Source organism: Hippichthys cyanospilos, chromosome 16 (assembly GCF_059441005.1).
Source record: "Hippichthys cyanospilos isolate Australia breed blue-spotted pipefish chromosome 16, RoL_Hcya_1.0, whole genome shotgun sequence".
Taxonomy (NCBI): domain Eukaryota; kingdom Metazoa; phylum Chordata; class Actinopteri; order Syngnathiformes; family Syngnathidae; genus Hippichthys; species Hippichthys cyanospilos.
Genome location: NC_142384.1, coordinates 7,720,540 through 8,000,313, shown reverse-complemented (window position 1 = coordinate 8,000,313; position 279,774 = coordinate 7,720,540). Strand labels below are relative to the sequence as shown.

The 279,774-nt window shown below is 39.6% G+C and overlaps 22 protein-coding genes, 2 long non-coding RNA genes and 2 other non-coding genes across 39 annotated transcripts in view; 15 read left to right on the top strand and 11 right to left on the bottom strand.

The window, feature by feature from the left end:
• The window catches only part of slc27a1a (solute carrier family 27 member 1a), an 8,773-nt gene extending 1,419 nt beyond the window's left edge, over nt 1–7,354 (top strand). Inside the window, exons 1-13 of one of the 3 annotated variants that reach the window (XM_088437601.1) lie at nt 1–10; nt 789–956; nt 1,746–2,140; nt 2,238–2,405; nt 3,569–3,638; nt 3,716–3,807; nt 3,888–3,997; nt 4,755–4,964; nt 5,035–5,161; nt 5,239–5,376; nt 5,464–5,628; nt 6,363–6,509; nt 6,584–7,354. The exon at nt 1–10 is cut by the window's left edge and continues 157 nt beyond it. In XM_088437601.1, the coding sequence (XP_088293727.1) occupies nt 790–956; nt 1,746–2,140; nt 2,238–2,405; nt 3,569–3,638; nt 3,716–3,807; nt 3,888–3,997; nt 4,755–4,964; nt 5,035–5,161; nt 5,239–5,376; nt 5,464–5,628; nt 6,363–6,509; nt 6,584–6,741 (1,947 nt within the window). In that variant the 5' untranslated portion in view covers nt 1–10; nt 789 and the 3' untranslated portion in view covers nt 6,742–7,354. Of the gene's footprint in view, nt 11–46; nt 251–788; nt 957–1,745; nt 2,141–2,237; nt 2,406–3,568; nt 3,639–3,715; nt 3,808–3,887; nt 3,998–4,754; nt 4,965–5,034; nt 5,162–5,238; nt 5,377–5,463; nt 5,629–6,362; nt 6,510–6,583 lie in introns of those variants that run through there. The other 2 variants (XM_088437602.1, XM_088437603.1) reach the window with 2 other exon arrangements.
• Nucleotides 7,355–8,736: 1,382 nt separating this feature from the next.
• trim35-13 (tripartite motif containing 35-13) lies at nt 8,737–22,640 on the bottom strand. The gene is made up of 7 exons (XM_088437494.1): nt 22,506–22,640; nt 13,067–13,337; nt 11,619–11,714; nt 10,536–10,766; nt 10,424–10,446; nt 10,233–10,351; nt 8,737–9,385 (listed from the first exon to the last, which is right to left on the bottom strand). The coding sequence occupies exons 2-7, from the start codon at nt 13,274–13,276 to the stop codon at nt 8,850–8,852; spliced, it is 1,215 nt and encodes a 404-aa protein (XP_088293620.1). The 5' UTR covers nt 13,277–13,337; nt 22,506–22,640; the 3' UTR covers nt 8,737–8,849.
• Nucleotides 14,562–22,000, bottom strand: LOC148410389 (uncharacterized). Its single transcript, XR_015868244.1, has 2 exons — nt 21,401–22,000; nt 14,562–16,400 (listed from the first exon to the last, which is right to left on the bottom strand). It is a non-coding gene; the product is annotated as an uncharacterized LOC148410389 (long non-coding RNA).
• A 2,829-nt stretch (nt 22,641–25,469) lies between the features above and the next one.
• vac14 (vac14 homolog (S. cerevisiae)) lies at nt 25,470–29,823 on the bottom strand. Its single transcript, XM_088435992.1, has one exon. It carries the CDS (start codon nt 29,689–29,691, stop codon nt 27,358–27,360), a length of 2,334 nt encoding a protein of 777 aa, XP_088292118.1. The 5' UTR covers nt 29,692–29,823; the 3' UTR covers nt 25,470–27,357.
• A 267-nt stretch (nt 29,824–30,090) lies between these two features.
• On the top strand, nt 30,091–37,987 carry LOC148410386 (uncharacterized). 2 transcript variants are annotated; one of them, XM_088436548.1, is made up of 7 exons: nt 30,091–30,535; nt 30,699–30,808; nt 31,759–32,012; nt 32,136–32,250; nt 32,677–32,788; nt 34,044–34,388; nt 36,047–37,987. In XM_088436548.1, the coding sequence occupies exons 1-7, from the start codon at nt 30,265–30,267 to the stop codon at nt 36,667–36,669; spliced, it is 1,830 nt and encodes a 609-aa protein (XP_088292674.1). In that variant the 5' UTR covers nt 30,091–30,264; the 3' UTR covers nt 36,670–37,987. The 2 variants fall into 2 exon arrangements, with proteins under 2 accessions (XP_088292674.1, XP_088292675.1); XM_088436549.1 differs by lacking the exon at nt 34,044–34,388 and having other exon boundaries at nt 36,047–37,984.
• LOC148410385 (uncharacterized) lies at nt 37,633–43,862 on the bottom strand. The gene is made up of 4 exons (XM_088436551.1): nt 43,467–43,862; nt 42,159–42,310; nt 41,966–42,071; nt 37,633–41,230 (listed from the first exon to the last, which is right to left on the bottom strand). The coding sequence occupies exons 1-4, from the start codon at nt 43,747–43,749 to the stop codon at nt 40,602–40,604; spliced, it is 1,170 nt and encodes a 389-aa protein (XP_088292677.1). The 5' UTR covers nt 43,750–43,862; the 3' UTR covers nt 37,633–40,601.
• Nucleotides 43,863–44,387: 525 nt separating this feature from the next.
• LOC148410384 (uncharacterized) lies at nt 44,388–47,389 on the bottom strand. 2 transcript variants are annotated; one of them, XM_088436552.1, is made up of 4 exons: nt 47,025–47,389; nt 46,826–46,904; nt 46,666–46,765; nt 44,388–45,618 (listed from the first exon to the last, which is right to left on the bottom strand). In XM_088436552.1, exons 1-4 carry the CDS (start codon nt 47,297–47,299, stop codon nt 44,933–44,935), a joined length of 1,140 nt encoding a protein of 379 aa, XP_088292678.1. In that variant the 5' UTR covers nt 47,300–47,389; the 3' UTR covers nt 44,388–44,932. The 2 variants fall into 2 exon arrangements, with proteins under 2 accessions (XP_088292678.1, XP_088292679.1); XM_088436553.1 differs by having other exon boundaries at nt 46,666–46,756.
• pgls (6-phosphogluconolactonase) lies at nt 45,384–50,898 on the top strand. Of its 2 annotated transcripts, XM_088436555.1 has the most exons (8): nt 45,384–45,645; nt 46,736–46,872; nt 46,971–47,147; nt 48,183–48,451; nt 48,522–48,629; nt 48,729–48,830; nt 49,886–50,026; nt 50,291–50,898. In XM_088436555.1, exons 4-8 carry the CDS (start codon nt 48,188–48,190, stop codon nt 50,435–50,437), a joined length of 762 nt encoding a protein of 253 aa, XP_088292681.1. In that variant the 5' UTR covers nt 45,384–45,645; nt 46,736–46,872; nt 46,971–47,147; nt 48,183–48,187; the 3' UTR covers nt 50,438–50,898. The 2 variants fall into 2 exon arrangements, with proteins under 2 accessions (XP_088292681.1, XP_088292680.1); XM_088436554.1 differs by lacking the exons at nt 45,384–45,645; nt 46,736–46,872; nt 46,971–47,147 and adding an exon at nt 47,842–47,903.
• Nucleotides 50,899–51,052: 154 nt separating this feature from the next.
• Nucleotides 51,053–64,673, top strand: colgalt1a (collagen beta(1-O)galactosyltransferase 1a). The gene is made up of 12 exons (XM_088436550.1): nt 51,053–51,533; nt 56,330–56,440; nt 56,511–56,628; nt 59,290–59,424; nt 59,491–59,695; nt 60,762–60,881; nt 61,018–61,094; nt 61,183–61,289; nt 62,106–62,238; nt 62,333–62,460; nt 62,550–62,756; nt 63,834–64,673. The coding sequence occupies exons 1-12, from the start codon at nt 51,316–51,318 to the stop codon at nt 64,096–64,098; spliced, it is 1,824 nt and encodes a 607-aa protein (XP_088292676.1). The 5' UTR covers nt 51,053–51,315; the 3' UTR covers nt 64,099–64,673.
• On the top strand, nt 54,550–54,622 carry trnam-cau (transfer RNA methionine (anticodon CAU)). The gene has a single exon. It is a non-coding gene; the product is annotated as a tRNA-Met (tRNA).
• A 3,863-nt stretch (nt 64,674–68,536) lies between the features above and the next one.
• Nucleotides 68,537–88,549, top strand: gmip (GEM interacting protein). Of its 2 annotated transcripts, XM_088437805.1 has the most exons (21): nt 68,546–68,714; nt 70,512–70,602; nt 71,793–71,874; nt 72,693–72,732; nt 73,679–73,804; nt 75,726–75,790; nt 75,865–75,972; nt 76,075–76,155; nt 77,624–77,785; nt 77,848–77,985; nt 78,054–78,244; nt 79,139–79,221; nt 79,302–79,364; nt 79,463–79,543; nt 80,582–80,724; nt 80,798–80,974; nt 82,348–82,485; nt 82,548–82,747; nt 84,255–84,582; nt 85,255–85,357; nt 87,087–88,549. In XM_088437805.1, exons 1-21 carry the CDS (start codon nt 68,669–68,671, stop codon nt 87,563–87,565), a joined length of 2,925 nt encoding a protein of 974 aa, XP_088293931.1. In that variant the 5' UTR covers nt 68,546–68,668; the 3' UTR covers nt 87,566–88,549. The 2 variants fall into 2 exon arrangements, with proteins under 2 accessions (XP_088293932.1, XP_088293931.1); XM_088437806.1 differs by lacking the exon at nt 85,255–85,357 and having other exon boundaries at nt 68,537–68,714; nt 87,087–87,246.
• Nucleotides 88,550–88,957: 408 nt separating this feature from the next.
• Nucleotides 88,958–115,092, top strand: lmx1al (LIM homeobox transcription factor 1, alpha-like). Its single transcript, XM_088436946.1, has 9 exons — nt 88,958–89,147; nt 90,140–90,231; nt 91,562–91,754; nt 108,566–108,798; nt 109,864–110,027; nt 110,335–110,412; nt 110,498–110,618; nt 110,789–110,944; nt 112,463–115,092. The coding sequence occupies exons 1-9, from the start codon at nt 89,107–89,109 to the stop codon at nt 112,618–112,620; spliced, it is 1,236 nt and encodes a 411-aa protein (XP_088293072.1). The 5' UTR covers nt 88,958–89,106; the 3' UTR covers nt 112,621–115,092.
• trnar-ccu (transfer RNA arginine (anticodon CCU)) lies at nt 111,053–111,126 on the bottom strand. The gene has a single exon. It is a non-coding gene; the product is annotated as a tRNA-Arg (tRNA).
• A 314-nt stretch (nt 115,093–115,406) lies between the features above and the next one.
• Nucleotides 115,407–117,670, bottom strand: chchd5 (coiled-coil-helix-coiled-coil-helix domain containing 5). Of its 2 annotated transcripts, none has more exons than XM_088437553.1 (4): nt 117,464–117,670; nt 117,098–117,234; nt 116,867–117,018; nt 115,407–115,589 (listed from the first exon to the last, which is right to left on the bottom strand). In XM_088437553.1, exons 2-4 carry the CDS (start codon nt 117,226–117,228, stop codon nt 115,561–115,563), a joined length of 312 nt encoding a protein of 103 aa, XP_088293679.1. In that variant the 5' UTR covers nt 117,229–117,234; nt 117,464–117,670; the 3' UTR covers nt 115,407–115,560. The 2 variants fall into 2 exon arrangements, with proteins under 2 accessions (XP_088293679.1, XP_088293678.1); XM_088437552.1 differs by having other exon boundaries at nt 117,098–117,238; nt 117,464–117,648.
• Nucleotides 117,671–117,899: 229 nt separating this feature from the next.
• atp13a1 (ATPase 13A1) lies at nt 117,900–129,261 on the top strand. Its single transcript, XM_088437548.1, has 25 exons — nt 117,900–118,405; nt 119,704–119,793; nt 119,901–120,164; nt 120,480–120,635; nt 120,709–120,778; nt 120,858–120,964; nt 122,006–122,135; nt 122,241–122,296; nt 122,367–122,493; nt 122,568–122,705; nt 122,776–122,896; nt 123,330–123,487; nt 123,668–123,843; nt 123,924–124,034; nt 124,186–124,311; nt 124,397–124,499; nt 125,852–126,045; nt 126,160–126,256; nt 126,333–126,517; nt 127,346–127,460; nt 127,540–127,736; nt 127,813–127,955; nt 128,031–128,142; nt 128,512–128,655; nt 128,741–129,261. Exons 1-25 carry the CDS (start codon nt 118,052–118,054, stop codon nt 128,849–128,851), a joined length of 3,585 nt encoding a protein of 1,194 aa, XP_088293674.1. The 5' UTR covers nt 117,900–118,051; the 3' UTR covers nt 128,852–129,261.
• Nucleotides 129,262–129,816: 555 nt separating this feature from the next.
• Nucleotides 129,817–133,122, top strand: dsn1 (DSN1 component of MIS12 kinetochore complex). The gene is made up of 11 exons (XM_088437551.1): nt 129,817–129,915; nt 130,164–130,200; nt 130,528–130,786; nt 130,875–130,948; nt 131,612–131,684; nt 131,781–131,847; nt 131,910–131,963; nt 132,030–132,101; nt 132,177–132,327; nt 132,431–132,518; nt 132,607–133,122. Exons 1-11 carry the CDS (start codon nt 129,881–129,883, stop codon nt 132,696–132,698), a joined length of 1,002 nt encoding a protein of 333 aa, XP_088293677.1. The 5' UTR covers nt 129,817–129,880; the 3' UTR covers nt 132,699–133,122.
• Nucleotides 133,123–138,609: 5,487 nt separating this feature from the next.
• pbx4 (pre-B-cell leukemia transcription factor 4) lies at nt 138,610–169,186 on the top strand. 4 transcript variants are annotated; one of them, XM_088437188.1, is made up of 11 exons: nt 138,610–138,773; nt 139,393–139,578; nt 143,467–143,580; nt 145,582–145,655; nt 160,406–160,650; nt 162,237–162,427; nt 162,565–162,700; nt 163,561–163,717; nt 163,957–164,027; nt 165,320–165,406; nt 166,649–169,186. In XM_088437188.1, the coding sequence occupies exons 2-11, from the start codon at nt 139,394–139,396 to the stop codon at nt 166,736–166,738; spliced, it is 1,350 nt and encodes a 449-aa protein (XP_088293314.1). In that variant the 5' UTR covers nt 138,610–138,773; nt 139,393; the 3' UTR covers nt 166,739–169,186. The 4 variants fall into 4 exon arrangements, with proteins under 4 accessions (XP_088293314.1, XP_088293315.1, XP_088293316.1 ...); XM_088437189.1 differs by having other exon boundaries at nt 138,629–138,773; nt 139,406–139,578; XM_088437190.1 differs by lacking the exons at nt 138,610–138,773; nt 143,467–143,580 and having other exon boundaries at nt 138,823–139,578.
• A 1,811-nt stretch (nt 169,187–170,997) lies between these two features.
• Nucleotides 170,998–205,827, top strand: brd4 (bromodomain containing 4). Of its 2 annotated transcripts, none has more exons than XM_088436520.1 (19): nt 170,998–171,096; nt 189,644–190,040; nt 191,117–191,254; nt 191,335–191,470; nt 191,555–191,895; nt 192,885–193,268; nt 193,335–193,463; nt 194,585–194,815; nt 194,909–195,135; nt 195,411–195,736; nt 196,675–196,770; nt 196,851–197,222; nt 198,488–199,258; nt 199,335–199,441; nt 200,234–200,384; nt 200,455–200,579; nt 201,548–201,753; nt 203,049–203,340; nt 203,839–205,827. In XM_088436520.1, exons 2-19 carry the CDS (start codon nt 189,780–189,782, stop codon nt 203,905–203,907), a joined length of 4,362 nt encoding a protein of 1,453 aa, XP_088292646.1. In that variant the 5' UTR covers nt 170,998–171,096; nt 189,644–189,779; the 3' UTR covers nt 203,908–205,827. The 2 variants fall into 2 exon arrangements, with proteins under 2 accessions (XP_088292646.1, XP_088292645.1); XM_088436519.1 differs by lacking the exon at nt 170,998–171,096 and adding an exon at nt 178,056–178,733.
• On the bottom strand, nt 199,209–207,309 carry LOC148410372 (uncharacterized). Its single transcript, XR_015868140.1, has 3 exons — nt 206,881–207,309; nt 201,507–201,691; nt 199,209–200,522 (listed from the first exon to the last, which is right to left on the bottom strand). It is a non-coding gene; the product is annotated as an uncharacterized LOC148410372 (long non-coding RNA).
• Nucleotides 206,916–208,707, top strand: pet100 (PET100 cytochrome c oxidase chaperone). Its single transcript, XM_088436521.1, has 4 exons — nt 206,916–207,125; nt 207,264–207,350; nt 207,472–207,504; nt 207,672–208,707. Exons 1-4 carry the CDS (start codon nt 207,099–207,101, stop codon nt 207,759–207,761), a joined length of 237 nt encoding a protein of 78 aa, XP_088292647.1. The 5' UTR covers nt 206,916–207,098; the 3' UTR covers nt 207,762–208,707.
• A 264-nt stretch (nt 208,708–208,971) lies between these two features.
• stxbp2 (syntaxin binding protein 2) lies at nt 208,972–220,883 on the top strand. The gene is made up of 19 exons (XM_088437758.1): nt 208,972–209,078; nt 209,941–209,990; nt 210,066–210,147; nt 210,327–210,403; nt 210,889–210,964; nt 211,046–211,149; nt 211,843–211,994; nt 212,071–212,155; nt 213,791–213,921; nt 213,993–214,100; nt 214,189–214,246; nt 214,342–214,407; nt 214,775–214,855; nt 217,866–218,007; nt 218,092–218,198; nt 218,304–218,402; nt 218,488–218,573; nt 219,263–219,420; nt 220,436–220,883. Exons 1-19 carry the CDS (start codon nt 209,042–209,044, stop codon nt 220,549–220,551), a joined length of 1,815 nt encoding a protein of 604 aa, XP_088293884.1. The 5' UTR covers nt 208,972–209,041; the 3' UTR covers nt 220,552–220,883.
• Nucleotides 220,884–221,124: 241 nt separating this feature from the next.
• On the top strand, nt 221,125–230,540 carry LOC148410369 (uncharacterized). Of its 3 annotated transcripts, none has more exons than XM_088436089.1 (14): nt 221,125–221,253; nt 221,996–222,154; nt 222,222–222,350; nt 222,438–222,588; nt 222,854–223,014; nt 223,223–223,372; nt 224,226–224,370; nt 224,455–224,651; nt 224,728–224,889; nt 225,326–225,467; nt 225,538–225,674; nt 226,709–226,882; nt 227,975–228,013; nt 228,104–230,540. In XM_088436089.1, exons 2-14 carry the CDS (start codon nt 222,035–222,037, stop codon nt 228,548–228,550), a joined length of 2,154 nt encoding a protein of 717 aa, XP_088292215.1. In that variant the 5' UTR covers nt 221,125–221,253; nt 221,996–222,034; the 3' UTR covers nt 228,551–230,540. The 3 variants fall into 3 exon arrangements, with proteins under 3 accessions (XP_088292215.1, XP_088292216.1, XP_088292213.1); XM_088436090.1 differs by having other exon boundaries at nt 222,222–222,365; nt 224,485–224,651; XM_088436087.1 differs by having other exon boundaries at nt 222,222–222,365.
• Nucleotides 230,541–230,741: 201 nt separating this feature from the next.
• LOC148410368 (myosin heavy chain, fast skeletal muscle-like) lies at nt 230,742–241,319 on the bottom strand. Its single transcript, XM_088437814.1, has 37 exons — nt 241,113–241,319; nt 240,491–240,634; nt 240,269–240,425; nt 240,164–240,191; nt 239,975–240,083; nt 239,508–239,600; nt 239,360–239,423; nt 239,176–239,274; nt 238,995–239,098; nt 238,759–238,897; nt 238,571–238,689; nt 238,332–238,481; nt 238,085–238,255; nt 237,707–238,013; nt 237,551–237,630; nt 237,373–237,460; nt 237,176–237,293; nt 236,832–237,092; nt 236,482–236,737; nt 236,132–236,374; nt 235,879–236,055; nt 235,651–235,796; nt 235,481–235,571; nt 235,005–235,394; nt 234,790–234,916; nt 234,592–234,710; nt 234,316–234,512; nt 234,047–234,230; nt 233,815–233,980; nt 233,619–233,743; nt 233,204–233,512; nt 232,881–233,084; nt 232,636–232,761; nt 231,888–232,058; nt 231,148–231,348; nt 230,939–231,070; nt 230,742–230,864 (listed from the first exon to the last, which is right to left on the bottom strand). Exons 1-37 carry the CDS (start codon nt 241,317–241,319, stop codon nt 230,844–230,846), a joined length of 5,823 nt encoding a protein of 1,940 aa, XP_088293940.1. The 3' UTR covers nt 230,742–230,843.
• A 6,191-nt stretch (nt 241,320–247,510) lies between these two features.
• LOC148410367 (myosin heavy chain, fast skeletal muscle-like) lies at nt 247,511–258,069 on the bottom strand. Its single transcript, XM_088437815.1, has 39 exons — nt 257,866–258,069; nt 257,089–257,232; nt 256,860–257,016; nt 256,748–256,775; nt 256,554–256,668; nt 256,376–256,468; nt 256,218–256,281; nt 256,026–256,124; nt 255,779–255,882; nt 255,546–255,684; nt 255,351–255,469; nt 255,109–255,258; nt 254,857–255,027; nt 254,479–254,785; nt 254,291–254,361; nt 254,123–254,210; nt 253,917–254,034; nt 253,717–253,840; nt 253,507–253,643; nt 253,115–253,370; nt 252,745–252,987; nt 252,493–252,669; nt 252,266–252,411; nt 252,085–252,175; nt 251,608–251,997; nt 251,395–251,521; nt 251,202–251,320; nt 250,918–251,114; nt 250,648–250,831; nt 250,405–250,570; nt 250,177–250,301; nt 249,782–250,090; nt 249,515–249,718; nt 249,292–249,417; nt 249,058–249,228; nt 248,845–248,949; nt 247,992–248,087; nt 247,783–247,914; nt 247,511–247,631 (listed from the first exon to the last, which is right to left on the bottom strand). Exons 1-39 carry the CDS (start codon nt 258,067–258,069, stop codon nt 247,614–247,616), a joined length of 5,814 nt encoding a protein of 1,937 aa, XP_088293941.1. The 3' UTR covers nt 247,511–247,613.
• A 3,146-nt stretch (nt 258,070–261,215) lies between these two features.
• On the bottom strand, nt 261,216–271,058 carry LOC148410366 (myosin heavy chain, fast skeletal muscle-like). The gene is made up of 37 exons (XM_088437816.1): nt 270,852–271,058; nt 270,625–270,768; nt 270,396–270,552; nt 270,278–270,305; nt 270,090–270,201; nt 269,653–269,745; nt 269,505–269,568; nt 269,322–269,420; nt 269,141–269,244; nt 268,910–269,048; nt 268,687–268,805; nt 268,439–268,588; nt 268,158–268,361; nt 267,739–268,119; nt 267,566–267,653; nt 267,363–267,480; nt 267,021–267,281; nt 266,648–266,903; nt 266,327–266,554; nt 266,042–266,128; nt 265,814–265,959; nt 265,640–265,730; nt 265,163–265,552; nt 264,950–265,076; nt 264,745–264,863; nt 264,419–264,615; nt 264,149–264,332; nt 263,889–264,077; nt 263,690–263,812; nt 263,253–263,561; nt 262,980–263,183; nt 262,752–262,877; nt 261,933–262,103; nt 261,713–261,817; nt 261,541–261,636; nt 261,320–261,451; nt 261,216–261,233 (listed from the first exon to the last, which is right to left on the bottom strand). Exons 1-37 carry the CDS (start codon nt 271,056–271,058, stop codon nt 261,216–261,218), a joined length of 5,766 nt encoding a protein of 1,921 aa, XP_088293942.1.
• Nucleotides 271,059–275,573: 4,515 nt separating this feature from the next.
• xab2 (XPA binding protein 2) overlaps nt 275,574–279,774 on the top strand; it is a 6,739-nt gene continuing 2,538 nt past the window's right edge. Inside the window, exons 1-12 of the mRNA XM_088436585.1 lie at nt 275,574–275,727; nt 276,013–276,161; nt 276,288–276,411; nt 276,513–276,710; nt 276,780–276,914; nt 277,006–277,170; nt 277,497–277,641; nt 277,728–277,879; nt 278,914–279,033; nt 279,106–279,237; nt 279,405–279,536; nt 279,635–279,748. Of these exons, the coding sequence (XP_088292711.1) occupies nt 275,692–275,727; nt 276,013–276,161; nt 276,288–276,411; nt 276,513–276,710; nt 276,780–276,914; nt 277,006–277,170; nt 277,497–277,641; nt 277,728–277,879; nt 278,914–279,033; nt 279,106–279,237; nt 279,405–279,536; nt 279,635–279,748 (1,602 nt within the window). The 5' untranslated portion in view covers nt 275,574–275,691. The remainder of the gene's footprint in view (nt 275,728–276,012; nt 276,162–276,287; nt 276,412–276,512; nt 276,711–276,779; nt 276,915–277,005; nt 277,171–277,496; nt 277,642–277,727; nt 277,880–278,913; nt 279,034–279,105; nt 279,238–279,404; nt 279,537–279,634; nt 279,749–279,774) is intronic.

Here is a 279,774-nt window from a genome sequence, read left to right as displayed (position 1 = left end):
GAACTCTCAAGTACGTCTGTCGCCTTTTACACTGTCAGTTAGCCCTTTTTTTGCACTGTAACCACGCGAACCGGCGTCATGCAAAAGTGTCAAAACTATTGAAAAAAAAAAACGAATAGAAGAAGGCCACTCACTTATCTGGCCACGTTGTTTTGAAAGTATCGGAAGCAGTTAACCGTAACCGTGACCTCCCTCGGCTAGATTAGGGTTATTGGGTGAAAGGTGACACCGCTGAGTCTGTTTATTTGAGGTAAGTTGAGTTCATGCACATGATTTTTGGGGGGTTTTGCTAGCTCGGCTAACACACGTGATCTGTACTGTATTGCTATTGTACCGCATAATACGCATGTAATAAAGTAATCTCTAAATGACGATTGTTTTTAACTTTTGTGAAAGTAAAAGTCTATCTTACTATACAGTATAACACCAACTCGGGTAAGAGCACTAAATAAACAGTATACTTATTCATTATTTGTTTTTATTTTATCCATCATCCATCCATCCATTTTCGAGAGTCGATTATCCTCACAAGGGTCGCCTATCTCAGCTGACTTCGGGCAGGAGGCGAGGGACACCCTGAATTGGTTGTCAGCCAAGCGCAGGGCTGATTTTATTCTAAACAATCATATTCATCACATTAATGCGCTTTAAATCTATCTATCTATCTATCTATCTATCTATCTATCTATCTATCTATCTATCTATCTATCTATCTATCTATCTATGCTTCCATTTAACGTTAATATCTATGCTTCCATTTAACGTTAATGTAATATCTCTATTTTTAGGATGCACAATGCAGCGAGTGTGTCAGCTTCTCTGGGCTCCGTGGGGCTGCTGCGTCTTTTCGGAGTGTCCTGGTCCTGGAGTGTTGTGGCGGGACTTGGGGTGTACCTGGGCACCAGCAGCTGGAAATATTTCTATGTTGCGGCACTGACAGCCAAAAGAGATTTCATGTAAGTCAAAAATTCCTGGGGCAAAATCTAGTAGTTGTTCTCTTATGGAGGCATAGTGGTTATATCAGGCTGATGGTTATAAAATGGTGGTACAACTACCCCTGGGAGTAGATGAAGGTTTCTGCAGGGATCAGCAAATCCAATATAATGCACTCCATGTAAAAAAACATTACATTTTCTAATTCAGAGCAAATTAATTGGAACATGAAGCAACATTGCTAGATATGTTGTTATAGTGAGTCCCCTTGCAAAACATCGCATGCCTTTATTTTTGTTAGGTTTTATGTGGATGCACATTGTGATTAGTGACCCAGATTTTCCAGCAGACAAGCCAGATATATTGAAGACAGAGCCAGCTAAACCATTCATTACACAAGCTATCTTCTGGAGTTGCTGGATAGAAAATAAATTAGACACTGATAGCTCAAAACTCCATTTTACAACCCTTTTTTCCTTTATAAATATGTTTTGCGCCTATTCGGGGATCCTTGGGAAAAAAAACACGGGGCTATGCCATTGTGGAAAAAGATAAGAACCACTGATATAAGGTATTTCATAGCTATAAAAGGTTGCTACTGTATAAAACCTATAATACAGTAAACTATAAATACAGTTATTAAACAAGTTATGCATAGATATTTTGCTCCATCTCGTTATCAGTTTAATAAAACTTGCAGATAGCTGATTTGGCCCCAAAACCTTTAAGCATACACTAGCTTGGCCTTGTAATCAACGCTTGGTCAAAACTCCACAAAGCAATGCTAATTTCTCATCCGTTCTCTTTTTCAGAGGCCTGTGCGTGCTACTAAGAGTCAAGCTCGCCATGTGGCGTTACATGCGCGACGGAAGCAACATCCTCACCATGTTTGCCCAGACGGTGAAACGCAACCCCAACAAGATTGCGTTGATCTACGAAGCCACGGGGGAATCGTGGACGTTCACCCAGCTGGACCAACTGTCCAACTCGGTGGCCAACTGGGCCAGAAGTCAGGGCTGGGTCACAGGAGACGTGGTGGCCCTCTTTATGGAAAGTCGACCCTTGCAGGTGGCGCTCTGGCTGGGTTTGGCCAAGGTGGGCGTGGAAGCTGCTCTCATCAACTTCAACCTCCGTAAGGACTCCCTGCTGCACTGCATCGGGGTGTCTCGATCTCGAGCTATCGTGTTTGGAGCTGAGCTTGCTGATGGTAAGAAGTAGAAGAACGTATGAAACATGGGAAAAAAAAAAACCTTTTGTTTTTAAATAATTAGTTTAACCTTCTTTTTTTGCTCTTTATATATCAGCCTTGTCGGAAATCAGCGCATCCCTCAGTCAGTCCATGGTGAGGTTTTGTACTGGAGACGTCAGCAGTCATCATGGGGCCTATTTGGGTGCGACGCTCCTGGATCCCATCTTGGCGTCTGCGCCGAGGCACGCCCCTTTACCTTGTGTCAAACATAAGGGCATGAATGGTTAGTAGCATCGCAAGGCTTTTTGGCTTTTATTTTTGTACATTTCTAACTAGACAATTTTTTACTGTTTATTTAATTATTTTTGGCTTTATTTTATAGTATTGGTATTTTGGGCATATCTATGTATTAATATTGAATATTTTATTTCATATTTATTGTATTATTTTGTAATTTTGATTATTTAAGCTAATATATTTTGAATATTTTATTTTAAAATATAACATCATTTTCTTATTATGTAACCACATGCTTTATGCTTTTATTTTAAACCTCCAATGTGTGTTTGTGAAAACTACTGCATGCTCTCACCTTAGCACATAATAGTATGTTGGTGCCTTGAAATGAGTGACCCAATATGCAAGATTTTTTTTTTTATTTTATCCTTTGATTTGCACACAAACATTTAAAATATGACTGTTGTGTGTTGAATTTGCATTAAAAACAAGCCAGGGAACATTTATCATGACATAAAGAAACATTTTATCTGTGCCTGTGCAAGACCAGATGAGAGAAATAATGATAATGAAAAGAAAATCAGCTCTCTCTGGCCTCACTCTGTGCATATAATTACATTTTAAAGCATTATTATGCTTAAAAAATGCAAACAGAATGTTAACTTGATGTTTTAGTCATGATCATATCATTTTCTTACTAATGCACATGACAAAATTTGGAAGGTTGGAATTGATTAATGGGATTTCCACTCAATGGAGAAAGATATATAACTGAATAAAACACCATAGGTGTATGTATATGTTATTTTGTTACTGATGTTTTATGCATGTTTATACTGTTAGATGCTGCATATTTTTAGACTCCATTTACAAAGATGTTTGGCAGATGACATTTTTGAGAGCAGGCAGATGGAACATTTAGAAAGCTGGAGGCATACATTGGAATGGAAGGGAACTAAAATGACGGTAGCCGGGATATGTTCATAGGCTGGTGTTGAGGCTGATCATGATGCACAGCTTAGACACAGTGGCCCTGAGGAAACGAGACAAAAATGTTTAGGTTTGTCTTTAGGAAGGACGAGGTTGGATAGGATTAGAAATTAGCTTGGATTTTCACAATTGGATTTTTCAGGGACTTTCATTTCTCATTGTTCTTGTTCATAGCTGTTTTTTTTTGTGTAACTGGATGCACTGTTATCTTCTCTGCAGATCGTTTGTTTTACATCTACACCTCTGGCACCACAGGACTACCCAAGGCTGCTATTGTCGTGCACAGTAGGTAAGTTAATGTGGTTTCCCTTCCAAAAATGTCCATGTGTATCCATGGACATCTGATAACAACTACATGTTCTACAGGTATTACAGAATCGCAGCTTTCGGCTACTATGCTTTTCGAATGCGCCCGGATGACATCATCTATGACTGTCTTCCCCTGTATCACTCTGCAGGTGTATTTGACTTTTCTATATCAGCACATTCTCTAACCACTAGGGAGCACGACTGATGCGTAAATGTTACTCTTTGCCAGGTAACATAATGGGTGTCGGTCAGAGTCTGATCCACGGCCTCACTGTTGTTGTCAAGAAGAAATTCTCTGCCAGTCGCTTCTGGGATGATTGTATCAAATACAACTGCACTGTAAGAGATTGACATTTTAAGCAGCCATATGCCAGTTAGCAAGCTTGAACACACTTAAAGATTAAAAAAAAATAATAATAAATAAATTTTAGATCCATACTTACACATTTTAGTATTTTCTTAGCTACTATTATGATTTGGATGATGCGTTATTGACCTGGAATGACTTTCAGTTTACAGCTATTGCCTCAAAATGACATAACAGTTGCTCAGGGCTCATTTAACACAAATACAGGTGAGCAGTGACCAGTCCTTACCTGAGCTCTGAGCAACCGTGATGTTATTTTTAGGCTCCACAAAGTTTCAAAATGGATGCTCCCCGAGATGAATAGAAACAGGTGGATTTTGCTGCCAGATATCATATTCTATCAACACATCATAAAGCGGATTGGCATGTTTAGACTGGTGGTAAAGAAAATATCAAGGTATACTTCCCCTTTAAGGATAGACGTTGCTCTTTAAATTGCTTTATTGAAGAGACAAGAAGAAAACAGATGTGAAAATGACACATTAATACATAAGCTGCTGATGATGACCATAACTATGAATCACTCGATACGCAGCCTGACAGTGTAACAATATTCTCGGACACCCATATCGCTCACCAAGCGATGTTTGCCATAAACGCTCAAAAACACGTTAAAGCAGAGAGTGATTATGGTGACCCCAAGTGGAGAAAATTATGTGCAATTAGAATACAGTATTCTACAAATATCCAATAGCTACAGCCCTAACTTTTCAATCATTTTACTTGTAGATAGTCCAGTATATCGGTGAAATTTGCCGCTACCTGCTGTCTCAGCCGGTGCGACCGTCAGAAAAGGCCCACAAGGTTCGCTTGGCGGTTGGAAACGGTCTGCGTCCGAGCGTGTGGGAAGCCTTCACCGAGCGCTTCGGCGTGGCGCAGATCGGCGAGTTTTACGGCGCGACAGAATGCAATTGTAGCATCGCCAACTTGGATGGCAAGGTCAGCATTTACACCAGCAAGTGTATTATTTGCCAAAATGAAAGAATTTAAGTAAGTCTCCATTTTTTAGGTGGGTGCCTGTGGATTTAACAGTCGCATTCTGCCCAGCATTTACCCCATCCGTCTGGTCAAAGTAGACGAGAACACGATGGAACTGGTCCGGGATAACCGGGGTCTTTGCGTGCCCTGTAAACCTGGTGAGTAATACTACTCTTCCCTCGGTGTGCTAAGTGACTTGAGTGGAACCTTCTGGATCCCCTTTGTGTTTTAACAGGTGAGCCAGGACTCCTGGTTGGCCGCATCAACCAACAAGATCCACTGAGGCGCTTCGACGGTTACGTTAACCACGAAGCTACGAGCAAGAAAATAGCCCAAAATGTCTTCAAGAAAAACGACTCCGCTTATTTGTCAGGTTAGCAATCATATTTTGTTTTGCAAACAGTCACGGCTAATTCTTTGTGGAAGCACGGTGGCCTAGATCTTGCTGTGCCTCCTGTAGGTGACGTCTTGGTGATGGATGAATTAGGCTACATGTATTTCCGGGACCGCAGCGGCGACACGTTCCGCTGGCGGGGAGAGAACGTGTCCACCACCGAAGTGGAGGGCATATTGAGCAGCCTTTTGAATCAGACTGATGTGGCTGTATATGGTGTAACCGTGCCAGGTATGAGCCCCCTGAAGTATGTGCATGCAAAATATGTACCCTATTTTTTGGACTATAAGCCTCAACTTTTTTTCTCATGATTTGAGCCCTGCGGCTCATGGTCCAGTGCGGCTTGTGTGCAGGTTTTTTTGTTTGTATTTGTTTTGCTTGCCACCAGGAGACAATCTAGCTGTAAAGCAAATTAGTGTATCTGTTCAAGGTGTCATATTATGGAACAACTACAAAACAGAGCTGAAAAGTGTGAAACAATGGCTGTGCTCATGAAGAGTATTAAAATATATTACTAAAAGTATAAAAAATATGTATAAACTGAATAAGACCTTTTATAAAAGTTTGTGATGTGTAAACTTGACATGTACTGTAATTCCGCACTTTTTTCCTCCATAAATGACGGTCAAAAGTATGTGTGCGTTTTTTTTTTTTTTTATTTCATATGAGAAAGATTGATCTGACAGCCGCATAAGCTTAGTTTTGATGGACAAATGTGCATTTTCATATCAGCCGTATTCTTACTTACAATAATTACCGTAACGGAAGGACACGGAGAAGGAATATTAGTTTTTTTTTAGTCTGAAGGAGGGAAAGTTACACGCTAAAGAGCAGGGGCCCTGGAACGGAGCCCTGGGGGACACCTGTACTAAATGAGAATGATTTGGAAGAAATGGGTGTGGTCGTTCTTCAGAATTTTTACATTTAAGATGTCACATTACCGAGCTCCTGTGTGTTGTGCTCAGGTGTGGAAGGAAAGGCAGGCATGGCTGCCATCGCAGACGGCAACGGCTCTTTCGATTGCGACGCGTTTCTGCAGAAGGTCCAGGCAGCTCTCCCGCCGTACGCTCGACCGGTGTTTTTACGACTTTCTCCGAGCGTCGACACCACAGGTAAACCGCCGATAAACGAGTTCCCATTTCTGGATCACATGGTCTTTTACTCTTTCTTCCACTTTGTTTCAAAGGCACCTTCAAAATCCAGAAAACCAGGTTGCAGAGGGAAGGATACGACCCACGTCTCACAAGCGACCGGATCTACTTCTTAAACGTGAAAGTCGGCCGCTACGTGGCGATAGACGACGAGCTTTTCGCTGCCATAATGGAAGCCCGAGTGCATTTATGATGTGGAAGCCTGGAATTTTAACCCTTCAGGGAACAGAGTTGACACGACTCACTGAGGCAGCACTATTACAGGTGATTCCCTTTGTTTGTTTTTTAACACTGTAAGAGTAAGTTGCCCCATCACGTGAGGGAATTTATTACCTCTGTCGTCTCACACAGCCTTCGCCGAACACACTTGAATTGCCATTCTAATAAAAGACGACAATACGATGGCTAGGTCAACATTGTCGCAGCGAAGTAGGAGTTATTCTAGTTGGGTTAAGTAACACCATGAAGGGTGTTGCAAGGTCAAGTAACATCATGAAGGGTGTTGCGAGGTCAAATACTAAAAAAATATTTTTTAGTGCAGTGGACAAAAAAAAATCCTAACACATATTCCTGTCCACACAACTCAAAAGCAACAATTTTTGATGTGCCTTATGTAAAATGTAACTACGCAGTTTTTTGCAAAAGAATTTTAAAACATTTGTCACTTTTTTGCTCTCATTTCATGTAAAACATCTAGAAACATAAGTAACATCATCAGCAGGTGATTAAGAATTAATATATATTGTACATCCACCAGATGACAGCTTTTGTGTGAATTCCAATTAAAAATCATTTCCTAAAATGTACCTTGAGTTTGTTTCATGTTATTTATAGGGGAAAATCAATACCAGTTTTTTGTAGATGAACACCAATATTCACTAAGTTCTCAAAGATATCAGGTAGTAGTATTTTATTTCAAGTACAGAAAATCGTCTTTCCGATACATGATAATTTGCTAACTACTGCTGAAGAGGGCTTTTTCAATGTTGGATGTTTTTTCCATTAACTCTTTTAGTGCCAAGTGTTACTGGAAAAGGAAACCGCTAGAGGGCCGGTATATTAAGCCTTTTCACTCATCTTTCAAGGCCGACAGACTTGTGTGCCATGTTTGTGTAAATATGGGTGCTATCTAATGAATGATTGATTTCCATTCCTTACTTAGAATTGCATGTAGGTAATATATTTGTTATATATGTGGAAACACTGCCATCCAATGGTCACAGGCAGTACTACAGTGCTCAATTGGCTTGTATTAGGTAAGAATTAGTCAAGGCTGTCAGCTACCCTCTTTAAAAAAATGCATTTCACAAGAATTTTAATATTTATTATTGTTATTACTATTTTAAAATACGAGATGTCTGGTCCATGGCACTGAAAGAGCTAAGCATCAGTGACTTGTATTTGGAAACCCCTGTTTGTACCCAGTTCCTACAAAAAGTTTTCTTGATTTGCTGAGAATCTCACCAATTTGCTGTCCTACACAAACTCAACTCAATATGATTGACATTTTATAAATAAATAACCTTTTCTAAATTTTGGTGATCAAAATGTTTCTTTCATTAAATTCAAACTGCCTAGCAGAACACGACTTTCTCCAAATTTTTGATCTATGAGACACATTTGTTGGCTAACCACAGCATATTTGAGTCAGCATGGTTTGTTAAAAAAATATTTGTAGGAACCCTGGCAACAGGGTTCATATGTCATTGTCAACGTAATTAGTCTTTGTGCCATATTTTGACCGTTTTACTGTAATTTTCTTCCACATTTTTACTATTTTAGCCAATGGATTGCACACGCCTGATAATTTGATAAGTGGTCGCGCCATGTTGAAATTTGACGTCACCATCTGGGTGAAATTTTGTCTCCCTGGTTTCTGTTTTGGACGCTTTCCCCTTGATGTGAAATGCCTTTAATGTAACGATCAAAGGCTTGGATAAAATCGCACAAGGATTAAGTTGTTTGTTAGCGCCCTGAATTGCAGATTTGAGCGCGAGTTCAAATCTAGGTTGACGTTTATAATCTGTAGTTGAGTTTGGGCACTAGTGAAGATACTTCTATACTTTTATGGAATCTGGTTTTAGTCAAAATTATGCCAAACATATATTGACATTCCCTCTTTATAGCCAACATTTCCATGACTTTGTGCAGGAATTCAAACTAAATACGAGTGTTTTTCTTTCCACTTTATTGTGAATGCCACACTGTGGCTGCATTTTCACAAACGTCCCTTGTTTAAATACAAAGACTCGATTCTTGCTCAATTTTAGCTTCGCGCGGACGGTCCTGCGTAAGGAGCCATCAGTCGGTCGAAAGCGTCAATTTAGCGGGCAGGATTGTCAGCGGGTGTTCTCTGCAGGCCGTGCAAAAGTAGGGAAAGACTTTTGACGCCGTGATGTCGGTAAAGGTGTAGAGCGGCTCCCTTTGCGGCGGGCTGTAAAAGGCCACTTTGCCTCGGTCCATGTCCAACAGCACCTTGATCACATCCGGCTTAGCCATCATATTGAGCGGCTCCCACGGCGCCGTGCACGCCTTGTACTCGTCGTTGCGGAAGCGAATGGTCCAGAAGCCCTCGTTGGGCGTCAGCACGTGCTTGCCCTTTCGGTTGATGGACTCGCTGGCCACGCCCACCACCCAGTAGGTGTTGTCCTTCACCTCCACGCTCCAGCTGTGCCGGCCCTGCGTGTAGCCCTCGGCGGCCAGCATCTCGGCGCTGATGTCGAAGCGCTCCGGGTTGTTGGGGAGTTTGAAATTCTGCGCGGTGTTCTGCACCGCCGTCAGGTCCTCTGACAGGATGAAGCAGTTGGCGGCTGTGTTGGGGTCCACAATGACGGGGCCTTGGAGACCATAAATTCTGAGTCAGATATGGCTTTTGCAAGCAAAGTTTTCAACATGCCCTATCAGTTCATGTGCCGAATTAAAAATGAGTGTTTTATTATTGGAAAAAAAAAACTGAATTGTGGATTAATGCTAAGGATGTCCGATATCACTGTATATTTTCAGACCGATAGCAGTACAATTACTCAATTCTTGAGTGGTCAAGATACCGATACCACTAGTACTTTTGAGAATTACCCCCAAAAAAGGGCCTGTTCATAAATAGTATTTTCCTTAAAGTTTCATAAAGCTAATGCTAATTTTCTATTTTTTTATTTTACTTGTAAATTCTTGTTTATGAACTGTTATAAAAAAGTGACCAATGCCAGTATCGGCTGCTATTGTGAGTACAGATCCCTTTTAATAAGGTATCAGTCCGATACTCGCCCATCCCTAATTAATACTTTCATTGACATGACCTTTTGGATGAAATTATTATCCCAAAACAATGTTTCATCAATTAGATTGTTCAAAGTAATCGCCTTTGTCCCAGATGAGAGCTTTTGCACATCTTAATACTTTTTAGTTAATTTTATGATGTGAATGATCAATTATGAGCACAATGAATTCAGTTCACACTTGTGATTCTAAAGGGACCAAAAAGTATTTTTTTAATCACATAGTTTAAAAAATTAACCTGCCAACTAATCACTTCAGAATTTTGTTCTGCCTAATTTTGTGTACAGTTTTGACCTTGAAAAAAAATCCATTAGTTGTGCCCTAATATTAAAAACATGTGGCTACAAAGCAAAGCGTGGAGAGTCTCTGTCAGCAAAATACATTTGCTATTTTTGATGAATAACTTACTGTATTTGACAATTTTCTTCATCTTTTCCCACACTTGGTACTTGAGCGTGCCAATATGCTTCGCCACGTCAATCAGACCACCAGATAGCTCTTCGGGCTCAGAGCAGGTTATCCAGGTTCTGAAACCCCATGCGAAAATTAATCATAGACATACTGTTTTTTTTTAACTGCAGTGTTAACTTGAGGCTCACCTCCTTATTATATCCTTGTAATTCTGTGAAAGAAAATGAACAACTGTTCACATCATTTTTGTGGACCGTTCAAAGCGAGATTTTTTTTTTTCTTTTTAGTCGGCTGTCTTACCTTAAGGAAGGGGATATCTTGTTTTTCCATCTCCTTCTCCACTAAGCAGATGACTTTAGAGAGCGAGGCCAACTCTTGGTCCAAATCCTCAATCCTCTGCCGGATGATCAGGCTCTTGTGAGCCTCCTCGGCCTTCAGGGCGGACAGCCTGGCCGCCTCTTGCTCCCTCAGGAAGAGGTGGAGCGCCTCGAATTCTGTCTTGATCTGATTTTCCGTGTGCTCCACCTGGCTCTGCGTACCAGAGGCGTGCCTGATTGTTATTTTGTCAGTTTGCAATGCAACTAAAATGTCGCACTTTAGAGAACCTCCTGAGATCCAACTTATTCTATTGTTTCCACTATTCATTTTGCCACTGCAAAGTGATTTGCATTCCACCCAAACACATCAAAGGAAAGGCCAGGATGTCCTCTGTTGAGGACACTAGTACAGTAGATCGAGTGAGTCAAAAACAAAAAAAGAAATGGCCTCTACAATGGACACAAAAGAGTTGGCTGGCTCTCGGGGGTGAAATGACAATCACAATCCATAATTTAGCTAAACTTTATATTTGTCATTCTATTGCTTCAAAAATTGCCACTTATTTAGTTTTGGATTGAAAAAGATGTCTGAAGAAAACCCAAAACAGACTCTAGTATTTTTATACTTCTCAATACATCAACTCGACCGCTGTTCTGGTCAGAACAGTAATTGAAAATTGGAACTACATTTGACGTGGGCTAGGCCTGTTTTATTTAGTACGTAAAATCATCTGTTTTGTTCTGCCAGAACATTACGTCACCAATGACGATTCACAACTGTGTAAAATTAACCAAAATAAAGTCATACATTTTGCAAAGGAGTCAATTCAGAAATAAGTAGCTTCATGTTCCAATTGATTTGCTTTTAATTTGAAAATAAACCAGTACTGTTCCTGTCACGGCATTACAAAGCACTGAATTAGATTGGCCGATACCTGAAGAAAACTTGTTAAAATTTCAAGTGCCTTCACGTACCAAGAAGCAGTTACCGAATTGAATGAGCCTAATTTTACGCTTATTGGTTAATTGCTCAGTTTCAAATCGGTCAATTATGTGCGAGGGGTACCTTGATGTGCTCCTGCATGTCCTCGCACACATCTTTGGCCTCCTTGTATTGATGCAACTTCTCCTTCAAAGGCAGCAGGGCACCCCTCAGCTCTTCCTATATGAAAGTCAGTAAACCCCAAGGTCAACAAGCGGCAGGTGGCCATCCGGACCGCCGACGCACATTGCGGAGGGTGGCGGACGGCGGCGCCAGATAAATGGGTCACATCTGCGTGGAGGGCTCAAGCGCGGCCCGGTGACAAGCATAAAGCTGAACTCGCGCTGCTTGAGCCAAGCGAGTATTCTTTTCACATTAGTAGGCGCAGGTCCCTCATGCTTGAGAGAGGCCCATGAGATGAGCTATCGTAAAAAAAGCGCGCCTGGGCTCGAGTTCCACGAGCCCGGCAGCGCGCTAAACCCAAAAATATCAAGCTATTCTTAGAATGGCAATAATCTCTGATAACCATCATCATGCATATTAAAGAAACGCCACAGCTTGATAGATAGCTACGTAGACACGGCAATAAATAACCATGGATTTACTTAATCCGCTGAGAAAATTATTTTTTTTTAATATTTCGCTATGAAATATATATATTTAATGTTATCCGTTCTATGTTTTTTTTGTGTAAACATAAAACATAGCTACTTTTCCTGGGTAATAATTTAACTATCATTTATATAACATAATAAATTAATATTTAAAAATAATATCAACTAAGTTCAATTGATCAAAAAAGATCTCAAAAATATCAAATCTTTTGGTTTATATTCAAACAAAAAATACAATAATTATAGAATACAAATCAAATAAAGGAAAATAACATTCTTAAAACACCATGCAAATGAATAATATATCACAATATTAAAATGCCTTTATAAAATGCTAATAATCATTTTTCAAAAGTGAAATCATAACACACATCTAATAATTTAGTGTACTCATTTGATTGCAAATCAGAGCAAACATTACAATGTAATAAGTGAAAAAAATATATCATTTTTAAATTTATCATTGAATAAGATATGAGTACGTGCGCTGATTATTTTAATAAAATCCAAACACATTGATCAGAAACTATAAAACCATTTTTAAAAATCTAAATTGAAATTCAATTTAATAAAAGAAAATGTAATAATCAAATAATACAAAATTTAAAAATAGATATAGTTTAAGAAAACATTTAAAAATGAATATGAAACAAAATAGTAAAAAATAATGAATGAGTAGGTAATAAATACTATAATAAAATTCAAAACAAGACGAAAAGAAAATATAAAACATAACTCAAGATACAAATTGTAATACAATTAAAATAAAACAATGTAAATAAGTAGAACTAAAAAAAAAAAAAAAAATCAGCATGTATCTTCTTCAGGTAAAGCACCAGTTAGTTTACTATTCCACATCCAGATGACGAAACCACATGTTGATTGTTGCTGATGCAATCACAGTGTGGCCCCGCTTACCTTACAGTCGTGAGCGCCCTCCCCTATGGGATAGAGCCTGTGTCCCCGGTGGTCCGCGCCCTTCCCGCACAACCCGCAGATGGGCTCCAGATCCTCCAAGCAGAAGAGCGTGAGCTTCTCCCCGTGCTCGCCGCACGCGTCGGGGCCGCCTTTAGCCTTGGTGTCTGTCGCGAAGGCCTCGCGGGCCCTCCCCAGCACCATTTGATCCATGGACCGAAAGGGGATCCGGGGCCAGTGCCTTGCGTCCTTCCCAGCTGTCTCTCTGGGAAGTCTGTATGACAGCCAAAGTGGTCAATATGAGTTTGGACTGGCGAGGTCACCCTCGTGATGACGTGGTGCGGCGGCCATGAGCAAGGCAGGGGTTGGCCCCTCCCACATCCGCACGCCCCCCAAAACACAGGACAACCTCCGTCTTTAAGCCCCGAAATAAGTGTTAAGACCCCAGCTCCCAGAGACGTATCTCATGTCGGTCAGCGTTGTTGGACTATGCGCGTTGCACGTTCTCGAATAAACACCGCGCATCTTCTGTAAATAGAACAAAGAGGCTTTACTTTACTCATGAGGTTATGTGTCAGGGTATGACAGCGGAGGGAAGAATTGATGACGCTGGAATATTTGCCATGATTGCTTCTATGATATTTGAGAGGTGGTGAAAAAGCTGGCAAAGTTCAACTTAGCACTTGTGGCTCATATCGAACAGATTAATAGGGATTGAACTATTAGTGTTCCTAAGAATATCCATATTAATTCTAGAATAATACATATATACTGCACTAGAATACATGCCTGCCTGTAAGTACCCAAAGTGAATTTATCATTTAAATGCATGGAGGAAAATCCGGTTAAAGCTCAAATATGTGTTTTCCAGGAAAAACGGGTACCCACTCCATAATAATCCCAGAAAACACAATTTTAAAATTATTTTTTTAGTATAGTAAAAATGTAGTTTTATAGAAAAAAAAGTATAAACAGTTGAAGCTGCAGGTCTGGTTATGAAACATGTCTATAATTTAAAAAAATAGTCATAAATATCTATTAGCGCTGCCCAAGGATTCTTTTTTTTAACTAATTATTGTGATATATTATATTTTTCCACAACTACTTCCTCCGAAGTTAGCCAGAGATTTACTTGCTTGCAATTGAAATCACGTAAAGTCATCAAATAAAAAATGCTTCATTTGAAATACTGAGCTTGTTTTATCCTTTAATTATTAAAGTATAAAACAAGCTCATATTAAAGTTTAATATGTCTTTCCTATAAAATACAGGATATGAACAAAACTACTGAATCTCCCTTCCTGCCATTTCTTCCTACTCTTTTTGAGAGTATGCTTTTTTGTTGTTATTTTTGGCATTGTTTTCATTGTTATCATTTTCTAAGGTATGTGCAATCTATCTATTTTAAATGCACGGTTGTCAGAGAAATCTCAGAAAAGAAGACTAGGACAAGCCTAGCTGCTTAAACAGCAAAAAGAGTAACTCAGACCAGCCAAGATTGACTTTTCTACGCCGGCGTAGGGAAAAAAGGCTTGAGCAAATGTAACTCGTGGGTCTTCCAACGCCAGTTTTCCACTTGCCCAGCCGTTCCCCCCGGCTTTTATTGAATAGAAGCATAGCAGATTACAAGACACAACAAAAGAGCCAGCCGGGCGCCACCGGCAGCTGGGCCAAGGTCCCGGCTCACACTTTCGTGCGTCAACAGTTCTATCTAAGGACAGGGTCAAGATGAACTAGGATTGCATAAATGGGTAACAATGAACTAAGAACATAATGATAACAACCTAATATATGATTCCCTTCACATATCCCCCCTGATTATCATTATGAAAACACATCAAACGATGTCAAAAGCTATTGCTTGAGTGGGAAGAAAACTACCCAAAAACCCAGTGGGAAAAAGGTAGAAACCCTTCCCAAGCAAGAGCTTGTTACAAAGAAAAAGAAAAAGAAAAAGCAAAAGCTAAAGCTGTTTTTGGTCCAATACATGTATATACATATTGCAAACCATGGCACATCAACATCCTACGTCTGAAACCTTTTCCGTAGGTGCATCATAAATGGTTCACACAGAAGTTGAGTCGTTATCAGAGTCGGAGTCATTGTCGGAGTCGGAGTTGGAGTCAGAGTCGGAGTCAACAGGTTGATAGCCAGTCATGGCCACGGTCACTTGCGCCGCTATTTTGAATTCGATAGCATCCATGATTTTGGTGGCACAGATCTTACACAAGGCACACCGCAGGTTATGCAGAAACATGACAGCAAGAGAATGCAGATGATGACAGAAGCAATGGCTACAGCCACGCCCTTCCAATTGCCAAAGAAGTCCTGCAACCAATGCAGGAAGGGGTTGAGCTTCAACTCCCTCTATACTGTACTTAGAGTCCTCAGTCTGCACTCCCTGAGCAGTGTCAGTGTCTCAGACAACGAGCCATTAGACAAAGTGTGTAAAGGAATAAATGCGCAACATTCACCTGATGGCAAAAGCTTGCACAGGCCACCCTTTTCTGCCAGTCATGTCGAGTGCCTGTCTGTTTTGAATAGTCATAAGTGAAGTAGCATGTAGTTGTGAAGCTGTGTGCGTAGAAGGTGCGTCCGCGATATCAGTCGACGAGTATACTTTATGATAGACATCATTGAAAAAAATCGGTGTGTTTGTACACAGTCACTGGAAATAGAGCACCAAATATGGCAAATGCGAACCCGCTGCATTTGCTTTGTCAATCAATTTGTCTTTGTCAGGAATGCTCCAAGGCATGCCAATCGCATCAAAAATAGACGGAAGTTTGTCTGGTGATTGGGACTGGTGGTTTGTCAGTGTTGCATTTGGACCAATGGGTGGAGTTCTCAACACTGAAACAAACGTAGCGTTTATCGCTGTTCCTGTGATGTCCGTCTGGAGCTGGAGGTTGCCCATGATGCTGGTGGGCAAACGCTGTCTGTCTGAGGTAGGCGTTGTTGGTCGTCTGGACACAAGGGCGCCGCCCAGCATCAAGCAGCATGCTGCTCGGAGGAGTGCTGGCGGACAGGCCATTCTCCTGAGAGGGGTGTGTTTACCACAAAAACCCTTTCTTCCACTGTGGTCTTTCGTTGGTGCACCGTCCGTGCACTTGGGGGCGCTGATCCTCACTTCGAGGGACTGGCGTCGCTAGGCCCGTCACCAGGGGGTCGAAGGATCTTGCACTGCGACTGGTGGATCCACCCGTCGCGTCCTCCAACTTTCACCGCAGTTGGTGTTGCTGCAATCATCTGGAACGGGCCATCCCAGCGTTCACTGTCCCAACGAGGTTGTCAGCACCTTGAGGAACACCTGGTCTCCGATCTGGACCCGGGTTTTCTGTGGGATAGAACACACTGGCCAGTCATTGTGCTTATGCATCTCCCTTGTGCCAAACAGTCTTTTCATGTGAACTGGAAAAGAACATCCACTAGGTGGCTGGTCATGGGTTAAGTCTGCTAGTCCGTATGGTCCTCCATATACTATTTCAAATGGTGATAAAGTTTTTCCTTCAGCGGAACAAATCTCATTTCTGTGGCCACAATAAGAATGCAATCTGGTCGCTGTCTCTTTATCACTTGCATTGTTTTTATGCGTATGGCCTTGACTGTCCCATTTGTTCTTTCAACAAGCCCTTCTGATATTCAACAGTTCTCCAACTTTAGTAACAGCTTTTTTCACAAAATTCAATCAATTGTCACTTCTAATTACTCTCAGACTGCCAAATGTCAGTATGATTCGATCACACAATGCTTTGACAACTGTTTTTGCATCACAATGCGCTGTTGGGAAGAAATCAACCCACTTTAAGAATGCATCTAATATGACGAAACAATATTGCTTTCCTAATGCCTTATTTGATTCAATGTCATCCATATATATATCATATGAAATGCTTCGGGTGGTTCTGGAAATTTGCCTCTATGTGGTCACAAATAAACTTGCGCATTATTGCAAAAACAGATATCACAACATTTACAAAAAACACAAACATTTTGAGTATAAAAAGTGAACCCATATGCAACTGATCATGCATATTCCCCCCTGTTGACACATGGCAAAGCTCATGTGTCAACTTTGCTGCTCATTCAAATCAGAATTTTAGTAACCATGGTTTTCTAACCGCCAATCTACTTTTTTCTTCAACATCTTGTTATGCTCCTTTATTTAGCCATTTTTGCTGCTACAGTTTAGGAGCTGATGTTTTCCTTGATATCAAGCGGTTGTCTTGTGCTTTGGCAACTGTGGGCACACCTATGACTGTTTCTTTGGCTGCTTCGTTTGCCTGATCGGTTTCCTGCTGTAATTTGGTCATTTCTTTTCTTGTTGTGGTTTGGAAGCCGCGATTAGCCCAAAGTTGATAAAACACATGCCATACTCGCTGTCTGTCCATATTGTAACATCTTTGCTTTCAAAAATTTCACACGCTTTGATTAGCGCGGCCAATTCATCTGCTTGCAATGAACATGTCGATTTTAATGTTCCTTAAAACAAAATTTACTACATATCCCACCCTTTTGCGGCCGTCTTCCCCTTTGCTAGCTGAACCGTCAAAAAAAAAAAAACAACTTCTCCAGTCGGGAGAGGGGTGTCATTCAGGTCAGGTCTTGGTTTGGTGGAAATTTGGGCGTGGCTTCCACAGTCGTGTGGGGTGCCGTCTACAGGCGTGGGCAAAGGTGTCGCTGGGTTTGGTGCTCCACATTTAACAATTATAATGTGTCCCTGTGATACAAGAACCGCGGTGCAATATAAATGTCATGCAGGCGATAAGAGTGTCATTTTTTGGGGTGGGGGTTTTCCAGCAACAAAACAAATACATAGGGAACCCTCAACGTGAGGGAGTGAAACAACACAACCTCCACTGAAGCCTCCCCAGCCAATGCTGCGGCCAGCACCACCTGAACGCCTTCAGGGGTCGGCCCAGCAACTGCATCCAATTCCTCAGAGTAAAATTTGACTGGCCTCAGTTTCCCGTCATGCTTCTGCAACAAAACTGAAGTCATGAATCCCTGTTTAGCGGTCACTCTTTGCTCAAATGGTTTGCTGTAATCCGGTAGTGTCAATACGGATGAATTAAACCAATTCCAATTTCACACTGTCAACTGCCTCGTCAGCTTTTTTCATAACTGATATCAAGCAGTGGCCTAGTCAATTCAAAACAAATTTTGGAATCCATATGCTACAATAATTCATCAGCCTCAAAAATGACATCATTTGTCTTTTAGTCTGAGTTTTTTGGGCTTTCGCAATGGCCTCCTTTTGTCTTAACAGTAACAATTCTGCCATCCTTATCTCATTAGTTCTGCCAACCTTCTTCCATTTGTTTCCACTTGCCCAAAATCTTTCTTGCCACAACGCCAACATTCTTATGCATTCAATTTTGTCTTTCAACTCTCTCTTACGTCCTTCTTTTCCGCTACCACAATTCCTGTTTCCAACACAACGCACTTCCTCTTCTCCATCACACCAGAATGTCTGTTTTCTCCCCTACATTCTTCTACTTTTCTTCTTCTACTCCACTCTCAGCTGAATAGTCGATTTATCTAATCTCTGAGTGTTGGAGGTCACTCACATCTACATTTTTGTTTGTCGTATAGTTCCATTTAGCCTTGCATTTTCTCAGCTGCTGTCAATATGTTCAGCCTGTTTATCCATTATCTACCATAATGCGATTTGTTTTTAGAAAACTCTTGCAAACTATACTATATCAAACAATTAACATATCGACTGGTTCATCCTCCTTTTGCACAGTTGAATCTATTTTACTGTAAGACCTGATCCTATCATGCTAATCTCTTCAAACAATTATTACATATAAGGCATCAATCTTCTACCTTCTTGATTCATATTTTGTAAGGTGCCAGGCTTTCTTCCGCTTTTGCGTACTTGTATTTTGCAGGACCAGTATACAAAAATAATTCTGTCCTTTCTGCCTCCTTTTGTCTTAACATGCAGGGTTTGCTACTTGGATCATGAAATACAACTCCCTATCACGCGTCTATGCAATTTTCTATACAGGTGTGGTTGGTAGAGAAGGGTCGCATTCCTGTTTTCAGAAAGTGGAGGATAAATTACGAAAAAAAAGGTCGCAGTCACGGTCAAAAGGGAGGCAGAGGCCTCTGATTGCCACCCCTGCTCTCCGCGCCTCTGTTTGTCCTGTTATCTGCAATTCTCGCAAGCAGCTTTGTTTGGTGTCTACTTGGCTGTTTTATTTTTTCTACAGGTCATTTAGTGGCTGCTGCTATTTCCAGATTCAACTTTTCTCTTTTATCGATTTTGCTATTTGAAATTTTTCTTCAGCTTTGTTCTAACAAATTCAGTGGTCTCTATCAATTTGCCAGTTACAAATATTTTCCACTTTGAAGAACAACAACAGCAACAACAACAAAATCAACTTTAGCAAAAACGACAATTCTCACAACTATGACAACAACAATAACAGCAACACATGCAGCAAACTGTGTGAAAATTTCAACAGAGCAAGCTTCACAAACTTAAACTCACAATCACTTCTCATTTTCATACCACAGTGTCCCAAACTGGCTATCATACGACAACATGCCTACATGTTATTAAGCTATGAAAACACAACATTTATAATTCAACGTCATCTGGCTATCCACCCCTGGCATAGCCTCACATATAACACAACAACTTTGTGTATTTTATTTGTGTTTCAACCACTAATTATTCATTGCCAGTTAATCTAGCATTTGGAAACATCCTAATTCTTAATTTAGTCTCAACTGATCCCATAATATATTTTTCCATTTTTCTCATTTCACCTGTGTGCTGAGAATTAACCCTGTGAATGGACCAGTTTCTGCCCACAAACCTCAGGTTTGAAACCATCTCAAATTTGTCATTTTGACTTTTAACCATGCAGACTAGATCAAGCCCGATCTAACAATGTATTTTAGCCAAATTTCAACAAATATCATTGTTTATTTCTAACAATCTAACATACAAACATGTAACACACCAATAGTTACACACCAGCAAACTGACAGATACACACGCAGATCCACATCACACAACATGCAGTTTACAACGTATATGCGGACTTTGTTAAGCACGTACAAGACACACTTTTTGCACACACCATTTTAAATGGCTTCACTCCTTTGGCTTCATGTCAACCCTCAGTACTCAGATGTGGAGCTGAGACCCAGTCCCGAAAAGGGTCTTACTGCCGTGGCCACGGTCTTGCCTGGTTGTCAACTCCGCCTCTGAAAACCTCAGGTGTCTGGGTTTAAGAATATGGTGGTAAACTCAGGTACGAATTGTTGGTGTCTGTTTTCCACCGTTAATTTGGGTTTACTGTCTGGCTGTGTTAGTTGCCGACAGGTTAGTGGCTTCGGTCAAATCATCATCTGCTTTCCTTTTTTTCTCAGCCACCTTCCATGGTCGTTTCGGTTTGGCTCTATCAACTAAAGCCTTGCATTTAAACCACTGTTAACCATCACTGTTTTCAATCCTTTCCCTGTCCTTCAATGACAACTTCCGCAACACTTTCTCCAATCCACCACAATCATCCACGTCTCCTGAAAAACCGTATTGGATTTTCCATTTTTCCACATACTAAGTACTTTCTCTGCTATCTATCTCTGCCCGACGTACTTTTTCCTTCGATTCATCCACAAAACAACAACATTCCTTTTCCCATTTTGCCTCCTTGGGCCGAGTTGCGGCCTCGGAGGACTTATTTCTTTTTTTTTTTTCTCATGATTAACTATGTTTCCTTTGTCACGGGAGAAATGCTACGTGCCTGGTGTCGTGTCGGATACCGAGCTTCTACCTCGAAAGGCGGATATCCCCAGGTGTTTATACTCACGACCGTTTCACCAGTTTTAGATTTCCCGTCACTCAGGACAACCACTCCACATTCATTCCACACTCATACATCACAAAAATGATCAGCAACTGTGCACCGGATGTTAAACTTTCTCTTTTTAAGTCAGGCCGTTTGTTTAAAGTCCAATTGACTATACGTTTAAGGTCCAATGGACCAGCCAGTCTCGTCAGACTGAACCCGTCAAGACGGTCGTTTAAGGTCCGATGGACCGCACGTTTAAGGTCCGATGGACCGCTCGTTTAAGGTCCGATGGACCGCACGTTTAAGGTCCGATGGACCGCCCGTTTAAGGTCCGATGGACCGCTCGTTTAAGGTCCGATGGACCGCACGTTTAAGGTCCGATGGACCACTCGTTTAAGGTCCGATGGACCGCACGTTTAAGGTCCGATGGACCGCCCGTTTAAGGTCCGATGGACCGCCCGTTTAAGGTCCGATGGACCGCACGTTTAACATCCGGTGGACAATTCAGACTCGTCAGACTGACCTTTTGTTCTTGCAATCTCTCCGCTGGTCGAGTCACTCTGGTTCGTTGGATGGTGTTTGCGTTCCTCCGGTGAGCGGTGTCCGACGTCTGGCCTCGTGGAAAGGAGGGCTTCCAGAATCCAACGGATTCCGACGGTATACCGATTGGTTCAGCTGTCGTCGATCGTCCACCGAAGAGAAGGCTTCTTAACCATCCGGCTCGAACGGACCAAGTTAGAATGTCAGAGAAATCTCAGAAAAGAAGACTAGGACAAGCCTAGCTGCTTAAACAGCAAAAAGAGTAACTCAGACCAGCCAAGATTGACTTTTCTACGCCGGCGTAGGGAAAAAAGGCTTGAGCAAATGTAACTCGTGGGTCTTCCAACGCCAGTTTTCCACTTGCCCAGCCGTTCCCCCCGGCTTTTATTGAATAGAAGCATAGCAGATTACAAGACACAACAAAAGAGCCAGCCGGGCGCCACCGGCAGCTGGGCCAAGGTCCCGGCTCACACTTTCGTGCGTCAACAGTTCTATCTAAGGACAGGGTCAAGATGAACTAGGATTGCATAAATGGGTAACAATGAACTAAGAACATAATGATAACAACCTAATATATGATTCCCTTCACAACGGTACATGTTAAAAAAAAAAAGTGATCCAATTTTGTAAACATGCCTTGTAAACCACCCACCCAGCATTCTACCACTTTTGCAGAAACCCGATATCACAATTGAGCTCATTTCCAAATCTCTTGATTTGTAAATTGACAAGTTAATCGAATGAATTTGATTTATCGCCAGCCCTATTTCACTTTCGCCCATGCATTCCTGTCGTGTTCCGAACTGTAATCCAGTATTTTGTCGTGGGAGCAAATTCCTCAAACTGGCGCCCTAGCTAAAATAGGACACAAACATGTGGAGGTAGGAACCTTGGAGGTGGGTGGGGGGGTAAAATCCTCCCAGTAACTGAGTGTATCAAATACAAAGTGCTATTTAAGGCTTTCAAAGCAGGCAGGTGAAGCATAAACAATGCCCACTGTCGTCTATAAACTATTTAGCCCTTACTTTAGATGGGGCGCTTGCTTTTACTAAGGTCTGTGTCAAACGCATGCCTATGTGATGACGCACAAGTAATGGAAGCCTTCCACGCCGCATGTGTCCAATCGGGGTACTTGTAGTGCATTCTGCCGGTGAAAGCTTAATCTGCACTCATCCTCGCCGACCAAATTAGTCGTCTGTCGTCTTGTCCGCGCGGGTGACGGGGCAGAAGTTCAGAGCTGATGTAGTGGAGCTGCTAACTGATGGGGGTCAACAGATGCAAAGCTACATGTGGGCTAGTGTACGTGCTTGGATTAGGGGTACAGTACGTCCGCACGCGTCGGCCCGGTTATCGTGCATTCGAGTGATTTCGAGGCAGCCGTTCTTTATATAGAACAAGGGGCCATATTTAGTCACACTAGTGCAGGCACGCAAGTGGAACCATGTGATGTCTGCCAGCCAATCAGCAAATTGTAATAAAATGCAATGGCGAGGAGTCATAGACAAATAGGAATGGATGTTGTATAAAAAAGTCTAAGCATCTCTGTTCAAAAGTTGCACTGATTTAAAAAAATAAAACAACAACAAAAAAACAAGTAATCAAAATCATGAACTCATTCAATCCCAAAGACGTATTTATACGTAGTGGCAGCACAAACATTAATCCCAAGGTTCTTAACTCGTTCAATCCCAAAAACTTGTTCATACATCTTTGCAGTCCAGCATTCAATGTAAGGTATTACTAAAGTAATTGATTACTTTTTATATTTTGGTACTAAAGTAATCAATTAGGTACTAAAATTATTAACGTAATTACTTCCTGTAGGTACTTTGTACCTGTAGTAATCAAGCACTTTAGTACTTAATTACCTACGATATAACCCAGAGTAATTGATTATTTTAATGTATAAATTGGATACTTTAGTACGTATTTCTTAAAGGGATAGTCTGTAAGATTTAGACTGTTTTTCATTCTGGACAGCAGGAGGTGCTGCAGGTGCTGCATTTACCATTGTCGTAGTTACAACAAACATGGCCGCCTCTGGAGAAGTGCCACCCTCCATATGATATATTTTAATGATAACTCGACCTTTGGTTATATTTAAAACATACTGTAGGTCATTAAGAACACATTCATTTGACAATTTTTATAATTTACTAATATTAATTTATTCTTTTTTTTAATGAAAAACGGTCTAAATCTTACACACTGTCCCTGTAAAGTAATTGATTAATTTACCAGACATTTTAGACACTCCTTTAGTCTAAAATTTTGAAAAAATAAAAACCTGGGATTGAATGCCTGGACACTTTAACGTAAAAATATGTCTTTGGGAATGAATGAGTTAATTAGATTTGTTTTTCAAAAATTAGGGTGAAGAAAAAATAGTTGGCAATGATTGGGTTAATAAAAACAAATCTACCATATTAGTACACGATAGATAGCTTCAACAAGTTTTCAAAAGGGGAAGTATAAGAATAACTGAGGTGTGGTTGCATCAGTGTGCACACCCTCATGGTAGGGTTGAAGGATGCGGTCAACCAGTCAGATTTTCTCATTTCCTAGCTGTTTTTTTCTGATATTTCTTGCTTTAATCGTACATTTTGTTCTAACGCGGACTCTGATTTTGAACCACTGATAATTCCTTTTACTTTATGTAAAGCTCAAGTTCCAACTCAAAGAAAAACAGCCCTAGAGCATATTGATGCTTCTCTGTAGGTGTTGATGGTTTTTTTTGGTGCATATATTTTTGGGAATCATAAATTTAGTTTTCAAAATCCAAATTGTGAAAAAAATAAATATATATATATATATATATATATATATATATATATATATATATATATATATATATATATATATATATATATATATATATATATATATATATATATATATATATAAATTCTAAACGTCTGGGAAAATGTTTTATAATTCCCTGAAGAAATAAAAGCTAGCATTTGGACAGTTGTGTGTATACTTTTTAAATATATATATTGTTTACAAACTTACTAAAAAAAAGGGTTAGCTTTTTCTGTTTGATACTTTAGGGCAGGGCTGTCAAACTCATTTTTATTCTGGGCCCCATTGTAGTTATAGTTTGTTAGAGGGCCAGAATGACTGTAAAGTCAAATACATTTTCAAGTTCGTCACACGCTTAGCTAGTTTTTAAATCAGAGGTCAGTAAAAACTGCAAAAGAGAGATAGGGAACATTTTTTTTTTCCCCAAAACTTTTAAAGTTGAAGACAACATGCAAGTTTGGTATTTTAGCCAGAAACTTGAAGTCAAATCAGCATTTTGCGGGCCACATAAAATGATATGGCGGGCCGGATCTGGCCCCCGGACCTTGAGTTCGACACCTGTGCTATCTCGGAACATGTGAGCCCTGAACAATTGTGGTTATTTTTAGGCGATTTCAATGCCTGCAAAAATGGGGTGGGGAAAAAAAAGTGGATTTTCCTGTTTAATTCATATTCCCCAAACACAATATTAACCAGAATTGTGTTTTTAGGCTAGTGGGGGAACATAGAACAATATTATTGTAAAGCAAACTTTTGAATTTACTTCCCTTTTATTGATGTCATGGTGTCAAAGGAAAATAAGGAACTTTGTGGCTAGAGGCTAGATGTAAAGTAATGGAAAAAGATAACATTGGAAACTGGTTCTGCCTGTTTTCCTGTTTTAGTTGCTATTTGGTTAAGGAAAAAAAAAAAGAGTGTGTCTGTCATCACGTGTGGTCCAGCTTTATTGGCGACTTTCTGAAAAAAAACAGAGAAAAGCTCTGAGAATTATATTAGCAATGAAAGGACAAACAGTTACTGTTATACCAGCTGTAGCTGTTAAGTTAGAGGCGTGTGTAACAACATCAGAAGGCATAGCAAGAATATATGTCGCGTCTCAAGTGGAAAAGCCAAGCTGGGTCACAACTCTGGACATGTGATGCTTTGTATGGGGCTCACATGACAATAAGTCATCATCATTAAATCACTACAGCGGGCTACCCGGCGTGAAACATTTGATGCTTTTCATATGAAATAAATGAAACAATTCATTTGGAGGAAAAAAACTCATATACATATTCTTTATTTCCTGACAGGAAAACACTTGATCTTTACATTACGGCTTGTTATGACATAACGTATTGTCTTTATTTTCAAACAGCAGTGCGGTAAGACTTTGTCACACTGGAGGTTTAAATATTAAGGCAACAGATTTACAACAAAAATTCAGTCAATACACCAATGCAAAGCACGATAACAACTATTGATAAATGTAATGAATTATTGATACGTCCCATTAAGTGCCACTGAATGTATTTACTCATTTAGTGCAAAAAAAAAAAGAGACTGAGAAAATGAGAAATATTAGGGCCACATGGAACTAAAGTCAAGTTTCGTTCTTGCAAGGGTAAAATCAAATATTTGGGATATAGTATTCAGAGAATAAGGGGATTTTCAAAGGTTTTTTTCTCAGAAAATTTTGGACATGAAACCAAAATTGGTGTTTTAGAAAAAAGTTGTATATTTTGAAACTATATATATATATATATATATATATATATATATATATATATATATATATATATATATATATATATATATATATATGAGAGAGAGAGAGAGAGAGAGAGAGTGAGAAAATGAATAGCGCGATTGTATTATCATACTACAGATAACCTCAAAAGTATGCAAATTTAATCTGAAAGCAAATTCATTATTCTGTGGTTTAAGACTGTAGCCCACAGAGCTGGGAATATTGCCAAACCTAGCCAATGTTAAATTTGCGGGCGAAAAAATTGATTCACCAAAACATGGTCAAAATGTTCTTGCGACAATTGTGAAAAGTAAGAGCAATTATTAACGTGACAAATTACGACTGATAAAATGCAAAACTCACTTCATTCAGCAACATTTGCAACTCAGTGAAATGGAGGCTTGTCCCAATCAAATTTTTTTTGCACCTGTCTGAGTCACTTGAATTTGAAGATCTGCCAGTACAGAGTCCCGATCCAATACTTCAGCAATGTATTGAGAAAGGGAGAAAAAAGTCCATCTATTTCAGTTTTTAGTTAAACAAAACTATTCCAACAGGAGACGTTTTATGTAATTGTTTGACCAAGTATATAACATATTTTTTTTCTTTTGGAAATGTCTGTGTATTTCTAGGTAATTTTGCTGCTTTACAGCACTTTAAAAAACATTTTTAACCTTTTTCAGTGATCATCCTAATTTTTTATCACGTAATCAATTCTTGCTAGTATACTGTTTTTTTAATGTATTCTCCTTAGAGCCAGCTTATTCATTTGTGTCCACTGGAATGAACTTTTTTTTTTAGCTCTATCTTTTGACTCATTACAGCTACGTCTTAGATGTCCTTACTGGAGGACATTCGGGCTTTTCCAATGATGTCCAGTTTACTTTGCTGTCTTGCTCTTGACAAAGTGGAGAAAATTACAAAACACATTAATAGGCTGGGGGTCAGGAGGATATAAAATAATAAAAAATCATGATTTTGATTTCTTTTTTCATCGTGGCCCTATTTTTTTTTAATAGAAAATACATGATAATGGTGTCAGTGACTTCTCTTTGTTTAAAGAACAAAAAAAAAACGACAGTACATGTAACTTGTGACTGCAGAGTGCTCAATTTCTTTTACCATAACATTCTCTTTGCAGCACAGTGTAAAAGTGATTAGCACGTCTGTGTCACAATTCTGAGGTTCTAGGTTCAAATCTTTACGCTGGCCTTCCTGCGTTGACTTTACGTGTTGTCTCACATGTTCCAAAAACACGACAGTGAAGACTCAAAACGGTCCCATAAAATAAATGAAAACAAAGAAGATGGCTGAATTGAACACTCTCACCATGCCAGTGTATGTACACGCTTCATAATATCATATTTGGTCCCAGGTGATCTCAGTTTTAACATCCTGAGGCGAGCTCACACGAGCTTCCTGTCGGGCAGCTCGGCCACACGCCCCGAGCGCTGGTGTCGCACCTCCAGGTGTTTACCCTGCACGCAGTCAAAGTGGCGCAGCAGCTCGCCGTAGTCCATCTGGGCGTGCTTGCGCTCCGCCTCTCGCTCCTTGGCGTTGGCGCGCTTGGACCCGTCCACTGTCCGCATGAGCTCCGGGTTGGGGACGCACTGCAGCCGATGAGACAGCAGCTGGAAAGCCTGGCTCTGCGGCAGAAGCATCAGCAGCCCGTATAACGCTTTGATCAGGTATGGGTTGTTCTCCACGTCCAGCAGCTGAAGGCGCAGGTAGGTGAAGATGGGGCTCTCCACCAGCTGTACCAGCTTGTCCACCTCCATTAGGAAGTCCACCGTCACCTCTAGCCCGCCGAATTTCTGGATGAGGTCGTAGGCGTGCTTGTAGTTCTGCGTGAGGAAGCAAAGCGAGACGGTGGCCACGGGGTTGTGGCACCACGAGCGGTAGAGGCAGCGGAAGAGGGTGCAGCTCTCAACCGTGCGTAGATCCTTCAGCTGGTTGCGCAGCTGAAAGAGCTCGGCCGAGGTCAGCAGGATGGTGTTGAGCGTCTGCACCATGGTGGAGGCGAACTTCAGGTCCTCTTCCTTGAGGAGGATGTCCGCCATGGAGTGGAAGATGTTCTCGGCGTGGAGGAGCAGACAGAGCTGGCGGATGATGAAAGCGCCTCGGCTTTCCAGCAGCTTCCTCTCCACGCTGAAGCGTTTCAGGAGGTTGATCATGAACTTGTAAAAATACGAGTTCATGCTAGGGGTGGAAGGAGAGGATTCGCCGCCCATCGTCTTGCTTGGCACCTTGAGAGCCGGCCTGCTGTCCATCCCGTCGCAGGTCACCGCCGCATCCGTCTGCCCGGCGGGAGACGAGGCGATCTCAGCAAGCACCTCCAGATCTTTGAGGATGACCTCATCCGATTCGTCCGAGAGGGTTTTGAGCAGCATGGGGAAGAGGCTGTCTGTGTGACGGAACATCTTGCGCGGCGTTTTGATGTAGAGGTGGTAGAGCCACTTGAGCACGGCGATGCGGGTCATCATACCCGTGGAGGCCTCGTGGAGATGGCGGTCCAGCACCTGCACGATCCCATCCAAGTCCAGAGTCATCTGAGATCTGTCAGTGCTTGTTGGGGTGAAGAAGCTGATATTGCTGAGGCCCTCCGCTTCCTGCGAGGAGTTCAGCACGTCGCCTGCATCCACCCTATCTTCTTTGGGTGGCGACTCGACGCGTCCGCTTTTCTTCTCCTCCTCCTCTTCCTCATCATCGTCATCATCCTCAGGGGTGACGAGCTTCATCAAGCTGTAGTTGCAGGCGCTCGCCGCCTCCTTGGTGTTCTTCTTGCGCTCGTCGTAGGAAAGACACGGCAGCACGGCGGTGAGGATCCCCGACGAGTACGGCAGCATGGCGCGGCCCGCAAGCTGGATGAACTCCCGCATCCATGTCATGGCGGTCAGCTGGATGAGGTCGTTGGTCACCTTGGTTTCATCCGCCACCTGGCAGTGAATAACCAGGATGTTGGCCATCTCGGCGAACTTCACGCTGGACGGCGTCTTTTTTATCTCCTTCAGGAACTCGCCGAGCACCACCTCGCATGTCCGCCGGATCTCCTTGCTGTTGTCCCCCAGGATCTGGAAGAGGCCGTCCAGGATCTCGGGGAGGTAGTGAAGCAGGTTGATATCCGGTCCGGACTCCAAGACATGGATCCATGAGATGATAAACTGCCTGGCATACTGGTTATTAGAGTAAATGCGCTCTCTTAATAGGGGCACAAACGCGACGAGGTCGAACTTGTTGCTTTCAGTCACAATGTCCTTCAGGAGGCGGTCCAACAGTTCGGAGCCGCTTTTGACGTTGGGGTCGGGATCAGCTGCAAGTTTGCTCAGTCCATCGAAAAGCAAATTAAAATGAGGCAGCACGGCTCCCCTGGCGACTTTGACGATATTGTAGAGAGCTTCACAGGCGTAGTAACGCAAGCGGCTGTCGGAGTCGTTAAAACAAGTGAGGACCGGTTCGATGAGCTCCTTCAGATACAAACCCGAGTCCTTGCCCAGCGCGATGGAGCACGCGGCCAGGCCGATGAGTCCTCCCTTGCGGCTGTGCGGATGCTGAGACAGCGCGAACTCCGAGGCCAGGATCTGGATAACGTGACGGATCTGAGTGGAGTTGTTCTGAGCCACGAACTCGCGCACCAGCTTCTCGATTTCAAGGGCCGCCACTTTCCGCTTCTCGTACAGTTTATCGTTGAGAGCCCGGACGATATTGGGCGTCAGCGGCGTAAAGTCCTTCTCCGTGTTCATGATGGCGGCGGAGGTCCGAACGAAAGTCTTTGGAAATGTGTATTCCCGTTTCGGGTTAGGGGGAAATGCGAGAGAAATGCTGCATTGAGGAGAACTTGTCACGGGAAAGGGAACTAGGAAGCGGCAAGTAAATGCGACGCAGCTGACCGGTCGCTTCCGGCGGAAAGACACACGTCATGATTCTGTTTAGCAAAAAAAAAAAAAAAAACGTTTTTGTATTTTTTTTTCACAGATGGTTCTTCATTTTAGTGAAGAAGTATAAATAAATAATTTGAACGCAATTTTAATGTATTTTATTTTATCTCGCATTACGTCCTTTTCCACATAACGATGGCAGTAATCCACTTGCTAGGCGGTTTACCAACTATCAACAAATACCACCGAAGAAGACCACCGTTATCTTCAATAAAGTGCTTTTACTTCCACTTGATTCGTTCCGACAGACTTGAGAGGTAGAGCATCCTTTATCGCCTCCACTCGCAATTTTACTCAAAAACAATTTTACTTTGCGTATTGAGATTTTTTGTCGACATAAAAAGACATTTCCTAAAAGCATACACGCTTCCGACAACAATGGAAAGCAACGTGAATCTTCATTCCAAGCTTTCCTCAATCATGGAGACGCTGGCCGAGTCCGCCATGGCCGAGCTTTGTAAGGCGGTGGACGAAGACACGGTCGAGCTTCGTTTGGAGCTGTCACGGCTCAAAAGGCTCAACCTGGTCCTAACGGAGAAAGTCGACACGCTGGAGTGCCAGTTGACTGCGGCCAGGTGCAAGGCACCCGGGCTGTTTCGGAGCCACCGTACCGTCGCCATCCAGACAAACGAAGACGAAGAAGTTAACGGTAAATTTGGCACACCCGTGGAAATAAATTGATGAAAAGTCGGTTCGTGTTTTGTCAGTAGTAGTAACGCAAATTTAAAGACCTTAAAAGTATATTTTAAATAGCCTTTTGTTCGAAAAGAGCGACTCCTCAGTTCCAGTTTCTTTGTTGTTGTAACTCCCAGGTTCTGTGTCTCCTGTCATCGAGGGAGTCTTTGGAAAGGACTGGTGCCGCAATCTGTGGGAAGACCGATTCCGTGCTAGTCAAAAGATAGATGCTCAGCAGAAGGATGATGTGAGTTTCTATTCCTCAGTAGGATCCAACTATCGATAGATTCGATTTCAAAATGAGTACATATTAGTTTTGTATCGATACCAAAAAGCTAGAATGTGAAGATCAACTCAATTTGTATTTTTCCATTGAGGATTGTGTATTATGGCATAGTTAAGAATCAAGCAAGTGTAATTTGCACAAAATATGTTTATTATTGCATCAACTGATTTAAATTACCTTCATATATGATTAACTAAAAAGCATTTTGTATTGGTATCCACGATCGTGGCGCCAGTATTTACCATAAATCTCCAAATGTGAGACACACTTTTTTTCCCAAAAATTAAGACCAAAAGTTTGGGTATGTCCAATAAACGATAACTTAAAGATTTGATTTTTTTATTTTTTTATTCGATACCATTCAAAGAAGATTGATCAAGGCAAGGTAAGATGCAAGTGCTTCAGTTAGAGAACATAGAAAGGTATTCCTTTTGACTCATTTATTAATTGTGGTTTTGTGGCATATACACACAGTCATAAACTTGGTGAAACATGGGCGCTGCGCAACTTTGGGTATTACGGTAAATTGAACTCGGGCCGTTTTATGAGGAAATGGAAAAACTGCTTCGAGTTACTTTGGAACTGCATTCACTGAGCACTCACAATGTGGGAAATCGCAAACACTTAACTTTACGCGCAATAAATATAAAACTTGCGGATATGAACACAAGAAAATATGAAGGGTTTAGGAAGAGATTTATTCTGCTTTGCTGTAGTTTTTACGTTGTCACCAAACCGTTGGTGCGTCATATAAGCGGTAACATAGAAAATACCAGAATTGGACACTAAAATTAGGGGTGTGTCCTATACAAATGTGCGTCTTATACTCCGAGAATTAAGGTACTTGGTATTGCATAACTCTTATTATTTAGATGACCTTTTATTCACTCTGTAACTTCTTTTTTCTTTAGGATATGATTGTTTCCATGCCTCTGGACTGTGTGTCTCAGAGCAAAGTGCCGGATTTGGAGAAAGGAGTCGAGTTTTATAGTATTGAGTCTTTGTCAGAGGCCATTGAACGATGGCAGCGATCCAATTTTGTGGTGCTTTACAAGCGAAGCTCCAGGATGGTGGAGAATGCCAAAAAGCGGACGAGGAAAAAATCATACACTGACGATTTAGTGTTCGCTGAGCTGGACTTTGCCTGTGCCCATGAGAGCAACGGGTACGGATGTTCATTTGTTACCACTGAGATAGGACTCCATAATGGATCACAATTGTGATGATTGGGTTTATTGGAATGCAAATAGAGTGCTTGTTACTTACCAATATCTTTTTATCCTTTTAGCCCCGATTTGAAGCGTTGTCCATTCACAATCAAAGTGCGAGTTACACCTGATGGAAAAAAGCTGTACATAAAGGACATCAGTCCTGCAAATTGCCACAACCATGAAGTCTCCCAGGTATGTAAACAACTATGAGTGCTGGGGGAAAAAAATGCTGCGGCAGACATAATGCAAATGGAGAAAACCAGTTGACCGTAGTATATTGAGTTGACTTTAATTAAACATCTCCGTACCATAATCGGGTGTATCAAAATTTGCAGGCATTCTGTCAGGAGATAGGAAGCATATTTATTCAAGCCATCTCAAAATCCCATGACACACTCCATTTCGAATAAACTTGGTTGCCTTGTTGAAACCCACTGAATTTCCATTGATTCCCATGGAAACAAACCAATCAAGTAGTTCCAAAAGATCATGAAAGATTAGTAACAGTAAAATTAGTAAAGATTAGTAGTTGATTGGTTGCAACCGCTCTTTTCAGTTCTTATTTGCTTTAGGGGAGTACAAAAAAAATGTTTTGATTCTAATTGTTCTGTTTTGCAGGTTGAAATGACTGACTCCAACTCCGAACATGCTGATGTGATACAAGTCAAAGTGGAAGGTTTTTTGAATGGAAATGTTGCCAGTTTGCCCCAGGAAACACCCACTCAAGAAAGTAAGTCATGCCACGGTCTTAAACAGAGTACATGTACAACGATCATTAACATCTTAGTAGATTTTTTTTTTTTTTCATGATTTGCAATAGCCTAAGTGTAGTTTTTATGACCAACACAACACACCTCACACACAACCATATTTCCACGGACAATTATGAGTCCCCTGATGTTTGTTGTAGTACCAAGGTGGACCTTTGTGAGGCAGCATTCATCACAAGGCATACACACTGTCAGAGAAGACCTGTGAAACATTTAGACATTTTTGTCCTATTTCTTTCTGTCGACATAATGAGTTGCAGGTGACGTTCAAGCTTACCGTCTAATGAATAGCGGTATTTCTTACAGTACCTTTTACCGGATATTGGTATCAGCCTTATTTCAAGGTAGTAGTACTCGTGACAGTAGCAGATATGGGTGGCCATCTTACGAATGGGCATGACATAGAAGAGTAAATTAATGACAAGTAAAAATGCTTTATTGGGATAAAAAGGCCTCCCTTTAAATTCATCTCCCGTTGTGTTTTGGGGAGGAATTTTTATGAATCACAATTAATCGTGGTATCCTTGACTAGGAAAGAATCGAGTGCTCGTTAGGAATTGGCAAATAACAACACCGAGTATCGTTATCTGGCCCACAATTTGGCCTTACTTCATGATATCGTACATAGCAGCTGACACTAATATCGGCTGCTCTCTTGGAACAGTTTTATGATCATGAAGTAGAAATGACAAATTAGGAGAATAGAATTTTGCCATCAATTTCAGGAAGATTTTAAGGTAAAATGTGTTTATTATATTAATATTTATTTTATTTTACACAACTTTGTGTATCCAATGTATTACTAGTATCAGTGCTTTATATTGGTATCATTGACAACTAAAGAGTTGAGTACCCGTCCTGGTATCGGTCTGAAAAAAGTGATATCAAACATCCACAGTACTCATCCTGTTAGTGGTCTGGAAAAAATGTCAGTGAACATCCCAAGCCTACATCCATTTTGACTTTCTTTGCTGCTCAGAAGAAGGCATTCAGGATTTTCACAGCAATAGCATTGCAACAACACATTAAAAAAAAAATAATTGAGCCACATCATCAGTCTTAAAAAGTAGTCATTAATTTAGATACTTTTGTTGCAACAAGGAATTTATTATAAAAAAACAAAACAAAACAAAAACAAAACAAAGCCATACTCTGACAGAGAGACTTAGAGAGAATTAAACACTGTCTATGTTGCCTCTTTCTGGACAACATCAGCACACAACAGCGCACCCTGGACTTTCCAGGAGGTGCAGACCTTCCTCGGTATCCTCGCCGAAGAGGAGGTGCATCGGCAGCTCGTTGGCGCGGTTCGGAACAAGAGGGTTTTCCAGCTGGTCTCGCAGCGCTTAGCCGCCAAGGGCTACCACCGGACGTGCGGCCAGTGCCAGATGAAGTGGAAGAAGCTGCGCTGCGAGTACCGCAAAATTAAAGAGCACACTAGGACCAAAGCGTGGAGGTGGTTCAAGTTGGTGGATGCCGTTTATGGTCGTGGGCCGCCGGTAAACAAGCAACACGTGGATACCGCGGCCGCTCCGCCGGAGGCCATGATGGACCCTGTTGGTAAGTTTTGCTGAACGCAAGCCACTTGAATAACATATGTATAGGACTGTATGTCATAGAAATCAGAAAGAAAGCATCCTGTAAGATATCATTCTTCCAATTTGAGTCCATTTTGTTTTGTCATTCCATGTCAGTTTCCCATTTCTTTCCCCGTGGAAAATAATGGAAATTATATTGCCAGCCTTAATAGGTTTTGCATAAGCTATCTTTTAAACACGTTTCACTCACATTAAGTGACCGGCAAGACATAAAAACTGAAATTTTTTGCTCACCTTTAACTTTAACTCTCGGGAGGCGAATTGCTTCTACATAAAGGCTACACGGAAGTCACGTTTTGGTGCGTATTCTTTTATTATTATTTTAATTGTATTGTACTGAAAATGTTCGATGTGTAGCCACAAATGAGTATGTCTTGTGGCAATTTTTCCGAAAAATGAACACCAAATAGCACTGTCAGGTGTTATACTGCTGTGATTTGTGGTGGAACATTGTGGTGCACCAACAAATCACTGAAGTTTTTAAATGGTGTAGAATTTTTTTAATAATTCAGAAATGCAAGTCTAGGTAACGTGGAATTAACTTGTATGTGCAAAAACATTTGTATTTAGACTTAGAATTGTTTTAACTATTAATTTAAGTACTTGTGTTTTTATCTGTATTTTATTGCAATAAATGTTTTTAATGATTCAATAGATTTTCCTTTTAAGTGAATCGTTACAATGGCTTACAATGGGACGTTTTTAATCTTTATTGTGGAATGTGAAAAGCTTTTTTTTCCCCCTTTGGGTGGTGTAAAAAGCCTTAGAATATCTGACTGCATGTTAAACGCGTAAAATAATTTTCTGAAATGCAACTTTTTTTTTTGTGCTTGTGTATAACACTTGATTTGTGTCACTCCTCAGTGAAAGGTGTGGGCTCCAGCGACGTCAGTTTGTCCTGGAGAACCCCGACACCAGCAGACCCGGAAGCAGGAACCTTGACCTACGTTATGCCTTTATATATGTCTTCCCAGAAGAGTGTAGGGTTTTACTGTGACACGCTGAAGGAGATAGCGTCTTGGGAGATGGAAGGGATGCACAAACGGCACCTTCAGATAGACATAGAGGATGCGAATGAGACCAGAAGGCAGTAGGCCAAACTGATCAGACAGAATCCCAGCCATCACCTAGACCATTTTCCACAGCGTTCATTCAGGACTAAAACTGGAATCATTCAAATGGACTTTGCCCTTGCGGTGGAAAAGTTGCAAATCATCACAGATTCCTTCACTGTTGTTGTTGTTGTTGTTGTACCCCCTGGTAAAGAAATTTGTCTAATTAAAGAAATTGTTGTTATAAAATCCATTGGTCTCACTCTCCAGTCCTTGTTCTGGTATCCTGCATGTTTCTCCCCCAACACACTTGATTCATATGATTAGCTCATCAGCAAGCTCTGCAGGTGCTTGAAAAAAAAATTAATGGAAGAAGGTACAATTAACATTTTTAGTCCAATGGCACCCATAGAACTAAATCATAGCTCAAAATCTGGATCTGTATGATTTTTTGACTAAGATAAATGATTTCAAAACTTTATCCAGCATGAAAGTGACCAGAAGTAGTAAAAATTGTGTGAAATGTTAATGCAGTAACCAATCTTTGTATGTTGTTTTTTTTTAACAGATGACGATGGAGTCTTCACAGCGAAACCAGAGCAAATGCCAGCGTGGCCGATGGATGAATCTACGGACGCAGACAGTAAGAATCAGTACGATAAAGTTGACGATAATGAGATCGGAGAACAAGGCGTTGAGTTGAGCGACAACGCAACGGACGACTGTTTCGAACATATTGTTGAAGACGGCCAAAAGAAATTAACAGTACGCACTAGCTCAAGCACCGATGGAAACAAATGTATTTGCTTACGATGCAACATTGTGTTCTACAACCCCAACACACTGATAGTACACCAGAAAGCCCACCAGCCTTACTGGTGCAACGTGTGCAAGGAGCAATTTGAGGCCAAGGCTACGTTCAAGCGCCACAAATGCGAGTTGCTCCCCAACAAGTGCCGTCTGTGCGGGAAGACTTGGGCCTCCCAGTCGGCCCTCCAGACGCACATGGTGGTGCACACGGGGGAGAAACGCTTCGCGTGTCGTTTCTGTGGGCAGAGGTTCGCGCAGAAGGGCGGTATGAGAGGTCACCTCATCCGAACGCACAGAGGCTGCCACGAATGTGGAATGAAGTTTGATACGAAGGCGCAGCTACTACGTCATTTGTTGAAACATAAGACGCAGACCATTTGAGGCGAATGTTATATGAAATTTTACTTTGGGTTTGGATAGAAAGTCGTACGAGTAACCCTGATGGCAGAGCGCAGTTCCAAGGCATGGCTCAATGTGTGGGTGGAGCTATCTACTGTGTTCGACTCCACCCACCAAAAGTGGTCCAATAGGCCATTTTTACATCAATTCTGGATGAAAAGAAGATTATACAGCCACAAACGCAGGTTCAAGAGCCCACATCAGTTCTCTGTAAGCCAGTAAGTCCAAACGTGATCAAAAAATGTTCTCGGTATAGAAATGACTGGCATGGGTGCAGTACCACATGCCCCCAGCAGAAAGCGCACTCGGGATGGTTGAGGTTAGAATTTAGGTCGGGGCAGTGAGTGTTTAATTTTTTAAGTGTTTGATGGGGGTGTTTAAAGTCACTAAGGAAATAGTTTAACCGAAAAAAAAAAGTGCTCGGACAGTCTCCTGCAAAAGTATTGAAACAATACAACAAATCAATTCCTTCATTTTTGTTGATTACTGACAACAAATAGGTTTCAAATCAATAGATGAGCGATGACTGTTTAAGATTGACTGCTTAAACATCAGATAGTGCTTGTTTCAACTTTGGGTTTCACCCGTGAAAACCGTATTTACTGTTGAGCAATTGTCGGAGGAGAACTCTATGTGATTAGCTAACCAATTTGAGGCTGAGCGATGAGGTGACTAAAGCAATGGACCTTGCCAGACGCCTGGTCTGCTCCTGCCCATTTGCAACTGTAACGATGACAAAAGCACTATAGAAAATGAATGAACCTATTGGCTTGGTGAATCCGGGAAAAGCATTTTTCAAAACTGACAGTATTGTAAGTAGTAAGCAGATGGAAAGTGAGCTGTTACTGCATAAATAAATTGATCTGTATCTTTTTGTTCGTTTTATAGCTTTTAAAATGATTTTGATTGTTTCAATTTTAATAATAGTCATTGTCCATCTGGGAGTTAAGAGGTTTATTAAATAAAAGCATCCCTTAAAAATACAGTCAATGTGCTTTGTTATTGAATCAAAGAATGCACTTTGCATTGAACTCCAATGAACAATTGTACATACTTCAGCAATTGGGAGGGCATGCAAGCACAATGAAAATCAGTCATTTCCTTTGGCAAACACAACAAGCAAAATAGGAATGAGCAGGATTTTCAAGAGTCCTTTGTCTTGTCTGTAATTTTATTACTTCAGTTGGACTGGTTTTCGAACATTTATTAAATAGAAGCAGCGCAACACAATCTTGATTTTTTTTTTTTTCCCTTCACAGGTCCTTACCAATAAATTAGAATATTAAAGTTTATTATTTTATTCCATTTCATAGACATATGTGTACATACTGTATACAACTGTATTGGGTGTGTATGTGTATGTATATGTATATATATATATATACACACACACACACACACACACACACACACACACTCAAGTTTGACTTTTTGAATTAAACTACTACTGGTATACATCTGTATCGACAGTGTGCCCTTTTATGTATCTTTTTGGTAATTTCAGCATATTAAACAAGACTTATGATATAAATCACTGATTACGGAAGAATGATGATACATCAGTGCTCCAAGTTGCTACATTCCACCCACAAAGGAAGCAATAATACAAGGAGAGGGAAATTACAAGCACCCCTATTTTGAAAATCATTCAAACCTGTACATCCTTTAGTGACAGGAGTTGAAATGAATGACAGTTTTTTGAAAAAAAAAAAGTTACATTTACTGTTGTGATGAGGTAGTTGAAGGTGTATGCTACACATCGGCACTAACATAATTTTCCGGCTTTTACTAGACAAGTCCGTGTACTCCGGCCTTGAAGGAGGTATTTCATACAATGCACAGCAAACAAGACGGCATGCGATGCGGATGAGGTCAGCGTTTCAATGAGGTATTCACACGAAGTGCCACAAAAGAGAATTGCGAGGTCGACGACGACTACGTTGCGTCCCGTGTGATTTTTCTCATGCATTCCAAACGCATGTGGATGATAGCACAATTAAGAGTGTAGTTCAGAAAAGACGAGAAACATATTCAGAAACCTGTTAAATGGAATAGCAGACTTCCCCTTTAAACCACAACAAATAAGCGATAAATGCACTCCATTTGTTTTTTTCCTGACATTTGAATTATGTTTTCTCTAGCTTCATTTAGTACAAAGAAGTGTTACTCACACTGCAAACACTAAATATAGTTGGGTCAAAAATAACCCTGGGGTCAACTTCAAAGTTAGGTCAAATGAATAACCCATTAAAACAATTTGACCCAATGTTTTAGATTAATATATATATATATATATATATATATATATATATATATATATATATATATATATATATATATTACACACACACCACACACACACACACACACACAAACAGATGAATGTTGGGTAATCCACTTGACACTGTTCGGAAAGGTCAAGGATAGAACTAACTGTATTGGTAAAATTAATCACTTAGAAGTTTAATTGGTTACTTTCTGATCAGATTTGGGTTATTTTTGCCCGAAATGTTTTTAAAGTGTTTTAAAAAAAAAAAGTTGGGTCAAAACAAAAATGGAATGACCCAACATTTTGGACAAAATAAATAGAAGGTAAAAAATTAGGTCGGTTGTCTTTTGACCTGATTTAGGTTATTTTTGGCACATCTGTTTTCAAAATGTAAGAAAATGTTGGTTCGGGGGAAAAAAAGAGAAAAAAATACTCAAGTTGTGTCGAAAATAAACAAAAATGGATAAACACAAAATGGACTGACAAATAACTGAAAGAATTGGTTTGGTTGCCTTTTGAGGCGGCTCGTGGCACATCCGCCTCACAGTTCAAAGGTCCCGGTTCAAATCCACCTGGCTCCGGCCTTCCTGTGTGGAGTTTGCATGTTCTCCCCGAGCCCGCGTGGGTTCTCTCCGGGCACTCAGACTTCCTCCCACTCTCCAAACACATGTACAGCAGGTAAATCGGACATACTAAATTATGATTGGGTGCGTGAATGGTTGTTGGTCTCTGTCTGCCCGGCGATTGGCTGACAACCGGTTCAGGGTGTTACCCGCCTACTGCCCGAAGCCAGCTTGAGATAGAGTCTGCGACCCCTGTGGGGATAAGCGGCTCTAGAAAATGAATGGAAGGTTGCCTTTTGACCTGATTTGATAGTTGGGTCAAAAATAACCCAAAACCGGACCCAACATTTTTGGTTACGTTATTGGAGAAGTTGGGTGGGTTGCTTTTTGAAATTATTTGGCTTATTTTTGACCAAATGATTAAAATGTGTATTTCAAAAATAAATAAATACAAAATAAAAAAAAACATTGCTTGAAAAACATTTGAACTGCAAGCAGTAGCATCAAAAATGCTGAGCAATTTTTGGGGGATAGAATGATTAACTTAAAAAATTGGGTTGGTCACCTTTTGACTCAATTTGTTGTATTTTTATTTTGTTACCCAAGGGTTTTTAGCCTGTAAAATGTGTTACTAAAAAAAAAAAAAAAAAAACCTACTCCAAAAAATTGGCTCAAAACAAAAATTGACTGCCTGCTTGCTCCAAAAAAAAAATTACACGGGAAAACAATTGTGTCAAAAATAACCCAAAATGGGTCAAAATGAACTGACCCAACTTTTTCAGTTAAATGAGTAACTTAAAATCTTGGTTGGTCACTTTTTGACCTGATTTGGGTTACCTCGACCCAAATATTTTTCATGTAAAAATATTTAATGTAATTTAATGTAAAAAAAAAATGTTAGTTAACAAAATTACAGTTAAAAAAAACTAGGTCAAAACAAAAAGGGACTGGCATCATTTTGCGGAAAACAAATACCTTAAATACTGTACTTTGACCCAACGAAGGTTACTTTTGACACCAACCGTTTAAACAAAAACTTGCCACTTGGAGAGCCCAAAGGAACGCAGGGGTCCGCTTCTCATTCAGGTGGTCTTCATGTGGGTGAAACACTGGTGGTGGTTCAAGCCGTACTTGTAGGCGTAACATTTCCCGCAGTCCACGCAGCTGTACGGCTTCTCTCCCGTGTGCGTTCGGAAGTGAATGTTCAGCGAGCTCTTCTGGGAGAAACTGCGTCCGCAGTTGGGGCAGCTGTAGGGTTTCTCCCCGGAGTGCACGCGCTGGTGCAGCTTCAGATACGTCTTTTGGGCAAAGCGTTTGCCGCACACCGTGCAGCTGAACGGTTTTTCGCCCGAGTGCCGTCTCACGTGCACTTTCAGGCTGCTCAGGCAGTTAAAGACTTTCCCGCAGAAGAGGCACTGGAAGTGCTTGCTGGGTCTCATGGGTTTGGCAGGGAGGAGAGCCAGTTGTTTTCCGGCACCCCCGTGGATGTTGCCGGCGTAGCCTACGTAGTCGCAGGCGGCGGCGGGCGCAGGGGCCCCCGTGGCGTCCAGCAGCGTGCTCATGGCGGCGTCCTCGATCAGCTTGTCCATGATGTTGGGCTGTACGCGCTGCGCCTGGCTGTCGGCCATCAAAGGGAAGCTGTTGAGAACTTCAGAGTGGAGCTGGAGCTCGTTGACGGGGCGATGGACCTCGGTGTCCAGCAGCCCGACATCTGCCCAATATACAAATTGTTACCTCCATGGAATATTCAGGTTAGTACGTTGTGATGTTTTGCTATTTAAGAACATACTAGCTTCATCTTGTGGGGGACTCAATTTTTTTTTTTTTTTTTTTTTAATCGCTATTAGGCTTGGGCCAATATTAAATTCTGTGGTAACCATGTGCAAAAATATCATGGTATTAAAATTATTTTCACTTTTTTTTCATTGAACATAAATATTTAAAAAAAATGACTATTTGGTACATTAAAAAATGTGTACCATGTTTAATCGAAGGAGTGAATAAATATATTACCATTCTTACTTTTTTAATTGTTCTTAGGTAGTCACAGTGCCATTTCACCTGTAAGCTATTTCAAGACAAAAACCTCGTCCTTATCCTCCATGCATGCCAGGAAGATTAAAAAAACAAACAGCAATTGCCATCTATTTTCAGAGGTGATTTGTTGAGTCATCTCTGCAAGCACTAGTGATACCGTATTACTAGACTTATTATTGTCAAACTACACATTTCCACAAATGTGATGATATATTTTCAAATTAACATCCATTATTATCTTAATGCTATAAAAAGCAAGTAAAATAATTTAAAAAACAGTCCTTTTTGAAGTCGTGTTCGAACAGGCATTTTAAGTTTTAAAAAATGCCAAGAGATTAAAAAAAAAAAAAAAACTCGAAACCTCAACTTTTAAACACCCGGTAGCATGTGTTACTTTTAATCAGTTTACCTTTCCTGTTGTCCGTCAGCCTCATCTGCTGCCCGAGCGGATGATCGTCGTACGTTTCCTCCTTGACGAAGATCAGGTCGGGTTCCGTTTCTATTATATCTAACACCTGCCAAAATGTTACCGTATGAATGCCTTGAAAAAAGATGAAATGTCTAAACGTGACAATAGCTTTACAAACGCCACGCAGACTTGCCTGCGTTCCCATGCTTGACATGGCAACGGGCTCAGCTGCCTCCTTCCTTTGAGCGGCGACTCTTTTGTCTTCCCGCCAAAGATCCATGCACCAATCCTTTCCGAAGACCCCATCAATGGCCGGGGCGGACACCTGCTGCTGTTGCTGGTGGTCTGCAAATATCAAAGACGGAATGAAATGTCTATACATGCGTTTACATGTTTCCCCATCTTGATCATGCCAGGGTGAAAATTTATAGCATCTGAATCTGCGTATACATATTTTAAGCCCTTGTAAAAATACCAATCTGGATCCAATTTGGAAAATTTCTACAAAAAATTAAATAAGCATATACAGACACAATCTGGATCAGATCATTGGTGATTTCTTGAGAAAGGTCTTGTATATAACATTCGAATAGAACAACAACCAAAAATAAGAGCTCACCCTTAATACACACAAATAACCCAGGATTGACACTTGACAATTGGATTCAAATTGATAATCTGGATCAGATCCAGATTAAATCCAATACATCCAAACATACAAATAGAATCAGATCAGGATTGAATTTACATCCTAATTCTTACCAATCACCCACATATTCAAGTTTTTTTCAACATAATAATGCTGATCAGACTTGGATTAAATTTTACAGATGAATTCATACCCATCAAACACTAATTTACAGTAGATCTCTTCTAAACATACAATCTGGATCAGATTTACAAACCCGTCATACAGAAATTTGTATTACAGTACTGTTCTTCCAAATATTAAATGTGGATTAGACTGTGATTAATAAATACATAAATAATTAAAAATCTGTAAAAGATTTTACAGAGTACTCACAAATTAAAACTGCTTCCAAATGGATTAGATAGCTCAGGATCAAATCCAACACATCTAACCCTACACACACAAATTCAAAATATTTCCTAATATTAAAAATCTGGATTAGATCTAAACAGAATTTGCAAGCCTGTATGCAAAGGTTATAAACTGCTTTCAAAATCAGAATTCAGATCAGGATTCCAATTATTGTTGAATTCTCGCTCATCATATACAAAATTCATTTGCTTCCAGATATAATCGCGATCGGATCTGAATTAAAAGTACTACTACATTATTATGCACGTTAATATTTTGAACACTATAAAAATTACAATATCAGAACTTTGGACGATCTGATTTCTATCTTTTTTTTTTTTTAATCTTTCAAGATCCGCTATCATGTTCATGACGTAATTAATGCCGCCTAAATTTCCCAGAGAACACCCTTGAAACGTGCTCCCTTTTTAAAAGCTCCTCTCCACGAAAGCAACCCACCACTTTTCTGAGTATCTTGACCTTCGGGATTCCTTCGTCCGATGTTGTTGACGTGTCCCGGGTAGTAATGAGTCTCCCGGGCGGCCCTGAGTTGCAGCTCCAGGGAGTAGCATCGCTTCTTCAGGGCCTCGTTCTCGCTCTTGTGCAGGGAGATCTCGCCAAGTAGGACCGACGAGTACTCGTCCGCCAGGTTTCCGATCTCCATCAGGGCCGTCTTGGTTAGCTTCTCCAGGATGGCCGCCAGTTGCATTCGGAAGCTTCTGTTGGTGGTGTCGCACATCATCTCGACGCGGAATAGGCGCTAATAAATCGACGGTTCGGCCTCGACGCGTTCGGCATGTATTTGACAAAACGAGGTCCGCGAGCGAATAGTGGGGGAACGAGGCTAACTGCTATAACGGCTAGCTGCTGCGCCGCGGTGTATTGTGGGATGCGGACGTGTCCTTTCCGAGCTGTACGTGAACGCTGCATGAATTGTGAACTTTACTTGTACTGTTCGTACAATATTTTATTTTTACCTAAATTGTGTAAAACAAAACAGGCTTGATAGTTATAACGACTGAAACAACCATTTTGCTCCGACATTATTAATGAATTGTTGGCTCTCATAAAGTCAATTTTCATACACTACATTTTCAATCGTTCATATTTAGCAATTGCAATGTGTTTTATGTGAGATAGAAAATAGAAAGTGACGCCGCATTGCATTCATGTGCCTTAGAGCTCAGTTTCCACAGTAACGACAAATTAAGGCATTTGTTTTAGTTATATTAGCCAAGGCATCTTTATTTATAGAGCACATTTCATAAACAAGGTAACTCGATGTGCTCCACACAAATAAAATGACAACAAAACTTTTACAAACAAAAGAACTTAGAACATTTAAAAAAGTAAAGAAATAAGTCACAAAGAAACGCAAAGTGAAGCATTAGGTTATAATTACAATGTACAATGTAAGATTTAGTAAAAATTAATACAAAGCATTAAATTGCATTGCTACAATAAGAAACAACTTTACATCTTGTGTAATTAACGAAATAAAGCAAGTAGAAATATAAGCAGTCATCGAAATTACATTACCATTATATTGTTAATTATAACATTAACCATAAAAAGTGAAAAGTATGCACCATTATCAATAAAAACAATAGTAGAAACAATAGCAAAAGGAACAAATTTAACTCGTGGTGCTATTATGAATTTAAGCCCCCCACCCCCCCATCCATTTGCAAACATTTGATCTTACTTTGAAAAAAAATTCTCAACATTTTTACCAATGTTTTGACATTTCCGCCTAAACAACTCAAATCTTACTTTACGATTGTGCATTTTTTGCACTGTCAATTTGAAAAGTCCTATTTTTGAATTCATACTGTCATTTTTTTAAGCAAATTCAACAATCAATTGATTATTATAATAATCATTAGTTGCAGTTGTCATTTCAATTCAGATTGTTTCTGAACACGTTACATGAGGCTGGCTACAGCGTTGGATGAGTTTTCGTTCCGGAATGTCTCTCTCACCATCGCACTAGTAGGGCAGAGTTGCAGATCGGACTCGAGGTGTACTGAGATGTGCTTTTTGAGATTGCATTTCTTTGTGAAGCCCTTACCGCACTGGACACAGACATAGGGCTTTTCTCCCGTGTGCGTGCGCTGGTGCATGTCCAGAGTGCACTTTTGGATGAAGCCCTTGCCACAAATGGGACAGCGGTACGGTTTCTCCCCAGTGTGCGTGCGCTGGTGCGTGTACAAGTGCCCCTTCTGGGCATAGCGCTTTCCACACACCGTGCACCGGAACGGTTTCTCCCCCGTGTGACTCCGCTGGTGGATCTCCAGTTGGCTATAGCAGCGGAAGCTTTTACCGCACTGCAAGCAGCCAAACCTTTTGGCAGAGGCGGCGGTCCTCAGGTGGTGCACCTTGCCGCTCCTGAGCGAGCTTTGAGGTGGCGCCGCATTTGCGGGTGAGCTTTTGCCTGCCTCGTGGGTTGTGTGTGCAGTAGTGGGCGGGGCGTTCCACTGCGCCTCCCTCCTTTCGGGTGTAGTGAGGTGTGAGGGGGCGTTGAGGCTCACGAAGCAGTCGAGGTACATGGGAAGATGGCGTTCCGAGACAGGTTTGTGACGCTGGCTCACTTCTGGACTCTTCTGGGTGCCTGTCAGCAGGATGGACATGACGTGAAGTACATACTTTTAATAAAAAATGGAAAATATTACATTGTAAGGCTTACAAGACATGTTTAATAAAGTTACTACTTAATTTTGGCGTATAAGTTATGCATGTATGAAGGTGAAGGTGAACAACTCAAACCTTTTTTTAAATAAATGTTTCTTAAGTTTATTACTTTGATTAAAATTGTAAACCCCCAGATTGACACAAGGAAAAGGAAATAGAAAAAAATATATATTTTATAGATGACATTCCCTTCCAAATCTGGATCAAATCAGGATTCATTTTGTCATATCTGACCATCCTAATACACCAATCTGAATCAAATACAGATTGAAATGATCATTTTTGAGATAGGTACAAACTTTATCTGGATCTGATCTGGATTCAATTTGGAGCTTCCAATCCTGCATCAACAAAATCAAACTGCTTGTTTCATATACCACAAATTCACTTAATTTCTTAAAGCAGAACATACGCTCTGGATACAGAGCTGCTTATACTGCATAAACAGACTCAAATGGAATTGACACAATCTGACCCCGTACATACCTGACTGAATTGACATAATCCAATCCTGCACACCCTAAAATTTTGTGTAATTCTAAAAAAAACTATCAGGATACATTTCAGGTATATAAGGTATAGTTTTTTAATTCCAAACACACAATCTGAATCAGATTTGGATTGATTTGACATGATTTAAGGCTCCACAGATTCATTCTGCTATTAAATTTGCAATCTGGACCAGATGCAAGTCAAATTTACAGCCTCTGAAACTGCAGACAGATTTGCATTGCTTCCAATTTCACAATCTGGATCACATCTGGATTAAATTTACCTATACGGCTGCATACACATACGGAATTCGCTTGCAAAAGGCCAAGATCAGATCTAGCCGTAGTTTACAATATCTGACGCTACATTAATAAAAAAAAAAATGCATACATAAAATGGATAAAAATCAGGATTTAATTAGCAAAATCTGACTGTGTAAACAAAAAACGAATACAAGAATTGATTCCAAACTCACCGTTTTCACTTGCTCTTTCTTGTTCAGACTCTGTATGATCCACCTCTATTGGCTCCTCTTTTATTATCAGTTCAGCATGGTCAGATGGCAACTGCAGAGTCTAAAAAGAGATCAATCATTGCACGCAGAACACAGCACGGTAACCGTTAGCGACACAAACCTCAGCTGCGGGATGCTGCTCTTCTTGGACCGAAGTACTTGTCTCAGGTGAGGAGATAATGTTCTCCCATGCAAACTCACTAGGGTGCAACAGTTTGAGAGTAATATAAGAAGGAGGCTTGAAAGAGCTTCCCCGGTATCTCCAGCCTGCAGGTGAACACCAATTGCTCGGTGACAAGATGGAAGAAAACCAGGCCTACCTTTTAGAAACAGGTCTTGTCCTGTCAGGCTCTAGCACGGCTGTTTCCAAGCCTTCCCTGGTGTCCTGTGGTCTGCCCCGCTGCGCCATGTGAAGCAAAGTCTCCATCAGATTCAGCTTCTCGGTAAGCGATGCTATTTCGTTACGGCCGCGGGTGATCTCAATTTTCAGCATCTTCGACTCGATCTCCACCAATTTGCCTATTTCTGTTACGGTCGCTTTGCACAAGGCGTCCATGATGGACACCAGTTGTGTCTGGAAGCAGAAAGCGGTCATATTGCATGAATTAAGTACTTAAAACGCAAAAGGGACCGTGTGCATGGAAACAACACAAAACGTTTCTTTTTTTTTTTCCCCACTCCCCCCCAAAGTTGACAAGACTGCACTAACCGGAAGTACTACTGTCCTCCAGCGGCCGGAGTAGATTTCACATAAGTCACGTTTTCTTCTTTTCTTTTTTTTTATGAATACAGAACGCCAAAGCATACACGATTTCATATGTGTGATTTTTATTTAACACAAAGCTTTCATTCAGGGTCCTGGACCATCATCACAATTAATCAAAATGCGCCGTGGTGTAAACGTAAGATATGATTGGCTAATGAAATTCAGTAAGCGATCAATTAATGTCACTGCTGCAGAACATCCTCTTTGTATACTTTTACTTCAAACACTCTGTAAATAATGTCACGCAAGACAATTTTTTTTTTGTCTTTTCAAAACACAACGAAGATGAATATTGCCTCCGTCTCATCGGAGACACAATTTACCAGGATGCAACGCGGTCTAGGTCATAACTGTCATTGGCTACTGAAATTCGTTCCAGGAAGTGATTTCAATTTGCCGACTGAAAATCCTGGATCACTTTTACGTTCATTGAGTGAGTAAATGCTGTTTTGTCGCTCAAATCGATAGTTTCGTCAGTCTTTGTCAATGTTTTTTTTTTACCAATTTCATTGTGTTTCTCACTTTAAATGCATGTGAAAAAATTGAAAGAGGGTGATTTGTCTCATTTAACTTGAGCGATTATACTGTTGATTTGCTTACAGTGTAAGAGCTCTAACTGGTCTAGCTACAATGAACTTTCGTCATGATGACTTGCCAAACAATGTTTGCTCATATAAACCATTGCACCATTTCCCCCCTGGTCCTCACTCAGACAACATGGCTGGCAGGAGAATCGTGGTGTTCCCCACCTCTGCAGAACTTGGCCCGGCGTTGGCCCACCTGGTGACCTCTCGGGCTGCACAAGCGATTAACTCCCGGGGTAGGTTCACCCTTGGCCTCTCCGGAGGAAGCCTGGTGACCATGCTCAGCAAAGAGCTGTTAACTTTATCGAGCTTGGACTGCAGCAAGTGGGTGGTGGGCTTTTGCGATGAGAGAGTTGTGCCATTTGACAGCCCTGACAGCACCTATGGCCTCTACAAGGTAAGACACACGTTTGCTTGTAGTTACCCAGTAGTTACTAAAATATGTCTTTTCTTTTGTTTGTTCTTAGACTCATTTATTTTCCAAAATCAACATCCCAGAAGATTCAATTTTAGCCATTGACTTCTCACTTCCAATTAAGGAGTGTGCTGAGGATTACTCACGCAAACTGAGAAAGGTTCAATGTTTTTTTTTTCCTCCTCAAAATGTATACAGTATGACTTGGTGAATGATTTTAACTTTTTTTGGTGTGTTGTTACCGAACACACACACACAGGCTTTCCCCGATGATGACGTTCCAGTGTTTGACCTGCTCCTGCTGGGCATGGGGCCTGACGGGCACACATGCTCCCTCTTTCCTAATCATCCTCTTTTAGAGGTGAGATTTGCAGTTTACCATTTTTAAAAATTCACAATCTCGACCAGATCCAGATTAAATTAGCGGGTTCATACCATGTTGACACAACCTGGATTCAATCCAAATTGAATTGATAGCTTCTAATCCTGCAGACTAATAACTGTTATTGCTTCTCACATACAGTTAACGCAGCAGACAAAAATATTAAATACCCCAACATACACCTAATGTAATTTAAACCCAGATTAAGTGTAATGTTTGTGGTGCAAGATATAAAAAAATATTAAATGCTCTTGAACTATATGAGCTGAATCAGATCATGCAAACATTGAAATCGTTGACACTGGAATGAATCAAAATTGAATTGATTGCCTCTGACATGGGATAGTACAAATTGTTTTTGCATTTAAATACACTTTCTTGATCAGATCTGGATTAATTTAACAACTAATCTTGCATACAAAAATTCAAATCACCTTTAAATATACATTCTGTAGTAAGTCTATGGAAGCAAAGATAAACATGGATCTAATCTATATTACTTTTGCTGTTTAACAATACACCTTCCAAACATTAATTATGGATCAGCTCTAAATTAGTCTTGTGATAGTGCATTCAGAATCAAATTGCTTCAAATTTAATGTTTCTGATGTTTCATAAAACATGCATTCAATTATTCTGGGTAAGGCAAGTGCATGACGTTTTAAAATAATAAAATGTTCTGAGGAACTTTCAAATTGCTTTAAATTGAAGAAAATCACATAGGAAATAATGTAAAGTGATTTAATACGGTGACGTGTAAAACTGTCGCCATCATATCTTACCTTACTTTACATTACATTACCTGTGCAGATTTAAAACACACTATTGCATTCCTTACTAGTACATAATTATAGATAGTTTATCCTTGAATGAAAACAATTATTATATAATAGAATATTTATAGAACTTCAAAGGTCATCCCTTCTGTTTCTTATGTAACTTTATCTATTTGTCATTCATGCTTGTGTGTGGGGTACGCAAACACAATAATTGACTGCGTAATAAAATTTATTTTTACTGCAACGCATGACCAGGAGAGCCAAATGATTGTGGCATCCATCAGCGACTCTCCCAAGCCACCACCTGAGCGTGTCACCATGACATTTCCGGTGGTGAACGCCGCCCGCTGCGCTGCGTTTGTGTCCACCGGGGGCAGCAAAGCGCCCGTTTTGAAGGTAAACCAATTCGCGTACCATGTTACCTTAACTTAGTGGGATCATTCTTTTTCTGACCAAGCTCGTGTGTTTTCATTTCGCATTTGACTGCGGCTCGCCTTGCCCTCATTTCAGGGCATCATTGCTTTTTTTCTTTCCAACTTCCCTCGAGCAGTGGCGTATCTAGCTCCAAGCTAAAAAAAAAAAAAATGGATTTAAGTCAAGGTACTGTTGTATTCAATTATTGTCTGTTTCTGTAGCTTAATACTAACTATTTCCCCGCAGGAGGTTCTGGAGGGACGTGAGGGTCCGCCGTTCCCAGCAGCCCGCGTCCAACCAACTAATGGGGAGCTGTTGTGGCTCATCGACGAGCCCGCTGCCGCTGCTTTAACGATGAAAGTGGAGAGGCTTGGTTCTGGGGACAAAATTTAGAGCGACCCGATACTTGAACAAGCTGGAATTGTTCTGTTTTTTTTCCAGTGGATTTTTTTTCTTTCAAAACCTGTGAAGATAAAGAGGACTAGCTGTGGTTTCTTAGCACTTAGTGAAACATTGGATATGTTCAGAGAAGGGGCATAGCAAAGAACATTTTTATTGGGTGACCAAGGTGTCACAACACCTTAGTGAGGGGTGGCATGTTTTGAAAGAGTTTCATGAAATAAAACAGGCGTATATCATGCATATATTTTTATTATAAATAACAGATTGTTGTTAAGGAGTATAAGAATACTGCATGTATGTAAAAATAGCAGGAAAAAATCACATGTACCAAAAATTTGGGGGCGTGACCAAAAGGGTGGCCACCATGTAGCCCCGCCCCCCGATTCGGCAGGTACTGTATATTAATTTATTTGGTATTTGTAAAATGGGAGCATTAAAGCAACTAAACGTCAGTTCTGAAATGTATGCAGATTCTTATTTGCTTTCTCAAAGCTTCCTGCAGCGTTCATTGATATCGATCCACCCTAGATTCAAACCCACCACCTCTCGATGCCGACCGCTAGAATTGTTTGCAAGATTAGAAATAAATAAAAGAAAACGAAGATGCAATTTCCTCGTGTTGCTTAAGTTTGAATGTTTGATTCAGGACTTCCTTCTCTCCTCCATAGTCCATCCCCTTTAACATGAAACCGTCCTCCCCTTTAAATCCTAACTTTGCAGCTCCGCTACTACAGTAACAGTATCTTTTTCTCCTCTTATGATAAGAATGCACCCGCCGGAGACAACCTCCGCATAGCACAGCGCGTGCAACCGTCCACGGCTCGCATTCACTATTATTTATTTAGCCCCGTTCCAAGCGAGGAATCACCATGAGCCACGGCGTGGCCTTGGCTTTGCTGTGCTTGCTGTCCGGCTTGTGCGCGCCCTCCCTGGGCTACTTCGCCGAGGAGCGCTGGAGCCCCGAGTCTCCGCTTCTGGCTCCCCGGGTCCTACTCGCCCTCATCTGCCGCAACTCTGAGCACTCGCTGCCCTACGTGCTGGGAGCCGTGGAGCGCCTCGACTTCCCCAAAGAGCGCATCGCAGTGTGGTGAGCGAGAACTTCATCTCGGATCAGTCCTTTGCATGATCGTTTGCATCACAAATGTTTCGCAAAGTGCATGTTTTGATCGCCGTTGTTCGTTTAAAAGCGGCTGCAACAATCAATTTGTGATCGGACTTGTGGGTGTGTAGTCAGCATGCTGCACATTGATCTGTATACGTGGAGGGAAGGGGGGCGGGATTCTGGTCTTCGGGGTTCAATGATGCACATTGCACAGGCATCTCCTGTTATCACAGAAGTAGCGGCAACACGATAACTACACGGGGATTGCGCATCTAGTCAGGAAAATCCCGGGATTTATTAAAACGCTTGTGAATGGCGAGATATGTGCATTTACACGCAGCCAGGCCCGGTGTGAGAAATCCGGAGTATGGCGAGTTCCCGCTGGGCCGAGCTGTACATCATTTTCTCCGTTTTGACATAGCAAACAGACTTTACGACAACTTATCTTGTCTTAAAAATGTATTAACACTTTTAGCAGACTATTTAGTTATGTGGAAGAATATAAAAAATAGAAATAATTCATTACCATTCATTATATACATTTAGAAGAGTAAAATTGTATAGTTTTACACTATGTTCATGTTTTGATCTAATTTTGTGTAAACTCATTGTATGAATGCAGAACGAGCAAAAGATTATGAAACCAATTATTCAACAAGTGATTAATTATCAATCACCTATTTTAGGAAATGTGTTATTGTTTAGCGCTATTATTTAACTGAGAATTCTGGATTCAGCCTCTCTGCACACATTATTCTTTGAATTCTGTCGTTTTTCATGTAATGAGACTTGTCTTTTGTGTTTAATTAAAATAAAACCTTTGCAAGCACTTCCTGTCCTTTGGGAAAAGATGACTTAATTTTTGTTTACCCACTGAACAATAGTAAATAAACACTAATGGTTAATAAACAGTACATTGGGGAGAGAACATTTTGCAATACACTTATGCTCTTGGAGAAGTTTTGCAACTATGAACTAAAAATCACAAATTTGAAAAGTAGAAATTTGGTATTATTTTCATGCAGTTTTAAGGAAACTGCTAAATTGGAACACATGGGTCTTTCTTTAAAAATGATCTCAATGTGTTTTAGGGGGTGTTTGTATCAGAAGTCCTCACGGTATCAGTATCTTTGGTATCATTCGTTCTAGTATCTGACAATTTTTCTTTTCAGTCAACAAAAATTTTTCACAATTTTTTTTTGATGAAATTCAGAATTCATTTTAAAGGGTCTTTATTGACATCCATTTTTTATGTCACGCTCAGCTCCTAAAGCAAAAGTGAGGAGCGGCACAAGGATCCGTGCTATGAGTTTAACAACATGCCGCAACAGCCCACCCGCACCTAAACCCCGAGGAGGTATGCTTGTCCCACACCGGCTTCACCTTATGTGGCGCCTTTCATGCGGGCCAAACTGATAATTGCCCCCCTTTCGTTTTGGTGGCCATCCAAAACACGGCAGAAGTGATGACAGCTTTATACATCCAGCTGTGTCCTGTTGTAAACATGCACATGTGGAAGAACTTTTTTATGGTACGCAGGCCCTCAGAAGTGGATTGTGTGTCTACATTTGGGGCTTTATACACAACCTCAGAAAATAAAAGCTCCTCGTGATTGTACCACCAACAAGCTTTGGACAGACATTTATTGGAGTTGAGAAGAGTGGGTGTCATGTTTGATGACTTGTAGACGAGTGATGGCTTAGCGGGGAGCTGCTGCAGTGTTCTCACACACTTGTGAGAAATGTGTCCCATTCCGGAGTGTCTGGATGTCTTCCATGTGAGGGGTGGGGGGGAATACCAACTGCAGCTGATGGTTGGCCCGCAACCCAACTCTAGGCAGTTGTTTATGTTGGTCCTGCCGTAAATTGTAAACAAAATTGGTTTAATGCCGATTCAGACCTAGTTGGAGTTTGTCTTTTTAGTAACAACCCTTAAACTACCCTGAAAGTTAAGCATTTTATCAATGGAGTCAGGAAACGGTAAAAATCCTGACGCTTTTTGGCCTTGGCACCAAGCAAGCCCCTTTTCACACTGCCCTTATTCAACAACAGCATGCCCATATTTGGAAGTGCTGACCGCAGCCTGCAAGGAACTAAAATAAAAGATAAAGACAAACGATTTTGCCGCTGGTTAGACCACACCTCAACAGGATGTATGATTCTCTGTTGCAAAAGAAAGCCCTGACTTTGCTTATTATAAGAAGGGGGAGGAGAAACTAATTGCTCGGAGGACACGTGGATCTTTTCGTCATGCCGTTACTTGTAAATAATCTGCCGAAATAACACTAAATCACTCACAGTTGTCCCAAGGGTAACTTGCACAAGCTGATTGAAATGTGTCCAAGGATTGACCCTTGAGGGACTCCACGTCATGCTCATTCAATCGGAATCCTTTAAAAAGTTTATTTAAACGCTCTCATTGCCACTATATATACTGCTACATATGTCAGAGATCTTTTTTTTTTTTTGGCTGGTGCATGAATTAACAGTGCAAGGGGTTAGCATGCCTAGCGAACTTTCAAAAGGTTCAAGGTTGATAAATGTATTGATCCTATAATAGGTTATAATAACAATGGTTCCTTGAGCTTTATAAATGTAATTTGCAAGTCAAGTAAACACATTGTAGTTGTCAAAGATCCATTTATTTCTGGACTGGCAGTCAAGGAGTTAAGCATCGTGAAGTTCACGCAACTATCCCTGCTCTTGTTGCAAATGAATGACTGACTGCACGTTAAATGTGTGTTTCCCGAGAGGCAAGCATTCTCAAAGAAAAAAAGTCTGGCATTTGTCCATAGAGCGAGGAAGTAACCGCTATTTGTGAAAATGCTTAGAGCCAAGCGTTTGCTTTGATGCTATCATGCATAAACATGTTCGTGTGAATGTTGAATGATCAGAAATAGAGAAAAAGCTCAGCAAATAAAGTGCTGTCAACGCGAATAAATCCTTCCACTGCTCGGAGCAGTACCGCTACTTTTTACCGCTGTGCTGCCTGTTAACGCACAGCCTCGTTGGCGCAGTAGGCAGCGCGTCAGTCTCATAATCTGAAGGTCGTGAGTTCGAGCCTCACACGGGGCAGATTTTTTTTTTCCTTTTCTTTTGTGTGTGTGTGTGTGTGTGTGTGTGTGTGTGTGTGTGTGTGTGTTGGGGAGATTTCAGTCTAATGTTTACCAAAGCGGTTCTGCCAGTTTTAACCCCCTCCTCCTCCTGAAGCATTTTAAGTGAATGAATGAGTTTAGGTCAAAAGGAAGTCACCAGTGTGTGTGTGTTTGTGTGTGAGCGGAATTTTTTTAAGAAGACAATTGTAACCTGACAGGGTCTTATCATTGAGTATGACATGGGTGTTTTGAGCTTATTTTTGCAGGTACTTGTAGCCCCAAAATAGATCCCAGGCCCCCTAAAATTTATGAGATTGGTTGCTCTTTTTCAAACTATTTTTTTTAAACAAGCTAAAGCAAAGAAATGTTCATTATGGCGGTGCCACATGAACAAATGTGGTAATATTTTGCCTGATGGAAAGATTACATTTCCTGTGAGGACCAGTTCATGGCATCATGAAGTCTTGATCTCTGGGTCACCGGCATTTGTTATTCAGGCCACCTCAAACAAAGGTTTTCATGTTTTGGCTTGTTTTTGTAGCTTCTGCCATGACAGCAGTAATGATGTAACAATCTTTAGACGTTTTGACTGTTGTCTTTGTAGTGAATGGGGAAAGGGGAAGTGGCGTATGCTGTATAGCAAATATTGTGTTGCCTTGTTGCATTGGCATTATTGTATTTTTTTCTTTTTTTTCCAATTAATTTTTTTCATGTCAAGTGTAATTACAAAGTATTGTAAAGTGTAACTTTTCACCCCTCCATTCTGACTATAAATGAGAAATTTTACTGCTATGAGTTAAACAGAAAAAAATAACCAAATGCCTGAAACTAAAAAAAAAAAAAGTGAAAATTCTTAATTTATTGCAATTACACGTACACCCCCCCTTCCCGCCATCACCTCGCGCACCCCCAGGGGGCCCCGCCCCACAATTTGAGAAGCACTGATTTAGACAAACCTTTAACCTGTGTAAATGCTGTAAAAAAAGTATTTAACAGTTCTTGAAAATTGGTTTTTCTTATATTAAATTTTCTATAGATAATAATCTTATGTATGGTCGGCGTGGCGAGGGGGGGGGGCGCGAAGTGTTTTCTCTTTCGTGGGGGGGGGGGGGGGGGGGCTGTGCAAAATATAATTGAGAGTTACACTAACCTTTGTGCAATATTTTGACCATTTTTTTGGGTCATTTTCTTCCACATCATTCCCGCAGTATTTTATCCAAGGGATCTCACAATCCTTGTTGAATGATCACTAAGTGGTGGTGTTGTGTTGAACTTTGACATGTTGTCACCATCTGGGTGAAATTTCAGCTCCCTATTCTCTTCTTTTAGTGCTTTTCCTTTTATGTGAATAACTTTGGCTCATACAATAAATTCACAACCTTAAATTTGCCCGTGTTGCACTGGTTGTGTACTGAGTCACAAACCAACAGCTGTTGTGGAAGGTTTTTCGGTTTTGAAACCAAGACTTTCTAAAACCATTAAACTTGACACCAAAGGTATTGCGACTAATGCAACTTCCTGTACCATTCAAGGCGTACTAATTTTTTTAAAATTTTTTTTACTTGCGCTCATTCCCACACAATGGGGAACTGTTCCACAACATCTATGGCGGTGTCACATTTTTCTCCTTTTGTAACGGTTGTGAATTAGCGGCCTTTAGATGTGCTTTATTGTTGCATTTTGACAGGGTGGCGACGGACCATAACGAGGACAACACCACCACCATCCTGCGTGACTGGTTGGTCCAGGTGCAGAATCTTTACCATTATGTGGAGTGGAGACCCAAAGAGGAGCCCAGGTTGGTGGCTCGTGTAATTTTTTGAATGTTTTCAGGAGTTCCAAAACAAACTCCCAATGTCTTTTTGCAGCAACTACGAAGACGAGGAGGGTCCCAAGCACTGGCCGGACCCCCGATACGATCATCTCATGAAGCTGCGGCAAGTGGCGCTGGAGTCGGCCCGTGAGATGTGGGCTGACTACTTCATGGTATGTCGACTCAATTAGAAACCTTCTCGCACTTGATCCGTCGTGGATCGTGTGATAGTTTCTTGGCAGCTATGAACGATTACTGTCATTCATAATAGAATGAAATATAACAACTTGAAATGAATTATGTTTTGCATGCTTGGTCGTGTACAGGCAATCGCAATCCCACAATGTATGTCTTATTGGATTGTCTCTTCTTGCATGGTATTCAGGGAAAAAGCCAACTTGGAATTAAGTTGAAAAGAAAAATTCAATTTATGCAACCGTATTTATTGAGGCAGCTCAAATTTAATTTAATGGTCTGATACGATAATGAATACAAAAATTAATGCGGTGTTCCCTCATTTATCGTGAGGGTTAAATTCAACAAAATACCCATAGTAAGTGAAATCCACAAAATAGAGGGAGATTTTTTTTGTTTATTTTTGGTTTTGTTTCAATATCTATGGATATTTCTCATTTTCTTTTGTTTACAGTATTTTCTTTTATAATTGTTATTCATTCATCATGTTTTTTTTTCTATTTTACATTTTTCTGTTTATGCTTTTCCATTTATAGAATTTTTTGTTTTTGTATTATATTTTTTATTAACATTTTTTTGTAAATGCTTCTTTCCATTAACAGTTTGGTTTTGTTTATCTGTATAAATGTTGTTTATTTATCATACTGTATGTTTTTTAATTACACTATATATATTTTTTATATTTGCTTTTTTCAGTTATATATTTTTGTTTATTCTAAATGTTTTAAAGCAGGCAAATCCTTCTATAATTTTCTCAGACAAGCATTATCATTTTGTCTCTATTTTAAATACACTCTCAAAATAAAAGAATTAAAATGTAAATGTATTTTAAAGATAAATAAAACAAACCCCAAATATCTACTTGAGAAACAAAAATAAATTCAAAAATAATAATAATAGGAAAACAAAAATAATATAAATAAAAATAAATGGCCATTCATTCATTCATAATACAATATGACAGCTTTTGAAAATAATGTTTCATTATAATAACCAATCTACGATGTTGGCCACATTGGAGACTGTTGTATGTAAGATTGATTTACAATCTTTGACGTTCATGCTGTTATAAAAATACATGAAAAAAATCGCCTAAGGTGAAACTGTATACCTATGAAGGCTCTGGTATCATATATGTCACCATGCACAAAAAAAAACAAACAAAATAACTAGAAATAAGTAAAGAAAAAAGTCCATGGAACGTATTTGCATATATATTCATCTAAATTAATAAATAAATTCATCTAAATCACCAAAACGCTGTAATATATGACCAATTTTGGCACGGTTCGAATGGCCCAGTGAAAAAAAAAAATGTACGGCAAAGATCTCAGCCTCCACCATGGTGTATCTTTGTAGTCCAATAATAGTCCACGGATAAGTACAGGGACATTTTCTGGCACTGGAAATCATATTGGAATTGGACCCTGTCATATTTGTCTGCCGCGTTTCGGTTCTGCTGTGGTTCCTGTGCAACGTCTCCTCGCAGTGGCACAAAGATGAACCTCTGTGCATGTTTCTATTTGCTCTCCCCAAGCCGCGCCCACTCGCGGCAGCTTCAGTTCGGGCTATAATTTAGCCGCGTGTAACATCCAGAAGCTTTTTGACCGTTTGTTCCGCCGAGAATGTTCTTTGGAGTTCCTTAAGAGGGACGAGACTTTGGACTCTTATGGAAAACAGTGTTTGCTGTTTACTATCTGGGTGGCCATATTTTCAACCTTCATTTCTTGTTATTTAAGATTACGTCGGTCATACACTAGCAAATATATTAGCAGTATATATATATATATATAACTTAATAATTTCATTTATACATTTTGCAATTTATAGCTATTATTTTCTAGAGACTCCACAGAATGCAAGCAATGATTTATATTACATTAAACAGCGACTTGACTTACAAGTGACGAAAATTAGAGTTCTTCAAGATACAAATTGTTTTAAATCTTAATTTTAATCACTAGGTGGCAACAAACTTGACAAACAAAAAGAATGACATATTTAATCAAACCGCATAACTTTGTATTACACAGTAAGAAAAATAACATCGCATTTATTTGTACTTACTTGAAATGCAGCAATATTAATAATTAAACGAGTTCTTTAATAATTATCTATTTAATATGAGTAGCTTTAAGCCAAAAACAAGAAGGAATGTGAGTTGATACGAAAAATATAAACATTCTAAACGTGCCAATGGTTCGTTTAAGATGTATTTAATTGCATATATCAAAATGAATTGTAAGGGAATAAATTCCCTAGTTTTCTTTTCAACGCTCCTTATTAAATGGATAATTTTCAAGCATCTTATTGATTTAATATTTTCTCACACCAAGCAGGGTGAAATTTAATTAATAATCTGTTGCCTTATGAAAATGTGTATAAATGTCACAATTTTTTTCTCTTACATGAAAATCCCATTAGTTTAATCCTGAACACAATGCAAAATGCCATAGACAGGCCAACAAAACTAGCACCAGTTTTGCAGTGTTATACTTCAGATAGACCGCTATTACGAAGTTATTAAACAGTTGGGACCGTCTTCTTCACGTGCACACAACTCATATGCGTTTATGACACTGCCCTCTAGTGGCCAAGGCCCGAAATCATGAGGCATAACTTGTTTATTTCTTTTGCAGTTGCTGGACTGCGACAATTTGCTGACTAACCCGAAAGTCCTGTGGAATCTCATGAGTGAGAATAAAACCATCATCGCCCCCATGTTGGATTCCCGCGCGGCCTATTCCAACTTCTGGTGCGGAATGACCAGCCAGGTACTCGCTGCCTTATTTTGGAGCGCAACTGAGAAGCGTTGACCGATGCCCGTTTTTCTTCGTCAGGGCTACTACAAGCGCACCCCGGCCTACATGCCCATGAGGAAGCGGGTGCGAAAGGGCTGCTTTGCCGTACCCATGGTGCACTCCACCTTCTTGATCGACCTCCGAAAAGAGGCGTCGAGGCAGCTGGCTTTCCACCCGCCACACCCGGAGTACAACTGGGCCTTCGATGACATCATTGTTTTTGCCTACTCGGCTCGGATGGCAGGTGATGGCAAAAAAAAAAAAAAAAACGTTTTTTTTTCCCCATTTTTGTCCTAGCTTTGTTTTCAGTTCTTCAAGATAAATACACAACTTATCCTCGATATACCATAGTTATTAATGCGCCTTTGAACCAGTCAGTCTTTTCTTTCTGGCTCCTGATTGGATTCTGATTATAAATTGAACTACAGATTTTTGCAAACTACAAAATCACCCATTTAATTAACGCATATTATAAAGTCCATTCATCCGTTACCTTCTTGCGGAAGTGGACATTGGACTGTTTATTTTAACCCACCCCCAAAAAAGAAGAAGTATTTGAAAATATTTGCGACTTTACTGTCCCTGTATCACAAATGGAAGTTCAAATTCAAATTCAAATTTATAGCATAGCTTACAGTAATAACCTCCTAAATTCAAATTAGAATATTACAAAGAAATTGGACGTTAGTTTGTTCTTTTTAATAATATGTAATTCCTGTACAGCATGAATTTCCCTTCTTTTTCATGGTATTAATTCAGATTTTATATGCGCACCATCATTTATTTAAATTTTCAACCTGTTCAGATATTAATACGGTAATAAAATCATTCCAGCATTGTCTGTCAATGCTGTATTATGCAAAAAATTGCTGTATTCGTTATATTTAAAAAAAAAACCTGCTTTAACATTTCACTAAGTGTTGTTACATTGACATTCTCTCAGTACATCTATTTCTGAGTCTTTAAATGCTAAATAAGGTTCTGTTGCCCACGAGTGAAGTGTGAACGTTGAAAAATGTCGGGTTTTGTGTACCATAGCGTAAACCAAGAATAGTATTTATAATAACACGCTTATAGCAGTATAAAACGGCCTTGAGGTTATGCTATAGCAGTTGCACCGCATGGTGCAATATATTCATTTTAAGTGGATTTTCTTTCTTGAAACCACTCTTCAGGATACTCAAAACCACTCAAAACTCAAAACCACTAAAGGGGCCAAGTTAAAAATATAACATGTATGTTTAGGGTTGCTGCACAGTTTGTTTTCACTGTTTTACGTGTTTACGTGTTTTACTGTGCACCTCGGACAGACGTGCAAATGTTCGTGTGCAACCGAGAGGTGTACGGCTACATCCCCGTGCCGCTGCGGGCCCATAATACCTTGCAAGACGAGGCCGAGAGCTTCATGCATTGCCTGCTGGAGGTTAACGGTGAGTCCAACGCATGGGGTGTCAAACCCACGGCCCGCGGGCCGGATCTGGCGCACAAAGAGATTGAATCCGGCCCACAAAATTCTTCTAACTCCGCTAACCTGCCGGCTAACACGAACGCCGTTTGTCTTGGTAGTGCGACATCCCCCGCCGTTGCCGTCTCAATATACACCCGCTCCCATCAAACAACCGGATAAAATGGGCTTTGATGAGGTAAGCCCGCGAATTCAACTCGGAAGTCAAGGAACTAGTTTTCGGGTTAGGAATGCGCTGTCGCACTGAGTGCTTCTCATGTGGCCAGGTCTTCATGATCAACCTCCGGAGGCGTAGTGACCGCAGGGAGCGCATGCTGAGAGCGCTCTACGAGCAGGAGATTGACTGCAAGATCACTGAGGCCGTCGATGGCAAGTGAGTACAATTCATCACCTTATACTGTTTATTTATATGGAGCGTTGGTTCTCCAGCCTTTTTCAATGCTGTGTCCCCTGTGAGACATTTTTTTCCAGCCAAGTGCCATCATTTAAACAAAGTTCTGTGCCATCCATGTCTGATTCATTGAACTTAGCTTTAGCTTCTCCGAAAAATAGATTGTATAGCATCTCCTGTTTTATTTCTGCCTCTCTTGCCCTAAAGTTGCATCACAAATGAAAATAAAGGTGTACAATGTTTTCTGATACAGCAATACGTATGATCTTCTTCCAATCTATTTGCTTTTAATTTGAAAAGAAAAGTTGTTGTTGAAGTTCCTTCATGTACCCCCAGGAAATTCATACATGAGTTTGAGAGATTAGTTGAGACGTTATCTCTTTTTTTGCTAGTTAGTTAGGAGTGGTAGGTAGGTAGTAATTGTGCAGTGGTTCTCAAACAGAGGTTTCGAGGACCCGTGAGGGTACATGAAAGCACTTCAGGGGCTATGTGAGGTTTTGACAGGGTTTCTGCAGGTATCAGCAAATATATTTATGATAAGAGGAATATCTCATTTTCTTTTCAAATTAAGAGCAAATTAACTGTAAGATAAAACAATTTATTGCTAAATTGTGTTGTATCGGGATGCCTTTTCACATCCCCCCAGGGGTACATGTACCCCCTTTTGAACTTGCCGCTTCTAGCTTTCCGTCCTTTTTCAAAAAAATGCTTATCCTTTAAAACGCGTCTCGTACCTTTGCCCTCAATTTCCACCGCTTGACCATTCAACTCATTCCTCATCCCATTGTCTGCTGGAAGGGCTTTGAATATGAGTGACGTTCAGGCCATGGGCATCCACATGCTTCCCGGATACAGCGACCCTTATCACGGCCGTCCGCTGACCAAAGGAGAGCTTGGATGCTTCCTTTCGCACTATAACATCTGGAAAGAGGTTAGCGAATGATGACACAGTAAAGATATTGCTCACATTAGCCATAGACAGTATAGCAGTAGAGCAAAGATTTCTAATAATTGGTCGTGTTCAGATTGTAAAGCGAGGCCTGCTCACCTCTCTGGTGATCGAAGACGACCTCCGTTTCGAGGTCTTCTTCAAGCGGCGCCTCATGTACCTGATGAGCGAGATCGAGGAGGAAGGACTCGATTGGGATCTCATGTGAGAATTCTTTTTTTTTTTTTTTTTCCTAACCCAAAGACTTTAATCATAACGGAAGTCCATCTTTGTGGCCGGCTCGTGTTTTGCAGCTACATCGGCCGCAAGCGCATGCAAGTGGACCACTCGGAGAAAGCGGTCCCCAACATCCATAATTTGGTGGAAGCCGACTATTCCTATTGGACGCTGGGTTACATGATATCCTTGCAAGGAGCCGAGAAGCTGTTAAGAGCCGAGCCTTTGAAGAAGGTGTTGCCGGTGGATGAGTTTCTGCCCATCATGTACAATAAGCATCCAGTGTAAGATTTTTTTTATTTTTGTTAACCTTACTGAATTTAGAAATGGCTTCTTCTTAAAAAATGTTGGTAGTAAAATTTGCCTAATTTTGAGTCACAGCTAACGTAACATTTGACATTGACATTAAAATTGAGTTAAGCAGTTAGTGACTATTCTAGTAGCGTTCTGCTACTTTTGCTAAAGGGTTATGAAGTTTTAAAATATTTGTAAAAAATAAAAATGACTTAAAAAAATAACAGAACAATAAAATAATAAATAAATGAAGAGAAAATATCAAATGAAAAGAAATGTAAATATTACATTACAATCTAAAGAAAATCTAAAAATTAATAACAAGTGTGTTATAAAATATAAAACAAATGATTACATATATTAAAACAAATAAAAAATAAATTAAAAATAAATTAAATAAAAGAATTACATCATGGAAATAAATATAAATATATACAATAAAATTAATACAAAAGAAATAAAATATAATAAAAAATATAATATACAATATTCATTTAAAAATCATTAAAGTATAATAAAACAATAAAATACATTTCTATGGAAAATATACACCAAAAATAAGCATAAATAATATACATATACAATAAATAGAGATAATGAATACAAATTAATACAATTAGATTAATACAAGATTAATACAAATCTACATGATTTCATTTTTAAAAGATAAACAGGAAATAACGTTTTACTAAATTTCAAAATAATGTTTCATATATTCAATATAGATTGTCATCTTTCACTCTTTTACTTATCTGTAATGGTGTTTATTAGGTCCGTGTGTAGTTTATTTTTACAGCGCTTTCACAATTGCCGTAGGAGCAAGGGCAAAGCACTGACCGTTAAACAAAATAATACAAGCGAGCATTTTTTTCTCATGATATTATTGTTTGAAACTGTTGGTAGATGAAAGAGCAACAAGATAAAAGTATTGACGAGTAAAAGTTGAAATGCCAGCCTGCATAAAGTGAGTCACAAAAGATTGCAGATTTCTAAGTCTTTAGGTGTTCGGTTCAATTACCGTTCACTGTTTGTATTTCTTTGTTTATATCTGAGCATTTCATCCTTAGGTCGGACTACATGGAGCACTTTGAGACGCGCGACTTGAAAGCCTTCTCGGCGGAGCCCCTCCTGGTCTACCCCACCCACTACACGGGCGACTCGGGCTACATCAGCGACACGGAGACGTCCACCGTGTGGGACAACGACAAAATCCGCACGGACTGGGACCGAGGACGAGGCAAAACTCACGAGCAGGGAAAGCTCAGCACCGAGGCCCAGAACTCGGATGTGCTTCAGTCGCCGTTGGACAGCACGGCGCGGGACGAGTTGTGAGACCAACTGTTCCGTCGCACCAAAAAATAAGTACCCTTTTCTTCATTTGTCATCTGGGAGGATTTACGAAAAAAATGTTCCGTCATGCTCATGAAAAAGGCACTAGACTTGCCACACGGGATGGCATTTGCAGTACCCAACGTGTGTCTGTCATACAGAAAAGACGCTTTCTATCTATTGTTGTCCTAAGGTGACGTTACGCTGTCAATCGGGATTTCACTCAAGTAAAGGGCTTGACGCGTCTCGCTTGTCTTCTTCACTGACGTTCCCAAACGCAAAGCGTTACCAAAATCAGAACGGGACTGCGCAACGCATCGAAAAAATATCGACATCACGACAATGGCACGTGCTTTATCCGTATTGCAAAATAAGTTTCATGTGGAATTTTACTAGGCATGTTTTTTGTTTTTTTTTGCACTTGATCCCAAATCACCTGGTATGATGCATATCGCCTTCCAATCGGTTAACACTGTCTAGGGATGTTACGAACATAAAGTAACATTTTAAAAAATGCAGTAGGACTGCAACTAACGGTTATTTTCAGAGTCAATTATTCTGTCAATTAATTGTTGTGTTTTACATATATATATATATATATATATATATATATATATATATATATATATATATATATATATATATATATATATATATATATATATAGACATATATATACTTTAGGACTTATGATAAGAGGAATATTTCATTTTCTTTTCAAATTAAGAGCAAATTAACTGCAAGATAAAACAACTTAGTAGGACTTAGTTTGGTGGCTGTCGTGCTTTAAAAAAAAACAAAACTCATTTTTGCCAACAGCGAGCACATTTTTCATTGGTTTTAGTGTCTTCTATATTTTAAACCAAGTCAAAATTTCCTTGCTTTGTTCAAATTTAATACATTTTTAATTTCTTACTTGAATAAGAAAAAAATCTATTTTTGTTTTACTTAGCTTTGTACATTTTTTCTCTTTTTCATGAATGTTTTCATGAATGTTTTTCATAAGTGTGTTCAAGATGTTTTCCATTTTATTCAGTTCAGTACCGTATTTTCCACACTATAAGGCGCACCGGATTATAAGCCGCACCCTCAAGTAATGACATATTTTAAAACTTTTTCAATCACAATACAGTAATACTCATAGTAATAAGAATAATAACTCAAATAATAACTCTTAACTCTCAGTAGCATAATAACTCCCAAATTTGTGTGTAAACACACAAAAGAAACAGGTAAAGCTTCCTTTATCAGAGAATCCCAATCTCAATATTGATCCATATATAAGGCGCACCTGATTATAAGGCGCACCATCAGCTTTTTTTTCTTTTTTTTAAATGAAGCTTTTAGGTGCGCCTTATAGTGCGGAAAATACGGTAAATTTTGACTAAAATGATTGCTTTTTTTAAATTATTACTTTAATATTATTATTATTAGGTAGCGCGAACAAGTCAAAGTATATAGACTAAAAATAAATTGCCAATACAGTGGACACAAATGAACAGGCTTGCTCTCAGGAGGATATATTAGATCAGGGGTGTCCAACATACGGCCCACGAGTCAGTTCTGACATGTGAACGGGTTTAATCCGGCCCTCGAGATCATTTTGCAATGTAAAGGGTAAAATTGAGTTGATTTTTTTTTTTTTTTTTTTTTAAATAAACAACTTGAAATGTTTTGTGATTAATATTCATGTTAATGCTTTATGATTAACAGTGATGTTGTGCTTGTCCTATTTTGGACAGTATTAAAAAAGAATAATAAATCTGAAGTTACTGTTTAAAAGTGATATAAATATATCTACCATGTTTTTATTGGTCCTAAATTTTCCTCTATGCAGCCCGCAAGCCAAAACGAGTTTTCCTGTATTAAATCCCGCCTCCATTCAGTCATGATTGAATTTTTGGAGATGCTGTGATACCAGAAAGGACCTAATGGTATATCTCAGCAATCCACAGCTAAGTCGGTATCCTCTGGTGCCACCCATGCAATTTCCACATCAGCTTGGGCGACCGGCTGTGGACGAGACGGAAGCCGCCTTCGCCGGCAAAGCATTTACAGATGCGCATCAAACGCCCGCGCAGCAATGTCATCCATCTGATGATTAAACATGTGCTACGACTTGATTGAAGGTTCTTGAAATAAGACTGGATGGAACATTTTTCTCCCGTTGCTTATTCAGTTTTTTTTTTCTCGTGTTTAGCAGCATGTTGGACGTTTTATAATGATAATGCAAGCTCGGCTCTTTGGTGACTTGCGGCAGTTGAAAGCTACGACTAGACAAACGCGCAACGCGACCAAACGTGCGCTTTATGGCCATCCGTGTAGTTTTCACGTCACTCCAAGCGCATGTGTGTAATTACCGATGGGACGCCGACACATCCGGTGCACATTTGCAAAGTTTATTCATTAAAAGTCACAGAAAGAGAGCTCGGTTGGTGGCCCAAGGAGCCACAATGATTAAATCTTTTTTTTATTTATTTAACATAATTGTATAGATTTTATTCATTATTGTTTTGACCAAGATGAGATAAAAGAAATGCTTATTCTATTTTCTTGTTTTTTTTCTGCTTACACTATATACTTTTTTTTTTACAAAGATCACTCCATTACATTTTCTTTCTTTTTTTTTTTTACTCAGATGAGTAAGTTTTCCTTTATTTTTGATTACTATTGTTAACATTTTTAATTTAGCTGAGTACTGTTTTTCCTGATTTTTTTTGTCCCGCTTTCCTGTTTATATTTCTTTTTTTTAACACTTCATTATTTTTTATTTTTTCTTAACTAAGATGAGTAAATTTTATAAATGTTTTCTAAGTACATTTAATTACTTTAATAGCCCATCTTTATTATTATTTTTTTAGAAACAGATTTTTCCTCTACTTTTTACTACTGTAAGTTGAATTTGTCCGTATTTTAAAGATGAGTGAATTTATCTATTTTTTTGGGGGACTGAAATATGTTTTTAGGTTCTATGTTAGTCAACTAATTTCTTTTTTTGTCAGATGAGAAAATCGTTGTTTGTATTAACTCAGCCAAGTACAATTTCTTTCTTTCAACCAACATCAATATTTATTTATTCAGTTGAGACATTTTCTTCCATTTTATTGTTTTTAACTATTATATGATTGCATTTTTTTTCTCATTTTTTACAACAGCGAGCAAAATTATTATTGTTCTTTTCATTTTTTTAACTCAAAGTCCAAATTTCGATTTTTTTTTTCTTCAAAATGCCTACAAATTTTTAATTTTTACTCAGGTGACAAAAATATTTTAATTACCATATTTTCCACTCTATAAGGCGCACTGGATTATAAGGCGCACCTTGAATTATTAACATATTTTAAAACATTTTCCATATATAAGGGGCACCGGATTATAAGGCGCACACTCAATTAATGACACTTTTTCAATCACAATATAGTAATACTCAAAGTAATAACAATAATAACTCAAATAATAACCCTAAACTCACAATAGCATAATAACTCATGTCAATATGACCAACCTCGATCAACTGTAAAGAAAAGAAACAGGTAAAGCTTCCTTTATCAGTTCATTCCCCATCTACGAATCCCAATCTCAATATTGATCCATATAAAAGGTGCACCTGATTATAAGGCACACCATCAGATTAAAAAAAAAAAATGAAGGCTTTTAGGTGCGCCTTATAGTGCGGAAAATCCTGTATATTTTTCTTAGCTCAGGACATTTTTCTTTCTCTTAAACAAAACGTTATTTTATTAAGTTGAGTAATTTTTATGACCAATTTGAGGAATATCTTAACTTTTTTTTTTTTGTCATTTGACAGTGAGCTTTCTTTATAATAAAAAACACACACACAAGTACAGTTTTGTCTTTATTTTCCTGTTGTGTATTTTTTTTTTTTTTTACTAAGCTAAGTATGTTTTTTAAGTAGAATAGATTTCTGTTTTTTTCTTTTTTCTACACTGAGCTGTTTTCTTAATTTGTCTTCCATGGCTGACTGTGTTGAATTCTTGTTCTCACTATTTGTTAAGAAACTGATGTGATTCTTGCAAATCCTCACATTTTAATGTTTTCTCTTCATAGATAATGCGGGCATGAATTGTCCTCATCCTTGCAGAACTTTCAATCTGGCCCGCTTTGCCATCCTACAATCAGTAGGCCCACTCATTCACTGCCGTTGACGGTTATAGACGTATTTATGTTTTCATGAGACACTCAATTGACCAACCTTTAACTGCATGCATTTAGAATGTTTCAAAATACGCTCAGCTGGTTGATGCGCAGAAAGGACAATAAAACTTGAATTTGCATACTAACTGATTGGTAAATGTCATACTTTGCCTCATCTAATCTCCAACATAAGCGCTTAGCGTAGGCGTGGCCTCTAGCTGCACTTCCTCTTCCTATTACACCAGCAGGCCCGCTTCGCCTTCGCAACCAGGCGAAGATGCAGTCAGCAGCCGTCCAGAACCGGCGAGCCGGAGATCCCTTTCGGCAAGCCTCTCCACCCCGTGTGGCGTGACCGTCGGGGTCATGTGATCTGTGCCGAGCGTTGAGGCTTGGGGTCAACCTGCTGCAGGTGGAGAAGATGGAACAGGATCAAGATACGGGGCAGGACTGCTGCCAGGCCGCAGGTGAGCGGAAAAGTGATTTTGTTCTCATTTGAAGTTGATGGAGGATTTTTAGCCATGTGGAGTCTTATTTTGTTTGTTTTTTTTTGCTCTTTATGCCGCTCTTGACAACATCCTCTTTGTCAAAGTTGGACTGACTTCCTGAAAATCATTTTTGGCTGAGTTCATGCTGTTATTCTAATTCAAATCATTTGGCTATTAGGGGGATCTTAGCCGTTGTGGTCTAAATGTTTTGGCTGTTTTTACATGGTTTTAGAGCCGATCAGCAATTTCAAGTAGAAATGATAACCGATCGCCAATCCAAATTAGAAAATGGAGTAATATATTTATTTAAAAGGATAGTCCACTAATTTCACAGTAAAAGGTTTTTATTTTGTCTAATTACTTTATTAAATTTTGTGGGGGGGGTTTTTAACTCCCATTTTCCATATAATGAACATCAGCATTTTGGGGTGATTTTTTTAGGGTTTTGTTGTTACAATATTGAGGTTGAAAGTTTTAATTTTAAGTTTTAGATTTTAATTTGAGCAATTCAACAAATTATTTTAAGTTTTGCTCATGTGATTTTTTTAACCCTTTTTCCATGTAATGAATGTTTTAGTGTTTTGGGAAGATGTTTTAGGGTTTTATTCTTATTATTTTGACCCAATACATTTGATTAGGCATCGATTTTAAGCGTTTTGTCAATTTGTGGGCCGGTTTCAGTCGTACAAAAATAATCCGGGCCCTACTGAGCAAGGTTTTTAAAGCAATATTCCACTTATTCAGCCTTTTGGTAGTAAAATATTTGTATTTTGTGTATAATTAATTTCATGAGAAAGCTATTTGTCGTCAACAATTATTACCTTTCAAAGTGCGCTTTTCTACTTGCTGTCAACTGACATTGACATCACCTGCGCTCAAAAATGAGGTAACTACCAATGACGGCTCGCCTGTTGAACATTTCACAAACCGAGCCATGATTGGTTGACCCGTTACCGAAGCACATGTGATGTCATTTTCATTGTACAGCAAGTGGCAAAATGGCTTTTTTTCAAGTTATTAATGGGACATGAAAAATGATTATTAAATACTACAATAAAAGCTTTGCAAATGATTGTTTATTTTATGTAAATTAATGTATTCACTTTTTTGAGTGATGCTTATTGTATCGCGCAAAAGCACTGAACAACATTAATTACATGGAAAATGGGCCCCCCAAAAAATTACACTAACAGAACAGTTGGTTTGCCCATCTTAAATTCTTACCCTTACTTTAAAATGTCAAATTCGCACAACTCTTTTACGCGACACAGATATGAGCTCATTTACTTCCTTTAAGGACCATAAACCAAAAGAGCCAAAGGGTTGGCAGGGAATGAGTTAAATGCATTAACCCAGTCGGGGCGAGATTGCGCAATCTGAGGTGAGCCGGCCTGATAAAGTTTGCAAATGCAGAACTGTGTGAGGGCACCAACTGCAAACAGGATGCGGTTGGCCAACGCCGCGACGTGCGTCTCGTCTTCGTTCGACGCGCCAGTTAAATGTTAAAACCATCAGGTGAAATCATATTTACTTAGTTCATGTCATGTTTTCCCCTCTTCAAATAAAACTTTTCATGTGATGGTTATGATTTGACGAACTCTTGGTTGGTTTTAGAGCTCTTTATTTCCCTGCAATAATTGCGCTGAAGTGAGCACATTTCTGCTCTTTAGAAGGAAGTCGTTTTGTCTCGATTTACCAAATGCGTCATCTCACACCTAACGGAAGATGAAAAACAACCTTTTTTTTTTTTTTTTTTTTTTATTTTTTCCATTTCAGATGTCCCCAAAGCGCCACAGAAAAGCGAAACCAAGCGATACAGCGAGATCTTCCGAGATTTTGACAACCTAGAGTTATCCTTTATCCCCATGTAAGTGCTAGTTTTTCATTTCCAGTAAGTGCAGTGGCTAGAAAAAGTCTACACACCCTTGTTTAAATTCTATTTTTTGTGATATGAAAAAACAAACACAGCACAATTCATTCCTCCATCAGTAATGTAACCTGTTACCTTAACAAAGCAAAGCGCAGATGTCAAAGTCAAGGCCCGGGGGCCAGATCCGGCCCGAGACATCATTTTATGTGGCCTGCGAAAAACTAATTATGACTTTTATGAGTTTCTTCAACTTTTATTTTTATTTATTTATTTATTTATTTTTGCTATACATACCCATTTTGAAGTTTTGAGCAGCTTCTAATTTTAAAATGTGTAAATGTGTGACGATCATGCTCAATTTTTTTTTTTTTTTTTACTTAATAGTCATAACGGCCCTCCAACAAAAACTATAAGTTCAATGTGAAATGCAGATGATTTGTGGAAAGTACTTTCTGAAGATAGTCTACTTATTTTGCCAAAAAGTTAATATTTTTCTTTAATTAATTGGATGACTAATTAATTTTTCACATTTTTACAGAGGGCAAACAACCGAGATAATGTGGTTGCGCAAGTGTACACACCCTTTTATAAACTGTGATGTGGACATTTTCCAGAATAAATTCAGTTTAACCATTCTGCGATCATGTTGTGATCTTTATATCAAAGTCATTTTACATCAAAGGAAAACCATTGTAAAAAGACACTCAGGAGCTGAAATTTCACCCAGACAGAGTTCGAATATGATTAATTCCAAACACTGCTCTTAAATGGGTGTGCACACTTTTGCAACCACTTTTTTTTTGTTTGTTGAGTTGTACAGATAGTAGGTTGTACAGTGGGGGAGTAAAACTTTTCTTTTATAGTCCCACTTTTTTAGCTGTAACACAAAATCCGTGAGATCAGAAGAAATTGTTCCACCTATGTGTTCTGCCAATGGAGTGTGTCAAATTAAAGATTTCTTCAAAATAGATTTAATGACTACCCTCAGCAAGTATGATGCAGTTGTTGGAGACAGTTTTCTAAATGTAATTATTGTCTGTAGAACCTGATGTGACTCAGCATTTTAGTAAGGCAAAGAAAAGCTGCTAAAATAAGCACTTTGTTGAGCTACAATATATTATTTTTTTTAATGTTTTATTCAGTCTTCTACTTGTATAAACATGAATGTATATTTTAATTTTGTTCAGTGACAAGGATGATCTGCTGTCCGACACTTTGGAGTGCCTCACTGGAGAGAGAACTGAACTTGCGGAGCAGCACGAACCATCTGTAAGAGCTCCATTCTGTACTTAAAAATGTACTCAAAATTAGCGCTGAAAAATTAATGGAATTCCGGTCAAGATGGCAAAGTAGTAAAACTTTATTTTGGGTGGCTGACAGGCTTTACTGGTGTTATTTTTTTGCCGTTCAATATATGTATTTACACCAAGATAAATGACTTAAAATGTCCAGTCCGGATATTTACACATTGTTTTCTAAAGCATGAAAGTTTGAAGTGAAAGTTTGGGCTCACAGAGAATAAGATAACTCATTAATTGCCATGTATAAATCAATCCGAAAAAAATAATCAATCATGAGCATATTAAATGCTTGACACACTAACATATATATTATATATAACATATATGTATATATGTATATCAAAATAAGACATTGGACAATGGTTTTTACCTTGGGAAGACAATGACCAAATCAGTTTCAAAAAGGGAAGTGAATAGCAGAGCAACAATCTCATGTGTAATATTACTTTATTGTTGTTTGGATGTTTTTGTTGTTTTTCTTCACTAAACAATACACAACATAAATTGATAAATAAACTATAAAGAGAAAATATTTCATTATACATTTTATTGAAAAATGAAAATGTTATAAAATTTATATATTTGATAATGACAATGTATATATATATATATATATATATATATATATATATATATATATATATATATATATATATATATATATATATATATATATATATTATATATATATATATATATGTGTGTGTGTGTATTTTTTTAACCCTCTATATATACAATTACAATTACATACATGCATTAATGTAGAATTAATTTGGATTTTCTTAGGAACGCTGTGTAACTACTGAAAGTGATGGGAACCCATCAGGTGAGACTCCATTTTTATTTATTGCAATTGCTATGGGAAGTTGTTTTCACATTAGTCTGCTCAATATAACAACATTCCCCCAAATATTCTCCCATCGTGTCGTCCCACTTAGTTTGTTGTCACACAGTGGCAGCCTTGAGTTGTAATTGCCGCGCAGTAACAAGATTAGGATCCAGATTAAGCAAAGGGCAGCTGCCATCTTTCTCCCCCGCTCGCATGTCTGCTGGCTGCAAACACAAGCGGAAAAGCCAAGAAAAGCAATGACTCAATTTTGGCTGCAGGGGACGCAGGTCAGCGTGATGATATTTATCTCCAAAACCACGGCGCGCTGCTGGCTTTCTTTTTTGTGGTCAACATCTGGCGCCGTCTTAACATCCACTACTTTTCTCCCCTTTCAAGCAGGATTTTTTTTAACTATTTTTGTGTCTGGCAATCTTGCGTGCGTGTTCCCTGCTCCTATTGGCTGGGCATATTCAGCCACGGGTCCCTGTTAACACCCTGAGCAAAGTGTTACTGGGCAGGTGGCCAACATGGAAAGCTCGTCACTCCAACTAATCCTCCACCTCTACTTGGATTTTCATTTCTAAATGAGACTAGGGCAAAGTGAGCATTTTTTGGGACCGCTAAGTGGCGCGTTTGAAGGTGGGAGGCCGTGTGATTGTCTTCTTCGTTGTTGGAGTTGCTGAGGAAGAACCACAAGAAGTGGTGGGGAGGGTGAGGGGTGTCGACACCTTCTCAGCCTATTTTCAACAACGCCTCTTCATTTTATCTACCTCCTGGAAAGTGCTTTTTTCTGGGGCTACTAAGTGAACAGCATAGCGACACCTTCTGGATATGATGAATTGCTTCTCTGAGTGGAGGTCATCCGAGCTTCACTGATACAAAAGAAAAAAGGGCCGTTTTTTTTTTTCGAGCGCCGCCACAATGTTGATGTACTCGTTCCCAGCGCACGAGGCCGACCTGGCGCTGTGTCGCAGCGAGGACGGCGTGGAGACGGCCCTGCACTATGCTAAGATGTGGTGCCGCTACGCCAAAGACCTCCTGGCCTGGATGGAGAAGAAGCTCAGCTTGGGTGAGTGAAACGAAAACTTATATTGACAATTATTTCGGGACACCTGCATGTTTAATTTTTAGTTCAGAGGCACTCAATATGTCAAGGAATGTTGTTAAACCCGTCGGTAAACTATGTAAAAATTATTTTTTAAAGAGCATCAAATGTATTAAAACAATTTTACAATATTTCTTGTTGTATTGTTCATTAAAAAAATGAACAAATCACAGCTCCTCACTAAGTCACTACACTAATATTTAATCTTCACAGGATAAAGAACACATGCCTGTGATTTTTGTCATATTTTCTGCCATCACTCATATCTCAAATGTTTGCTTGCAAGTCAAACAGAAAAAAATCAGCCGATTGACAGCTTCTATCTTGAAAAGCTCATAGGTTTGTTCACTTGCATCTCAAAACACCTCTTGTTACAACATATAACATACTATAATATTAGTTAGCTTTCAGTAGAGTGTTATATTGAGTTAGCTAAGCGACATTCGTATTCTCAATAGCTAAAATGTATTTGTAAAATTATTTCTTCTTCTATCGGTCATAAAAAAATTTTACAAACTTATCACCAAGCTAAGCCACATCACTAAAAGTTATTCTTCACAGAGGATAGAGAATACATATCTGTGATTTCTGTCATATTATCTGCCCGCGCTTGTATCTCAAATGTTTGCTTGTACGTCAATGCAAAATAAAATTTATGGCTTCATCTGAAAGCATTCTAGTACATCTCGAGATAATATAGTACAATATAAGTAAGCTTTCAGTTGAGTGTAGTAATTAGTTAGGTAAGCGACATTCATGTTTGTAATGTTTAATATATTCAATATAGATTGTAAAATAAATTTGTAAAACTATTGTACAATATTTCTTGTGATGTTCATATAAACACGAATAAAACCACAAATAGATATTCTTTACAGAATAAAGAATACATGCAATTTTTGTCAAATTATCTGATAGCAGTTGAATCTCAAATGTATGCAATTCCAAGCAAAAAAAAAAAATCAGCTGAACAACGGCTCATACCTTATAAAAGTAATTTTTCAGTAATTTTCAGTAGTGTCGTATTTAGTTAGCCTAACGGCATTCGTATTAGATATTCTTCGCAGGCAATAAATTGTACATGCCAAAAATTCCGCTGAACGGTGGCTCAAATCTTGAAAAACTCATAGGTAAGTATTACATAGCAAAGTAAGCTTTCAGTAAAGTTCCTTTAGCTAGCTAAGCAACATTACTATTAGTCATTCTTTGCAGCAGATAAAGAATACATGCCTGTGATATTCATTATATTATATCCGTACGCATGTTTCGCCACCCTTAGTATTTGAATTTTTCTCGATGCAACACAGCAACACTCGCACTACTCATAAGCATTTTTATGGTCGTTTTGCATTTTGTGTTAGCATTAAGCTAACAAACACATATTAAAGGTAGCTTTCCACCTCATAAGCTAGCTATCTAGCTATTTTATACGAGACAAAATACAGTAAAGGTGGATTTTTATATAACATTTTTTTGCTTTCTAGCCTTTGTAAAGGCAGGAATTCGGGTTCGCCTTATGTGTGTGTACTAAATGTGTGCTTGTGTGTGACAAATGTGGCATTTATGTCAAGTTCAAGGGTTGGCTAGATTCTCCACACGCAGAGAGGATTAGCGAGGGAGGATTAGCAGAGTGGAGCTAGCTTGTAAGCGGCGACTGTGTTTGGAAAACAAACACAAGCGGTGGCCCATTTCATATCAACAATGAGGCCAAATTTAGATCTGGTTAGCATAGGAGAGTAGATGAGATTTGGATTTCTTGTCATTACAATTTCAAATGCAACCTCACATGATAAAATATGTTCACTATGTATGTATCTATATAGCTTGATGCGATTATATGTTGAATAAAGTCAATCGATTAATCAATATATGTTATTTTTAACAGAACAAGAATTTGCCAAAAATGTCATGAAGGCATCTGAAGCCGCAAAAGCCAGTTTGGCATCTCAGGTATACATTTTGATTTAACTTTTTTTTTTTTTTTTTTCTTGCGCCACTGAAAAACAATCCAATCCTTTGCTTAGGAAACAATGCCACTGCAGTATATCTACGCCATGGCTCTGGAACAAGACCTGAATAATAGTTTGAATGCTCGCAAGACTTCGGACCTTGTGCAAAACCGCTGTTACCAAGTAACTCTCACACGCACAAATGGGAGTTTTGCTCTCCGTCGTTTTGTTTGGTGAAGGTCACCCCGACGCAATGTTGTTAATCCACTATCTCCTGTCGTAAAGGCCTTGGCCGCCAAGAGGAACGAGATTGATAAGTGGCGGCGGGAATTCAAGGAGCAGTGGGCGAAGGAGCAGAGGAAGATGGTAATTGAATTAGGACGACTTCCTGGTTTAGCAACAGCGGTCGGGCAAGCATTTCAACAATGCGTCACGACATTGACATTGCTGGGCCATTTTATGATTGTTTGATGGCAGACTTTTCTCACACTCCGATCAGCCTTCAAGTACCGTATTTCTCAGAGTGCGTCAACCTCGCTTATAAGTCGATCCCCCATTCCTTTTATTTACTTCAATTTGAGTGAATTTTTACAAAAACGCGAGGACAAGACTTCCCCTGACTTTAGTGGTTACACATGTCATGGCTGTACAGTTAAAAGAATGGTGTGTGTTATTAAAATGACCAAATTATGGTACTTTTAGACGTATTTCTTCATCGTATATTGAATGACATACTGTTGAGGTTATCACATGTGTGAGGCAATGCGCGCGCATGCATAGATGCGAATCCTGAAATTAATGCTGCGACAGTAAAACAATTTGAAGTTGCTTCGCTTTATTTTTTTGTGAATTCACCTAAAAGCCCTCGAAGTCTTCAACTAGATCCTCCTATTTAAATCTCAGACCTCCTCTCCTTCCTGCTCATCATTTGCACAAACACCCTCGTTCCGGTAGTCATCTTCGGACCCATCCAATTTGTTTGACAGGGAGGTCTTCGAAGATGATTTGCTAATTATCTTACTTGGGATGTTCTTGACCCAAGTGACGACTGTTGTGAGATCAGAGCATGGAAGGTTGCCCTTTGCTGTTTCTCCCCCCAACTGCCCACATCCATGCCGGCTTGTTCATCACACGTCTAAGGGCTTAAGGAGACAAGTGAAGCCATCTTTTCCTTTTCATAATGCGTCAAAGTCTGCCAAAGAAACTATCCACGAAGCCTCATTGTTGACACAAAAGAGGCAATTAGGCAACGCTTGATGAAAGTTCAATTTTGCAATGTTCTGTGCAAACGCCTTAAAACGTATGCATTCCATATTGAATGAGGGGTATATATAATCCTTGTAATTGACGTTATTTACTTATTTCGCATTCGAATTAATGTTACTCAAACACGTGTGGAAAAAATTGGTCTGTTTTGAATTATGCGGGTATAAGTCGACCTTCCAGATATGGGGTTTGAAAATGAGGAAAAAAAACTCAACTTGTACTCGGAGTAATACGGTAATGACTATTTTAATAATTTGATTAATATGATCTACTTTTTGAAGAAAATGTATAGAGAATCTGTAGCTCATAGTCCGAAATTTACCGTATTATGCTTTTATGAAATAAGGGATACACCGATTGGCATTTTCATTTTGACAAATATCCATTTTTTTAAAACTCCATCAACCAATAAAATAATGATTTCAAACTGTGTTAACCTCAGGGGACTCATTTTTCTGTATTTTCTTTATACAAGATGCTTCTCAAGCTCCATCAAAATCTTCAACGCAATTAGGAAATTGCGGGGCTTTTTTTTCCATCTTTTGCGTCTGCTTTTCTATTTTTTCAGAACGAAGCAGTGACGGCTTTAAGAAAGTCTCGTCAGCAATACTACCAGCGCTGCGACGAGCTGGAGAAGGCTAAAGCTATCACGGCTAAAACCGTAGACGACCCGGGCGGCATCAAAACTATGGACAAGAGGAGGAAGTCCAAGGATGAAGCTCAGTCCAAGGCAAGAGCAATCCTGGATTTTATTTTTCTTTTCCTCCATTTTTAATCTCTTGTCTTCTCAAGGTGATGGAATCCGAGCTCCTTTACAGACAATGCGTGCATGACGCCAAGCTCCACCAGGACGAGCTGGTCAAGGTCAAAGAGAGAATCGTCTCTCACACCCGCAAGCTCATCTGCCAGGGTGACACGGTCCTCAAGCAGGTCAGCGCGAGCTAGCGCGTCCACGGAAAGATGTCCTCACTCTAACGCCATCTCCGTGCGTCCGCCAGGTCACTGTCAACATGTTCTACTACCAGCGGCAGCAGACCGAGCCGGTTCCTTTGGGTTATCACAACCTGGAGCTGACGTGCCGTTCCCTGGAGCCCGGGGAGCCCTACTTGATGTACGTCCGCAGCAGGCGGCGCCAGGAGGCACCTCTGCAGATCTTCTCCTTCCAGGAGTATGTGCCTCAAGGGAAACGGTACGCCAGATGCTTATTACTTTAACCCTTGTGCATTATTTGGTCCAATCCTTCTATCTTTACATCAGAGGCATTTTTACATCAAAATGGGAGCATTGAAAGAAGACACTAGGGAGCTGAAATTTCACCCAGATGGTGACAACATGTCAAAGTTTAAATTTTCATTGTCACACCAGCTGGAGTGTGCCTTCCCTTTGCGAAAACTCTGTGAGAATGATGAGGGAGAACATGACCCCAAAATGGTCAAAATACTGCATAAAGTTAAAAAAAATGATCATGTCTTAGTGACATTTTTAGCATGTTTGTCCTTTTTAATACAACGTTCCATCGCAGTTAGATTATTACAACCTCACTCTATCGCTTTTTCTCTTTATGACCATAACTTTTTCTATTGCAGGTTTGTTTACCTTACTATTTTTCTTACTTTTAAGTCGGATCAGTCCAAAAATATACTGATTTTAAGGATGTTGTTTTTTTTCTTTTCTTTTTTATCATAAGAAACACTTAAAAAAAGGAACTAAAGCACAAAAAAAACAAGCTCTCTTGTGGATTTTTATTTTTGACTTTAGGTTTTTCTATTGCAGGTTTAGCTCATAGTTTTACTTGTTATTTTTCTTCCTTTTAAGTCGGATCAGTCCAAAAACTTACAGATTTTATGTTGTTACTTTTTAGCAAAAGAAACACTTAAAAAAGTCAACAAAGGCATAAGAAAAAAACGTTTTTTTTGAATGAATGAATCATTTATGACCATATATTTTTATTCGTGGTCTTTCTTTCTTCTACCACTTTCTAAATCAGACCTGACAAAAAATTTAGATTTCAGGGAATTTTTCCCTTAATATTTTTCTTGATAAATTTGTATGAATGTGTGTAAAATAACTAAATGTTGTTTAGGAATAAGCGTAAAACCAGCAATCCCCTGAGCTCACTGCAGGACTCCTCACCTCACACAGATGACAGCCCCTACCGACAACCTGGTGAGTCCACTAAGTCACCAATTAACATCTTCTCACCTCCATTTGATTAGCAAGTCAATAATGTGTCTGCCGATTTTTAGGGAGATTCACTTTCAGCGACAATGAGAGCGTTGGCGGCAGTTTGGAATCTCTTTCAAGCCCGGGTAACACTACCTTTAAACAATGTCTTAAATTATATGCAATGACGTAAAAAAATATGACTGGAGTGTTATCTTTTCCTTTTTTGTTGCAAACATGGCAGCTCACATTCACAGGCGAGTTCCCAGAACATACAACTTGCTGGCAGATGACATGGATGACCGTGATGTGGCGTCTGAATCTGGTTTGTTTCGTCCCTTTTTTGCCTCTAGGAACATAGCGTAATTTTTGGACTATCAGCCGCATATGCCACATCATGCCTAAACACAGAGTGAATGTAACTGCATGTTTAGAAATAAAAGCAGCACCAACATAATTTCAACATTACATAGACACACCCAGGTTGTTGGAATAATGCACCAACACAACAGTCACGCGCCTAATTGTATTTACTAGTGGATACTGCCTCCTGGTGGCAAGTAATATGGCAGTTCAAACTCAAAATCATTCAATAGCGTCTTCTCCTGTCACCCTTTGGTTACTGGGAGATTGTAAGATTTATTTCCTTCCTCATGCATTTTACTAAGTGTCAGTTATATGCGGATTTTTACAATGCACGGGCCGGCCTTCTCCCTATTTTTGCACCAAATAGCTGAGGGTAAACAATAAATACATTCCTAACACCTTGAACACAATAGACGTAGAAGAACGTCAACAGGAATCCAACCAAGGAGTGCCATCGACGTCAACCAATGTCTTTTTTTTGGTTGGGAGGCAGAGAAAAGATTGAGGCAGCTCCGGTTTCATCATTGAAATGGAAATTACATTATAAAGAATTACATTATCGTCAGTCACAGTGCTTGAAATTGGTTGGCATTAAAAGAGTTAAAAACAATATTCCAACAGTCCTCGCCATGTGTGTTTGTATGCCTAGTAATTGAACGAGTGTCATTTAACCCGCTTATGCAAAATTTGCAATTTTTCACTGTATTTTCTCATTTTATTTTTCACCCATTCTTTGCACGACTTCCTTGCATTGCTCATCTTATCAGTCATTCCTTGTAAAAATTAAAAGTTGTTAAGTTTTGAATGCTTGACTCGACTAACAAATATCATGTATTTTGGCTGATTATTTTTGGCTAATTAATTGATGGAGCCCTACTTAAAAGTTAGGCTTTGAAAATCTTTTTTAGGATGCAAAACCGCTTGGCAATTTTCTCAGCTGCAGTAAGATTGTATCGATAGATTATTAAAGTAAGTTTTCTATCTTATTTTTATGCAGAATGCCTCGACGGCCAGCATGTCAAAGTTCGCACCCCGTCCCGGGCGGCCCTAACTCACCGGCTGAGAAAACTGAAGAGCAAGATGGTGAAATGCAAGCAGTGCGACAACTACATTTACGTCAACGGCGTGGAATGCGTGGAGGTGCGCGCCCCTCCAACGTCTTTTTCAAAGAATCCTGCTGGTGTTTTTTCCAATACAATTTTGCCTCCCTCAGTGCGGCCTGGGTTTGCACAGGAAGTGCATGGAAGTATGTCAGATGGAGTGCGACAACAACAAGGGGACGGTGTTTGGCGTCCCCCTGTCTTTGTTACTGCGGGACACGCCGAACGACGTCCCATTCGTGGTACGACGCTGCACAGCCGAGATCGAGAATCGTGCACTATCCTTGCAGGTATCTTTTCTTTTTTTTTTTGTTAAATTATACACACCTGGGAATTCCTGAGATTTAGCCTATTCATTTGTGTCCTCTGTAATGGACATTAGTTTTTGGTCTTTATCTTTTGATCCACCCCACTAAGTTCCAGTGGCCTCAGTAGAAGATATCATTCCCTTTCCAATGTTGTCTCATGTGTTTGGGTGGGATGTAATGCTTTTTGCTGTCCTGCTGAGACAAAATGGACGCAACAGTGTCTCAAATCTTAATCTACATATTCATCATTCATTTGATTGTAAGGAACAGAAATTATGTGTCTGGGTCTCTTTGACCCAGGGGGAATTTCAGAAATGTGTGAAATCCAATACTTTGTTTTAACCAGTGATGTATATTCATTTTTCAATAAAATAAATAATATCTGTGGGTCAATATGACCCGGAAGTGTGTTAATTTATCCAAAACGTCAAAAACTGTAATCGTAAACCCACTCACAAAGTAACAAAGGCAATACTTAAGTTATACCCGTGTGTTACAATTGGTTTCTCTGGCATAGTAATAACACCTTGGGTCATTTTGACCCGGGCTCATGCGTAATCATCCAAATAATTCAGAGATTTTTGTGTGTTGCTAACTAACAAATCTTGAAATTGCTTTCTATTCCCCCTTAAGAAATAGCAATATTATTCTTGGGTCATTTTGACCCGAATTTCGTTTATTTATCAAAAAAGGTTCCAAAAATGTTTATTATTTATATTAGACAAGCAGACGCTTTGTAATGAAAACCTACATTCAACATTTACTTGTACTTTCAAATGGTCACTTTGAACCACAACATAACAGGAATGGTTAAAGTGATTACTAATTTAGCCATTCTCAGTATGAAAATTGTAATAATTTGCTTAAAAAAACAATTTACTTACAAGATGCTTTTAAAAACACATTTTGCTACTTTCTCTCAGGGGGCGGAGCTACAAGGTGGTGGAAAATCGTCCTTACATTTAGGGGAACATTGTGATATCTATGATTTTTCTTTTCCACCCCATTTTCCATTTATACCTGTCAGTTATTCCAATAAACGCATATTTATATTTAAATGTATCCAAAAAATATTTTATTTCATGAAACTTTGATCTTCTAGCCACCCTATAGAAAAGTTTCTAGCTACGCCTCTGCTTGCTGTTGATTGCAAATGACATTACATATACTCAGAATAGAATACAATAGAATAGCATAGAATAGAATAGAATAAAGTGGAAATGGCTTAATAAGTATAACTTTGTTACTTTATTATTCTAGGAACTTTTTGTAGCATGATAGAAGAATAAAAGTCCATTTTTCATAATATCATCTAAATGGGAGATGTCATCAATATCATTTATTTATGAACTAAGGGGGTGTATCGAGTGAGCGGGTCCAAGCCTCGAGTCCAGAAGCTGTGCCAGGCCTTGGAGGAGCTCAAAGGGGACGTGGACCTCTCCGAGGTGTCCCCACATGACGTCACCTGCATCCTCAAGCACTTCTTCAAGGCGGTACGTCACCCGATAGAATTTCTAGAATTCTTTGCCATTACCTTTCTGGTTTTGCCAATCAGCTTCCGGAGCCGCTGCTGACATTCGAACTCTACAACGAGTTCATCGCGGCGGGGAGGAGCATCCAGCACGTGGGCGACTGGGAATCCACGCAAGACACTAACGACTTTGTGGACCTTGTTGGGAACCTGCAGCAGCTACTGCAAAAGCTCCCCGTCTGCCGTTATAACACTTTGCAGCACCTCATACTCCATCTGCATAAGTGAGTTGGAAAAAACTACGCTGCCACCAGCTACTTTTTTCTATTTTTGTTTCAAGTTGTGACTTCCAACATTACCTCATTCACTACCATTGACAGCTAGATAGACAGCATAGTTCCTTGGCACCAAACTGCAACAAGATGCGGCAAAGCACTAATTTTGTCTAAAAGAAGCTCCTTGCCTCACTTCAACATAGTTTGCTAGCAGCCACCACATGTTAGCAAAGTAATAATTTTGTCTAAATAGAGCTCATCAATTCTCAAAATCTGTATTATCTCGGCTCCAAGATGAAACAAGGCAGAGGCTAAGCTCTACTTTTGTCTAAATAAAGCGCCTCAACTCATTTCAACATAGTCCCTTTGCTTTACAACATGCTCGCAAAGTTCTACTTTAGTCTAAACTCAGATCATTTATTTACTTCAAAATAGTTTCTTGGCTCTAAGAAGGTGACTAAGCACGCCCTTTGTCAAAATAAAGCTTCTCAACTCACTTCAATGTAGTTCCTTTGAACTGCCACAACACGCATGCAAAACTCTACTTTAGGCTGAAAACAGATCATTTACTCACTTGAAAATAGTTTCTTGGCTCCAAGATGCCACAAAAGAGAAACTAAGCACTAACTTTGTTAAAATAAAGCTCCTCAACTCCCTTCAACATAGTTCCTTTCAACCCAGATGCCACAAAATGCTGGGAAGGTTCTACTTTTGTCTGAAATTAGCTCCTTTACTTACTTCAAAATGGTTTCATGGCTCCATGGTCACCACAAGACGGTGACAAAGCACTACGTTTGTCTTAGTAAAGCTTTTCAACTCACTTTAACATCGGAAATGGCGCAAGATGCTGGGAAAGCACTGCCTTTGCCTAATAGAAGCTCCTCAACTCACTCCAACAAAGGTCATTGATATTGCAATGCCACACGATTCTAGCAAGGCACTGATTTTGTCTAAAAGGAGTTCCTTCGCACAACATAGTTTATATTTACCCAGATGCCACCATATGACAGCAAAGGACTCATTGTGTCCAAATTAACCTCCTTAATTCACCTCAACATAGTTCCTTGGCATAAAGTTGTCACGAGATGCTCATAAAACACTAGGAAGCTGCTTAGCTCACTTTCAAATTGTTTCTTTGCCTCCAGATTCACCATAAGAACTATTAATTTGGTCTAAATGGAGGTCCTCAACTCACTTAAGCATTCGGTTTCTTTGCACTAGGGTGGCTAAGCACTACTTTTGTCTCAGTAAAGCTCCTCAGCGAGAGAGTGAGTTTTTGAACTATGTCCCCCATCAAAAAACTACAAAATAGGTGAAATTGTAAGCTGCGAATTTTCAGGTTAATTAGACACTGCCATCTACTGGCTTAGCATACATATTACACCTATTTTTTTATTTATTCTACAAACTTCATACTTAACTTTAGACTTCCACTTGCTACTGTATTTTAATAACATTTTGGCTGCATTAGCATGTTTTTACGCGCCTTCAATTTACTTCTCGGGTATCCCCGCAGGGTGTCCCGAAACAACGAGAACAAAATGTCTTCCAACAATTTGGGCATCGTCTTCGGTCCGACTCTCCTTCGCCCTCCGGTGTGCACGGACCAGCCCGCCGTGGCCCTGCAGGAAAACACCTACCAGGCCTTACTGGTGGACTTCCTCATCTCGCACCACGACAAGGTCTTCGTCCTTCGCCAGAGAACCGGGACGCCCACTGCCCCTCCGGCCCCCACGGGTCCTCTTCCAGAGACCCCTCCCAGACGCACGTGTCCCCTGGAAGGAGACTCGGACTCCAGAACTGAACAAGGAACATCTTCCAGGGAGCGCCCTTACTCCCTCGAAGTAAGTTGGACGGTTATTTTACGTGATTTCAGTCAAAATTCCTTCTTTGAAAAGCTCCGCTTTTAGCTGTGCCTGAGACCTAATGAACTCATTCAATGCCAAAGTAATATTTTTATTTATGTATTTATTTATTTATGTATTTATTTATTCATTTATTCGAGAGTCCGACTCCAGACATTCAAGCCCAGGTACTTCCTTCAAGTGTTTGACTTGGGAAAAAAATGGGATTGAATGATTGGTCTCTTAGCAAAAACGTAAAAAGATGTTTCCGGGATTGAATGAGTTAAGAGCGCTGTTGCTTTGAGAACCTCGGCTTTATTTTGTCCAGATGACCTCACTGGAGAGCCGCTGCTTGGCTTGCGTCTTGTTTTTCCTCCATTTCTTTTGCCTCTCACTTGGCGTTTCACTTTAAGAAGCTCCAGAAAGCTGAGATGTAGACAAAAGTATTTGGACACCTGGTGGCTTTTATTACACTGAAAATTCTTGTAAATTGTGGACATTTGCAGTTTGACAGCTGCCAGGGATTTAGGGCAACTAGTCAATGTTCCATTTCAAAAAAAAAAAAAAAAAGTTATGTTCTCGGGCACAGTCAGTCACTCGGCTCTCAGAATCTGAGGCAAATCGAATCAAAGACCCTTGAGACACGCCAATCAACTTGTGTCATTCCAACAGAGCGAAAGAATGAAGAGAGAGTCGAGCGAGGGTTATATATCTGACAAGTCGTCATCCAATGAGGCAGTGGACCAGCTCGGCCCCGAAGCCAATGACAGAGCAGGTAGGCGGGACTAGAGCCTTAGAATCGTTAGTTGGCTTACAGACGTTATTATTATTGTGCTGTGGTCTATTTTGAAGATGATGCTAGCTCAGTGGTTTGCCGGCTAACCCGCTAGTTCCTTTTTACTGACTTTGGGGATTTTTCTGTCGTGAAGTAAGACTTCCTTCCTCCCTTCTACACTCTTTTTGTTTGACTGTGTTACTGTTTATTTTCAGTTCTTCTTTGGAGCACCTTTACCAAGGCTTTGTTCATCGAGTGTGTGTGTGTGTGTGTACATATATATATATATATATATATATATATATATATATATATATATATATATATATATATATATATATATATATATATATATATATATATATATATATATATATATATATATATATATATATATATATATATATATATATATATATATGTGATCAGGAAATCCATATCATCATCCATATCATTCAAAACGAGGTTTGACAATGCCTTCAAATTCAGATGGTCTCATGCTTATTAAGAGGTCAAGAAATCCTAGGTCGTACCTCTTGAAAATGCACAGCTTTGAACTGAAAGATATTTCAAGTCCTAAAGCAGCTTCCACATCATTAAAAACAAAGTTTGACTATGCCTCCATATTCAAATGGTCTCAACTACTTTGCAAGGTCAAATTCAAGATATTCCCTCTTGAAAATGCAGAGCTTTGAACTGGAAGATATTTCAATTCATAAATCACCTTCCACATCATTGAAAATAAAGTCTGGAAACGCCTTTGAATTAAAATGGTGTGAAAACTCATTAAGAGGTCAGGAAATTCAAGCTAGTACCTCTTGAAAATACACAGCTGTGAACCGTAAGTTATTCCACTCAATAATGAATCAACCGCATCATTACAAAAAAGTTTAAAAAACCGTAAGAGGTGAAGAAATTCAAGCTATTGATAATGTATTTAGTTGTAAATTGAAAGGTATTACAGCGCCATCCACATCATTACAAAGTTTGGAAACACCCTCAGAGTTAAATGATTTCAAACAAATTAAAAGGTCAAGAAATTCAAGCTAGTACAGCGAGAAACAGATGTGAACCGAAAGGTATTACACTTCATAAAGTACCATCCACAAAATTAACAAAAAGTTTATAAACATCTCATTCAGTTGGTCTCAAACAGGTTGCGAGGTCATTAAATTCAAACTATTGTCTACTGAAATAAAAAAAAAAAATAGTGTAAATTGAAAATAAATCATTCAATAAATTGAAAATACATCATCCACACCATGAAAAACAAAGATTGGAAAGAACTTTAAAAGCTCTCAAACACATTACAAAGTAAATAGAAGTACTGAAGAACTGAAACGTATTCCAGCTCATAATTAATCATCCACATCATGAGAAAAAAAAACTGGAAACCTTCAAATTCAAATGTTGTCAAACATCCCAAAAAACTCAAGCTTGTAAATGCACAGCTATGAACAGAAATTCATTGCAGGTCATAAAGAACCATCCACCAGACAAGAAAATTTCAGGATGCGGAAAGCTGTTTTCTCCATTGTAGCAAGTTGTTTATATGCATTGTGTCTATCGTCTGGGTCTGACGTGTTTTTCTTCTTTTTTTTTTCCCCCTGCAATTTTCTGTTTCTGTAACTTGATTGATGTGAATCAGGGCTAAAATCATGAACGTAAATGTTGCTTGACTTTATGAAGAAAAAAAATATATGTTTTTTTTCTCCTCCTGGTGTCCCAGTCGTGGCTATGAGCGGAGCCCTGGGCAAGACCGATCAGGACCCAATGCGGGACTTCGCCTCGGACAAGCCGCACTTCCGCTTCACCAGGCAGCCCGTCAAGTACCACCGCCATCACAACCCGAGAGGCCGAACTTCCGGACAGAGCCGCGCCGCCGTTCGGCCCGCCCCGCCTTCCGCGGAGCCTCAGGGAAGCGGCGACAGCAGCCGCAGCTCCTCCCCGGACCGAGCCGCGCTCGGCGCCGGTCCCGCCGAGGACGTTCCGCCCGTCAGCCCGCGGGACGTGGTGCAGTACATGCTCGGGCTGGAACCGGCCGCCTCACCTGGGGTTAACGTGAACGATGCAAACCGGAGAACGTGGTGCCATTCTCCCAGGGCGCTTCCTGCAGAGCAGCACTTCACCTCTCCGGCGCAGAAGATTTTGTCCGGTCTGAAACTGAGGCGCAGCCAATCAGGCAAGGAGGAGCAACTTTTTGTGTGAGCGTCAGCACCGAACGTGAATTTCGTCACCGGTGTTGACTTGCATGCCTCGGCACGTGGGCGGCACTGGATTGTCACGTTTTCACCTGAAAAAGGAATAAGCGCTCACCTTGTGGGGTATATTAGTCTACTTTTTAGAGGGATGCAAATGGATTGATAGCAGGGTGCACACTTAATATTCTGACCTCATTTTGTCCACTTCTTTCAAAGTAAAGTTCACCAAGACGAATTATTGAACTATGAGTTGAAAAGATTACTCTGAGTGAATATCCTGTGGTCTGGAGTTGTTGACTGGGTTTTCTCGAAATCAACAAAAATAATCTTTTTTCCCTATATACGCATATGTATGTGTGTATGTATGTTTGTATAACGAACATACATACAGTATATATATATATATATATATATATATATATATATATATATATATATATATATATATATATATATATATATATATATATGTATAATTTGTGTGTGTGTGTATATATATTTATATATACGGAGAAAGTGAGAGAATGTCAAATGACTATTTTTAATCAGATTATTCACACCTTTGCATCTAATTATTTTTAAGATTACCTGTTATCGTGTTAATTATTTCTACATTTGATGTCTGTTCATTACCAGTATTTTTGCGAGCAGCTCCCTCATAAAAGGTTTCATTCTCTCATTTTGAAACACTTTTTTCAAGTTAGTTTCATTTCAAAATAAATGACAGTTCCAATCTGTTGAAAATCGCCTGCTGAATTTCACGATGCAATGCTTAATGGTTGAACAAACTTGTCATTTTTGGCGTCTCCTTATGAATAATGATTTTTATTTAAATGAACTGGGAATTTTGCCTGGTGCCAACAATGTAAACGGATTTTTGTCTTATTTTGGCTTTTTTAAACAGTAATGCAAATAACGTAAATTGGGCTTGAGGCTTTTTTTATGTTTGGTTGACGTATTTCTTTCAAAATACAAGTTGTCGTTTTGTGCTTTTCTTCTTGCACCTCTCCTTTCTTGCCACACAGTGGTGCTGTTCTCACTGCAACGTACACCAGCACTCGCCACCGCTTAAAATGGCAAACCTATAAAGCCAAACGTTAGAATTCTTGCACGCCGTTTTTTCACACTTACTTTTCAACCTTTATTCAACTTGTCCGTGCAATTTATCCTATTTTTCTTTTGCGATATATTGCATATTAATGCGAAATAAAGACGTTTACAGCGTCAAAAGTTCGAATCCAATCGAGAACCCTTTAAGCATCCTAAAGTGTCTTATCAATGGATTTCACGACTCCCACCCTGTCTTCCCTCCCTCTTTTTGCATCCCTCCCTCTGTCTGATTGCATGCTCACCCCCTTTTTTCCCCTCCACTCACAAAACACGCCTGAGGAAAGGCGCTCGGCTGCTAGACAAGAAGAAAGGAGGAGGAGGAGAGACAATAGGCATTCTGCAGCGAGGAGTGTCATCATGGATGTTTAGTTAGGCGAGACGAGTGTGCAGGTGTACGTGGTCCGTGAACGCATCTGGAAGTTGCTACTTGGGTTTTTAATGTTGCCCACCGAGATCCCAGGAGTGTGTTTCTCCTCGAGGTAAGGTAACACCTGTGCAACAGTGCAGCGCATTTTACACACTTTGGATTTTTTTTTTAATTGATCGTGATCCACAAAATTTAAATTTTTTTTTTTTTTTTTTGCATGTCTATTTTAATAGTCACTTAAAGTTCTTCATATTGGTTCTAAAAGTATTGTTTCTTTCCGAAAATATTTCTCTATTTGTGTCATCTAATTTTTTTTCTCGTTCAATGTCAACATGCAATTATCAATGCAAAACACTAATGTGCCCCTCGTGCATTTTTCATCTTCCCCCCAAGCCTCCAGTTAGCCATAAAGCCAAATCAGATTACGGTTGAATTTCCATAATTCATTTCTTTTATCGCTTTTTATTGTTTCTTTCGATCACGTGGCAATTAAACGGGCAATCGTCAGCCAGTATCTAATAATTATGGGTTCGAAATAATTATTTCAGGTCAATAATGACACAAAATCTAAATGAATGTTGAGTGGGATGTAATTATAGGCCATGGTTATTACGGTAATATTTCTTATATATGTCATTGACCGCAATTCTGACACTTTGTTTTAATAATTTAGTTTAAGTGAGAATGGAGCTAATGTCATTAAATATAAGGATATTTCAAATATTGTCATGTGTATGATAAATAGCAAGAATACGAATTCAATTACGCTTCATGTAATTAAAATAATATAAGAAAAATGATTGAACTTTATGTAAGGGAAAATAATTATTTCCAAAATGATCAGCTGTAACTTCAGGAATGGGCCTAAATCCTACACGAAGGCCCGCTTATTTTTTGCATATTTGTAATAATTAATTGTATGTTTTTGTTAATCAAATAAAACTATGACATTTTGACGCCAAGCGCGGTAATTTCATCCTAGAAGGATCTTGCAAACTTCTGATTTCTGATCATGTCTCATTTATTTTGAATAATTCTCTTTATCTGCAGTTTTTTTTTTTTGTCAAGAAAAACAATTCACATGTTTTTGTTTTTTTTTCACAGCGACCATATTGAGGCAAGGAGAGACGGCATGAAAACGGAGGAAGGCCAACCGTCGTGTTTGCAGCAGCCTCCATCTTCAACACCTTTTGTCGGTGAGTGATTGTCTGGTAACAAGCCTCTAAAAAAAAATAGAAAATAGATCATTAAATAACAATATCTGCAACTCAATTTAAAAGGCCCAGAACAACCACAAGGTTCACGATATTTTCTTTTAGATGAGCCTTTTTACTGATTCGACAACAATAAAAAACACTAAGCGAATGTTAATAATAATAATAAACCTTAAGTGAATTATTCTGTGCTGAAAGATATTAAATAATCCGCAAACGCTTGTTTTTTTTTCCCCCAATTGGGACTTTCTAGGGAAGCAAAAAAAATTGGAATTAAACACACCAAAAAAAACTATAAATAATGCATCACATCTAAAATTATAATAAAAAAAAAAGAATGAGAACTGCAGAAAAAAATTCGTTCATGTGTGCAAGGCTTTCTGTATTTTTGGGAAGCTGTTTGATTATTAATCTGTAATCACTTCATATCATGATAATAAGTACCATATTGTCGTGCATTATTGATATGTATAATAAAATTGATGCACAGTTTAATAACTGCCTCACTATTGACGACTTTGTAATGATTTATTTAAATTATCTAATCATGAAAAGAAATCACCACAATGGTGATGATAAATTATCTTTATTTTTGTGCAGTAAACTTACTTCACGTTACTAGAAGTGTGTTGATACCGAGTGCTGCTTCAAATGTTTTGATAACGTTAGCCAAACAAGAAAATGGCTACATCGTTTTTATTTTTTAAAAAATCATTAGTACAGTAACTGAAGGTTGTTTGTAATATTTTGCATGTTGTATATTTTGTGCGTCTAAATGACAAAAAATGTTTCATAAATTATCAAATAACTATCTATATTAGAAACACTCCTCAATAGGACGCAGTTCACACTTCAACCACCATTTTTACCATTTTTATATTGCAATACCTCGTGCACGTCTAATATTTATGGTAGGGCCCCTCGTTTTTTTTTCTTTTTTTTTCAAGGCCCGTGAATACAAGTATCGTTGCTATATTTACTATTTTGAGTTGATAGACTGGTGCGTTCTGATTTTACGTACAAATTCGTTGCCGTATTGTCGTAAACCGATGACGCAATTATTTTATGGACTTTTGTGTTGGATTTTTAAACGTATTACCCATTCGTGTTTCAAGTGTTTTTCCTGAAAATATTACATGTAAATATGACTTTACTACTGCGGTGTTGGCTTGGTTAGTGATCGTTTCCACTAACGTACAAGACCGGATTAAAACACGTCATTTGTCGGCACCGTCGCATGGTAACCTATATCACTTAGGCTTTTGATGGTATTGTAACTTTTCTTGGTCATTTCTCGACCCGCATCACGCAGGTCCAGAGTACTCGGGCGGAGGCGGCGAGGTGTGCGCGGGCTGCTCGTCCCCGATCGCCGACCGCTTCCTGCTGCGCGTCAACGAGCGCTCGTGGCACGAGTCGTGCGTCAAGTGCACCGTGTGCATGAGCGCGCTCACCGGGACCTGCTACTGTCGGGACCGACTGCTCTACTGCAAGCCCGACTATGAGAAGTAAGGATCGCATGCACTTGCTTTGTGCAGTGGCGTGGGTGCGGGGGGGACGGGCATGGGAGGGGAAGGAAGGGCTGGAGGGCTCCACTTAACTATAGCGCAACAAATGTCATTAAGCGTGGACGTGTGTATGTTTCACGTTGATCTCCAAAACGCGCTCAAATTACAAGAAAATACAATCAATATACCCCCCCCCCCCCCCGAGCAAGTGCAATAAAAAGAAATTAAATACATATATATTGCATAGAATAACAGGTTCATCTTTATATTTCATACGTCACTTTAAAAATGTTATTTGTGTGTGTCAAAACTCGTAGTTAGAAGTTTGGAAACACCCACAAATTCAATGTCTTGATGGAGCTATTAGTGAACAAAAACATTTGAATGAAACTAAATAATAAGTAAAAACTTCTAGCCCAACAACTTTGCGCAACTTGGTATTTTCCCAGTCAACTATGATGAGGATGTTGCATCATCAAGCATTAATACCTTTGATAGCTTGACCTTGTTATATAATTGCGACCAGTTAAAATTGAAGTTTTCAAACTTTTTTGTAATGGCGTGCGTGATGCTTTATGACCTGTAATAATTAGCACTTCACAGCTGTCCATTTTTAATAAGAGATAGCTTGAATTTGTGGATATCTTGATGTTAATTTCCTAAGGATGATGTGGATGGTGCTTTGTGACTGGAATAAGTTTCAGTTCACTGTGCATTCTCAACAGGTAACAGCTTGAATTTCTTGACCTCGGAATGCATAAGCATCAAAATCCAGTCCTCAAGGGCCAGTATCCTGCACGTTTTCAATACTTCTATTTCAAGCACCTGATTCAAACGATTAAGATCTTGTTTTGAGCTGCTGATGAGCTAGTAATTTGAATCAAGTGTATTTGGGAGAGAAACCTGAAAAACATGCAAAGAACTGAAGTCTGACACTGTTGTAATGTGTGTAAGGCGATTTAAAGCAAAACTTGTTTCCAAAGTTTGTTTTAAATGATGTGGGTGATGCTTTTTGACCTTAAATGACTTTCATGAGTTAATAGGTTGAAACTCTTACTTAGTTTGAGATTCTTTCAATATGAATGTGTTGACAAATTTAGTTTTTAATGATGTGGATGATTCTTTATGAGGTGGGATGACTTTCACTTCACAGCTGTATATTTTCAAGGGGTAATATTTTCAATTTCTTGTAATGTGTCTGAGACAATTTGAATTGAAGGTGTATCCAAACCTTTTGCAATGATGTGAGTGATGCTTTATGGCTTGGGATGACTTTCAGTTCATAACTGTTAATTTTCAAGTGTCACGAGCTTGAATTTGTTGATGTCTTAATGTGCTTGAGACAATTTGAATTTGAAGGTGCTTCCAAACGTTGTTTTTAATGACGACGATGATGCTGTATGACTCGGAATGACTGTTAATTTACAACTGTGCATTTTCAAGAGGGACGAGCTTGAATTTCTTGCCCTTGCAATAACTTTGTGACCATTTGCAGTTAAATTATGTTCTAAAAGATATGGCTGATGCTTCTTAACATGCAATGTGTTTCAGTTCGCAGCTGTACATTGTGAAGAATTTATAGCTTGAATTTTTGATGCCTTGATGTGTTTGAATCGAGGGAGTTTTCAAACTTCTGACTGGTACGATACGTAAAGTGCAAAATACTTTTATCTCAAGGAAGCTTATTGAGGTTAATAGAGGTGCTTTAAAACAATTCTATTGAAACAACACTGGAAACTAGCAGAAATGAAAATTGGAGTCTAACATATATATATAAGTGTGTGTGTGTGTGTGTGTGTGTATTTGCAAGACTTTATGTAAAAGACTAGCCTGTTTATGCTGTCTTTTTGTTTAGATAGCAGGGAGATTGTAATACATGAATAAGCAATAAGTATAATAATGCAAATAAGCAATCCAGATGTTCCACAAGGTTTCTCATACGCAAGGGCTTCGTCTTGTGCGTTCGCCTGTATTGCATGTGATGCGATACATGGTTGCTATCAATGTTTTGAAAAGTGTCAGACGGCGTCCAGCAGCTCCCACTGTACCTGACATGTGGAGGAGCGAGCCAAGGCTCCATGAGGCGTAGCCAAAGAGGAGAAAAGAGGAACTGGCCGCTGATGAAAGTCCCATTGTATGACGTTTATCTTGGTGGGGGTTATGAGTCGGAATGAGGCAGACCTGGCTTATCAAAAATGACGCTTTTTTTTTTTTTTTTTAATTCCAGGGAGTGAAAAAGCGCATTTGTTCCCCTTGTGTAATGGCTGTAGTCGAAGAAGGAGATTACTAGCCGGAGGCCCATTCAAGACATGCTTGAGTTAGTCCCCCTGTATGCATTCCATATGGATTGCTGCCTTGTTTTTTTTTTCTGTTTACGTGCCAGACTTGGCACTCGGTGCAGCCTGTGACCTTCAGTGGATCAGCAACAATGTCTCCTTGTTTTCCTTGCATGCATTCACTCCACGGCTCCTCCCCTGTATGTGTGCCACACATTGCGGCCTTCATCTCAAGCATACCTTGGGAATGTTCCTATAACGCTTGTATGATGTTATGTTTGCACATTGAAGACTAGTTTGAGAGCGATGGACAAATCTAGCCTCATGATGCACTTGTCACTGTTGCTATAAAGATGCTGTGGAAAATTAATACATTTCTATTGGACTGGCTTTTATTTTCAAATCAACATTGTCATCCAGAGGAACAAAAAAAATATATTACAAGTGCTTCATGAGGCTTCATTTTTACATCACTAGTTTGAGATATACAACACAGGACTGACATGAAAAATAACTGGCAAGTGTATTACTATGCTTGAAGTAAACAGGACCCATCCATTTTGCCATATATTTGTAGCTTGGTGAAAATTTAAACTTACTAGCATCCCATGGAATATTAAGGAAATAAATCACACTAGTTTCACAAATTGACAGAACATTAAGGTAAATTCAATCATTAAGTAAAAAGCCTAAAGAATCTCTAAAAAGAGATGTGTCAGAAATAACCCAATGTGTGTGAAAAAGGGACCAACTCAAAATCTTGTCTTTTTTGTCTAATTGGTTGGGTTATTTTTAACCAAAGCAAGCATGTTGCAGCCTCCCAAAAAATGGTTAGTTCCATGGCATGGCATGCTCAAATAGATTTCTAAAAATGTTACTCACTGTGCATGATCACTATTTCTATTGTAAAAAAAAAAAAAACATTTTGATACCTAATACAAAAACTGGGGATGTTGTACTTTCCCATATTTTAGCTTAATAGCATGTTTGCCTAAGTTATTTTTTTATTTATATAACAAACAAAATGAGATTATTGCATTCCTAGGATTATTGACAATCTATTTAGAACAAAACCAAATAAAATTATTTTGTTTGTCAGTTAATAGATAATTATTTAATTAAACTTGATATTTTAGCAATGATGCTAATATGCTAAAAGCAATATACTCACAGGTCCTTTGCTATAAGGACAGCAAAAGGACAATCGATATATGCATTTCTTTGTGCTATGGAATGACAGGAGGTGTTTATTGTTTAGTTTCTTTATTTATTATGGAAATGAGGGGATTTAAAGAGCTTCATGTGTGATTTGATATGCCATCGTGTTTGGGAGCAGATGTTTAGAATTAAGCTTTTTGCGCCTCAACTAGAGCCTTCCACCTATATTTAGATGTGTATATTACATATGGTATATTCCCAATGGGCGCTCTCACAGTCCTTCCATCTTACACGCTAACTAGTAAGAAACTTTTATGTAGACCTTGTTTACTTCGTCATTTATGAAGTTCCTAAAAATGTAATGTTTCTGGAGATTTTACAAAGTATGAGTGTAATAACAGATCCGAGTGGTGCCTTGAGATACGAGATGCGAAATTCATTTTTGAGGTACAAAAATAAATTTCTTGCATCTGTTGTGCCCAACTTGGCCACTGGGGGCAGCATAATAGAGTCATGCAGTCAAAACTAGTTTCCCAACTACTAGAAGTGACTATTCTAATTGTGGCGTGCACAAAATTTCACCTTTGCTGTGTTCCGTGTAAAAACTCTGACAAGGCAATTTCGCAGGACCTCTGGGCAAAAGAGGCATGTGTGATCCACAGCATCATAACAAAAATGCTGCTTAAGTCAACGGGCCTCTTTACAGCCATTATCTTCCTTCAGTGTAGGTCAGCCGCATGGTTCCCTGCCAAGCTTCTAGGTTTAAGGTCAGCGTTTCCTGGTCAATGATGTTGAGCTCGGGCAGAATGAGCCCGCCAGCCCTCCTCGTAAGCTGCATAAAGACAACCCGGGCCCTGTGGAAAAAAACAGGTCGCCGGGGAGGATATTCACCAAAAGCTGGGCTTTAATAGCTCACTCGGTGTGGGGTGGAGGCCGCTCACGCTACATCTTAGCTTTATAAACTCACACAGGAGGAGATCCCACCGGCAGAGTAATACAATCTCTCGCTTCTCACGTCGCAACACTGAAGCCTTGCCACTTTTTCTACAAGCGGGAAAATACTGTACGCTATCTATCTATCTATCTATCTATCTATCTATCTATCTATCTATCTATCTATCTATCTATCTATCTATCTATCTATCTATCTATCTATCTATCTATCTATCTATCTATCTATCTATCTATCTATCTATCTATCTATCTATCTATCTATCTATCTATCACATAATATTGTCCTTGTGTGTGATTGGGTGTGTGAATGGATGTTCGTCACTGTGTGCCCTGTGACAACCAATTTGTGGATTTTTAGCTAATTTATATTTTATTTTCATGTGTTTTTATATTAAATCGTAAGAGTAAATTGTTTCTACAGTAATAAAAAAGTCACTACATTTGCTCCCTTTTTGTTGGGAAGATTTTTAATGGAACACAATCATTCTGCCTCAACTGCGAAATGATATACAAAAAATGAAAAACGCTCACTAATGTATGGAGTTTTGAATTGGACCATGTCAAAAATGTCTCTGAAGCAACTGAGCAGCCGTGAAGTTTTGGTCTTTTGTTGCTAGGCGGAATTCATGAGGCACAGTCGTTTTTGCTTCAAATCACTATTAAAAAATGGAATCAAACCTAAAACATGATTAAAAAACAATATGTGGAGTTTTATAACAAATTCTCTATAGATATTGTACCACTTTTGCTTCTATCTCAGAAATGATCGGTTTTCTGAGGTTTCAGTTGGCGAGAAGGCCTCACGTTGAAGCCACGTCTGCCCTTCTATCTTTCGCCTCATTCATCATTGTCTGCTTTGCAATCATATTTCTCCATCCCAAACCTCATTTCCCTTTCAGTGAGATTGATGGCAGCCATGACACCGAACAGTTTATCTCTTGTTTTCTCTTAATGTCGCCGCCCCCTCCTCCTCTATCACTTGCTTTATGTTCCCTGCAGGGAGTACAATGGGGCGCAAGGTGGGGGTGGGGGGGATGATTGAGAACAAGGCTAATTAGCCACAGTTCTTGTGGCTGTCTCAATGACAGGCTTGACACAGACTATGGGGAAATATTATTACTGCCATGGCATGTCAACAAGCTCTCGTTACCGTTCGCTAAACTTGGGTTGACTAGAGAAGATCATTAAGGTGTCAATTGGAATGTACAGGCATGATTTTTCTGGGGAACATCTGCTGTTTGAAGACTTGATCACACTGCACATTTAGAGATGTAATATGTGAGTCATAGTAGTACTCTAAAAACAGTTTGGTCAAAAATAACCAATTATGGTTCAAAAAAAGGGGGGAGGGGCTAACGAACTGCTACTTTGTTCAATTTGACCTTATTTTTGTTTAGTGATGAGTCAAATGGACTAAAACAGGTTTCCTTTTGACCCATATTTGGTTATTTTTTTTACCTAACTGTTTTTAGAGCATAGAGAATGTTGTTATATTACAAAAAACAATCAAAGTAAACAAATACATTTTAAATAGTACTGGAAGATACATGTCAAACTTGCATTTGCTGATTATTTTTATGACCTAAACGAGCAACAATTGAGTTAAACTCTTCAATCAATCCATGATTTGGGGTTTAACATTTTAACCAAAATGTTGGGTCAAAATTGATGACACCAAAACTCGAACCAAATGTGAAGTTTTATACTCCATCCCTCTCCAAAAACAGTTGTGTTTTCTTTAATGGGTCAATCATTTAATCCAACTTTTAGGGACTAAATCAATACCCCAAAAAGATATGTTGGTCTCTGTTGACCCATATTGGGTTACTTCTGACCCAACTGTTTTTAAGGCGTGAGTTTGTTTATTTAGTTAAGGGCGAGGTCAATCTCAAAACGTCTGGTTTGACATCCCTTCAAGCTTTAATGAGCTTTTATCTGTAATTTTAGTAGTGTAAACCTCAAGAAAAGCTCCAAACAGTGATTGAAAAAAAGGACATTTTCACAATTAAAGTCGAAGTTGAAGCAGTAAGTAATAAAATAAAACGTATATTTATATATCTCATAAACAATACACATTTAAAAATAAATACACCAAATTAAAATAAAACACTAAATATACAGTATAGTAAATAATAAATAGTAGTCAGAATAAATGGTGCAGCACACTCACTGCTTGGCTCTGATAAAATATGAAAAAATATAAACTTGTGCAAAAGGTCACGATTGCAAATTATTTAACTATTTTTACAATTAATGATGCCATAACTACCAGTTTGTATCCACATGTGTAGCCTGTTCCAGAAATACCTCACTGTTAATGGGATTCTATGATTTATCTGGAATTTATAAGTAACCATTTGAAAATGTAAACACTTGTACAGATTGATAGAGCTAAACAATCACATATTGATAATCATTCATTTTACACCTTTTTGAATCATTGATCACGTTTGGGTGCTTTTTTCACTTATATGATACCGATATTGCAGTTTTGAGTACTGGCCGATACTGATATCATTCCGAAACATTATCATCAGGAACAATATGCATGCATTTATTCCTAAAATTTTTAACAGTTGGTAAAATTCTTCTTAGAAAATGCTGGTTGTAAAATTACTATTATTTATTAGCAATAATTTGTGAACCTATTAACCTAAATCAGAGGTCTCCAAACTACAGCCCATGGGCCAATTGTGCGGCCCATTACGATATACTAAAAATACATTCTGAAATGTCCCGCAATAATATTAAAAACATTTAAAAAAAGAAAAGTAATACATAGAATTGATGGTAGTCAAAGTAAGGAGTGTAAAAAAATCCTAATTTACCGCCTCACCTTCAGCAGAGCGCATGGACATAGCAGTTGTTTTAAACGACTTTATCAACAATACGTCATTGCTTGTATTTTTACCACATTTAAGAATTCAAAATTAAAAAAACAAAACAAAACACGGCCCTTATGTTCATCTGTTTTTCTGGACATGGTCCTCAAAGGCAAATGTTTAGACACCTCTGCTTTAATTGATTTTTAAGGATTGTTTCTAATCTCTGACTCAAATACCCAATCCAACATACTGGGTCAAACCCTTAACCCAATGCACAGGATATACTGTAAATAACCCAGCATCGGCTTGGTCCTGGACTTGCAGGCGATAATGGTTGATGTTGTGTCCTAAATATGGCAGAGACACGGAGCAGTCATGTTTTGACAGCATTATAAAAGGTCAACTGTCACTTGATGGAGAAAGTGCGATGGAGACGGTGGTGGATTTTTTTATTTTTTTATTTAAGAAAGCCATATGTGTGCGCTTGTGATATTGCCACCATTTTTGCATATTATGAGACCCCATCATCTTTCACCCCAACTCTCCCCACACGCAATTTTATAACAGACAGCTAATAAATGTTTCATGGCAGAACAAGCTGCTCGCCTCGCCTTTATTAAATCTGAGATAATAAAAGCAGGGATGAAGAGGAGGAAGAGTGTGAGAGAGAATAGAGGAGGTGGCGAGGGGGGGGGACACAACGCCGTTGACACTTTCCACCGAATCGCTGCATCTCCTGTTTCTGGGGCAACGGGTCCCGCTGTCCCCCATCACTGCCATCATGGCACCCCCGCTCCCCTGCCCCGCTGCTTCCCGCTCCGCCTGAGACAGACAGGAAATGAGAAGCCAGCAGACAGGATATTGCGTTCTGGTGGCCTGGGGATTAACTGTTTTATCTAAACTAACACACACACACACACTGCCACATGCACACGCATGTGATCTTAGGTCCTCTCGCATTGCATTAATTTTTTGGTAGCATCAGGTGAAAATCAAACGCAGTGTGAAAGAAATAATTCAAACTCACAGACAAGCACATACCTTATGCTGAAAAAAAAGAGCAAACACCATTTTAAGCACCATTCACATGAACACAAAGGGTGCATCAACACATGTTGACAGACAATATGTAAATACTTGCATGCATATATTTTTTATCCTCCACACAAATTGTTACTGCACTTTATTGAGTTCCTTACACGAGTTAAAAAAACAGCTCCTTGGTTGTGCCTACATGATTGTATTACCCTGATCTTGGTTTCATTCTTTACATTATAATTTACTATGTTGCTACATGTTTGTATAAAGTATAATAGTAATATAGTTATATTTGTTCTTTGCTTTCTTTCAAAAAAATTGGAGTGGGGTTTCTGAGGAGGATGGAAAGCTAAATGTAATTTCTTTTTGTCCTACCATAGATAATAATAATAAATTAGTTAAACAGATCATTCAACTCCACCCCTGACAAGAAATAAGTAATAAATATTACTTATGGATGTTCAATACTACTTTTTAGGACCGATACAAGTACAAATACTCAACTATTGAGTAGTCACAATACCGATACCAGGTACAGATACCACAAATTCTTTTACCACATAAAAGAATTTTGGTGTAATCTGTCTTTTGTAGTTTTGAGTTTTCTAAAAAAAGAAAAAGAAAAATGGACTCAAGTTGGCGGCAGCTACTTGTATTGGCCGCAGTCGCGAGTACCAATACCATGAAATAAGTCTGGTATCAGCAATGACATCAATATCAGGTATCAGTTACTCACCCATGTATATACACATATTTTTTCAGTATATGGTTCAGTGTTTCATATTTTCTGAAAAAGACTTTAAAGATTGCAAAGATGACAATATTTGATATGACATTGATTTAATATGAGTCAAAAACAGGTCAACCCAATATTTGGCTCAGTATCAACCTACTTGAGCCAGTTTTGAGCAACGACATTGAATTCTTTTCTTAAAAACCCAAATTTTGGGTTGATTTGTGCTAAACTACCCAGGAAGTTGTGTCAAATAGACCCAAATAATAGTGGGTTGGTCATTTTTTTTCAACCCAACAGTTAAAATGAACCTTTACATGGAAAAAAAAAACCCTCCATCATAACTTCTCTGCTCTACACTTTTTCATCTCTGTATTATGTTATTTTGTTTGCGTAGCACATTAAACTAACCTTCTGTTGACATTTTAAATATAACCCAGTAAAACATTGATGTGGAACCTTTGCAGAAGATTTTTTTTCAGTGCAAATGGCATAAGAACCACACTATTTCCAAGAAAAGTATTGGTAATATTGATAAGGTAATGAAAGGAATCTCATTTAAATTATGCAAGCGGACTGTTTTGTAATATTCTACATTTTTAGGCATGTATTTATGAGTGTTTTATATATTTGAATAGATGGCTTGAGAGATACAGTCTGTGGCCTAATCAGGGCAGTAAAGATTGCATATGTTTATTTTTTTTAACTCATTTCGGAAACTTTCATTCAAGCACGAGGACTGTTTACCGTTTTAGTTTATCAGCGTACGCTGCGGTTCCCAAACAAACAGCATCTGGCCTTTTTTATGGATGTTTGTGCCCGGGCACCTTATCTGCTTTTCCACAAACTGAGCATTAGTAGTTAGGTGACTGTGTATATAATGTTCTCTATGTGTGTGTGTCTCACTGTACTCCAGGTAATCATATACATGCGTGTGTGTAAGTGAGTGAGTGAGTGAGTGAGAGGTGGCAGGGGTAGCAAGTATCGTGGGGAATGCTGGGAGATTTTAATAACACAGAAGCAGTGCAGGGAGATTTAATAAACGGAGATGATGTGATTACTGAACCTTGGCTCTGAGCCATTTTGCTTCACAGAGCAATATCCGCCCAACGTGCACACACATACACACATAATATAAAGACACACACATAAAAAAATTGATACTAAAGTGACTTAAAAGTACAACGGTTGCATATCGTTTGCCATTTTCCTTGTCTTCTCAAAGGCAGTAGGGTTAATTCTGATGTATTTTGAGTACTTCTGGAAATATGCATCATAATCAAGAAAGACCATTTCAAAACATGCACAGATTTATGAAATGATTGCGTGGTTGCTGGCGAGACATTGTCGCAATCACGACACGACTTTTGATTGTGTTATTGTGATTGTCTAGCTAGAAGGGCCAATGCGTCCCCATTTTGTTTTTAAGAGTACCAGGCGGTGCAAACGTACCTTAGGAATACTGTTTATTATTCCTGTGACAAGTTTTTGTGTTATAAGTCCACAGTTTTTTTTTTTTTCACATTTATATAAGTGAAAATATTTGTATACCACAAGACCCAATAAATTCTGTCTCATTTACATACTATTGCAGTATTTCTCAACCTTTTTAAAAGGGATTTACCCCTGTGAAATACTTTTTTTTTCAGTTAAGTATTCTTAACCAGTGCAAAGCATTTGTGGTTTGGGTAATAAAAATGACTTTAAACTGAATGCTGTGCTGAGTGCAATGTCAGATTTATCAAACTTTGCAACTCCATTTATATAGCAGTCACTGTTAAACTATTTGGAAAATAAAGGATAAAAAAAAATGTTCGCTGAAATGCTGTGGACATAAAAATGTTCCTCCTTATTTGGGACCACGATAAAGATCATTAACTAAATTTTTAAGTTTCCAAGTGATAGCTGGATCGATCCTAAGTGACGCAATGACAGTTTGGGTGAACCATTCTGATATGTAAAAGAGAACACAAAACAAACCAGGTATCCTAGAAACACTCTATTCTACTCAGTGCACAAATAAAAATAGTTTTGTCCTTGTATTTTAGCACGCCTGTTGAATTTACTGTAAAACTAAACAGAAAATAAAGACAAATACTCATTTAGTACATTTCCCTTCCTCCGCTTGCTTAATGCTAACACATTTAACAAATCAAGTATCCTATCGACTGTAGGCTACTATTCGATTACGTCCTCCGTCAGCGTGCTGTGGACGATTTGGAAAATAGGAGTAGTTGTATCCAGGCTGTTTATTAGCACACCATCTGAAGTTTATTGTTAAACACACGAAAGAAGAGAAAAACTCATTTATGTTTGACCATCTCCACTAGCTTAATGCTAACCGCTTAATGCGGTGAATAGTGAATAGTGAATAGAACCACAAAGCTTCCTCTATGCTAGCTTAAGGCTAACACAATAAATCACAACAAGATTCTCGTCTGGCTTTCAATTTGATCACGCCACCTACAGCCTTTTGAAGCGTGTGTGAAGTCAACTTTTCTCCTTTGTTTTTCATGTTCACCTTGTTTGACACACTGCTTGTACAACAAGCTCACTATCACAGGCGACACTTAAACCAAGGTGATTTTCAGACATCCGTCAAGTGTTTTTCTTGTTAACTACATTCCTCGTGATCATTTTTGTATTGCTTTATAAACATTCACTTTTTTCATTTGACACCTTGTGGACTACTTGTAAAAACATAAAAGTAGCAATCATCCATTCATTTGATTCAAAATCTATTTGAGCCACTTCTAATGAGTTGAAGTCTCTTTAGGTGCGTGAAGTCTCGAGTCACATGCAAAATAGAGGTCAAAGGTCAGGTGTTTTTGTGCGTCGTCTTTCCTGTTATATCACATCTTTGAATGATTTCCTTCAAAATTCCCACGAGAACAGTGCTATAAAGCCAGGTATGCTAGTTAAAATCCCACGATGGCCGCCGCATGTGGTTGCTCTTTAGCCCCTTGTTGCACCCCTGTCAGCGCCAGTGTGAATGATACTTCTATTAAGGGGGGGGATTAGACTGATCTACTTACAGACCCCCCTCTGAGGCAGTTACCCCGAGTTGCCTCCGTTTGCCGTGCCGAGTAAATTCTTACCACGCTGCGTGCGCCCCTATTTAGGCAACGTGTGGACTTAACACGGTCGGTCTCATGTTGAGCCATCGTTGTCATTTTAGAGCATTTTGTACCGCGGGTGAAAGGATGTGTCACGTGTGATTACAGACATCGCTGGAGAGCAGTGGCGCAAAGGAGCAAAGCACATTTACTCTGTTAGTGTACTTGGCAACATTTTTATCATTTTTACCTGTAATATACATCTCACGTTTTTACAAATTATTTACGAATAGGATCTTTAGAGATGAGCATTAGAATCAGATTTATTTTCCGAGTGTGATAAAACACACACACACACACACACAAATAAAATGAAAGCCACTAGTTGAGAAATCTACATTCAGGACGTAAACACAAATGTTTGAAAGTCAGAGAGTCATCCAGCAATATAAAGAGTTCAGGTGAGTAGTGAGTGTTTGTGTTTTTGCTAACATGATTTGAGTGTAAACTCACCATTAAGACTTTAGGAACATACTGTACATGAGCGATTCTCACACATAGCCACTGTTAATTGATTGTGATTTAAAAAGTGTGTAATGATAAAAACACATTAAACGCGACACAAAACGTGACGCAAGACAGCGAATCAGTTTTAGGAAGGAAAAAACAGGAATCGAAAATATAGGGCGGGCTTCCCGATTAAAAGAAAACATTTTCAAAGTAGGCTATAACTGATCGTTAAAAATTAAAGTGCTTGAAGAATTCTCCACAAAATAAATGTCATCTTAATGGCCCTGTGTGTGAACAAGGATGGACTCAAACGTTGGGTCAGTCTGCTCGTTCTTTTCTTGAAATCAAGACGATAACAACCTTGTTAACCACAAACGTTGCTAAAAAACTATGTGATGTACGGAGAACGTAAACAGAAAATGCAGAGAAGGCGTTCCAGGTTAAAAGCAGATATTTCAAAATACAATAACACAGTTAAGTAAACAATGCAAACTGGAGCGCTTAAAGAATTCTTAACACAATATAAATCTCATCTTAACGTCCCTGTTTGCTAACACGGATGGATTCAGACGTTGGTTCAGTCTGCTAGCTTCTTTTAAAGAAAATACTGTGGTATAACCTTGGTTAACATTAGCTGCTGTAAGCGACTCCTCTGGCTGCTTCCACTCTTCCACTCTCCCTCTCATTCCATTACCATAATTAAGTTTTATATATATATATATATATATATATATATATATATATATATATATATATATATATATATATATATATATATATATATATATATATATATATATATATATATATATATATAGCCGCGGCTGCAATGTTGTTAGCAGTATTTATTTGAAACGGAATGTGGCTATGAGAATAATTGTTACTTGTATGAAGTTTTGTTTTGAGAGACTTTAACATCAATTTAAAATCAAAAAGGCATGATAAGAATTTTTGCCAATTCTGTGTCGCTTTTACATGTGTCTGTGGCCTCTCCATATATTAATGGAAGGTTCTGTTTACCCATGTTTTCTTTGTAATCTCTTCAACCAATACTTTTGAACTTTTGTGAGATATTTCACCATAGTTTTGTATAGTGGTTTTTATCAACTCAAACTAACAGTACAAGACGTAGACAGAGGGTGCATTTTTTTTTCCACGGATCAAATTTTTACGTACTGTTGCTAGGTCATAGTGACAGTACAAACTCACTGTTCAGGTACAATATGAGTACTCTAGCCACCTCTATTATCACCGTCTTGAAAACACAGTCATTTTGGGGAATTTGGAGATGCTTTTTTGGCAGATGGAATGGAAGAGATTAGCCGTGGCAGCTGGGTTTGGGACGGAATGACAGATTAGGAGCTCTAATGTGCAGACCTGGCTCCAGATTTGTGCAGCAACACCTTCCTTGCACTCAGTCAGGGAGCAACAACACTTTTGTCTGTGCCTTCCTTCCCCCTTGCACACTCTCGTGCCAATACCGCCTTCCGCCTTATTCCGGTTTGTATCTAGTTCCTGCTTTTTGACTCAAATTACATCTCCGTCACTTTTATCCTGCTGGGACCAAAAATCTTTGATTCCTAGCTGCGAGTAGTATGGTGGGCCACATCAGAATAGGTATTGATACTCGAGTGCGTTTGTGCGTGGCTCAGTGTGCATAAGTGAGTGGTGAGAGATTAACCCCATGCTATCCTCAATCCCTGGTTATGAGTTTACAGCGTCTGTCTGGCCATCGCCCTGTTTAAACAACAATCTAATTAATCCCGTCTTTATTAGTTTCAGTGAACTGGGGGAGGCGGGCTGGGAGGGCGAACTGGGAATGCTGGCAGAAAATACTAAGGTGGGGGGGTTTGCGGGGATACATGGAAGCCGAGGTTGTAGGAAAGTAAGAGCGAGTGCTGGGATTTGAGAGGAATTTAATGGAGGGGAATTAGGTGCTGGTGAATAGCAATGAGTGTGTGAAGTGATGGCGAGGCTGGAAATGAAAGAGGTGGGATAAAAGCAGGAGAGGAGTAGCAAAAGTCAGATTCAAGGCTCTCTTTATAATATTGTATTATTGCCTGAGCACGGTCACATACCGGTTAGCAAGTTCGCCTCAGTTTTTGAAGTTCAGCAAATTTCACTTCATGAAGCAAGTTGTCTAAATTGTACAAGGATGCGAATGTGAGTGGGATCGGTTGTTTGTCGAGAGGTGCTGTGAAAATGGCAGTCGATATTTAGGCATGGTGTTAATGTTAAAACTAACGATTATATTGCATTGCCATTTTTTTTATTTTTATGAACACGTAGACCTAAAATGCTACTTACTGCATCTTAACGTTGGTCATGAAATCATTGAAGTGTTTTGTAATTGTTGTAGATGGTGCACTTCAAGATTCAAGAATTTTACTGTCGTATGCAAAGCACTACGAATGAAATTCTTATTCTGTTATTCTTATTCATCCTCGAGCAAACTACATTCCATAATCGAGCAAATAATAAAGTAGGCAATAAAACAAAAACAAAAAACAGTAATTGAGCATTAAGGGCAGTAATAATGAACTACTAATAAATTAATAGACTTACATTCTTAGCATATTATGGAGTCGATGTCTTTGTTTGTTGCGTGTTGAGTTTCAAGCATTGTTGTTGTGTGTTGATTTTCAAGCACTGTTGTTGAAGTGATCATTTAAAATTCAAGTATTAACTTTGATTAAATTACAGTGTTGCATATTGACTTTTGCCTCTCAATAAGCGCAGGAACTCATTAACATGATCAGTGTGTTCACATATATGAATATCATTAATTATTCATAACATATGATTCAGGGCTGCAAACAACAATATTTTAATACTTGATTCATATGTTATTTTGTCAGTTGATACATCTGATAAAAATAAAAAAAAAACGTTTTAGTTTCCATGCCTTTATTTGTTTTTAAAAAATGTATGGAAACTAAAACGTTTTTTTTTTTTTTTAATCTGTTGTAGGATGTTATTTAAAGTTGACAGCAGAAGCATTAGCGTTTTTTGGGGTTCAAAACATGTCTGGAAATAGGCAATAATGTTGACTGTGGCTTTCCAAGTAAACACAGAAGTTTTATTTTGTTCAATAGAGGGCTACAGAAATCTGAGAATAATGTTGTGAATTTGGAATTTTGAGATTTGGTATCAAAAAGGGACCGAAATGGTTCATTGATTATCAAAAACAAACATCCATTAACCTGTTTATTGATTAGTTGCTGATTAGTTGATTCATTGTTGCATCCCTAACATGACTTTAGGAGAATTACAAAAATATATATATTCACAATAATATGTTCTATGCAGCGCCACTCATTTAAATATGGTATTCTGTCAAAATTATGTTTGCGGAACATAAATTAAGCATCAAAATACGTTGTTTATAATCCATGTCAGGGGTGGCCCTTTAGCCGCGTGCTGTTGATTAAAAATTACATCACATTTGCTCAGGGTGACTGTGATGTCATTTTCAATCGACACTAAGCTGTGAAATGACCACCACCTGAGATGGAAAAAATATGGATCGGTTTTTCTGTCAAATTCATACTCCACAGTTGAAATATTAATCACAATACCGCATTTGAACTATTGGGTCTGCGTAGAACATATTGTAAAGAAAACGTTTGACTTGCTTTTAATGGTCATCTGAGCAAATTTGTTATTTCAGAAGTGTGTGTCAAACCAATAAGCTTTCATATTCATCATTACCCAAGAAGAAGCTCTCAGTTTCAGTTTTCAGCTCTGACAGGCTTCAGTTAAACTATAATATGGAAAATAATTCAACAAATTAATTGATGTATGAAGTGAAAATGTAAAAAAGAAAGAGGTATGGTTTAATGAATGAATGTTGAGTCACAGATGCCATTCAAAAGCATTCATTTGATCCCACCATAAATTCCATCGTGAAAGCAGTTCAATCCCAGGCTCACTACTGCCCTCTACTCCCCAAAAGATGTAAGTAAAGTAGAATATATGAAACAGACTCGCATTCAACAGTACAGTAATTCCTTGTATAGCAGATGTTCACCTTGCTGCTCTGTGAATTGGGTAATGTTTATACGGCCTTTAATTAAGAGACGGCGCTAATCTCCGGAATCATTGAACGCGAAGCTAAATGTGTTGGGGGGCTCCTTGTCAACGCCTCCATCTTTAATTACCTCACCTCCTTTCAGCTCCTTGACCCTCATGATGCTTTACCTTATATCCAATATGTAGGCGTCCCTCACCGTGTGTGTACCCCCTGCGTGTGTGTTTGCAGGCTGTTTGTGAGGAAGTGCAGCGCCTGCCTGCAGGTGATTGGCCGATCCGAGCTGATCATGCGCGTGCTAGGCCAGGTGTACCACCTGGGCTGCTTCAGCTGCTGCGAGTGTGAACGCCGGCTGCAGAGGGGGGACGAGTTTGTGCTGAAGGAAGGCCAGCTGTTGTGTCGCATGGACTACGAGAAGGAGAGGGAGATGCTCGCCGCCATCAGTCCCACGCCTACGGAATCGGGTACGAAAAGACGGTTATTCCTAAGCCATCCATGCTTGTCCTTATCAGTCAAGATTCTATAAACCTCTGCTTGTATTTTTGTTCCAGTCAAATACTCCCTAACCAGTGCAAAGCATTTTTGAAGGAAAAAAATCATTTATCATGTCTGATTTTTTTTTAAACTTAGTGGTACCTCTGGGGGTACTTTACTTATTTATGCTTTCATTTCTGACTCATCTGCCAGAAAACTAAACCACTAATGAAAATATTTGCAAATGAGTCACTCCAAAACGGTTTTGCATGTTCCAATTCATTTGCTCTTAATTCAAAAAGAACGTTTACGTTTCCTGTTATGACATTAATATTCACTGGCAGTTACAGCCATAGACATCAAAGATACATTCTACTGGGCTGGAAATTATTGTAAAAAAGGAACGTTGACTTGTATATTCATTACTGACAGGCATGAAACGAGATTTGTATATACGTACTAGCAAAAAAAATCTGTTAAAAGCTCACATACCCTCTGAACTGCGTTCATTCAGTCACTCACTCACTGGCTCACTCTCTCACTCACAAACATAAAGGAACAGCTCATCTCTTCAAATTAAGAGCAAATTAATTGGAACTTGAAGACACTTATTGCAAAATTGTGTTATATTGAATCCTTTGCAAAACGTTCTATTTCTTTATTTTGAAAAATTTTATATGGATGCCTGTTGTCATCAGTGATTTTTTTTTTTGACAGGCTAGCCAGAAATAAAACAGATGGTATGATATGATTTTGGTTATGGAGCTGCGAAATAAAATACTCCTAGAGATACCACTTCAAATAAAAGCAGTGTTAAATAAATCCCAAATTGATTTGCAGTGGTTAGGCGCTGCTTGACTAAAAATAGATATTTTACGAATACAGTAAATTATTGAAAAAAAACAGAATTTTCCTTTTTGCCCAATTTTGTCCTACGTGTAAGTAGCCCAAAACCTTTGTCCATATTAATGTCGACGCAATGCAGCTTCACTGGAGCAACAAAGAAGCTTGTTGTCACATGGAGGCCATTTTTGAAAGTTTTTATTTTTCTTTAGTGAAAAGCGAGGACGAGGATGGTGTCGGAGGTTCCGGCGGGTGCAAGGGTGGCGATGAAGGCAAGGAGCACAAACGCTCCAAGCGACCGCGCACCATCTTGACCACGCAGCAGCGACGTGCGTTCAAAGCGTCTTTCGAGGTGTCGGCTAAGCCATGCCGCAAGGTGAGACGCCACACTGAATATTTTCTACATTGACATCTTAATAAAACTAGCGTCAATGTCGAAAAGTAAAAACCAGTGAAGTGATGGATATTTGAACACAACTAGTTCAGCAACTCATGTAGACAGATAATAAAATAATAATGAAATGCATATATTCTTTATCCTAGATGAAAAATACTGCACTTAGGATTAGACCATTCAATACAGGAAACATAATTTCAGATATGATTTTTAAATTTTTAATTCAAGGCACCATTGTGCTTGAGTTTTTTTTTTTTTTTTTGAGTAAAAAAAATGTAACCTCCAGGTAAGAGAGACGCTGGCTGCTGAGACAGGCCTCACAGTGCGCGTTGTGCAAGTGTGGTTTCAAAACCAGAGGGCCAAGGTAAAGCTTTTAGGTTTACTCTGCATATGTATCCCATGCGAAATATGCAAAACAGAGTTTCATCTAGAGTATTTTTTTGTGTCAGATGAAAAAAATTGCCCGGAGACAGCAGCAACAGCAACAACAGCAGCAGGAACAAGAACAGTTGGGAGGGGCCAGGAGGGGCGCAAGTCGAGGGGGACGCCAAAGCAATGATGACAGCGAAGGTAAGGAATGAGCAAAGGTTTTGGGACACACCCAGGTTCAAAACCTTGGGGATAGATAACCCAGCATATAAATACTGGGTTATATATATATATATATCTCACCTAATTTTGGTTCCTTTTAACCCAGCACTTTGAAGAGTATAATTGTGTTGGTATACTCACCTCCACAGACGGCTCGAGTGGTCATGGCATGGACGGCTTGCTGGGTTATCCCTCTCTGCCACGACAACAGCTGCTCACCCTAGACCCCAACATCTACAGTGGGGAACCCTTCCGGCATGGGCTCACTCCACCTCAGCTGACCAACGAGCAACTTCACCCATATGGTATGCAGGGACAGGTTTTTCTCACAAATAAAGAAACATATAAATAAGATACAGCATTAGATTAGTATTGAGCATTTCTGTCAAATTATTTCTGTGTAGACCTAATTGCACCCCAGGTGGGACTCGAACCCACAATCCCTGGCTTAGGAGGCCAGTGCCTTGATCCATTAGGCCACTGAGGCTACAAAATTAACACTGTAGCCCCAATCACTGAAGTAGTGCTGAGGTAGTATTTAGACTAATTTAGGGTGGCATGCTCCTCCCCCACTGTGTGCAGTTTGCATGTTCTACCCGTGCCTGTGTGGATTCTCTACGGGCACCCTGGCTTCCTCCCACATTCAAAAAAACATGCATGGTAGGTGTATTGGACACTCTAAATCCTGAGGTGTGATTGGGTGGCTGAATGGTCCCTGTTTGCCCTGCAATTGGCTGGCAACCAGTTCAGGGTGTCCCACTGCCTGTAGATGGTTGGAATAGGCACAAGCAAGTCAGTGACCTATATGTAGAAATTGGATGAATTGATGGACAATATCTTTAGGGTGCCCTCATTTTCAAAATTAAAAACAGGGATACTACAAATTTGCAGGGACTCTATTGCGCAATAAATTCAGACCTGAGAACTATTTATTGCAAAATTAATCACTAGTGGTTGTGTTATTACTTTAGCTAATGTTATATTGCTGCTCAGTGCATTGAATGTTTGAGATGTCCCGATTGTGTGAGTGATCGTTGAACGCACCTCAACAGCCAAATGTACACAACATTACTCACTTTAATTTGCTTATCCCCGCAATGATCAACCATTGAATGTAGGCCCTTTTTTTTGTTCGTCAAAAACTTGTTCAAAACCTGAAAATCAATTGGCAAACATACTTTGCTGTCCCACATTGGAAACATGCTGCGAGAAACACTCAGCTTGCGTTTTGTTTAGCAACTTTAAACACGGGCGGCCCAAACAATTGACTTACTGATGGGACAAAAAACAAAAGCAGGATAAAAAAAAAAAAACAACCAAGAAACAACGACATCTCAACCTATGTAAAATCAGGACAAAACAACGGGACTGACAAAAGCCATCGAGACTCAGAACAGAAGGCTCAAAACCGAGACTGACACCTGGTCACCTTACTATTACTAAACAATACTTGATTCATACTACTACTACCGATTACAGTAATCGTGTCCATAAAGGAACCTCAAGTAGGTACTAGCCTAGTTTTAAAGTAACAAGCAGAACTGGATTGTGGCAGCTGATCATTGAGTTTGCACTATTGGTATCAGATATGAAAAGGAGGTATCGAGACCATACAGGATTATTCAAAAATTCGGAAACACCCACTAATTCAGTCTTACTTCATTGTTTCAAATTTTCTGCAGATTAATACAAAGTGAATGACATTAGAAAGAACATTTTAAGCACCTTCAATCACCTTTTTTAACAATTTTTATATTTTTAGAGTTATTTTATCATCATTCCACTTGTGCCAAAATACAAATATTTCAAATTCCTCCTTCCAGAATCCGAGACGGTGTTTCACGACCTGGACAGCGACGGCAGTCTGGGTCACCTCGGCGACTGCCTCCTCGCTGCCGGCGAGGGCGGCCTCCTGACTGCGCGAGTGGGGAACCCCATCGACCGCCTCTACTCCATGCAAAACTCCTACTTCACCTCGTGACCCTGAGATAGCCTTGCCTTTCCTTTCGCTTCCTCTTCCACCTTTCACCTCAAGAGACGCAGCTAACACGGTGTTTGTCCGTCAAAAATGCCGCCGCTAAATTGAAGGGAAAAATAGCGCATCCAAAAACACAAGCAAACAAAATAAGTCCACTAGGTAGTCAACTATTTCCCATTAACCGCCTCTTTGTCTATGATGTGAATCGCTTTGAGAGACACTGGAAATGTTAAGAGATGTACAGAGGCACCTCTTTAGTGGTATTTGTCATGTTTAATGAAACACAGCACTTTTAAACAAAACACAACATGCCAAACATATTATTCACAGTGGATGTAAAAAGTCTACAATACTGCAAGACCTTTTGTGAGATAAAAAGCACATCAAAATAAATAGGAATGTGACCCAACACAACAGCCAATCTAAAAAGCGGTGAATATTTGCTAACTCACCTTTTACATAATTTCGAATTTGATAAGTTAACTCCAAACAAAGCCACACTGCAATCATACAGAGGATGTGATTGACTTTTGCAACCACCTTGTTTATTTTCACTTACACTCAAATCAATACACACTCTATCACCAAAAAAATACCCTGGCATTTGAACAGGGGGGGGTCAGCCTTTTTATATCCACACCGTACCACATTTGGCAAAGGGAATTCGCCAGTCAAGATGCCTACATTAAAAGTTCATGAAAAATAAAACTATGTGATTGGTAATGCAGCTGATATGATACTGTATAATAACTGGAGTACAGTTTTGCACTCAGGTTATGTGTGTGTGTGTGTGTGTGTATATGTTTCACCTGAGACTTACCTCAGGATATTATGTTCAATAGAATTCAAATGAGATTGATTATTTATATCCGTGAAGAAGTGATGTTTTGAAGCAACCCTCATTATGAAAAAAAGTGATGGTGGAACCTCCAAAAGTGGAAACCTCCAAAAGTTTGGGATAAATCTGGAAAACTGCCATTTACGTAGGTTAAACACAGTTTGATTGACAGTCTTGTTTGAGTGTAATTAGCACGCACACAACCACAGCTTCTTAGAGTTTAGACAACTGCTTGATTTTTCATTATTTTGAAGCCTCATTCTGTATTGGGAGATTCATTTTTTTCCATACAGATACCAGCATAACTCAACTCTTGAGTAGTCACTGATACCAAGTACCGATACCACTAACACTTTTTGATAGTCCCACCCCCCCCCAAAAAAAAATCCTGACATTTCATAAACAAATTGAAACAAATTTGAATTCTTTTAATGCCGTTCGCATTTTTTAAGAGAACCTGCTTGCCAATTTTGAGCATTCTGACTAGCCACAGTTTTTTTGTGTGTGTTTGTACCTTTCCTAGCTTAATCCCCTCCCTGTCCAAACATATTCTCTACCCCCCTCAACCAAAAAAAAAGAAAGAACTTCCCTTGACATCAATTGGCGTCTTTGGCGCTCCTCGGTAAGGTTCACGCTGATGTCAGTTCCCGTCAACGCGTCTTAAAATGTTAATACTTGAGAGCATTAAAGTCATTCATTACTGTACTGTATATCTATAAACCATGATCAATATCACTCATCTCTAGTGCAAGGTTGACAGGATGAGTAATGATATTGTATTTTAGTTTTAACTTTTACTTTTATGAACCTATGTTTACACTTAGGCCAATAATTAATTATAAAATTATATTTAAAAATTGCAGGTAGTTAATGTTTTTATAATGGCCACAGTTTAACTTTGGAATGTTTTAATTCTGTTTCTATTATTTTCAATGCAAAAATGATTCGTCCAGAACAAATTGTGTTCCACATTGGAGGTTCCACTGTGTTGATTTGTTTGCATGACTAGCTTATTATGGACCAAAAAGAACGAAAAAAAAAACATTATTCTTATTATTTTTTGCCTTGAGACACCAAAACAGGGTCACTTTTATGGAGTCTGATTCGGAAACAGGGTTAACAAAGAGACTATTAACTTTTTGTTTCATAATTTAAATAACCACCAGTCAATGTCTGTCTACCGCCCCTGACACTGGGTATAAAATAAACTCAAAATGTAAATATGGGACTGTGTTGATGTAAATAGATGTAGTAGTTTATTTCCGTACATATTTATTTCTCTCATCAAAAATTAGATGGGTAGATATTTTGTACCTTCTGTGGTCAGCAACACCTACTGGTATATAAACTGCAGCATGACTATTTGTTAATGCATATGCTCCAGCCATACAGTAAAGCAGACTCGGAAAGCATTGCAATATAAAAGGAAAAAAAAAAAAAAAAGGGCCGGGCTATTATCTTAGCTGCTGGCTCCTATGAAGGAACTTTCACATCAGTTTTGACGTGCAAATTTCTAGTGATATTTTGTGAGGGTAACTTATTAGTGGTGTGTTAGCAATTTTCTGTTCAGTGGTTACCAAGGTGACGTGCTTTGAATGTATAATGTTGCTGTATATTCAATACAGTCTGCAATTTCATCCTTTAGCGTTTGCCTTGTTTTTTATTTTTTACTGATACTTGGATCACCTTGTGCCACTAAATTGTGATAATTCAAGACTTGTTCTCTTTGGTGGTCACAGACATCATAACTCAACAACCTCCCCCCTCTGTGAGACGGCCTCCTCCTGCTCTTTTCTTCCCAAACTCCCTAATTCTCAGTCAGCGAGTAGTCAAGAGATTTTGTGTGGGAGTGCAACATTCTGGTTTAATATTTGACTGTGACTCAGCAGCATAGATGATGAGGGGGTGAAGATATATGGAGCTGAAAACAAAAGAAGGAAACCCCCACTGGTTGAGTAAGACATACCTTAGTTTTAATGAAATACAGTGTCACATTTACTTAAGTCTGCACACCCTAAAATCGAGTAACATTTGATTTGACCATAGGAAAATAATCACAGTTCAAGAAAATGAATTTTTGCTTTAGGTGTTGAAATCCTTCAATGCTACGATGGCACGGGTACTGGATTTGTCTCTGGAAAAAACAATTAACAAAAAAATGGATTAGTCACACAGTAAATTGAGATGGGTTATAGTAGCAAAGGGGTCTTCATTTTACGTCATGTGTGCGAAGTTAAAAAGAAGGCTCCAGTGTTTACCAGTGGGTAAGACTTTGTTATTGCTGCCTCAAGCCTGAATAAGATGCTAGCTAGCAGTGGATGAGTGCCCCATATAGGCTGGCAAGATATGCATAAATGGCTGCACATTTTGATGCTCACAGCCTGACCCAGTGGCCGTTCCTAGTGATCACATTTAAAACACATGCTGACTCAAATATGCTGTTTCCACCAGCAAATTAATCTCTTAGACCCAAATATTTTGGAAGAGATTTGTTCAAAATCTAATGTTTAGAGAGTAGAGGAGTACGCTGCTAAGCACAGTTCAAATTTAAGTTAAAAAAACTTTGATCATCATTGATCTTTAGTTCATTGCTTTTGTTTTTTGGTCTCCGTGTTTATAATTATTTTTCACCAAGCAAAAAAAAAAAAATATTTTTTTTTTTATTTTTATCTTACTCAATATTTAAAAATAATTTTCTGTAGGATATCCAAACATCAAAAATACACAATAGCTGAAGCCCTGGAAAGATAGTGTAAAGCTTTGAAAATTTGACTTTCCAAAGAGGAAAAGTTACACACATTAGTTTAGGAATACGGAAATTATGCTCAAGGTAAGTCTTGTATTAGTGGTTTTCTAACTTTTTTTCAATGGTGTACCCCAGTAAAATATTTATTTTTCAGCCAAGTATCTCCTAAACATGTCATAATGGAAAAAAAAGTGTGTCATATCTGTCTGATTATTTTATAAAGTAGGAACGACATTCATAGTGCTAACGCTTGGGTTATCTTATTCTACAACTAACTCAATAGCGCCTCTGTTTGTTAAACCCAAGTAGTGCACAAGACCTGTGATTCCCCAGCAAGTTGATAGTGTGATACTATAAATACTTAGATACTGACCCAAAGTAGGTATATGGAGGCCTATTATACTTTATTAACATTTGAGTACAGTTTTTGACGAATCTGGGGGTGTCCAAATCGGGTACTTGAGGGCCACTATCTTTTATGTTTATGATATCTATGATCATGCTTCTGCTGAGCTGATGAGCGGATCATTTGAATCTGGTGTGTTGGAAGATGAACAAATAAAAATTGTGCAGGATAGCGGCCCGTGAGGAACAGATTTGGACACTCCTGCTCTAGAAGTACCTCTGGTTCTATCCCACATTTTTCCAAGTTTTTACCGACTTACCTACACCACTGAGATCCACCGTCTCAGCACAGCCGAGAAAGCGAGTTACATGGACCGAACAGGAGGCAGGTGTGCTCTGGTTTTCCCTCAGGCACTTCTCAAACTCCACAAACTGCTTGGAGCAGTCTTGTCTGATCTTCTGGATCACAGGGCTGACGTGACAAAATGCAGGAGTTAGTGCAGAATAACGTGTAATATGGAGGTGGTAGGAGTTGAATACACACGCCTTACTGTGATGATGTGCACTGTGCAACCTTCATCTTCAGTTCATGACACTTCTCCTGCCATATTGATGGGTTGGATGCCACACACGAACCATAGGCGTTCATCTCTTTATGACAATACTTTGCCGTGATATCCATAGCCGCCTGCCTGAGAGGAAACGCAGTATTGGCATATAATTGTAAATATAAAACTTAAGTGATTAGGAATAGTTTGCTACATAATACACGTCTGTTACGGGGTTTTTCTCAGCAGGCATGCAGGAAGCATTACAGTAAGCATGAAAAATTCCCGTGAATGTGTTTTGTTATGTGTATATTCTCATCTATCGCTGCAACGCAAAGGAATGCACAAAGTACCAATAAATGCTCTTACATTTTGCTATTTGGTGCGTTTTTGAAGAGAAGGCGCTGATCAGTCAAGGTTACAAATTTCCATGCGGCGCCATGTAAATGGATGGTTTCAGGTTCAAGTAGAATCTCATTGGATGGAAACCGGGAAATCTTCTCTCTGATTGGGTGAAAATCTAACAGGAAACCACTACCTCAAATTCCCATTGGTTAATTTAGACGTCAGTTATAAAAGGGGTTCCTGAGTATAGCCACGACGAAAGGTAAGTTAAAGACACAGAGTACTAATTTTACAATCGGCTTGAAACAAAACATCTCGTAGGTTTCATGTGAATGATGAATATATGTGCAGGTAGGTGAATATGCAAAACTCGTCGATACAAATGTCATCAGTTTGCTTATAGGGGGTTCACGCCATCAAAGTGTATGCGCACGCATCATACGTGCTGACGTATGCGGAAGTGATTGTTGGTGAAGAGGGACCACAGTGAGCAACTAGGCTCTTATAGGTTGGACTGAGGAAGTTTCGGCGTGTGGGACTGTCTTTTCACCGGCATCTACACGACGGGGCGGCGGTGGTTAACAGAGGGACCCAGGGGGTGAGCAGAGTAAAATGAACGACGTCAAAAAAGAGGACGAAATGACCGCGGACGGGCTCGGTGGAGCGGGCGAGAGACTAACGGCCCCCTTCGTAAGCAACAATCAGCATGACAATGGCACCGGCGACGAGCTGGTGAGCTCAGTGACGCTGTACAGACGCAGGCCGCGGTTCATGCACGGAACCGTCCTCCCCTTCCTGACGGTCCTCTACCCGGGCTGGCTTTACGTGTGGCTGGGGGTGTACGGTGCCTCTGAGTACCCGGAGGCAGGCCTCCTGGCTCTGGCTGCAATCGGGATCGCGCACGTTCTCACGGCACTGTCGGGATACTGGTCCGTGCACGCACACTGTTGGCTTACGTGTTCCAAGGTAACCTGAAACAAAAACATCAATACAACGGCGAACGTTCAATGACAATATGACATTACATAAAGCACAGTCATCCTAAATGACATCCAAGAGGGAACCAGTCACCTTTCACCTCTTAAGTATATTTGGACATACTGTACTTCTTGGATAATTTTTTTGCACCATTTCCAGAGCTAAAATGTAATTAAAATGCAAAAATAAATGTATTCGTGCTTTTATCAAATCAGAAACCATTAAGTGTCAAACTATTGTACAGTGTTTGTCAAACCCATTCTCGTCGTAGATAAGTTATTTTAACTATATATATCTATATATATATATATATATATATATATATATATATTTTTTTTTTTTTTTCCCCAGAATAATACGCATTAGGATTATGCATCTCTCCCAAAAAGACAATTTGATACGATTTTTTATATATGGGGTGCAAAATGGTTCAAGTACGATTTGATTTGAAAATGCATTGATTTGTTGCTGTAAATGTATCATTTACTTCTACGATATAGTCCTCAACTTGCAGACTATTCGCTAAATCTCTATTGTATCTTTTAAAGTGGAACAATTTGGTTGAAATTCAACACAGTTGCGTCTTTTAGGTAAAGATTTTTTTTCTTGTCCGAATGGGTTTTGTTACACTCCTATATGTAATGCATGCATTTATATTTTCTTAATTAAGAGAACTTTAACAAGAACCGTAGCTCTAACAAAAGCTTTATGTAAAACATTAATAATGACAAATTTATTATTACAAATGTTAACTTCGGAGATTATTAAAAATTCATAATGCGTTAAAAAAATGTTCAATACCATTTACTTCCTGTGGCAGCTGAACTCTATAATTTGCAAACAAACTTGAGGAGAATGAAGGAACAAAGCCGAACAAAAATGGGCTTTTTTGTATTTTAAAAGGTTGCTTGATGGCGCATTTAAAAAAAAAAAAAATGCTCACTTTGCGAAGCCAAGTTCAAACTAATTTTACATTTTTGGCATACCACCTCAAGCTAAATTTTAAAAATACAATTTTTCATTTGACGATTGAACATAAAATAGTTCTTGAAAATATGGTTGATCACATTAAATTCTGTTAAATTTTGCAATTAATAAAAAAAAAAAATTGAGACTGCAGAGTGGAAAACGTGCACTTAGGACCCATTTATTACTAATGTCAGTTTAAAATTGTGGATACTTTTAAGCATGCAACCAAGATCAAACTTCCATGTTGTGTTCAGGATCATATCTTTGCTCTGTGTGAATTTGTCACCTGTGTGAATTTGTCATATGTTGACCAACAGGAAGCAAACCCAAATAAGGCCACACTGGCAAAGGTGGTACCCACCCCTAATAACGGTTCTGCTGAGCTTGTGGCACTTCAACGGGACCAAGTGAGTCCAGATCATTACTCTAGTTCCTTGTTTTCCTACTGTTTTACATTTATAAGCATATTTACTATCATGCAGAAATTACATATATTCATTGTTTTTCTTCACAGGATGAAACCGGAGAGCAGATTCTGTCATTTGAATTTCAGAAAATCCGCTACACATTTGACCACAAAGAAAAAAAATGCTTCTTCCCCATCGCCTTCCCCATCAACCACGCGATGGGATACTTTCAGCTGTGGCGTGGCTACCAGGAGGAAGCCGACCTCAGAGCGGCGGAAAAGCGCTATGGCACCAATCACGCTGAAATGGTGGTTCCTGATTTCCTAGAGCTTTTTCGAGAGAGGGCTACTGCCCCTTTTTTTGTCTTTCAGGTTCGTGAGAATGTGTTCACCAGTTACTTATCCTCTTGAGACCCAGCCTATTCATTTTGTGTCCACTGAAGTAGACATTGGTTTTTGCGCTATATCTTTTGTCTCGGCTACATTCCTATCCTAGGGTCCTCGGTAAAGGATATCCCGGCCTTTCCAATGATGTTGCGTGTGCTTAGATAGGATAAAATGAACTTTTCTGTCTTGCTGAGATGAAATAGACGCAACTATGGACATGAATAAATAGGCCGGCTCTCAGTATGTGCGTTCTTTTTATCTTCTTTACTTGAAATCAGCCCTGCTTGTTTTCCGCCATAGGTTTTCTGTGTGGGGTTGTGGTGTCTGGACGAGTACTGGTACTACAGCGTCTTTACGCTTTTCATGCTGGTGGCGTTCGAAGCCTCCCTGGTCCAACAGCAAATGAGGAACATGTCCGAGATCCGGCGAATGGGGAATAAGCCCTACATGATCCAGGTTGGGGATCCATCCAAGCTACAGCCATTGTGTCTTCAAAGTGTTTCAGTTTAACACAGGGTGCTCCGCGCAGGTTTATAGGAACCGTAAGTGGAGACCCATCTCAAGTGACGAGCTCGTCCCAGGTGACCTCGTCTCCATCGGTAAGCATCCTACCAGTTTTTCTCTGTTGTCACTTCTCTCAACACGAGTGGACGTTTATTGTATTGTTGTGGTCTTCAGGACGTTCCCCACAGGACAACCTGGTACCGTGTGATGTGCTTCTACTCCGTGGTCGCTGCATCGTGGATGAGGCTATGCTTACTGGAGAGTCTGTGCCTCAAATGAAGGTGAGGGACACATTCGTCCAAACACTTTTAAGTGGAGTAAACAAAAGACTGTTTGCCATCCAATAGTAGGGCACCTACTACAAAATATTCCTACCACAAAAATGGCAATAAAAGATAAGAAAACACGTTAATTTGGGAGAATTCATGCCAGGGTAAAAAAAATACTGATTTCCCTTCCAAGCGATAATTTCTGCCCCTTCCTTACTTTTGCAACATAACTATAAGAATCTTAAATGTTCATTTAATAATTATTTATTTTATGTTCTGTGTTTTACACTGCGGTAAATTTCTCAAAAACATTTTTGTTATTTTTGAATGTCTGCAAGAAATTATTTAAATTTTCTTTGTTAAATATGGGAAATATTGCTGCTAATTTTGTATATAATAGTCATACATTTTGTATTAATGAAAAAAATCACAAAAACATTTATCGATCCTCCTTTAACCTAACAATTCATAAACAAATAGTCGATTTGAATTTCCAGTCTCTTGAAAAATGCATAAAAATATGCAATATGTATGTCCCATATGTAATATGGGTTTGAATTAATTTGATAGTTATTTTAATACCTTATATGCTACCACTTGCTATTGACTGAAAACGATATAAAATACTCAGGGCTCAGGTAACAACCTATCACAGTTCAGATTGTGACCATCACATGACCAACAGGTGAGCTGTGATTGGTCATTATGCAAGCCTGGGGCACGTGATGCCATTTTCAGTCTACACTACAGCAGTTTGAGAAACAAAAAACAAATAATATCCCACAATTTTTAAAAGGTATTAATTGTACATGAAAAATGATTTTGTCATCAAATTAATTATTGGCAAAGAAGATAAAAGTAAGAATAGGTAATGATTTAAAATAACTCGTGTGCTGTCACAATAGTGAGATAATGTTGCATTATTAAAGTAGTTCGAATTATATTTTGACTTTTCAGAATCCAAATGTCTTTATTGGCTAAACAAAAAACATCTAATAAAGGAAAATATTTATTGGGATGCTATTCTAATAACATTTTGGGGGCATTGTTCAGGAGCCAGTGGAGGACTTGGACCCTGGACATATCCTCGACCTTCAGGCAGATTCTCGGCTCCACATCATTTCTGGGGGGACCAAAGTTGTTCAGCATAGCCCCCCTTTAAAGGCCAGTACTGGACTCAAACGTAAGTTAACAGGTTTTGCCAATCTTGAGCTCTCTTTTGTGGCACATGCAATATTATAACTAATTTATTGCTACATTTCTCTTACCCTTTTATTTGCATGTGCAGCTGTAGACAATGGCTGTGTGGCCTATGTTCTGCGAACGGGGTTCTACACCTCTCAGGTGCGTTTCCTCAGATGAGTTTCAACTCTCAATGAGTGTAGTTTTAATGTGGAAGCATCCTTGTGTGCAGGGTAAACTTCTGCGCACCATCCTCTTTGGTGTGAAGAGAGTGACCGCAAACAACTTGGAGACGTTTATCTTCATCCTCTTCCTCCTGGTGTTTGCCATTGCAGCCGCTGCCTACGTTTGGGTGGAAGGTGAGCTTTGCGCAGCAGTTATTGATTGTCTAAATCCCATACATTGTATATAAGTGTCGTCGGTCCTCCTTCAGGGACCAAGGACCTCAGCAGGAACCGCTACAAGCTCTTCCTGGAGTGTACCTTAATCCTTACCTCGGTGGTTCCACCAGAACTCCCCATTGAGCTCTCTTTGGCTGTGAACACGTCGCTCATTGCGCTGGCCAAACTTTGTAAGGACGCTGGCATTTATGTTCCACATCACACTTCGCGTGGTTCATTTTTGTCTTTGCTCCCGCTTAGATGTTTTCTGTACCGAGCCCTTCAGGATTCCATTCGCAGGGAAAGTGGAGGTGTGCTGTTTTGACAAAACTGGAACACTAACTAGTGATAGTTTGGTTGTGCGAGGAGTGGCCGGCCTCAGGTTAGTGGATCCTTATTTATTCTACACGTTTGGGAATGGTATTTGGATACATATTTATGGAATTGTGTTTGTTACACAGTAGTGGTCAAAAGTATGGAAACATCCTCTAAATCTCAATGTTTTTATTATTTAAAAAAAATGCTGATTCGTAGATTATTATTTAAGTCTTTGACCTTATGAAAAAATATTGATTGAATTGATTTCAGCTCTTCGTAATTAATCAGTCAGCTTCATCGTGTAGATGCTGCGTTATGACCTGGATTGACTTTTCACATGCCTTAGACTTGATAGCTTCAGTTTCTTGACCTCTTAATGTGACAACAGTAGAATTTGAAATTATTTCCAAACTTTTGGTCTTGGTTCTATAAACTACGTTGTTTCCGACTTGCATACATATTTGTGTCATTTGTTCGTATTGTATCTTAATCAATAGGGAGGGAAAAGAGGTGATGCCCGTGTCGGAAATCCCAGTCGAAACACATCGGGTAGTGGCGACCTGCCACTCGCTAGTCACTCTCGATGATGGACAGCTGGTTGGTGATCCCCTTGAAAAGGCCATGTTGACTGCTGCTGATTGGAGCCTTACTAAAGGTTTGGTTAGACTCATAATTGTGTTCTACTTTTTCTCAACCCTTTTTGAACATATAAGGAGCATTTTTGGGGTGGGGGGGTTGCCAATTTTGTACTTGTTTTTTTTTTTTTTCTCTCTCTCCTACTGTATGTGTAAGGAGCATAAAAAATAGTCAATATTGTTCTTATCTCTTCAACCAGATGAAAAGGTTTTTCCTCGCAGCATCAAGACGCAGGGCCTCAAGATCCATCAGCGCTTCCACTTTGCCAGCGCCCTCAAGAGAATGTCCGTTCTGGCCTCTTATGAGAAGCTGGGATCCACTGAATTTTGCTACATCTCCACTGTTAAAGGCGCCCCAGAGACACTCAAGGCGATGGTACATATGAACACAATCTCAAATGTGTATCCCGATTGTTCCAATACGATTTGTCATAATAATTAGGTTTTTTTTTGTAGTTTTCCAAGTGTCCAGAAAGCTACGATAAAGTACACAAGGAAATCTCCCGGGAAGGAGCCAGGGTGCTTGCTTTGGGTTACAAAGAAATGGGACATCTAAGTCATCAGCAGGTTTGTTCTGCGTCTGTATACAAAAAGTGCATCATTAGTAGTGTGTGTATATCTGGAAGTATGTATGTGTATATATATATATCTACACACACACATACATACATACAGACATTTTATTTTATTTTATTTTTTTTATCTTTGTGTATGTCAGGTTAGGGAGATGAGCCGCAATTCCCTGGAGTGTAACTTAAACTTTGCTGGCTTCATGGTGGTGACCTGCCCCCTGAAGAATGACAGCAAGGCTGTCATCAGAGAAATACAGGAAGCATCTCATCATGTAAAGAATCCAAATAATGCAAAGTTCATGACACTCATCAATTGCTCTTATTCCAAAATGGATGGTTCTTCTCATGCTCTCTCAGGTGGTGATGATTACAGGGGACAACCCGTTAACGGCGTGCCATGTGGCCAGAGAACTCCACTTCCTCCAAAAGGAACAAACACTTATATTGCAATCAGCTCACGGTAGGAATCTGATGCACTCAAGGAGCCACAATGATTGCATTTACAATTCATACTAAGAGAGGCGTTTTTTTTAATGTTTTCAAGCCAAGTACATACATTTGAATACTTGATAACTGATTACTGATACATGATATTACCGTGACATGTTGGTATTTTCATGATTAGCTTTATTCAATTTTGTTCATAAACACAAATCTATTCAACTTGGCATTAGTTTAACTCAAATGTTTATACACAAGGACTACTACTGCTTCTTTTGTGTTGCTGCTACTTACTACTGTTGTGCACACCGAAAAATAACATGTCGATTGAATGAAAATAAAAAATATAAGTTCAAAGAAGCAAATCTTTGCAAAGCTCTAGAAATGTAACTCATTTTTGCAGAGTAGAAAGAACATATTTCTGGCTTCAGGCCAAAACCCTCAAAGTCACTTTTTGGGTACTTTCAGTCACTGCTGTATTATTTGTTCATAATTCTATACTATTGGTCAGTCCACACATGTGGGTTTTGTTCATACAAATTATTGACCAATCAAAAGTGTTGAAAATAGCTTGCTCATCATCATGATGGAATGATATAATGGTTTGACGAACTTGCCATTGTTGGTGTCCCTGAAAAGTGGTGGCTTTGGAGAATTTAGTATTCTGCTCAACGCCAACAATACGCTTGTGAATATTGTTATTATCTTTTTGTTGTACCTTTTTGTTGTTAGATTTGTTATTTAAAAGTTTATCTTGCAAAAATGTTATCCTTTTCCTGTAAACTGGTAGTATTCTGTTTATATCATCAAGCTAGTGGAGGTTTCCTTGGAAAATGAATATGTGATTGTTTGCATTATTCTTATGTAAAGTTTAACATGATCAGCTTTAACCTTTTCACTACCACTTTTTTTCTGAAAAGGATAAAACCTATGGTATATATTACTTGTTTATAAGTCTAGGATACTTGGAAAATTTGTTTAAAAATTCCCACTTCCATAGATTAGGTTTCGCCTACAATACATAGTAAACTGTGTAATCTATAGTAATACTCATAAATAGCACATATCATCAATATATTTCCGCTGTACTAGTTGGTTAATTCACAAGAAATTGTACAATGCAACCTACCATGTTGACAGTCGGCCCAGCACTGGTTTGTTGTATATGGAAAAATTGCCAAACGTCACTAGAAGCTGTATAGGTGTGTAATGAATCACACGGATTCCATTTATTTTGTAGCTATGATTCTTATACCCACTGCGATTTTATTTGTTTATTTTAAAGCTGTGGGACACATTGTCCCAACAGGTGTGAAAGGCTTAAGCAAGCACATTGATCCTCTTAAAAAACTGTTGCTGTATCTTACCCAGGCGGATGGCAGTGGGAGTCCATCAACGGAAGCGTGCACGTACCCCTCCAACCTCCCTCGGTCTCTTCCTTTGTGCGCCAGTATGACCTGTGTGTAACCGGGGAGGGGCTGGCCAGACTCTGTTGCGACCCCCGGCTCCTGCGCGCCCTGCTGCCTCACATACGAGTGTTTGCGCGAGTCAGCCCAAAACAGAAGGTAAGACCCAAAACACAGGACAATGATTGTGTAAGCTTCTTGGAATAGAGGACAAAGCAATCAAAGTCATTTGAATGTATTAAGATGAAAATGTGTATATCTGCGGTTTTCCAGGAATTTGTAGTGACCAGTCTCAAGGGTCTGGGTTATGTAACGCTTATGTGTGGCGATGGTACAAATGATGTCGGAGCTCTCAAACATGCCCACATAGGTAAGGTTCTCCACAATATGTGAATGTTTTTGTCTCGCTGTCATGAAAATAAGTCCTAGTATTGTTTTTTTCACAGGTGTAGCTCTTTTAGCCAACGCCCCCGAGCGCATGCCGGATAAAAAGAAACGAGGGCGAGAGAAGGAGGCGCCGGCCGTTGAAATTCGACCTTCGCTACCTGCCAATGCAGGAGGCAAGCCGAGTTCCAGAGGCGCCAGGCAGAGGATGATGGCCCAACGAGAGGAACAACTCGCTGCGCAAAAGGTGTTCTTTAACTACCGTAATTTTAAGACTATAAATCACAACTTTTTCTCATGATTGTGACCTGTGGCTTATAGTTCAGTGCGGTTTATCAGCGTGTTTTTTTTTTTTTTTTTTTTTGTTAGCCACGAGGAGACAATCCACCAGTAAAGCAAATGTGTGTATCTGTTCAACGTGTCAATTTATGGAACACCTATGAAATAGAACGGAAAAGATGTGAATGGCTGTGTGCAAAAAGAATTTTAAAAATATAGTATTACGAATTTAAAAATTATGTATAAATTGAATAAGCGCTTGAATCAAAGTTTGTTCCATGTAGGTGTTTATGATTGTATATATGAATTGCAATGTGTTTATACATTTTCTAAAATAATGAATCAATTAAACAAAGGCAGACAAAAAAGACGCTATGGAAGTATTGATTTTGAGTTTTAACTGCTTTTTAACTGCAGTTTTGTGTTATGTTGTAAATATCCATTCATCTTTTCTATGAATATGTTGGAGGTAAACACACAGACATGTTCAGTCTTTTGAAGATAGGAAATTGCTGTAAGGAAGCAATAAAAACGTTTTTTAAACCTTCTATATACCATCTTTCTGTGTAAATATCTGATGTTACGATCTTCCTCTTCTAATCCTGTGCTGCTTGCCCATGACAATTTTTTTTTTTGGGGGGGGGGGGTAATTTTTACTGCTGCGGCTTATATACCAGTGCGACTTATACCCGAAAAAAAAGGTTTATTATGACTTTTTTCACCTCAAAGAGTGGCTTCATTTTGTTGGTAGTTTTTGGATGATAAAGTGCAAGTGTGTTATTTTTTCCTCATTTAGGAGAGGATAAGTCAAGTCTTGCGGGAACTGGAAGAAGATCAGGTCCAAATCGTAAAACTGGGTGACGCTTCCATCGCCGCCCCCTTCACCTCCAAACTCTCCTCCATTCAGTGCAGTGAGTAACAAATATAGCAACGACAGTCGAGTTTGCATCCACGCCTAAAATGTGGTTTCCTTTCTCTGTCTCTTTCCAGTCTGTCATGTCATAAAACAAGGTCGTTGCACTCTGGTAACAACGCTGCAGATGTTTAAGATCCTGGCTCTCAATGCCTTGGTGCTCGCCTACAGCCAGTCTGTGCTCTATCTGGAAGGGGTAAAGTTCAGTGATTTCCAGGCAACCCTGCAAGGTCTGCTTTTGGCTGGATGCTTCCTCTTCATCTCTCGCTCAAAGGTGAGAAAATGTCTAAAGAAAACCAACACCCACGAAATGTTCGTGACATCCTTTTTCTCCTATCTTGCTGACTCAGCCACTGAAAACGTTGTCCCGGGAGCGGCCCTTACCGAACATCTTCAATCTTTATACTGTGTTGACGGTGCTACTGCAGTTTGCGGTTCACTTCTGCAGTCTGGTATTTCTTTACAAAGAAGCGCAGAGCAGAAGTCCGCCGCGGTAAGAAGTGGAAGCAATTCTGCCCCCTTTTTTTTCTCTAATAAAATGTCACATTTCTCTATTTGTCTTTTACAGAGAAGATCAGTTTGTGGATCTGTACAAAGAGTTTGAACCCAGTCTTATCAACAGCACTGTTTATATCATGTCCATGGCGATGCAGATGGCCACATTTGCCATTAACTACAAGGTATTTGCCTTAATATCGATGATGGTTGTGAGTTTTTTAGCTTGACATAAGAATGAATTGCTGCCTAGAATTGCTGTTATTGCCAAATACTGTATTATTTTTATACTGATTAGTTTGATTTTCATTTTCATTTGAATATTGGTCTAATTGGGACTTCTGCACGTTTGATTTTTACAGGGTTTCTGGTAGTGGAAGCAAAAGTACTTTAAATGCTTTTTTTTTTTTTTGCAACTTTTTGTCTTAATATCGGTATAGTGACTCCTTTTCAAAGGATGTACACCTTTTGTGGGTTACATCTGTGAAAGAAGGTTGACCCATTGTTTTATCGTATAACAACATGAATGGGTTGTTTTTTCTGCTTCGGAATAGGGTCACCCCTTCATGGAATCCCTCACAGAAAATAGACCACTACTTTGGAGCATCGCTTTGTCTGGTTTAGCAATTGTGGGACTTCTTTCTGGTTCTTCACCTGAGTTCAATGAACAGTTTGCCCTTGTTGATATTCCTGCTGAGGTGAATTGACACAAAGGCTTTTTTATGAGATTTTATTTGCAAGTGTATGTGTCTACAAATAATTATCTCCTGTATTTCCCCATAGTTCAAAATGATCATCGCCCAAGTTCTGGTGGTGGATTTTTTCGCCGCCCTATTTGTGGACCGCGTACTGCAGTTCTTGCTCGGCAAAGGAACTCTGAGGATGCCTTCTTGAACTCTTCCTGCCATCAGCACCCATGGTCCTTATGTACTCTAAAGTGAGAGGAGACTTTGGGAAAGGAAGAAAGATGTGGGACGGTCTTGGCGCACAGTGCTGTACACTCCACTCCTTCAGTCCGCTCCTTCCAAACCCCGTTCCTTTATTGCGGAGGAAACTCTGCTATGCTTAGTTCCTTTTCCTTTTTTTCCTCCCTACCTTCATCTGTTACTCCCCACAACCACACAAGGCCATGAAGAGCAGTATTGAGGAGTGTGAGACTGTGCCAGCAGAGTAATACACTCAGACACACAAGAGGGGCATTCTCCAAGAGAATTAACAAGCTTTTGATTTTTTGATGACTTTTTGATTTTTTTTTTAAAGTGAAAATACATCTCTAAAAGACTTATAAAAGACTTCTAAACAAATAGGTCTGTCAAGTGTGTTTCCTCTTGCAGAATTGTCTGAATATCTCCAAGGACACATTTCAGACAAAAATGGATAAAGGCACCTTGTCCTATTCATCTCTAAAGGGATATTATCAGATTTTGTGTTCTATTAATTGTTTTTATCCCTGAAGGTTTACAGTCACAAAAATAGAATGAGGAAACGGTTGAACTAAAAATGAAAGGGACAAACATTAAATGCATCCTATAAGGTTTCACTTTTCACAAAATAAAGGTTATAATTAAATTTTGAATTTAAAGTACACCTTTTGTTTCTCCTTAAAAATAATGTAAAGATTTGTTTATATTCAACTTGAATGCCGTTACATTTTACTATGCCATAGTGTTTATGACTGGTACTGTGTAATAGAGCACATAACCAATTCCGCACAACACACTGCACATGGAAAATTAAACTGAGCTAAAATCTCAATTATGCAACTTCGTATAATTGTTCAAATGCTGTAAAAATATGGTAATGGTATTTAGCTGTTTCCAAATGAATACTATCAGAAAAACTTCATTTCCCAGAATGCATAGTTCATGAAGGGGCGGTGCTTGTTAGGCGCGCGATGTCAAAAAAAACAGTTTGAAAGAAAAGATGGCGGAAGAACTTTTGTCAACAGACCAAGAAGGGTTTGTTTTCTGATGCTTTTTGTTGCTATTAAACGTTTGTATCGTAAGCAGTTTAAGTATTTTTACGTCAAATGGTTTATTTTTCAAGCCTTTCGATTTGGTAGTCACGTCGAACGACTTTCGTCAGTACTCGTTTGCGATGGGCGTGCTTACTCATACAAAATAAAATGTCGGCGAATGTAAATTTAACTCAGTGTAGACATCTCGTTTGCTGCGAGGCATCAACACTACATTATTTTGTTTTGCAGTTACGGGTCTGTCGCTGGTATAGACGCCACCAACGAGGTTTGTATGTTTCATCGATGTGACGTTTGAGCTAGTCGCTGCACATAAATGGTCCGCTGGTTCAACTGTTAGCATGTTCTTATTGTCGCTGTCAGAAGCAATAAACAATTGCATTGTTCAAAAAGCCTTGCAAGACGATTGTGGTGCAGGGGTTGAGCTTGACAACGTGCGAAAAAATGCATTCCCAGTCGCAAGTAATTTAGGCACAAAATGTAGCTTATCGACACCCTGCACTTTTTTTAAATTGTTGTCTGTAGCCCACTCAAAAGAAAGTGGTGAATCACTGCTTTAGTCAACAAGCTATTAAACAATATTTTCTGATTTCAGGACAAGCTGTCACCCAAACGGTGTTTGTCCCCAAGTACTCCAGATGGCGATCCTCCACAAAAATCACCCCGCGTTGATATGCTAGTACCTGACACAGAGATGCTTAACGCCGGAGAAAAGCATCCAGACAAGCAGTCGTATGGAAGCACAGAAGAACTCGAATTTTGTCCGCCTGCAAGTGCTGCTGCGAGGAGGAAATCATGGAGGAGAGCCACCTTGACAAGGCGTTCCCTGCCCGCACTACCCAACCCGTATCAAAGTGAGTCGAATGCATTGCTCATCAGAATGAGCATGTGATATGTATTGATGCACTGTAAATGTGCTTTTTTTTAAATTTTTCAATATAGCTTTGTGCAAGAGCATCAGCACATCCTCATCACAACAAGAGAGGTTGAGTATATTGATGGAGGCTGCGGTGAAGGTAAGGTCAAAGTCAAAATTAAATAGACTATTCTGTCCGGTGGTCGGTATGGAGACAATATCTGGCCTTATTTCAAGGTATTGCAACTTGCAATGGCAGCCAGTGCTAGAATAGGTCACTCTCAGTGCAGTTTTACGTCGATCACAAACTAGAAATCGCAGTAGAAGAATAGAAAATTGTCATTAAATTCATGAAATTTGGGGAAAAGGCTGTATTGTAAAATCGTCACCCATATTATTTTTACCAATTATGAGTCACCTGTGACTCCTCAAGAGTTGAGTACTCATACTGGTATCGGTCTGAATAAGAAGTTGTATCTAACTTCCCTAAAAAATATTTGGAATTGAAATTTCAATTGATAAAACAATTTCTCATTGATTTCACAACATCCAGTTCTTATTTAGTCAGCTACTCAAAACTGTAATCATAACCTCATGGCCTATCATTATTGTTTCAAACTGTTCATTTCAGGTCTTGGTTTTTTTTCTTTCCACAAAATGACCTTGCAAATTATGCGAAATTCAAGCCACATGGACTTCACGATAATCTTAGTTTCTATTTATGTATTTAGTCATAAAATTTGATCATTTGAGCAAGCATTTGTTAATTTATTTGAGGTCCAAAAGATGATCAAATCTCTTGAATTCAATATTTTGTGTACAGCTGGCCACTAATAGACTTCAAGATTCACTCCAGTCGGTGCCAAATTCCTCATCGGAGACTTTTAAAAAACAAGGTGCTCTTTTTTGTTTGATGTGGTACACAAAATAAACTGATCCTTCACTTCTTGCAGAGGCTGTCATCAATTTAATTTTGTATTGTCTTCTTTTAGCTGAGAAGTTGAAGAAAAAGTGCAAATCAGCATCCAAAAGCATCAGCGGTGAAAAACTAACTCAAAGGTAAATAAGTGACTCCTCGCACATCTTTCACAAATTTTCAATAATTCTCAATTTGCCTTCAGAAATGGTGAGATTGGAACACTAACAGCTACGGTGATGGAAAATACTATTAAAAGGTGTGATCGTCTTCGACTGGTCTTTTGGGGTCCACCGTTTTTTAATGGCACTTTATTTTGTTTTAGGATTGAAGCTGAAAGTCAAGCATGGGAAGCTCTCGCTCACAAACACCAAAGTAAAGCAGAAGAGTTAAAGAGGTAAACCTGTGACATATTGAGCAACAATCATCCTTTTCGATTTCTACTAATAGTTTGTTGTCCTGTTTGTCACAGGAAACTGGCTCAGGGCCAACAACAAACCATCTCGTTGGACCACACGTGTATGGCCCAGTCCTCACAGTACCGGTTAATCCGGGATAAACCCAACTACCGGGACCTCCTTCGTAGACAAGAGTCCATGCTGCACATGATGGCAACTGTTGTCGTATGTACACTGATTTTTTTCCACACTCATTTCCATTCAGGTCTGTTGTCTGTAAATGTTCATTCATTTAGTGTCATTGTCTATTTTTGCTTTTAATACACAGAAGGATGCTCAGTTTGAACTCGCGCGAGAGGTTCAGTCCGTCAAGGATCTGTCGCAGTTGGTGGTGAAGGAGACCTCTAGGCGATTGGGTAAATTTTGTTTGCTATTTGGAAGTATGATACATTTTTTGATGCTCGTAGTAAATAAACAGATGGATCCATTTCTTTTTCTTACCAGCGGCTCAAGCGGGATTTCAGGATCTTTCTCCCAGTGTCATTAAGGATCTAATCACTGCACCTTTAACATCCACAAGCAGACAGTTACATTAAATTGATTATATTTTCATGAGTCGTGTATAAAGAAAAAATACCTGTTCCGTATGTTTTGTTTAAAGCTTGATGTAATTCATACAAGCGTCCAGCTGGTGGCAGTGGCTGTCCTGTAAACATTTGTTGAAAGCAGGAGGTCTCATGGCTTTACAAATGTCTCCTCACGTCTTATGAAGAGAAAAAAAATCTCAAAGACTTAGTCTTGAAAACAGAGGACACATGTTGGTTCATAAGAGGAAAAAACCGCATATTTTTTTGCTTTTTAATAGCTAGTGTCCACAACTATTCGAATATGACTATTCAAAAGGTCAACTATTATAGTGAAGATATTCATTTTAGATTGTTTTTTTTTTAATTTGTTATGACTTCTAGATGTATGCGTTGACATTGAGCCGACAAAAATAAAATTGATATTAATTGTCAAGTATACGAAGAAGGACGTCTTTATTTCCATTTCTTGCCCGCACTCTTCCTCAGGCCCCTTCACTCTCCTTTTCCTTTTGCTGCTGCATCTATTTCACTTCATCAGTGTCCCCTGACCATTCAAGAGAAAGCCCCTCCCCCCACAGTGACTCACCCCCCCATCTCTTGCATTTGGCTGGGTCACTGATGCAGAACGAAGCTTTGACATTGTACCAGTCAGTCAAAAGCTTTGTTTGCTATCACTCCTATCTCCTGGAACCATTCACTAATTAATGTCCCTGCGTAATTTGAAGGGTGCAGCATAAAGAGGATGGAACGTCTCTTTCCTTCTCCGTTGTGCGCGCTGTGGTTATGATCTTGAATGGAGCGAGGGGTGACATTTTCAGTCTTGAAGGGGCTGACAGGAGAAGAGGGACAGGCGAGGAGGAAAAGACGAGCAGGGTTGTGACCGTGAGAGTTGTGAGCGAGGGAGGATGGCGCACAGCAGGAGAGATCGATTCTTATTTAGATGAAAATGAGGCTTGATGCTCGCAGGGTGAGAGGAGGGCACCTTAAGCATCCAAATGAATAGGAAGTTTCACCCAAATGATCCCTAAGTGAATCGACAACAATAAAAACTGCAAGGTCCACAAAGACACTGTCGTTTCTTTACTCGCGAGGAAGCGTTTCTCTCGGTAGTCAAACGCAATTACTTTGGCATTAGATGGTAATCCTTATGGCTTTTCACTCAAAAGTGCGGGGAACAAAACACGTGGGACGAACCTCAATAGCCCGTTTGGGAGTTAAGTGTTTGGTGTTTGACGTTTGGATAAAAGGTGAGACATGGCTCACCTATCACATGAAAGAGGGAAATGCTTTGTTATGGAGTGGAAAGTTTATTTTACAAGATTTTACACTGAACAACCATTTTCCACGGCAAACAATAGAAGTATAGAAACCGGTTCATTACAATTCTGTACTAGGAAATATAAAAAGTCTACACACCCCTATTCAAAGACTGTACCATTGTTGTGATAGAAAAAAAAAAGACAGCTAAGTCAATTATCGAAGAAAAATTCTAATGTAATTGTGACCTATGCAACTCAATTGAAAAGAGAATTTAAATTTCTAAGTGGGGAACAGACTGAGAAATGTGATTGCACAAGTGTACCCATCCAATTATAAGCAAGGATGTGACTTCAAAATTCAAACAGGTCAAATTTGAGTCAGTAAGCAAATGCAACTATTTAAAGTGCCTTTGAGTAACCTCAAATGTTCAGGTGTTCTAGGGAGCGTTTTCTGACATTTTATGCTGCCTAATTATTAACATGGATGTGATTCTGGACGCAGCCATATCTCCATTTAGCACACTCGTGCAAGAACATTCTCACGTGTTGATTTTTATGTCTATTGAAAATCTTAACATATTGAGTTCTACAGGTTATAGGTGACATTCATGGAAAATGCTTTGAAAAGATTTACGTCGGTCTTATTTTTTTTTTCATCACAAAAACCTGGTATTTGAACAAGGGTGTGTAGACTTTTTATAGCCACTAAATGAGTTAGTTTGAGATGCAAATTCACAAAAACAATATACTCTGTCTCATACAAACGTTATAAATTAACCATTGTCATTGCTTAATCGAAAGCAAATTTTGTATCCGATACTTAGAGCTCTGCTTACCTTGTGCAAAGTCGCATAGACCCTTAAATTCAGCACTTGTAAACATAATTGTGAAACTCTTTATTGACTAACGAGAGTCATACGTATTACATCTCAAGTGTAGAAACAAAAACACAAGCGAATCGGGACAGCAAATATCGGTGGTATTAAGAATTGTATTTTAATGGCACCACTATATTATTACCGCTATTAGCGTTTACCCTATTGCTTATACTTGCTGTCTCCAACTTGAGATTGATTAGCCCCAGATTGCTGCGGACTGATGTGTGGAGAGTCAGCATAAAGCAGCGCCAGTTTGGTTGCTACTACCTTATGCACACCCATCATCTTCTCATAGTACATCTGGGCCTGCTGCATCCAAGCAGCCATTCGTCTTGGAAGGCTGTCTCTCCGATCTGAGTGATAAACTGCAGCAGAATTGCCCAGTTTGCAAAAAAAGAGACACAAGGACACTAGTTTTTCAATCTGTGCTGTCATCATTTTCCAACTGGAAACTGATGCCATGTTTCATTCTCTTGCCGGTGAAAGACCGATTCGCTTCTGTTGTGCTTTTGGGATGCATCGTCTTTTGTGAATTTGACCACTTTGGCATTATCAGACGGGCTATTTTGTCTCCTCGCAGCTCAATGAGCAGAAACAGATTACAGAAGTTGATGTTGATGCGGCTAATTAGTACCCTTCTCTATTGTCATCAACACATTTTTGCATGCATTACACAGTCTTGATTCTGCTTTTAAGCAGTCACAGCAGCGATTGTTACAAAGATGTTTGTGTCTCACTTGGCTGCTAGGTTTTTCCACATTGTTATGATAATTTGTCAAGACCTGATCGATGTGCACTGTACTTTGTGAAACCTCCTGAGTTGAACACACATTTTGCTGTTAAGTCAATTGGTTCCAGGCTCAAACTGTTCAAATCCTAAAATGTTTACGAACTGCACGTGGCCTTGAAGTAATGCTTTAGAATTCATACAGTGGGCCTCCGTTATTCGCAAGGGATCCAGAGGGCAAAAGTCCACATACAATCGACACACATTTTACATACCTTCAAATCCTCTTATGCCATTAATTTGTTCCCAAAAAAGCTTAAACAAGTTTCAAACAAAATTTGATTTTTTTTCTTTCACAAAAATCATACATTTCACTTTATAAAAAAGTAATCGAATTTAAAAAAAAAGTAGTTTGAGCAACGCGATTTAATGTTTCACTTCTTTACACACAATCACACATGAATATTTCAGTAACTGTAATAATATTAATCTTTCACTGAACAAAGCATATTTGCTAGTGTAATGCAGTACTGTCTGACTACATGTGTTGCGCCACACGTTTTGTAGATATATAAATTGCTTAAAGGGTAATAATAGCACAACAACTATGTTGATGCTAATTTTCACCCCATCAGTGTTGTTTTCTATGATGTTAGAATTAAGCTATTTAGAGCAAAGTTGTTTTAAATACACAACATATAATCTCTAAATTAAGCTTGACAGCAAACCTCAAATCATAAAGCCTTTTAAAATGGATTGCTCATTATTTGCCTATGTGTGTTTAAGTTGTTTGTATTTGTTAAATAATGTTAATTTATCATGTCATGACCTGGTTTAAATTTAATTGTGTATTCTCAACTTAAGACAATGATAAAAAACATTACGATTGTCAGGAATTATTACATCAAAGGGACAACACGTTAGAGGTTTTGGAGATAGAAGTCAAAGAGGCCAGACTGCGATGGCTCGAACATGTCTGGATGAGAGATAGTGAATAATGTATATAGGTAGAAGGATGCTGAATTTTGAATTGCCAGGCAGGAAGTCTTGAGGAAGACCAAAGCGGAGGTTTCTAGGTCTATTGAAAGAAGGCATGAAGGTAGAGGCTTAGATGGAGGCAATCGATTCGTTGTGGTGACTCCTGAAGGGAAAAGCCGAAAGGAAAAGAAGAAGAGGGGGCACAATGTAATATCTTGTCTCTGGCTCCTCATTGCCCAACTGACAGTGGTATAAAGCGACGATAATTGCTGAATAGTAAAACTCAACGTAAAACTTCTCACCCTTTGACGTCGCCTCAGGGAGAGTAATGGACAGTTGGCAAGCTCTCATTGTCATGCAAGTCGATGGCCATTATGTTTTCACCTACATGTTATTTATGTTAACATCTGCTTAGAGAATCTCATTTGCATCTGTAATTGATATTTAATTAATTGGCATTGTTTTGAGCAGCCGGACCATTTCCCCTGTTGCCGTGAGTATTTAATGTTCTATGGTTGTTATCATTTCCCAATGCCCACACAAAAAACAACGCTAAACTAGGGGTGGTGTTGAGTGAAATTGAATTAAATATAAGGCTTTTAAAAAATCTTAATTGGGGGTGCCGGTAATTATGGAGAGCACTATAGATGGACCTTATGTTTTGTTTTGGAATGTAGAAGACAGAATGCCAAGAAGAAATTACGCAAATATGATGGATCTGCTCAAACCTGGATTCGAATATGCAACTTCATAACTGAGGTGAATATGCATACCTCTATGTCCGTCAATATCTTTATTATTTTGGTTGTTGCTTACGGTACTGTCAAACCATACTGGGCTTTCAACTATTTTCATCAATTACTTTTTTCAATGGAAAGCAAGTCAATGGAAAAAAGGGGTAAAAAAATAGGTGCTGCTACTAATAGTAGTATTGATAATAAAGAAAAGCTCTACATCACCATGAATACACCAATTATTCACAGTACTGTAGATCTTTTCTGAATAAGCAAAAATAATACAAATATTTATGACAATTTCTTGTCAAACTGGTGAAAAAAGTTAATTTGGTTTTACAGACAAAATAGTTAAGGTCCCAACTTATGATGATACCACATGAATGATCCTCTTAACTTTTAAAAAGCGTCAGCTGACTACAATTCGCTCTTTTTCTTGTACTGAATTTGGAGATGGCATTCGGTTGCTGTTGAGCGCAGGGGTGGAGCTGGGTCTTGTGGCATACAAGATGACTGTCCACCACCAATGAATCTTGACAATTCCTTAATTATTTGTCTTATCACATTTGACAGGAAACAGTATTTAGTCACCCAAACCAAGCCCAATCCAATATGTGTTTTGTTTTAAACAGTAATGTGTGTTCATTTCTCAACAGCAATAATACCTCTGTGTCAATATGGCCTTGAGATGTGTTTACAGTGTGAAAAAGTGTCAAAAACGATTTTTTTTTTTTAAATTGCAAACCCACTCACAAAGTAATAAAGGCATTACTTAATTTATACTTGTGTATGGTGTTTCTTTGGAATAGTAATAACATCCTGGTCAATTTGACCATGGTGATGTGTAATCAACCAAAAGTATCAGAAACTTGTTTTGTGTCTAATCCTGCAAACCATCACTTTGTGATCCCCCCTCCCTAAGAAAGTGTAATCATATTCTTGAGTCAATTTTGACCCAGCTTTTGCTTATTTATCAAAAACGTTGCAAACGTTTTTAACTTGCTTTCAAAAGCTAATTTAAAATGTTAATTATACATTAGCAAAGAAGAAGTATTGCATTTAACATTTACTTTAAGTCTCAAGTGGGTCAGTTTGACCCACAATATAACAGTTTTCAATATTTGGACCCCAAATGAAAAAGTTTGGACACCCCTGGATTAGATTAGTATCCGCGAAATGCGATTTTGGTGAGGCAGCTCTAGTATTGTGCAAATCCTTCCATTTATTCGAAACGACATTAATTCTTCCATCGTTTATTGGCCTGAATTGAATGTATAATGACTACCATATTGATGACGTCAGTGGCTAGCCATGCGTAACGCCTGCCACGAGGGACTCATGGTTTTTCACCTGGACAAATATCCAAGACCCCCTCCCCCCTTGAGGGTCTCGTCACAAACAATGTTACATGAACATATTCCACCTCCGCGAGCGTTGTAGCGCGGCTCGTTTCCGGGGAAGTGGACTTTCGGCCACCCGCTAGCAAAGCCGCGTCGAGTGCTTGGCAAGTGAGTGGAAGAAGCCGAGCCGAGCTCGCCCACAGCACCACCAGCGACTGCACGGCACATCCCACATAGTCGCGCGACACTCAGCAACAACAATGGCCAAGCGTAGTCTGTGGCTCTAGGAGCTCGGTCTCTCGCTCTCGTCGGAGTCATCCCTCTACGGTTTTTACTCGATTTTTTGGGGACTCCGCGGCGACGAAAAAAAAACCCAGCTGGTTGATTTTTGTTTTGACTCATCCCACAATGTTCGAGGCGAGCCCACACGGACCGTGCGTGTGTGTCCCCGCTGCTGCTTGTTGGCCGCTGGGTTGCGGCTACTAACCTAGCTGCTTTTCACTCGGTGCTTAGCTAACGTTTTTAGCCCCCCGTTCCCCCTCCTCTTTCGTCGATTTTTTTTTACACAACACGCGAATGTTTTAGGGTATTTTCGTGAATTGTTTTATGACAACAACAGTTTTCAACTACCTACTATTCGTCAAAGAAGCGTGTGTGTATGTTTGTCGCGGAAACTAGTTTGCGGGCTAGCTAACAGGCTAGCTATTTGTGTGTGTGTGTTAGTGTGTGTGTGTCTTCGCGTAAGGAAGGAAAACGGCGAGTTTCCTTTTTTTTTTTTTTAACAAAGTATGGATGACCAGACCAGGATGCTGACGGGTCTCACCGGACTTGGTGGACTACAGCCAGGCGATGTGGGCGATCCGGACTCGGTTCGGAAACAACAGTCCCTCGGCCAGCCCCAACAAGACATCGGGGATATCCTACAGCAAATAATGGCCATCACCGACGAGAGCCTGGACGAAGCACAGGCCAGGTAAGAGCGGACGAGAGCCATTTTCCAGCACGTTGCTACGCTGCTTTGGAGCTAACATTGTTCTTGTAAATCACCTCAATTAATTTGTAACAATCAACTTTATAATACACGATCCACCGTCAGCACAACGCTCGCATATTTTCTAGTGTTTAAAAAAAAAAAAAGCAAGGCAGTTCTTTGTTACTTCAATGGTGCGCGGCTGCCTTTGAGTTTGCAAACACATTTTCTACATAATAAGAAACAACCTGGAATCGTCGACGGATTATTTTGTTTTTTAGTTGTGAAAGTTTGAGACAATGGTTGTTGCACTGCTAATGATCTCCCAACCACTTGGCTGCCACTTGAACTGCACTTGCATGGCTCATATAACTGCTTCATTACATTACAGAAGAAGACGTGGTTAACATTTTAGGGCCTTTTATTAACCCCTTTATAAAACTGTAAAAACATTTCTCACACTTGAAAAGACCTGTCATGTAAATATAGAGTTGTTGACAATCATTTTTTTGTTGTTTTGATTTAAGGCAGTGTGTGCAATCTTCCACCAAAAAGGTTCCAAAGCTGCACCACATTGCTGTTTATGCCTAATGAGATTTGTCTAATTGCACCCCAATGCGTCTGAATAGCGTTCTGCATCAATTGATAGTCGATGTCATTATCCGATGAAATGCAAATGAATGCAGGGATTACTCAATTGGCTCGCGTATCCCCAGTCAAGGAGCTCCCCGTGATGACAGCAACCATTCATTCATACGACTCCTCACTTAATGCTCATATCACACAGGCATTCCGGTGTTTCCATTATTCCTAGAGAAGGGGAAATATATGCAAGCGGCCAGCACTCATGCGCCATGTGGCCCAGGGAGCAGAAGGTCAGCTTTCAGATAAAGCCCTGCTATCTCAACAATAGCAAGGCGTCCACTCGCAAGACCGTGGCCACAGTGTGATGTGTCATTAGCTAGTGATTTTCCACCCAACATTTGACCACCTGGTTCTCTTAATTAATTCACTCCCCTTTCACTCCCTCCCTCCCTGGTGTTCATCCTTTTCATTGTGTGCTGGGTGCAATCAATTCTCCTATAATGTGTACGCGAGTGCAGCTGTCCACAAATCGAGTTTCTATTAATGAGGTGGTGTTGAGGGGGAGGGAATGATGCTATATGGCCAAGCGCACACGGGGAGTGTTTGTTTTTGTTACCTTTTTCAACGGTGCAAGTTGGAGAATACAATCCGGGCCCCTTCCGAGCCCACTCGTAAATATGTTCGCACCAGCGTGAATCATCGTAGACCAAATGATGGTGCTTTGCTCTTAAAAGGGCACAATTACAGTGCATGTAACAGGCTAAACAGGTTACAAATATACCGTACAGTATGTAACTAAAGGTGTGTCTGCCTTGGGAGTACTACAGCCCCCCCCCCCCCCCCCCCCCCCTTTGGATAACGCCTATTGCTCTCGTGTCCACTTTGTGTCGTTTGCACACTTCTTTCTGATACATGCAGACTGTAATGTGCAAACTATTTAATCAATAAAGGCAATTCCATTCCATTTGATAAAATATTCATCCAGTGAACAGTGGGTGTTTGTTTTTAGCTGACAGCCCGACTTGCCCGAGGTAGGAGACCCTTCATCTGCTTGCTAATTGGCTTCTCTTCTTTTTTTTTTTTCTTTTAGGTTTAGGTGAAATAGCCTACAGTAGATGTGACTTTTTATGTTGCCGATGCAAATTACGCTAAGTACAGCTACAAAACTTTGTGGTGCAACAGGGTAGTATCTGTAAGAGACATTACATATTTTCAATGTGTGTTTTTATGTTTGGACATTTGCGTAAAGCATTTTTGACACTTAACAAAGCAAGCATTGTGGAACTTTAAAGTTTTGCAATGGAATGGTGAAAACCTGTAGGGTGTAAAAACAGAAGGCATGCATGTTAAGTTTTTGTGGAGTACGTCAGAGTCAAAACAGTAGTTGCAATTGTGCTCATGACCTCATTTGTGTCACGTTACTTACCAAAATTTTCATTGGCTTAGCATGTACAACAACTATTCTTAAATTGTGGTGCAAAGGCTCCCTCAAGCAATACACTAATGAACCACTGTTCAAATGCCATTGTAGTTGTATTTAACTTTTTATATGTTTGCATTTAATTTTTAAAAGATGAAATCAAGTGTAAGGTGTGATTATTTTTTTAACTGTAACATTTACGTGTCCCCAATAGTCTAGACATGGCTTTCTGATTAATGTTGTGTTCATAGAACATGAACTAAGCAGAAAAAAAATCCAGCTGTTTTTATCCTGGAGGAAGTCATTTTGCCACTTGATGGCGACTAATAATGATATCACAGGATCCGATGTTGAGCTGTAATCTCGTTTTTAGTTGACAGCAAAAGTGTCAGTAGAAACAGGTGGGTAACAACGATTTTACTGCTTAATTCATATTCCACAAACATAATAAAAATCAAAATAACTTGTTTAGGTTAGAGGAGGTGAATAGAACATTTTATTGTAAAGTACCTAGTGTATTCTTTTAAATATTTATTTTGGTCCAGTTTTTAGATTTTCTGTGCAATATATTTTAATCGGAACAAAATGTTAGTATTTTTTTCCTTCTATATTTTAGTCCAATTTTTATATTCAAGTACTATCAAGTTACAGTCGCTTAATATACACTTCAGGTATGCTTTTTAGTAGGGATGTTCAATACCTCTTTTGTCAGACGAGGACTGAGCCCCTTGAGAACCGCGATACTCAGTAGTGATACTACTCATAATTTTGCTTCCTAAAATTTCCAGGAAAGAAAGAGTATTATTGGACCCATATAGTCCAATATAGCAGTTTTCATTGAAACTGCAAGAAATAGTCAATTTTCTTTTCTTCAAATTTTTTTGTTTCTCATTGTAAGATGATCATAATCAGGTGGCCGACATTGGTATCGGCTGTCATCGTGAGTATCAATACCTCTAGATAAGACTGTTATTGACACAGATACTTGGTATGGCTATGCCATTCCTACTTGTGAGGACTATTTACTGCCTGCCCAGTTAAAGAACCACTTAAGCTGACAAGTTTAAGAACCACTGCTGTGCAGTACATAGATGATGAAATGACACCACTTTTGGGTCTGATATACCAACTGCTGCATAAACATGCATTTTCTAGTCATTTTTACTGATTTTCAACATTATCACCAGTACATAAAACAATAAGAGTTCTGTGCTGATGCATGCCTAATATAGTTGTGGAACCAAAATCTCTAACACATCCTCCTAGGATCCGGCCTTTTCTAAGACACCTAAGTCAATTGCATTCCACCCAAATACAAAACATCGCTAAGGCCAGGATGTTCTCTACTGAGCACACAACAGTTTACTTGGGTAGCTCCAATGAGTCAAACAGTAAAGACAAAAAAACAAATGTCCACTACAGTGAACACAAATGATTAAGCTGGGTCTCAGGAGGATATGGTATTTCATTCAACTGTTGTGAATAATCATTGTGAGTAAAAAAACAAGAATGTAGGCACATGCAGTAGGTTAGTCTTTCACAGTTTGGTGCTAATCCAAATTAGGATAGTTCAGCCCCGTCGGAGGTCGCCCATTACAAATGAGTTTGGTCCTTTTCCAAAAGCCACACTGGAACTGTGCGGTGGTGGTCGTCAATCTTACTCTGGTCAAGTTTGCCCGTCCCGCATCCACTCCTGAGTCATCATCTCCAAACAGAACGTGTAACGAGGCTGACACGTGACCATGACACTCCTGTTGTGGAGGGTGTGTTGGGATGGGGAGCGCTCAGAGCAGTGCAAGAACTTGGGTGTCCTTCTTGCACACCCTGCCTGCCCTGCGCCCTCATCCTCTTCCCCCACCCCACCCCTCCTGTCGCCATATGTTTAGATGCTGGCCAGAAGATTCGCCGGCGCATTGGGGTGGATCAGACGACCCCACAGAGGGAGGGAGAGCAGGGGGGGGCACGGCAGGGGGTGGCCTGCCAGTCAACTTCCAGTACAGGTCAGTACAGGACCGCATGAGCACCTCCCTCCCCCCCTCCTGCTCATACCCTCCATTCTGATGGCAGCCCTCCCCCCAACTCCAATCCAGCCGTGATAGGTCTAACGCCACTCAAAAACCCTTCGACATCACTTTGTAGGATTGTAATCATGAATGAACTAAATCACCCAAAAGTTCCAAGTAAAAGTTCTACCTCATAAATTTGCATATATAATTTCCATTCTATAACTGCAACTCAGGGTTGTGCATTTTCAGTCGCGGGCATCCACATCACTCACCAGGCCAAACCACTCACAGATACTATAGTAGAACATGCAGGTGACAACTCCAGTTTGGCAAAAGCACCTACACCATTCATACACATTGTGTTTATGAATGCACAATTCATATCAGATTAATCTTTTTTAATCTTTTTAAAGATTTTTAAAAAGGTTTTAATCTTTTTTTTAGCTATATACCCGCTTTGAAATTCACAAGTACCCCCTTACCTGTATAAAGCATATTTGGCTGAAAACAATTGGTATTAGTATGATTGGTAAGATGTGAATTCTCGAGGCGTATTTTATTCATATCCAGAATAATGTTTTACTTTTTGGCTCTTTTGGCTTTTTGGCTCATCTCTCGGTAAACTGCCTCACCTATGACCATGCGAATGCAAATAAAACTTACGTCAAGGCCTGTCTTTTGAAAAGCAATCACTGTAATTAACCAGTAATTTGTGTAATGTCCCAATTAATTTGGTTTTAAATTGGAAAAAAACAAAACAAAACTGTTCCCTTGAACACGAACTCCAGTTTTAGAACCACTGGATGGATCATTGTTATAGTTGCTTGTTGATGTGATATAAGTGTGTCAAACTCCCAACAACAAATCTCCTGATACTTTTAACTTAATTTCCTTGTAAAGATGATTCTGATTATCCCAATTCTGAGAATACTCAATTATTATTATAAAAAAAAAAAAAAAAAAATCTCTTGCAGTCCCTCTCCTATTGAGGTAGGAGATCACAAGGCCTATTACTTAGGCTGATCTCTGTAGGCCCTTCTTGATTTATCCTAGAGGCTTTCACAACTGGAATTGTTGTTGTGGTCAGGTGTAGCCAAGTCATTCATTTGTGGTTTTCTTCAGTGTGCTGTTTTCATGGAAAACAACATCTCATCCTCTTCAGTCCACGCTCATCACATCCAAAGTCATGTGCTGGGTTTGTTTTGTTTTGTCTAAACATCTAGTGCGGGTGGTAAAACTTAGTGCTACTCAAACATGTCCATAAGACACCCGTTGTGATGTCATAATATGCTCATGTTTGTTCTATCACCACCAGACAGTTGCCATTAATGTAAATGACACATCTCTCACTACTTCAGCAGTGATTGGATTTAATGAGATACACAGGGATAGATTTAATGAATCTGACGCCTGGTTGGATGTCTTAATAATGTGTAAATGAAATAGTTCAGGGCCCCATCAATGTTTGGCACTAGCTTGTGGTACAGTAGTCGTCTTTTTCATGTTTTTGGCACAAATTAACCATTCATAGCAAAAAAGAATATTCAACCCTACTAATTTATAAGTCAGGGAAACAAATGACTCACTGCAAGGGAACTGCTTTGTAGGAGTTTCTGAGCATACAAGCAACTGGAATCTGCTGCTCAGTAATTATAACTCTGTAACTCATTAGCTAGTCGGCTCCTAGACTTGCCCCACAGTGCTAATCACCGAAATGACATCATTCTTTTTTCTTTTCACATTCATGCGTCAGATATATTTCTTATATGACAGACAATGGCATTTCCCATTGTGAATGTCATCAAGCCGCACTGCTCAACGCTTTTGAAACAGTCGCACATACCTCAGTAGACTAGAGTGAGTTTTAAGAAGAGAAAGACGCGGTACAACTTGAGATGATGGGGGGAGGGGGGTATTTCTTTATTCTATTTTTTTCATTGTGTTCCTCCTCGCTCTCTTCTCCCCCTTCTGATTCCCCTCTTCTCTCTCGTGCAGGAAGCATGCCCTTAACTGTCACAGAATGAAGCCAGCCCTGTTCAGTGTTCTCTGCGAGATCAAAGAGAAGACAGGTGAGTTTCGACTTGGCTCATTTCCTTTTTAGTCTGTGCTCCACACAAGTTGGAACCCAGTTTGGAGGTGCACTGTCGTGCCTTCCCTCCAATAATGGCTTCCTTGCATCCAAGCTAACTTCCTTCCTGGCCGAGCAGAACTGGCAAATGATGGAGTGTTGATTGCAGTTGTTTGGTCTCTGCCGGGTAGATTGTCAGAATGTACAGTAAAAGTTTGGTTTATGGCTGCAACCAACGATTAATCTAATTAATCTAATCCTAATCCAATCAATTAGCCTGTCGAATAACCAATGAGTCAGAATGTAAAAAAAAAAAAAAAAAAAAAGTTTCAAATAAGGGTTGTTTTAATAATTTATTAATCTGTTGGATTATTTTATTGGGTATGAATTTGGTTAGGCCTGCAATTAATTATTATAATCTATATATTATTTAAAAACATCACATTATTTCCAAGTGATAGTGTGACAAGTTAACTAAGATTCACTTGTGAATTTTCTCTTGTCAGAAAAAAGGACAAAAATGTTAAATTCCAAATTAAAAGTATACGTTTGCAAATGTCTTGATTTAACAAATATGATAGGTCTTCTTATTTGGAGAATGACAGAAATAGGATAGTTACTGGCAGAAGGGCAAAACACTAAGGATTTTGACTATTTTAAAATTAACTGTGGCTCAAACTCATTATTCAGTTACCAAAAGTGGTATTTGAGGATTGATTCGTTGTCAATTAATCATTGCATCTTTAAATCTCATTAATTTCCTTTTATTTCGTTTGAAATGAGACATTTTAAACTGACAGTACGGTAAATGCACACTATAAATGAATTAAGGTTTGGTTACTGCTTTGGTTCATAACTTTAGAAAGAAAACATTAAAAATATTGATTTATTTCCAAGGTAAATTTTTGAATTTGTTTTCTTTTTTGTTTTGTTTTTTTCTCATTCTCTGCTTATAAGACACTGGATAATATTTGCTGCTGAGAAGGTAAAGTTCCAAGTATTTGGACAACTTTCAATGACACTATATCCCAAATCATTCATCGATAAACAAAAATGATTATTGATTTTGATAATTGCTTATTTTTCAATTGATCGTTGCAGTTTTTGTTTTTTAAAACATACAGATCCGCCACCAATAACTTCTTGAATCCCTACTGCTTTCATCTACTGTAGCTTCTTCAAATTAATAGAATGTGTGAAAAAGTACCCTTGCATAATCTCGACGGAAAATTCACACACTCGTTGACAGCAGGAAGATATGAAAAGAATCCACGGGGGTTATTGCCTCACAGTCAGTGCATTATACCATCCCGACATGCTATTTTCCGACGCACTCTTCCAACGTCCACGCTCGCTGCGGTATAATGCAATTATGCATTGGTAATAAATTGCTATGCATATCAATGCAGTATCCCCAGCCAAACATAGCAGACCAACTCGTAAGAATGAAATTCTCCCTAATAATGTTGTTGGAGCTCATATAAACATGGTCTGATGTTTGAACACATGCAATTATTTAGAGTTTGATCGCAGTCGCGCACAGATTTTAAGCAAAACCAGCTGGCTATCCCCATCTTGTTAGCTATTCCAGTCAGATATCTGACAGACATGAGTGCGGTTCAAAGGATGGAGGCTTAGAATGGCTGGCAGATTGATAGTTATGGTACTGTGAATTGGTGGGATTTCACCCCTCCCCGCCCCCCTTTTCTTGGCTTCTTTTTCGCTCTCGTGCGTGTATCTTCTATCTTCTCAGCCCAAAAAAATCCTCTCTTGTTGAAATACAATTTGAAAATGCTGCACTGCTGCCTGCCGTGGCCCTCTTGTCAATAATGTATTATTGCTCTCCAGTGATTGGAGAAAAGTACAGGCTAGGCTTGAGCGAGTAGGGCAGGGTATACCGTTACCCAGGCAACCGCTGCTCTTATTTACCCTAATGCCATTCACTTTGATTTTCACATTTAGTCTCCCAGCCAACTAGAGAGAAGCTCGGTGAGTACTTGTACAGTGGGCCAAGGCAGGAGAGGGGCGTTATCCAGAGGAGCATTTAAATAATAGATTTATACTGGACTTGAAGATGCTTACAATAAGATGCCGAAACATTTGGCTTTGTTGGTTAGCTGCTGGCCATCTGCCACGCAGCCAGCTCCCTGTTACCTGCTTTGGCATTTCTCTGCTCCTCATAAGACCCCCTGCAGGCTCCATTATGTGCTGCCGGAATGGGAATTGACTTCTCTTCGCTGCTGCTTTTGGAAGGCCCAATCAGTAACCCTCGTGTATCCCCACACATTTTATGCAGCCCCCCTCCCCCCCACACACCGACATGCACTTGTCAGCGTATACACACACACTGTTTCTCTCATGCACATACAGTACAAGCGCATTGAAGGAGGATAAAAGCAAACTCGGTCTTTGGGTCTCCTTCGACTGATTCTGTGTTGTCCTCTCCTCTCTGCCTCAGCCTCACTCCCTTTCTTGAAAGAGAAGACTCGCTTTGAACTGGGGGGGCTTTGATATGGTAATGTAATGGTGCTGTTGGAGGAGGGGGAGGTGGGCCATGGGGGGAGGGGAGGTGAATTCCTCTGAGTGCTGCAGTTGGTTAGATTGTTTTCATTGTAAAGGAAATGTTCTGCGCAAATGCCAGTGCCCCCTTCTCGCTACACCAGCCCCCCTCCCCCCAAACCACCAAAGTCAACATCAGCATGAAATGTGATACTCTTTAATAGTTCATTAAAATACACACTTTGAGGAAGAAAGTAAAAGAGACGGGAAATGATCAGAGTGAAGAGTTTGGGGCTTTGCTTCAACTCTTGTTCTCTTCTCCCTCGCTCTCATGGGTATTTGCTGCAAAAATAGCTCATGCGTAGTGCAGTGGGACAGCATATGCCAAAAATCTCCCACAAGCTATCGCAGTTCCCCTCAGAAGTTTTTACATTTAGTTTGGGCATCTTTTTAGGCGTTTTCTGTTTACCTTTCATGTTCTCCCGTTTGCTTTAGACGTAAACAATGCAAGACTGTCACTTTCTCTTGTTTCGCCACAGCCCTTAAGTCCCTTTTATTACACGCTGCGAACATTGCCAATTTATTTTATGTGACAGTGTGCAACGTTGTACCTTGGAGACAAAGAAGTGAAAAGTACCTTCTCTCTTTCTCTGAAGACAAACGCTCATCTTACATATATTGTCGGCTACATAGCATTGTTGCCGGTCATTTCAAATGTTCTGTAAAACAAGAAAAGAAAATTAGCACAGGCAATTTAATTTTTTATTTAACCATTTCACTGTATTATTATTATTTGTTTAAGAAAATGTTTTTTTTCATTTTCAGAAACCAAACATAATACATAGTCAACAATACACTAAACATGATAAAAAACAAAACAGGAAAAAAACAACAACAACAAAAAAGAAAAGAAAAAAGGGACACTGATACACAGAGACGCATCAAGAATCATACGTCAAGGACACCTTCAATACAGGGGACTTTTTCTTTCTTGTTCAAATATTTCATGGAAGTTTTTGTTGCAATATATCAATAATAATAATAATAAAAAGTTCCAATCTCATTTGTTACATCCAAGTTGCCTGATCATGAAGATCTGTGGGATATGGTGCTGAGCCGATACCTGGGCAATGTACCGTGATCATCCCCTGATTTCAATCATCTGAAAATTATATGATCAGGCCCAAGTTCCGATCACGTAATAGTGTATATTTTTTTTCTTGTTTTCCAAAAACAATGAAATGGCTATTTCATTTTACTTAAAATTTCTTGAGGTAGATAAGGGACCAAGAAAACATTCTCCTTTGCAAGGCCGACAGCAGAGCAAACTATTTTATAGCTGTAAATTATATTGTGATGAATGTGGTAACTCATTATTTGTTGTTGAGTACTCCTTGAGAACTCAAAAATCAACCAAAAATTAGTACAGACTGTAAGCTAAGACTAAAGAAAGTGCTTGCACAGAGTGCAGGTGGTAGTATGCATGGCAAACAACACGGCTAAGACAAAGTGGGTTCTTGCAAATAGTGTTAAACTAGAGTTGTATTGGTATGTAGAAATGGGTGCATCCCATTTCCCCTGACTGTTTAATCCAGGTACATTATAATGCCACACAATGTAGCAGTGATTATGTTATGCAAACAATCCTTATCTGGCTAATACCGCCACATGTCTGTGACAACCCCCCCTCTCAGTTAGCATTAGCAATCACAGTATATTGGCAGCACCTCTTGTTACATGCATCACAATACAGTATTACTCCAGCAGCCAAATGGCCTCAATTACATGTTAATGGCATAGCAACATACTTAAAGTTGTAAAAACACAAAACAGGCTGTTAATTAAGCTTGTTGTTTATTCACAACCACCGTAAGTCATTAGTGGCTTGTTTTGACTGGTGGAACTTTCAAGGCGTTGACTTTAGGAAGTAAAAGAAACCTCAACTTGTTGTATCGGTAACAACACATTACTATTATGACATGGTGAATATTTGTTGGCCCCAAAAAATATTGGAGGTTACAATGTAATTTTCTTTTGCCCCACCTGATTTAGATGTTCCTTCTATTAATTTAATCGAATTGCACACATGAAGCTTTGTGAATCACCTGCCTCATTATAGCAGCTTAATTATTACAAGTTTTAAAGAGCCCAATTTAGAAAAGCTATAAAATTTTATTGTTGTTCAGAACCTATGGGCTGTCATTATTGTGTTCTTATGAAGCTTTATGGTAGCGATAGGCACGGATTCTCACATGGGCAAATTCTTGGCTTTTGTAATGATTTCCTGAAACCTCTCGTTTTATATTAATGCAATGCAGTGGAGCAGGATTATCTCATTGCTTTTTGAGGAATCTCACTTGTGATACGTGGTGTCCTGTCACTCAGCCTGCCCCCCCACCGTCCCCCTTTCTCACAGAAGAGAATGGAAAAAAGATGGTGTGTGTTGGTGGTGGAGGGGTGAAGGGTTTGTGGGGGGGGGGGGGGGGGGGGGGTGCAAGAGTGATACAAGGAGATTGATGAGGCAGTAAGAGCAGGAGTAATTACTCGATGTCCATTTCCCAAGCCAGATTGGCAGACGGCTAATATCACACAGACCCCTGGCCCTGACAGACGCATCATTCCCCTCCCCCTCTCCCCAAAACCTCAAACGCCACCCCCAACTTAAACTGGGGAAGCAAGGCACTTCAACCTTCAGCCCAGGCCTAATGATGTGTGGCCCAGCTGACTTTCCCATGTGGCGTTATTCCTACAGGACCTGGACGCCTGTTTACTGACAAGGCTGTCTGGAATTGTAGGATGAGGACATCTCAGCACAATATTTTGGTGCTACAGTGTGATTTTTGTCATGTTGTCACTCTATTTTTAACATGACTGCCTGCCGCACACCAGGCAATTGACCCTTGCACAATAACTGATTTGCTGCAAGAGAAAAACTATGACACCCACTGTTTTCATTTGGAAACAACAATATTAGACATCCTGTATTCTGTAAGATTTTTTTTCAACCACAAAAAAGGCAAAATTGTCAAGAAGTATATTGCCTTACATTTTGGGAAAAGTGATTTTCCTTGCGTTTTTTCCATGCATGTATGTGTGTGTGTGTATATATACACACACACGGTATATATATATATATATATATATATATATATATATATATATATATATATGGTCAAATCAACATTTTGGGGGCCACATAAAATGGTGTGGCGAAGTTCATCTGGCCCCCAGGCATTGAGTTTGACACCTGTAGTATATCGTAAATCCATTTATCGGCTCATGCCTAGTTGCTTCTAACTGGAGATATAATTTTTGTTCCGGAAATAAGTGTTTAGGCGGTGGAGTCTCTTCACGCTTTGCTTTATCATCCAAAAGTTAAATATTATTGTACAAATGTGGTACAGCCACCAAGAGGGCCATGATCAGTTGAATGCACCTAGGGATACAATTTTTAAAAACTCATGCAATTTGGTGATGGAGATTTTACGCTTTGCTTTTTCATCTGCCCTAGGATTTTGAAATTATAAATAGTGTTTAGTCATATACTAAAACATTGGCACAGCCACCAAGTGGGCCATGGCTGAGTTAATTTTGCTTCTATGTAGGGGACACCATTTTTATTGTGAAAATTCTTACATTTTTGCGATGGAGACTCCACAGAGTTCATGCCTTGCTTTTTCATCAACAAGGTGTTTTGAAATTCTAAATATATCTTAAGTATTATTGTAGAACATTGGTTTAGCCACCCAGTTGGCTTTGGACGGTTGAATGTTGCTTCAACCTGGGAACAAAATTTTTGTTGCAAAAGCTGGCAATAAAGGCAGTAAAGACATGCATTGTGTTTTCATTCACAGGGTGTTTTGAAATTATAAAAATAGTTAAGTGTCTTTGTAAAAGCATATTTATATATTGTGTTTATGTATATATGTACAGCATGTGTGGGTGTGTGTAATATATACACACACCCACACACAATAAAATAGCTTGTCATTAGCCACACAAATTCACCAGCAATTAAAATTACACCAAAATAGAGGCCGGCGGCACTATTGAAAGCTAGTTTGTGGAATCCTACCCACCCATTGCACAACAGTTCAGTCTAGTTCGGTGGGCCTCAAATTATTTAACCAATGTCAGGGTACGACCAATGTCAAGTTGGAGATTGGAAGCAATTAATTTGCCGCTGCGTACCCTTTCATCTTATCGTAATGTTTTGATTGACTACTCAAATACATTTGTGTCCAGTTGTATTACATCTGAGTAAGTCTAAAAACCAGGAAATATTATGCGAGCTGTCAGTAGTAGGCCAACATCGCCCACACAGTGAACTCCGACCTCTTCATTTCATCTGGTTTTATTCTCAGCATGTCCTGTTCCTCTCACACTGCTTTTAAAGGCTTGCTCCTTTAAAACAAGCTCCCTTTTATCAAAGACATGTAAATATGTTCCCAGCTGGGTTGCACGAGGTTGGTGGCAGAGGGGTGGGAGAGTGTCAGATCCCAGCTCTTAATCCTGACTAATTAAGGATTAATTATAATTGATGGGAGCCTTCCACCCCTCTGCAATTGTTCACATCACTATCTCAGACTGTTTTACACCACGTCATAAATGCAGGGATTGGCAGTGATATAGTGGTTATAGGAGGCGCTGTAAATCTACTTTTACTCAAAGTTTACTTAAGTCCTTTGAAAAAAAAAAATCTTTATGACATTGTGCTTGGTTACATTTACACGAAAGAACACAGATGGAAATTTACACCGATGTGTTAATTTTGTGGGGAAAGTTTTACACCTGTATTAAATCATTTAACACTTTTTTTTTTTTATATGTGGGTTATAGCAAGTGGACACGTTTACAAACAGAACCGCATACAAATGTAATTGGATTTATTGATTTTTATGTAATTTCACTATATCACTTTGTAATGATATGTGTGTTAGTTTAGAATTTTTTTTTGTTTTTCAACAGATGAGCTTGCACTTAAATAACATCTCACAAATCATGGGTGCGATGGTATTTTGACCAACCCTAAACATAATTAGCCCAATGGCTTTATTCCTCAGAGGTCTATCAACCGGTGTAGGCCAAACATGTCGCCTGAGCTCTGTGACACCATCTGACTGTGTCATAATGCTTGTTCACGTGTTATAAATGAGGACCGCTCGTCTGATCTATCGCTTAATTGCGGCATCATTTGCATAACAGTGCAAATTAACGACCTCTCAAATGAGCGTTCATTTTTCACAAAGTCTTTAGGAGCTCCTTAAGAGTCTGCGCTAATGAGCACAGGAGGCAGCTGGCCTGATGAGAGTCGACTGGGGGAAGAGGCTAGCTTTGCTTTTACGCTGCTTTTTTTCCTCCTCCTCCTTCTCCTCTGGTGACATTTCACAAACCCGTGCTTTTCATCTTTCTCCGCGTGCAACGGCACTGGACTTGATATGACACTGGAGAGCAACTCTTGTGATCCTCTTTTCTTTATTGTTGATTAATCACGTTTGGAAACAACGGAAGCAAAATGGAGTGCACTACTCAGCTGCAACCAAAAGACGTGCTGTTGATTTCAGGCCGCGCTGGTGTACAGTCTACAGAAGAACAATGTGACAGTTAAGTCAGTTGTGGGAAATTTAACCACGCAAGCCATTGAAATGTCACACTGCATAGTAGTGCATAAAAAAAATCTACACAGATGGCATGGTTTTTATGATTAAGAAAAAAAAAGATAAATTATTTCAAAATATTTTCCAACAATGTGACCTGTAAACCACACAAAAAAAGGCAAATGAAAAATTAACTGACATAAAGTGGTTGCACAAGTGTTCACACCCTTGCGTGGAATGTTCAAATACAAGTTAAATATTAGTACACAATCACCACCATTGAGGTGCCTCTGATTTCTGAATTATGGCCGAAAAGTTCAACCTTGGTTTCATTGGATCATAACACTTCTTCTTCACATTCATTTGGGAACTTGGAGACTGGGGCCAATTATAAGCTGGATGGAATGAATGACTTTTTAAAATAGCAGTGTTAGCATAAAACGTTCAGGTCTCTGCTGGCAAATAATAATAAAAAAAGTAAGCAAAACCATAACTGAAAATTATTTGGGGATAATCAGAAGCTCTTGAAACAGTAGCTGTTGCATGCCGACTTTCATTTAACATAAATTTGAATTTAAAGGTTTAGTTCTGAATAAAGTCACATCCTCAGTTAGGGTGTGCACACCTGTGCAAACACTTTATTTCTGGTGTTTGTTACCAACCCTGCTGGAATTAATCTGATTGTAACATACATTAATGGGGGAAAAGATTATCTTGGCATTTAAACTGGGATCTGCAAACATTTGATATTGTCAAATGTGTATTTCTAGATGACCAAATAATTTTTTTTGTAAGTTTGGCGGCTTGGTAAAGCAGGGATAATGCTTAATGAAATATTATCATCTTAAAGTTGGACTTCTCCAATGACAATAATGTTAACTACTTCAGCAACTCACCCTGCTTACACTAAAAATAATTGTATATCCTCCATCTTTGCCTCTTTAATTTAATGGCACAAACAAACATAATTACATTTTTATGGGGAAAATACTTGTGATTAAATTTAAAGTAGTTGTAATGACCATTTTGTGTGTTGTCTTTTATGGAGTCTCGCCTTGCATTTTAGTGACTGCTAATTATGGTCATTCTAGAGGAATTAATTCCATGTCAGATATGGACTCAAATGGTTCACCATTAAAGTTAAAGTTCACAAATGTTGCGATTTTTATTTGAATTTTGTAGTTTGTTGTTTCTTAAAATTGTCTTCTCCTTTCTCATGTTTGTGATCATTCAAAATATGCATATTAATGATTAAGACACAGCAAAGCCTCCATTACCTGACAACACTAATTGATCTATCCCTCATTAGTGTTTAGCGCGCTCGTGCACGTGTGCGTGTTTCTGCTCGGGTGAGACAAGTGTTTGTGTATGACCGTTCAAAAGGGGGAGTTGGGGGGGAGACAATGTGTCGTCATCGCTCTGTCGTCCAATTTCCCCCTTTTAGTTAATTAAGTGCTGATTAATGATGTGCTGGGGCTGAAGTGTAGCCCAAGGTGTGTGTTGGCCAAACCCACACCTTAATCAGACCACATTGTTTACTGTATATATGTAGTGATAGATATACGCGTGTGTGTCTTTGGAGCAGAGTGGAGGGCTGCGTGCAACAGGACTCCGATGAGCTCCCCAAACAGATGCTGATTAGTGTGAGCTGCTTAAAGTAGCAATGAACATATGGATTGTGCTCATTAAGTTGACTGTACTCCTACCAAAAAAAGAAAACCACCTTATTTGAAAAAAAAAAAAAAAGTAACGCTGCTTTGATGTTGACGTTAGAGCATTCTCATTACAGCAACATCTCATTTAATGCAGGCTCCTTCCTCATTACCAAAAGCCCTTCCTACTATTAACCTTTCAACTAGCTAGTTGCTACTTGCAACTAACTAGCGTGACAATTTACAATTAAAAGAAAAATCCGGTTCTGATTAGGAGCATCTTATTAGTAATTAATAGCACTTGTACCTGCCAAGTATATAGCACCTTTTCCTTGTAAGGTAAATTTGCACCTCCTTTTACTGTACATCATCTTTTATTGTTGTGGAAAGATTTCTGTCCCAGTTCTTTTTATCTGTGTAATGAAAAGATAACTGATGTATTCACAACTTCCATCTTTTCTCCCTCCCTGGCACGCCTCGACTCTGGATTCTTTATATTTCTGTAACCGCTCGGTGTCTCTTCCCCGCTTTGCACAAACATACACACACAGACGCACATCTTCTCCTGTGACTCCTTTTTGCAATTCTCCTTGGTTCTCCTTCCACCCTCCCCGCTCTCCTCACCTTTTTTTCTCTTCCTCCCCTTCCCCTATCCTTCTCTCCCGCTCCCTTGCTCTCTCCCAGTGAAAGGCTGAGAATACCCAAGGGAGCTGATGCAATTAAAATGCTAATCCTGTCTGTCTACAGAGAGAGGGAGAGGGGGGGCTGACAGCATGAGGGATTGCGGCTCACATGGAGAACTCGACTGAAATGGAGAACAGAGGGGGGGTGGGGGTGCGCTGAAAGGGAGAGGGGGGAGGGGATGCGTGTTTGGGGGGGCGGAGTGAAAAAGGGGATGCTAGCGAGGGGAAAGACAGACAAGGATAAAGCTTGTGCTGTGAGCTGAGCAATGATATACTGACTGCGTTTAAGTCTTATCTGCGCTTCGGCGTGGACGGCATTACAGTTAATGTACATCACACCACAGTATTGCTTGGGCTCTTCACCCTTACTTACAGCCACGCTCCACGCGAGCCCCGCTGTTGTGTCTGCACAGCTCAACGGCTTCCACACAAGAAATGAGAATGATTATGTATGCAGCCAAAGCCCAGCTGGATACCCTGAATATTTCATAGTATATGTTGCCCGCTCCATCTCCCGGTGCCACGGCGAGGGTGGGAACATGTGCAAAGTACTGTAGGCCTGCTCGCGTCTTCTTATCGGAGTAAGACGAATTTAAGTAGCGCCGCTTCTCATTAACTCAACCGGCGCGCGTGCACTTTCAAGCGCCGCATGAGCAAAACAAGCTTTTGATGTCATTTTTCACGGCATTTGTGGCGGCTTGGAGGAAATCGGCTGCCAACATGTAATGCAAATAAAGTAACAGCAAAACAAGTCATAAGCCAAAAGGGGGGAATCTGTTTCTTTGAAAAACAAAATTTACACGGCTCACCCCAGCGTCTGTGAGAAGAGCGGTTCTCAAATGGGGCTACGTGGAGGCGCTTCAGACGGTGTCGGAGATTTGAACAGATTTTTGAAGGTATCCGGAATAATGGAATGCTTTTTAATGACGTGAGAGGAGCTGCTTGGCTTTATTTTCAAATTGAGAGCAAATTAATAGGAACATGAAGCAACATATTGCTAGCTACTTTGCAAAACGCTTTTAGCCTTTAATAGGTTTTATACGGATGAGTATTGTTACTACAAACACATTTTTCCTGCATACAGGCCAGAAAAAAATAGATGTAATTCAGTCTACCTCCTGGAGTTACTAAATGAAATATGGCTAGACGTATCGCTGCAATTGTCGTTCCAAACTTTAATAAATCAGACACTGATGGTACTGCGCATAGATTTTTTTCCCATCCAAATATGTTTTGCGCTATTTAGGGGTTATTAGCTGAAAATAAAATTTCACAAGGGGTGCATCATTGAAATAACGTTGAGGACCACTAGACTGTGCTTGAGTGCAATTGTGGGTAATCACGGCTTAATAGGAGTAATTAGGGGAATGTAGGGGCATTAGGATACAGCTGGGGGCCATAATGAGGTAGGGAGGGGCAAATAGGGAGGGGAACAGAGTGATGGGAAGCTTTAGAAGTGCCACAGTTGCCCTCTGTACTGTACATCAGCTCTATTTCTCCCTGGATGGACAGTAAAAAAACAACCTTTGACCCCGTGATGGACATTCGATGCGGCCTGCGGCTCTTTGGCCTAATTTTTATGTCTCGCGCGTCGTCGAAACGTCAAACAAAAGGTGTCCATTTCAGCACATCCGAAAACATTTCTTGTTTGTGTTGAAGTAGCTTCATCTGGCTAAGTAGTGGAGAGCCTGCTTGCGAATGAGTGCGAGGGAGGAAAAAGTGGAGGGAAAATGATGGGCGAATCAGGGTCATTAGTTCAGGCGGCAGGGTCTGCTGCATTCCTGAGCCCTAAGATGGGGGAGCAGCAGAGCAGGAATGTGCCTTGGAAAGAGAAGAGACCTAAGCGGAGGGAAAGGAACAGGCAAGAAGGAACAAGAAAAGAGGGGAAAAAAAGGCTGTTTGGGGGGGTGTTGGACGCTTTGCTACAAATGGTGGAACACTCATTTATCAAACGAAGGTTGGAGGGAAAAAACTCAACTCATCTGCTCGGTCTGTGGCATCTGGAATGTTTGAGTGAACTTTTTTTTTCTTTTGAACGTTTGTTAGCACAACAACACACACTCTGCTCCGTAGTTGCTAACCTGTGTTTTTTTTTTTTTTTTTTTTTCCTGTCTCGCTCTCCGTGGTGAAATGTCCACACAATGACTCACAACTGTTGTACAAACGTCTTACTGAGCAGAGACGCCGTAACCTAGCGTAATCCGCCTGGACCAACGCCACCCAGTTTCTCATGTCATCTATATTGTTAACCTAAGTTTAAAACAAACACTGGCTTTTACTTCCTGGATTGAGTTTCTTGTTCCAAGATTCAAATTTTATTGGACTTCTGATTTTATTTTTAGATGAGACAAGTGATCATTTTAAGGTCTCTTCAGAGCTTTTATATTTCAAAAAGAGAAATTAGATTTAAACTAAAGATGACATTGTTGAATATTTTTTAGAATTGATTTTTCTGTCGATTTCTGTCAATCAATCTGAACATTTTAAAGTGTTGCAAAACTATGTGTGACTAAGTCATTTAAAAAAACTAAACGACTAATTCTAAATGCAATTTAGCTCATTTGTAAGTGTGGCATTTTAAATAGAAGGATTAATTGAATCCATTTGATTTATTGCCCCACCTGAACTTCAACTGCACTGAGCATCTGCTTGTTAAAGTCATTCACAATATTGTTGGAGTTTAATGTAATTGTCAGGTTATGCTTAATTTAATAAATTCGCCATGACATATTATTAGCTTTCCAAATACCCAAGTAAACTAATAGACAGTTTCCATGTTTATGTTCTCGACTTGACATGCTGAGAGACCAGACCAGACACTCTATCTAGGAAGCGGACTCCTTCTCTTTACATTTCCTGAAGTGTGAAAGATTTAAAATGGAGTACAATGTTTTCGGCTGCAGAGTAAAAGATAGTTGTCTGCGCCAGAAAGTTTCCACTAAGAGAGTGTTATCTGGGGTTTTGTGTATGTGTGAAAGAGAGAGATGAGAGCGGGGCTGCGGGCTGACAGAGGTCCTGGTATAATACAGTGGTGGAGAGCAGCGACTGATAACTATACTTATGGCCACTGGGGCTCATAGTGACAGCACATGCACTCCCATTACTGGTCCCATGCCTCATGCCCTTATCTCTGGCAGCCTGCCACCGAGGGACCACACTGCCCTCTGCTGTGCATCCAGAGCACAAGTTGGGCTTCATTGCCAATTCCGTCCGAGACCACTGAACCTGACTGGGGTTGACAGAGCTTTACCTCTTTGAATTTAAGAAGAGAGGTGGGCTCGTCTCCCGTTGCGCTCACGGGGAGAGACAACCTAAATGTGTGTGGTCGTTTTAAGGGGTTTGCAGTTCACACCGGTACCGCCGTATGACATTTTGAGGTTACAGGCAATGTAAGAATATGTCATGGCCAGGCCCAAGAAGGGTATTTACTGTTCATAGAACTTTAGTATTACTTTAAAATTGTAGGTTAAATTGTCTAGTCCATGTGTCAGCTTTACCGCTGTGCAATGATGTTTCTTTAAAATCGATGAAACTTTGTCATTCTAGTGATTTGACCATTACACCTTTTCGTCTACTTAGACGACAAAACAAAGACGAGCGGTCTATCAGTAACCCCTTTGGTTTGGAAATGAGCCGGTAAAGGGATTCTTTACTTTTCAGCAGTAAAAATTATGAATATTTTGTCCACAATTAATTTGTCAGCTTAACTAACAATTATTTTAACAATCAGTTTTACGTTGATTTTTTATTTTTTTTTTGTGGGATGAATCATAATTTTTAGACATTTTAATTTCCATCCCTTTATTTCTGTTCGACAAGCTGAAAATCAGAGTGTTTGGACATTTTTTGGTGTCCAAACGATTAATTGATAATACTGTATTTATGAATGAATTTGGTAGTTTGTTAATTGTCAATCAATTGACTCTTAATTATTTTTTATGTAAAATTAATACCTTTAAAAATGCATTTCCCTACTTGCTGCTGACTGAAAATGACATCAGAGTTCTTCAGAGCTCAGGCAACTAATCACAGCTGACCTGTTTTCTGGATTTAGTCGTGTGAATGTTGGCTGTTACCTGAGCCCTGAGTACCTGTGATGTCACTGATAGTCAACAACAGGTAACAAAATGTGTATTTAAAGGTATAATTGGTACGTGGAAAATAATTTATTCATTGAATGAATTAATGAGAAAATCGTACCCTTTTACTGCTGTGATTACTGTGAGAATGTAAAGGCATCATAAATAAAAGACCATCTGTACTAAAATGTTTACTCATGTCTTGTACTACCTAACTTCACCCCCTTTTTTTTCCATCCAGTTCTGAGTATACGAGGCGTGCAGGAGGAAGACCCCCCAGATCCGCAGATCATGCGCCTGGACAACATGCTGCTGGCAGAGGGCGTTTCCGGACCGGAGAAAGGCGGCGGGTCGGCTGCGGCGGCCGCGGCGGCAGCAGCGGCGGGCGGCTCGCCCACCGACAGCAGCATCGAACACTCCGACTACAGAGCCAAACTCGCTCAGATTCGCCAGATCTACCACTCCGAGCTGGAGAAGTACGAACAGGTGTGCTCCTCAGGTTACTTTAAACTCTTGTGACCAATCTGTCAGTCACATTTAAGGTGCGATTCCACCAAATGATGCGGTTTCTTTTGGAGCAATAAATCCTGATTGCTTTGTGTTTCCATAATTGGGTATGTTGGCGGAATGGCCATAATTTCATCAGCTATGCCTAATTGTGATAAAACGGTATACACCACAAATAAATTGTTGATAATGTTATGTGATAAAACAGTAAACGCTACAATAAATTGCTGATAATATGGTACCCAAATGTGAAAAATGTTGGTCAGGGTTTTTTTTTCCCTGGGACAGGAAGCACTATAATTTGTAAGCTATTGTTAGCCTATTAGCATTTTATATAATATATATATATATATATATATATATATATATATATATATATATATATATATATATATATATATCCTAAGCCTAATAGTACATGTGGTCATTTTCAGTAAACAACAATTAGCAAAATGTGTTATTAAAGGTCTTAATTTTACAACAAACATAATAAAGTTGTCAAAGTATAGACAAAATAACTTTTATATGAAAAAATGGCTAAATAAATGAACTATCCCCTTCAAGTAGAATTTAAAGGTATTGTTGTTTAGTCGTTTTCAGCAATAAAACCCTCATATTTTGACAACTAACTTTTCATGTTCAATTAATACCATTAAAAAGCTGATTTATTTATTTATTTTTCGACTGAATAATGTGTATGCAAAGGCTCAGGTAGCAACCAATCACAGCTCAGTCAACAGCAAGTGGTAAAATGTGTTTTAAAGGTATGAAATGTACATAAAAAATAAAGATATTATTGAAGAAATTATAGGCAAGATATGTTGCTTCTGAAAATTGCTAAATAAGTAAAGTATCCCTTAATGCATACATGTTGAACTCAAGGGCATCAACCCGCATCATGCATGTTTTCCAGTATTCTCTCCCAACACACCCGATTCAAATGATTACCTTATTAGCAAGCTCTGCAGGACTTTGAAAATGATCCCAGTCATTTGAATCAGGAGTATGTGCGAAAGAGACAGCTTGAAAACATGCAGGATACCGGCCCGCGAGGACTGGAGTTCGACACCTGTGCTTTAATGGGACCCAAGCAAGACTGCAATAATTGAACATATTTTATTTTAGTTTAAAATTTTGCCTCTATGGGCCCAACTGTCCGGTGTTTGCAGGCCCCTTCAATGCTTGTGCTGTTTTTTTTTGTTTGTTTGTTTGTTTGTTTTTTTTCCCACCCAATACCGGGTTTCCCTCCACTTTCCTAAAATCTTTTATGTTCAGTTTGATAAAGACTGGGATAGACTCCAGCTCACCCACAACCATAATGAGAATAAGCGCGATAGAAAATGGACGTGCCAAACTCTCGTAGCATTTTGTAGTGATTCGTAAGTCTGTGAGAATTCCCTGCCATTCCTTCTCATGACAAGCAGATTATCCAGTCCGAAAGAGTTAGAGAGCCGAGACGGTTTCTTCATATCCACCAAGTCTTTCGTATCACCTGACAGCTTCTCTACTTTGTCTTTCTTGATCTCGCCAGTAGCTTTCAAGACTTGTCTTTTCCCTCTCGGCAGGCGTGCAGCGAGTTCACCAACCATGTAATGAACCTGCTGAGAGAGCAGTCTCGAACACGGCCCATCTCGCCCAAGGAGATCGAGCGCATGGTGGCCATCATCCACCGCAAGTTCAGCTCCATCCAGATGCAGCTCAAGCAGAGCACCTGCGAGGCTGTCATGATCCTGCGCTCGCGCTTCCTCGACGCCAGGTTTGTTACCTGCCCCGCGTCTTTTTGCGCTCGTGTTTGTCTCATTGCCGGTAATACTCCGGAAGGCCGGACTCGTGATCCTTTGCATGCAAGCTCGCATTCCGAGCATGTCTGATTGTTTCCTCTCTCCACGTCAGACGCAAGAGGCGCAACTTCAACAAGCAGGCGACAGAGGTGCTCAACGAGTATTTCTACTCCCACTTGTCTAACCCTTACCCTAGTGAGGAGGCAAAGGAGGAGCTGGCCAAAAAGTGTGGGATCACAGTGTCTCAGGTCAGAAAACCACTGATAAGGAATTTTTCCAGTTTTTATAGACAATCCCGATATTTGGCAGGATATTGTTGGGATTACAGACTACTCGGGTGATTGATTGGCAATCAAACCCCGGGGGCTGACAGTTAGTTGGAGGGGTTCAATGGAGGTCAAGCCACACATGTGTGCATCTGTAAAATCCTGCAAAATGCAATGTCAAAAATTTTGTTTTCCAATCACAGAGGGTTCTGTGAATACACGTAAGAAATTTGCAGGGTTTGATATTGCTCACAAGAATGACAGAATGTCAGGCCGACAACAATACACGTACTTTATTGAGGTTGTAAGTTATTGAATTTCATTCTGTGTCTTGCGTGTTGCGTAGATAAAAGGCAAAAAAACGGCAGCATTTTACTGATTAACGGTTAATATGGAAGAAGTTACTATAGTTCACAAAAACTTTAAAATAAAATGCTAACTGAACCACACATTATGTCAATAAAACTAACAAACACATCTTTGATTATAGCAAATATGTCCTTCACTTTTGCTTTGGTAGTTAATTTGAGACCACTTTTCGAGGTTCCTTTGAAATGTACTGTATTTATTTTCGTATGTCTTAATGTTTGGAAGGAAGGAATGCTTGACAGCACTTTGAGTGTTGTTGACCTTACTTTATTGCACAGTACTTTTTTTTTTTTAATCTTACACTCACTAGATACATAATATAAAAAGTAAAATGAATAAAAACTATACTGAAATGAAGCATTTTAAAAAAAACAACAAACCTGCTCTAAAAAAATTGAAACTCAAAATAAGTCTGGTTATTCTTGGGTTTGCTACGTTTTCATCTTAACGCTCCTTTGTCCTCCCGTCCCCAGGTCTCTAATTGGTTCGGCAACAAGAGAATACGTTACAAGAAGAACATCGGCAAGTTCCAGGAGGAAGCCAACCTCTACGCAGTCAAGACAGCGGTGGACGCCGCCAATGTGTCGGCGCAAGCCAGCCAGGCCAACTCACCGGCGACGCCCAACTCAGGTAACGCCCGCGTACCGCTGTCACATCATCCTAGCTCACATTCTGTTCTTCCGTGCCAGTGATTCTCAAACATTTTCAACCAAAAACCTCAAAAAATCTTTCATCTTTCTCTCCATCATTATAACAAAGCGTATGTGTCCCCAAAACTGTCCAAATGCTTGAACAACGAGCATGGCGTCTTCTTCATGTTCTTGTCTTGTGGGGTCACCGGGGTGATGCGATTTGTCTCACTCACGCAGGCGACAGCTACGTTGGGTTGCGATTGCTCAACGGGGAGGGCATCGGCATGGCACCCTCTCTCCAGCCGCAGGTACGCACTGAGGACGGCTGCGCCCGCTGACCTCACTGCCAGGATCCCCGGATAGTTTTCCTCTAGCCTAGCTTCCTTTTGACCCTCGACCTCTCCTCCCGGTCCCTACTCATCCCAAGAAAGTCCATGCTAGCAGGACCGGGGAGTTAGTAGATTAATCTCAGTATCCGAACCTTGAGTTGTGTGAGCGTGTCCCCCTCCTCAGTGCTGATTGAGTGCCAGCTTCCACCCTCCGTTGCAGATAGACGATCCGCACTTCCCTCCTTCATTGATCCCGCCACGCTCCTACAAACAACCCTCTGCTTGTTACATCCATATACATTTGAAAAGGAAAAGTATGTGTTTGGAAAATGTGAGCATATCTTCATCTAAGTCACAATAGACAGAAACAAAGAAATAAGCGAGTGTGTTTCACCGTGTGGTGTAGAATAAGTGCCTGGAAAGAAAAAATTACGTCTCTTGACCCCGATGGCGGTCCATGGTATGTATATTGGAGTCTCCAAATTGCCCTTGGGTATGTTTGTAAATGTGAATGGTTGTTAGTCTCTGTGCGCTGTGATTGAGTGGCAACCAGGTGTACCCCGCCTGTTGTCCAAAGATTGCTGGGATCGGCTCCAGCAAGCCCACGACAGTTGTGGATGGATGGATTATACATCTCCAAATTTGATGGATGGATGTCATCAACTTTTGCATCTAAAGAAAAACAAACGTCCATCTCTCCATAGCCGCGTCTTCACTACTGTATTGTCGCTGGCTTCCTGTTTCCTATCCCGGCACCCAATAACACCTAAGGACAATTAAGTGTACCCAATACTCCTGCCATGCATGTTTTTGGAGTGTGAGGGGAAGCCAGAGTGCTCTGAGAGAATCCCCGCGGGCTCGGGGAGAACATGCAAATTTCCACAGCCCCACTGGCAGGTTTCTTCAGACTTTTTGTCTATTGTGACTTCAGTGAAGCTCATGTTTTCTGACCAGGCAGAAATGCAGATAAGTCCAAAAACTGGGCTACTTTTTCTTGCAAGTGTATGCTCACCTGTGCAAACAGAACACAACTTGTGCCAGTGGGCTTTGTTCCGTGCCAAGCTACTCATTGGGCGTCTTTCTTTCCACGCAAAGAAAGACAAAAGCGCTCGTCATGTTAGTTGTGGTTAAGACGAAGCCAAACATTTTGGTGGCCAACGTGACAGCCAGGCAAGATTGCAGAAGCTCACTCGGCCTTGTTGTCCCCTGCTTGTGACGGAAGGATTTTGCGTAGTCGCTGTGACTGACTTGTGTGTGTGTTGTGTTGACAGGTGGATACCCTGCACCGTGCTACACACCTGACGGGCGGCTATGAGGAGCTGTCAGGTAGCGGCCTCTACACCCCTCATCGCCTGGATGTGAGTTGCTACATTAACGCCATTGCATGTAGTCGCTCTTTTTAATTTCACTTCAAGGAAGTACGCCTTTTTTTTTTCCAGAAAAGAGAAACGTTTTTTGGAGCTTCTTTGTTCGCAACACCCAAAGGATTGCATTTCAAATCTACTTCTCACTTTGCAATTGATTTTAGGAGTAATATTCTGTCTCACGAGGAGACGCAATATGTTATCGACAACTGATCAATGAATGAATGGGTAGTTTTGTAATCAATGAAGTGTTTTCACACCTTGTTCAATTTTAAATTGCCCTAATCCTCACATCTTCAGCCTCTCAACAGTAATTATTTCTTACATGAGATCAGACTATTTTTATTATTATTCTTGATAAAATAAGACATTTACAAACTGTCTTCTTTTACTTTGGAAAACAGTGGCATATCAGATTCACCATTTATTATGGAAAACTAAATGACAGACTAATCAATTTTTAAAATTAGTCTCATGCTTGTTTTTCCATTCTCTTCCCTCCTCTTCAAGGCCGGTACCAGTTTCTGATATTTGGCAGAAAATAATTTTGATAACTGATGTAATCGGACAATTAATTAAAATATATAATGAGTAATGTAACTTATTTTTATATGCATTACAAACAAAACATTTCAATAGTTTTTGCTCTTTTCGCTGATATTTTTTTGAGAATCTATTTTTAGAAATATGTATGTATTCGCCAGAGTGAAATTCAGAGTGAAATTAATGTGTGTGTGTGTAAATAATAGTGTATAATGAAACTCATATAAATTACAAATAGAACATTTTACCAGTTTTCAGTGCTTTTTCCTTAAATATTGTTGTTGGCAAAAACAAAATTCCTGACAACCGATTCAATATGCATAAAAGATATACATATGTAATGTTTTAATATGAATTAACACAACACTTTTTTTCCCACTGCTTTCTCTTTTAAAGCATGTTTAATTTTACTGCAGAAAAAACTTGTCAAGATGTATTTCTTTTATTTTTGGATGGGACCATTGCTTGAATGTTCTTATCCTTGTTTTATATTATAATGCCATAATATATGGACAAAAACCTGCTAAAACCAACAGGAATGCAAATCAAACGATTTGTGCTGATTTTGAAATTGCTGATATTTTCCGATTAATTGGGACTGGTCCTGTTGAATCGAGGCAGCTCTTCATTTACACCCCCACCCCTGTTTTTTTTTTCCTTTAAATTTATTGATTTATTTTTACTTTGGTACAGGCTAACAGCTGGCAGGACCCCACCAACCCCCCCTCCGTCACCTCCCCTCCCGGAGCTCCCGGCAGCGTCCACTCGGACACCTCCAACTGATCCGTCATGCCGTCTCCGCCGCCATCTTGGACTCAACGGGATAATTGCCATGAACACAACACACTGTGCTGGAACACAGGACAGCAACGCAACCCTGGACTTCACGCCCTAGACATGCCCCACCCGCTCCTGTGTCATCCTGTCCACGCATACACGTGTATATGCTCGTTTTCTTCACACACTCGCGCTCTTCACCCGTGGCTTCGTTCAATTGGTTGCCCCAGCCAGGCTCTTACCAAAGCGCCGTCGCCCGGCTTATCATCAGCATCGCCGCGTGGCGCTGTTAGCATCCTTGTTATGAGTGTGGCTAACAAGTTAGCAGACCAAGAAGAAGAGTGGATGGAACTAATCGCCCCGTTTTTTTGGGCCGCTAGATTTTACTCCTCTTTTTTTTTTCTGTCCACTAGTTTCTCTGATCGTAGGCCATTGTGTGTGTGTGTGTGTTTTTGTTTTGTTTTTTTGTTTGTGTGTGTGTAAGAAAGAATGCACCAGCCGCCACCAAAAATCCACACACGCTGCCAATAGCGCATTTGAGAGGGCGAGGGAGAAGAGGGCTCATGACGGCAAGGGCGACCATCCGGAATCTAGCAAAACTCGTCTTCCATGCATGTTAGCAACTCGCTCTAGCCGTGTGTTCTCGTCTCATTTGGCCCCGCCCACTCTCGCTTTTTACCTTGGTTTTTAATGAAGAAAGCGAGAAGAGAAAACACCTACAAGGGGTTAAATATTACAGTCAGACCAAAAAAAAAACGGCGAGCGTGGCGTGTTGCTCGGATAGTTGTGTGCGTTGTCGTGGCGACATGCATAACAAACTTCTGTTGTACCAAAACCAAAAATACCACAGTCAGTAATCATGATAATGAAGATGCCACCATCTATTTTTGTCCTGTTTTTTTTTTTATTTTGCTTGGAAGGGAGGGGGGGGGGGGCATTTTTATTTTCGATGTTTACAAATATAGACTTCCTCTTTATTTCTTCTTTTTTATCGGCCAATAAGACGAGGGCTCACCATTCTCACTCTCTCTCGTCCTTCTCACTCATTTTTCGGGACAATTTTTGAACTTTTTTTTTTTTTTTAAACAAAAGTTTCAATGCTCAAGTTTGGTTGTCGTCTTATGGAGACAGAAATGCCTTTAACTCATTCACTGCCAGCCGCTTTCAAAGTGAAATTGAAACAGACTTGGCTTTTTTTTTTTTCAAACTAGCACAGCAAAACTGATTGTCTTTTGATGGCAAAATTAATTTACGGAAACGCTTTTTGTGGCCATTTTACATATCGTTTGCCGTTCATTGCATGAACCACCATGCATATTTTATTCATACCACGCTTTTATATTTGTGTGAGTTGCCTAAACTTGTGCGTTTCCCCTCATAATGGAATTAAGATTAGTATCCTAATCTTGGCCATCAATGCGAAAACAGTGCTGAGTTTAAATCCAAAATGATGCAAGGACGCCATCCTGTGGCGTCTTTTCTCACACCCCTTCACATTTCAAAACTTGCAGGCGAAATTTTGGCAATTTTTCTATCCGGTTGACCAATATAAACACACAGCTGTGAATGAGTTAAAGCTGGGGAAAAAAATGACATGAATATCTGATGTGTTTTCCAACCTGTAATTACTTTTTTTTACTTTGATGCACCAAAATCTCATCAAGCTCCTCCCCCAGTTTGCCCCGCCTATTTTTTTTAATTAACCTGTTTAATGGATGTCACTGTACAGTTTGTGTAATGATTCACTGTTTCTTTTATAAACCTGACGCTTGGTTCAGATGCTACTTTTTATTTGGCCCCCACCCCTCGGGGAACTCGCAAAATTACACACGCAACTTGCTATATAACCCTGTATCAACCTTATTTTGTATTATTGTTATTATTTAGGCTTTTTGTTACATAACCGGGTGGAAATGTGGGGTTTACTGCTCGGGATGTTTGCTCCTGTGGATTATAATGGTTCCCATGAAGCTTCCATGAAAATTATGGTGGCGGGGGGGAAAAAGGCTCCACAGTATCAAATGTCCCATTCAAAAACCCACTTTGATTATTTTTTTTTGTTCTTGTTCTCTTAGTATATTTGTATCACCTCTATTTCCCTTGTATTTACCCCCCTCTCTACCTCTGTCTTTCCATCTCTGTTGTATATATATAACCCCCCCCCCCAAACCCACCGCTGTTTTCAGACCCACGCGTCTGTCTGAACTCCTTTTATACCTCAACTTTAGAATTGTTCTAGAAAGAAAGAGTTAAAAACAAAGGAAGAATGACAAATTGTAGTGTTCTTATTAGAAACTTAATAAAAAAAAACAATTTAGTGTGATTTTTTTTTTCTTTTCTTTTCTTCTCTTCCAGTATTTGATTTTCGGATTTTAGGAGTGTTTCATTTTACAAGTTGTCACAAAAATGCTCTTGTGATAGTCAAATGTAATAAAAAGGAGAGATTGCACCATCTTCTGAATCATGTCGGTCTTATACAAATTCTTCAACTTTATGAATTAAAAAAAGCCGTTCCGACATGGTCCTTATGAAGTTTGAACTTCTTATAATATTAAAAACAAAACAACAACAAAACACGTACTGTAACAGCCATATCCGTTTCTAGCGGATATGTTATGTAAAAGGATAAATGAATACAGTATTTTAAATGTTTTACACATTTTTTATATAAATACAACGTCTTGAAATGACTCATTAGGTTTTGTTATTATGCCCCCAAAATGGAAATACATCCTGAGTTTCTCTTTTGTTGTCTTGAACAAGGAAGAAAAATCTAATAGGCGTTTTATTTTCAATTGTATTTCTAAAAAACTGGAGCACGAGACAAATCCACGAAGTAGTGTCCTTCAGCGTTTCTCATAACGTCCACAAGGCGGCGCCAGCTTGGCGGTATGCGCTGAATGTTACTTGCAGTCCGCCAATACCCGAAAGAGGCATAAGGTCATGGGCGAATAAATGCACGGGAGTCATTAAGCGTGTTGCATAAATGCAACGTTCTATACTCCCGTAATCTTATCGCATCCAGGTATTCATTTCCTGAACCTCTTATCCACATTCTATGGGTAAAATTTTAGTTCGACACCCCGGGTAATATAATGTGCCCCAGAATTGCACTGCGTCTAGGAGAACGAACAGATAATTTTTCATATCAGTTTTTTAATCAGCTGTAAGTGCAGTCGTGTCTTTTTAAGTTAACATAACTAACTTAATTTCGTAACTTTTATAAGTGAAATCTCGGGACCGCCTACATTCTCCCTATATGGACTGTTTTCCTGACAACAGACCTTGTAACGTTCTAAATACAGAGCTCCGGTAGCGATACATTATTTGGTCAGTTTTTTATTTTGAAGGTGATACGTAGCGCGTTGCCGTCGTGTTACCGTAATGCCTAGAATCGACACTCGTTGGACCTTTGACTTCTTATCATGTAAAAACGGGTGTTATCATAGATTTAGCAAAACAAACAATTATTGAAAAAAAATATGAGAACAAAAAAATGATAATATTACTATAATCCGTGGTCCGACTGCAGTGTATTTCTGGTGTATTCCGGAGGACCAATCACGAAAGGGATGTAGCACATGCGTAAATGTGATGGGACCTTAAAAGAAAATACAATGCGATTTTTTTTTTTACATTGGTTCCAATTCGCGACTGACCATTTTTTAAATGTTTTGTTTGTGCGTTTAAAAATGTATGTTATTTTTGTCTTATTACGAAAGTAGTTTTCATTACATAGTTATGTCCACTAAGCGGCGCTGCAAAATAGATCTTTGACACGAACGCTCGTTCATTGTGTCGTGAATTGTGCTGTGAATGTTAAAAACTCGGGTTAATTTCCGTGTATTTTGGGTGTATTCTAATTATGACTATTGCTACCCAGGATTTATTTTATCTCAAGAGACGCCGGAAGGGCATAGGACTTTAGAATTATTATTGGATTGCTGTCACGTATTCCAGCGAATCCGGAAAATATATCAAAACAGGAAAGCACGTTGTGATCGGATATGTACGGAAATTTTAATTCTAGCAACTATGAAGTTTTCTACATTTTTGCTGCTTGTTTGGCTAATTTCAAATTGGCGTATGAGTTTATCAAATCAAAATTGATAACCTATTCTACATTGACCATTTCAAAAAAGTAGATCAAGAACATTTTTTTATTATTTTACTCAAATATACGTGCTTTTTCGTTAGTTTTGTTTCCCTTGCACGTTAAACGTGACCGCGTTCAACTTGCAGTCGGACCGGCGCTCGTTACGTCCCCGACGAAAAGACCTACGCGTGACGTCATCTACAAGGAGAGGTGTTCATGATCCTCGGAGAGAAAGAACCCGCGCGCCCTGGCAACCTGATAAACCCAGGTAATCGCCATTGTTTCCACCTCTAATTCTCTCGCTTGTGTCGTGACCGTCAAGCGTGCCAGTGAACAGTGTGGAACACGACGCAAAAATCCTTAAAACCGGGAGAAGGGGGGGAGGCCGACGTTGATAGCCGGCGCCCGTTGCGAGCGTTGACTTGCACGGCGGGCCTGCTTGCGGCTGGCTAGCCTAGCTTATTAGCCAAGCTAGCTAGCACTTGTCTACAAAAAGACACAATAACCGCACTTGAGCTGTGCGTCAGACTGACACCCCTTACACTTATTAAACAATATAACCCCGCATTGTGCCAGCCGTAGCCCACCAAACGCCGCCACGAACGCCGTTCTCGGCGGCGACGGCTACTTGGCTCGTCGACTGTCTTGTGTTGTGGGAGACGGTGACGCCGTCACGGTGATGATGGCGCACACTCACACCGGGGCTATTTGAGTAAAACGCACCCGGTAAAACAAACGACGGCGGTAATGGGCTTTGAATGTCATTCTTTCAGCGCTCACAATTGGTGTACAGTCGCCTTTGTGCGCCTTAGCAATCCTGGTTTCACTTTGTGTTGTTCGGACGTCCGTTACGAAACTGCTTCTCTTCTAATCCATGCCCGATGGCCTAACGTTAAGGTCCAGGCTGCTCGAGGAATTGCTCAACCGTTACTCACTGATTTATCACGTCTAGTTTGGCTATAATGACAAAAAATGACGAAGCCAATCGCTTTGAGTCTACCGGTGCAAGTGTGCAAGCGGTTCTGCGGTGCCCAGGCCCATTACATAGCAGACTGACCGTGCTCTATTCTTAGAAACGGTAATTTTGATTTATACACGCGTACTGTACTTTGTCATGGTCGACCGTTGCTGTAATAACGCCACACAAAGTTTTTGGAACAGTCAGATTCATAAATGTTGGGACCTGGGCACCAATGATGGGACTTTTGGCTCTTTTAAAGGGAGCCTTTGATCCACGAACCGTTCACTTAAAAGAGACGCTCTTTTATGTTGCTTAGTTGATTGTAAAACATCAATGTTTTACTCTTGAGGTAAACACCGGGATTAGTAATACATTGCAGTCTGTTTCATGCTTTAATGTTTAACTCCTTGTGCAGTATTTTCACCAAGCCTTTATTTTTATATCAAAGGGAAAGCATTGAAAGAGAAGAAACTAGGGAACTAAAATTCCACAAAGATAGTAGCATCGTGTCAAAGTTTGAAATGGCATGACCAATATAGTAATCACACTTCTAGGAACGTACTATCCCTTGGATAAAATACTACAAGTAGAATGTGGAAGAATTTGTCTAAAAAATGTACTGTATTGTACAAGGGTTAAGTGATATAACTTCAGTATGCTTATTGAAGACACTATGATGACATATGATCGTTTTTCGAGCGTTGTCCGCTGTTGTGGAGACTGCAAAAAAAGAATAATTTACCCTGTTTGCAAACATTTGGATTTGCTTGTCTCTAGAATAAAATGCTTTTTTTTGTCATTGAATAGCTGGTATGCAACAAAATTGGTAACACTGCTACAATTGGTGCGATTTTGTGCATTTTTCTTTACCTAATAGCCATAAAATTCACAACGCTGTTGACTTCTTGGGCATCTAAAGCACTTGATGGCAACATAGAGCAAAGGAAGCACCATGAAGCTTTGAACCACGTGCAAACAATTGCCTGCAAAGCTTCGTTGCTTTCCTGAAGCTTCATTTTGCTAACACTATAGCACACGCAGGCGTAACAGCAGACGTTAAGCCACAGAATGTGAGATGCTAATGCAGTTTGCATCCATTAAATATTTGCAATGTCGGCAAGACATCAAATTACTACTCGTGGTCTAGCCGGCCAGCGAAGGCTACACATATCATTTCCAGGTCATGCCCATACGAAGTGCGCCTCGATACATGCTTTGTGGATTTGCATCTTTTAAAGGGTTATTTTAATTGTTTCAGAACGATTACATATTGACGCCACATAAAAGCCAACGCTTATGCGACTGCTTACAAAAAGCAGCAGGATAAGTTCCGAAATGTTTTGGGTGGAATTACCGGGTTTCATTCAACTAGTTGGTTCAGAATTCGTTGCATGGTATTTTACGGTGCAGATGGACAATGTACTGCAAATAATTTCCCCATTATTTTTGACCCCTTTGAAAATATGAATTCTAAAATGTTGTCATTGCCTAAACTAAAAACTCAGCTACTTTTGATGGAAATAAATGACCTTTAATTAGTGTTGAAAGTCTGCAGATTGAGCACATCTCGTTGTTTTCAGCTCAAATAGTGGTAGGCGATAAAAATTGTCTTTATTATTTACACACATGACTGTTTGAAGGGTAGGTGTTGCACCGATTAGGACTAGTCAATGAGTCAGCTTTGACCCACTGCTGCGACATTTAAAGGTTGATGTTGACTAATTGCTAAACAGGTTTTTGAGATCCGGTCTTCCAGTAGGCTAATTTACCAGAGGAGCTTAAAGGGACACTGTGTAAGATTTAGACCGTTTTTCATTAAAAAGGAATCAATTAAATAATTGTACATTTCCAAAACTTGCAAATGAATGTGTTCTTAATGACTAAGAGTATGTTTTGAATATAATCAGAGGTCTAGTTTTCTTTAAAGTATATTACGTGGGGGGTGGCACTTCTCCGGAGACGGCCATGTTTGTTATAGCTACGTACAATGGTAAATGCAGCACCTGCAGCACCTCCTGCTGTCTGTAATGAAAAACTGTTTAAATCTAACACACAATCCCTTTAACTAGAATGCTCTGTGCAGCAGTGAATTACTCGGCCCACTTATTTGAAGAGTAATTGAAATTGTCCAAAGATGTATGTTTATGAATGTGACTCATTGTTTATTGAATCAAGCCCTGCAATTGGCCGGCAACCAACCCCAAGTCACCCCGACTCAGTCAGCTGGGATAGACTCCAGCTCACTCCTGACCCTAATGAGGACAAACGCTGTAGAAAATGGATGAATGGATGGTTTAATGGAGGAACATGCCATTTGGAGTATTAGCATGCGATTTAGAAAAAAAAAAAAAGTGAAGCTTTGTAGTTCAAGGGAACAACATGAAGGTTTGAGCATATTGGGAGATTTAGGGTTTCACGTAAAGAATTGTACGCCTGAAAATCACAGCTTGATAATGAGGAACTTGATGGTTTAGTCTTGATTAACTGCCCAGAAAAACACGCTAAGATTGTCAAATTGCATTTGTGAGCAGGTGAGACTCAGCAGAGGTCTCTGGCTTTGATCATCTCATGTGCCTAAGAATGTACTTTTCTTAGTGTAATGTTTTTTTCCGCACCCCTCTGTTATGATGCTGTTTTTGGTTCTGCTCTTCTAGTTTCCATGGAAACATTTTTGGCCTAGTTATGAGTGACCTCTAGATGAAACGGACCGTTCGGTCTGGGAACAAATGAGCCTGCCAACCAAATCCATTACAGGCTTTATGTGAGAGTGTATAGAAAACTTGCAACTTTCTTCTAAAGCTTTTGTGCTTTGGTTTGAATCACATTTTAGACACACTCTTTCTGCTTTAAATATCTCATTTGTCTGTGAACATATTCTAACTAAAATCATTTGCCAAACATATTCATGTACACACACATAATTTTGATCACGGATCTAATTTAACAAAATGGTAAAGTCATAATTAAATGTGTATTGTACATTTTTCTAAACCATTAAAAGATCAAATGTTCATGAAAAATATTCCAAGGACATAAATGTAAAAAGTATTGAAGCTCAGTTATAGCCGTTTTTACAATACCTCTTGTGTTTCTTTCAATTATTATGGCCCACAATAATTTTCATATAAATGTTGACTGTAATATGATTTTACATTAACTAGGCACAAAACAAGTCCTCAAGTAATTAATGCATTATTTTAAAAGCTTAGCATAGCCATTTATTTGGTGTACACTATCAGGAAAAAGTCAAGCAAACTAACAAGTGTTGAATGCGTACGACAGTTAACAACAATTCCCCAGTGCAGTGAGGCTAACTTCAAAAATAAACATTACCTTTCCAAATAACATATTGGCATCAATGCTTTGGTCCACTTCTGTTTTGAAGTAGATACCAGCAGCGTGTTTGGATGTAATGGATGACTTGACTCATCACCCTACGTTGTCCGGGAATCAAGTTCAATTGCTAATTATGCTTAGGAAGAATGCCTAATAAAGACCTAATTACGCTTACACGGCGCCTGTTTCCAGCGATTAGCAGCTAGCATCGCTCAACTGCCCCATATATTGGCTGAGATTATTTTTCAAAGGAAGTTTAATTGATGGCAAATTACCCAACTGTCACGGAACAACCAAGGCTGACTCAAATGTGCAGTTTTAGCTCACAAAAATCTCTACTTTGGTTTTGACCTCACTATATTTTATAAATCTAATGGGTGGATATATATCTAAAATGTCACAATTTCTAGAGAGTACAATTTTAAAAATATATTTTCCTCATAATTGTTTATTAATTAAGCAAAACCAGGTGTTTTTTATTTTATCAGAATACCTATTTCGTCAATAAAATGTTCAGAAAATATAAGAATACAAAAATATTTTATAGCTGCAAGCCCTTGTGTTAACAAATAAGAGAGTGCACATTCCAACTTTTGTTGCCATGGTTTTCCGTCGTAAACAGAGTATACCCTGTACTCAACAACTCATATTTATAGAGCACTTTAGAACGCCTGAAACAAAGTGCTATGCATAAATACAAAACTTGGTAACAACACAGTGGAGAATCATTTTTATAAATATTGACTATGACTTGGCTACTGTGTTCACCGAAGTTACTGATAGCCTAAAGCGTGTACTGCCTTTGGCTAATGTCTTCTTGTACACTGTGATGATGAGACACCGATGTTGAGGTCACCTAATGATGTTGTAGCACCTAAACAGACCAGCATCTAAAAGTCATAACTGATAGTTCTGTAGTTGCTTGTAGTGTCTGGTTTAGATAATAGAAACGCGTCAATAGCTAGTAGGTACCGCTCTGATGAGGTTAGTAGCTGTTGGACAAACCACATTATTGACTGAGAAATTGTGTGTAAAGCCTTGGTCAAATTTAGTCTTTCATGGAGCAAGAGTCCCCGTAGGTTCGACCTCCTCAATACTCTGTGATTAATGGAAGCGCTCTCACATTTCCTGCCTCATTCTCATCTCCGGCTCTGTTTCATCTCTCTCTCTTGTCGATCCCAAGTTTAAATACTATGGATGGGACGAAAGCATGAGATCTTGCAAGATTAGGACGCCATGACATTTCCTGTCCTTGCATAGTGCAAGATCATTTTTCTTTTTGGCTGTTTTTTGGCAATGCCTTACATTAGGAGAATGCATTGTTGTTGTTACTGCTCTGACGATAAAACACCGTTTTGCGGTTAGACGTCAAAATAAACTTGACAGTACTGAATAGTATATGGAAACGAGTATATGTAATTTTTTTAATTTTCCTGGAAAGCATGTCGCTATAAAGAATGTAGATGTACCGTACAACCTGTTGCTGCGGGAGAGTCACGAGTCGCAATTCGATACAACCCAACCTTGTTCTGAAATCACATTAAATCGCCAATTCAGGTGCTAAAAATGACTTAATGGCTTGTCTTAACGTACTCTTTGATGCTGACAGCTTGAAAGTCGCTGTTTGTACTGATCACTTTTAAACAAACCAGGCTGACTCAAAATGTCTCATTCTGTGGTTCCAACATCACTTTGTCGTGATGAAAATGCATGGGGAGAAAGTAGGGCTGCACGATTATGGCTAAAATAATAATCACCATTGTTTTGGTCAATATTGAAATCACAATTATTTATCATGATAACTCATAATGTTTGGTCAAATATGTCTATTTAGTGCCCTTTCAGTATATAAACAAGCATTCAAGTCTTGATAATTACAAACAGGAATAAAAAACTAAAATCAATAAAGTAAATAATTCAAACATTCAGACATGGCAAAAACTTGACACACAGGGCAATAGAGCTAACTTACTTGCTGAGTGCAAACCAATGGAAAAAAAAATTAGCTGACTTAGAACCAAGCATATTATTTACTTTTTAAGCAAATGTTAATAAATTAGCAGTCAAAATGCCATTTTTGGTCATTTAAAACCGAATTTATTCCAATTTTTTGTCTGATTTTTCAAAATGGGTCTCAATTGACAGTTAACACTGTATGTATTAGAAATCAGGTGAGAAACTGAAAGCCATTTCACACTGGTAAATAAAATATTAGTGTGAGAAAAGCTTTTGTCATGCAAACATGGGAAACTTTGCCCCCTGATAGTGGGATCACAAAGTATTTGGTTTGACTGGTAATAAAAAAAGTGCTTGACTTTTTAAATGATATATCGCTGAGGATCGGCTGAATTAATCATGGCAGCCAATATCATGATCGCGATTAAAATTCATTTAATTGTGCGGCCCAGGAGAAAGTTATCTAAAATCTTTTTTTTTTTATGAAAAAAAGGTTTATTATAAAAAAATAAGAGCCTTGTTCTTTTATATTTACCTTTGCATCATTTTTAAAGTTTACTCTGTAAAAAGAAAATTGATAACTGAAAAATTTGTTGTCGGCATTATTTTGTATTGAGAAATTTTGCAAAAAAAAAAAAATCTCGTCCATATCTCCATCAATAATGACAGTTGGTTTCAACTTTGAGCTTTCTTTCCACGTTGCTCGATGCGGCTGAAGTTTGCGTATGGCTATACTGTACTATGCGCGGTTAAAGAAACCACAAGTCACCCAAAGAAGAGGGCGAGTGGGGGTGGAGCACGATGAAGAGGACAGCGGCAAAGACAGGAAGGGGTGGGGTGTTAAAGGTCTGGGAGTAGGAGAGAGAGGCGAGCGAGCAAGAACCTCAAGCTATTGATGGGGAAACAGGGGAGGGGTGGAATGAACAAGCACGTATGGCAGCCAGAGGAAGGGAGGGGTGTGTGCGTGTGTGGGCCGAGGCTCTGGTGAATGAGGAAGCGGCAGAGCCATTTTTCCTGTTGAGAAACTGCACGCTGGTCCGCCTGCGCTACAGAGCGAGCGAGAGGAATAAAAGTCCTCCTCCCGGAGTCCCTCCGGGGTCCTCGCAAGGCCGGCCTTGCGTCCCTCCCGCTCGCCGCTGCTTTTCATTGAAGTTGGGGAGGCCCTGAAGAGGACACAATGGAGCGGAGAGCCTTTGGCAACTGGGCCGTTGTACTACTGAGAGGGGGATGGGGTCGAGAGAGGACCGGTTCACACAGCTAACACGGCCTGCCGGCTGCAGGCGTCCGCGGCCGCCCCTCCGCTCCCCGACCAGCTCTTCCCGTCTCCCAGGCTATTTTTTTTCCCGGAACGGCCAACCCCCCTGCCCAAAACTCCACTCGGACCTACGCGGTGGATTTACTCATCATGTTTTGTGGGATTTTAGGATATGCACCAAAGCCTCGGGCTTAAATCTGTGTTCTGGATGACAGACAGGGAAAAAACAACTTTCCTAATCGGTTTGTAACCCTTTCTTTGGGATTGGGGCTTGTTTCCATGCGGTGGAGTTTAGATAAATGGATTACAAGATGCATGCCAAGTCTAACGATTTGCTGGATTTCCAAAAACTGGATGCCCTTCTGGAAAAGATTGCACATTCCGTCTCTGTGAAAAGGTAATTGTGTTGAGCATAAACCCCCCCCCCCCAAAAAAAAAAAAAACTTTCTTTTTTTTTAACCCACGCAGGCACTGTGTTATTTTATTTTTTTTAACGAATGAAACTTGCATAACAAATCAATTCCAAGCAATGTGTGTTGATATGCTGAGGACAAGGTAACATTGAGAACAACCTGAAGTTCGAGCTCTTGGGACTATCCTGTGGCAACCGCTATATCACTTTTATGAAGATGATTCACTGCTTTTTTTCCCCCTCAGTTGTTTATTGAGGACAGTATTGTTATCCCCATTTTTTTTTGCTAGAAGCCATGAGCCTACCTCCTGGTGAGAGAGGGGGGGGGGGGGGGTAGTGGGGGGAGGGTGACTACTGAAGAAGAAGGGGGTTGTGTGTGATTCATGGAAGTTTGCCTTGCATATCTCGGGCCAGCTGGAAGTTAAGCGTGAAGAAGCCTTCTTTTTCTTTTGGTGCATAACTTGAGTCACGGTTAGCCTGTTTGAGTCACATCCATGCCCTGACGCATACAGACGCTTAGAATACTCATGGGAACAACTCTTTACTTTGGGCGCCTTTGGATCATTTGATCTTGTGCTCGGAATCATTTTGAGTTTTTGGAAAAGCTTAGTCGCGGTTGAGGAAACCTCTTTGCACCACATTTGCATACAAAAGCATCATGAAGCAATCAGGTGGAGAAGCAGCTGTAATTCTTGGATAGTGGCACTGATGGCGTTTACGCTGAAACTTCGCACTATTTCTCAGTCTTTGCCGTCTGTAGTCAAGAGAGACAATCACCAACGTGGCTGCGCCCGCTTTATCAACGTCCCAGTGATGAATCACTACTCATCGCTAATCCAATCTTCATAATGATCTCACCTGTATTCCGCTCATCGACCTAGTTAAGGAATGATTGAGAGCCCTCATTAGTTTTCATTCAGAGCCTTCATTGGCTTTCCCACGCAGATCTTAGGAATTGTTGCTTCGGAGCTGTAAGAGGACACAAGTTTCTTTCTTGAGCACGTTAACAACAATGGCAGTGCGGTCCATAAGACTTAAAAGACAATAATTACAATTATAACTAATCGCATACAATGTTATTTTCTGATGAATATATTGTTTTACTCCATGAGAAGCTGAAAACAGGGATAGATTGATTATTGGCCTGGCTGGCTGATTATTGGTGTTTATGTTTGCTGAAATTCACCCTTGGCCCTTGAAAATGTGATGGCTGATATTAAATCAATTTAAAGCTGTTAACTTCACGGAACGACTAATACATTAAAGATTCCACTCTACTGCTTTTGATTTTGTTTGAAATCATAGATAAGTGATTTTTTACTCATACGTACATACAAAGCTCCTTATTTTAGACATTCTGATGATGCTGGGAGCTCCTTGCATATTTCGTTCAAATTTTACAGAAAAGATGCGTGTTGTCTTGAATCTATTCAAATGTGATGCGTTTTTACAAAACCAGGCTTATGTCGCGGAGATTATTTTGAGTTATTGACAAAAATAGCAATTTTCGAAAAAAATATGTTTTGGATTTTTTACGAAAACAACTTCCTTAAGATCTCGACTTTCATTTCTCATCAGCCAAAATGTTCAAATTTTAATTGCGTTGTACGAAAATAAAGGATTACAAGACGACGTTGCACCATTGATAGATGAGTGAGCCAAACACATTTTTCTCAAAAATAGGGATTTCGACTTGGCAACAATCAAACTGATGTAACCTCATCAATTTTTGAGTTACCTACATGTATTGTTTATCATTTTAAAGGGAATTAAGTGTAGAATTAGAATATATCCATATATGAAGTTTCATTTGCGGAGACAAAAACCTGATTTTTGCAAACACATCACAAATAAATAAATACATAAATAAAAAATGCAAACCTGAAAAATTGTTCAACAAATATGGTTCAATTTGTTTCACCAATTTGTAAGATTGGACAGACTTAAAGTTAATTGTGAAATCCTAATAGAAACCTTGATGTGCAAATATTGTCAGGGCATATAGACATCATTTCCGCTTTACACACGTGTGTTTAGTGACACACTGTGTCATTTTTGATATAGAGAGAAAAAAATACAAAGACTTAATGTAGAAATGAACGTATTCAAGCTAAGAGCACCTAGCAAGTGGCAATGTAGCGAACATACAAGCTTATTCCTGGACTAAAAAAAAAGCAAGGTTCCTTGTGAATAGAGCATGTGCAGAACACATTTTATTTATTTATTTACCTCGTTATTTTTCATGAGATTTTTCCTCCTAAGTCAGAGCACCAAAAAATATATCGATTTTATTCAAAGGATTCACAGGATTTAAAGTGAAACAAGTTTCTTCGTACAATGAAATGTATTTATTTGTTCATGTATTTGTGTATTTAAAAAAACTTAAACGGCTACTTGGCTTACTTTGCTTAGCATTTTTAGGACCTCAACCCTCACAATAAATGAGGGAACGCTGTTTATAGGACCAAATAGTCGTGTTTTTGCATATTTGAGCGTATGCATTTTTTTAACTAGGACATTGCTTGTTTACTGTGGTCTTTAGACTATAAGGCATTCCACAGCAGTCTGCAGTGAACGCGAATGAACAGCTCTATTTTTGGAAATTTACATTTGTATTTTTTAATGGGTAGAAAATGCCAACTATACTGCTAATATACTGATACCTGGTTAGCACAAAACCCAATCTCTAAAACAAGGTCATTACAGAGATCAGTAGTACCGCATTTTCCGCACTATAAGGCGCACCGGATTATAAGGCGCACCCTTGAATTAATGACATATTTTAAAACTATTTCAATCACAATATAGTGATACTCAAAGTAATAACAATAATAACTCAAATAATAACTCTAAACTCTCAATAACATAATAAATCAATGTCAATATGAGCAACCTTGTTCAACTGTAAACACACAAAAGAAACAAGTAAAGCTTACTTTATCTCTTCATTCCCCATCTGCCAATCCCAATCTCAATATTGATCCATATATAAGGCGCACCATCAGCTTTTTAAAAAAATTAAGGCTTTTAGGTGTGCCTTATAGTGCGGAAAATACGGTAATTTGCTTTATCAGCATGAATCAATAAAAGAAGCAGACGAAGCTCATGTATTAATGCTCGATGTCCGTTGTTGGAAAGTGGAAAATGGCTTGGCGGTGGGATTCTATGCTATTAATTATTTAACCACTTACTTTAAGGCTTAACACCGTTCTGACACTTTAAGAGGCAGCTTGCTGTCTGACATCTTTACCTGAGCTTGACCCTTCCCGCCACACATAAATGATTCACGGAGGCTTTCATGAGGGATGCCGCCGACATCTTGCTATGATGTTCTCTCCTCTACAGTTGCTGTGAGGCCAAACACAAGAGCACGTTTCCTGTTGTGAAATGTCCACCCCCCTACCTCCCTTTTTTTTTTTCACCCCTGGAACTAAAGCCTCTTCCGCCCTTTTCAACATTCCAAAGCAGTATGCAGTGATGTATGTCCGGGTCAAAGGTCAACTGGTCTTCCAGAGCTAAGGGGCAATGTTGGACATGCAAGCAGCAGGAAGTGGACTTTTGATTGCCCTCACTTTAGTGCTTGTGCACACTTGATTAGTCGCACATGCCATTTCTTCTTTTCAACTCGTATGTGTAACCCATAGTCAGGGATGTACCTTGTTTTTTTTTTTTGCCAGCAAGAACATTTTTTTTCTTAATAGCAGCATATTTAATAATGTAACATTTTTCATTTCTAGTCATTAATGGTGTTTTAGAACACTGCTTCCCTAATGGGGATACGAGAAGGTGGTGCCTGAGATTTTAATTATTAAATAGAATTATTGAATGATGTAGATATTCCCCCCAGTATCAGAATGGTTCGTCCCGAACTGTATGCCACCTAGTATCAACTGTCAGTCATTGATTCATCATTTTAAAATCAACAATTTAAAATGAGCTAAACCTTGAGAATGAGCTTTTTCACAGTACAACGTTATTAACCAATTAATCGTGGCATTTAAGCAAATCATGCACAAGCTATAACCATGAATAGCTCATTTTTGCTCAAACTAAGAATAACTTGTTAAAACTGATTTTAAATTTGTTTACATTTTTGTTGTTCGTACATTTTGCACACAATTGACCTTTTTCAGTAAGTTAAACCTATGTACAATTGTTTGTTGGGTTTATTACTTTGATTAACATAATTTTCCAGACTAAAAAAAAAAACTATTTTACTTAAAAATACATTAATGGTTTCTATGAAGAAAGAAAATATTTACAATGATTTACACTAATGATTTACACACTTTACACTAATTTTTACATGCTCAATTTTTACACGTTTTTAATTACTGTTACTTTTGTTGTTCCAAATCGTTCGGGAGAAATTACTATACACGTAGAGTTCCATGGCACTCTGATTTAAGTCTTATATGTTGTTTAAGAAGCGCCGTTTTTTTGGAATAGGCGAGTGCCAAAGTATGAGTGTCAGGCCGATACCTAGCCACATTTCATGGTATCAGTCCCTGCAGTGGACCGAGACCTTGTTCTCTTGGAGCGGTTTTATGATCACAAGTAGAAATGATAAATATAGGAATAGAAAAATTCCGATAATTTCATGAAATTTTCTAGGAAAATGTTCTATTGGAATAGACAGGCCTTTGTTTCTTCAAGATGTCCTGTCATTGTTTTGCTGGGAAATTTTGGCGGTATCGGTATGACTGACTTCTCAAAAAAAAACAAACAAAAAAAACCGTACTGAACATCGCTGCTGCATTTCACTTTGAAAATAGTCACTGGTTTATCTTCAGGCATCACTTGACTCCTTAAAATCTGCATCAATATTTTCATAGAAATGATATTTGCCATCTTTTACTTGGTATTTTTTTTTCCCGCAAATAATAATTTCCAGTTAGAAATATGTCAAGAATGTTTGACTCGAGTTCAACATTTGGACTCCGCTGCGAGTGCGGCGGCTTAGCCAAGAACTACTTGTCCATAGGCCAAAATACGGGCTTTTCTTGACATAATGTGGAAGCACAGCGAAGCCTCAGTGCTTCACAGCATAAAAGGCCACTTCACCGCTCCGTGCTAGTTGTTTGTCCGTTTGCCTTAGTAATCACTGTTTACAGTCTGTTTTGTTTAAATTATGTGGGATGTTAAGTGCCAATAAAAAGGCAACGTTTCCTGTTTGGATTTTCTCAGCGTGCGTGGCTTTTCATGGCAGACCGAGAGGATTTACAGGAAATGAAAACTACCAGACTGATCTGCCACATGAGCCATTAGTTAAAGTGTGTCAGACTAAATAAATGGGAAAATCCCTATTTTTTTATTCCTTGGTCTCACTTTTACAAATGTGAATAGACACCTGGAGTTTCGAGCGAAAACAATCACGAATACTCAAAACATGGCACAACAGGAACATTTAGTTTGCGTGAATCGTTCCCACAATGGCGCAATGATGCGCGCCGCCTTGGGTATTCCGGCCGTGAGCAATTGCCAACCTTTTCAGCTCAGCTGCTGGCAGATTAGAGACTCTTTTGATGAATCATGCTGGCACACCGCTAGTCCTTTACAAAACATTTAGAAGTTGCCCGAGCAACAAGAACTTGCAATTTACAGATTTGACGACTGGAACCTGAACCTGAACTGCGCTACACACCAGTAACATTATTATTTTATTTTATTTTATTTTATTTTATTTTATTTTATTTTATTTTATTTTATTTTATTTTATTTTATTTTTAGGGCCAGGCATTGTTTCAAATTCTATTTCCGAAATTAATTCGTTCCAGAAGTAATTTTGTAGTGTGAATTTTTCATAAGTAGAGGCACTTTTTACATGTGAATAGCCTAATCCGCTCCAAGCCCCCCCAAAATGGCCCTAAATCATTCCTTATCACTTGTAGCAGTTGATAATATAAATGCAGTTCACTTGTTTGCCTTGATACGGTGCCGGTGTGTTGGTGCTTGCAGAGGACTTTGTTTAAGTCTTTTTATTTGACATTTCCAAAGATCTAGGCGTCATTTCCAAGTACATATGTGCAGTAATATTTATTTTTTGATCATTTTGAGTGTCTAAGTTAAGGTTAAGGTCATGCTAAGTACTCATACTTCCTAGTGTTGTGTTGTGTTGTTCTTACCAACGTGCTAATGACTTTAACGTGAGACATTAGCGATTCAAGGGTTGAGCGCTTAGTTTACATTTACAGCACCCTTAAGTGGTATGTATGTGTTTTAATGGGAATATGTCCAATATCAATTTTATGTTATTTCTACGGTGTGAACTGATGGTGCTCACTTTGATGACGTATTACATTACAATCTTGTTTGAGCGAGTGCTGGTGTTTCCTGTGTCATTATTATACACTTTTCGCCTGTTGTATTCTGAATTTTCATTTGGAAAGAGACAATATTTTTCCATAGAGGTGTTTTGAAACTCGAGTTTTTCTTAAGAGATGACCGTAAATATAGGGTGGCTCAATTAATAAGCCATTTTAGAAATCGAAGAAAATAAACTAAATTGTGAACAGGATGGCTAGTTTACAAGACATGTTAATATAGGCACTAACTATTGTGCCATTTACAAGGATAGTCCATTTATTAAGCCATTTTTACTTGTAAGAAGTTCATATTTTGTCTAAAACTTTTTTAGTATGATCCTTTTTAGACAGTCCTTTAGCCCTTGAAAATATTTGGAAAAACTATAACTGCCTGGAATTACGTTTGAATTGCATCTTTGGGATTGAATGAGTTAATTTGATAAATGCACTGAAGGCTCAGATAACCTTTAATCAAAGTTCGTCTTAAGAATAGCACATGATTAACAGTTGAGCCACGATGGGTTTATTAACCGAAGACTTGTGCACAGGAGAATTCATTTTCAGTCGACGGCTAGTAGAAAAATGTGTTTTTACAAGATTTTAATTGTACATAAAAATAACCATTTCATTGTAGACATATTTATAACGTTTTATTACTAAAAAATGGCAAAATAAATGGACTTTCCCCTTAAGCAAGTTATGATTTTAAATCAGTAGTCATTATTTTTGTCTGAGTATTTTTCACCCTTTTTTCTTTGTAAAACAATGTAAACCTTCAAATAAATGTTTATTGGGTTTGTTGCTTGAGGATCATGCAGGTTTTATTTCTTGCTCGTATCTCTCAGCCCTAATTAACATTAAAAAACTGTCTACGATGCATGCCACTGTCGAAATTATTGAGAGACATTTTTCAATTTGAGGTGTGCCTGCAACAGATGCAGATAACCCTGCAGGAGGTGGAAGTTCATGTCAGCACATTTATTTCAGATGAACGCGTTCCACAAGTTTGTTTACACTTTTCATTGTGTAAGACTGTCACAGCAAGAGAGAGCGTTTGTTGCTGATGTTAACGACCGCTTGAATACCATCTGGCGATATTTATCCGCATGATAAGAGTTTGGCACACGGAGCAACTGGTGTCGCCATGTTGGCTACTTTTTTTTTTTTTTTTTGTTACTTTGTCCTTGTGGAGATTTTTTTCTAAAATGAGCTTTCTTTGGTGCCTCAAAGTCAGCGTTGCAATTACAGGCCTGTTTTTCTGGTCAAGCTCAACATAAATTGAATTACAAGTATATTTAAACAAATGTTTTGGCTTCATGCTTACAAACAATGCAAAACGCCACTTGTGCATAACTTGTTTACATGTTACAATTATGTCATTCGATCCTAAGACGTATTTTTAAGTATCTTTCATGAGTCCAAGTAGTCATATTATTTGAATTTGTTTTGTTTTATTTACATTTGTTTTGTATTGTTAAGTAGTTAGTAGCTATTGCAAACATGTTTTATAAACCTCTTATCCATTCCGCCACTTTTGCAAAACCCATTTCATGATTGATTAAACTTTCAAATCTACACATTTTAAAATGAAGCAAATAATTTGATTTTTTGCCCTGTCCTAATATCGCCTGCCATTGCGAGTACCTATACTTTCGAATAAGGCCAGGTATTAGCCTGATGATTTCACTTAGTATCCATTTTTGCCTATCCCTAGTAATTTGATTAATCGATTTAGTGTCAATTTTATTGTTGCACCTCTAAGGCTATTTATAAAGTGTTCCCCCCTGCCCCCTTAAAAAACAAAACAAAAAAAACCAAATTTTTGTTGGAAAGGCTGTACTTGGTAGCATTTCCCTTATAACGATGTTTTAAGCAATATAAGGGTTCTGCTGCCCGAAGGGAAACTCCAGACACGTTTCAAAGCCTACTAGGGAACTCACAGAGGGATGACTGGATTTGTAATCGAATACTCACCTTGCCCTCTGCCCTCCAGATGTTGTTTACACATGCGCAGAATTTGTTTAGTCACCCTGTCCCACAAGGATCGGTTGGATTTTTGTCTGTTGTTCACTGCTTATGTAACATATGAGGACTCACTTGCGTTTTCCTTGATAAGTGGCTATCACTGTAATGTAGTAATTTCGCTCCTATACAATGAAACTGATCTTGCTCTTGTGGCCCAGATTACTTTGTTTGCACATTTTTCCATACTCTGACCCATATTTCATATCTATCACTGGTTTTATATTTACATTGCAGCGGAACACATTGGTAACAGAAACAAAACATGTCAGGTAGAAACACATTACATAATGTTAAGTATGACCTGGGGTGGCCTTTCGCGCCATGGGTTGTTGAAATGCATTTTTGCTCCGCTGGTGCCGTCAACCATCTTTCTCTTTTTTCATGGCTTTTGCGCCTCTGGCCTTGTTTTACCACAGGTATGTAGTTGGGTTAGTTTTTGAGTGGTTTATGACACAATACACTAAATGCGCCCCTTCTTCTGCTTGTAGCGATATTAGGTTTGTGTCACTTGAACCATGTAGTGTAAATCCATGCTCAACAGGTCTGGTGACACGCTTTTTTTTTTCTTTTTTTATAAGCATGGTGGTATCTATGGAATGAAGTTACACCAGATTAGGGCCGCGACAAATGATTAAATTCAGTAATCGATTAATCTATTTGTTTTTTTTTTCTTTTTGTTGAGTAGTTGTATGTGTTAAAACAAAATGTTTTGATTTCTATTCCCTTACATCAAGATATGTCAAATTGACAGTGCAGAAAAAATAAAAACATTATTTATGACTCTGTTATTGGTTTGGGTCGTAACATAAGAAAATAGCAAAAATGGTCGTTATATTCCAAAGTTAAAGCAAATGTTTTATATTGCGTGAGCACAATTGTAACCAAACTGTTTTCAGGGTGGACTACAGAAAATATGAGAATTGCTCTCGTAGATTAGCAGAATTTTTGACAATTTTAAATTAAAAGGGCATCTAAAGGATCAATCATTTATCAAAAACTATTATCAATAAATAACAAATTGGGTTAATCTTTGCACCTCAACACTATACTGTACATCGACCAAGATATTTTTTTTTCATGGCCAATACATATCATCGTAGCCAAGGAAGACTAATATTTGAAGCTGATATTCATTTTCTGTAAAAGGGAATATATACATTCAACAAAAAAAATAAAATAAATAAATTAAAAAAAAAAAAAAAATATATATATATATATATATATATAAAATCGTAAATTAATATTTGCAAATTTTGCTGTGTTTTTTTTTTAATCTTACACAAGTGTTATCGTGTAAATGAAAAGCTAACCAAGTAAATCTGTAGCTCCCATTAGTTTTCTACAGTAAATGAACTAAAATGTTAAACGTTCACTTTACAGTTTCTTTGTTTTAATTTCAAACAGCAAAAAAGTTCCCAGGGTCAGCATCATCTCTTATAAAATAAAGTACACATGTAAATTAAGAGTTTCCTGAGGTTAACTCTTTTAAAGTGATCTTTTGTTTGCTATCAGATGTTGCCGGGTGTTGGTCCGGCCTATAATCAGTGTATCCCTTATTCGCATCGCATTTTTTTTAGCTCACTTCACTTGGGTGCTTATTGTCCTTAAAATAATGTCTTTATATCATTAAAATCATCAAAGGCAACTCTGACCCAGTATCCGTGTAGAATGGCAGTCGCCATTACAAATTGCTATCACGCGTGACCTCAGATCCTCTGCCGTGTGTTTGAATGCCCCGAGGAGGCCCAAGACGGTGGTCATGTGTTTGCACCAACTGCTTCCCTCTTCCCATCAAGTGACTCATCAAGAATGGAATTACTCACAGACAATAGCAGTCAATGTTTCAGTTTCAAGCCACGTTGTGGCAATGGCTTCTGTTAGTACCTTATGCTATATTATCATATGGGTGCTGTGCCCAGAAAGACATGATCTTATAGTTATCACTAACGGTTTGCTAAATTATCTTTTAGCTTTTGAATTTTATAGAATATCAAGGCAATAATTTTCTTGTTTCCTACTATTTTTCTACAAGTTAAATTGACCTGAAACAGCTACCAGCTTATCATTGTAAGCAAATACAACATTCAAATGTATTTCAATAATGATATTCTGCATTTCTGGTCCTAGATAAGTTTAATAATGGTCGTGTGCAATTTGTTTTTACGGTTATCGGTGTCAGTGCTGATATGGTCCATCTGTACTGATTTGTAATCAGCCTCATCAACATCATACAAAAACCTCTGCTACCAGCCTGTCATGTATTTATTGTCGTCGTCTTCTCTGAGGTGTTAGACCAGAGATAGGCAACTCCACTCCTACAGAGCAGCAATCCTGCATGTATTCACCTTTTTCCATCTACCGTATTTTCCGCACAGTAAAGCGCTCCAGATTATAAGGCACACCTTCAACGAATGGCCTATTTTAAAATTGTTTTTATATACAAGGTGCACCGCATTATAAGGCGCATAGAATAGAAGCTATAGGACTATAGTTCGGTCGGTTACTGTACAGTATTTGTCAGAATGTCAGAAACAAACATCTCTTTCCTCTTTTCTCCACTCCCAGAGAGCCCAGCGAGGAGTGCAATGGGATCAGCGGTGCTCTGTCAGTGGAGTCTGTGCCGGGGCCAAGATTGAACTGGTGCACTGCCAACAGCGCTCCCCCTGCCCCCGCTCCAGCCCCGGCACCGGGGCCCGAGCCCATGCCCAACCCGGTCAGGATGGGGGACGGCCTGGACGCAGCGCAGATGTCGGGCAGCAGCAGCAGCAGTGGCGGCGGCGGCCAGGGGCAGCCCCAGACGCTTGGCAACCCCCCGCCCCCAGAGTACATCAACCTGGACAGGCCCAAGCGCCAAACCAATCAGCTGCAGTACCTTCTCAAGGTGGTGGTCAAGTCCCTGTGGAAGCACCAGTTCGCCTGGCCCTTCCATTCGCCCGTAGATTCGATCAAACTCAATCTGCCTGTAAGTCTTGTCTTTATTGGCTGGGGTTTTTGTGACCATTTATTTTGCCATTATTCACAGTAAAAGTCAATCAATTGTTCAATTTGATTAATTATTATAATCACGAACAATCAGTACCTTTAAAAATGCATTTTTCTATTTGCTGTTGGATGAAAATGACATTACCTGAGCCTTCAGCACATGTGATGGCATTTTGATGTCGACAGCAAGTAATTTTAAAAGCTTAAAAATGAAAATAGTTTAGCTATCAAGTTAGCTCATTCAATACTAAAGATGTAATTTTGCATTTTTAAGAGTCTAGACATTCAATCACAGGTACTTTTTTTTTTCATTTTTCCCAAATGCTTTCAAGCGTTAGGCTGAAAAGCGTCTGAAAATAGCTGGTACCAAAAGAGTTAATAATGACAAAATTGCTAAAAGTGGCTAAATAAATGGACTATCCCTTTAAATGTCGTAGTTTGTAACTATTGTATATATGTCTAGTTAACCACCTCTCCAGCCTTCTGCATCATTTGCAAACTCTCCGTTTCATGAATTTGCTACTTTTCGTATCTTTCCGTTTTCAAAATGACAAATTAATCAAACAATGTTACGTATTGCCGAGCCATAATTAGCAGGATTCAGACTTTATATTTACAAATTTTACTTTACTCTCAGAATTCAAATTTTAAAGTCAGTCATTCAATATTCAAAATTCTGACTTTATTATTTTCATAATTTTGAGATTTCTAATAAAATAAAAATACAGATAACAGTCAGATTTCTGAGAAGTGAGACTCCTGCCAACGTATTTTTCTTTCATCGGACCAAACCGATTTTAATAACAATAAGGTATATTTGTGATTTTGAATCCGTTTTAACAACCTTGGCATTCAGAGTTTCTTAATGGCACAATGAAGTAGTTAGTAACCATTGTGAACATGTTTTGTCATCTCGCATTCTGTCACTTATGCAAAACCTCAACTTTACAATTTAGCTCATTTTCAAATCGTCAATTTTTTAAATGCCCAATTCATCGCATTTAGATTTTTCTTGCAGATTTCTGAACAACGTGTGTATAACGATCCGTTTTGCAGGACTACTACACGATAATAAAAAATCCTATGGACATGGGAACAATCAAGAAAAGGCTCGAAAACAGCTACTACTGGAACGCCCAAGAATGTATCCAAGACTTCAACAAGATGTTTACCAACTGCTACATGTACAACAAGGTACCGCAGTGGCGCCTTTGAGGCCTCGTACGGAAGCTGACGAGGCCTCATATTTGTCCGCGCTTGTCTTGTCACCGCAGCCTTCAGATGACATCGTCTTAATGGCCAAGGCGCTGGAGAAGGCTTTCCTCCAAAAGGTCGCCGACATGCCTCAGGAAGAAATCGAGATTGCGGTCATGACAGGGAAGGGCCGGGGCCGAGGTCGGCGAGACGGCGGTATGTGCTTTGAGCGTCCTTGTCATTCTGTCGTCACGTCGCTTTTTCTCAACGCGGTCGACCGTTCCCCTCTCCGTTCTCCAGGTCTCAACCTGAAACCGGGGGCTATCGTCGACCCTTCCTCCACAACCCCTCAAACGCGAGGCCTGTCGAATCTCTCGGCGGCACCTCCGAGCAGAGGACCGGCGCAAGGCCCGCCTTCACTACCTCCTCAGCCTTTAATGCAGGCCCTCCCGTCCCACGTTCCCCCGACGTTAGCGGGCCACGCGGCGCCGCTCGGCGCACCCTACTCTTTGGGCCAATTGGATTGCACTCTTCAAGTTCCCATGATGACCTCTGTGCCTCCCCCAGTTCAGACCTCCCTTCCCCCGGCGGCCATCCAGAGTGCCGCCCCCATGCTGCAAAACCCCATCACCATGACCAAAGTGAGCTTGCGATTGACGTGGGGGGAAATCATTAACTTTGTTTCGTAGTTTAATCTCGCTCGCATCGATATCTTGCAACAGAGAGGTGAAAGTAAGCAAAATAAATAGAAGCAGAGGTTAAAGATGAGGTAAAATGTGTTCAAAAGGGGGATTTGGTAACAAAAAATGTTTGTTGTTATACCAGAAGATGTAAAAATTGAGGATTACTTGCAAATTTGGTATTTTAGCCCGAAACTACAAGACATAATTACATTTTGTGGGCCACATCAAATGATGCAGCGGGCCGCATCTGGCCCCCGGGCCTTGACTTTGACACCTGTGTCTTCTATTCAAACTAACAGATCAGTTTGACTTCATAACAATCAACCAGAACTCCTCGGGCCTTATTACACGGTAAAAACAAAACAAAACACGGAGCTGATTATGAACACCTAAATAGGATTTATGAATTCAGCCTCAAGCCAGAATTTTGATAATGACATAGTCTTAATTTTTTTAGTCATTTTTTTTTTTAAGGTCCTATACCATGCATGAGCAAACTACGACCCTCGTCCATGTGCGGCCCGTTTAATCCAGCCCGCCGAATTTGAAGAAATTATTAATCAGGAGGATAGTAATACTGTAATGTTAATACACTGAATGATAGCAGAACTATAAGTGCTTTAAAATACTGAGCAATTTAAAATATGTATATATATATATATATATATATATATATATATATATATATATATATATATATATATATATATATATATATATATATATATATATATATATATATATATATAAAAAAACTTAACATATATATAACATATATATATATATAATAACACCGTTGTGGTGCTTTTGTTAATTTTCTAATGAAATGAAAAAATGTTTTCTAGATATTGTGCTTTGTTGCCAACAATATAATGCAATAAAAAGACAAAGAGGAAGTTTTGATTGAGCTGACCTCCGCCGATGTTCCTTTGTTGTTGTAATTCCAGCAAAGAAAGAGCCAGAAAAGAAAAGCAGACACCACGACACCCACAGCCAACGACCAGCTCAGCGAGTCTTCGCCGGCCGAGTCCAAGTCGGGGAAGACTCTACCCAGGCGGGAGAGCGCCCGTCCCAGCAAAATGATTAAGAAAGAGGCGGCGGACTCGCAGCATCAAGTAGCCATGGGAATGGGAATGAGCGGGCCCAGTAGTGGCCATAGCCCCGTCCCGCAGGACCAACTGGGATACTGCTTGAGTCTGGTCAGGGAGATGTTGTCCAAGAAACACACCATGTACGCCTGGCCATTCTACAAACCCGTCGACGTGGCCGCACTCGGGCTTCACGATTACCACGACATCATCAAACATCCCATGGACCTGAGCACCATTAAGGTGCGTATTTCTATTTTGGACCCCGCATTGGATGTTCGCTTTCTTGATTGTCGTCTCTGCGCACAGGCCAAGCTGGAGAACAGGCAATACCGGGATCCCCAGGAATTTGCTGCCGACGTGCGGTTAATGTTTTCCAACTGCTATAAATATAATCCGCCTGACCACGAGGTGGTGGCCATGGCACGCAAGTTGCAGGTAAACTTTCAAAAGTAAAGTAAAGTAAAAGTTCAAGTTCACGACCCATGTACAGGAATTTAAAAAATGCCATTGCTTGAAAGGAAATGGCAATGTCGTATTACTTTATTTACTTCGTTTAAATTAGCATTATGTATTTTATTTCAAATTTCATAATGGCTTTCACTTTTGCTAAGTGTCATTGCACGATTTTAGAAAAGGAAACAGACTAAAAATAAAGGCTAGGGCAATGAAAATGCATTAAAATTCCACTGGATCTTCAAACCAAGAGTGCCACTTAGAAGAAGAAAAAAAATCTGAAATGTGGTTCATCAGGCTTCATATACCCATCACTAATATTATATTAGTGAAACCGCACTGGATTGTAAGCAGCACCAACAAATATTTAACAGAAAATTTGTTGTTGTAATGTATCTGCTGCACTGGACTATAAGCCACATCGTTTAATATCAGATTTTATTTCATGTAAGTTTTTTTTAAATGTCGCTGTGATTGTTAGAAACCTGCACCAATACAACAGTGACAGATATGATTACGTTTATTTGTGGAGAATGCCTTCTCGTGGTGAGTAAAATGGCAGTTTAAAGTCTAAATCAATACTCCCCAGCATCTTCATCTGTCTCCCTTTGTGTGCCTGGATATTGCCCCCTAGTGGCTAGTAGAATAACTGCGGAAAAGCCACACTGGACTAGTTGCCGCAGGGTTCAATGTGTGAGGGGGTAAAAGTTGCGAATTAAGAAAAAAGTAGAGGCTTATAGTCTGAAATTTACGGTAATATATTTCCACTGTTTTCCAAATCTTTCCATTTTATTACTTATAATTGTTAGATGACGCTAGCTTCACGTTAGCTTCTTGTGACTACCAGAACGTTCCTCTTCTGGCTTACTACTTGTGTGTATATGATATAAATTAAATATATCGGGTTTTTTTTATTTTATTTTTTTTACAATATCTGTGTACCTCTAAAATTATTTTGCTGCTCTCTAGCATTTCAAAAAGTGTTTTGCTGGACTTAAAATTATGTGATTGGGCCTTATATGCAATCAAGTGATTGGACAGCAATACTCCTGTTGTAAATAAAGGTATACTTTATGCATTTTTGTTTTGTTGTCATCTTGTAGGATGTGTTTGAGATGCGCTTTGCCAAGATGCCAGACGAGCCCGAGTCCAAGCCTCTCGGCTCCGTCCCAGCTCCTCCGCTCCACCACCCCGCCCCGGTTAAACCCCAGCCTCCCATGGCCCGCGTGGCCTCCTCCTCCGACAGCTCTAGCGACTCGTCCTCCGAGTCCGAGTCTTCGACCGACGACTTGGAAGAGGAGCGGGCTCAGCGCCTGGCGGAGCTCCAGGAACAGGTCAGTGTCAAATGACGCAAATGTGGCTTTCTGTCCAATCACGTCGTAGTCTTCGCCGGTGATAAGAAGGTTTGGTTCCTTGTCTTTGTGTAGCTGAAGGCTGTCCATGAGCAGCTGGCTGCACTTTCCCAGCCTCAAGCCAGCAAACCAAAGAGAAAAGAGAAAGAGAAGAAGGAGAAGAAGAAAGACAAACACAAGAAAAAAGTTGGCATGCCCAACCTTGTCGACGAGATCCAGGATGTGACACCTATTGCCCAGCTATCCAAAAGAACCAAGACCAGTACAAATAATAATAAAGAGCTTCCCAAGAAGAAATCCAGGTGGGTTTGTTTGGATTGCGCCTCCTGAAAGGAGGTTTATGGGAAAAGAGAAAACTATAGTAAAAACGATCGCAAAATAGAAGAAATCTCACCTTCATAAACTCTTCGTATTTTCTTGAGTTCATACCCGTAAGTTTTATACGTATTGCGCATTACGTGTGTTTCAGTTTTCCCACATTGTGAGTGGTCAGTGAATTTGACTTTTTCAATCTTTTGAATCACAGTTTCTTTAGGGTTGTTCTTTTAACACTTATGTTTCTGTGTTGTCTGTATAGTAAAAAAGAAGCAACAAAAAACAACCAACCCCCCAACCTTCCGCCCGTTCTCGGTCTGGAAGACGACCTGGCGGGTTCGTCGGCGTCGTCGGAAAAGTGCAAGCCCATGACGTACGAAGAGAAGAGGCAACTAAGTTTGGATATCAATAAGCTTCCCGGTGACAAACTGGGCCGCGTGGTCCACATCATCCAATCGAGAGAGCCCTCGCTAAAGAACTCCAACCCCGACGAGATCGAGATTGACTTTGAAACGCTCAAGCCTTCCACCCTGCGAGAGCTGGAGCGATACGTGTCCACGTGCCTTCGCAAGAAAAAGAAAGGCGGAGGTCAGCTTTCTTTCATCTCATCACACAGTGGCAGGCATGGGCCGGTGTCAGATTCTGACGGTATAACTATGAGCAAAAATATCATGGTGGCACAGTATCATGGTTCCCTTTTGAACACGATCTACGGTAATTAAATAAATACATTAACATTCTTCTTCTTTTTCAATTGTTTTTAGCAAGTCACAGTGCATCGTCACTTTTCCTCCACGCGTGCCAAGAAGGTTAAAACAAATTCAGCCATCAAATTATTTTCAGAGGCAGCTTGTTGAGTCAACTCTGCAACCTGTAGTGATACCGCATCGATGAATTGCACCACACACCCGTGAATGTCCCCCGTGAGGTGCACTAGACTTTGAAAAATCCTCTAAAACACAGGTGTCAAACTCCAGTCCTCGAGGGCCGGTATCCTACATGTTTTCAAACCTTTTCCCTCAAAAACACCTGATTCAAATGATTGGGATCATTTTGAAGCTCCTGCGGAGCTTGCTAATGAGCTAATTATTTGAATCAGGTGTGTTGGGGAAAGATAACCGGAAAACATGCAGGATGCCGGCCCTCGAGGACTGGAGTTCGACACTTATCGACACGTATCGATACTTTAGAGTCTAAAGTAATGATCCGATACGTTTTCAAGATAACATCAAAAGTTATCACTTGTAACCCTTAAAATCATACAGAAAGCAAGTTCGTTTGACTAGCATGAGCATATATGTGTTTGTGATCAAAAATTTGCAATCTGCAAGTTTGCTTTTTTTTTTTTTTTTTTTTTTTTTTTTTGAAGTCTTGTTTTGAGAGGGTTCATGTAAGATCCAAATTCTAAATGTAAGATCTTATTGAAACCTTGACTATTTAACACCACTGTAAACCGTCAACCTGGTTATCGGCCCATGCCTACGCAGTGGTGCACTAATGTTGACGTTCAAATGTTTGTTTTTCAGCTGAGAAATCCATGGAGTCCATGGTTTCCGCCAAAAAGACTGGATCTTCTTCAGACAGCAGCGGCTCCAGTTCCGATAGTGAAACCGAAGCTCCGGGTAAGTCCCTTTTAATTTTGTCCAATCAAATTCCTTCTGTCAAATAAATCTTCAACATATTGTCCTCACTCTTCTTCCAGGAATGATCAAACCGCAAAAGAAGAAGGCGCAATCTGTTGTGAAGGAGGGGAAGAAGACGCATTCGCACGTGCAGGGTGCCCCCGCTCAGCCCGCGCTTCATCCGCAAGCGGCAACTTTCCAGCCTCAGATGAAGCCGCATCACGCCCCCCCTGTGGACTATATGCCGCCTCCCGTAACCCTGGAGTCTTCCCAGATGCTGGAGAACAGTTTTGAGTCCTTGCCTTCCTTTGGCCAGCCCCTCATGCATCTTGCCCACCACGCGGGAAACTCCTCGTCGCCCGCGCCGCCTCAGCTTAGCGCTAGCACCGCTGGGCCCGTGTCCCCTGAGACGCACCCCTTCCTCAATCAACATCCGATTCTGCCCTCTCCAGGTAGGCTTTTGTTCTCCGCCGAATACAACTTTTTTTTTCTTTTACTTTGTGGTTCATCCAAGCCTTACTTTCAAAACTAGACGTTTGCCAGGTCATCAAATTATTGTAATCCCCCAAAATATAAAACGCACGTGTACAGGTGGCCCCCTTCATTTTGGGGTCAAATTCTGGTATTTTCTATCTAACCGTGTACAAAACGCGTCAACACTTTGGCAACAATGTAAAAACTATACCTAAGCGGAATAAATATTTCTAAACTCTTCATATTTTCTTGTTTTCATATTAATAAGTTCTATATTTGCTGCGCGTTAACTACAGTGTGTTTGAGATTCCCCACATTCTAAGCGGTCGATGAACGCCTCACTTGAATGCACTTGAAACGGATGTTTTTCCCTATTCCCCGTGACACGGCTTTTTTACCATAAATACCTGAATTTGCGCACCATCGGTGATTCACCAAGTTTATGATTGTGGGTATATGACAAAAGACTGCATTTATCAAATGGAATACCTTTCCGTGTGCTCTCACCAGTGCACACAGCTCTATAGCTCGCCACTCTGAATTGAATCAGCTGGAGAAATCATAACTTTTACATTCCTCTTCATGTTCGTATTATTTCTGTGTGTGAACAAGGATGGACTCGGATGTTGGTTCAATCTGCTCGCTTCTTTTATTGAAAATAATGCCGTGACAACGTCAGCTAATGCACTGGCTGCTAACAGCTACCTTACAACAACCTTCTAGTTCGTCCTGTTAGGGTAATTATTGTAAATAGGAATAAGGCCTATTAAAAAAATGCAAATATGTGCATCAAAACTTGACTTATGTAACTGACAGATCAATCCTCCGGGTGTTGACCAATTATTGTCGTTTAATTCATTAGCTCAACTAGACAACATTTAAACATTGTCAAAAAAAGGTTTTTGTTGTACTCGCCACCCTTTTTGAAAATGATTCGGTTAATGGTTATGTCACTGTTTTCCAAGTAAAAGCAGAGGTTTGCGGCTGTCTCATTTTCATTAATCACAAAAAATAATTGTCTGTTTTTATGGAGGACTTCAAAAACAGCTGTTGATTAATTTGGTCAATCGTGTCGATTTTATTTTGATCATTTTGACAGTTCCATGTATTTGTTGCTAATAAAACTATTTTGTGTGGAAAGCCAGACTTTGAGTCTTGTCTGAGCCATGCGCATGGATCAGAAAAAGGCGTCCAGGCTCGAGTACTACAGCCCCGATTGACGTTTTTCTTTCTCGTTATGTAGCCTTGCACAGCTCCATGCCTCAGCAGCCGTCTCGACCGAGTCACAAGGCGGCGCCTCTTCATCCCAAAATTTCCCAGCAGCAGCAGTCGGCACCTCCTCCGCAGCAGCAGCAGCCAGTGTTGCAGCCCACAATGCAGCATCAAGCACCCCTCCAGCCCCAATCGGCACCCGCGCCGCACCAGCTGCCCCCGCAGATCCTCCACCCTCCCCCGCCCATGCACCCGAGGCCCCTGTCCCCACCGACGCTCACGCCCCAGGGCCTGCTGTCTTCCCAGCCTCCCCAGATGTTGCTGGAGGACGACGAAGAGTCGGCCTCCTCGGCGCCCCTCAACCAAGTGCAATTGTACCTGCAGCAGTTCCAACAAGTCCGCCAGCCCCAGCAGTCCATGCAGTCGCTCCAGGCGCAGGCTCGTCAGCAGCAGCAGCAGCAGCAAGCGGGACAGTCCTCTCTGCTCCAGTCGGTCCAGCCTCAGCTCTCCTCCCAAGCCGCGCTGCCCTCGCCCCAGCTTCCGCTTCAGGCGCAGGCTCCGGTAGCCCCGCCGCATCAAACCCCGTCCCAACAGATGTCCCTCCACCAGAGCCGCCACCTGCCGCAGGCGCCGCCGCCCCAGCAGCAGCAGCAGCTGAGCTATCAGCAGGTTTCCACGCTCATCGCTCAACCTCATGGGCCTTCGCACAAGGTGGCCATGCCCACCAACAAAGCACAGCAGATCATCCAGCCCCCGGAGCAGCTGTCGCCTCGCCCGCCCAAGCCCGACCTTTTCATCGCAGGTGAGCGCGCAAGCGATCAAACGAGACCGCGTCGACGCGCTGCCTTGAGGTATTCATCCCGTGTTTATGTGGACAGGTCACATGAGGGATAACCCATCCCCGCTCATGATGCATTCCCCGCAACTTCCTCAGTACCCTCCCGTGGCCCACCAGTCTCCGCCTCACAATACGCAGCCCAAAAAGGTCAGTACGGGTGCTGGTCAAAAATATATGAATTGAGAATTCCTAAAGGTTTAAAAAGGAGAAATACGCTCGATATTGGGATTCAGATGCCATTGTTTCTCCCCTTTTTTGCCAATTGTGTACCCCCCTCATTGATGCGGTAATGTGTTGAATGAGGGGGAGGGCCTTGATTTATAAATGTACCATCCACGTACAGATTTTTGAGGTCACAAAATGGTACGGGCCAAAATGAGGCCAAAAAAAGACATTGTTTCTCTGTGTACAGGGAACCAAAAAAAAACAACCCACAAATGAAAATCCAAAATTTCACCAAGTGGCCCCATTCTATTGGCCCATACCCAATCTCTAGTAGTTCTCAACCCTGCAAAATATTTCTTTTTTCAGCAAATACCCCGTAGAGTGTTCTGCCGGCCATGTCTATTTTAATAATTTTTGGGAAACCTTTGTAGTAATATCTATAGGCATATTTTATTTAGGGAGTCTAGTTGATTTGAGTTTGCAAATGATTGTGTCACTTATGACAATGTGCATCCATAAAGGCAAAATAAAGGCGTACAGTGTTTTGCAAAGAAGTCACTATAATTAAGCAATTAGTCGCTTCATGTTGCCTTTCATTTGCTCTTCATTTGAAAAGAAAAAATGCACTGTTCATGAAATTAGATTTAGCTTTGAGAACTGTTCTTCGAAAGTAAAGGTGCTCTAATTTCAATCCAGTTTTGATTATTTCATCTCCGCCTATCTGTTGAGAGTGTCAGCCAAATGACGCCAATGACTATCGTGTTTGTAACGCAGCAACGGGTGCCTGGCAGTCAAAGCGCCATCAAAGAGGACAAACTCCCGCCCTCACCCGTGATGAGAGGAGAGCCTTTCAACCCCGCCATGAGGCCCGAGCATCACAAGCATCTCGACAACAAGTCCGCTCAGCCAGGCCCCGGCCAACAGAGTAAGACTCCCAACCCACTTTCATTCCCTCTCCTTCATTTATTGAGTGAGGGCCTGCTCGTGTGGCTTAGATGTGAAGTCCATGGACAGCTCTCGGCCTGTCATCCGCTCGTCCGAGCCCGGGGGGCCGCCCCCCACCCTGCAAGACAAGGAGAAGTTCAAGCAGGAGTCCAAGGCACCCACTGCCCCCAAAAAGGTATCGATAGAAACGCTGCAAATTTTAAACTTAGTCAGCTATGTTACTGTAACTCCCCAAATACAAGACACACTTTTTTTTTTGCCTTTCACTTTTTTTTTTTCCTTTCTCCGACGACATTCGAGGATGGCCGCATCCGTCAGCCAGATGATATGAGTTTTAATGTGCGTTTCTATATCGGACATATTCTTACTTACAGTAATTATGATAATGACAGAAGCTAAAGTTGGTTGGCTGTTAGCAGCCAGTACGTGAGTTACAGCTAACAGCAACTCGTGTTCGCCGCAATTGGTAAACATTATTTTCAATAAAAGAAGCGAGCTGACTGAACTAACATCCGAGTCCGTCCTTGATCACTCACAGGGACTTTACTGTAGCTTTCAAGATGAAAGAGATTTTACTGTAGCTTTCAAGATGAAAGAGATTTTACTGTAGCTTTCAAGATGAAAGAGATTTTTTTTTGGGGGGGGGGGGAGTGAGGCTGCCGGAAAGTTTGATGTGAACACATCTATTCAGAAATGGAACAGAGTGGTAAACAAGCTTATTTATGACAGTTAATATAATGATTAGGGATATTAAAAAAGCAAGAAATTACAGAGATAAGTTTTATTATTCTGTGTTAAGAATTCTTCAGTTTGTAATGTTTACTTACCCTATTGTGAAATGTGCGCTTTTAATCTGGAAGTGCTTTGCGTTTCCTGTTTTGCGTTTCCTGTTTTGCCTTTGATTTATTCCAATTCTTGTTGATGGTTTATGTTGTTTTATCGTTGTTCTTGTCCTAACTCGAACTGTTGGTGCGTCCCCTCCACGGAAACATAGAAAATAGCAGAACTTGACCCTAAAATTTGGCTCTAAATGTGTCTTATATTTAGGGGATTATGGTAATGTCCATTCCATCAAAGAAATCATTGATTTTTTTCCATATACCTAAGTGCCAGTTGCTGATCATTCTTGCGCTATTGTGTCAGGATGTGAAACTGAAGAACATGGGCTCGTGGGCCAGCCTGGCCCAGAAGTCCACGTCGACGCCGATGTCCGCCGTCAAGTCGTCCAGCGACAGCTTCGAGCAGTTCCGCCGGGCCGCCCGAGAGAAGGAGGAGCGGGAGAAGGCCCTGAAGGCGCAAGCCGAACAGGCGGAAAAAGACCGCATGAGGCGAGAGCAGGACAAACTTCGGCAAGTACTCAAAGACCAAAGGAGATTGTAAACTTTCAACGATTACCAACCATTTTTTCAAGCAAATCAATGAGGAACAAATCCTCCTAATCATTTAGAGTCATCCAATTATAATTTGGAAATCAAGAGCTGGTTGGTATTTTGCAATCCTTGAGAGAGACTAAGATGATTTGAGCGCGCTCTAGTGGCCAGTTCAACGACAAACTAAATTGAGTCCAGGTTGATTTTGCCCTTTTGAGCCTTCAAATGTGAACATTTTTAATGCCTCAATCAATAAAGTAGAACAGAAATTTCTATTCCTTGATGAATATACTCAATGTTCAAAATGTATTTGGATAAAACTGAACCTCTGTAAATGCTAGCATTCCCCCATCTTATGTGGTTGCCTTTTATGTACATGACAAATATCAAAATAGACGTTTTTTAGGTATTCAACCACTAAAGTGGAAAATCACTTAGGTATTCAATTACTAAAGTGGAAAATCACTTCTGTAAAATAATCAGTTACTATAGGTACTCAAGTACAAAGATAATCATCGGCACTAAAAGACTAATCAGTTATTTCAGGTATTCAAGTACTAAAGTTATTGATTACTTTCGGCGCTAAAGTATCTAAAGCAGTTGATTAGCGCATAAAGTAATTGATTACTTAAACTGTTGTGCAGTGTTTAGATCATTTTCTTCCACGTTATTCGCGCAGTAATTTAGCCAAGTTATGGCACACTTGTGGTAGTGAAACAACTAGTTGTGCAACCGTCTGGGTGAAATTTCAGCTCCCAAGTGTCTGTTTGCAATGCTTTCCCTCTGATGAGTGCCTATGATGTAAAGATCAAAGAACCGGACATCATAATTTACAAGGGTAAAGATCAAAGAACCGGACATCATAATTCACAAGGGTTGATACAATGCTACTTACTGTAAGAGTTTTAGTATTGATACTAATACTATTAGTAATAATACTTTAATTCAGCACCATACAATTTTAAACCCTTCTTTCGCTAAGCATTTAAAAAAATTGAAAGATCGTTAAAAGTAACTAGGATTTCATGTCTGGACTTTGATAAATCTTATGTCTTTGTGAGTGAAAGAGAAAAATGAATTTGATTTGGTTTATGTTTTTAGGTTAGCTTTTTTGTTGTTGTTTTGTTTTTTTGGTTTTTTTTAGCTAGGAGCTGGTCCGAGGGAGCGAATGGAAGTTAGCGTGGAAAGCTTTCCATCAACTTCTACTTTAACAACAAAGATGGGCCCATCAGCCAATTAAAAACGTTGATCAAAGTGTGACTTTGACCTTTCAGAGGCCGGGACGACGACGACGTCGTCCTTGAGACGAGCAGGAGGGCGCACGAGGAACCGCGCCGGCGCCTGGAGCAGCAGCAGCAGCACATCCAAGTGCCCCCACAGCAGCCCGAGCCTCAGCCAGCTGTGATCCAAACGCCGCCGCAGCAGCAGCCCACGCCGCCGCCGCAGCAGCCGGCGCCGCCCCCGCAGCCCCCCACGCCGCCTCAGCCCGCCGCTGTTCACAGCCCGCTCGACCAGCAGAGGGAGCTGGCCCGCCGCCGGGAGCAAGAGAGGAGGCGGAGAGAAGCCGTAAGATTGATTTTTTTAACATTTCCTTTGCATTCTTTCTCAGTTGGGATTCTATTTTTAGCGTTTGCATATAATACGTTTTTTTCCTACGTTATGACTTATTTGCAATAGGTTGTATTGTTTGTCTTTTTGTTTTTTCCCCACCCCAAATTGTTCTATTGTTAGCATTTGCATATAATATGTCTTCATACGTTACGACTTTTTTTGCATTGCATTGCACTGCACTGTGCGTCATTTGGGATTTTTTTTTCCAACTCTAATCGTTCTTTTGTTAGCATCTGCATTTAATACATACTATTTTATGTTGGGAATTTTTTTGCATTGCTTTGCTTTCATCACTTTGATTTTTTTTCCCCACCCCACATTGTTCTATTTGCATATAGTATGTCTTCTTACATTACGACTTTTTAGCCAGGACAAAGCCTTTAAATAACCCCCCCCTTTCAAAAAATTAAAAAAATAAATAAACAGTCAGTTTTTTTTTTTTTGTCTCCTCAGATGGCAGCAACGATTGACATGAATTTCCAAAGTGACTTAATGGCGATCTTTGAGGAGAACATCTTCTGAAGAGGCGACAAAGACAAGAAGGTAGAGTGGAAACTTAACTGCAAAAAAAAAAAGCCTCCCCCATCCCCAACACACAAAAAAAGAGAGAAAAAGCAACTTTTTAAAAGGATGAAGCAAAAGCATCATCATCATCTTGGAAGTGGACGCCATGTCGGCACTTTTTGCCTTTTTGTCTCCATCGTTCTGGGGGGGTCACGAAAACCGTCATTTGAACTCAAAGCTCTGATTATTTACTGACGCAAGACTGGAGCACGCTTGTTTCTTGAACTGATTTGGAGAACAAGTCTTGCTCTCTCTCTTTTTTTTTTTTTTTTTTTTTTTTTTTTTTAATGTGAACACATGAAATGGTCTTGGGGGGAGGGGGGGGTGTTCCCACACTGTAAATCTGTCTATTTCTCAATAGAGAAGGTACACTTTGCCTTACACATCTCTTTCAAGACCATGAGGTTATGTGGCCTACACACACATACACATACACACACACACTTTGAAAAGTGACATTTAATACGAAACAACTACGACACGTAGGAGCAGTCATGCTCTTAGTATCTACTGTAAAGAAGTATTTTCTTATACTATAATAACTCTTTATTTAGGAGCTTTTATTTTAACCGACGCACTCCACACACAACACACACATCTCTATGCCAAACCTTTTATGCTCTCTCTTCCTCATCAAGTCATAGGTAGCTAGTTTAAAAAGAAATAAATGAAATGCATTATCCAGCAAGTATTTAATTGACAGACGGTTGAAGTCATATTTTGAAATCCCTGACAGGATGCAGAGGGTAATGTTTTGGAGCATCAGTTATTATTATTATTATTATTGTTATTACTACTATGATGATGATTTTCCCAGCAGAACCGCTGGCAACCTACCGCTACCTTTGTACTCCAAATCAGCAGTCACACTACTGGATTCAGTCTGACACATCCTCCATTTTAAAAGTAAAAAAAAAAAAAAAAAAAAAAAAAAAAAAAAAAAAAAAAATACAATAAAAATGAAAAAAAATAGGGAGTCCATTTTTTGTTTTTGTTAGTGGATGTGACTTCTTTGAGACAATGTGGTCTCCTGTGTTTGATTTTCTCCAGTGCCTGTATAATTATTATTATTATTATTGTTATTGTATTGCAATTCTCCTTTTGGCGTATGTTACACTCGGAGGCGGCGTGGCTAGAGTGTGACGCCTGAACAATGGGGGTTGGGTGAATGTCATTATTTTTGTTTGTTTGTTTTTGAATGAGTGTGTGTAAAAGACGAAGACAAAACAAGAAAAAAGGATGTTTTATATTTGAACCATCGGGGATTTTAAATGTGGTTTTATCTGGGCACTCGTTTTAGTCTCAGCGGTGACGCATTTGGTTTTGGATAATGCTCGTGTGTGTTTGTGTACATTCGAATGGCAGTGTGATTGTGTGTTTATTATTTTTATTTGTTTTTTTTTAAGATATTTTCAATCTTTTGAAGAGAATAAAGAGTACTTCAGGAGAACATTTTTTTTTGTTTGTTTTTGCTCAAGTCACCTTTCTATTAATTCCCATGAAGTCTGCCGCATATGAATATATCACATCTGGCTTTGAACGGATAAACTGAACTCCTTGGCTTTTTTCTCTTACATTGTCTCATTTCATAAAAACTGTTGTGCCATGTGTTCTACGGAGAATGTGCTGACTCAGCCCGAGAGTTTGCTTTATTCAGGTATTTTATTTTGTTACATGCATTCATTTTTTTTTTTCTAGGAGGGGTTGGCGGGAGAGGGGGTTGTTCACAAACAATGTCCTCAATTTATTGTTTGCTATTTTGTGAGTGGTCTATAAAGATCTCTTGATTCGGTCTGTTCTGATCATTGAATAAACTCATTTTTTATAGAAAACAATAAAAAAAGAATAAATAAATCTCTCTCTTGTATTTGTCCTTGATGAATCAGTGTACAGTTTTTCATTCTTGCCAGTTCTTATGTATGTTGGTTTTTTTTTAAGTGTTGGAAGTAACATGATACAAAAGCAACACATATTGGCGAACCTTACTTTCACCACAAACTCTCGACCACCATTGACAACCCCAACATTTTAATCCAGGATTTGACATCTGAAGTGCAGATAAAAAGAACTTCTAACTCATATTCTCAGAATTGGCCGTGTGACGTTCATGGTGCAAATTGACAGATCTTTGACATACATTTCTATAAGCAGAGTATTTCTTATTCCATCGACACAATTTTGATTTAAATACCATATTTAGTGTGTGCACCACAATACCTTTTTGAATGCACAGCATTTTCAATGAGAAAGTAATAATTACGCAAACGTTTGATGACATAACTCCGACACGGAACTTAAATTTGAGGCGCACGTTGTGACGAAACTGTTTTGGTGTTCGGACTTCCGGTTGTGTTCTTCCTGTAGAGGCGAAGGGACGTTTTGTAGCGGGTCGCATTTCGAGTTGGAGGCGGAGTCAATGGGAATTCTAACAGCGATGTTTTTATTGACATCTGACAACGACAGTTCACACATGTATATCTCTGAACTCTGAACATAACCTAACTGCGCTAACTCGTCTCTCTGTATTATTGTTCCCCCCGGAACCTCTTTTTCGAACCACATTTCCGTGGGTGAATTATGTCTGACCCACTGCAGTTGAAAGATTTTCGCGACCCAACTGCACATCGGCACCGCATTGGTGACTCCGCCGTGTTCTAGTGTGGTGCTGAAGTTTAAAAAAAAAAGGCAACGAGTAGACGTGACAAAACCTACTTCCCCACCACAGGAAGAATACAATCGGAAATCAAGCACGCTAATACAATCTCGTCCCTCGCTTACACTTTCAACAATATTTCTGTTAAGGAATTGTATGTAACAAACAAATCCTCGGTTTGGCAAGAATGAAATGTTCAAATTACTGACCAACGGAAAGAATTTCATCCAAAACTAAATTATTTTCTAACATTTCAAATCCAAAGCGCTGATACTTACGCATATTCTGAAGCTTTTAGTCTGAAGGTCCAAACAACCGGCTGGGGGACGTGTTACCGTAATGTAGAATGTCAGCAATTGAGGGGCGGCTAGCTTGACTCCTATCTTTCCGTGTTGGAGGTTTGCCTGACTGCGGTGGATGACACCGTGAAGGTCTTCGGCTTTTGCTCAAATATAAACAACGTTCCAGAAGTGGTGTGGTGAAATTTGGGCGAAAAATGGGCGTAAAAATAGAAGTGTTCAAAGTAAGTTCGGCTGTTGTTTTGTTCACCTCATACTACGTAACGATAAAAACAACTAACGATTTTGGATTTATTTTGGTTCAAGTTCTAGTTCTGGATCAAGACTACTGACATGATTGTGTTTTTGTTGTTATTGAATAGATGGTGTTATATTTGTCCTTCCCCGTTACTATGTTCTGGATCTCAAATCAAGCTGAATATTTTGAGGAATACGTCGTAAAGCGGAAGGTTTGTAATGCTGTAGTGTAATTTCACATTAAAGGTACTATACAATGCTGTAAAACTAATTCACTTTTTAAAAATATGTATTTTTTTTTTTTTTATGATGAAATCTTGTAATGGAACCCAGAGGGAGATCTTCCCCGCTGACGACGGACATAATGTAAGTGTTTTTCAAAAACTTTAGATGGCATATCAGGACGTTAGATATGACAATATTTTGAATTTGTCCACATTTTCTTTTTTTTTTCTTTTGTTTTCTTTTGCTGGTCTTTCGGCTTCAAAATGACTTCATATGACCCATATTTATTTTATCATGTTCACTTGCAGAGGAAAGAGTTGGAAGACTTCAAGGAGAGAATGCGAGCACGAAAAGAGCAACGGAGACTAAAACAAATCTCAATGGAGTCTGAGAACTAAAGATTGTTGGAAATATATTTATGCCAAAACTGGTGGTGAAGTATCAAGCAATGATGAGTGGAGGCGGGAGATTTGAATTTTCATGATACTATTACTGTTTTGACAGTGCATTATACAATATCTTTTTTTCAGTGATTCACCAGTCATACATGCCACGGGACTTTTTTAAATGTTTGCGAAGTTTATTATGATGCATGTGTCTTTGAGCTTCTGAGACAAATTTGGTGGTTGTCTGACGACTTTAACATGGCGAGTTGCTATGGACATATAAAGAGTCATTGTAAAAAATGGTAGTGTTATTTTCTTAGTTCGTGTTTTTTGTCTCTCCAGATTCTGACAATATATGATGCCCAGATCACCCAACATCAATTTGCAAAATTTGGAAGAGGGACTATTGTCGCACAAACACTATTGTAAATAATTCACCATTTAAAAACAACTAACCTTTTGTGCAGGCTACAAAACCGTTCCTGACTTTCACAGGTGACGAGCAATCACCAGAAAAATCTCACACACATATTCTTGGTGGCATTTATAATTTTCTGTCAATAGCTCTAATTGTAATTGCTACAAATGTCTCCGCTGTGTTACATTCATTCAATATTACCTTTTAAAACTCGTGCAGTTTTTTGTGCTATGTGCACATTAGAAGATTTTGAGAAGATGTGGGAAAGACTCTTGGGTACTGTCTCACACCAGCTCACATCTAAATTGTTGTTGTCTCATCCTAGTCTCAGACTAAGGTTTTGTAAAGTGGGAATTTTGCAGGGTCACTCATTACAAAAACAACTAGATTTTGGGAGGATATTTTTCCCTCCACAATGCTAAATTTTCACACCGTGCTCTTGGTAGAAACTTGCACAATCGAGAAAGCAGAAGCTTTTGGTTGCCGCTACCGTATTGTATGCAAAATAAATAAAAAGATGATTGATTTGCTGACCTTTCATGCATTGTCTTGACAAATAATTTCCTCAAGCTACATTTGCTATATTATCACTGTAATTAATCGATAATTTTTAATTGTTGACTTCACGTTAAATTATTGCATTTTTATTCACGTTGGAGCACATAGGATCTTAGAGGATCTTAAACGAAGTTCGATAAAACACTATCCAGTCTTTCGGTAAACGTTTTGCAATGGTGGAACACAATTCGTGTCATGCCGTCAATACACTGTAGGGGTCAGTGTTTCCCCAGGAAATGTTTATGACGAGCAAGCAGAATTTATCAACAAGGAAGTAACTAATTCTGGCAGAAGTTAGTACCCGACTGCTGTCAAGATGGCTCCAATCGGGCTAAAAACTATAGTAGGAGAAAGTAAGTGACACAGATTCCGTTGTTGAACTAATTTATTGCGTTTACCACCACTAGAGGATTTTGTTTTTATTTCTAAGCGTAATGAATCGGGATTGCGAACGTGACGTCCGACAACAAAGTTTGTTCCTCGTAGATCTTTCCTGGCATAAATCAAAATGCAGAATTAAACTGACATTCGAGCGACATAATTACCAACGTGAGAAAATTTTGCTTGAGTGAAATTACTCAATGGCAATTTTATTTGAATTGTGTACGTCAAAGACTGGCAGCTGAAGGCTAATGGCAGCTAGCTTACGTAATGGGGAAGTTCTGCAAGTTTTCCTTCCCATTCATGACGCGTATTACTATTCAAAATTGAGCTAACTTCAAACTAATAACATTTGACTTATAATTTCAAGTTTAATTGAATCAGTTTTCGCTGTCCTTAGAAAGAACTAACTTTAATCGATTGCTCAAAATAAGGCAGTTACTAAGACATTTTATGTTTGTCTTAATGTTTATCTAATACTGTATATGTTCTTTAGTGCATCAACTAGCCTTAAAAATCATACTTCAAGTACGATTTTGAATACAAGTGGTTCTTTTGTTTGAAACATTTAAAACCAATATTGAAAACAAAAATGTAAAATTTTCGATGTGTATTTGACGTCAAAGCTGACAGGTTTTGAAGAGCAGGTTGCATTACATTGATTTTTACCCACACAAGATGAACCAAAGTGTCGTTTTGTTTTTTTTTCTATTTACACCCTAACTTAGCTATGCAGTAGCTTATAGTAAAGGATTTTGAACTATTTTTGAGTTGCATCCTCTTTTTGCATGACTTTGCAAAGCAGCAGGAACTGTCATCTTTTTTTGTCAACAGAAATCCTAAATGGTGTCATCAAGAGTGTAAGAAAAGATGGAGAGTGGAAGGTAAATGTCGTCCAACTATCACAAAACCAACCAGTAGTTCTGATTTGCATTTCAAGCTTTTTAAAATGCCTTTAGGTTCTTATTGTGGACCACATGAGCATGCGGATTCTGTCGTCTTGTTGCAAGATGTCAGATATCCTGGCAGAGGGAGTCACTAGTAAGTGTGCAATGCTGGTTATGTATCCTGCTGAGTGCAATGCTGAAAGTATTTATATGACTATGCTTGACATAATTCCTATCCTCGGGGGATGAATGAATGCTGATTTGATTACATACTACTGGTTTCATAGTGTTGAGTTTTCAGTGTGAGATCATTGAGCGTTCTTGTGCTTGTAGTTGTGGAGGACCTCAATAAAAGCAGAGAACCCATCTCTTGTCTGGAGGCCATATATTTGATCTCACCGGTGGAAAAGGTCAGCTTGCTCACAAAATTTAAACCGACTTATAACTGGGAAGGGGCATTATGATTGATCAAATTTTAAAAATTTGGTCGGTTGTGTGGAATTGATCGGTGTGTCTACTGGTGACTTAAATGGATCGTCCACTTATTTCGCCATTTTCAGCAGTAAAAAGTTAACATTTTGTCTATAATTTATTTTCCAAGTACTATTATTACCTTTAAAAACACAGTTTCCATCCATTAAAAATGACATCATCTGTGGTCAAGGTTCATTTAATGACCAATCACCTGTTGGTCATGTGACATTCACAAGCTGAGCTGTCATTGGTCATTACCTGAGCCTTCAGCACATGGTGTCGTTTTCATCCAAAATTAGTAATTAATTGTATATGTTCCCAAATGTAAATGAGTGCTCATCCAAAGTAGGCCATGTAGTATCCAAAACAGTAATAATGTAAGAGGTTGTAATTCTTAATAACGCAAAATTTTAACTTGCAGTCAGTTCGGGCGCTCATAAACGACTTCAAGGACTCCGCCTTTACGTACAAAGCGGCCCACATCTTCTTCACAGACAGTAAGTTTGTTTGTTTTGCGAAAACAATCCAAATGCTCGTACAGGTCATTTCATGTTTTTGTCCATTTTTGTCCTCATCAGCTTGTCCTGATAATCTTTTCAATGAAATTGCAAGATCAAGAGTGTCCAAGGCCGCCAAGACGTTGAAAGAGATTAACGTCGCTTTCCTACCGTATGAGTCTCAGGTAGCATATTTTTATTTTGGGAAAAAGCTTACTAGAAACACTGAACTTTAAGTGAATAATAATCACATGATTTTACTTTACTTTTGAACTCATTCAGTCCCAAAGATATATTTTTAATCCAAGACAGACATTCACTCCAGGCGTTTTGTTCGTTTGTTTGTTTGTTTTGTGGGTGTGTTTTTTAATAATGATGTGGTTTTTCTCTTAAGGACATCTAAAAATGACAAGTGAATGAGAATTAAGTAGTAAAGTTATACATGTCTTTAGTACAGTACTTAAGTATTTTAGTACCTAAATTGACTCTTTTAGTACTTTAATTACGAAAGAAATCTATCATTACTTAGTCGACAGTGATTACTTTAGTACCAAAGAAAAGTGCTAAAGTTGCATCATGTTGCGTAGTCAAGTATTAAAGATTAATGTTGAAAGTAACTGATTATCAATTACCTGAGGTTATTTTTTTACTGATACGTAATTCATAGTTCCAGCCATTTAAGCAAGCAGTTGAAGAAAACAAATAAAATCAAGGCGATATATATATATAAAAAAAAAATCCTTGGGATTTAATGTCTGGGTTCTTAAAATAAGTAAAAAACGTAAAAATACGTCTTTGGCATTGAACGAGTTAAATATGGTCGGCCAGCTGGTGGAGTCAACTGAAATGTCACTTTTCTTCCGTGTCGTCCCTTGAAGGTGTTTTCCCTGGACCACCCAAGCTCCTTCTACACATTCTACAGCCCCAAGTCCAATAAAGACACGAGGGACAAAATGATCGAGAGTCTCGCCGAGCAAATCGCCACTTTATGCGACACGCTGAAGGAGTACCCCGCCATCCGATACCGCAAGTACGCCCCCTGCCTTGAAACTTGTACATGAGTTGAAGAAATTGCACTAATGAATTTCTGCTCTCGTCCTTTTAAGCGGCCCGGACAGGAACGCCAAACTGGCCGAAGAAGTCTACCAGCACCTAAACGCCCACAAAGCGGACAACCCGAGCATGGGAGAGGTTCTAGTGCATTTCTACTATTCCTCGTTTACACGCCATATAGAAGTGGATTATTATTCTCCTTTTATTCTACTTTAGCAGCTTTTTCCATATAAGAGCATAAACTGTTGTTGATGGTGCAGCTTTTCACCTCTACAGGTTGTGGGTGTCTCTTATTTTATTTTCTTCTTTACTGCTGCTTTCCCCTTTTTTCTTCTTTCTCTTAGCTCACCTTTCCTTGTTCCGGGATGAGTCTTATCAGGCATGTATTTTTTTTTTTGTGGTTGTTTGGTGTTGACATAAGAATGTTCTTTATGTTGCATGAGAGGAAAATAATGAAGGGGGCTCTCCTACAATGACGATGTTACCCCAATTTGCATGTACAGACGTTTGAAAACACCGTCTGATTCAATGGAGTACAGTAATTCCTCAAATATATGTGGCTGATCGATGCAATCTTTTAAATGTTGAAAAAAATAACTCTAAACTTTAAGTTACCTTTTATAAGACGCACCCATACTTTTGGCCTTCATTTTGGGAAAAAAAAAGTGTGTTCTATATTTCGGTAGTTACGGTTATACTTAAGTCAGAGATTCATAGTAATTAAGACCATGTGTGTGAATTAGTCTGTTTTAACATTTTTAACCCATACTATACATAAATTAGATCGTGCCTTATGTCTACTATTAACCTTTTTTTATGGCAAAGGCATAATTACAGTAAATATTAGTGCAGCAGATAGACATCGATTCCTTCCCCTCAAAAAGGCGTCATGCTGCCTATTGCCAATCCCAATTCAAGTTACTGTCAAACTAAACATAACACAAGAAGAATTAATTATACATTGTATATTTGTTACTTGCCATTGATGGGCCAATGAATAGCATCGGCGCCCCCTTCATAACCTTTTAAACCAACAGTTGTCTATTGGTGGTACCTCCACAGGTACGTGAGATTTGAACAGGGTTTCTTCATATGCCAGCAAATTTAATTTCATTCTCTTTAATGTCGTGACAGGAATGGTACAATTTTTTTTTTTCAAATTAAGAGCAAATCATTTGAAACATGAAGCACCTTTTTGCTAATTTATGTGCTAGTCACTCCTTTATAAAACGTTATAATTCTTTATTTGTGTCAATTACATATTTTGTACAATCGTTTGATCTTTACATCAAATGCATTTCTCATCAAAGGGGAAGCATTGAAAAACGACACGAGGGAACTGATCTTTCATAATTGAAATAATGGATTACTTTTAGTATTTATCAATTACCTTCGTACTTCATTATCTGAACTAATCATATATTTTAGTGCTTGAATAGCTAAAGACAACTAACTAAACACAAATTATTCAATAGACGTATATTGAGTGTGTGCGTGCACATCTGTGTTTTCTTAGAAGTGCTCACTAATATACCGGTAATGAATTACTTTAGTACTTGAACACCCATCACACGAGCAAAAATTAAAAAAATTCTACCTTAATGGTATAGTTGTTAATTGAGGGCCCCTGTACAATAAAATACCACTCACATATAAATGGAACCTTCTTACACAATCGCACACATGGAAGCACAAAAAATTATTTGCATGATGGAATGTGAATAAAAATGCAACCTCATGTTAATAATATATAACATTCTGCGTTGATTTCAGGGGGTAAACAAGGGGCGCTCCCAACTTATTATCGTGGACCGTGGCTTGGATCCCATCTCACCTCTCTTGCACGAGCTCACATTCCAGGCCATGGCATACGATTTGCTGGATATCCAAAAGGACATTTACACGTGGGTACACGTTCCACTTTTCTCGTATTGTGTTGGGCTATGCGTAACTTTTTTTTTTTTTGCTTGTATAGTTATCAGACAACCGGGATAGGGAATTCCAAAGAAAGAGAAGTGTTGCTGGATGAAGACGACGAGCTCTGGGTTCAACTGAGACATCTGCACATCGCCGACGTCTCCACGTGAGTATGGCAGGACACGTCCCACTTCACGTATGCACACGGCGACCCTAAAGATTTTCCTAAATGTTTTTTTTTTTTTTTTTTGTAGGAAAGTGACAGAGCTGCTGAACACCTTTTGTGAAAGCAAGAGGATGTGCACTGACAATGTAAAGATAGACTGTCTTTGTCCTTTTGGTATCATTTTAGACATCATGTAAGATTATTTATTATTGTATGGTTGTTTGGGTTTTTTTTTCTACAGGCCAACATCAAAGATCTATCTCAGATGTTAAAGAAGATGCCACAGTATCAGAAGGAGTTAAGTATGGTAAGTCCTTTTTTTTAAAAAATAATTTCTTACAAAAGAGCCTTATGAACCCAAAACCGATTTATTTAAGCCCACTGTTGTGTCCATTTTGTCTCAGCAAGACAGCAAAGTGGATTGCATTCCACCCAAACACATGAGACATCATTAGAAAGTCCAATATGTCCTCTACTGAGGACATCGGGACTTCATAGAGTATCTCAAATGATTTTAAAGATAGAGACCAAAAACAAATGTCCAATACAATGGACACAAATGAGTTTCGGAAAACTTTAGTATTTGTTAGAGTATTTGTTTCTTATTGTTACGGTTGTATTATTATTATTATTATTATTATTATTATTATTATTAAAGCATTTTTTTACTACAGTACTCTACTCATTTGCACTTGGCTGAAGCTTGTATGAAGAAGTTCAAGGCATCGCTTGATAAGCTCTGCGAAGTGGAACAGGTCAGTGTTTGGTACTTCTTTGGTTCTAGAAACTGGATTTTTATGTTTTATCTCAAAAAAGAAAATTTGCAAATATCTGCGTTTACTTTGGAGAACAAACACATTTTTGGGCTTTTTTCTGACATGGAACAAACCAGCAATTTAAATCCTATTCACAAGGTATTGACAAGGTATTGAGTTTTGAGGTAATAGATAAAAAAATAATTAATGAACTAATTAATTACTTTAGTAATTGATTAGATTTACCCAAAGTAATAAATTACTGCAGCACTTTATAAAAGTAATTCTTACTTTTACTTTAGTAAATCGATTACCTACTACCAGACATTTTTAGACTCTCTAGCAAAATACTTGGAAGAAAATTGAAAAATATAAGTACTCGGGATTCAATCTCTGCACGCCTTAAAAAAAACTTAACTCAACTTTGGGAATGAGTTCATCAGAATCCCTTGTTAAGAATATATAAGAATAAGAAATACATTTCAGGGTTGACTTCTTTAATCAGTGTATTATTATAAAGTATAATACAGTGGAACCCCGGGTTATGGCGCCCCTGGCTTACGTTATTTTCACATTGCGAAGTGTTTTTTCGTCCCCTCTTTACGGCATTTTTCCCTCTTTATGGCATCAACAATAATTACAAAATTCAAACTTGGTGGTGATTGTGCGTGCGTATGATTGCGCGTCGCATCGCGCTCATACATCACTATATGCGTCGCTGCAACGTCAGTAAAACGCTCATCTGCTATTGGTCGGCGTGACTAAGATGTCGATTTGCTGTTGGCCGGCGTCACGGCGACCCTAAGATTCTGCTCTGCTATTATTTATTATTGTCATTTATTATTATTTATTATTTACTGTGAATTTTAGTGCTTAATTCAATTGGTTAGCCATGGGTTCCAAAATTGCTCGTGACGTTAAAGGGAGAAGTTAGAAGATGAGTAGTATGGAAACGAATACACTATTTTGCTACAAATTTTTAATCTGTATTGAACTGTACAATTTTGATGTTTTTACTTGTGGTTTTCTAGGTAATTAGCATAAGTTTCTATTGCCCATGATACACCGATTTCGCCTTTTTATTATTCTTTTAGCTACATGATCAGATTGCAGAGGTCATCTTTTGCCACATCTGGTCACAGAGTACATTCGCACATCTGTAGATGACATTATAAATAGAAGTAGGATAATGGACTCTTGATCCTTCAACTCAGGAAAGAGGCCTTCCTGTCCCGCCCGGCCCATTAAACGTCTCTGCGCTCGTCTGCTCAGAAGTGCGTGAACGCAAAGCGGCGGTATTTGCATGAGCAGGAAGGATCAGCCAGGACGCGTTAGCCTAAGTCCTATCGGCGGGAGAATTCCTCGTCCCCCTTGGTACACCGAGTGACCTCCGTTTATTTATAGTGCAGACGGCGTGTATGTTGAAATTCCGCTGGCACGGTTAGTGGTGTTTAATGGAGAATGGCGCTCATATTGTATAAGGAGCTTGTGATCAGACGTCAACACCCGCAAGAGTGTTAGCACACTTAATAACATTTCATAACTTGGTGAGGTAAAAATCCTGCCAAGCATATGGCTGTGGCCTGGATTTATTGGGGATGGGATAACGCCATGGCCCGGTCCTGGGACCAGCTTTTGTGTCCACAAAGGAAATATCATGTCCATTTGAGTGACGTGTCACTTAAAAATTATGATGCCCCCACCTCGTAAAGTGCTCAAGCTTGTTTGGACTTTTAATAAGGACGCCAAGGTCCAAACGGCCAAATCACCCAAAAATATGAAAATTAAAACCAAGCCGATTGTGATTTGGATAAAAGTTGGTGTACCTGTTGATAGTGATTTCGCAGTGTTAATTCTAAAAAATTAGGTCAATCGGAGCCAGTGTTTGGTAGGTACACCCAGTCAAATTTTGAAATTTTGGGCAAAAAGGGGTGTGGCTGTTTTCCTTTGAACACTTGTGATGCATTTTCACAAAATGAGGCTTATGGCTTTGAAATTGAACATTAATATATTCTAATTGTGATTTCAAAAAGTTGAAATCTCTCTTTTGGAGACAAACATGTTTAAGGTTTTGGCAAATTTATTGTTTAGCTCACTCGTTCCTAAAGATATTTATAGTTTTTTTTTTTGTTTGTTTTTTAAGAGTCCAGGCATTAAATCCCAAGTATCCACATATACATTTTTACAATTATTTGTGTATTTGAAGTGCATTAAATCCCAAGTATAAATACATTTTTTTTAATTGATTTCAAGTGCATGCCTAAAGTAATTGATTACCTTTGTATTTAATTATCTAAAATAAGTACCTAAAGTAATTTACTTTATTTAGTAAGTAAGTAGTAAATTGGTGCTTGAAACATTTTGTAGAGGCCATTTTTAGACCTTCTTTTTAGCCACTTAAAAAAAAAAAAGTGCTAGGGATTTAATGTCTGGACTCTTTAAAAAAAAAACGCATAAAAATATGTCTTTGGGATTAAATGAGTTAATGGTGTGCATTGTCAACTAATCCCTTATTTCTTATACTTTGATTACAGTTTGAGCCTTTTGGCTACTGGGATTAGAAAGTTGAGACCTTGTACAAATCCCAAAATGGACTTTTCTGTTGACTTTTTTATTTTTCCATCAATAAATCCAAACTAATCCCCCTGACACAAACCTGGTTTGGTAGAACGCATCACTATTACGCATCAGGAACTATTGGGTCAAAATACACAAATAAGAGATTGTTGGAAAGGAAATTCAACAAAGGTCACAAATCTGACTTTGAATGATTCATTATGATTGTTTATATTTCATTCATTTTCATTATGTCCTTACAGAGACCCAGCAAAATAGCATAGATGCGTTTCTACATACATGATACATATTTGAGGCCATATGTGGCCCACTGGCCCATTTTTGTTGTTATCTGTGTCTAGCCCTCATAGGAAAACAGTATGGACACCTTTGCTTTAACAAATGAATATATTTTTTGAAGGAAGATAATCACTTTGCCTTTATCTTGCCACAGGACTTGGTGATGGGTGCAAATGCAGAGGGGGAGCCTCTAAAAGATGCCATGAAGAGCATCGTGCCCGTGCTGCTCGACAGCGAAGTTTCAGCCTACAACAAGCTCCGCATCATCCTTCTCTTCATTTTCCATAAGAAAAAAGGTACAATTTTCCTCCCTGAACTGATTCCGAAATCGGTTCAGCGTGGGGGATCTACAATATCACGAATATTGCGATTGCTTGCAGGCATCGGCGAGGAGAACCTGGACAAGCTCATCCAGCATGCCAATGTGACGGCCGACAGAAACATCATCACTAACTTCCAGAACCTGGGCTGTAACATCATCGCAGGGGTATTTATTTATTGTGACAGTGGATACTCAAATAATATTATAATTACATAATATATGTGTGTCAGCACTCATGTCGCATGTGTTAAAAACTCCCCTACATTTTAGGGAGCCAATGCCGGTACAACTCTGCCCGATCGCAAACAGCGTGCAGACAGCACGTACCAGCTGTCCAGATGGACGCCCATCCTCAAGGACATCATGGAGGTAGCTTATACCTTCCAACACAAATGTTGCTTTTTTTGTGTGTGTGTAATTCATTACGTTTAACAGAATCATTTTTTTCCCCCAGAATGCCATAGAAGACAAATTGGACAAGCGCCACTGGCCCTTCATATCGGACCCCGCCCCCATCAGTACTACACACACGGCAGTCAGGTAGGTCTTAAACCAAGTTATTGTAGCTAACGAAAACAACAACACAACAAAAACAAGAGTCCTTAAAAAAAAATGATTGAAAAAACGGTTGAGAACCTTACAGGAAGATTTAAACCTAACATCCCATAACTGTTAGGCATAAATGGTAAACACTAGAACACCATGTTAGTTGAGAACAAAATATCAAACTTGTTTATGTCACTTTACTTGAAGCACTACAAACTGCCTACCCCTTTCCGTTTGGCCATTTTTAGAACATTCATAGAAAACAGAAAAACAGCTGCCGTCATCTGTGTCTAAAAAAAGGGTGGATGCAGGCAGATTATTTTTGCCGGGAAAAGCTTTTATTCCTGTAACTAAGTCCAAGTCAAGCTTTTATTTAGTTTAAAAAAAAAAGTAGAGTGAGTAGAAGGTTTTAGAGGTGAAAATAAGGCAGTTTTGCGTGAAATGCTGTAATCCTGCAGGGAATTCCCATTTCTGTGTTGTTTTGCAAAGCAGGCGCGTTGGGCTCCTAATCTGCCTAATGCACAATGCTTGTGTCCTTCCTTTTCGGCAAAGTGCGGTCCATAAATCTGAGTAGTCATTAAAACGCCTCCGGCTCTTGAAAAGTGCATGTTATCCTTTTTGATTTATGCAAGCACACGTTTTATCCCCCATGTTGTTATTCACAGTCTTGCGATTTCTTACAGCGCCCGTCTGGGTCAGTGGCACAACAACAGACCCCCCACAGAGTATCACACTGGACCCAGGCTCATTATTTTCGTCATTGGCGGGCTCACCCACTCGGAGATGCGCTCGGCCTATGAAGTCACCCGAGCCTATGCCGGCAAATGGGAAGTGCTCATTGGTAAGCGTCGTCGTTTCATTTCAGCCGACCCTCCGAAGTCAAAACAGGGATTTTGTAAATAAATAAAGAAGTACAAACGGTATTCTCAGGTTAGGCACATATGATGCCTGATTATGCTGACATCGACCTTTGCAACATGTATGCAAATGTGTGCTCCGTTATAGCTGCGGTTAGCATGAATTAGCCACTTGCTAGCAGGGCTCAAGTGCTCCATATAGGCTGACGTGTTAGGCGCAAATGACTTTTCACATGTCGATGCAGACAACCGGAGACAGTTACACACTCTTTCTACTTATCACTTTTTAACATACCTAATTTGCTCTTTTAGCCAGCAAATTTATCTCATAGACAGATTTATGGTCATAAATTTGGAAGAGGAAAGTAGTGTGATACTAATAGGCAAATAGTATTGGGCGATACATCGCGATACGAAGTGATGCAATATCCATATTGCGATATAACGGTTTTGAAAGGCCTTGTTTTAACTCTGCTAACGCGAACAAATGTGTTGAACTTCTGTTGTTGTTTTTTAATCTATCCACTCCAAACTGGCTTTCATATCATTATTTTTGTAATATTATGAATCGTGTTTTACATGTAAATCATTCCAAGTGCTTCAGAAACAACACATTAAATGTTACAATGCACATTACCTTTGAGTGAGGCGGTGTTCCAAAACAAAAGCAAAAATACTTATTTTTATCTGAATCTCTGTGTGAGTGCATCCATACATATATGTGTATATGTATTTGTATACATATACTGTATATGTGTGTATGCATATATATATATGTGTGTGTGTGTATGTACTATACATGTATATGTGTGCGTAAATAAACAATATGCAAATAGTTAAATGCACTGTCCTGTATTTATGATGGGAACATACCCCCAAACATTGTGATGACTTGATTTTCTGCAGCGCTTCGTTCATTTAAACTAGCATTAGTTTGGATTTTATTTGGTTTGTTTGTTCGTTTGTTTTCTTGCTCATTTTTCATTTGGTTGTGGACAGGCTCCTCTCACATCCTGACTCCAAGCAGCTTCCTCAACGACCTCAAGAGTCTGGACCAGGTTCCCAATCCAGATTGCGAAGACCACACTGATCCAAACAGTGGGCGGGCACAATGAAGGAAGAGCCCCTCCTTTCTTTTGATTGGCTCCGGGTTATACGTACGTCGCAACACGCCGATATTTGAAGTAGATACCATTATATTTGGATTATTGTTTTTAGAGTTTTGTTTATTTGCTCTGCGATTAGTTATGTGCTGATATGAAAGTATTTTAAATGACTACTAGAATGACATCACTGTATGAACTTTTGAAGATACCTTAAATTAACCCCCTTACTTTTCCCAGATAAATCCAATGGCAACTGCTGTCTTTGATCATCTTGCACATGACTTAGTTATAATGCTGGAACGTGGTGTTTTTTTTCTCATGTATAAATAAAGTAATTTAAAAAAAAAAGACATTCCCTTTATATTTGCTCATTTTGTCATTACGCAGAGATTTCTTAATTGCGAACGAGGGTGAAAACGTTCGCCTACCTACAAATGGCAAGGAGCGAGAAAGACCGATCATCCCCTCTCCGTAGCGAGGATTACGTTTTCATCTAGGATTACAGATGGCGATATTAAGAACAGGACACGGGCCGTGGCCTTAATGGCGATGAGTTAATACTCCGTTTAAAAGCATTTGGTCCGAGCCGCGCCGGCTGCACAATCAGATTGACGCCGTGGCGTATCTTCACACTCTATACGGATTCCGTTCATCTTTTGACTAACTTTTGATGTGGTTTTGTGTGCAGAAGAAGGACGTCATGCTGTGATGGTAAGCAAAATTTTCATTTTTAATCAGTTAAAAATGTTTACTATAATTATAAAGAATCAATGGAATTAAATACAAATATATTAGTGTTATTTATGCTTGTTTGATACTATAGGAAGTATTGTTATGTTTTTTGTGGCTTTGCCACTCGAGTCATTAAAATATGGTAGAAAACTTAATTTATTTTACTATTTTACTAAACTCATACGAAAATACTTTTGAGGATGTTCGTTTCTGTATTAACCCATTTAATTGAAATTAAATCAAGAGTTATACAATTTTACAGAGTCCAGACCAATCCCATATACAGTACTTATTTACAGTTTAGTTTTTGTATTTTTCAGGTGTCGTTGTGACTGCTTCTTATGTAAAATTTAAATTGGACTTTTTAGCTAAATGTTTAGTGAACCAAAATATTAGAGTAAGAGTTTTAACCAAATGAATGAACTATTCTATGATATTCCAATTTAATGAGATGCGCCTTTTGTATCAAGACCAACACATTAAAAACAGCTCTCAGTGTGATGCTGCACAAACTCCAGTGATAATAAACTCCAGTAATAATAAACCTTGCTAAATGAATACTTTGTTAAACTTTACATAATTACGTACATTCTTCATGTAAATGACAAATAACGTATTACAAGTTTTGTTCTTGTGTTTAAAATGCTCACAATGCCACTTTGTAATGTCCATACTCAAATAAGAAATATAGCTAAAACGGATTTATATTTTTTCCCTGCAGAATTCCGTTGGGAGATAGGAGCATATTATTCCGGGCATCATGAGTTCATCGCAGCAAAGACGATCGGAAAAGCAGTCCAAGCCAATCTTCAGCCCTGCTTCCATGCACCAGCGGTCCTTTGCTGAGCAGCAGGCGTTAATAGCAGCAGCAAAGTATCAGGTACTTAAAAACGTCTTTTGCGATCAAGTCAACATTCCTCCATTTTTTTTTTCTTTCTTCTACTCAGGAAATGAGAGGTTTTCAACATCAGGGCTCCTCTCCTCAGATTTCGGTGACCCAGAGCACCCCGGATATGAACAGGAAGCTGCTCTTGTTGCCGGGCAACCAGTTGCAGATCCCCGTTGAGCAAGGCCATGTCAGTTCCATCGAGGTCACTGGGCTTCCTGTCATGTTTCAGCAAATCTTATTACGCTTTTAATGGCATTGTTTTGCCCTCTGGCAGGCGCAGTCGCCCGAGGAACAGCTAACATTGATGGATTTTGTCCGTCATGGACGTGTGAAGGACCAGTGCTACTCTCAAGATCCCAGTCGCAGTGCCCCCTGCACCCCAAGGCAATCTGCCAGGAAGCCTTTTACTGATATGTCCAATAAAGGTGATGGCTGGAAAAAAAAAAAAAAAAACTTATCGATGTTAACATTTATTTTAATGGCATTTATTATGTTAAAATTATTTTAATTATTTTATTATATTATATATATTATTTATATATATTATATTATTTTAAATTTTCATCACTTACCAGTACATCTCAAAAATAAAACCCTTTTTTTAACACCACTGCAATTGAAATATTGCACTGTATTCTGCTTTGTCTTTTTATTTTTTTGCTGCATCTCCTCCCCTTCCCTTTTCTTTAGATTCGGATACATTCTTTAATTTGCTAGCCAACACGCAAAGTCGACGGCTCGATGACCAGCGAGTATCTCTTCCGTCATTACCTGGTTTGGACAAAAATGAGCTGCAGTCATCATCCGCCACAGATTCCAGTTACTTGTGCTACATGGTCTCCAAAGTTCAGGTTATTATCCCACACTCACACACACACACACACATATATATATATATATATATATATATATATATATATATATATATATATATAATATATATATATATATATATATATATATATATAATATATATATATAATATATATATATATATATAAAACAAAAAATACAAAAACTCATATCTAGATTTGAAATAATAGTCTGATTCATGTTCAGGGGAGCAGAATGGAAGACCAAAGGTGCTCCCTTCCTGTGCAGCCCACACAGATGAATAACAACGGTGCCGGCATCGCACGCTCAGCATCCTTCAGCCCCGGTTCCTCCACAGAATGCCCCAAAAGCCAAATCAAGTCATCCCCAAAAAAGGTCGCTGATTTAATAGCATAATGTAAATACGTCATCAAAAATACTTAGTATAGACGGTCATATTTTAGCCCTGTCAGATCCTCATTTTTCCTGCTTGGCCAAAAAAATAATAATCTTTAAGGCATTTTACTTTACTAAAACAAGAACAAAGTGCTTTTTTTTTTTTATATACTTCATGGTTTTGTCAGGTAATTTTAGTGTGCTCACCAGAGGACGCCAGGATAATGTGGCCATAACGTGTCATTTAAACTTAACAAAACATGTAATAAATTCTAACATGAACATAATGAACTGGAGTCAAACATGACAGGTGATCACAGTAAAAACAGGGAACAGCCATGGTCATCATTTCAACACTCAATTCCTGAACCTGCAAAATGAAAGCTATATGTCAATCTAATATTATCTTCCATGCATGCCAAGAAAGTATAAAAAAAAAGTGATTGCCATCTAATTATTTTCAAAGGTGGCTCTACCGCCACCTACTGTCTTGAGGTGAAACACAAGTCAAAAAAGAATTTTCTGTTTGCTGACATAGTTTGAGCGCCGCTCAACAGAATGTTGCAAAAATCACAGGAAAATCAGTCACAAATCCTGTTAAAATGCATCTAAAAAAATTGTAATTAGAATGGTTTTATATGGTCCAAAATTTGGACAATGATATTTTTTGTTCACTAAATTGTGTACATTCAGCTGCAATCATAAAGAAATGTCAGAATTGTTGTATATTGAAATTTTACGTTTTAGCTACTTAGGTAGGTACGTTAAATTTTACGTTTTAGCTACTTAGGTAGCGGAACAAAGTACTTGGTTACTTCCTTCCATCCAGGTTACATCATTCTCTACCATGCAGGTGTTGAGTCCAACTGAGCAGAAGCAATTCCTCACCTTAATGTCTCACGCGCAGCGAGGACGCATGGATGAGCAGCGGTGCGTCCTCAACGCTAGCCCCCAGACGTCCCCCAAACATAAGCCCGCTCAGGGCGCCGTACCTCCAGGTTCGAGGCTCTTCTATGTCTTTTATGTCCATGGTTAGCACTCAATTGAAAAAACCCATCTCCATCACTTAATGAATGTCATAGGAATGAATATGTCTCCTTGCGGATGTCCAGGCGTGGATTCGGACAGGTTCTTCAACATGCTGGCCAACTCACAAGGCAAACGTCTGGATGATCAGCGAGTGTGTCTTCCGACTTTGCCCGGGATCCAAAATGGAGGCGCTTCCCAATCATCAAACACGGACGCAAGCTATTTGTGCTACATGGTCTCCAAAGTCCAGGTGGATGGACATTCCTGCTAAAGTCAACCCAAATGGCTTTCAAACTCTATCCATCAATGCCATCTTTCTACGACAGGGCACCAGGCTTGACGATCAGAGATGTTCTGCACCTCATATCCTCCAAAATTTGGGCACTCCGACGCCCCAGCGCAAAGTTCCGCCCACCTCAGAACCAATTGACAAGGCTCCAAGAAGATCCGGCTCCCTAAAACAAAACACAAGTGACCCTCAACATCAGGTGAGGCGTCCAAGGAGAGCGCAAGGGAAAGAGAATCTATGAACACCATTATTTTTGTTTTATCCTGTTATATAACAAATTTATATTTTGCCAGTTTTTAATTCTTATTACGATATTTGAACACATACTTTGCAGTAAAACACACACAATACAATAATACTTGCATATATATGTTCTTTTCTCCCAACAAATAACAACAAACATGACTAAATCTTGAACCACTTAGTTTTGAAGGTCTTATTTGTTGTGTATTATGTACATTTGTGTTATACTGCCCCCAGTGGCCTAGCGCACAACATCAGTTTTATGCTGATTTTTTTGTTCCAGGTTTTTCAAGTACCCCCTAACCATCACAAACCATTTTGGGGTGAAAAACATAATATACTGTAACTTTAGAGATCATCCATGTCATTATTCTGTTTTGTTCTCCCTCAAGATCTCTCCAGCTGAGCAGCAACAATTCCTAAAAATAATGAGTCACGCTCAGAGAGGACGCATGGAGGAGCAGCGTTGCACTCTACCCCAAAGCCGAAGCACGCCGGCCACGCCCACATGCAGCCCAAAGAAAGCCCGCGACGGTACGAAAACGAACCGCCGCGCAGACCACATCAGGGTTGTCTCGCTCTGAAATGGGAGTCTTGGGTGCAGGTCCAGACGCGGACACGCTCTTCCGAATGGTGGCCTGCAGTCAGGGGCGCAGGCTGGACGACCAGAGGGTCGCTCTGCCCTCCTTACCCGGAATAAGTGGGACCACGGAAGGAAAACACTACGGGAGTCATACCAAAGTATGTGCTTCGACCACAATTGACCCAATAAATTTTTGTTTTTTTTGTCATGATATAAAGCAATGACATTGTTTGTGCACACACAAATTGAATTTATTGCATTTTTATGTATATAATATAGATTTTAATGTATATCATTTCATTATATATGAAATATTCTGGTTTTGTTATATATGGCAGATTTAAAACATACATGTTAGTTTGAAAATAATTATACAAAATGGATGGAAATCAAATGTAAAAAAATATATATTTATTTTAAAAAATCCATATACAGAGGTTGTATCTCAAATCATCTTTCCCCATAGAAATGAATGGAAATGGCTTTAATTTGTTCCACCATCTACAAAAAGCAACAAAAATAGCTTTTTTTTTTTTTTTATGAATCAGTAAGGAAAATAGAACTCAGCTGTACAATATTGTCGAAAAGGAATGTCCAAATTCGGGCCAGACTACAACGTTTTCAGCTGATAGGAATCAGATGAAAAAGATCAGGGTTACGAAAGTTTCTTTTTATTTTAACGTAATTTTATTTTTTCATTTTCAAGGGCTAGAGAGGTAAAAAAAAAACGATACAAACACAATACAGTACAGTACTGTATTGGCAGACCCTCAAAATCAGGTGACTCAGACTCGGGTATGAAAAAATCTGATTGGTAAATCCCAATTTTTTTATGGCTTAAGAATTTAGACAGTGTCTCGTTCACACGCGCGCACACACACCCACACCCACACGCACATGCACACACACACACACACATACACACACACACATATATATATATATATATATATATATATATATATATATATATAGTACTTTAACTCATCACACCAACACAACTACTCATTAGCCCTCTATGGCATTTTTCATCTATCTATTAATAATAGAGACAAGTCGGGTCATAGATATTATCAGGTTTAAAATTAAATACAACTGAAATGGACTTATTTTATCTTGCTTATCCATATTGGTCCGTGCCTAAACAAATGGACCAAAATTCTAACCTTTCGTGTTCTACCCGTGCTGCCAGGTTAGTGCACCACAAATCACTGTGGCTGACAGCACACCATCTAAAAGACATGGGGTCAAAGCACCTTCCTCTCAGGCCCAAATGACGACTGCGGCATCAGGTTGCGGCGTGCCCAAGTCTGCATCCTTCAACTGCGAGACAGAATATCAGAGGACACTTGAATCCACAGCTCAGGTAAGCCACAATAGTACTACTAGTAATATGAATGATACACAATTCAAAATTTATTTTGTAATAAATTGTTTTACTCAAACTTAACCAACTTAGTCCTTCAATTAGTGGGGGGCATGATGCAACGCCATGGGGCGGGATGTATGGCCCTGGGGAACAGGCTTTCATTTTGCCATGTGGCATGTAATTACACATTCACGCCACCAGGTGGTGCAATGTCTTTGTCATTGTCAAAATCTGTGTGGTAGTTTTAAACTTTAAAATTGCTCTTAACATTTTTTTCCTAAGTCGCATTAAAATATTAATGTGATTTAGAAAAAAAAAATCAGCGCAATGTTTTGTAATTTGTTTTTCCGGTTAAATATTTAAAACAGGTCGATTTATTGAGTTAATATTTTTTTTCAGCATCAAATGGTTTAAATGGTCAAAAATGTTTCTAGTTTGAAGAGGATTGACATTTTCCTTTTTTAATTTTAGGGACTTTAATGTGGTTTATGTGATTTTTTTTTTTCTGTTTCAGACTAACCTGTAACCTGTATAAACCCTGTAACAAATCTCTAACATTTGTCAAAAGTCCATTTATATTGAATTTTTTTAATTAACTAATTAAGTTCATGTTAAAGAGGACACAATTTTATATATACCTATGCAATCTTAACAGATAATTATTTTATTTATATTCATCGTGTTGAGAATGGGGGGTACTAAATGTGCTCTCTTTTGTACGGGGGCTTTGCAAAAAAAAAAACTGATCCAACCAGATGATTTTCTATCGAAACTTAAATTAAAATATCCATACTTTAAATCTTGAGGCAGCACAATACCGCACAGCTCCCACAGTTCGATAGATTTAGCTTCAAACTAGTTTTGGCAGCACTTTAAATTAATATTTTGAGTGCTGTTGTGAAAAGAGAACGAGAAAATGTTTGGGCAGCTCTAGTTTGATCATTAAGATGGGGGAGGGGGGGGCGCACTGGTCATCGAGAATGTTTAAAAAAAAAAAATTGGCTGTCGTGTTCTCTTTTTCAAAAAATGTCTGGCATTAAAAGAGTTACATTGGTTGATAATACTCTACTTGGATTTGTTTCGTTTCAGATGACTGTAAAAGTGTCAATGAGCTTCACTCCACAGATGGTAAGCTTGTCTTCATATGAAATATATATCTTAAGTCATTTATAACGCCATTTCATGTTGTTGTTTTTTTTTCTTAATTACCAACTAAAGGGACATAAGAATTTCCACCAACCCTTCCCGGAGGTCTTCCTCACTCTCGGCGCTCCGGGAGAAAATCTCATGATCCCTCTGAGCCCCCGGCCCGGAAGACCCGTGTCCCTGAACCTGAACCTCATCCCCAAGGAAGACAGCAAGTCCGCGCAGTGCTCGCCAAGTCGCGCCGGCCCCGGGAAGCCCCTCTCCGGGCCCACGTCGCCCCAGCCCAAAGCGGCTCGGAAAACCCATCACATTCACTGTAACACCCCGGAACCGGGCGGTTCCGCGGCCGCCCCCGTCAGCCCGCACGAAGACTGCTTTTCCCTGATAGAGAAGGTTCACTCCTCGCACCTGAAACAACCCGGAGCAACTCAAGGTGGACAGAAACACAAAGGGGGAGGGAGGGGCAATGGAAAAGGGGGAGGAAAGAAAGATAGGAAGAATGCAGGTAATAAACACTAGACAGAGCGATCTCAAAAGAATGTATATTTCGGACGTATGAATTGCTTTGTGACTCATGCATCTTTATCGTTTCTAGACTGATGACTTTTAGACAAACATTCAAAGTCATATTCCCACCTATGGATGCTAAGCTTTTAGAATGTTGGGAAAAAAATGGAGGGACATTCGAATTCCACAAAAGAAGACTTTACAATCAAAAACAGAACTTCTCACCTGTGAGGCACACATCTGCTGTCTTCTGAGAGCGGTTAAAGACATGCGGGTTACGATTTTGTTGGCTGGTCACTTAAAGGGACAGTGTGTAAGATTTAGACCAGTTTTCATTAAACAGGAATAAATTAAAAGACTGCAAATTCAAAAACTTGCTTATGAATGTGTTCTTAATGACCAACAGTATGTTTTAAATATAATCATAGGTCTACTTAGCATTAAATGATATTACGGGGGGGTGGCACTTCTCCGAAGGCGGCCATGTTTGTTACAGGTACGGACAAAGGTAAATGCAGCAACTGCAGCACCTCCTGCCCTGGGAAGTTGTAAATAAAAAATGCTCTAAATCTTACACAGTATCCCTTTAAACAAATGCTCACAGGCCGGCCCTATTTCAGTCGCAGTTAGAAAAAATGCTTTTGGCTTTGGCAAAGCCTTTGGATTATGCCGAATGTTTACAACAGAATTGCCCTGCTAACATAATTGGTAGTCAATCTGATGAATATTATGCTTCAGGATATTATTTATAGATTATCACACTAAAGAGAAAATTATTTCGAGCCTGCAGCGCTCCATTAGCGCCATCTGGTGGCCCCAAATGTAGAGACGCCACTGTTCTTACCCTAAACACCTAAACTGCTTGTTTAGAAATACCAGTACCTTAAAACTCGCAATTATTAAGAAATTAAATGTGTGATATGTAAGTCCTATGCATATATTTCATGTGGAAAGTTTAAAATATCATGATGTGCATGATGGCGCAGTGCGTGTAAAAATTCCCGATGTGGCGAAATTACCTTGCAAGCACGAAGTTGCAGTACATAGCTAGCGTGTAGCATATGTGATTCTGCCGTCCCTGAGGGTGTTTTAAACGGTTAAATGACCACCTAGTTGAAGTTTACTGTAAAACTAAACACAGAACAAAAATAATTACATGGTATATTTGAATTAAAAGCACGCTTCGGTTTTCAAACTTCGCTAAAGTTAAAAGAGGATCCCATTCAAATGCTAACGCTTATGCTACACAGAGAGGTAAGCTAGCACTACTCAAAAGGCACACATTTTATCCCCATTTGTGGAAAAACAAGTTACAGTCTTAACGTACTCCATCCACGCGCAGGAACAGACAGTATTTGTTTTCGTTCATTGTAGTATAATCCTATTTAAAGTTTTGCTAATGTATTGTCTGGTTGTCATCCAAGATTATATTTAAGATATCGTTTTCAAGGAATTTTCCATCCCACTATGATATGATATGAAAAACTTTATTTTTGAACGTAAAATCAAGCAAAAAAAACCCCAAAACAATATACAATATAAAAAGATCCAATGATTTTGTGTGTGTGCGTGTGTGTGTGTGTGTGTGTGTGTGTGTGTGTGCGTGTGTGTGGTTGTACAAATACTAGTTTTTCACAGGACATAGCACGAAATAAAATTCTCCAGGTCTCTAGTTGGCCCCGGAAGTCCCAAGACTTGTGAAAGTAATATACGTAAATTAGAATCATGCTTAAACATCTAAAGTGTGATGAAGTTCATCTTGTTCGTGTTCAAGAATGAAGAGTTCAATTTGCAGTAATAAATGAAGCTATGATGGTTTAAATTGCTGTGTCCATAGTTGAACAAAGGCTAACTTTGGAAATGAATAATTGTGATTCCACCCCCACATGATCATACAACCTTAATTATAAACTGAACTGACAAAAAAAAATAAAGTAAAGTTTGTTTTAACATACTAAACATGTGATAGTCAAATACAAATAAACTGGCACTGGCAACCGAACTTGAGGACAATCACATTTTGTGCATTTCTGTTATTCTGTTACAGTACATTGATGTCAAAGAACCTGCGAAGAACGAGATGAAAATTGTTTATTTTATTTTCACATCCCCCAAATATCATTTTGACTTGTTGATTTTTGCGTGTGATTTTTAAGTATGACCATTTCAAGAGAACACGGTGTGAAATCACTCTAAATATAGAGAAAAGACAACGTTTATTTCAGTCATTTATTGTCATAAATGAATTTAAAAACAACAAGGTCCATATTTTATGGATCCCTCCAATTATTTCACAGCATCTTTCTTACTCAGTAGCGTCACTTCCCTGGGAAAGAAAAGGTGAAGATTTTTAGTTGTCCTTGAGAATCTCTTACTTTGAATGCTTAAAATGAATGTTACCTTGCCAGCATCGCGACTCTTGGCCCTCATCTTGTTCACCTGGGACTCTGCGATGTCAGCACGCTCTTGAGCTTCTTCCAGCTCATGCTGGACCTTCCTCAGCCTAGACATGTGAGTGTTGGCCTGCTCTTCCTGTGAGAGACAAAAAAGTTTGTTTACATTGTGTGAATTAATGCCATTTTCATTGTTACACCATGTAGCGGACTCACAGCCTCCTCAGCTTGTCTCTTATAAGCCTTGACTTTCAGCTGGAGTTTATCCACCAGATCCTGAAGCCTGGTCCCGTTCTTCTTGTCCTCCTCCGTCTGGTAGGTCAGCTCCTTTACCCTCCTCTCATATTTGCGGACACCTTTTACAGCGTCAGCGCCGCGTCTTTGCTCAGACTCGACTTCAGTTTCCAGCTCACGGACCTAAAAAGGACACAAATGAGTAGACATGAACAGAAATGTTGGGATAAATTGTTCTTGATCTGATTCAGTTCTGGGTAAAATTCTGCAGACTCCAAAGTAATTTTAAAGTTTTGTTGCTTACTAAGAAAATTCGACATGACTTAGACTTTGCGAGCTAAAAAGAAGCCAGCAGGTTCTAGACAACATTCTCCTTTCAGGCTCCTGTACGCTTGAGTTAGAGTGGCTCCTTCTGTGGAAATATTTAAATCTCGAGTAAGGTATTTTTTCTGTCTCCTATGGTAAAGCACATCTATTATAATTCCTCCATCTTTACTTCACGGCATGACATCTGCATTTTGGAGCGTTTGCCCCTTCTCTCGTGAGCTGTGGGCTTGTGAAGCCTTTCGAAAATCTTTAGTGATCAACTTATTTATTGCCGCTGACGGCAATAGATGTCAAAGGTCGATTTTTACTCCGCCTTGAGTGAATTAACTTAAGGAAATTCACTAAAAGTAAAAATTGATGAATATTCTTATGTTCTGTGTATTTGCAGTCCATACCCTGGACTCGAGTTTCTGGAGTTGCTTCTTGCCACCCTTCATGGCAAGGTTCTCAGCCTCGTCCAGACGGTGCTGCAGGTCCTTTACAGTGACCTCCAGGTTCTTCTTCATCCTCTCCAGGTGAGCACTGGTGTCTTGCTCTTTTTTCAGCTCCTCAGCCATCATGGCAGCCTAAAGTGGTTAAACAACGTATTCACAATCTGTTATAAACCCCTGTCTCTGGATCTGTGAATTCTGGATTCTTTTTGCAACTTGCTGTCATATCATTGCCATAGTTTTGCCTCTCATTTCATTCCAAGAGACTGTAGACCTTGAGGAATTTGGTGAGGGTTTTTGGAAAATTAGCAATCACCTGTGTGCAGTATTTTGTGTAGTCCTTTTGACCACATCAAAGGCATTTCACTTCAAAGGAGAAGCATTGAAAGAAGTCACCAGGGAGCTGAAATTCCATCCAGATAGTGACATTATGTCAAAAGTTCAACATGGCTTTACCACTTAGGTATCACACTAGCACACTGCCAACCTTAAATGTTGCGAGAATGATGTGGAAGAAAATGACCCAAAAATGATCAAAATACTGCAAAAGGGTTGTTGTATGATATTTTGCACACACTGAGGATAGGTGGTGTGTCATGGCAACAGCATTTCACCAAAACTCATCATCTTTGTTCACTCTCTCAGAATATCAGTTTGTTTAGGTGCCAGTGCCACAATTTGTTTTTGCGAAACAACAATGAACTAGACTCACATCAGTGATAGCCTTTTTGGCCTTCTCCTCAGCATTTCTTGATTCCTGAACGGCATCGTCCACTTCACTCTGGATCTGGACAAGGTCAGACTCTAGCTTCTTCTTGGTGTTCAGCAGACTGGTGTTCTAAATTTATGGGGAAAGATATTTTGTCATAATAATAATTAAGATGGAAAAAAAATGCGCATAGAAACAAGCAACAACGGTAGCCATGTTGATGAAACGTCCACCAACGAAAACCAAACCTGAGAGTGAAGCAGTCCGACTCGCTCGCTAGCGTCAACCAGCTCCTGCTCGGCCACTTTGCGTCCTCTCTCCGTCTGCTCCAGAGCGGCTCTCAGTTCCTCAATTTCTGCCAGCATGAGGCCATTTCTGCGCTCCACCATAGCAACCTGCTCCTTCATGTCTTCCTGACCTCTGACAGCATCGTCAAGGTGCAGTTGGGCATCCTGACAGCCGTCAAATCAAGTCACGAATGAAATATATTTTTTGTTCTCTCAATCAAAAATACACATTTCATACCAATAAACCCATTCACCGCCATTCATGACACTTCTGAGAAGCTCACCTTGAGTTGTCCCTGGACATTCCTCAGTTGTTTCTGGGCTTCGGCAGCCTGCCTATTGGCGTGGCTCAGCTGAATCTCCATCTCGTTCAGGTCACCCTCCATCTTCTTCTTGACTCTCAGGGCATCATTCCTGCTCCTGACCTCAGCATCGAGAGTGCTCTGCATGGAGTCGATCACTCTCTGGCTGTTCCTCTTGATCTGCTCCATCTCCTCGTCCTTCTCGGCCAATTTCCTGTCAACCTCGCCTTTAATCTGGTTGAGCTCCAGCTGCACACGGAGAATCTTGGACTCTTCGTGCTCCAGTGTGCCCTGTGTGGAGGGAAGGCCGATTTGTCACGTCAGCAACATACATTTAAAGACTGCTTTGGGTTTCAAGGTGATCACGATTTAATGCTACTGCAGTACAATGTGATACCTCCGCCTCCTCCAGAGCAGTCTGAATCTCCGCCTTTTCAGTTTCTACCACTTTTTTGGCTTTCTCCAGCTCGTGGATGCTCTTTCCAGTCTCCCCAATCTGTTCGGTTAGATCTGAGATCTCCTCTGAAGTTCAGAAAAGAACAAAAACGTATTGGCCCCTGAGCTCATTTGCTCAAGAGTGCAAATTGACTCACGCTGCAGGTTCTTGTTCTCCCTCTTCAATGTCTCCAGCTGATCAAGAGCCTCCTCATAAGAGTTCTTCATCTTGAACAGTTCAGTGCTGAGAGAACGAGCCTCTTTCTGGGATCCTTCCAGCTCCGCCTGACCCTCTTCATATTTCTGCTTCCATTCTGCCAGGACCTGGAATTAAAGACTCATTAAAAATGAAGTCTGTAATAGATTAACTCCTCCGTTGTAGGTATTAACCTTGTCAAAGTTCCTCTGCTTCTTGTCAAGATTGGCAGCCAGGGCATTAGCTCGTTCCACATCAATCATGAGGTCTTCCACTTCACCCTGTAGCCTCTGCTTGGTCTTCTCTAAAGAGGCACACTTGGAGTTAACAGCTTCAATGGACTCCTCGGCCTCCTGGAGACGCTGGGCAAGCTTCTTCCTGTAATGGACAAAAAAATTTTGGGTGGTAATTTATGTACAGACAATAAATGACTGATTTTTAGAGAGGTGTCAAAATTATTTACTTGGCCTCCTCCAGCTCCTCAGTGCGCTGGATAGCATCAGTCTCATATTTTGATCTCCACTGTGCCACCTCGCTGTTGGCTTTGGACATTCCTCGCTGCAGCTCAGCTTTTGCCTCCTGCTCCTCTTCATATTGCTCTCGGAGCAGATCGCAATCGTGACGAGCTGACTGAACAGCGTGAGCTAGGGCGTTCTTTGCCTATAAATTCAAAACGAGGAGAATAGTGGCATTTGCCGAAGAAAAGTCCCTGGGTCGTTGTAAATAAAAAGCCTTCTACCTTCACTTCCTCCTCAATGTGCCTCTTAAGCTCTTCAATCTGCTGAGTGTAAGCCTGCTTGCCTCTGGTAAGCTGGGAGATAAGGGCTTCCTTCTCCTCAAGTTGGCGAGTGAACTCACCTGAGTTATGATGAGGAACACATATATGCACATTTATGGATGTATATACAACATCCAAAGTTTATGTGTTGGAACTCACCATTTTCTGTTTGCAGTCTTGCCTTCTGTGCACTCAAGTCATTCAGCTGACGAACATTCTCATCATTTTTGGACTTAAGTTCACTTAATTGGTCTTCAAGGGTTCTGCACATTTTTTCCAAGTTGCCCTGCGATAATTAATTCATGTTAACGCATCCATGTCATTTTTCTTATGTTTAGATATCGAATGGAATTTTGACAAAGGCTGAATTTAACCTTGGCTTTCGCCACAGCTTCCATGTTGCTGGAAAGATCATCAATCTCCATCTTGTACTCGCTCTTCTCCTTCTCCAGCTTCTGCTTGACACGCTGGAGGTTGTCGATCTGCTCGCCCAGCTCCGCGACGCTGTCAGCCTGCTTCTTGCGGAGAGCGGCCGCCGTAGCCTCGTGCTGCAGGGTGGACTCTTCGAGGTCACGGCGCAGCTTCTGGAACTCGGCCTCGCGCTTCTTGTTCATCTCAATCTGAGCTGCTGTTGCTCCACCGGCTTCCTCCAGCCTCTCGCTGATCTCCTCCAGTTCCCTGGAGAGGTCAGCCCTCTGCTTCTCCACCTTGGCCCGGGCAGCCCTCTCGGCCTCAATCTCCTCTTCCAGCTCTTCAATGCGAGCCTAGGTTTGATGGTAGAATTAAAAATCGTCCTTTCTGAAAAAATATGAGATCTTATGTCAACTTGTATAAAAGTTTCGCAATTTACCTGGAGTTCCTTGATCTTCTTCTGGAGCTGAGCACCAAGAGACTGTTCATCCTCAATCTTGCTGAGGAGCTGGCTGATCTCAAAGTCTTTCCTTTGAGTGGAAAAGAAAAATACATGCTAGGTTGTATTTTTGTTTGCAGCATGGAGAATATAGCGATATATCTACTTACTTTTTAATTTTTTCCTCTGATTGTTGTTTATCGTTCTCCAGATCCATTATGGATTCCTGAGCCAGTTTCAGATCTCCCTCAAGCTTCCTCTTGGCTCTTTCAAGGTCCATACGGAGCTTCTTCTCTTGCTCCAGTGAGCCCTCAAGCTGTGAGATTATATTTTCTTCATAAAGATCTTTGAAAGGAAAGATACACTTTAAACTTAATCTTGACTTAATTTTTTCTTACATCATCCACTTGCTGTTCCAGCTTGGTCTTGGCCTTGGTCAGAGTGTTGACTTTGTCTTCCTCTGCCTGAAGATCATCCAGTGTTTGCTGGTGAGCCTCTTGGAGGGCTTTCTTCTCTTTTGTTAACTTGGCAATAGACTCATCTTGAGATGCCATCTCCTCTGTCAGGTTTTTCACCTAAAATATTAACACAATAAATAATATCCAGTTATTTATTGCCAGTGTGAGTCAGAACAGTCAAAATGAAGCTCACCTTGTTTTCAGTGGCATGTTTCTCCTTCTCCACTTTAGCCAAGGTGAGTTCCAAGTCATCAATATCTTTCTTCAATTCCGAGCATTCGTCTTCCAGCTTCCTCTTCTTTGTTGTCAGCTCAGCGTTGATTTCTTCTTCATCTTCCAGTCTCTCTGTGGTCTCTTTGAGTTTGGCCTCAAGCTGGATCTTGCTCTTAATGAGCCCCTCGCACCTTTCCTCGGCATCTGAGAGGTTCTCACTTTCCTGGTGTTAAAAATAAGTATCGTTTGTCTTCTAGGTATTGTTTATTTTTTCTTTACAAAAAAAAAAAGGAGTGATGCAAAAGCAACATATCTCAAGCGATCACTCACAGCTGCTACTTGCAGTTGGAGGTCGTTCTTCTCCTGCAGCAGGGAAACCATTTTCTCCTCCAGTTCTTTCTTTTTGGCCAGAGCAGTTGCCAGGTCAGCTTGCATCTTGCCATAATTCTCCTTCATCTGCTGCAACTCTTTTTCAGTCTCAGCACTCTTCAGAAGAGGCTTGATCTTGAAGTATAGATGCATCCATGGCCAGTTTTTCACATTCATGAATGAACGTACGTTATACTGGATGGTGAAGATGGCATCTCTATGAAAACGCATGAAATGATTTTTGTCAGCAGTGTGTCGGTGTAAATTGTTTGACACCACCGCTTTTTTTTCCCAAGTGAAAATATTTCTACCTCCTCTCCATCATCTTCACAAACTCTTTTCTCATGAGGAATCCTCTGCAGAGGGCCTGAGTCATGGTCACCAATGCAGCCAGTTTCTCATCTCGCATCTCCTCCAGGGTACCCAGCAGACCAGCTTTGAAGAACACCTTTGTGTGTCCAAATCTGTACTGAGTGTGATCCACATCAATGGAGCCTAGCAGTTTCTCTGCAGCTTTCTTATTGTCAATGAACTGACCCTCAGGGATGACGCTGGCATTCAATACTTTGTATCTGCAACAGAATGAGGAACTTGTCTTTTTTTCTGTTATTTTTTTATACAGCTAAAAACAACTTCTATTGAATTTTGCTCACACCTCTGCTTGAAATCACCGTAGAGGATTCGGCTGGGGAAGCCCTTCCTGCAAATTCTGATGCCCTCTAGCACACCATTACACCTCAGTTGGTGGATGACCAGGAAGTTCTCCATAAGACCTGAACATGGTTCAAAAGATTTCTTTGGAGTTTCAAAAAATTGTTTGAAGTAAAAATCTTGAGGAGACAAAAATTAAACCTGGGGTCTTTGTCTCATTGGGAATCAGACAGCGCACAAAGTGAGGATGAGTGCTCCGTAAATTGGTCATCAGCTTGCCCAAGTTCTCCTATAAGGTGAAATGTCCTCATTATGACAATCATCAACTTTAGCTCCTAATCTCAGTAATGTATTGTTCAGATATGTTTGATGACTTTACCCTGAAGAGAGCAGAGACAGTCTGGAAGGAACCACCCTTCTTTTTTCCACCTCCCTTTTTGCCCCCACCACCAGTGGCCTCTGTTTTACAAATGATTGTCATTCTAGGCACACTAAAACAACATTTCCAACAACCTTCTCAAAATGGGTTTCATACCTTCAGCTGAGGCATGAGTAGCATACAACATGCCCAGCAGCTTGTTCGAAGATTTCTGGTAAAGCTGGACGACGGAGTCATTCAGTGGGTCCTTGTTCTTGTCCAACCAACCAGCAATATTGTAGTCCACAGTACCGGCATAGTGGACCAATGAGAAGTGGGCTTCCGCCTTGCCCTTTGCGGGCTTGGGCTTCTCAAAAGCTTTGGTCTTTCCAAGATGCTGATCATACAGCTTGTTCTTGAAAGAGGTGTCTGTCGCCTTGGGGAACATGCACTCCTCTTCAAGGATGGAGAAGATGCCCATTGGCTGTTTGGGTGAAATTGAGTTGGTCATTTTGTAGCAACTCTGAGATTCATCATTATTTGAATTTGACTCACCTTCTCAATAAGCTCAATGCAAGCAGCCAAGTCCATACCAAAATCAATAAAGTCCCAATCAATGCCTTCTTTCTTGTATTCTTCTTGCTCCAGGACAAACATGTGGTGGTTGAAGAACTGTTGCAGTTTCTCATTGGTGAAGTTGATGCACAGTTGCTCCAAGCTGTTGTACTGTAGTATACAAATAAATCAATTGAGTAAACTACAGTATGCACTATTTTTTTTTGACATAAGATATGTGACTCACATCAAAGATCTCAAATCCAGCGATATCCAACACCCCAATAAAGAACTGTCTGGGCTGCTTGGTGTCCAACATTTCATTGATGCGGATGACCATCCATAAGAACATTTTCTCATAGACGGACTTACACAAAGCTGAGACAGAATTGTTGACCTAGAAAAAGTTGAGTGTTGATTTAAATATTACGTTTAAAAATAATATATACCGGTGTATATATATATATTTTTTGAGATGTTGTTTACCTGTGGGACGGTCTGACCTTTGGTCACAAACTCATTCCCAACTTTGACTCTGGGGTAGCACAGAGCTTTCAGCATATCAGCTGAGTTTAGACCCATGAGGTAAGCGATTTTATCGGCCTCTGAAGGAAAAAAAGCTTTTCATCTATTTTGTTTTGCCTGTGGAGACTTCATGATATTAGTGCGTTTACCCTCGGTGCCATCAGGTTCAGCCTGCTCCTCACGCTGCTTCTGCTTGAACTTCATGTTGCCATGATGCATCACAGCACCAGTCAGCTTGAAGATGCTAATTTTTTCCTCACCAGTGAAGCCCAAGATGTCAATAGCAGTCTATTGTTATACAAAAAAATGGCAGAATGATCACAAATATTGTTTTGAAATGAGGCTATTGAAAAAGCTTTTATGCTAATTATCATCCTTTACTCACATCTGTTGCGATGAACTCCTCAACGTCATTGATGCTCTTGACGGTAATTTCACCCTGACTGATCATTGGGTAGTCATATGGGTTGGTGGTGATCAGAAGAGCCTCTGGAATAAAATTGAGCAAAGAGATGAATCCGTTTTTATGTTTGAGTGAAGATTTTGTTTCATTCGATGCGTCGTACCGAGCAGCTCGGGCTTGTGTCCGGTCATCAGCTGATAGAAGATATGGTAGCTCCTCTCCGCAGACAACTGGAAGGTGACGCGGGACTTCTCCAGCAGATCTGTTCGTTTGTGAGACATAGAGAAATTCAAATGAAGCCAGCGTTTTTTTCCTTTGTGCCATTTGTGTGTTTACTGGAAACTCACAAGTTTCAATATCAGCTGAAGCCAGCTTGCCAGTAGAGCCAAAGTGGATTCTGATGAATTTACCCTAAACGTATCACCGGTAACATGTCAGTCTGGCGTGTGAACGTGAAGAATTTGAGAGTTCAAGTGTTATCATTTGATGACTTACGAAACGAGAGGAGTTGTCGTTCCTCACAGTCTTGGCATTACCGTAGGCCTCCAGCAGAGGGTTAGCTGCAATGATTTGATCTTCCAGAGAACCCTATCAAGGCATAAGTAAGATTTTTGGTAGACTTTCTAATCATGTTCCACCAAAAAAATAAAATATGCTCCTTAAGTCCCTTTTCTGTTGTCATTTTTACTATACTGTATTACTTTTACAAGGATAACATATTTTAAAGTCTTTATGAATGCACCTTAACTCATTCAGTCCCAAAGATGTACTTAGACATTTTTTCCAGTCCAGACATTAAATCCCAGCTGCCTGTCTACAAGTTGTTGTTTTTTTTTTTTCTTCAAATATAGGGGTAAAGGAGTTTCCGAAACGAGCTGGCTCTGTCAAAACGCAGACATACTGCATGCCGGAAGTGGTTACCTGCAAAGGGTCATTTGTATTGGATGGAGTTGTAGTTTTACCTGCATCTTCCCAGATGTCTCAACCTTTTTGCCTCCAGCAACTGCAATTGTTGCAAAATACTGGATGACACGCTTGGTGTTGACAGTCTTCCCTGCACCGGATTCTCCACTTGGGGAGACCAAGAATAATATTCACTTCAAATGCTAGTCTTCAGTACTTCATGAAATGTACATTTTTAGTTAACTCACGTGATAAGGACGGACTGGTTCTCACGATCTATGGTTTAAAGAAAGATCATTTGATGACATAGGAACCAGGTGATCAGACATTTTCACACAAGTTTATTGTGATACCTGTGAGCATGAACTGATAGGCGTTGTCAGAGATGGAGAAGATGTGGGGTGGAGCCTCAATCCTCTTCTTGCCTCTGTAGGCTACAACCACCTCTTGGTCGTACACAGGAAGCCACTTGTAGGGGTTCACTACCACGCAGAACAGGCCCGAGTATGTCTACAAAGAGATAGCGTTGATCTCATGAAGTCTATTATCAAGCAGATGTAAAGTAGTGAACTCACGTAGATCATCCATGATGCAAAACGCTCTTTGAGGTTGTACAACACGGCAGGCTCATTGAGGTGGGTCATCATGGCCATGTCCTCAATTTTGTCGAACTTGGGAGGATTCATTGGGTGGATGTCGTCTTCTTTGACGGTGACTGTCTAAAAGGCAAATCGAATAGTTTTAAGAAGATTTTCTTGGACATGAAATTATGCAGTGTTTCCTCTAACCAATGTGAATCATTTTAGGTTAGAAAAAAGATTTAAAACAGAGCGCTGTGCCATCGGTGTCTGATTTAATAAACTTTAGGAATACATTTGTATTACTGTATCTACAGCGTTTGTTTTATTTTTGGCTTGTCCACTGTAAAATGGCTCCATAAACGACAATGTGCTGATGCAAACTGCACTTCATCACAGTTTAGCAATAAATTGAGTTATTTTTCAATTAATTTTCTCTTAATTTGAAAAGTAAAATGTCCTGTTTCAATCACGGTATTACTTTTCATCACATTAGATTTGCTGATACCTGCAGAAACCCTGTTAGCATCTCAATTATAAACTGCCTTCACATTCCCCCATTTGACTGCTAATCCTCAGCTCTTTTGTAAGTTAAATTTGGGGCCTCAAATCCACTTACCTTTTTTGAATCAAGAGTCTCAACAGTGGCTTTGCCCCCCTCTCGTTTGATGAGTTTGCCCTTCAGGTACATCTCCTCTGCATCGACCACAAAATAGGCTGTTTTGGCATCAAAGGGAGCTGTCTGCGCCTCAATCCTCTCTTTCTCCGGCTTTCGCAGGTACATGGCTGCGACGCCATACTGCTCCATTTCTGCGTCGGTGCTCATGGTGGCACTTTATTGGAGACTGCAAGCAGGTACGGTTCATACTATTACGTTCGCCCTTTCACGTCTCATCGATCGCTTACCAAACGCTTCAAATTGCGTGATTATTTACCTCCTGAGGTCCCAACAGAAGATGAAAATCAGATCTGTTTTTATGAGCCTATGAATGAGGAATACATAGGGAAAAGTTGAGTCAAGATTTATATATTCGTTTTTTAATATGCCACAAAAAAAATACATGGATGCCATTTATTCACTAACCTGTGTTGGAAGCCTACCAGTTATTGTCAGAGCCCTGGGCACTGTCTTTTATAGAGGACAAATGTCTCCTTGGTAGGTGTGCCCTGCTCAATTTGGTCATGTATTCTTGTCAGGTTGTCGCTAATCCTGTGGCAATGACATTTAACACGATTGTGTTGCCTTGGGCCACGTTTTATGATTGCCTTGTACTGTATTTCCCCCCTGTATGTGCTGAGGTTAAATGGTCATAAATATACCCGATAGTAATAAATAGAACAGTTACAATGGCGTCTTCAGAATCCATTTGTTATATTATTGTTGGAATTGAGCTGCTGAAAGCAACTTTTTGATATAGTTATTGCAATAAGCATTGATACAATGAAGCTAAAGTCCCTTGTCCTTTTATTGTTTTCTTTTTATCCCCTGGTTGTCAATAATCATACGGTAAACTTTGCCGTCAAATAAATTCAATTTGCAAGCATTTAGAAATGAACGCATGGTGCCGTTTTGAACCTCTACCTGCTTTGGCAATCTATAGTCATTTTTAGCCTCCTTTTTGTTAGATGTGCCTGGATCAATGGCCCACAGCACAACATATTAGAGGCTGCTTTTGATCCACCAAGTGCAAATGTTGTTTCCGACTCAATTATCGGCGACACATGATCATCTTGACGTGGCACACCATGACTGGCACTGGCTGTGGTTTTGGAGAAGCAGGCAAATGTCACCGGTATACGGTTGCAGAAGCAGCAGACATCTCACATGTCTGAAATGAAAGTTAGGCTGAGCGCCATTCCAAAAAAGATGAGGAGGGATTACATATCCCCTTGGAACGCGGCGGATGAACAGTTGTCATCTAGACTCGGATAAGACCCAAAATTAGTCCAGTGCCAATAAACAAGATGTTAGAGATGCCATAATCAATAAAAGCACACGGTAAGACTGATGTCACTCTTGAAGAGCGACATTGATGACATTATTTTTATTTTTTTTTATGATCATTTTCAAATAATGGGTTGTTGCTGCAATCTTTTAATTTTACCTGCCACCCCTTCTTTTTTTTTTTTTTTGCAAGAGATTACCTAGAAGCAAAACTAAGTGTTTCAACATGTGTTGGGCATATGCTAGTTGAAACAGGGTCAAAGGTCAGTTCAGCTTGTCCAAATAGAAATAGTCCTGACCTCTCCTCAAGTTGAGTCAAAGTTCACCAGCAGCCCTTTTGATGCACCTATTTGAGCTTTACCTGTTGGACTAATTTTCCATCGGGTCTATTTTGGAAAAAGCAAAGGTTTATAGGAGGTGTCGTTAAGAGGTGCGAGTTCCCCGACGGCGAGATGCATGCGTCCAGTTGTTTGACGCCTTGCGGCATGCCGTTCATTTCCAATAAAGTTACAGGTTAATGTAGCGCGTGACATCTTCCTGAGTCACCTTGACTTCAGCCGCCAACACGTGGCCCATTGTTCAGAGCGCTGCCAAAATGTTGCGCCCCGGGTCACGCTGGCGTCACTATTGAACTCGTCCCTCTTCAGTTTGTCAAGTTAAATATAGAGTCACAAAGGACCTCAAATAGAGACATCTTGTCAACTTTTTTATTTCTGTTTTCAGAAAATGGCTGTAAAACCAGATTTTATCGCTACTTGATTTTACTCGTCTGAATGGATTATGGAAATTATTTTCTATCTTTGGTATGTCCTTGTGTCTGCAGGTCCTTTTTAAGAGCCCCCCATACAGGACACCCCCCCCCCCCCCCCCACATCAAGCCCTTGAACGAAAATAAAACACCTCCAAAATGTCCGTAGAGGAGGAGTCTGTCACACTTTAAAAGAACAGAGGTAGCTAAGTTCTCTCTGATATCCTTTAGACCAGCGCTTCACAGCCCTTTTTTTAAGTACCCCCTAACCAGCTCAAATCATTTTAGTACGAAAAATAAACAACCAAAAAAAAAACCTTAAGACAGAGTACTGCGCCATCCACATCTGATTTAATAAACTTTAGAACTATGTTTGTATTTTATTCAGCAACTCCAGAAGGTACAGTAAATTCTATAACATCATCTGTTTTATGTCTGACTCGTCTGCTGGAAAATTGTCTCATTCGTAACCAATAGCATCTGTGTAAAATTAACAACAAAAAAAGTGTGCAAAATGTTGCAAAAGGGTCACTATATTACACAAATTAGCAACAAATTACTTTATAATTTTAAAATAAAATGTACTGTTCCTGTCACGGTATTAAAACACATTAACACATTATCTCTTCTTTTGACAAAGTGATTGTTAAAATGTCAAATCAGTTATCTAGAATGAAGTATAGCTAGTTCTCTGCCACCAACAATCTAAGTAATTTATTGCATCTCAGCTAAGGTCATGGGGTCACTTTCGGCCCTTGTGTGAATCACAGCTTAAGTAAGTGAAAACTAATTTTACATGGATATCTATAAACTTGTGGTTAACAATTGGACTTTTATGGATAATACACTTCCCCTTGCCACTACCAAAGTCCTTACCTTTTTGTCCATGGGGAGTCCTAAGGAGATGCACAAAGCTGGCTTTAATGTCTAAATATGTCATTGAGTTATAAAAGGTTCAATAAATGTGCTGTAAAATTGCACTACAAATGATGGTTATTGAAGCAATTTAACTCATTCACTGCCACTGAGGGCTATAGACATTTTTGCTGGGCTGGCACATTGACATCTATGTCAATCAGAAATACATTTTTACTGGGCTGGCTGGATAAGCAGAACAATGCATTTTATTATATGAGAAATAGATTTTCTGACCGTTAAAAAGAAAAGATCGCTTGGTTTAGCTGGCATTTGAGAAGCTTACCTCTAAAATGAATCAATGAAAGCAAAGCCATATGTTGAATTTACAGAACTGAACTGGATACCTGCTAATATCATTTAATATTGTGTGTGTGTGTTATTTCCTTTCGGAAAAGGAGGCAAATTATTGGGGTCAATAAGACCAATCACTATTTTAGGAAATGCGTACAGTATGTTTTCACCAGTAACTTATCAATCTATACAACAACTTTTTGGTTTCAGATATGGTCTGACTAATGATGTTGAGTAATGGTTTCTCTTAAGCGGTTAAAAAAATTCCTGTACATTTATGCTGTCATCTGTGGGCTAGTTAAAGCTTGTAAGGCAAACAAGCAGTATCAGAGAGGAAGGGTACTTAACATTTCTGCAATACTTCTGAGCTTATATTAGACCCATTGTCATTCCACAACAAGTATCATTTGCAAAGCAGTCCTAAAATGATGGACTGTGACACTTAACTTGTCAGCGGTATTCAATCTTAAAGTGTAGCGATGAAAAGCAAGCATCTGTGATGAATTGTGCCATGGCATTGCTCCTTTAAGTGAAAATTAGCAGGTAAGACAAGATTGTTAATGCTTACAGAGGGTTAGATTACACAACATATGTTCTGTATTCGTGAGGTTTAACCAACAGAATGACAGATTGGAATGTAAATAAAGGGTCCGAACTTTTTCTTCCGAGGGCTTCATACGGAAACGTTTTGTCTGATGTGTTCGTGGTCATGTTCATTAACCTTTAACCCCAACTTCATTTATGTCGCTCTGTCAGATTGCTGGAGTCCAGTCTTATCTGATCCCTGCCCTGCCAGTACGGTAAATTATTTTTACATTTGGAATCTTTTTCAAGCATCAGTTCGATACAGTTCATCTCCATTTAAACAATTTTTAAAAAATTATTTATTTATCTATTTTTAAGAATTTTGATTGGCTACATTTTTCCAAAACATAAAATCTCCATTTTTGTTGTCACAAATATAGGCAAATGTTGCAGGGGTTAATTTAAAAATAAGAATATTTACCAGAGATGTCCTTTTTGGGATTTCTACGAAAACAATCTCCTCAAGGTCCTGAAATTGCATTTTTTTAACAGCCAAAGGTTTATCAAAATGTATGAAGATGAGGGATTAATAGTAGCCACTATTGAAAGATGAATATGCCTTAGTTTAAAGGCGTTTTTCTCCGAACAAGCGATCTCAGCTTGGCAACATTCAAATTGCTATAATTTTGTTGATTTCTGAGCTATCTATGAACTAGATAATATTTTAAAGGGAATTAATCGTAGTATTAAAATGCATTTATTGAACACTATATTGCAAGTGTCTTTCTGGTCTGACAAGGTAAAGTAATATTGAGTAGTGTGCATTAAAAAACAGTCGATGCAGATTGCGCCTGTCTCACTCCTGTCATCATAAGCGAACTTTAAGCCGTTTTCGTCTGCACAGGTGGGGCCGGTGTGAGAATTCAGAACAAGCAAGGAATGCTTAGAAATGCATCAATGAAGGAATATAATACTTTATGAGTGTTTAGGGTGAGAAATCAACATTGGAACATGGTTAAAAGCTCCAAAAAGTCTTTTCATGTTACGGCCCCTTTAAACTATATGAACTACTGTAAACTAGTAGATTTCCGGTGGATTAAATTGCAAGTGTGAATGTATTCAAAGTGGAAGTTTTGACTAAGGATGTACCAGGGAAGTTTGAAGCCTCGTTTATTTAGTTGAATGCATTATTCAACAATTATTTTACAGTATTCATCCATTTATACATAACAAGAAAGCATTGTTCACTCATTTTAGTGACACACATCATCTGTATGTCATTTAAGAGTGACATTGTAAAAGAGGAGCTGTAGGGAATATATACCACATTTTATTTGTGGCATGTTGATTTTGTTTATTAGAAAGGCATTTTAAAGCCTTTGGACTGCTGCCAACAGCTATAATAGATTGAATAGTTTACATATAGCGACTCATTCAAGAAGTATATTTCTTTAAGTATCCATGTCTTGCTTCAGTATGCGGCAGACGCAAATATGTCATGAGTATCGCATCAGCTGTTCATGTTTGACTCAGTGGGTGGCAGTTAATTGGCCTCGAGAGGTGAAAGTTGAGTCTAACAAGGTGCAAAATGGTGTGTTCAGCTGACCGTTTGTGTCGTTGAATAGCTGCAGGTTAAGTTTCCAAGTTTCACATTTGTATCAGTCAGCACAAGTGCAAAGAGAGAGAGTTGCAAAGACAAGCAGAGTTTATTAGTGCTAGTCATAGTCAGGCTAACACTTGAGCTGTTTTTATTTTTGTTTGGTTTCTGAGGTTCTCACTTGGACAGCTGCGCAGCGTCTGTAATTGAGAGTTCCAAAGACTATTAGTTTATTATCAGTTGTGATAGTCTTACACTTGATATGTTTTTTTAAAATTTTTTGTTATGTTTTGGAGAAACGTGAGAAACCCAAATTAGGAACATTAACAAAAATAAATGGAATTTGAGTTCTTGCCTGTTTACTCACATGCAGTCATATTTAAGTACCGTATTTTCCGCACTATAAGGCGCACCAGATTATAAGGTGCACCCTCAATTAATGACATATATTAAAACTTTTTCCATATATAAGGTGCACCGGATTATAAAGCACACCCTCAATTAATGACATATTTTAAAAATCTTTCAATCACAATATAGTAATACTCCAAGTAATAACAATAATAACTCAAATAATAAGTCTAAACTCTCAATAACATAATAAATCAATGTCAATATGGCCAAACTTGTTCAACTGTAAACTCACAAAAGAAACAGGTAAAGCTTGCGTTAACAGTTCATTCCCCATCGACGAATCCCAATCTCAATGTTGATCCATATATAAGGCGCACCATTGGCTTTTAAAAAAAATTAAGGTCTTTAGGTGCGCCTTATAGTGCGGAAAATATGGTAGTTCTGGCTTTTACTTTTCTATGTATATTGTAATTGTGTAATTTAATAATGTGTGCATTAATAAACTCAATTTACTGCTTTCTCACCAACCGCCTTTTCTTTTGCTTAGGGAACTTCACAACACGCACGTAATGAAACGTTAATACTGAAGCTTCAAAGCTGCTATTTGAAAAGCTGTAACGAGAACACGAGGCTGAGTAATGGGATAGAATACATTTTATTGAGTAAAAGCAATGCAGGAAGACATTTCAACAGCTACTTCATATTATATGAAATGTGTTGAATGTTGTCCAAAGCTTGTCCCTTACTCAGCGGCGTCAGACTAGGAAAAAAAAAAAAAACACAAGAAGAAAAATTAACTTTCTATTTAGTTCACTAATTCTGTTATGAGCCATTAGTCTCTCAAAATTAAATCTTGTATTCCAACCTTTGGTCTACTGTGGTTTAAAAACGAGTGAGTTTTGTCATAATACCTTTCCAACATCCCGGCTCTTAGCCCTCATCTTGTTGACCTGAGACTCAGCAATGTCAGCACGCTCCTGAGCCTCCTCCAGCTCATGCTGGACCTTCCTGAACCTGGACATGTGAGTGTTGGCCTGCTCCTCCTATGGAAGAGTTAGAGTTAGAATTGAAGAAGTAATTTTAGCTAGTATGAAACATATGTCATTTTAAATCTACTCACAGCCTCTTCAGACTGCCTCTTGTAAGACTTGACTTTGAGCTGCAATTTATCCACCAGATCCTGAAGTCTGGTCATGTTCTTCTTGTCCTCTTCAGTCTATAGAGACAAAATATGTACTGATACGTTTTGGATTTGTAAACATAAAGGGCCAATATTATGGAAATTCAACTTTTTCCTACTTTCTTGCCCTAAGCACCCCCAAAGTGTTATTTTCCTTTATTGATGCATTTCAATGGATTCCTTCTTTTTTCAGATAAAAATCAGATAAAAATGGCTTGCGAAAGGCGTGATGACACCAACAGTCCCAAATACTGCCAAAACTGCCTCCATATCACCTTTGTACCGCCCGTGCAGGAGTAAATACACACCCACCTTGGCCGAGGAGGCATTCTCATTTTTTAGTAAGTAAACAGTAAATTTACTTTTGTTAGATAAAACTTTAACTGGAGAAAATGTCCAAGTTGGGAAAATGTGTGATTGAGGGCACACAGCCGGAGAATCAACGTTTGCAACGTACATAATTCTATTTATATGTGTTTTTCCTATACAGTATTGGAACTCAAGTTCATTGTAATGTCTACAAAATGCCTGTTTTGGGCCCCTCCAATCACTGCTGGTATAAGCGCCAACACCAAGTAGCCAAGATGATAGCTAGACAGATGTTTCATGGGCGGATGGCTTTCAAACAATGCATGAAGGAGGCGGAGCAAACACCTCTACTTTCGCAAGGAATGAAATTGCTCATGCGCCAAATGGAATTTATGCACACATTGAACTGTGTAAAGTTTAAAGTAATCATGATATAGGCCCCAGACAGAAGGACATACAGTATTTGTTGTGAAATAGAATATACCTGGTAGGTCAGTTCCTTGACCCTCCTCTCATATTTGCGGACACCTTTGATCGCGTCAGCTCCACGTCTCTGCTCGGCATCAACTTCAGCTTCAAGCTCACGCACCTGAGATGGAAGACATGGTTGTTTTTGGTATGAAATACAAACATCGATCTCAGTTATTGTATGATGTGTGATGCTCTGAGAGAGATCCATTTTCTGAAATCCATTTACCCGAGCCTCCAGTTTCTGGAGCTGCTTTTTGCCACCCTTCATGGCGAGGCTCTCGGCCTCATCCAGACGATGCTGCAGGTCCTTGACAGTCACCTCCAGGTTCTTCTTCATCCTCTCCAGGTGAGCACTTGTGTCCTGCTCCTTCTTGAGCTCTTCAGCCATCATGGCAGCCTGAAATCAAGAATATCGTTATCAATATTTCGTAATCTTCCATTTGTGCACGTTGGGACTCACATCAGTGATGGCCTTTTTGGCCTTCTCCTCAGCATTACGTGCTTCCTGAACAGCATCTTCCACTTCACCTTGAACCTGGACAAAGTCCGCCTCCAGCTTTTTCTTGGTGTTGAGAAGGCTGGTATTCTGTCAAGAGTATTTTATTGATTTTAGTTTGTATCCTAAAGTCTATCTGTATTACTGCTGAAGAAACAGATTTTGGTTTGAATTACTGTGCATGAACCTGAGAGTGAAGCAGTCCGACACGCTCGCTAGCATCAACCAGCTCCTGCTCGGCCACTTTGCGTCCTCTTTCGGTTTGCTCCAGAGCGGCTCTCAGCTCTTCAATTTCAGCCACCATGAGGCCATTTCTGCGCTCCACCATAGCAACCTGCTCCTTCATGTCTTCCTGGCCTCTGATAGCATCATCAAGGTGGAGTTGGGCATCCTAGCAAAGAGCAAATTTTAAATGATTTCTTTAGCCTTTAAAATTGAATAACGACGAGATCACCTTGAGCTGTCCCTGGACATTCCGCAGTTGTTTCTGGGCTTCAGAAGCTTGCTTGTTGGCATGGCTTAGCTGAATCTCCATCTCGTTCAGGTCTCCCTCCATCTTCTTCTTGATTCTCAGGGCATCATTCCTGCTCCTGACCTCAGCATCGAGAGTGCTCTGCATGGAGTCAATCACTCTCTGGCTGTTCCTCTTAATTTGCTCCATCTCCTCATCCTTCTCGGCCAGCTTTCTCTCAACCTCACCCTTGATCTGGTTAAGCTCCAGCTGCACGCGGAGAATTTTGGCCTCCTCGTGCTCCAGTGTGCCCTTTGGAAAAATTGAAATTGTAGCTTTGCTTAAGTTGCCTTCCAGGTCAATTCAAGACATTTGACAGATCAAAACATTGCATTTACCTCTGCCTCCTCCAGCGCTGTCTGGATTTCAGACTTCTCAGTCTCAACAGTCTTCTTAGCCTTTTCCAGCTCGTGGATGCTCTTTCCACTCTCGCCAATCTGTTCAGTTAAATCAGAGATCTCCTCTGTAAAAGACAAAACACAAAATGTTAAATCACATGCTTAAGACAATTTCAGTTAATACTTGCTTGTACTTTGAAAGATTAAAAATAATTCAGAATGACTCACGCTGCAGGTTTTTGTTCTCCCTCTTCATGGTCTCCAGTTGATCCAAAGCCTCCTCATAAGAGTTCTTCATTTTGAACAGTTCAGTGCTGAGCGAACGGGCCTCTTTCTGGGATCCTTCCAGCTCTGCCTGGCCCTCCTCAAACTTCTGCTTCCATTCTGCCAAGACCTGGAAATTTTCAAGTGATGAGCATAATAGTAACTACTGTATTTCACTCAGCCCGTTGAATTTGATTCCAAGTTCACCTTATCAAAGTTCCTCTGCTTCTTGTCAAGATTGGCAGCCAGGGCATTAGCTCGTTCCACGTCAATCATGAGGTCTTCCACCTCACCCTGCAGCCTCTGCTTGGTCTTCTCCAAAGAGGCACACTTGGCGTTCACAGCTTCAATGGACTCCTCGGCCTCCTGGAGACGCTGGGCAAGCTTCTTCCTGTAATGGACAAGATTTTTTTTGGGTACTAATGTATGTATGCACAATCAGCAACCGAATTTTAGAGAGGTGTCAAAATGACTTACTTGGCCTCCTCCAGCTCCTCAGTGCGCTGGATAGCATCAGTCTCATATTTTGATCTCCACTGTGCCACCTCGCAGTTGGCTTTGGACATTCCACGCTGCAGCTCAGCTTTAGCCTCCTGCTCCTCTTCATATTGCTCTCTGAGCAAATCGCAGTCATGGCGAACTGACTGAACAGCATGGGCTAGGGCATTCTTGGCCTGATGAAGCCAAAATCAAACCTAATTTGTTGTAACGAGACACGGAAGGAGGATAGCATCACAAACTAACTTTAACTAATTTCATACCTTGACCTCTTCCTCATTCAGCCTCTTGAGCTCCTCGATTTGTTGAGTGAAAGCCTGCTTGCCCCTCGTCAACTGAGAAACGAGGGCTTCCTTCTCTTCAAGCTGACGAGAGATCTCACCTGAATAACAAATCATGAGTGTAATTTGAAAAATAATATTGCAAATTTCACCACAGTTTTATCACCTGACTTACCATTCTCAGTTTGGAGCCTTGCCTTCTGTACACCGATATCATTCAGTTGACGGACATTCTCATCATATTTGGTCTTGAGCTCTCCATACTGGTCTTCAAGTGTTCTGCACATTTTTTCCAAGTTGCTCTGTCAGCAGAAAGAATAATATTGTGTCCATATTAGTATTAGTATTGTTCAGATCAAAATCATTTCCTTTCGTGTATTATTAATGCCTTGGATTTAGCAACAGACTCCATGTTGCTGGAGAGGTCATCAATCTCCATCTTGTACTCGCTCTTCTCCTTCTCCAGCTTCTGCTTGACACGCTGGAGGTTGTCGATCTGCTCGCCCAGCTCCGAGACGCTGTCAGCCTGCTTTTTGCGAAGAGCGGCCGCCGTAGCCTCGTGCTGCAGGGTGGACTCTTCGAGGTCACGGCGCAGCTTCTGGAACTCGGCCTCGCGTTTCTTGTTCATCTCAATCTGAGCGGATGTTGCTCCACCGGCTTCCTCCAGCCTCTCGCTGATCTCCTCCAGTTCCCTGGAGAGGTCGGCCCTCTGCTTCTCCACCTTGGCCCGGGCAGCCCTCTCGGCCTCAATCTCCTCTTCCAGCTCCTCAATACGAGCCTGGGTTCGATGGTAGTATTAACAACTGTAATATCTGAAATGATACGAGAGCTTCTTTTGTCAAATGTAATAATTTGCACAATTTACCTGGAGTTCCTTTATCTTCTTATGAAGCTGGGCACCAAGAGACTGTTCATCATCAATCTTGCTGAGCAGCTGGCTGGTTTCAAAGTCTTTCCTTTGAGTCGAAAGGCAAAATACATGCTAGGTTGTGTTTCTGTTTGCAGCTGGCAGTGTCAAAGATTGCTTATATATACGATTATCTTACTTCTTGAGTTTTTCCTCTGATTGTTGTTTGTCATTCTCCAGATCCATGAGGGATTCTTGAGCCAGTTTCAAGTCACCCTCAAGCTTCCTCTTTCCTCTCTCAAGGTCCATGCGGAGCTTTTTCTCTTGCTCCAGTGAGGCCTCAAGCTGTCACATTATATTTTTATTCAAACGGTATTCTATCTGTTTTTACCTGGATGTTTAGTATCACCACAATGGTGTTCTTACATCATCCACTTGCTGCTCTAGCTTGGACTTGGCTTTGGTCAGAGTGTTGACTTTGTCTTCTTCTGCCTGAAGATCATCCAGTGTTTGCTGGTGAGCCTCTTGAAGCGCCTTCTTCTCCTTTGTTATCTTTGCAATAGTCTCATCTTGTGAGGCCATCTCCTCTGTCAGGTTTTTCACCTAAAATATGAATGCAATTACATGATTTCCGCCATTTGTTGTTTGCTATTCTCAGTCAGTCAAAATGAAGCTCACCTTGTTTTCAGTGGCATGTTTCTCCTTCTCCACTTTAGCCAAGGTGAGTTCCAAGTCATCGATATCTTTCTTCAGCTCTGAGCATTCGTCCTCCAGCTTCCTCTTCTTAGCTGTCAACTCAGCGTTGATTTCTTCTTCATCTTCCAGTCTTTCGGTCGTCTCTTTGAGTTTGGCCTCGAGCTGGATCTTGCTCTTAATGAGTCCCTCGCACCTTTCCTCAGCATCTGAGAGATTATCGCTTTCCTATTTATAAAATAAGAAATTACCTACAGATTTCTCAGAATAACTAGCATTTTATATTTGTATGATCCAGGTATCTGCCACAATTTGTGCAGGCCTTTGAATCCATTGTTCAACACTTTCTATTTACCGCTGCTATTTGCAGTTGCAGGTCATTCTTCTCCTGCAGCAGAGAAACCATTTTCTCCTCTAGCTCTTTCTTTTTACCCAGAGCTGTCGCCAGGTCTGATTGCATCTTTTCATAATTCTCCTTCATCTGCTGCAATTCTTTCTCCGTCTCGGCACTCTTCAGGAGAGGCTTGATCTTGAAGTACAGCTTCAGCCATGGCCAGTTTTTCACATTCATGAAGGAACGGAGGTTGTATTGGATGCTGAAGATTGATTCTCTGAGAAAAAAATACACATTGACATTTTTTTGCTGTTGAATATTAATATAATATACATTTATATAAAATATATAATTATATGTAATTATTTGTAAAGTACTCAAGAATACTTGAGTAATTAACCATTTAGTCTTACCTCCTCTCCATCATCTTGACAAACTCTTTCCTCATTACATATCCTCTGCAGAGAGCCTGAGTCATTGTGACCAGCTCAGCTAGTTTCTCATCCCTCATCTCCTCCAGGGTACCCAGCAGACCAGCTTTGAAGAACACCTAGGTCAGCAAGTGAGCCATTAGCAAATACAGCATATGCATGCCATCAGTATTTTGTATTCTGGAAATGCACCTTTGTGTGTCCAAATCTGTACTGAGTGTGATCCACATCAATGGAGCCCAGCAGTTTCTCTGCAGCCTTCTTGTTGTCAATGAACTGACCTTCAGGGATGACGCTGGCATTCAATACTTTGTATCTGCAAAACAAGGCAAGGGCTTCATTTATTCACCTAATCTCTTCCACGTAAGACATTTTAACAAATTTACAGCTACCTCTGCTTGAAATCACCGTAGAGGATTCGGCTGGGGAAGCCCTTCCTGCAGATTCTAATACCTTCAAGGACACCATTACACCTCAGCTGGTGAATGACCAAGAAGTTCTCCATGAGACCTGCAATCATAAATTCATATTACTTGCCATCATGCCGCTTCATGCCTACAAGGTATATTGACCAAGATGAAGAGCATGTTCATCTAACCTGGGGTCTTTGACTCGTTGGGAATCAGGCAGCGCACAAAGTGAGGGTGGGTGCTCCTCAAGTTGGTCATCAGCTTGGCCAAATTCTCCTGTGGATCAAAAACATTGCTGGTGAGTCAGTTTTCACTATGATCATTGTACTACATTTGAATTCAGATTGAACACATACTCTGAAAAGAGCAGATACAGTCTGGAAGGAACCACCCTTCTTCTTTCCACCGCCCTTTTTCGCGCCAGCTTCTGTGTATCAGAATTCCTGAGTGTATCCTCAACAATTCGCTTAGCTGTAATTGTGGGTTAAATACAGGCCCAAACATATTGTACAAGCTTGTGTCTTCATATCTCAAATAGCTTTACCTTCAGCTGAAGCGTGAGCGGCATACAACATAGCCAGCAGTTTGTTTGCTGCCTTCTGGTAAAGCTGGACCACAGAGTCATTCAGTGGGTCCTTGTTTTTGTCCAACCAGCCAGCAATATTGTAGTCCACAGTACCAGCATAGTGGACCAATGAGAAGTGGGCCTCCGCCTTGCCCTTTGCGGGCTTGGGCTTCTCAAAAGCCTTGGTCTTGCCAAGATGCTGATCATGAAGCTTGTTCTTGAAGGTTGTGTCAGAAGCCTTGGGGAACATGCACTCCTCTTCAAGGATGGAGAAGATGCCCATTGGCTGTTGGGAGGAAAGCTTGGTCAGTCATTTTGTTGCAAAGCCGAGATCATCATCATGTTCATCGGTCTCACCTTTTCAATAAGCTCAATGCAGGCAGCCAAGTCCATACCGAAGTCAATGAATTCCCATTCAATGCCTTCTTTTTTGTACTCCTCTTGTTCCAGCACAAACATGTGTTGATTGAAGAACTGTTGCAGCTTCTCATTGGTGAAGTTAATGCACAGTTGCTCCAAGCTGTTGAACTTTATCATATGGAAACACGGCAACATTAATCCATTGATGTGTTTGTGTGTATGTGCGGATTTTAATGCTCTGCAACTCACGTCGAAGATCTCAAATCCAGCGATATCCAACACCCCAATAAAGAACTGCCTAGGCTGCTTTGTGTCCAACATCTCATTAATACGGATAACCATCCACAAGAACATTTTCTCATAGACAGACTTGCACAGAGCAGAGACAGCATTGTTGACCTGGAAAACAGATATTAGGGTTAAATTTAAAAAAAAAAAAAAAAAAGGTCAATATGTATATACATTTGGAGGCTCAGTTTTATTCAACTTACCTGTGGGACGGTCTGACCTTTGGTCACCATCTCATTACCAACTTTGACTCTGGGGTAACACAATGCTTTCAGCATATCTGCTGAGTTCAGACCCATCAGGTAGGCAATCTTGTCAGCCACTAACAAAAGACGTGGATTAACAATGATTTGAATTAGGTTTTTATTCAACTCTTGATACATTCCTGATAGACTTACCCTCAGTGCCATCAGGTTCAGCCTGCTCCTCACGCTGCTTCTGCTTGAATTTCATGTTCCCATGGTGCATCACAGCGCCAGTCAGCTTGTAGATGCCAAGTTTCTCTTCTGCACTGAATCCCAGGATGTCAATAGCTGTCTGTAATGTAACTAGTTAATGGACTTAATTTTTTTTTTTTTTAGTTACAACAATTGGGCAAACTTCATTAATAGTCTTTGAATTGCGTACTTACATCTGTTGCAATGAACTCCTCAACGTCATTGATGCTCTTCACGGTAATTTCACCTTGGCTGATCATTGGGTAGTCATATGGGTTGGTGGTAATCAGAAGGGCCTCTGCCAAGGTTTACAAAAACCGCAGGTTAATAATAATTCACTACTTCCAAGTGAACTATTCTTTTTTAAATATTATTTCCAGATACTCAACGACAACAAAGACTTTCTATTCTATTCTATTTAAGTGTAATTGTCTAATTTACCTAGAAGCTCAGGCTTGTGTCCGGTCATCAGCTGATAGAAGATATGATAGCTCCTCTCAGCCGAAAGCTGGAAAGTGACACGGGACTTCTCCAGCAGATCTAAGGGTAGTAATTAAATGCACGAGTGTTGTAACATTCAATTAATCAGTTTTTAGTGCATATTTACTTTTATTTGCGGCAGTCTGAACTCACAAGTTTCAATATCAGCTGAGGCCAACTTTCCACTAGAGCCAAAGTGGATTCTGATGAATTTACCCTACAAAGTATATACCGGTATAATTTTAATTTTAGCTGCAACAACAGCTTTTCGATTCAGTCAATCAAAACTAAACACAATGTCATTTACTCACAAAACGAGATGAGTTGTCATTCCTCACAGTTTTGGCGTTACCATAAGCCTCCAGCAGAGGGTTGGCTGCAACAATTTGGTCCTCAAGTGAGCCCTGCGGAAGATCATTTTAAATAGTCAAAAATGTTTTGTCCCAATCTATTCAATATAATCATTACTTCCGGTCGCCACCCTTTCACCTGTATTTTGCCTGCTGCTGCTGGTTCAGCCTTCTTGGATCCAATAGCAGCAATTGTTGCAAAGTACTGGATGACACGCTTGGTGTTGACAGTCTTTCCTGCACCGGATTCTCCACTGAGTCAGACAAAACAAATTGAAGATTTACAATTTCCTATGAATACACATTTAGTGTAACGTTATTTGCTGTACTCACGTAATCAGGACAGACTGGTTCTCACGATCTGTAATTTGAGCAAATCTCAATTACTCTTCTGTCAATGTTGTCGACTTCTAGTTTCCTAAATTCAAGTCGCTTGGCTTCTAACCTGTGAGCATGAACTGATAGGCGTTATCAGAGATGGAGAAGATGTGGGGTGGCGCCTCAATTCTCTTCTTGCCTCTGTATGCCGCCACGCATGTCGCGTCGTACACCGGAAGCCATTTGTAGGGATTCACGACAACGCAGAACAACCCGGAGTAGGTCTACAAAAGTGGACATGAGATCTTAGCACTGTCAGTTCATATGATGATTAAATGCCAAAAGTGAAAACTCACGTAGATCATCCATGATGCATAACGCTCTTTGAGGTTATACAAGACACAAGGTTCGTTGAGATGGGTCATCATGGCCATGTCCTCAATTTTATCGAACTTTGGGGGGTTTCTGGGGAGGATGTCATCCTCTTTCACTGTGACGGTCTGAAAAATCATACTTTGTTAGTCTTCTTGAAACGGAGCATGACTGAGTGCAAACTTGAAACTAGTGATGGACAGCTATGGGATCCTTAGGCATTTTTAAATGAATGACCTTTCAGGTTTTCATAATCTTGATTTTTATTTTAATACATTTTACAGAAGTAGAAAGTGCTCTATAGATTTTGACTAAATCAAGTTCTTCATGATTTCAAAACGACAGAAATAGTAAAATTTCATTTCCTTTGTTTTGAAATCATCCCAACATATGTAGGAGTGAAATTAAAAAGTAAAAATACAATACTTTTTTTTTTGGCCTAACATATTTTAATATCTAATTGGTGGAGTCAAACCAAGATTTTTTTTTTTAAGACTGATACTGATATTAAGTAGTCAAAGAGGCCAATAGCCAATATTTGAAGCTGATAAATAATTTACAGTAAAAGTGAAACTATTTGCATCAAAATTCAACATATAAATATAGGCTCTTCTTCATTTTGTTGAAATGTATTTTAGCATGTTTATTTAATAATGTTTCAGATTATTAAATAAACATGTTGTCATGATCTCAAGGTCTTATTATATCAATTTACGAGAACTGCAAATTTAGGAGAAGATGTTTTACAATCGATTGCCTACCTTTCCACCGTCAACTTCAACTGTGGCTTTTCCGCCCTCCCTCTTTGTGACTTTACACTTCAGGTACATTTCAGCTGGATCAACCACAAAGTAGGCGCTTTTGGCATCAAATGGAGCCGTCTGCGCCTCAATCCTCTCCTTCTCTGGCTTTCGCAGGTAAATGGCGGCAGCGCCATACTGCTCCATCTCCGCATCGGTGCTCATGATGGCACTTTATTGGGGACTGCAAAAAAATTCAAATAGTCTCATTTTGACTCCATACACATAATACATTACTGAAGTTAATGTTGGTATGCTGTTTTACCTCGATCTCGGTCAAAATAAGGAATCAAGGTTACTGTGCCCAATAGAGTCTTCGATGCTGTAAAAAAAAAAAAAAAAAAACCCACCCCGATTAGAGCAACACTTTCAGTCATATTATACTTTCACTCTAGTAAATAATAAAAGAATCATTGGGAATGTGTCATTCTTCATGCAAGTAATAGTTCATGCAAGTAACTCTTAGTTATTATCGCCATCCGGCTGAATCGTTCACATACAATAATGTAAACGTCATTTGGGATGTCTTTGATATCACAAAACATTTAAACTGGATGCACGGATCTGTAATGACCTCAAATCACTGATCATTAGCATTCGTCAAGAGAATTGAAAGCCACATCCGCACACTCACCTGTGTTGGAAACCTATCAGCTCGGGCAGTGGGGCAGGGCAGCCAGTTTTATAGAGGGTGGAGTGCCTGGTCAGCGGGAGTCGCTAACTCTAGTTTGGTCATGACACCTTTTCATCCTCGTTGCCTTATTGGTGACTGGGACATTTGCTATTAGAATTTGAAAAATGGAGGATGAAGTTACGCCACCTGCTTTAACAGTTACGTTCACGTGTGAAGTTATTACCCTATTCTTTGCAAGGCTTGTTAACATTTCAAACAGAAAAAAAGTCTATTATTGTTATATTTTTTTTAAATGTAACCGTATTGAAAAATACACTAAGTAGTTAAAAAGACCTACAGTATGCTTCAAACACAAGTGTAGACTATATACTGTTATAATATGTTGTAAAGTGTGTGTGTGTATATATATATATATATATATATATATATATATATATATATATATATATATATATATAATATATATATATATATATATATATATATATATATATATATATATATATATATATATATATATATATATATATATATATATATATATATATATATATATATAATTTTCTTTTCTTTTAATGATCGCTTCTACTCTCGCTTTTGATCATGTGACTGTGGGAAGTATAGGCTCTTGGGAAATGAATGCATGAAAGGCATCCAGTATATTAAAGTCTGCTCAGGTTGCTATTTATACAGCTAATTTCAACACAAGGAAATAAGATGAACTTTAAAATGACGATTTAAAAACTATACTTTACACAGAAACTTTAATGTATTTACTTAAAAATAGATGATTCCATGAGTATGATACAAAACATTATTCTCAATGAGTGAGATAGTTATTAATGTCCTTATGCCACCAAATGCTGGCATGAAACTGATATCACTTTTAAAGTCCCCTGATATCGTTCATGCAATATCCTGAATCTTGTTTGTGTACACTTCTAATAAAGGTAGTCGGTGATTTAAAAGGACATTGCGACATGTCTTAACATCAATCGTCCTTAATCCGGTGTCGCTTAAAGGAGAGGATGGCTTGATGGCTGGAAGACTCTTCTGAATTCCGCTGGTGTTCAGTTGCAGGACACTTGCATGTTTGAGATTTTTGTAACGAAAGAAAGCTGCTCCCACCCTCCCAGAAGATTCTCTTGGCATCTTTCATAAAAACTATTTTTTACCTCTCACTGAAATGTATATGAAACTCGCAGTAATGAATTAGTGCCTAATTATAAATCTACTCTCTAGTTTTGGAATGAAGGCTAATTAGCAATTTGTTGCTAATAAAGATTTTACATTAGGGTTTTCATTTTTTGTTCAAATCGGTACTATTACCCTCACCGTATCCTCCATGGTGCCTCCATACCACCTTGCATCATGGGTTAATTTTGGAAACACGCCCAGACATACAAAGTGGTCTTCAGTTACCCATATGCTGTGCTTGCATCTCGTATTCCCGTAATAAAATTAAAGATGCACTTCCACCCATACATGCCGAGTCGCCAGCTACGCATGTCCCTAAATGGATAAGTAAACACTTGGCAACTCATTTGAGAACAGGCCCAAAATAAGTTCCTCACAAGCCAATTGAATGGAATCCAGTTGCTGTAAATGATCCAGTAAGTCGCTGACATCTGTTAATACTGAATGATGCATGTGTTCCTGCAGACCCTCTCTCCGTTTATCGCTTCAATTTTGCAAACTTCTTGGTCCTTGTTTAAGAAAAGAGGGGTCGCAGCTCGTGTGTGCCGACAGTTCATGTCATTGGCAGCTAATTTAATTCATTTTTACGACATATTAAATCAATTGGGTTTTACTGCATTTGGAGAAAGATTTTGCTAAACAAAGTAATCATGAAAATTTACAATACATGGTTTTTCCATAATTTTGATTTTGATTAGGTATGTGTAATTAATATGGGCCTTTCTAAAGGCCGTCTCTTGCTCAGTTCTTTTTTTCTTTAATTGTCAATATGCTGAAAATAACTAGCAGAAGACTGTATGTTCGCCATTAAACTACCCTATGCAAGAAAGAGTGAGTACACAACTGCAGAGAATTATTCTGATCAATGCGGATGGTCTACATATTGGAACTGTGTGTTAGCCCATGGTCTTAACTGAAGACAACTTAACTGGGCCTAGGGTTTCATAGAGAAGGGAAACCAAGTAACTGCAAGAGAAAAGTTACAAGATAGTGGCCTAACTCAAGTCACTAATCCGTTTTTTTTTTTGTTTTTTTTTGCAACAGCCTAATTTAACTTAATTCTTAAATGCAAGTCAAAGTATTTATTCCAGGCTTCTTTGAATAGTCAACAACAGAGATTGATAGTCCATTGTAAGACTATTTCAACGTGGGAAAACCTCGCTCGAACCATTTCATGGATCCAGCCATTTTCTTCATCACTTAATCTAATTGTTCTCATTAGGGTCGCAGATTTTACAGTACTCAACTATTTTAAAAACGGACAGAGAGAGAGCTTGCCTGATGTTCATTTAACAGAAAAAGGCTCAATCTCCTCTCAGTCATATTGCTCCGAAAACACGTGGTCCTCTGGCTAATAGATCGGTTACCAAAAAGAAAAGAACAAATATTCAAGATAAGTGATAATATACATGCTTTATTGAAGAGCCCTCATTTGCATCATATTTTATGTACGCTGTTTGAAGGCATCTTCATGGAAGTCTTACTCAGCAGCGTCATTCTAGTGAAAAAAAAAAAAGAAGAAAAGAATTAGTCGAAGGAACTATGCACATGCGTATGGCATCATTGCAATTTCCCAAATGTTACCTTTCCAAGATCACGGCTCTTGGCCCTCAGCTTGTTGACCTGAGACTCTGCAATGTCGGCACGCTCTTGTGCCTCCTCCATCTCATGCTGGACCTTTCTGAACCTTGACATGTGAGTGTTGGCCTGCTCTTCCTATGGTTTCAATGGGCCAAATCCACACAGTTAAAGTTACTATGTCATTAAGCTAGCTGGGGATACAAAAACCACTCAATTCAACTTACAGCCTCCTCAGCTTGTCTCTTGTAAGCCTTGACTTTCAGCTGGAGTTTATCCACAAGATCCTGAAGCCTGGTGTTGTTCTTCTTGTCCTCCTCAGTCTATAGATCAAAACATTCACGTTAACATTCATATTCACATTAAAAGACATTTTTTGAGCGACGAGTTTAGTTTTACCTGGTAAGTCAGCTCCTTGACTCTCCTCTCATATTTGCGGACTCCTTTAATAGCATCGGCCCCACGTCTCTGTTCAGCATCAACCTCAGATTCGAGCTCACGCACCTATATATTGCGCATGAAATAATGCACCTGTGTTTTACTCCAGGGAAAGTCATTACTTTTTTTTTTTTTTTTTACATCGAAAGTGAAGCCAGAACTTTTCTTGCACAGTTCATACCCTAGACTCCAGTTTCTGGAGCTGCTTCTTGCCACCCTTCATGGCGAGGCTCTCAGCCTCATCAAGACGATGCTGCAGGTCCTTGACAGTGACCTCCAGATTCTTCTTCATCCTCTCCAGGTGAGCACTGGTGTCCTGCTCCTTCTTGAGCTCCTCGGCCATCATGGCAGCCTGAAATTTTGCATTTCACTCACTGAGTGCAAACCTCTGCAACAGACTTGTGCTTGGACCGAAACCAGCAACGATACTTAATTTTTGTCATTTCTTTTTTTGACATTGTAAAGTATTGCGGAGAACTTTGCCCGGTTCTTTTATCTTTAATTTTTGTGAGGCTGACTGCAGGATTAAACTACTACTTACTGTATGCCACAAAGATTAAGTATACAACTGTGAAGCCTTATTCCGCTCAATGCGGAAGAAGTTCTGATCTATAACAAAATGGTTCTTACTATTATTCTGTTTTACCTGCCCATCTACAAGAAGGACTGTAACAGTTAGACAGTCCTTCTTGTGGATTGACTCTAACCCATGTGACTATGATTGTGTGACATTAGAGTCCTAACCGCTGCCAACTCGATTATGTGTGCCAGGGTGCAAATAGGAAGGATGGTGCAAAGCAAGGATCACAGCAACAAGTGCCAAATAGTCCTAATCTAAAATGTGTAATGTCTACATCGTATTGACACATCTGGATCAGCAATGCTTTGACTCAAATATGACAACAAAGCCAATATTAGCCCATAGTAATTATGGAAAACCTATTTTACTACTACAAAAAATGGTACTAAACAGTTCAAGTTGGGACCAATGGGAACTCACATCGGTGATAGCCTTTTTGGCCTTCTCCTCAGCATTACGTGCTTCCTGAACAGCATCTTCAACTTCACCTTGAACCTGGACAAAGTCATTCTCCAGCTTCTTCTTGGTGTTGATAAGGCTGGTGTTCTGAATAAGAGAAGGAAAAAAAAATTTGATTCATTTTGTATCCTCAAGTGTTTATCTGTAGGTCTGTATAAAACATGTTTGTATGAATTTGTGACCATGTACCTGAGAGTGAAGCAGTCCAACACGTTCGCTTGCGTCAACCAGCTCCTGCTCGGCCACTTTGCGTGATCTCTCTGTTTGGTCCAGGGCGGCTCTCAGCTCCTCGATTTCAGCTACCATGAGGCCATTTCTGCGCTCCACCATGACAACCTGCTCCTTCATGTCTTCCTGTCCTCTAATAGCTTCATCAAGGTGCAATTGGGCATCCTGACAAAACAATAATAATTATAATTTCAAAGCTTACTATCATTTTTGGTGCAATGATGAGAAACCAACCTTGAGTTGTCCCTGGACATTCCTCAGTTGTTTCTGGGCTTCGGCGGCCTGCCTGTTAGCGTGGCTCAGCTGAATCTCCATCTCGTTCAGGTCACCCTCCATCTTCTTCTTGACTCTCAGGGCATCGTTCCTGCTCCTGACTTCAGCATCGAGAGTGCTCTGCATGGAGTCGATCACTCTCTGGCTGTTCCTCTTGATCTGCTCCATCTCCTCGTCCTTCTCGGCCAGCTTCCTGTCAACCTCGCCCTTGACCTGGTTGAGCTCAAGCTGAACACGGAGAATCTTGGCTTCCTCGTGCTCCAGTGCGCCCTGAAGGGGGTTGTTCAGAAGATAGCGCCTTTGATTACCCAAGATTCATGTTCTCTATCCAATTGGAAGAATAAATCCATTACATCACATCGTATTAAAACATCTGAGATATTCAAACGTTATTTTACCTCTGCCTCCTCCAGCGCTGTCTGGATTTCAGACTTCTCAGTCTCAACAATCTTCTTGGCCTTTTCCAGCTCGTGGATGCTCTTTCCACTCTCACCAAGCTGCTCAGTCAAGTCAGAGATCTCCTCTATATGTAAGTAATATATAAAGTCATTTAATGTTCTTCTAAAAAAAAAGATTCAAAGTACTATGAAGTTCAACCACTTTGGGTAGGAATAACTCACGCTGCAGGTTCTTGTTCTCCCTCTTCATGGTCTCCAGTTGGTCAAGTGCCTCCTCATAAGAGTTCTTCATCTTGAACAGTTCAGTGCTGAGAGTACGAGCCTCCTTTTGGGATCCTTCCAGCTCGGCCTGGCCCTCCTCATATTTCTGCTTCCATTCTGCCAAGACCTGGAAATTTTTAGATGTTATCACTAAGTACTTAATTTCACTCAGATATTGTAATTTATTTCCTTCTTCACCTTGTCGAAGTTCCTCTGCTTCTTGTCAAGATTGGCAGCCAGGGCATTAGCTCGTTCCACATCAATCATGAGGTCTTCCACCTCACCCTGCAGCCTCTGCTTGGTCTTCTCCAAAGAGGCACACTTGGCGTTCACAGCTTCAATGGACTCCTCGGCATCCTGGAGACGCTGGGCAAGCTTCTTCCTGTAATGGACAAGAAATTTTTTGGGTTGTAATTTATGTACGCCCAATTAGCAACCGAATTTTAGAGAGGTGTCAAAATGACTTACTTGGCCTCCTCCAGCTCCTCAGTGCGCTGAATAGCATCAGTCTCATATTTTGATCTCCACTGTGCCACCTCGCAGTTGGCCTTGGACATTCCTCGCTGCAGTTCAGCTTTGGCCTCCTGCTCCTCTTCATATTGCTCTCTGAGCAGATCGCAGTCGTGGCGGGCAGACTGAACAGCGTGGGCCAGAGCATTCTTGGCCTGGTAAACAAATAAAGAAATAGGTATTCGTCAGTGTGAAAATTTTCTGTACAGGTATATTTCATCGCCTTTTTTCATTGTTCATAAGTAGTGTATCTTTAAGGACGAGGAGCTTTATTTAGGCTATACCTTCACTTCCTCCTCAACAAGTCGCTTGAGTTCCTCAATCTGTTGAGTGTAGGCCTGCTTGCCCCTGGTCAGCTGGGATACCAGAGCTTCCTTCTCCTCGAGCTGTCGTGAAAACTCACCTGAAAGGCAAATTGACCACGAGTTCAATAAATAATGAAGGCCAATTATAATAGATATAAGGTACTGATGTTTTTGGCTGACTTACCATTTTCAGTTTGCAGTCTTGCCCTCTGTGCACTCATGTCATTATACTGACGGACATTCTCATCGTATTTGCTCTTGAGCTCTCCATACTGGTCCTCAAGCGTTCTGCACATTTTTTCCAAGTTGCTCTGTCAGCAGAAAGAAAAATACCGTGTCCATATTAGTATTAGTATTATTCAGATCAAAATCATTTCCTTTCGTGTATTATTATTGCCTTGGATTTAGCAACAGACTCCATGTTGCTGGAGAGGTCATCAATCTCCATCTTGTACTCGCTCTTCTCCTTCTCCAGCTTCTGCTTGACCCGTTGGAGGTTGTCGATCTGCTCGCCCAGCTCCGCGACGCTGTCAGCCTGCTTTTTGCGGAGAGCGGCCGCCGTAGCCTCGTGCTGCAGGGTGGACTCTTCAAGGTCACGGCGCAGCTTCTGGAACTCGGCCTCGCGCTTCTTGTTCATCTCAATCTGAGCGGATGTTGCTCCACCGGCTTCCTCCAGCCTCTCGCTGATCTCCTCCAGTTCCCTGGAGAGGTCAGCCCTCTGCTTCTCCACCTTGGCCCGGGCAGCCCTCTCGGCCTCAATCTCCTCTTCCAGCTCTTCAATGCGAGCCTAGGTTTAATGATATTGATACTGATGTTTTTCTTTTGAAACAAATGAAGTCTTCCTTTATCAACTCTAATACTTTTACCAGTTTACCTGAAGTTCCTTAATTTTCTTCTGAAGCTGAGCACCAAGAGACTGTTCATCCTCAATCTTGGTGAGGAGCTGGCTCGTCTCAAAGTCTTTCCTTTAAATATAAAAAAATGTATTGCATCATGTTTGTTTTCAGCAGGAATCAACATAAACCTTTGGTTATTATATCTCACTTACTTCTTGAGTTTTTCATCAGATTGTTGTTTATCATTCTCCAGATCCATTATGGATTCTTGAGCCAGTTTCAGATCACCCTCAAGCTTCCTCTTGGCTCTTTCAAGGTCCATACGGAGCTTCTTCTCTTGCTCCAGTGAGCCCTCAAGCTGTGAGATTATATTTTTGTCATAAAGATCTTTGAAACGAAAGATACACTTTAGACTTAATCTTGATTTAATTTTTTCTTACATCATCCACTTGCTGTTCCAGCTTGGTCTTGGCCTTGGTCAGAGTGTTGACTTTGTCTTCCTCTGCCTGAAGATCGTCCAGTGTTTGCTGGTGAGCCTCTTGGAGCGCTTTCTTCTCCTTTGTTAGCTTGGCTATGGTCTCATCTTGAGTTGCCAACTCCTCTGTCAGGTTTTTCACCTAAAATATTTGGATTTGGTTTCTTCAGTATTGAAGATAAGTGCTTTATATACTGTAGTCTATAAAGTAATATGTTTGTTATTTATCTGAAACCTTGTTTTCAGTGGCATGTTTCTCCTTCTCCACTTTAGCCAAGGTGAGTTCCAAGTCATCAATATCTTTCTTCAACTCCGAGCATTCGTCTTCCAGCTTCCTCTTCTTAGCTGTCAGCTCAGCGTTGATTTCTTCTTCATCTTCCAGTCTCTCTGTGGTCTCTTTGAGTTTGGCCTCAAGCTGGATCTTGCTCTTAATGAGCCCCTCGCACCTTTCCTCGGCATCTGAGAGGTTCTCGCCTTCCTACATGCCATTGAAGAAATTGTATATTGATTAGTGTAATCATTTGCATTTAGATCAAGTCTATTCACAGCATGTACTACACTTTCTATTTACCGCTGCTATTTGCAGCTGGAGGTCGTTCTTCTCCTGCAGCAGGGAAACCATTTTCTCCTCCAGTTCTTTCTTTTTGGCCAAAGCAGTAGCCAGGTCTGATTGCATCTTTTCATAATTCTCCTTCATCTGCTGCAATTCTTTCTCAGTCTCGGCACTCTTCAGGAGAGGCTTGACCTTGAAGTACAGCTTCAGCCATGGCCAGTTTTTCACATTCATGAAGGAACGGAGGTTGTACTGGATGCTGAAGATTGATTCCCTGTGGAAGAAAATGCACATTGGCACTGTTTTGTAGTATTTTCTTTAGGACTGCTGTTGTTTATTTTCACGTTCCATCAGAAAACTGTACTTGCAACATATTTTCTTTTCAACTTACCTCCTCTCCATCATCTTAACAAACTCTTTCCTCATTACAAATCCTCTGCAGAGAGCCTGAGTCATTGTGACCAGCTCAGCCAGTTTCTCGTCTCTCATCTCCTCCAGGGTACCCAGCAGACCAGCTTTGAAGAACACCTTGGTGTGTCCAAATCTGTACTGAGTGTGATCCACATCAATGGAGCCCAGCAGTTTCTCTGCAGCTTTCTTGTTGTCAATGAACTGACCCTCAGGGATGACGCTGGCATTCAATACTTTGTATCTGTGATGAGAACGGTCACATTATTATCTTGACAGTACACCCTCTCGTAGGTCTAGTCTATATATGGAAATTTATTATCACCTCTGCTTGAAATCACCATAGAGAATTCTGCTGGGGAAGCCCTTCCTGCAGATTCTGATACCTTCCAGCACACCGTTACATCTCAACTGGTGGATAACCAAGAAGTTCTCCATCAGACCTGGATGCAAAAGATTCCGGTCAGATCTCCTTTTCCCCCCAGTGGTCACAATTAAGGAAAATGGCTCATGATGAAAGCATCTAACCTGGGGTTTTCGATTCATTGGGAATCAAGCAACGCACAAAGTGAGGATGAGTGCTCCTCAAGTTGGTCATCAGCTTGCCCAAGTTCTCCTGTGAAGTGAATTATGACAGTTTTGTTTACAAATATCAAGATGTAATCATGGATACTTTCATTTTTTTATTTCGTCACTGTTACCCTGAATAGAGCAGAGACAGTCTGGAAAGAACCACCCTTCTTCTTTCCTCCTTTCTTTGCACCAGAATCTGCTTTTTCAGCTCCACCATGTGAAGCATACAACATAGCCAGCAGTTTGTTTGAGGCCTTCTGGTAAAGCTGGACGACGGAGTCATTCAGTGGGTCCTTGTTCTTGTCCAACCAGCCATTGATGTTGTAGTCCACAGTACCAGCATAGTGGACCAATGAGAAGTGGGCCTCCGCCTTGCCCTTTGCGGGCTTGGGCTTCTCAAAAGCCTTGGTCTTGCCAAGATGCTGATCATGAAGCTTGTTCTTGAAGGTTGTGTCAGAAGCTTTGGGGAACATGCACTCCTCTTCAAGGATGGAGAAGATGCCCATTGGCTGTTGGAGGAAAGCACGGTCAGTCATTTTGTTGCAACCCCGAGATTCATCATCATGCTCATTGGTCTCACCTTTTCAATAAGCTCAATGCAGGCAGCCAAATCCATACCGAAGTCAATGAATTCCCATTCAATGCCTTCTTTCTTGTATTCTTCTTGCTCCAGGACAAACATGTGGTGGTTGAAGAACTGTTGCAGTTTCTCATTTGTGAAGTTGATGCACAGTTGCTCCAAGCTGTTGAACTATACCACGTGGACATACATCAAATTTAATCCACTGATGTGTTTGTGTATGCTGATTTTAATGTTCTGCAACTCACGTCAAAGATCTCAAATCCAGCGATATCCAGCACCCCAATGAAGAACTGCCTTGGCTGCTTGGTGTCCAACATCTCATTGATGCGGATAACCATCCACAAGAACATTTTCTCATAGATGGACTTACACAAAGCTGACACAGCATTGTTGACCTAGAAATGTAATTTCTTAAGTTTCCACTCATTTAAAAGTTGATTGTCAATGCTGTTTTAATAGTATTTATTTTGATTTTAAGCAGCATTTCTCTGACCTGTGGGACGGTCTGACCTTTGGTCACCATCTCGTTGCCAACTTTGACTCTGGGGTAGCACAGAGCTTTCAGCATATCAGCTGAGTTCAGGCCAGTGAGGTAAGCGATTTTATCAGCCACTGTTAAAGAAAGCATTTACTGTATTTATTATTGGCTTAACATAGGAACACATGTATTATAACCCTTGATAAAGGGTATTATGGGAAAATATTAGAAGACCTACCCTCAGTGCCATCAGGTTCAGCCTGCTCCTCACGCTGCTTCTGCTTGAATTTCATGTTGCCATGGTGCATCACAGCACCAGTCAGCTTGTAGATGCCAAGTTTCTCTTCTGCACTGAATCCCAGGATGTCAATAGCTGTCTGTAATATAACCACAGATAATGCACTTTAATTTTCTTCGCGTGACAACAATTGAGAAAATTTCACTATCAGTCTTTGAATTGCGTACTTACATCTGTTGCAATGAACTCCTCAACGTCATTGATGCTCTTGACGGTAATTTCACCCTGACTGATCATTGGGTAGTCATATGGGTTGGTGGTGATCAGAAGAGCCTCTGGAATAAAATTGAGCAAAGAGATGAATCCGTTTTTATGTTTGAGTGAAGATTTTGTTTCTTTCGATGCGTCGTACCGAGCAGCTCGGGCTTGTGTCCGGTCATCAGCTGATAGAAGATATGGTAGCTCCTCTCCGCAGACAACTGGAAGGTGACACGGGACTTCTCCAGCAGATCTGTTCATTTGTGAGACATAGAGAAATTCAAATGAAGCCAGCGTTTTTTCCTTTGTGCCATTTGTGTGTTTACTGGAAACTCACAAGTTTCAATATCAGCTGAAGCCAGCTTGCCACTAGAGCCAAAGTGGATTCTGATGAATTTACCCTAAACGTATCACCGGTAACATGTCAGTCTGGCGTGTGAACGTGAAGAATTTGAGAGTTCAAGTGTTATCATTTGATGACTTACGAAACGAGAGGAGTTGTCGTTCCTCACAGTCTTGGCATTACCGTAGGCCTCCAGCAGAGGGTTAGCTGCAATGATTTGATCTTCCAGAGAACCCTATCAAGGCATAAGTAAGATTTTTTTTGTACACTAAGTAAAAAGGCTCCACCAAGACACGGGCATGTTATTTTTGTATGGTAGCTTTTTGTCATAATGTTTAATACAATACTTTTACTCACACTTCGATATTTATTCTCTCTGTGAATCATGCATACGCCTTAACCTATTAACTCCCAGAGAAGTATTTATATGTCTTTGCAAAGTCCAGACATTCAATCACATCCACATATTCTTTTTTTTTTCATCAACTATTTAGGTAAAGGAGTTTCTGAAAATAGCTGGCATTGCTGAAATCCAGACACAGCTTCTATGTTCTTCTCTTCGTATATTTTTTGTTCTACCTGAATCTTCCCGGCTCCTGATTCAGCCTTTTTGGCTCCAGCAACGGCAATTGTTGCAAAGTACTGGATGACACGCTTGGTGTTGACAGTTTTTCCGGCACCGGATTCTCCACTGGAGAAGGTAATGATTATTTCAGTGCAGTTTCTCAAAAGTTTTATCGAAAACGTTTGTTTTTTTAGATACTTACGTGATAAGGATAGACTGGTTCTCACGGTCTGGAATAAAAGAAGCGATCAAAAAATCTCAGGTAGCTCTTGTTGTTTTGACATTTTCTTGAATTCATGACTTTGAAGAAAATACGTTACCAGTAAGCATGAACTGATAGGCGTTGTCAGAGATGGAGAAGATGTGAGGTGGAGCTTCAATCCTCTTCTTGCCTCTGTATCCTGACACGCATACTGCATCATACACCGGAAGCCACTTGTAGGGATTCACGACAACGCAGAACAACCCGGAGTAGGTCTACAAAAGAGAACATGAAAGATTAGCATTATCAATACGTTACATGATTAAATGCCGAAAGTAAAAACTCACGTAGATCATCCATGATGCATAACGCTCTTTGAGGTTATACAAGACACAGGGTTCGTTGAGGTGGGTCATCATGGCCATGTCCTCAATTTTGTCGAACTTGGGAGGGTTCATTGGATGGATGTCATCTTCTTTGACGGTGACTGTCTGCATAGGTGATAAAAACAAAGACATCGTTTTCAACGGCGTGGACATCTTGTACTTTCAAAGTCTACAAATAATTGACGTACCTTTCCAGCAACTCCAAGAACCTCAACTGTAGCTTTGCCACCCTCTTTCTTGATGAGTTTACCCTTGAGGTACATTTCATCGGGGTCAACCACAAAGTACGCCGTTTTAGCATCAAAGGGTGTATTCTGAGCCTCGATCCTCTCCTTCTCGGGTTTGCGGAGGTAAATGGCCGCAACCCCAAAGCAATCCATGTCCTTGTCCCCCATGATGGCAGCTTTTCTGGGACTAAAACAAAGATGAAATATTTCTTTGAATATTTGAACTCTGTGAAAGAAAAAAAAGTTGTACAAACAATAACGGCGTTATTTCTGGTATTGTGACACCATACCTTATTTAAACAAGAACGTGGGGCACAGTACTTTGCTGGTGGCCTGAAAATTGTGAAAAAAAACATAATGAACGCATTACTTTTTGCTGCCGGTATTTGGGACTTTTTATGAATATCGTCTTTGTTTATGACGGCCGATAAGAAATCAATTTAAAACTGTCTTGTTTGCAGGATACGGTTTGTTTAAATTTTTAGTTAACTTGACAAAGATTTTGATGACCCTAGGGACACTTGGCTGTTTGAAAACAAACTTAAGTGATAATTAAATAACATTTATGTTATTTTTAAATTTAGGGAGAATTTTATTCACAGCAGAAAATGATTGTCAGCTATTAACTTATTCAAATCATTATTTAATTTTTGACAGACTTGTTCCCTGAACCTTTTCTTAGATACTAAGACTTAGAATATAACAACAAAGATGTATGCTGTCTAAAGTGTGTTTAAAGAAAGATTAAATAAAACCCGACAACATTAAGCATGTCTGAAAAGTTGTTCACTAAACAAGCTTAATTTTTTAAAATTTTTGCAATCCAGTTAAAATGGATCTTTGATGGCTATACCCGGCAATTGCAGTGAAGGAATTAAATGTTCTTAAATGATTTTTTTTTTTTTTTTTTTTTTACTGCAAGTATTGCATTTTAGGCATATGCCAGCGACAGGTAGAATAATTACTGATGTTCAGCCAGCTCAGTAAAAATGCACCCTTGACATCTATAGCCGTCAGTGGCAGGGAGACATTTCAACAAAATGAAACGTTTGTGAGTTTGCATTTATTTATTTATTAGATTCAACGCCAATATTTTCCTTTGTTCCGAAAACGAATACCATCACCAAATATTGGTATTGGTCTCTTTGAATATTAATGTGTTCTATCAGTCTCAGCCCTAAAAAAAAAAAAAAAAAAAACATATCGGTCCATCCCTAATAATTAGATATTAAAACTTGTCAAATAAATTAAAGAATGTTTTATTTTTATAGTCTAATTTTAGTCCTTAGTCTGCATATGTTTTATCTTTATAAAGATTTGTCTTAGTTATATATTATAACAAGCCATAAGGCCTACTGGTCTAAATTCACCTAAATAATTCTTTGCATCACTGCATTTTCAAGTCTATTCACTGACACTTCAAAAGGGGATTACATCGAATCATTCACTCAGAATAGTTTTGAAAAAGTATTTAGATAGACGAAGACCTTAAAAACATACAGCACTAACCTGGGTGAGATGCCTGTCAGTTGTCAGCGGTTGTCAAGCGCTGGCGTTTATATAGGCGGGCCGTGCCAGCTCAGCAGATGAGCACAACTCGATTTGGTCAAGAGACATCCTTTGACACTCGAGCTTTTTGTGTCTGAAGACGAAACTGTAAACCAATAATGTCTGCAGTTACGAAGGTAGAAAATTAGTGATGACACATCCACCATCAAACTAATGATCAGCTTTCTACATTTTATCCAAGCACCTAAAATTTTTGTCCTGTTTGAAAGGTAAATGTCTGGTGTTAAGTTATGATGCTTGATCATGTTCGAGATCATTGAATAAAATGACCTAAATATTCATTGAGTATTGAATATTACAATATTTTTTTTTCATAAAGTAATTTTATAACACTATAATTCGTTGTGGAGGCAATACGATATGCAATACTTGTAATTATCTCACCAGAAACGCTTAAGCCAATAAAATGTTAGGTGTGACAGTAATGTCCGAGGAATGTCTCCAAATAGATGACGACGACTATGAATCCATCAAGCGGTCTTTAAACCCATACTCTGCTCCGATAAATACCGGAACAAATTTAGAATCTGGTTTACTTGAGAAATATTCATTACACGTATTGACAATATGAGCCGCCTTTACATCTGGCAAACAACTTTAAACCTGTCCGCTTGTGGTATATAGTTGCCGAACACTTGTACAACTCACCCGCCTCTAATAAACCCAAATAGAAGACATGAAGTTCAAGCTCTTCTGACACCATCCCTTACAAGGAATTGTGGAACATTTGCCAAGTAGACCTATATTAAGTCCCACTCAGATGTCAAAGATCCTCATCCTTGGAATGCATTTGATTCTAAGGATGATGTTGAGATGGAGAGTGGCTGTCCTCGTAACCTATATGACTGACCTTAATACGCTGTGGGCTCCAAAACTGATTTCCAGCCATCTTAAAAATCTTGGATAAGTATGATTGTTACACGTGTAAATATAAAGCTTGAGTCAACAAAATACTGGCGTATGAACAAGAACATCCTCCATCGAAATGTCATGTCTGCAGGCTATCTGTTCCGTGATTTAGGGATATCATTTCGGCCAAGGCCCACAAAATGGATTTGATTTCTCCCACCAAGTAAAGACGGACCAAGATTATAAATTCACAACATGCTTACAATGCGCGGTGGAGCCAGCTCGTCTAATGTTTATTGAACCGATTACTTTTGAAATGTCTCCCTTAAAACATTAGACAGGATGCTTAACCATCCGGGTCAGAAGGCTTAAGCGATACATTTCTTTAGCGATTCTTGCAAAGAGAGGGATGTGTTATCAAGGATACCTGAATAATAGAAACCTATGACTTTGTCGACATAGATGTATTGTAATCAACATTAACTCATCCCAAAGATGTAATTATATGTCTATACACATTTACAGAGGCCCGACATTAAATCCTATTCACTCATTTAGAGTATTTTTAAATCCTTTTGCACAGAATCAGATAAGTGCACTTGAACAGTCGGGTAGGTTTGAAACAAAAGTCATATCAAAATCTATAACACCCATCTATGATTTTATTTGAAAGATATTAATTTAATCATTTTTGATTCCGTGTTTTAAATTTTTTGTTTTGAAAAAGGTGAATTTTGCTACATTTTTTTTTATGTTGGATCCCACTTTATCATGCAAATTAACATAATGACAAGTCTGGTATAAACAATATACATTGAAGAGAATGTGTCCCGTAAAGGCTTTTATTGCAGACTTGAGTCAAAATTCTGTACCTATTAAATGTGGCAGATGACAAGTAGGGAAAGTGATTATTTATACAGTGGAAAGCTCTATACATATAGATAATGATCCTCTTTATTCTTGTATGGGTGCTGGATTTCAGAGATGCTGAGAGCCAATGTCAAAGGATGATGTATAGGAGCAAGTGGGTAAGGGAGTGCCTCCTCCTATCTATTTTTGGACACTTGGCATCCATTTAGTTCAGTTTTTTTCTTTGGAGTGATTGTTCGCATGAATTCATTCTAGAATATTTCTCGCAATGATTGTGTGACGATTAAAGGCATTCAAATATTTTGTTTGGATTCCTCACATTTTTTTACATGCATCTTCTTCCACATAATTCATCTGAATCATATCATTCTAATTTCAACATTACACAATTTTTTTTTCCTCTGAATCATTCAGCAAAACGGTTGCTTCATTCTCATTTGAAATTTAAAACTTTCCGCTCAATGTTTAGCTAATTCACTTCACCCTGTGAACTATTTTGAACATATCAAACTTTTATGAACCACACATACAAATCCTCAATCATTAAATATGGAGTGTTAAATGCTAAATGTTTACTTTTTTTCGTTTAGCGCTTCAGCCTTCACACTCACTTTCACTATAAGTTGTAAATGTCTGATTATATTTGGGTTTCAACAGCCAGGTGCAACGTAACTAGACGGGTTAGAGGTCAGGTGACTACTTTCAGATGACATTTAACATTTGACCTAAGCAACCTTTGGCCCGACAGTTTGAGTAATTGCGAACACAAGTCTGGTTTTCCCTTCCCTTATAAAGATTATACTAACGCTGATTGATTGGAAAATTGTATATTTTTATCCACAACAAAAATACTCGACAAACAGCCAATTTATTCACCAAATTTGAGTCCTTAATCATTTTATCCGAAACAAAGTTTTACATTTTCCCCGAAAAAAATATGCAAAATATAAAATTATACTTTAAAATAATATAAAGTATTAAATATATATATATAAAAAAAACATGTGCCAGAAATAATTATTTTAAATGCATGAATGGACGTTTAATATAGGAACACAGTAAAAAAAAAAAAAATACGGATTCATGTTGATTAAATCTAAGTATTTTTAATTGCTCTTTCGATACAATAGAATGAGAGATTTTCTTAAAAGACTTGTTTCATGAGGCAATGAGGAAGGGGGAACACGGAAGCACTGGTTATTGAGTGGCTTTTTACTTTCAGAAATAGTATTGATTCATTCAAAATATTTACGTCTACGATAAATATTATCATAATTTAATTATAATAACTATTGTTTTTTAAATTTTTTGAACCTTTTGGGATGCAGGCTAAGATTTTACGACAGACGGGAACGCTTGACGGTTGTGTCAAATTCACTTGTATTATTGGCTTACAACTGTATCACGTGACCATCTTGTCGTCTGATACACGCTGGGGCAAAGCTATCAAGCTAACTTTAGCCAAAGCGAATAGTTCTCATTTATACTGTACCCACCATTTGCCGTGGTAGAAATGCCGTCGGTAAATGGAAAACAGGATCTTATCTTTGTAAGTTTTCATCCCATTACGCCAGGTATCTAAATATACTTGAAACGTGTTGTTTGCTAAGGCTAACATTTGCTCGAGTGCTAGGCTTGCTAGTTGTGTTAGCGTCGCTGGTGAAAATGATGTCATGAACATTTTTGCATGACCGCAATTTAACTGTCGATTATACCTGCTTTTGTTACGTTGTGAATAATTTATCTAATCAATATATCCTAAATTGAAACATGGAAAGAAGATCGTACAATTATGGAGATTCATCAAGTGCATTTTGGTTTCCCGCTTTATTAGGAGGACGAAGATCTGCCATATGAGGAGGAGATTATCAGAAATCCATATTCAGTCAAGTGCTGGATGCGTTACATCGAGTTTAAACAGAATGCACCAAAAGCCGTCCTTAACATGATCTATGAACGAGCTCTGAAAGAGCTACCTGGGAGGTAAATTATTTTCATAGCTGTACAGAATTGCTTGTTCATTTATTTTTATTGTATAATAATACATACGTTTTCGTCCAGTAGGAAAGGATGTGGTGTGCTAACTTTTTTAACTATGCTTTCCAACAGTTACAAACTATGGTACAATTACCTGAGGGAGAGGAGGAAACAAGTGAAAGGAAAATGTATAAACGAACCAGTGTATGAAGAAATCAACAACTGCCATGAAAGAGCGTTGGTGTTCATGCACAAGGTGAAAACTTGATAAAAAAATGACAAATACTGGATTTAACTTTTTTTTTTAAACAAAGAAGGTGATTACTAAAATTGTGCATATGTCTGCTGTGATTCCAGATGCCAAGGATCTGGACAGATTATTGCATGTTCCTGGTGTCGCAGAGTAAGATCACCAGAAGTCGGCGATCATTTGACCGTGCGCTCCGAGCCCTTCCTGTTACTCAGCATCCACGCATCTGGCCTCTCTATCTTCGTTTTGTCCGAAGCTTGCCCCTGCCTGAGACGGCCATACGAGTGTACCGTAGATACCTCAAGGTAGTGACAGGCAAAAAGGGGTAATAGGTGTTGCATTTGTTGTTTTATAATGTTAATGTTTATATCCAGCTTTCTCCAGAGAATGCAGAGGAATACATTAAGTACTTAAAGTCTGTTGGCCGCTTGGATGAAGCTGCTTTACGTTTAGCAGCTGTTGTCAACGATGAAAGCTTTGTGTCCAAAGAAGGCAAATCAAACTACCAGGTAAGTCTTTTTTTCCCTCCATTCCCTGGAAATTGATAGAAATATTTTACACACACATGAAAAATGTGTAATTATGTATTTCTCGCTGCAGTTGTGGCACGAGTTATGCGACCTGATTTCACAGAACCCCGACAAGGTGACTTCTCTAAATGTTGGCGCCATCATTCGTGGTGGACTCACTCGTTTTACGGACCAGCTGGGCAAACTTTGGTGCTCCTTAGCTGATTATTACATCAGGAGTGGCCTCTTTGAAAAGGTTTGGAAACAAGTATCTATTCACAACTCTGAATATTGTATACCGTTCGTTTTCAAAAGGCGGTACGTGAGATTTTAACAGTGTTTCTGTTGGCATCAGCAAATGTAATTTAATGCTTATTAATGCTGTGACTAGATTAGTACATTTTGTTTTCAAATTACCATCATCAACTGGAACAGGAAACAGCTGATGCATGTGTCTCATGGTAGAATGGTATGACACAATATAACAGAAATCATATATATATATATATATATATATATATATATATATGAGGAAACACAGCAAGCACGTTCGGTGGCAAGAACTTTCTTTTTGTCTTCTAGGCTCGGGATGTGTATGAGGAAGCTATTCTTACTGTGGTAACAGTCAGGGATTTCACGCAAGTCTTTGACAGTTATGCTCAGTTTGAGGAGAGCATGATTGCAGCCAAGATGGAGACGACTTCCGAGATGGGCCAGGACGAAGAGGGTTGGTGTCGAGTGGTCGTAAGACGACAACCTCCCTCCTTGACTCTGTCACGCTTGCTCATTCTACTATGTCCTTCACTCTCCAAGACGACATCGACCTAGAGCTTCGACTCGCCCGCTTTGAAGAGCTGATTACGCGGCGACCGCTTCTTCTCAACAGTGTGCTGTTGCGCCAGAACCCCCACAATGTGCATGAGTGGCACAAACGTGTTAAACTGTACGAGGGCATTCCACGACAGGTGAGTTTTTTACTTTTTATTCAAACTGGAGCTCAGTCTTAGACGAAACATACATTCATAAGATGTAAAACACAGGATCTTAACTTTTTTTTATGAATTCTGACTATAAATTTTACTTTGAGTCAAGTTTGTTTAGCTCTGAATCACCAAAATGTCAAAGGGCTTCACAGTATAAGAGAAATCAGAGATAGCATCTGACAACATCACAAATATGCAACGGCATCCCCTAAACGAAGCTCCCAGAAAAGGAAAGAAAAACTCAAAAACCCCATCTGGGGAAACTAGGAAACCTTCACTAGTGGGAGGAGCCTCGTTCCAGGCTCAACAGGTTGCGCCAGATGCCAAACTTTAAACTTAAACTTTCAAATCTAACAAATAATCAGAATTTTGATTTTTTTTTTTTTTTTTTTTTTTAAGTGAGAATAAGCCAGAATTCATGGAAGTGAGAATTTAGACTTTAAAGCGAGGATTCTATTACTCAGAATTTAGAATTTTTTTGGTCAATTTTGACTTCAAACTGAGAAATTTGAGAAGTCAGAAACCTCAGGGAGTTTTGAAAATAAAGTCAGAAGTCATTAAATTTAAATGTAGTCTTGTCACAGTCAGAATTTTGACTTGTGAAAATTCTGAAAAGTGTAAAATTCTCATGAGGTAGGGTTCTGGCTACTCTGAAATCTCATTTGGTAGACTTTTGTTTACAGTGTAAAATGTGATGTCAGAATTCTCACTTTAAAGTGAGAAATTTCAGAATGAAGTAAGAAATCTGAGATTTAAGTGAGAATATTGTCAGAAATCTGACTGCAAAGTGAATTGTTACTTTAAAAGGAGAATTCTGAGCTAAATGAGAATCCTGCTGATCTTTTTTTCCCTCAGGCCTTAATTCTCTTCTGTATATTTAATTTCAACAACATCCATCTTGATTTGATAGCATATGTCAAGATTCCACTTATCCTCAAAGTTTAAAATTGACTTAGTGCTGCAGAACATCAGCACCATTTTACTCATCCATGATGTACTTTCCGTCCACTGTGCAGATCATCAACACGTACACAGAGGCGGTGCAGACAGTTGATCCCATGAAAGCCACTGGCAAGCCACACACGCTCTGGGTCACCTTTGCTAAATTCTATGAGGACAATGAGCAGCTGGATGATGTAAGTACTCACTGAGACGTGCTCGGTGGACGAGCTGTAGGGGTAATACTTTCAATGTTTTGCGTGGTTTAGGCCAGGACCATCTTTGAGAAGGCCACCAAAGTGAACTACAAACAGGTGGACGACCTGGCCGCAGTTTGGTGCGAATATGGAGAGATGGAACTCCGGCATGAAAATTACGAGCAGGCGCTGAGGATACTGAGGGTAAAATGTCAAGAATTTGTTGTGCCCTGCAAAAGAAGCACATTTTTTTGTTTTGTTTTTGTCCTTTGTGGAAATCCTAGCCATATTGAAGCTTTGATTTATAGCAATTGTTTCGCTATCACTCGCCGCTTACTGTTCATATTTATTATGTTTTTTGATGTGTTTAGAAAGCCACAGCCATCCCATCCAAGAAGGCTGAGTACTTTGATGCCTCTGAGCCGGTCCAAAACAGAGTCTACAAGTCTTTGAAGGTCTGGTCCATGTTGGCGGACTTGGAAGAAAGTCTCGGCACGTTCCAGGTGTGTATCTGCGTGTTTTCTTTTCAGATTTGTCTTTTGTAAATTGCTACTGTTATGTGTGTTTGTGTGAGTTGCAACCAACTACTCTCTGGGTCCAGTCCACAAAAGCGGTGTATGATCGCATCATTGACCTGCGCATCGCCACGCCGCAGATCGTCATCAACTACGCCATGTTCCTGGAAGAGCACAAATACTTCGAGGAGAGCTTCAAAGTAAAAACACTACAATGTCGATCTTG

Excerpts from the sequence above, each read along its gene's own strand:
- lmx1al (XM_088436946.1), top strand. The coding sequence starts at position 89,107 with ATGTTGCCCACCGAGATCCCAGGAGTGTGTTTCTCCTCGAG. Across the intron at positions 90,232-91,561 it reads ATCTTCAACACCTTTTGTCG|GTCCAGAGTACTCGGGCGGA; the intron begins GTGAGTGATTGT and ends CGCATCACGCAG. Across the intron at positions 110,945-112,462 it reads CGAGCAACTTCACCCATATG|AATCCGAGACGGTGTTTCAC; the intron begins GTATGCAGGGAC and ends TCCTCCTTCCAG.
- gmip (XM_088437805.1), top strand. The coding sequence starts at position 68,669 with ATGGAACAGGATCAAGATACGGGGCAGGACTGCTGCCAGGCCGCAG. Across the intron at positions 68,715-70,511 it reads GGACTGCTGCCAGGCCGCAG|ATGTCCCCAAAGCGCCACAG; the intron begins GTGAGCGGAAAA and ends TTTCCATTTCAG. Across the intron at positions 84,583-85,254 it reads AGCGCCCTTACTCCCTCGAA|AGCGAAAGAATGAAGAGAGA; the intron begins GTAAGTTGGACG and ends TCATTCCAACAG.
- LOC148410366 (XM_088437816.1), bottom strand. The coding sequence starts at position 271,058 with ATGGGGGACAAGGACATGGATTGCTTTGGGGTTGCGGCCATTTACCTC. Across the intron at positions 268,120-268,157 it reads GCATGATGATGAATCTCGGG|CCAATGGGCATCTTCTCCAT; the intron begins GTTGCAACAAAA and ends TTCCTCCAACAG. Across the intron at positions 263,184-263,252 it reads ATGTCCAGGGACAACTCAAG|GATGCCCAATTGCACCTTGA; the intron begins GTTGGTTTCTCA and ends TTGTTTTGTCAG.
- pet100 (XM_088436521.1), top strand. The coding sequence starts at position 207,099 with ATGGGCGTAAAAATAGAAGTGTTCAAA. Across the intron at positions 207,126-207,263 it reads TAAAAATAGAAGTGTTCAAA|ATGGTGTTATATTTGTCCTT; the intron begins GTAAGTTCGGCT and ends GTTATTGAATAG. Across the intron at positions 207,351-207,471 it reads AATACGTCGTAAAGCGGAAG|AGGGAGATCTTCCCCGCTGA; the intron begins GTTTGTAATGCT and ends AATGGAACCCAG.
- vac14 (XM_088435992.1), bottom strand. The coding sequence starts at position 29,691 with ATGAACACGGAGAAGGACTTTACGCCGCTGACGCCCAATATCGTCCGG.
- stxbp2 (XM_088437758.1), top strand. The coding sequence starts at position 209,042 with ATGGCTCCAATCGGGCTAAAAACTATAGTAGGAGAAA. Across the intron at positions 210,965-211,045 it reads CCACATCTTCTTCACAGACA|CTTGTCCTGATAATCTTTTC; the intron begins GTAAGTTTGTTT and ends TGTCCTCATCAG. Across the intron at positions 218,199-218,303 it reads GCTGTAACATCATCGCAGGG|GGAGCCAATGCCGGTACAAC; the intron begins GTATTTATTTAT and ends CCTACATTTTAG.
- colgalt1a (XM_088436550.1), top strand. The coding sequence starts at position 51,316 with ATGAGCCACGGCGTGGCCTTGGCTTTGCTGTGCTTGCTGTCCGGCTTG. Across the intron at positions 61,095-61,182 it reads ATAAAATGGGCTTTGATGAG|GTCTTCATGATCAACCTCCG; the intron begins GTAAGCCCGCGA and ends TCATGTGGCCAG. Across the intron at positions 62,461-62,549 it reads GGACTCGATTGGGATCTCAT|CTACATCGGCCGCAAGCGCA; the intron begins GTGAGAATTCTT and ends CGTGTTTTGCAG.
- LOC148410368 (XM_088437814.1), bottom strand. The coding sequence starts at position 241,319 with ATGAGCACCGACGCAGAAATGGAGCAGTATGGCGTCGCAGCCATGTAC. Across the intron at positions 234,231-234,315 it reads GAGGAGCTGGAGGAGGCCAA|GAAGAAGCTTGCCCAGCGTC; the intron begins GTAAATAATTTT and ends TGTCCATTACAG. Across the intron at positions 233,085-233,203 it reads ATGTCCAGGGACAACTCAAG|GATGCCCAACTGCACCTTGA; the intron begins GTGAGCTTCTCA and ends GACGGCTGTCAG.
- pbx4 (XM_088437188.1), top strand. The coding sequence starts at position 139,394 with ATGGATGACCAGACCAGGATGCTGACGGGTCTCACCGGACTTGGTGGA. Across the intron at positions 162,428-162,564 it reads TCGCGCTTCCTCGACGCCAG|ACGCAAGAGGCGCAACTTCA; the intron begins GTTTGTTACCTG and ends TCTCCACGTCAG. Across the intron at positions 162,701-163,560 it reads GTGGGATCACAGTGTCTCAG|GTCTCTAATTGGTTCGGCAA; the intron begins GTCAGAAAACCA and ends TCCCGTCCCCAG.
- LOC148410367 (XM_088437815.1), bottom strand. The coding sequence starts at position 258,069 with ATGAGCACCGATGCGGAGATGGAGCAGTATGGCGCTGCCGCCATTTAC. Across the intron at positions 252,670-252,744 it reads AACATGCCACTGAAAACAAG|GTGAAAAACCTGACAGAGGA; the intron begins GTGAGCTTCATT and ends TTCATATTTTAG. Across the intron at positions 249,719-249,781 it reads ATGTCCAGGGACAGCTCAAG|GATGCCCAACTCCACCTTGA; the intron begins GTGATCTCGTCG and ends GCTCTTTGCTAG.
- dsn1 (XM_088437551.1), top strand. The coding sequence starts at position 129,881 with ATGGCGGAAGAACTTTTGTCAACAGACCAAGAAGG. Across the intron at positions 130,949-131,611 it reads TGATGGAGGCTGCGGTGAAG|CTGGCCACTAATAGACTTCA; the intron begins GTAAGGTCAAAG and ends TTTTGTGTACAG. Across the intron at positions 131,964-132,029 it reads ATGGAAAATACTATTAAAAG|GATTGAAGCTGAAAGTCAAG; the intron begins GTGTGATCGTCT and ends ATTTTGTTTTAG.
- LOC148410384 (XM_088436552.1), bottom strand. The coding sequence starts at position 47,299 with ATGACCGCTTTCTGCTTCCAGACACAACTGGTGTCCATCATGGACGCC. Across the intron at positions 46,905-47,024 it reads ACAAGACCTGTTTCTAAAAG|TGAGTTTGCATGGGAGAACA; the intron begins GTAGGCCTGGTT and ends GTTGCACCCTAG. Across the intron at positions 46,766-46,825 it reads AGCAGCATCCCGCAGCTGAG|ACTCTGCAGTTGCCATCTGA; the intron begins GTTTGTGTCGCT and ends ATCTCTTTTTAG.
- trim35-13 (XM_088437494.1), bottom strand. The coding sequence starts at position 13,276 with ATGGATCAAATGGTGCTGGGGAGGGCCCGCGAGGCCTTCGCGACAGAC. Across the intron at positions 11,715-13,066 it reads AGGGCGCTCACGACTGTAAG|GAAGAGCTGAGGGGTGCCCT; the intron begins GTAAGCGGGGCC and ends ACTTTCATATAG. Across the intron at positions 10,352-10,423 it reads TACAAGGATATAATAAGGAG|AACCTGGATAACCTGCTCTG; the intron begins GTGAGCCTCAAG and ends ATGGGGTTTCAG.
- LOC148410369 (XM_088436087.1), top strand. The coding sequence starts at position 222,035 with ATGAGTTCATCGCAGCAAAGACGATCGGAAAAGCAGTCCAAGCCAATC. Across the intron at positions 222,366-222,437 it reads GCCATGTCAGTTCCATCGAG|GCGCAGTCGCCCGAGGAACA; the intron begins GTCACTGGGCTT and ends GCCCTCTGGCAG. Across the intron at positions 224,371-224,454 it reads TCAGGGCGCCGTACCTCCAG|GAATGAATATGTCTCCTTGC; the intron begins GTTCGAGGCTCT and ends TGAATGTCATAG.
- atp13a1 (XM_088437548.1), top strand. The coding sequence starts at position 118,052 with ATGAACGACGTCAAAAAAGAGGACGAAATGACCGCGGACGGGCTCGGT. Across the intron at positions 122,706-122,775 it reads CATTGCGCTGGCCAAACTTT|ATGTTTTCTGTACCGAGCCC; the intron begins GTAAGGACGCTG and ends GCTCCCGCTTAG. Across the intron at positions 128,143-128,511 it reads CATTTGCCATTAACTACAAG|GGTCACCCCTTCATGGAATC; the intron begins GTATTTGCCTTA and ends GCTTCGGAATAG.
- LOC148410386 (XM_088436548.1), top strand. The coding sequence starts at position 30,265 with ATGGAAAGCAACGTGAATCTTCATTCCAAGCTTTCCTCAATCATGGAG. Across the intron at positions 30,536-30,698 it reads CGAAGACGAAGAAGTTAACG|GTTCTGTGTCTCCTGTCATC; the intron begins GTAAATTTGGCA and ends TGTAACTCCCAG. Across the intron at positions 32,013-32,135 it reads TGTGCCCATGAGAGCAACGG|CCCCGATTTGAAGCGTTGTC; the intron begins GTACGGATGTTC and ends TTATCCTTTTAG.
- LOC148410385 (XM_088436551.1), bottom strand. The coding sequence starts at position 43,749 with ATGATGTGCGACACCACCAACAGAAGCTTCCGAATGCAACTGGCGGCC. Across the intron at positions 42,311-43,466 it reads TCAAGATACTCAGAAAAGTG|ACCACCAGCAACAGCAGCAG; the intron begins GTGGGTTGCTTT and ends TGATATTTGCAG. Across the intron at positions 41,231-41,965 it reads GCTGACGGACAACAGGAAAG|ATGTCGGGCTGCTGGACACC; the intron begins GTAAACTGATTA and ends TATATTGGGCAG.
- pgls (XM_088436555.1), top strand. The coding sequence starts at position 48,188 with ATGGCTGGCAGGAGAATCGTGGTGTTCCCCACCTCTGCAGAACTTGGC. Across the intron at positions 48,452-48,521 it reads GCACCTATGGCCTCTACAAG|ACTCATTTATTTTCCAAAAT; the intron begins GTAAGACACACG and ends GTTTGTTCTTAG. Across the intron at positions 48,831-49,885 it reads CTAATCATCCTCTTTTAGAG|GAGAGCCAAATGATTGTGGC; the intron begins GTGAGATTTGCA and ends ACGCATGACCAG.
- chchd5 (XM_088437552.1), bottom strand. Across the intron at positions 117,019-117,097 it reads GCACAGTGCACATCATCACA|CCCTGTGATCCAGAAGATCA; the intron begins GTAAGGCGTGTG and ends TTGTCACGTCAG. Across the intron at positions 115,590-116,866 it reads GGTGGATCTCAGTGGTGTAG|AGACAAATCCAGTACCCGTG; the intron begins GTAAGTCGGTAA and ends TGTTTTTTCCAG.
- brd4 (XM_088436519.1), top strand. The coding sequence starts at position 178,636 with ATGGATTACAAGATGCATGCCAAGTCTAACGATTTGCTGGATTTCCAA. Across the intron at positions 191,255-191,334 it reads ACTGCTACATGTACAACAAG|CCTTCAGATGACATCGTCTT; the intron begins GTACCGCAGTGG and ends TTGTCACCGCAG. Across the intron at positions 200,580-201,547 it reads CACCCACTGCCCCCAAAAAG|GATGTGAAACTGAAGAACAT; the intron begins GTATCGATAGAA and ends CTATTGTGTCAG.